This window comes from Cibotium barometz, chromosome 5 (assembly GCF_041138505.1).
Source record: "Cibotium barometz isolate CiBa-2024 chromosome 5, ASM4113850v1, whole genome shotgun sequence".
Classification (NCBI taxonomy): Eukaryota; Viridiplantae; Streptophyta; class Polypodiopsida; order Cyatheales; family Cibotiaceae; genus Cibotium; species Cibotium barometz.
Genome location: NC_141050.1, coordinates 63,342,622 through 63,607,224, shown reverse-complemented (window position 1 = coordinate 63,607,224; position 264,603 = coordinate 63,342,622). Strand labels below are relative to the sequence as shown.

The 264,603-nt window shown below is 41.7% G+C and overlaps 4 protein-coding genes across 4 annotated transcripts; all 4 read right to left on the bottom strand.

The window, feature by feature from the left end:
- Positions 1-32,641: 32,641 nt before the first annotated feature.
- On the bottom strand, positions 32,642-34,282 carry LOC147638753 (uncharacterized). Its single transcript, XM_086796347.1, has one exon. It carries the CDS (start codon positions 34,198-34,200, stop codon positions 32,962-32,964), a length of 1,239 nt encoding a protein of 412 aa, XP_086652473.1. The 5' UTR covers positions 34,201-34,282; the 3' UTR covers positions 32,642-32,961.
- Positions 34,283-61,575: 27,293 nt separating this feature from the next.
- On the bottom strand, positions 61,576-177,709 carry LOC147638752 (glycosyltransferase-like At2g41451). Its single transcript, XM_086798722.1, has 11 exons — positions 177,236-177,709; positions 171,505-171,654; positions 171,323-171,375; positions 171,067-171,175; positions 160,331-160,465; positions 160,184-160,228; positions 103,470-103,657; positions 102,280-102,421; positions 62,899-62,945; positions 62,581-62,668; positions 61,576-62,453 (listed from the first exon to the last, which is right to left on the bottom strand). Exons 1-11 carry the CDS (start codon positions 177,587-177,589, stop codon positions 62,166-62,168), a joined length of 1,599 nt encoding a protein of 532 aa, XP_086654848.1. The 5' UTR covers positions 177,590-177,709; the 3' UTR covers positions 61,576-62,165.
- A 46,847-nt stretch (positions 177,710-224,556) lies between these two features.
- On the bottom strand, positions 224,557-226,813 carry LOC147638751 (uncharacterized). The gene is made up of 4 exons (XM_086798721.1): positions 225,970-226,813; positions 225,624-225,856; positions 225,005-225,195; positions 224,557-224,893 (listed from the first exon to the last, which is right to left on the bottom strand). Exons 1-4 carry the CDS (start codon positions 226,790-226,792, stop codon positions 224,740-224,742), a joined length of 1,401 nt encoding a protein of 466 aa, XP_086654847.1. The 5' UTR covers positions 226,793-226,813; the 3' UTR covers positions 224,557-224,739.
- Positions 226,814-247,881: 21,068 nt separating this feature from the next.
- Positions 247,882-250,228, bottom strand: LOC147638750 (uncharacterized). The gene is made up of 4 exons (XM_086798719.1): positions 249,385-250,228; positions 249,039-249,271; positions 248,420-248,610; positions 247,882-248,308 (listed from the first exon to the last, which is right to left on the bottom strand). The coding sequence occupies exons 1-4, from the start codon at positions 250,205-250,207 to the stop codon at positions 248,155-248,157; spliced, it is 1,401 nt and encodes a 466-aa protein (XP_086654845.1). The 5' UTR covers positions 250,208-250,228; the 3' UTR covers positions 247,882-248,154.
- Between the last annotated feature and the right edge of the window lie 14,375 nt (positions 250,229-264,603).

The following is a 264,603-nucleotide window of genomic DNA, read 5'->3' as shown; positions in this document are numbered from 1 at the left end:
CCTCAACATAGCACTCGAAAGCCAAGGAAGAAGAAAAGTAATCCACAACAGTGTCCACAAAAGCCTATGTGAGTTCCTCACAAAGAACTCCACCAATGCAACAAGTGTGGGTACCAAAAACACTGCTGCAAGCACAAGGGTACTACCAAAGAAATACCAAATCTTGGGTTCCCAAGCGCATCACAAAGTCCCCTAAGCTTGCACAAAGAAAGCCTCAACACCAAGCACATTGGCAAAGAAATTACAGTGTTCGTCAAAGATGGGTACCTGTGCATGTCCTTCCAACAACAAGGATACTATGATGGTAATTCCATCATATGGTTGCCAAAATCGAACAATGTGAAGAAAACCTCACCACCGACTTCAACTTCAACAACTTCACCTATAGTTCAACAAGAATGGAGTCCCAAGAAACAGCAAAAAAATCCCTCAACTACTCTCGTGCATCCAGCACCAACACAAGAGCTTGTCTGTTCAAGCAAACAGTCAGCAGTCTTCCCTACTGCCTTGACATCATTTCAGCAACAAATTCAAGATCAAATACGGAGACTTAAGAGCACGTCAAGAACAAAATAACAATGCTTTTGTCACCCCTCTGGAAATGATAAATGATCCATCCTAAGCATGTGCAAGCATAGTTGTAAAGTCATGGCCCATGTCAGTCCCTGTAGTTTCACGTCTACAGATTTAGGTCTGCACTTTCACGCCATGACTTTCACGTCTATAGATTCACGTCATGACTTTCACGTCTTGGATCTTCACGTCCTGACTTTCACGTCTCAGTGTTTCACGTTCTTAGTAGTTCACATGAAAAAAAAATCGAGGTCAAAATTTACAAATTCAAGGAGTTGGCATATCAAGGCTTAAGAACCTGCACCTTCACGATTTAAGTCTCATCATGGATTAAGCCATATCACACAATAGCCACTATATATTTGTTAAGCTTATTGGTTACTATTCTTTTGGCTGAATTAATGTAGCAGCTACTCCATGAGTACGAATCCATACTCATGCATTGGAGAACATTTGCACCAATGCCTCACCATCAACAACTTCCAGGTACATCTCTGGATGGGGGGGCTATTGTGGGTGAAAGCTTGGTCAATGGTACAACCCATCGCCTGGAATTTTCCTTCAAATTACAAACCTCTCCAAACGATGCCACCATCTTCACAAATCAATGATCTTCAATCCTTCTTAGTGAAGATATCTATATTAGCCTTGCAAGTCGACATAATTCTTTCAAACCTCACCAACAAGTCGCTACTTCAACACATAGCAGTTCAATAAGAGTCTATATGACTCAATTCTTGTACTTCATGAAAATTTGCTTCTAAAAGTACTTAAATATACATAAAAACATAAAAAGCACATGGGCAGAAGAAGACATGATCAGGTCCTACTCAACAACATTTGACAAGAATCCTGCCACACACACACAAAGGGTCATCATCACAAGCCAATTACTTCAAATGATGAATGTCGCTTTAATGAATCAAATGAGGAACTGAGAATCACCATCTTGTTCTAATGATTAAGTCTACGTTACTCCGGATCCTTCTCTCTATTCTCTCCCATTATTAATATCTCTTAGTGTCCCCACTAACAAAAATCACATGTAACCTTGCCGATGATTGCCAAAAACAAAGTGAGCAAAAAAAAAACCAGCTCACACAAATATAAAAATGCAATCATTCGCAAAAACCCCCCACCCCATTAGGAATTCCCAATACATCCCATTAAACTTTTTATTCATTAACTAGCTTTTCTTATTCCTTTTTCCTTCGGAGAGGAACACAGACCATTGAACGTCATTCAACATCAAAGCCATCGCGACAAAGCTTGTTCATTCTTCCCACATGAAAGTCTTCAACACAATCACGAGGACGTGATCGTCATCAGGAAGGGGGGAATGTTAATCCAATTCTAGGATTAACAAGAGCTACCACCATTATCTTACATCAAGGAGTCACGATAGATACACCAAAGGGTCATACATTCAAGATACAAGCAATAGTGTCCAAAGCTAAAACTTGGACGGGTGCTTGTAATGGTGTGACGAAGTATTTATGGCAATTTCTGCTTCAAGAGCTGTGGCAGCAAGATAGGATGAAGTCCTAAGTGATGTACTTCATGGATATATTATGAGAGTAGTCATTTTAATAGCATTAAGCCTCTTATGAGCCTAAAGTGCCCAGCCGTAAGATTCACATTTCCTATTAAATATAATGTAGGAAATTATGTACACATATAGGATGATGAGAGCCTAAGCACATGATATGGGGCATAGGACTTGGGTTTATGGGCAGCCCATGTGTGAAAGGTCCTAGGAGTAAGTGACTATATAAGTCATTTATGGGATAGTTTGTACACCAATCTTTTATGAATACACATTACCTTGATGCCTATGGCACAAGCTTCCATGGTGAGCTTCTTCCTTAATGAGATTCTAGGATGGTGACCTACACCCTTGTTGTCTACTCCATGTAATGAGTGGGTCTCCTTCTTGTAGTGGTATAAGAGCTCATGCCTTTGATTCATCTCTATCATTTTCTTGAAATTTATGCATTTTCTTGTTCAAGAAGAAGGTTATGGAGACCTTGATTGGTTTTTTGTGGTTAATTTCCTAAGCTTTTTGGGCCATGAGTTACTGTGGATCAAAGTTTTGGGGGAGCCACACCAAAATTTGAAACTCTGGACCAAAATTGGGGGGAACTTTTACTAATCATGATGATTAGTGATACTAATCCAAAATGTTTTTTCTTTTTTCCTCATCTTTGCTTCATTTCTGTCAGCTATGGTGCCTTCATCTTACAATCTTAGTTGGCCAAAGCTTAGGGGTTTTAATTGGGAAGCCATTACCGTCACATAGAGCATGGCCATGCCTAGATCCTTGGCAAATTTTTGCCTGTGAGGTCATTTTTATGCTGTGGAGCTTTGGGCTTATATTGGGGCTTAGCAAATCTTGATTAAAGAGACTCATAAGCTTGGCTAAGCTTAATAAGCTAAGAAATGTCACTTCAAGCTTCATAGGGATGAAATTTTACGCGTTTTTTTATACCTGTGATGCTGCGCCACCTGTGCCTTTTTCTGGGAGGTTTTGCAGCTCAAGATTATCAATAACAGCCACTCTAACAACTAGTAAGTGATTCCACAAGATGAAGCTTCACTTTGGTGAATTTTCTTGAGCAATTTTTGTGCGTTTTTCTTATCGTGAAACTGCTACATTTTTTCTTCATTTCTCGTGTTGATCAAAGCTTTTGGTTAACACATTGGAAGCCATAATGTTGAATATTAACTCTATTAAGTGGAAGCAACGTCAACTATGATTCAATGCTTACATTTCTTAGCATTAGGTTTGTCGATGGTGAATCCCTCAAGCATATTCCATCAATTTGTTGCTTCAGCTTATTTCTTGCAAAAGGGGTTCAAGTTTTGGGGGTTTCTGATGAAACCTTGCCTATTCCCAAGAAGTGGCGACTTTCTTCATAATAGTAAGCTTGATTTTTCACCATAATGGCACTATTGGTTGCAATTGTGAGTCTCTTTGATCAAGAAACCATGGCAATGGAGCTTCTATGCTATTTTCTTGATTTCATGAGGGTTTTACGATAGCCAATGCATAGATTAGTTTGTTCTTGAATTCACAACAAACTAGTGGTTCATTCGGCAATAATATCTTAGTATTGGCTTGATTGAATTCATTGTGGTGAAAAGGGGATTGTATTGAGCTTATCGGATGCATTTTGATGGACATGGCACATGCTTATGCTTTAATTAGATGCCTTTCATGGTGAAAAGGGGATTTCATTGAGCTTATTAGATCCCTTATTTGATTCTAAAAGCAAACAAAATACTGTCGAAATTTCTAAAGTTCCTTGCATACCTACAACCTAAACCCTAATTCAGTCGTAGGGGTTTTTAGGTTTTGCCTACAGATTTATACCCTCTTGTAGTGCTCTATAAGTACTTCGCATCAAGCCTTAAAGATCTTGATTTCGACATCATTTGGGAGGTCAAATTAGGGTTTACTAGAAATTACCAAGCCTTAATTCACTCATAAACCATAAATTGTGTGGCAAGGGTCTTTACATATCCTTTTAGTACTTGATTAGATCATCCAATCAAGCCCTTAACTCTTTATTCCAGTTGCATTTGCTAGGTCAAAGTGATATAGTTGTCTTTTTGACAAAAGTCTAAATAGAGTTGACCTCCACTTTGACTTTGGTCGAACCTTTTGGTGGGATGATAGTACTTGCTAAGACAATCCCAAAAAGCAAAAGATCGTCAAAATTGTATTAGGTTTTGTCATCTTATAGCCTATTTTCTATTTTCAACAACATTACCTCAAAAATCCTAAAACAGAGAGCTATAGCACACATCCAAAGTGGGATCCAAGGTGTTATACGCTTTCTTTTCTCTATTATGGATGTGATAAACTAAATTTCATCAAATTTGGAGTCTGATTGAGCAAAATACAACCTATTTAATGTTTTGATAGCTTTTGACTGCATAGAGCAGAGTGCTAAACCCTAATTCAATCAAGAGGGTTTAGGGCTATTTTGAAAGCAATTATTGGGCTTCAATCCTTATCCCATAAGTTTCACGACAAGATTTCGATCTCGTCAATCGGATTCCGGAATCACAAGTTAGATCAAATCTTGTACCGGGGGCATAGTTGACCAATTTTGGGTCCGGTACACTATTTGGGAGTTATGGGTGACTATGATAGTGAGGATCATGAAGCTATTATGGGGATGAAGATGGTTATAGTACCGATGACACATAGTCACAAGGTAGCATCACTTTTTAGTTACCAGTCGATGCTAACTTAAATACATGCTTGTGTTTTAACAATGCTTACTTAGTTGTGCCGAGCTCATCATGTTTTTGAGCCACCACTCACTTATAATAAGCCTTTGGTGTGAATTACAATACTATAATTGCATTTCCAATGCTTTCCCCACATCCGACTGTCTTCCTTCTCATTTCGTTGGTCGCACAATGACCTTTGATGTATGCTGAAAGAGCTTCTATTTTTCAAGCCCGTTTAGCCGCCTTAAGGTTTGATTCGGGCTTAAAAAATAGAGACATAATCAAACCTTAAGTTCCTCTTTTTAGATGGAAGATCTTCATCTTCTAAATAGGCGACACACGAAACATAAGCTGAAATAATAAGTTAGTTTTTTTTAGATGAAAGATCTTCATCTTGTTAAATAAAAAAGCTAGAAATCTTGATATGTTTTGAAAGATATCCAAATTTTATGATACCTTAAATAATCTAGGATTTTGCAAGTTGAATCAACCTAAAAGTCATAGCATGAATATTTATTAGGTGTTTTCTATATTAAAGTACACATTGAGAGCACATCATGGTATATCCACAAAATAATTTTGATGACATGAATTCATCCACTATCTCTATTCTCTATTTATATATATATTATATAAAGGAAGAGGAGGGATAGAGTGGCAACACGTTTTGAATTTGAAGTAGCACGTTTTGGAGATCTCCACGTGGGGAAAGAGGAGCTCACGCTGCAGCAGCAGCAAAATTGAAGCTCACGCAGCGAGACGGAGGCAAGGTTGCCCGTGTGAACTACCTTGCGCGCCCGCGCGCGCACACACACCTCCTCACCTACGTGAGGATAAATAGCCTCGTGCTCATCCTGCGAGAGAGAGAGAGAGAGAGAGAGAGAGAGAGGGGGGGCCGATGGCTAATAATAGCTTGGAGGAAGCTTAATCTGCGTGGGAGAAGCGGAGAGCAGGGCAGATGCACAGATGGCCTGCAGGTTAGCACTATGGAGGATTTCTGCTTTGGACTTATTGTGTGTGGACGGTGTGTGGTAATTGGAGGGGAGCGGTGCCAGGTTCAGATGGCCGTGACGTAGGCAACGCATGAAACGTAAGCTTATTTGTTTTTTTCCCTGCGATGGGCGGGGAGAGAGAGAAAATGAAATGATATATTAACGTCTCTAAGAGGCCATAATGGCCTATGAGACCAAAACTGAGACTCTAAGAGGCCATAATGGCCTATGAGACCAAAACTGAGAGTACATCTAAAGTTGGTGTCTCATCAAAGAGAACAAGACTAAAAAGTACAATAAACTGATTGTCCTACAGTTATAAGAACAGAACTGCAAGACTCCAAGATGATACTGAGTTGAAAATACTGGAAAATGTATATCAGGTAGATCCATGTATGCTAATCAGTTGAAGTGTTGCCCTCTCCTTAGATCAAGTATCTCCGCCATGGGGCTGTCTAGAATGGAGAGGTCGTAGAAGCGAGGTAGGCGCCTCCGATGCCGAGCAATAATGGCTCTGATCTGACGATGGTGAGGATGCCGTGGTCGGGATCTTGGTGGGCGTGGCCGACGAGCACGACATAAGATAACTGCTCTATCAGTGGTGACTGGGAGCGTGGTTGGTGCTCTGATGGCCCAATGGAGGTATCAAGAGGTGTGTGGGCTGGGTTGCTGGTGCTGGTGCCGAAGAAATCTGTCAGGGTCCTCTGTCTAGGTACATCATGGCTCGGCCTCCTGTCTGCCAAGAGGGTCTCTTTATGTCTCCTAAGCTCAAGTAGAAACAATCCGAGGCATCTCTGATCCTCAAACTCCATGACCCTGCGTAACGGCCCAAAACCCTCTCGGAAGAGGCAGTGATATCTCCCTCGGATCTCATAATAGACTGTACATCGGCAAATGTAGTGTTCCTCTGTCTCTACCTCCTGGTAGCATAGCTGACAAATGCGGTCATCCACGATCTGATGCACATATCGCCCTGTCTCAATCCGCAGCTGGTGTGATGAGGTCCGGATCTATCCAATGGCACAACGTATCCCATGTGATAGGTGTACATCCATGTACGCCGGGCGGGTGATAAAATCATCCGGTGAGAGGTGTAGAAAATGGCTCTTGTAATGAGTCAGCCCAAGGGCTCAAGGGGGCTAGTCCATGTCCTCTCTGTGTCCACTCTGATGATATCCATCCTAATCATGCGGTTTTGCTCTGAGCAGGTGAGATCCAAAAATGGACAATCCAGACTGTATTGAAAGGGTGGTAGTGCCTCTATCCGCAAACCATGTAGGTCAAACCATGATCTCATCTGAGCGTACCAACAATGAGTATCTCCATCCTCTGCCAACTGTATGGATGAGGTCAATGCCAAACGGGAGTACCTCTGTGCTGAGAGAGAGAGAGAGAGAGAGAGAGAGTTGTTGTTGTTTTTTTTTGCCTTAATTAAGAAATATATAGAATAAAGAAACTGAAGGAGAGAGAAGACAGAACGGAAGAAATATATATATACATTCAATTTTCAAAGTGTAAGAAAAGAAAAAGAGGATAAAAGAGAGGAAGGGAAAAAGAAAGAGAGAGGAAAAGTTTTTTTTTTCAATTTAAACAAATATATGTGTGTGTGTGTGTGTGTGTGTGTGTGTGTGTGTGTGTGTTTCTATATGCACAAAGAAGAAAATTAAGAGACTAAAAAAAGAGAAGATCAAATTTTTTCAATTAGAAGAAATTAGAATTAAAGGAAACTTTTTTCAAGGTGGAAGAAGATAAAAAAGAAGGGGGATATTTTTTTTACCCTTTTTGGATGTTTTTTGAATTTGGAGGTTGGGGTAGAATTTCAATTTGGAGGTTTGAGGAGACGTGTGTGGTCAGCCCACCATATCTATAAATCTATAGGTTTTTAAATTTTTGGGAGCCTACACGTGGGATAGAGAATGGTAGCACATTTTGAATTTCAATGGAAACCTCCACGTGGAAAGAGGAGGGCAGGGGAGCATAAAAGATCATGCTACGATAACATTCTCACGCAAGGGACATTTTGAAATGAAGCTCACGTTGCAAGAGACGGATGCGAGGTTGCCCGTGTGAACTGCCTTGAAGAGAGAGAGAGAGAGAGAGAGAGAGAGAGAGAGAGTTCCTCACCCTTAGACAATAGGAGTCTAATAGTGAAGCTCATTGCTAATGGTGCCAGATGATTAACTTTTCATTAGTAACCTAACCCTTATTACTACATTCTTGGCCAATTTTAAATGAGAGAGGCTAGGTTGGTCCATGATTGGGATACGTAACCTATCTACATCAGAAAGAGATCAAACTTTAAAGGTTAACATATGAACATGGAAGACCCATCCCATAAGTGGAGGACCTCTCATAGAAGATTTAGCATTGGCTACAAGATCCACACCAATCAATATATGCCTAGCATGCAACAAAAGCCTAGAAGAATAGTATGAGAGCTCACAGTTGCACGAGTCCCAAAGTCAAAAGAATAGCATGAGAGCTCAGAGTTTGGACCACTTCCAAAGTCATAAGACTCTAAGAACTGATGCACATTCTAGCTACCATTTATTCTAGCTACCATCCAGACATTCTTCCCAAAAACATAGGCCCATAGTGGATGGTAAATAAATGACCTCTGTTTACAAATTTAATGTAGTAGTTATAATGCTGTGTTAAATTCTAGTGCACCCATAGCAGTAATAATGTTGTGAGTGCATAGAATTTGAAGGAAACTCTTCCAACAAAGAGTTGGTAGAATGGAGACCATAAGATGATGAAGAGGAAGAGGCATACCTCCTCAAGGGTGGAACATAGGAGTTTGCTTTGATATGTTAAAGCAATTGACACCCATAATGAATTAAATTACCATTTGCAGAAAGAGCTTGACATTAGCTGTATTATAGAATTAGGGGCCCATAGAAAGGGACCTCAAATCCTTACAAACTCTCTTGCTCCTATAAAGAACCCAAAACAAGGCCTTGGCCAAAGAAAAAAGAGAAAACAATCAGCAAATGGAAGAAACCACTAAGGAGAAGACATTAGGTAGGCTATTAAACACTTTAAAGTAGCGCCCAATGTGGAAGACCACACTTTGTGCAATTTGAAAAGGCAAAAAGAACCCCTAACAACAACCCTTGAACATCTTACAATGGGTGAGATAACGTTGTGAGGGAAATCCCAAGCCCAAACCAAACATGATGTATAGGTAGATGTAGTGTACATACGATGGTTTGTAGTGGATCCAAGGTGATAAAAGTGACATGTGGTAGTAGCCAAGTGATATGTGTAGGTGCGAAAATGAAAGAAGAAAGTGTATGGGCGATCGAGTAAGCTGGGCGGTGCAATGTTCCAGAAGGAAACCAGGCAGCGACGACGGGTTGAAGAGGGAGAATTGGGAAGTTTTCGATATGGGAGAAGTGGTTAGTGTGACCATAGGAGGGACGAGGAGTCAAGGGACTGCAGTGAAGAGGCGACTTGCAGGTCAGCTTTCTTGGTTGAAGATTGCAAGCTAGAGGTCCTGTAGATTTTGAAAGTTGCAGAGAAGACCAGCTTAGTGTGAGAAGGTTTTTTTGAGTCAGAGGAGAGGGTGGTGTGACCAGAGAGTCAGCTACAATGTGGTTTCCCTAGGATCTCTGAGGAGAATCTCTGTTATAGACTTGGCTTAGCCTACTAGTTCTTGCTCAATTGTAACTGCTATCTGTTAGCTGAATGTTGGTTTGTGTGCGAGAAAGACTTGGTGTTAGTGGCAAGTTGATTTAGAGAGTTTGAAGTTGTGTTGATGAGGTCTATTTGTGGAGAACCCCAAAAGTTTTTTTTTAATGTTTTCTTTTGATATGTTAAGAGCCCATATCTCAAGGATGTTGAGACACTGGTGTTTTTTCTCTATTTGTAGATGGCAGAGAGTTTGGATTATGTTTGTTGTGTGAATGGATGCAAAGTGTTTTGATTTGATGTTTTGGCTGTGGTGGTAAAGGTGTTGTTTTGATACAGTTCATGGAGATAGAATCCCTATGTGTGTCAGTCTGATGTGTGGGGAGCTGGTGCTGAGTCAGAGCTAACTCAGTTGACATCAAATGAGGGAACACAGAGTCATACAAGGTCAGTTGAGCATCAAGTACAGTCAGCTGAAGGTGTAGAGGGCTAGGATAAGTATATCCGGGTTGAAGGGTTGTGGCTTTGAGTTAGGTCTGATAGTCAGAGGACTGTTAGCAATTAGTAGTCAGACAAGTTAGTGGGCTGAATAGTAATCCAAAGTCAGCTGAGTCAGCTGCTGTGAGTCAGCTGCTATCAGTTTTTGAAAGTTTATAGTGCTGGATCCTTGTTGCGAGGATAGAGTTTTTCTGATTATCTAAGAGTGTCAGAGAACACATAGAAGAGAAAGTCTGATCCAGCTGAATCAGCTGGATCAACTGAGCCAGTTTAGTCAGAATAGTTAGATTGAAGTCAGCAGGAGGCGTCAACAAAGACCAACTAACTAGTTCAGAGAGGTTTTGAGGGGTAAGAACTTGAGGTTAGTTGGAGGAAGGTTGGAGATCCTGGAGGGAATTTATCTGACTTGGGACAAGTGAAAGATTTCTTAGTCAGATTTTAGGCAGCAGAATGTTAGCTCGGGTAGGTCAGCAGGGGTGTATTCAAGCTATCTGTGTCAGCAGGTGTTAGCAGAAGGCTAGTAGAGGGTAATAAAAGTGTTCAATGAGGTCCTAGAGTTGTGGGTTTGAGGTTAGCTGATGTTGGAGGACAATAAGAGAGCTTGGAGGACTCATATCGGACTGGGGTCACAGTGTCAGTCTTATGGATCAGTTTACAGTCAACTGGGGAGGATTTAGGTTAGCAGACTGTCATCAAAGGAGGTCAATTGGGCTATATAGGTGGATGATCAGAAGCGTTGGAGGTCAGATTTGACTTGGGAGGATATCTGGAGGAGTCAAGCAGGTCCGATTGGGGAGTGTTGAGGTTTTTGATTGTGTCAGCTGAAGGGCTGAGGATATGCGCAGAGTTGATTGGTACCCTTAGAGCTAGGATCTTAGCATCCCATAATTATGGTCCCTTTACATTTTCTTCTTGTGTGCCTACTACTGGTGGTGTTATATAGAGGCCATCACCAGGCAACCTCACATGCTTTGGTGCCCCCATTGAGGATCATAAGGTTCTTATTTAGGGCTTTGGTTAACAAGTTGGAATCCCGATCAACTTACGACCAATGGTTGAATTTGGATATGATGTTTTTAGAGGTCAGAAGGGTGAGGATGCCACTCAGTTTCTAAGGAGGATTGAATTGGTGGCTTTGAGCTATAATAGGGATAAAGTTGAGGATGGTGGATTTATTATTAGAAGGAGCAGCCACAGAGTGGTTTGAAGATATAGCTTCTCAGTATGGAAGAGGAAGCTGGTCAGGATGAAAGAAGCCTTGAAAAGAAGATATGGGAAAGCTGATAGCCCACAGGACTTATAGAGGGAGCTTAGTAGATTGTATCACGGGGAGGATGAGGATATTCCAACCTTTGTGGGCAGATTTGAAGCTGTTTGGAGGAAGATTTCGAGAAGTTTGGGAGAAAACTAGGTACCTCGAGATTTTCTGAAGAAGGACAGATTTATAGGTGTGTTGCATGAGAGCATCAAAGAGAAGGTGGATTTGAAGGATCCTGATACATTTGTAGAAGCTATCATGGAAGAGGAAGATTTCTCTTATGAGTCTAATGATGTAGATTTGGATTAGAGTCTATTGGAAGCAGAGGTGGAAGACCCATGTGTACTGCTATTAAGGGAACTTTGGAGCTGAATGCTAAGATGCATATTGAGAAAACTGATACAAGTTTGGAGGATTATCTGAAGGAAGATAGCATTGTGGAGCAATTTGAATGTGTTCTAGAGGTGACACAGAACTCAGTGGATGTTGAGGATGATGTGTGGTCAAGTAGAGTTTGAAGATGCTTCTCCATGTTTTTTTGGTATGAGATTGATGTTACCTGGTTTGAAATGGATGGTGAGACTGTTTTTGCGGATGATGCCAAGTCCTTAGATGTGAGCCATGTGGGTATCCAGCTAGATGGCTGTGATATGTTTGGCTATGGCCTGCAATATGCTTCTTCGTGTTTTGTTGATACTTTTCTGGATGATATTGATGTTACATGTTTTGAAGTGGATGGTGAGAGTGTTGCTATAGATGATGCCAAGTCCTTAGATGTGAGCCATGTGGGTATCTAGCTAGATGGTTGTGATATGTTTGGCTATGGTCTGCAAGACGCAAAGTGTTTGGAAAAGATGCAGAGTTTGGATGATGTAAAGAGTAAGTATGATGATGATATTTATCTCCTATTGTTTTGTAGGGAGAAGAGTGTTGTAAAAACACTCATGGTTCTATGTCTAAAGAAAATCATCTTGTTCATGTGAATGTTTTTGGAGATGGTCTGAACGAGTAGCCTTGTAATGACAAGGATGTGTTTGGGGAAGAGAAGAATGTTATCTCCTATTGTTTTGTAGGGAGAAGAGTGTTGTAAAAACACTCATGGTTCTATGTCTAAAGAAAATCATCTTGTTCATGTGAATGTTTTTGGAGATGGTCTGAACGAGTAGCCTTGTAATGACAAGGATGTGTTTGGGGAAGAGAAGAATGTTTTTATTATAAGTGGGATGAATGCCAGATGGAGGCACACATACTGGGAAGAGGTTCTGAGTCATATGATTGCACCAGGATGTCTATAGATGGAGGAACTGAGAGGAAGGCTAACAAGAGGTCTGGTTAGATTATGCCCTTTGATAGAAGCACAACACTAATGGTGTTTATAGAATTCTTGTAGATATTTGATCCAAATGGGTGGATGAGTTTAGTTAGATGGATTTGGAGAAGGGTGCTATACCCTTTTGATCTAGGAGGATGTTGGAATGCTGGATGGTGCCGTCTGCAGCTGCAAAAACGAAAGAAGAAAGTGTATGGGCGATTGAGTAAGCCAAGCGATGCAATGTTCTAGAAGGAAACCAAGCACGATGATGGGTTGAAGAGGAAGTTTTCGAAGGGAGAAGTGGTTAGTGTGATCACATGAGGGACGAGGAGTTGAGGGAATGCAATGAAGAGATGACCTCTGCAAGTTGGCTTTCTTGGTTGAAGGTTGCATGCTGGAGGTCCTGCAGATTTTGAAAGTCACAAAGAAGACTAGTTTAGTGTGAGAAGGTTTGGTTGAGTCAAAGCAGAGCATGTGCTAAAGACCAGAGAGTCAGCTAGGATGTGGTTTACCTAGGATCTCTAAGGCACATCTATGTTAGAGACTTGGCTCATACCAGGTCTTGCTCAACTGAATGCTAGTTTGTGTGCAAGAAAGACCTACTGTTAGTGGCTATGGATTCAAAGAGTTTGAAGTTGTGTTGCTAAGGTCTATCTATGGAGGACCCCAAAAGTTTTTTTGATGTTTTCTTCTAATATGTTAAGAGGCCATGTCTCAGGGATGTTGAAACACTTGTGGTTTTTCTCTATTTGTTGATGGCAGAGAGTTCGGATTGTATTTGTTGTGAATGGATGCAGTGTTTTGATTTGATGTTTTGGTTCTGATAAAGGTGTTGTTTTGATAGAGTTCATGGAGATTGAATCCTTGTGTGTGTCATTATGATGTATGGGGAGTTGGTGCTAAGTTAAAGCTGACTCAGTCGACATAAGAAGAGGGAACACAGAGTCAGACAAGGTCAGTTGAGCATTAAGTACAGTCACCTGAAGGTGTAGAGGGCTAGGATTGGTATATCCGGGTTGAAGGGTTGTGGCTTTTGAGTCAGGTTTGATAGTCAGAGGACTGTTAGCATTTAGCAATCAGACGGGTTAGTGGGCTAAATGGTAATCCAGAGTTAGCTGTGAGTCAGTTGTGCTATCAATTGAGAGTTCATAGTGCTGGATCCTTGCCAGGATAGAGAAGGGGTTTTTTAAATTCCTTTTTAAAACATTTCTTACATACAAAAAGGTACCATTTAAAGGGGGTATTCACAAGTTGAATAGAAAAACGATATGTTTTATTCATGAAAAAATCACATATGAAGGGATTTGCAAAATAGGCCTTGAACACACGTGATACACAAGGTTTACTTATAGTGAGCCCCCTAAGTATCTAAGAGTGTCAAAGGACATAGAGAAGAGAAAGTCTGATCCAGTTGGATCACCTGAATTAGCTAAGTCAGTTTGGTTAGAACAGTCAGATCAAAGTCAACAGGGTGTCATGTGTCAGCAGAGAGCAATTGACTGGTTAAGAGAGGTTTTGAGGGTAAGAACTTGAGGTTAGTTGATGTTGGAGGAAGGTTGGAGATCCTAGAGGGCATTTATCTGATGATTGGGGACAAGCAAAAGATTTTTGAGTTAGAGTTTAGTCAACAGAAGGTTGGTTGGGCTGTATTCATTCTAGTTGTGTGAACAAAAGGTCAGCTGGGGTGTATTCATGCTAGTTGTGTCAATAGAAGATTAGTAGAGGGTCATAAAAGCATTCAATGAGGTCCTAGAGTTGTGGGTTTGAGCTTAGTTGATGCTCGAGGATAATAAGAGAGCCTAGAGGACTCATATCGGACTGGGATCAGCGTTAGTCTTCTGGATCAGTTACACTTGGCTGTGTGTCAACAACTGGGGAGGATTCAGGTCAGCAGACTGTTAGAGGAGGTCAGCTAGGCTATATAGATGGATGATCAGAAGCATTGGAGGTCAGATCTGACTTGGGAGGAGAGAGGAGTCAGCTGGGTCCGATTCGGGTGTGTTGAGGTGTTTGATTGTGTTAGCTGAAGGGCTGAGGATAGGAGTAGGGTGCCCTTGGAGTTGGGATCATAGCATCCTGTAGTTTTGGTCCCTTTACATGTTCTTCTTGTCTGCCTGCTCTGCTGGTGGTGCTATAGAGGCCATCACCAGTAACCTCACAATGTTAAGGAGATTCATCTAACATGACTTAGAAATTGGAAAGGATTTGATGCCTGAAGACAAGAAGGATCTTGTTGATTTTCTCATAGAGTTCTAAGATTGCTTCCCTTGAAAGTATATTGACATAAAAGGTGTACCTCATGAGGTAATTATAGCACATCAATTTAATTCTAAAAGGAGCAAAGCCTTCGAAGCAATGAGCATACCCGATGAACCCTAACTATTCTAAAATGGTCAAGGAAGAGATTGCTGGCAGGCTTGTAGAAACCAAGTTCATCTACAAGATTGAACACACAAAATGGGCTTTAATCATTGGATAGTGCCAAAGAAAAATGGCAAAGCTAGAGTCTATGTGAACCTTAAAATATTAATACATCAACAATTAGGGGTCACTATCTATTTCTATTCATAAAACATGTGCTCAACATAAGCTTATAATTTCCTTGACAAGCTTTTGGGCTACGACCCAGTGTTTATAAACTATAAGGACTAGCACAAAATAGAATTTTCCGAACCACTAAGAGTGGGAATCTTATGCACATATAGTCATGGGCTTCGGCCTTACCAATGCCATAAGTACTTCTCACAGAAGACTCATGTCCATAGCTTACATATCTTCAAAAATTCCTTGAGGTCTTCATGGATGACTTTTACATTCATTCCAAGTGGTAATACTGCACCTGGACTCCTCTTTTTTAATAGAGGATATCTTCATACACTACCTCATCGAAAGTATTTTGGATAGGATGGCCTTGTTTGTTCCACTTTTCCTTTGTCATTGGGATCTCATGGAAGTGGGCTTTTAAAATCTTCACTTATTAGGAGGCTACTGCAATGTCCAAGCTCTGAGAAGAGGACATGACAATACTACTTACCTTTAGAAAGGCCTATGACATAGTGGATTGGGCCATCTTGTTGGAGGGGATTGTGCTTCATGTTGGGCTTCTTTTCCTCTTGGATTTGGGGTATCTGCTCTCCTCCTATTATGGAGCTCATAGCTAGGTTCTTACTTAGGGGGCACATGGCAAACACTCCTCCTTGGTGCACTAGTGATGGCTAGCCCCCTTCTTGTTTTTTGGGTGAAAAACACTCAACCCAACAACTCTTGGATTAATGAGTTTCAATGGAGTCCACTAGGTGTAGTACTATTTAGGCTACTAAGTGGGCCTTAATATTTTTTAGTGCCATAGACCACCCATCTCCTTTTGAGCTTCAAGAGGCGTCTCCTTTTACTGAAGCACATCTAGACTATGAGAAGAATGCAGTCAAGATGGTGAGCTTGAGCTCCTTGTGCAAGCAAATTTCTTCACACAAGAGTGGACAAGCCCATCATATGATCTAATCACCTCTATACCCAGGAAGTATTATAGCTCATCCAAATCTTTCATTTCAAGCTTCTTCTTCTTAAGAAGTATCTTTACCTCATGCATGTCATTTTCACTGTCACTTGTGACAATCAAGTTGTCAAATAGATGACCATAAGCATAATCCCCATCTTATCATTCTTTCTCACATATAGTGAGAAATCAACATTAGATATCTGAAATCCCCAACAAGGACAAGATACTCACCTCATGAATGTCATCATCACTATCACTTGTGTGACAATCAAGTAGTCAACATAGATGACTGTTAATCCAATTCTAGGATTAACAAGAGCTACCACAATTATCTTACATCAAGGAGTCACGATAGTTACACCAAAGGGTAATACATTCAAGATATCAAGCAATAGTGTCCAAAGCTACAACTTGGACGGGCGCCCGTAATGGTGTGATAAAGTATTTATGGTAATTCCCGCTTCAAGAGCGTGTGGTAGCAAGATAGGATGAAGTCCTATCAAGTGATGTACTTCATGGATATATTATGAGAGTAGTCATTGTAATAGCATTAGGCCTCTTATGAGCCTAAAGTTCCGGTCGCCCACAGTTTAAGTGAGTGTGAACACTTATGGCCATGTATATAAGTGAATTTCTCTCATAATACAACATACTCTCCCATTGTGCAATTGAGTCTTGCTCTTGCTAATCCTCTTGCTAATCTCTCTCCCTAATGCATGCTAGTGAGTGTGTGTGAGTGAAGTGAGGTGAGAGGAGGGACGAGGACCTGTAGTGCAACGTGGCGGTGTGACAACGCTCACAGGAGACGTGATGGAATAGCTTTGTAGAGCTTGGAGACCTCAAGGGTTACGAGCTCGGCCATTGGAAAGATCCTTATGACAGTTGCGGTTCACCAGGTAATCTCTTTTTAGATATGTTTCAAGGAGGGTTAGGGTGAGCCTTAACATTCTTGGCGCCGCAACCGGGGAGCCATCCCTTGGCTTTTTCCATCATATTTGTCTCTAATCTACTCATAACCCATTGCCCATTATCTTGATTAGTGGTTTTCCATGAAAAAGATGTGGATTTGATGATGATTTGTGTGAGATTTGGTGTAGAATAGCTCTCTTTTTTGTTTTTGAAAAGAATGCTTTTTACTTAATTTTTAGATTAATTTGTTGTTTTTGCTGTTGTTTTTGTGATTTTTTCATGTTCTTAGGACTTGCACATAGTTTGTATTAGGCTTAGTTTGCATCTCTTGCATCAAACAATGCAAGAGAATGTATTTCTTAGTGAATGTTAGCTCTCTTTAGTTTAAACATAGATCTAAGATCATCAATTCTAGTTTAATTATGTGTTTGTTGCAATTGTTTGGATTAGAGTGTTAGCAAGTATTAGGAGTAGCTTAATCTTTTAAAAAATTTCTTAAAACCATCAAAAAATCCTTGAATTTGACTAATTTCTCTTAATGGACTGGTTTTTGTCATTAAGGGTGATTAATCTTATTCAAGAGGCTAATTTTTTTAAGAAAATGTGTTAATTGGGATCTAAATTGATCATATGAGTGGTCGAAATTGGGGTTTTTGAGTGTTTTGAGTGCATCTAGATGCATCAAAACACCTAATCACATCAATTTTTTGATCAATTGGAGAAATTTGACTATCTGCTTAATTTTACCTTAAAGAGGAGACTATAATTAAGAGTCTAATTAATCTCCTAATTTAGATTATTTACACAATGGTTGATGCACAAAGATTAGTTTCTCCTTGCTCTATCCAATGGTGTGCTCAATTGTGTGAATTAGGGATTAGTGGTTAATTAGAGTCCTTGATTAGTATAAAAGAGGAAAGATTAGTGAAAGAATTAATCTTGAATTAATCCTTGATCACTTTTTTACATAACCCATTAAGGCTAATGAGCATTCAATGAGAAGATGCTCATGAGTTATCAATTTGTCCATTTTGGGGGTCCTTTATGAAGGGTGCTAATTCTGGCTATATAAAAAGAATATTGATTCTGTCTCGGAAGGATCAATCTATACCTAAGAAATTGATTAAGGGGTCACTTATCTTTATTCTATCTCCTTCTTCTCTTTTAAGGAGGGGGGGGTTAACAAGAAAAAATGTCTATTCAATCGAGACGACAGCAACCCCTCGTGATATCTGCTCCCTCCGGCAAAGGGTTGACTTTTTTTATTCCACTTACCTTTTTAAGGAAAATGCCCATATCCCTTTCATTCTAAATTCAGAAAATATTTTTTCCAAAAAGGAAAATTCGTATTTCCCACTAGACTCCAAAAAAAAATTCAAAATTTAATATCCACATGAAGTCCGCGGAGTTCACGCATGAAAAGTGTTTCACGACGTGAAAAACCAGTTCACGCGAAAAAAAAGTTAAAATTTAATATCCACATAAAGTCCGGTGCACGTGTGAAAAGTGTTTCACAACGTGAAATAGAAGTTCACGAGGTTAAAACAATCAAAAATCAAAAATCAAAAATGAATATCCACGTGAAGTCCGGTTCACACGTGAAAAATGTTTCACGACGTGAAAACCAGTTCACGGACATGAGAAAAAAAATCAAAATTTAATATCCACGTGAAGTCTAGTTCACGTGTGAAAAGTGTTTCACGGCGTGGAATAGTTCACGTGGTTTTTATAAAAAAAACGAAATTTAATATCCACGTGAAGTCTGGTTCATGCGTGAAAAGTGTTTCACGACGTGGAAAACGAGTTCACGGGGGAAAAAAAATTGAAATTGAATATCCATGTGAAGTTGAGTTCACGCATGAAAAGTGTTTCACAACGTGAAACAGTTCATGCGACAAAAAAATAAAAAAATAGTTCTAGAAACTACCCTTGTTTCGAGGCCCGTATCTCCTAAACCATGTATCCGATGAAGGCGCTCTAGGTCTCATCGAAAAGCTGACATCGAGCTCTTCGACATTGGACTGGTCGTTTGAAGTCAAAATCGATCATTTTGGCCTTTGACCAGCAGCCTCAAAATTAGACCCAAAAATCGAGGCAACAAAGCCCACGAAAAATCACAAAAAACAGCGCGAAAACGACGATGAGCCATATTCAGGCTACTTTTTGAGGGTCTAAACGAAAAAATCACGGATGACTCAAGGAAACAAAGTTGTAGCACTCCAAAAATACTACAACTCCCTCATACAGAGTTTTTCAAAATTCCTTTTGGATCACCCTCAAAAACGTGCTGCGAAACAGGGAAAAAATTCTCAAATTTTTTTTCGTTTAGAGACGAGATAGAAAATAGGTTTTAGGACCTCCGCTTCCATTTGGGAAGTTCCTAGCATACACTTTTTCCAGAAAAATATCCCAAAGGTCATTCACGTGCGTATAGCGCCTAAGCTAATTAGGGCAAGCAGACACCTGTTTGATCCAACGAAGAGTACACCAAGCCTCTTGAGGCTGTAATAACGAGCTGTGGAAAAGTATAAAAATTTTTTAAAAAATTGTAATTACTCATTAAGGATCATTTAGGCACTTTGACATGGCCACAATAAAGGGAGTACCAGGGATCACACACAAGGACTAAACCCAATGGCTGACATCTTCGAGCCATTGAGATCCATGCCACAAATTCATCTCCCAATGCCATTGGCCATGCCTATAATAATCGTGTTATCGGATTTACACCCCCTGTCACTTTGATTCAACCGGGCTTTGGTCCTTTGCCTAACATTCCTGAAAATCCTATAAGTACCAACCCTTTCCTGGATGCCCACACTAGACATACTGACTAGTCTAGGAAGGGGGGTGGCCCAAGGACTCAGTGAGTCTCTTCCAACAAGAAAGAGCACTCACATACGGCCTCTGACACACTTACAAAAATACGACCATACAAAGTTTCAAAATTATGGGCAAATATGATGGAACAACCGACCCTGTTCAATTCATTCAAATGTTTGAACAAAGATGTGAAGCCTTTGGAAAACCCAACTGCCACCCACTAAGGTACATGCGTTGAACTTATGCTTAGAGAGAAAATCTAGTCGATGGTTCATCGCATTGATGCTGGCGATCAAGACAAACTTCAAAACCTTGAAATCAGCCTTTATACATGGCTTTTCCAGACAAGGTGATCGGTGGAGTACATTAATAGAACTCTATTCAATTAAACGTCAACCCAATGAATCCATTAGAGATTTTATCATTCGGATAAAACTCTTGGACTCACGTTGTGAGTCATGGGAAAAATTAAACGATGTTTAATTGAGGATATGTTTCATGATGGGCTTAAAGAATAATAGCTTACACAACTTGATCATTGTAACCAATCCGGAAACATTCGATCAATGTTGCAAAAAGAAGCAATATGTTTAAATGACAACATGCTAGAAGATGATTTGATACGAGATGTTCCTCATCTAAACCAAGTGAAGCAATGGCAAAAGAAAGATGATTTGCTACGAGATGTTCCTCATCTAAACCAAGTGAAGCAATGGCAAAAGAAAGATCGATCTCGGAATTGACATTTCGAGAATTTTATGCAGCCTTGTTTAAAACTTTACAGCCAACATCTATAAGAGAGGATGTAAACCTTCAAAACCGAACAACCTTAATACCTGTAAAAGTGACGAGCGAAATGCCTTGTGTTGAATGCAATCACAATATATACGACCATCCCAATCCTCATTGTACATACAAAGTACTTGTTTTTCTATACTGCATATATTGTAAAACCTTTGACCATGATACTAAAAAGTGTCCCACTTTATCCACAATGGACTCGAAACCTCCATCTTCCATGCACCAAACAGAAACTATCCAAAGGGTAGAAACTGCTCAAGAAACAGTTAATCGGACACTTCAGTGTTTCTATTGTCGTGGACCTCACAAGGTGGCAGACTGCACAGTTTGGAATTCCATGTCCCACTGACACCTTGCGACCAATGTGTGACCAATGTGTGAACGCTGTGGACCTCACAAGGTGGCAGACTGCACAGTTTGGAATTCCATGCCCCACTGACACCTTGCGACCAATGTGTGAACGCTGTGGCATAGATCACATGTTCCAAGATTGCCCAAGACGAGTTACTTCAATGCAACTTGTCTCACAAAATACAACTCTTAACATCTTAAGTGTACAAAATGGGCAATTGTCCATAGTGCCATTGAATGTGCTTACACGTTTACAAGCCAAGGCACGAGAAACAGTCAAAAAGAAAGCAAAAGACAATACCTCAACATGGGTAGAAGAACATGCTTTAAAACAGAACCCAAAAGAGAAAACAAAACCTTCTAAATTCAAGAAAAACAAAAGACAACAAATTGTTGAAACCAAGGTCGAGTTAAAAGACAGGGAAAAGGAGTCTATACAGGACATAAACCCAAAAGGGGACATAAACACGAAAGGGCCAAAAGCTATATAAGATGCAGAAGCATCCACATCAAAGACCACCACACAAACCTCAACACCCATATGTACGACACAGGATACAAAAACCCAAAAGAAAATTCGATCTCGTCGCATGGGTAAACATAATGGAAAACTGACAAACCAAAGAAAGTCAAAGAATGAAACAAGTTCTAGTACATCACTAAGTGAGGATGAAACAAGTTCTTCCTCTTAGCTCAGTGCACTTCATAGACCAATCACGAAACTAGAACCCACCCAACCACCCCAAATGGATAATAATGATCACATGACATATGCGGAACGCAAAAAGTGAGCTCAAGAGTGCATGCTTAGCATGGTTGAATGTCTTACAAGGTCACCGGTTGTGATTGAACCTCATAATGCCAAACCTAAAATAGCAACCAAGACACAAAGCCTAGAGGAGTACCGCTTTCCCTTTCAAGAGGAAGACATACTCTCTACAGAAGAGTTATTTGAAAAAGACTGTATGAACTATAGGCTTGAGAAAGCACGTAAGGAATTTGATAATTCCCTTACAAGATTAAAACAGCCTCTCAAAACCTCATTCGGAGGAATGGTCTTCTCTCATGATAAAGCCAGCATCACATCAATACTTACACCTTTAATGACTCAACCTGAGTTATACAAGGACATAACGAACTACATAAACATGAATGTCAGGATTCGCAAGTTTCCAAATAGCCCTCATTAAGAATTATCAGAGGGCCAAGTGTGCCATTGTTCGCATTGGGTGCTCTTGAAAAAGCTAAGACCCAAATAGAGGATGAAAGTGAATGGGAATATGAAACAGACACAGAATCTAAAGTTGAAACAATAACCGAAATACCCATGGTTCCTTTGGAAGATTCTATCATGGTATGGTTGGATTTTCCTACAGGCAATGATGTTCAGCACAAACGCGCATTGATTAGCCCTTGAGCAAGTCATAACATCATGACAATAGACACTTGGGTGTCATTGGGACAACCTAAACTCACCCCGACAAGCAAGTCTTGCAAAAGGAACCAATGAACAAAACATTGAAGTTCCAGGTTACTTTAGATACACTACTCGAACAATCGATGGCGATATGGAATTTACATTTCATGTCACCCTGGTTCACTTAAGTATGATGTCATCATACTGGCGGACCGTGGATAAGTGAATCATTGTATTCACTAGATGAATCCATGCAAACAGTCACCTTGAACACTCCTGTATGCAATGCACAATTGCTATTACGGGAGGAAGAAACCTTGCAGGAGCCGAAACTTCCAACACATCTTTCTGAAAAGATCCCTAGGATTTTGGTTGGATTGGAAATTTCAAATGAAATCACCACAGCTCAAGCACAGCTTTATCCAAAACGAGAAAACAATCTCATGACCCTCGAGCTATGGGATTTGTTAGGTCAGCCAACACTCACGGCACATCCTGAAAGGATTACCTTTACACAAGACTTGAACATGCCATGTCTGGGATCTGGGAACTTTTTTTTTCCCTGCGTAAACTGGTTTTTCATGCTGTGAAACACTTTTCACGCGTGAACCACACCGGACTTCACGTGGATATTAAATTTCTTTTTTTTTACCACTTTTCACACGTGAACCAGACTTCACGTGGATATTAAATTTTATTTTTTCCCTGCATGAACTGGTTTTTCACGCCGTGAAACACTTTTCACGCATGAACCAAACTTCACGTGGATATATATATATATATATATATATATAATTTTATTATTTTTTTATCGCATGAACTTCTGTTTCACGTCGTGAAACACTTTTCACCCGTGAATGACGCGTCCGCTTCACGTGGATATTAAATTTTATTTTTTAAAATTTTAATTTTTTTATGCCGCGTGAACTTTTGTTTCACGTTGTGAAACACTTTTCACGCGTGAACCATCCGCTTCACGTGGATATTAAATTTTGATTTCTTTATTTTTTCGTGTGAACTGGTTTTTTGTGCCGTGAAACACTTTTCACGCGTAAACCAAACTTCACGTGGATATTAAATTTTGATTTTTTAATTAATTCACACAATTGAGCACACCTTTGGATAGAGCAAGGAGAAACTAATCTTTGTGCATCAACCATTGTGTAAATTAATCTAAATTAGGAGATTAATTAGACTCTTAATTATAGTCTCCTTTTTAAGGCAAAATTAAGCAAAGAGTCAAATTTATCCCAATTGATCAAAAAATTGATGTGATTAGATGTTTTGATGCATCTAAATACTCTCTAAACACTCAAAAAACCCAATTTCGACTACTCATATGATCAATTTCGACCCTAATTAACACATTTTCTAATTTTTTAAGCCTCTTGAACAAGATTAATCACCCTTAATGACAAAAACGAGTCCATTAAGAGAAATTAGTCAAATTCAAGGGTTTTTTGATGGTTTTAAGAAATTTTTTAAAATATTAAGCTACTTCTAATACTTGCTAACACTCTAATCCAAACAATTTCAACAAAAAATACACAATTAAACTAGAATTAATGATCTTAGATCTATGTTTAAACTAAAGAAAAGTAATCGAGAAGCTGGGGCCATACCTCAACCCCCAAGAATAATATATATTGAAAAACTAAAAACATATATACCTTATAGAAATTATATAAAAATTTATCATTTATCGTTGCCTTTGCTCATTAACAAGAGCTTCAGAACTTGAAATAGGAGAATGGAGAGTCTCCTAATACCTTCTCGTAGAAATGGATTTATCTGACCATCCCCGAGCTTAATGTCCTCTTACTCGTACTTTGACTCTTCTCTCTTTGAAGGACTATGCAAAGCTATGGCAAAGTAGCCTTCTTTCTCATAGGGCTACGGCATACTATTCTTCCTTTAAAAGAAAACTATGGAGTAGTGGTCTCTTCCTCCATAGCAATCTAGCCTTCTCTTCCTAAGAGATTAGATAAGAATGAAGGGATATATACATCTCAAGGTCTAGAATTACCTTGCGGTTACTTACTTCCTTCTTAGAGTTTTCCTGTGTAGAGACCCTGACAGAACCAGCAAATTGTTTCAACCATAACTCTCTAATAAAAACTCAGAATATGATCATGTATCCAGTCAAAAGAACCATAAGGCATCTGGGCTACAAGCCAATATAGATAGAATAGACGAAAATGTCTGTATATAGCCGTAAACGCGCCATCTTTAGAAACGCGTTGCTTTTCCATATTTTAGTGTGCATGGACTCTAAATATGTAAAAATACTCTAAATATAACCTCCTATCACCTAAATTAGAAATTCTTTTTTTGGAGATATTTATCTCTTAATAGATTTATTCTTATCTTCTTATTTCTTTTCAGATTTTTGGAACTAATATTTTTACTCTATCAATTTCTTAACGTTTCCAGCCTTATAGTCTCCCTCGAAGTGCACTCTCTTTCTTCTTGAAACCTATATTAAAAGAGAATCGTTACATGGCTTGGGAGGGATCTTACATTCTCCCCCACTTAAAAGATTCGAGATGTCCTCATCTCGAGGTAATCTCTAAGTAAATCCTCCTCTCTCTCACAAAGTGGTGTCCCCACTAGGTAAAAATCTTCTGTTATCTAAACATTGTTCCTAAGAGTCTCTTCTTTTATGTGTCTAGCTCATTTTGTTGAGCTCCCAAAATGTCTTCATTATTCTAAAGCTAATTGGCCTTATTATGCTAAGTTCATGCATCCATATACACTCTCATATGATATGAACCTATTCTTTATTATTCTTAAATGTACCTTACGAATTAGTTATTCCATATCCCCATGTTATATGGTACTTCATAAATTGTAATGGAAAATCTCTAAGTAAATCCTCCTCTCTCTCACAAAGTGGTGTCCCCACTAGGTAAAAATCTTCTTTTATCTAAACATTGTTCCTAAGAGTCTCTTCTTTTATGTATCTAGCTCATTTTGTTGAGCTCCCAAAATGTCTTCATTATTCTAAAGCTAATTGGCCTTATTATACTAAGTTCATGCATCCATATATACTCTCATATGATATGAACCTATTCTTTATTATTCTTAAGTGTACCTTACGAATTCCTTATTCCATATCCCCATGTAATATGGTACTTCATAAATTATCATGGAAAAACGTAAGGGGATCAATCCTTTATGCGATCTAGCCTATGTTAGCAAGATGCATAACCTTAGCATCGTCTCCTAGAATACCTTACTCCATATGAATCTTGCACCAATCAACTTCTATTTACTCATAGAAACACTTGTTTAATTTGGCTATCTTTAACCCATCATATATATAATCTATATCAAAATTTCTAACTTAATCTCTTGTTTATAATCTTATCATAATCTCTATAATAATTTCTAACACAATCCCTATGTTAATCTCTAGCATACTCCCTAACATTCTTAATTAAACTTTGATTAAAGAATCAATGATCTCTAGGCTTAATTCAAAACAATCACAACTTGGGCAACCACTTCTTCATTTGGATATTCTAGGTTTCATACTGGCCTCATTCTCGCCTCTTGGATTGATATAGGCCCATCCTATTGGGTTTCCCCTTTCCATGATTTGGGAAGAGAAGAGTCCTTGGTTAGTTAGGGAAATCTTTCTCATGTGGCCATGTTGTTTACACCTAAAGCATTTGTTCTCATGGAAAAGCTCATTGCGTTGTCTTTATTCTTGATATATAGGTGAGAGAGAGCACTTCTTTCTAATCTTGATGTCTGAAAGATTGGTCTTTCTTCTGATCTAGCTAGGGATGATCTTGATAGGAAAGGGTAATTTTTCTCTTGATGACCTTGTTGCTGGCATCTAAAACATCTTCTTTCTTGAAAGGTCCTGATGCGATGTTTACGAGTTAAAGATCTGCTCTCTAACCCTATTATCTCTATTTCTTGACCTTCATTTTGCGATTCCTCTTAACATTTCTCTTGAATTAGGGAACCTCTTCCTGACTAACATGGAAGGACTCACATCCTTCTGGACACTTTCCATATAAAAAACTTTATCATAGTCTCTGGCCATAATTATGGCTTCTAAAATGGAGGACGGTTTTGCATTCTTAACTAGTTTATTCAAATGTGAATTAAGCTTCTGAATGAATTGATAGAGAAGAGTTACCTCATCCATCTCTGGAGAAACTTGGAGAAGTTTAACAAAAGTTTGGTGGTATTCTTCTAGGGTCTTCCTTTCTTGGGTTAGCTCCAAAAATTCATTCATTTTATCCTCCCGAAATTCTGGAGGACAAAACCTTTCACGAAGATGTACCTTCATGGCATCCCATGACAACTGATGCTGGTTCTAGTGGTTAGATTGACAATAGTTCTTCCAACTAATCCGAGCATTTCTCGGGATTTTTAAACAAGCAAGGGTGAACTTGCTTCTTTCATTGTATCCAGCTACATCAAAATACTTTAAACTTTGATTAAAGAATCAATGATCTCTAGGCTTAATTCAAAACAATCACAACTTGGGCAACCACTTCTTAGTTTGGATATTCTAGGCTTCATACTGGCCTCATTCTCGCCTCTTGGATTGATATAGGCCCATCCTATTGGGTTTCCCCTTTCCATGATTTGGGAAGAGAAGAGTCCTTGGTTAGTTAGGGAAATCTTTTCTCATGTGGCTATGTTGTTTACACCTAAAGCATTTGTTCTCATGGAAAATCTCATTGCGTTGACTTTATTCTTGATATATAGGTGAGAGAGAGCTCTTCTTTCTAATATTGTTGTCTGAAAGATCGGTCTTTCTTCTGATCTAGCTAGGGATGATCTTGATAGGAAAGGGTAATTTTTCTCTTGATGACCTTGTTGTTGGCATCTAAAACATCTTCTTTCTTAAAAGATCCTGATGCGATGTTTACGAGTCGGAGATCTACTCTCTAACCCTATTATCTCTATTTCTTGACCTTCATTTTGCTGGAGCTCATGATTCCTCTTAGCCAGGGGTGGGCTTGACATTTCTCTTGAATTAGGGGACCTCTTCTTGATTAACATGGAAGGACTTACGTCCTTCTGGACACTTTCCATATATAAAAAACTTCTCTTGAATTAGGGGACCTCTTCTTGATTAACATGGAAGGACTTACGTCCTTCTGGACATTTTCCATATATAAAAAACTTTATCATAGTCTCTGGCCATAATTACGGCTTCTGAAATGGAGAATCATTCTGGACTAGTTTATTCAAAGGCGAATTAAGCTTCCGAATGAATTGATAGAGAAGAGTTACCTCATCCATCTCTGGAGAAAATTGGAGAAGTTTAACAAAAGTTTGGTGGTATTCTTCTAGGGTCTTCCTTTCTTGGGTTAGCTCCAAAAATTCATTCATTTTATCCTCCCGAAATCGTGGAGGACAAAAACTTTCACACGAAGATGTACCTTCATGGCATCCCATGACAACTAATTCTGGTTCTAGTAGTTAGATTGACAATAGTTCTTCCAACTAATCTGGGCATTTCTCGTGATTTGTAAACAAGCAAGGGCGAACTTGTTTCTTTCATTGTATATAGCTACATAAAAATACTCATCCATGGACTCTATCCAAGCCTCTACTTCTTCTCCCAAATTCCTTCGTTCACCTTTAAATAGCTCCGGTTGGATAGCTCCGGTTGAATAGCTCCCCGGTTGGGCTCCATGAAGGACTTCTTTAATGCCATTATCCAAGCTTTCTTGGTGAGACACTTTCTCAATATCCAAGAAGTCTCTCAGACTCAAACCTTTCTTAAGGAAAGGTCTTTACGTAGTTCGCCTATATAAACTTCATGATATTTCCTAGATGATATAATAAGTACAACACTTAACATGGTCAACTATTGGGACACTCTCCATCCACTGATAAGTCTATTCATTTAAATCAACTCCTCCATAAAATCTGACCTTATATATTATAGAAAGAGTAATACTCTACTTAGATTGCTCTAATAGGCCGAAGCAATAATTATTCGTTATTTTCAACGATAGCTGACTAACTTTACTTATATCCTTGGTCCTAGGCATGTTAATATAGAATTTCCATCACAATAAAATCATGAAAGGGTAAACTTTCAAGTTTCCCTCGGTAATACTAGAGATTTTCGTTCAACTATTATTTTATTTTTGTCATTGAGCCTCCTATTCTTGTCGGATAATAAAGATAACAAGAAAATCATACAAACTTCAAAAAAGGACTAAGTGTCATCAAGAAAACAATTCAAAATTTAATCTTCCCTTACCATCTACCATAAAGCTATCATCCATGAAAAGTTCAAAACTATCAAAATAATTATTATAGCACCACATCTGAAGGCACTCAAGATTAATACACATGAGAGTTTCATTTTTTTGGTAACATCCAAAGTTAGACCCACGTTTGTCTGAGATGGGGTCAAGAACCGGATGACAGTCCTAGTGTGTAAAGCATCCAGTGATGGCATTCACACATCAACTATTCAAACCTGTATTGGTACTGTACATAGGTCTCTCCTTAATGGAGTTATAATCTCAATAATTTATAATATACAAATTAATGAGATATATCCTAAAAAATTCTCTAAATAAAGTTTCAGTCTATCCTTCTAGTCATTCAGTTCAATGATTTCTTAATTAGATCACCCTATGTTTTTCCTCAAAAGGTTTTCTCCCCAATTTTATTTCTCAAATTTATTGTACAAATATATTGCGTGTACACCCCCAAGATACAAGCACAATTTCATATAGGATGATTGTCTTAACATGTGAGGATATGCAAACCACTTCTATAGCCAGTAGAGATGATTGATTCATCTTCATATAATAAACAATCACTTCTTTTAATCCCTTAATAGTTAACCTTTGAATAACAAATCCTAGGAATTAAGATCGGCTCTGATACCACTTGTAAGATCCCCGCCCTAGCTATCTCAAGGGGATCCTTTTGATAGGTAGCTAAGTCTCCCCTTTTTGTCTTCGATTGTTGACGATACCTCGATCTCTTGGAAATACAAGGATACGAGCAAATGAAGGGACCTAGCTCTTTCTCGTAGGGAAAACGTAATTATTCTAATAGGAATCTATTCCTCTGATCAATTGACACTCAATGTGTGATTAAGGATGGAACAAGTCAGCACTTGGTACATGGAAACCAATGCCTTTTTCCTCTTTTCTTTATGAGGCACAACCGCTGATTTGTTCTCCTAAAACGGAACTTGTTCGGGCGCTATTCTATGATGGATTATACATATAATTATGCTGGAAAGTTACTCGACTCATCGAGTCCACCCATCCATAGGATGACGCCATCGAGTCATCCATCCACCCATGCACCCAATCATTTTTTTTATCTAATTAGGTCCTACCACATGTGAAACATATAAAAATGTGTTCTTTAATTAGGGATCTTACACAATGTTCCTTAAAACAGCCTTTGAGAACAATATTTACATCAAATAATTCCTATAACAAAATGTTCACAAAAGAGACCCTGAAAGAACCAACAAATTGTTTCAACCATAATTCTCTGATAGAAACTCAAAATATGGTCATGTAGCCAGCCAAAAGAACCGGAAGGCATCTAGTCTACAAGCCAACGTGCTAGCTGGCTCAAGGGGATCCTTTTAATGTGGAGTAGCGATCTCTTCCTCCATAGCAATCTAGCCTTCTCTTCCTAAGAGATTAGATAAGAATGAAGGGATATATACATCTCAAGGTCTAGAATTACCTTGAGGTTACTTGCTGCCTTCTTACAGTTTTCCTGTATTAGTGTAGAGACCCTAACGAAACCAGCAAATTGTTTTAGCCATAACTCTCTAATAAAAACTTAGAATATGGTCATGTAGCAAGTCAAAAGAACCGAAAGGCATCTAGTCTACAAGCTAACGCAGGTAGTCTGTACATAGCCGCAAACACGCCATCTTTAGAAACGCGTTGCTTTTCCATATTTTTAGTGTGCATGGACTCTAAATATGTAAAAGTACTCTAAATATAATCTCCTATCACCTAAATTCGAAATTCTATTTTTGGTGGAGATTTATCTTTTAATAGATCTATTCTTATCTTCTTATTTCTTTTAATAGATCTATTCTTATCTTCTTATTTCTTTTTAGATTTTTGGAACTAATATTTTTACTTTATCAATTTCTTAATGTTTCTAGCCTTATAATCTCCCTCTAAGTGCACTCTCTTTCTTTGTGAAACCTATATTAAAAGAGAATCGTTACATGGCTTAGAAGGAATCTTACACCTATCCAATGGCTAGGACTAGCCTATGTGTAGCCCCCATAGCATGGGCTCCTTGTTGGTGGCTCTTGGACATGTTGTTCATGGCTATCCATGACAAAATCTTCTATAAATCCTATCTTCTAAGCTAGATTGGTGACCGTTCATCCCGTTGGAAGCCTAATAAATGCTCTACACCGTTACACAGACGTGCAGGACATGCATATAGACCATGATCCTCTACAATGGATCCCTGGCTAACTTGTCCCACACAAAGGGCTAGTTATCACTCTAAGACTTGCACACCTGCTAGACAGATATGGCAGGATAAGCACAGAGCTATTTATGCTCACCTAGGTGAGGAGAGCTCTCTCTCTCTCTCTCTCTCTCTCTCTCTCTCTCTCTCTTTTCAAGGCAGTTCATACACAGGCAACCTCGCCTCGGTCTCTTGCAGTGTGAGCTTCATTTCAAAATGTCCCGTGTGTGAAAATGTTACAACAGCATGAGCTTTGATGCTCCCCCACCCTTCTCTTTTCACGTGGAGGTTTCCATTCAAACTCAAAATGTGCTTCCATTCTCTATCCCTCCTCTTTCCACGTGTAGGCCCCCAAAAATTTAAAAACCTATAGATTTATAGATATTGTGGGCTAACCACGCACGTCTCCTCAAACCTCCAAATTTAAATTCAACCCCAACCTCCAAATTGATCTCCATGCTTCATAATAATTGGAAAGAAGAAATCCTCCATAGTGCTAACCAGGCCATTGAGCCATTTGTGCACGATTCAAAGCATCTACCCTGTGCCTTGCTCTCTGCTTCTCCCACGTAGCTTAAGCTTTGCTCTCCACTTCTCCCACGCAGCTTTAGCTTTACTCCAAGCACCAGCCTCCACTGTGATATTGCCCCCCCCTCTCTCTTATAGGATGAGCACGAAGCTATTTATGCTCACGCAGGTGAGGAGATCTGTGTGTGTGTGTGCAAGTTCACTGTATGGGCAACCTTGTCTCCGTCTGTCGGAGGGCGAGCTTCAATTTAAGTTGTCCCCAGTTTGAGAACGTTGCTGCAGTGTGAGCTAATTCACGCTCCCTACCCAGTCAGTGTTTATTTTTGAAGGTTGCAGAGCCCTTCTAAGGACAATTTGACCTGCTAAAGAAGTATGAAAAGAATCAAGTATTGCTCTTGAAGTGCTATTAAAAAAATTTGCCCTTCACATGGAAGGGTGAAAAAAATTGAACCTTGCACATGAAGGGCATGTAGGTATTAGTTTGTTGCTTCTTTAGATACACATTACACATTAATTAGTTCTTTTTTTGAAGACATTCGTTGATAGCTTATTGAGAAAACTGATGAAGCTCTATAACAGAACCATGGTGATCAAGAAAAACAAACTTCATAAGCAAAGAGATTGTAATACAGTGGGTCAATGAATATATTGTTACCATAATGGGTCAATGACTTAACAATTTCATTTCATTTGTAAATGTTTTATGAAGGAACTTGAAAGATAACCTTTATATTGGCCGTCTTTTGAAGGGCAAAGAAAAAAATATGCCCTTCACATTGAAATACAAATTTGAAAGAGGCCTTCTTAAGAAAAAGCATACCCTACTTGCAAAAATAAACACTGCCTACCCTCCTCTTTCCACATGGAGGTCTCCTGCTCGAGAATGCTACTACAGTGTGAGCTTCACGCTCCGTGCCCTCCTCTCTCCACGTGGAGGTCTCCATAAATGTGCTACTTCAAATTCAAAACGTGTTGCCATTCCGTGTCCCTCCTCTTCCTTTATATAATATATAAATAGAGAGTAGAGATAGTATGTCATCAAAATAATTTTGTGGACATACCATGATGTGCTCTCAATGTGTACGTTAATAAAGAAAACACCAAATAAATATTCATGCTATGACTTTTATGTTGATTCAATCTGGGAAAAAATGTGGACATCTTTCGAGACTTTTATTTAACAAGATGAAGGTCTTTCATCTAAAAAACCCAACTTATCCTGTCAGGTTTCGTGCGTCGCCTACAGCTAAAGAGCTGGAGCTTAAGGTTTGATTCTGTCTCTATTTTTCGAGCCCGAATCAAACCTTAAGGCTCGAAAAATAGAAGCGTACATCAAAGGTCGCTGTGCGATGAACGAAATGAGAAAGAAGACAGTCGCATGTGGGGAAAGCATTGGAAATGCAATTATAGTATTGTAATACACACCAAAGGCTTATTACAAGTGATCAGTGGTGGCTCAGAATCACATGATGAGCTCGGCTCTTGCCAGCTGCACAAGGTAAGCGCCTCACCACTGTCCCTGACTTATACACGCATCACACGAACAAGGTTGCCATTGCTATCTTGAGGGCACAACTAAGTAAGTATTGTTAAAACACAGACATGTGTTTAAGTTAGCATCGACTGGTAACCGAAAAGTGATGCTACCTTGTGAGTACTATGCAGCTAGTTAGGAGGTGGAGACTTGTAGGCCGGAAACATGATCACGGGAGATGGAGGAGTAGGGGTTTTGTATGTGTAGGCGTGTGGAGGGTGCGGTTTGTCCATCTGCAAAGGTGGTGCAGATGAGTGATGGCTGTAGGGAGGAGGAGGGTGGTTGTTGATGTAGATTTTGGGTGGTGGAGGTGGCGACTTGGTAGGTGGATAAAGCTTGTGTATACCAGGTGATGGTGGTGGTAAATTGGGCTTGTGAAGAGATGCTGGGGGTGGTGGTTTGTAGAAGAGTGGGGGAGGTGCCATTTTCCCAAAAGGTGGGGGTAGTACAGGCTCACATGGATGCGGTGAAGGTGGAGGATGATGTGGAAGAGGGGTCAAATGAAATTTCGGCGGAAGAGGAGAAGAAATCTTGTGAATTGGTGGGGCAGGAGAGGAGGGAGATTTGTAAGGGTGACTGGGAGGAGGGTAAAGCTTGAAATGGTGGGCCAAAGCTGATGGAGGAGGAGGGGAATGATACGAGGAGTGGCGTGGTGGTGTTTCGCTGCTATGTCGTCGAGGAGGTGGCGATGGGCTGGCCCAAGCGTGGTGGTGAGGAGGAGGAGGAGGGGAAAAGGGCATGTGAGAAGGGGAAGGAAGGTAGAGGTAGCAAGGGGAAGGGGGAGGGGGAGGAGAGTATTTCTGTGGATGATAAGGAGGAGGTGGTGAGAAGTATTTTTGTGGATTATTGTAAGGAGGACGAGGAGGAGTGGTCTTATGATATGGGGGGTGGGAAACATGCAAGGGAGGAGGGCTTGTTTTGTGAAGGTATACTGGTGGTGGTGGGTAAGAAGTATGTATCAGAGGGGGGTGGCCGTACATTGGTGAGGGTTGAGAGACATGATGTGTAGGAGGAGGGACACCACATGGAGATTTGGGAGGGGGCGACTTATGAGCATTAGAAGGGGGGTGGGCAACGAGATGAGGAGGAGGAGGAGGAGGAGGAGGAGGAGGAGGAGAGTGAGAAATGTATGGCCTTGGTGGTGGAGGAGGTGATTTTGGAGCCAAATGGAAGGGTGGAGAATGGCTATAAGGAGGTGATTTTGGGGCATAGGGAGGAGGAGTGTTAAATGGCTTATGCAAAGGGGGGTATATGATGTCATAAGGAGGGTGTGGAGCTGATGCATTCCAAGCCAAGGCAAGAGAGCTGAAGCTCGCAAGCAAGCAAGCAAAGCAAAGCATGTGAAAATTTTGTGGTACTAGTGCAGCCATGGCAAAACAAGCTCTTTTTATGTGTGTCAACTCTTCACTTCTTGCTGCTGCTGCTGCTGCTGCTACTACTACTACTGAAGAGTTCTAGAAGACAAGGGGGCTGATTACTACTTGTGTGCCCTTTATATGTATGTATAGGGGTGCTGCTGAAGGCTTCTAAGTGGCCCCCATCATCCCCTCTCTCTCTCTCTCTCTCTCTCTCCTCATTCAGGCTCACCTTTTCACGCCCAAACCTTAGTGCTTTAAGCCTTGGGGTACACAAATTTCAGATCGCCGTCAACAAAACCTCATTTGCACCGCTTTCCGAAACCCCGGCTTTCATTTCATTTCATTTCAGCCAAAAACATCTCTTTGGAGCAATTGTGTTATGATATATTCTAGCAGACAGATATAGATATAGAAGTGGAAGGGGGCGGGTTCATAAACATCATCATCATCATCATATGAGGTGCTCATAGATTTGTGGATTTTGAGGCCGCCTCTTTCTCTCTGCATTTTGTGCCCACGCATGCAAAAACCCTCTGCCACTCAAGATCTTGGAATCTCATGAGAAGACACGCCCACCACCAATGTAGCCAGCCTCTCTCATACCTCAAGAGCCACAGCCGCTCCAACCAAACACACTCATGAAAATTCCCTCGCACGCAACCTCAGAGTGTCTGGGCAAAACTCTATCCTTTTTTGTAAGTGTTATAGGAAGGTCCCTGCTGTCACGCTTTTTGAAGCGAACTGTAATAAGTTTCTAAGTTTTTTTTCCTTTTTTTTTTTTGGGGGGGGGGGGGGGGGGGGGGGGGGGGGGGTTAAGTGCCAGGAAATCCCTGTCACACACTACTAAGTATGAGAATTTTCCATTTTATTTTGCAAGACGACCATGACAAAATACTGGAAATTACCTTTAGGCAAAATATCATTGACATGGGACACACGGCCCCACTATCCCATGATCCTACATAGTGCAAGAAGGGAAGGACGGGCGGCGGGGACTGTGTAGCGCGACAAGAGGGCATGTATCGTAAGGTTTCCCTTGGCGCTCTTAAAATTCAAACATCTGGCATTCTTTTTTTCATGTTGATGAACAATCAATATCTATTTCCTTATAACACTAAGAATGAATCGTAGTGCCATATAAATGTAAAATGTAACAAAAATTTACGAGAACATGAACATAATATAAGTGATCTCATTGACTAGGCTAGCTAGGTCATGTAAACACGTATATTATTCGAATAAGTAGGTTTAATTTGATTATCAAAGATGTACTTAGCTTCAATCTCTCTCACTTTAAATCTAAAAGTGCTATTTTACACGTCTTTTCTCCTATCTCATATGCCTAACATGCCTTGGACAACATGCTTTCAATAAAGCAATTCATCACAAATAACGGACGATCATGTTTGATTCTAAGCTTTCGATGCAATACTCTCAAAAGGAAAGGGCTTGCATGTCCATTTTCAACCTTGAGAGAGTGTGGTGGTATTGGACCCAGCAACAAAACAAATCAACACAGAATACAACTAACCATCCTAAACAAACTTGAAACACGTTGTCATGACCACTACATCTTCATGAAGCAAAGAAAGTGTTATCATCTGCTAACACTTCTTCAAATTAAGCATTGTGTACTTTTGTGATACCATCGGACACACGATTAGATATGACACAGATAACATGATGATCTCTTGTTGACATTCAAGAGTAATCCAATCTACCACTTGATCACTTTAAGTTGATAATATGGATTTCCCGAAACAAAACTTGTAACCACATAAGTGGTGGAATGAGTCCATATTATTTCACATAGTGTAGAGTGTGGGAGAGATTAGCAAGGCTCAAAGGAGAGAGATAAAGCTCTCTATAAGTATAAAGAGAACTGAAGTACAAATGAGCAAACAACCCTAAACTGTGAATATGGTTGCTTATATACTAGCTAACCCTAAGGTGCTCGTTCACGCCTCGATGGCCATGGGAAAAAACCCAATGGGACAAAGGTGCCCATGGCATAAGTACATGACCTCACATTGTAGTACTACCAAATATCTAACAAACCTCCCCACAACACAAATGTGAGGTTTAGAGAGATTACATATTAGTCTTTGAAAGGGAAGAGGCCCAAAAAGCTTTACGGAAGGCCTCAAACTTTTTACGTGATAAAACTTTAGTGAAAGATCATTATTATGTGTATTGCAATAGATCAAATTAATCCCTTGTGCATGGAGTCTCCTGTGACATAGTGATAATACACTTCAATGACATAATGATAATGTACTTCAATGTGCTTAGTCCTAGCATATGAAAGACATGATGCTTTTACAAATACCATTGCACTCTGACTATCAGTAAGAATATGAGTAGCGGTGTTTGAAGGGACACAAAGATCATCCATCAATCTTCTCAACCATGCACATTCAACTATCTGTATTCAGCTTCACCTTCACAAGGGGATGTTGTCACAGTTGGTTGTTTCTTGCTTGGCCAAGATATGCACGAATTGCCAAGAAAGAAACAATTTCTAGATGTGAAATGTCATATATCATAATCACCTATGTGATCAGAATCATTAAAGGCCTGCAGTTCTAAATCACCCCCCTTGGCAAAGAACAATCCAAGATCTTGAGTGCCTTATAAGTATCTGAATATACATTTAACTGCTTGCCTGTAATGAAGTAGATTTGGTATGCACATGCATGTGCACATGGGGAATGGAGCCTAGGCATTTGGGGCTTAGCGCATTTGGGCTTTTGGGGGCCTTGGGATATATTAGCCATAGGGCTCATGGACGTTGGACCTTTTGACTTTGAACATTACCACTACCAACCAAATGCAAACCAATGGTAATGCATATCCAATACAATGCATCACTTTTCAAATCAATTGACTACCAAGGCAATCCAAATCTTAATCAAAATAATGCATATTTTCCTTGCCAATTGCTTTGCCCAAATGCCACTTGGCCACTTCTTTCACATGGAGTTACAATCCACCAATGGAGAATGTGACAATGTTGATGACGCACGTCGAACCTTGCTAATCTCCTAGTCAAGCTCTTCCAATATACCCAAGTCTAAATTTTGAGGACACAAGTTTGGGCCATGTCTTCACCACCAAGACCTAATCTCTTACCTTACCTCTTTCCCACAGTAATCACGACACGTGTGTTCAAGCCATGCTCTCCCCAGTCTCCTCCACATACCGAGGTACCCTTACACATCACTAGTGGCTAGAAATGAGAAGTGTAGTACAATGTGATGTGGAGAGTGATGGAATCTCAAATAGATGATTGAGATCACTTACAAAGGGTACTTATAATTGCATGCCATATCCATATCACTTACAAAGGCCAACTGGAGATTTTTCATCTCAAGGGCAATGGATGGAAATGCCTATCAAAGGCTTTTATCAATTGAGAGTCAAGACAAAGGATAATATGCTTCTTCTGATGATATAAGGAGTATAGCACATTGTAGTGGTAATGTTCAAAGTCAAAAGGTTCAATGGATGCAAAAGCAAGATTTAGGTTTTCCATGATGTATGGACTTATGCATACAAGGTTGTTGAAATTAATGAAAGTGTAAGCTTTTCTTAAGTATATGGTGTCTACTTAAATGGGTAGTCTATGGCTTAAAAGAGGAGAGCCATTTGCACAAAGGTTGTTTGCATTTGATGGTGAAAGAGTCACTTGCATCATGGGACTCAAGGATTGGATTCCTAATTAGGATGCCTATTTTCATGCCTTTCCTTGTGGCAAGCTTGACAAAGTGAAGAAAGTGGCGTCTCATTTCAAGGAAAGAGCTAGATCTTGGTGGTTGAAGGAAATGCCCAAATATGGTTGGGATTGGCCGAATTCGGCTTATGATGTTGTGCAACACTGTGACCACCCAAGAGCAAAAGTGCTTTAGAGATTGATGCATGATATTTTCACATGAGGACACTCTATCTAGTTATATGGAGAGCTATTGGTACTTTTCCTTTTCCCGACATCAAAGAGAAGAAAAGTATAGATGGTTTTATGCAAAGCTTAGACAAAGATTTCATGAAAGTATCTCAAAGTATTGTGCAAATTCATGATGAGGACATTACTCTTGATGAGATCATGGTGTTGGTAGGACTTGTCCACATGCAGAACCAAAGGGTCAATCAAAAGGAAAAGTTTATAGAGCTAAGCAAAATATAAATGAATGAGTTGGTAGTACCCATTCTTGGCTACACTTCACGCTTGAGTGGGGATAGAATGTTTCAGCTTATGTTGAAAGATTTGGATATTAAAAGAGGTTACCTACTCACTCAACCTTTTGGTCATCTCGCATGGACTATGATTATGTGGGTCTTTGTAAGTTCATTGAGGGTATCCTTAGGGACAAAACACTTGCTGAAATTTTTGAAAATCAAGTGATTGTGAAGCCATACACTCAAATGCAACAAGTTTTGGACAGTATCTCATTTGCCGGTTGTGTTCCGGCATACATAGATCTTTTTCCTATGTTGGAAACATCCATATGTGTTGATGTAATGCCCATTGTGAGCCAATGATGGCTAGAAAATTTCAACCCATTGATAGTTGTGAGGGCAAGCTTCTTTCACCTTTCTCAACAAGGACTCTTCACACTTGGCTTTATGATGCATTTATTGATGATTGTTGTGGGCAACAAGCACATGTGGATTGGGACCGAGCTTCTTGGGATGACTCAACTTTTCTTGGGATTGACTTGGAGTCGTCTTCAAGAGATATTGATGTGCATGATATGATGGAGTCCATATGTGTTATGGAGGTGGATGATTTTGCTTGGGGCAATACACCTTCTATTGATACATGTATCCATGGTGGGTATGATGACTTTGTGGAAGACATGGATGCCTATGTTCATGAGAGATTAGACGGTTGTGCATCTACTTTGTGTGATGATCATGGTGTGGACATATGTGATGCTCATGCATTGACGAGTGTTACTCGTGCATTGTTTGGTGTGGACAGTCGTGTCTTGGATACACCTATAGATAGTGTTGGTCACACATTGAAAGGTGGTCCATGGACTGCATTTGTGAATCCAACTTATAATGCTTTTCCTAGTTTGGATTGGAAAGTTTATGATTGTGAGCTTTATGAGACCACTTCATGTGTGGATGCATTATCAAAGTCAAGTATTGACGAGGGTTGTGCCTATGTTAAATCTGAGAATCATACTTGGGACATTAGGGAGGATTATACATGTGGTGATGATAATGCATGCGAGGATTCAGCCTATGTTGATCATAGCTATGTGCATTACATTGATGCCAAACACACACCTATCTCACAGATGCTTTATACTTTGGTGATATGTATGGAAATTCTCCTAATGTAGGGGATATTAGTAGGTTCTATGCTCATTGCATAGAGGATGTCACCTATGTTCATGGGGATGCTAGTTATAAGGCATATGCCTTTGCATTTCGTGGATGCCGATATGATTCTATGATTTTTGAGAATGGAGCAGTCACTTGCACATGCATCTTATGTCACTTGAGATGCATGATATATGATTATGTCACTTGCACATGCATCTTATGTCACTTGAGATGCATGATATATGATTATGTGGCATTCCATGGTACACCACAATATGGTGTAGCTATTATTTAGGATTCCTATGAGATAGGAGGATTCAATGCAATGACCATTCTTGCCAATGTGCAGTTGGATTTATGTTCTGGATTGTCAGATGCGCTATTATGTTTTCCCTTTGATCCAGGAGGTCACATATTTGTTTCATGGTTGGATGATCTACATTGTGGTTTTCCATTAGCTAGTCACACCGCCGACATGAGCTTTCTATATTCTCTATTTGATTGAAGCAGTTTGAGAGCCATTGCTGTGGATTCTGCATGGCTTGGATTTACATTTTGTCCATGCGGTCGCATACTTGTATGGGTAACCTCACCTTCGGGGCGATACTCGTAGCTTTTCCATTTGACCCTGGAGGATATCCAACGAGCCTCGTCATTAATAGGAGTCCTTTATCTTTTTTGATTTGACCCCTGGGGTCATGAGATTCATGTATTGGTATTGGCTCTCGGTGATAGTGACATTTGTTCACGTATTGGGCTCCTTGTATATAGCCTTTGTATTTGTTTTGTGCACGATGACCCTTTAATTTTGAGGACGAAATCATTGTATGAGGGGATGGTTTATAATGAATTAGATTTAGTATGTACATGCACATAGGGGATGGGACCTAGGCACTTGGGCTTAGGTTCATTTACATGTGTACTTTTGGGGGCCTTGGGCTATATTAGGCATAGGGCTCATAGGCATTGGACCTTTTTATCATATTTTACTCTATAGACATCTATGTCTTCTTGGTGCTCATGCCCAAACTTCCATGGAAATCTTCACCCATGTCCTAGACTCCATTGAAACGATGTCTAATGTGTCTAGACTCCACATTAATGAGAGTTCGCCCTCCCTCCTGTCTTTCATTGCCAATGCTTAGTGCTGGGTAATACATGAACTTTAAAAGTTGTGATACACCAGACTAGATGTCTGGCCATAAGTTGCACAAATAATAGCTTGACTATAAGTGGTTATGTCACATGGTTCACATTTCATACCCAAGTAGTAGTGTGCAAAAGACCAAGATCTCTAATATCTCAAAAATTTGGGGCAAGTTCAACCTTGAAGGCTATAACGAAATCCTCATTGATTCCTATCACACTAGCATGTCATCTACATAGAGAATGACAACAAGAAAATCTTTCTTTTCCTTTTTCACATATAAAGTACTTTCCGTGGACTATTTTGAAATCCCTGTCTAGTCAAATAGGCATGAATCTTTGGTACCAAGCTCTAGGGAGTTGTTTCAAACCATATAAAGCTTTATTAAGCTTACATACCTTATGTTGAGACCACATTGGCCTCACATAAACTTCTTCCTACAAGTCACCATTCAGGAATGTTGTTTTGATGTCCACTTGATACACTTTCCATCCATGATGAGCTACCAAAGCAATAACAAATCAGATAGTGATCATATAGGAATCATATAGGAAGTGGGAGAAAAAGTTTCATCATAATTAATCCTTTTCTACTAAGCATAGAATTTTGCAACAAGTTTGGCTATTAATAGATTCATCTGCCTTTTCTCTTGATTTTGAAAACCCACTTAGTATCAATAGCTTTCTTTCCAAGTGGTTGATTCACTAAATCCCAAGCACCATTTTTCTAAATAGAATGAATTTCATCTTGCATGGCTTTCAACCAATTTGGATCTTTTTGAGTCTCTTCAGAAGACTTAGGTTCATTTACATCATGGCTTTCAACCTTTAGATGTTCTTGAGCTTCTTCAAAATACTCAGGTTCATCTACATCATGTAGAGAACTAAGAAATGCAAACTCAGGAATATCTAATGAAGCAGATGGAGTACTAGATTTGGTTCTACTATGTAAAGGAGCATACGATTTTCTATCATCTAGTTCTTTGTCTGCTCAAGCAGATGGAGCACTAAATTTGGTTCTACTATGTAAAGGAGCATACAATTTGCTATCTTGCAAGGTGCTTCAACACATATAGGCATAAGCGTAAATTCATTGATTGCTATGATCTTTCAGCATTTACTACATCTTCCACTTGATTTGAATTTGGTGGATTAATTCCTTGGTGAGCACTTCTCCTTGCAACAAACAAGGAATTGTAAAAGTAAAATCTACTGAGAATCAATAAAAATTGGCATAGGTAATAACCCATCAACCATGTGAGGTGAATTGGCATAGGCATGCTTATTGAATCCCACCATTGGATAGACATAATCCTTTGCAAAAATGACCTCCCTACTGACAATAATCTTCTTTGTTAGAGGATTGTAGAGACGATAATCTTTGCTTTCACAATTGTAACCAATAAAACTGCATTTCACTGCCTTATCTCATCAAGCTTAGTTCTACATTGTGCTAGCACATATGCATATGCCAAACAACCAAAAACACGCGTGTGTTCAACCTTAGGTTTTTTATTGAACCAAGCCTCATAAAGAGTGATAGTTTTCAAATCTTTAGTGGGGAACCTGTTCAACACATAAATAGTACAAAGAATTGCTTCCATCCATCCAAAATTTAAGTGAAAGATGATGACCTTTAACCATGTATCTAACCATCTCCATGAAAGTTTTGTTTCTCTTCTCACAACAACACCATTTTGTTGTGGTGTATAAGGAGTTGTACACTGATGCTTAATGCATTTTTGTGCCAAAAAATCTTTGAATGCATTAGACCTACATTCCCCCCCTCTGTTGGAACAAAAAGTTAGAATTTTCAAGCTAGTTTCATTCTCAATCATAGAAACAAAATGTTGAAAATGAGAAAATACCTTTGATTTTGCTTTCATAGGGTAAGACTAGCCATATTTGTTGTAATCATCAATGAATGTAACAAAGTATATGTTTTCTCCCAAATAAGTAATCCACATTAGAGAAGACACATCATTATTTATAAGCTATATTATGTGGGAGAGGTTGGTGAGAAAGTTTGCCATCCTTCGTAAACATATCTTGGTGGTGGATCAAGTTGAGGAAGATTCTTTAACATCCCATGTTTCCACAAAGCATCAAACCACAAAAATAAAAGTATGGCCAAACCTAACATGCCACAATTGGGCATCTTTCATTGCAACATCACACTTGTCATACATGTCTAATTTGTACAAATCTCCAATGGTGGTTAAAGATCTAGTAAGAAAAACTATTTATCATTCTCTCTATTGTGGGACAATGTATTTATCACAAACTTAACATTAAGACTTCCCCTTGCTAGAGTGAGCATAGAAAGTAGATTCCCTTGAATTCTTGGAACAAAAAGTACATTTTGAAGAAAAAGATCCTTAACAATTATAGTAGTGAGAACTATTGTCACGTAGGCTGTAACGCCTGTGTGACCGACGATGACAGACCGGATGGCCATGTCCGGGGTTCAGTGGGAGAGGACGCCCATGCGGAGTCATGGGCGGCCAAGCTAGTGTGGACGGCAGGCCACACACTATATAGCCTGGGGGATGAGGGGCAATCCTCATTCTTCCTCTATGGCTGGGTGGTGAGCCAGAGGCCGTCCCCTCTTGTGGTAACGCCCGTAGTAGCGGCGTTACAGGTATCTAACACTGGTATCAGAGCGTCGGTTCGATTGGGTCGTCAGGGTCTGCGCGTGACCGGGGGGACCGGAGCCCACTCAATGGTTTTCAACCATTCATCTTCTCATCCTTATCTCCACAATGGAGTGTGTGGAGGGAGGCGGCCAGAATTGAAAGGAAGACATTTTTGAAGGGAAGAACTCTCTCTCTCTCTCTCTCTCTCTCTCTCTCTCTCTCTCTCTCTCTCTCTCTCTCTCCCCTCGTCACACACAACAAGCGAATTGCACGTAAGCATCTCGCTTTTTTTTTTCTGGGTTGAAGCTTGTCTGCAAAGCATTTTTCGTTTGGTAGAGAACAAATCGCCTAGTGAAACGTCTCGTCTCTCTACTGTGTGTGGGGGGGGGGCGAAGACCACCACCCAGCCATTGTGTGCGCCGTTTGGATGGGGCGAAGAGCACCCATGTGCGCCGTTTGAGGTGGGGCGAAAAGCACCCATAATCACCGTTTGAGGGGGGGCGAAGAGCCTGCGGCGGCCAGGCCTTACCCGGCCAGCCAGGCTAGCAAGGCGGCGGCCTGTGCAGCCAGCAAGGCCAGCAAGGCGGCGGCCTGTGCGGCCAGTCAGGCCAGCGCGGCCAGCTAGGCGGTGACGGTGGCCAGCCAGGCGACGGCCAGCGCGCCAGCCAGACGGCGGCGACGGCGGCCAGCCAGCCAGCCGGGCGCGGCGGCCAGCGCAGCCAGCCAAGCGACGGCGGCGGCCAACCAGGCCAAGCAACGGCCAGCCAACCAGCGCTACAGGCGGCCACCAGATAAGAAGAAGAAGAAGAAAAAAAATCATTTATATTTTAATTATTCATTTTTAATAAAATTAAAAATGAAACTAAATTCAAACGGATCCTCTCTCTCGGCTGGGGAGGGATAATCCCGGCAAGGGATAATCCGACTGTTTCAGGCACAGCCTCCCAAGCAAATTTATTTAGTTGCAGGCATTTTTTTATCGGATCGGAGCATCCCGGTATAAACTTGAGTTACTGGAGAGTTCTCAAGTCCATCCTGTCTTCCATGTCAGTAAACTGAAGAAATCAGTTCACGGATTAGAGAACGCAGTTTCTCCAGAGATTTTGGTGGACTTGATAGAGCCACCAAAGATACCACGTGTACCTGAAAAGATTCTACAGTATCGTGACAGACAAACCCGACATAAACTGTACCAGGAGGTACTTGTTAAATGGACAGATAGGGATGAGGAGGTAGCTACCTGGGAACGCCGTAGTGCAATTTCCAAAAGGTTTTCCCAGTTTGTTTTCGAGGACGAAAACTCTTCTTAAGGGGGGGTAATGTCACGTAGGCTGTAACGCATGTGACCGACGGTAGACCGGATGGCCATGTCCGGGGTTCAGTGGGAGAGGATGCCCATGCGGAGTCATGGGCGGCCAGGCTAGTGTGGACGGTAGGCCACACACTATATAGCCTGGGAGATGAGGGGCAATCCTCATTCTTCCTCTATGGCTGGGTGGTGAGCCAGAGGCCGTCCCCTCCTGTGGTAATGCCCGTACGGCGTTACAGGTATCTAACAACTATCTTACCAATACCTTTGATAGGGTTACAAGACATTATTGGCAATGTGGCAATGTGCTTAGAAGCCACTGTTAAGAAACCAACTCGCAGAGACAATTGCATTCAGACATGTATCCTGGTCAGGACTATAACTGCAAATAACCATTACTGAGAAGTCTTTATGAATAATGACATTAGCAAAGTTCTCTTTCTTAGAACTTTGATTGTCAGAACCAAGTAGAACTATTGGAACCCTTGTTAGACTCCTTTTTCTTATTTTCCTTTTTTTGAAGTCTAAAGAAATTTTCCATTGCATGGCAAGTCTTCTTGCAATAATGGCAAGTCACCTTCTTTGGTTATTCAGAATCACCCTTAGCCTTGGAAATGTTGTTGGAATTGGTCTTCCCCAAAATTTCTTGTCCTTATTCTTGGCTACTAGAGCCTTATCATTGTTAGAACTCTTAGAAACATTCTTTCTAGACTATTCTTCTACAACAGTAAGCTAACAAGCTTCCGCTAGGTAAGAGGGACTACTTTGTCTCTCAAAGAAAGATAGAGGGAAGTATTGAAACTCAGATAAGATTTAGGCAACAAGTTAAGGGTAATGTTAATCATATCCTTTTCAGAAATGACTTCATCAATATTGAGAAGCTACTCTCTCAAGTCCTATAATTTTACATATTTTCATTTTCAAGTTACCTTCTGAGAAAGGCAATCCTTGCATTATTTTTAGCTTGATACATAATTTCTAGAGTGTTCCAAGCAAGCATGGATATTTAGAAGAGACCTTTAACAAAGAAATCTCAATGCCAAAGCTTGAGTATCATGTGAATCCCATCTTCTACAAAATGAATACCATGTTACCTATGATGTGGAAGGGAATTATGGTCTCAATGATCTTTAATTATGGTGTTGGTAGTATTAGCATAATCATGAAGGATTACTGGGAGGTCTGTGATAGCCCCCGCCACTCATTAGGCACAAGCTTCTAAGTGAAGCTTGCAAAAAGAACATAGCCAAACCTATAGGCATCCTACAAGATGGGAAAATTAAGACCTTAGGATCAACACACATTTATGGTGATGATGGATTTTCAGAGAAGAGGGTCATACACGAAAGGCCTTACATGAAAGAAGCATAGCTATTCCATGATTGAAAAACCATTCACATCTATATACACAGAGGTAACTAGTCCTTTTAAAAAGACCTAAAGATAGGGAAGACTCATCCCATGGGTCCAAGCATTCTTGGTAATGAGTGACACAATTTTCCAAACTGCTTTAGTCTCAACATCTAGAAATGTCGTAACAAATTATTAGATAGTGAAGATGAGACCCACGACTACAACCTCTCCTAGAGACTGACGACTCTGAGGATTGAATCAATGTCTTAGCCACTATGGATACTCTTAAAAGTTTGGAAAAAGATTTACACAAGTGGATAGGATAAGAATCACCTCCTTGTTCATTCTTAGTGGTGTAGCATTCATTTTGGTAGCTAACAATGACTTCAAGCTAGGAGTAGTTTCATCTAGTGAGGATGACTCCATAGAAGGATCAACTTTTGCATTGCCCATACTCACCTAATCAAGGAGAAAACTATATAGAAATCCTAAGAAGTATCTTCTCCTCCCCATGGAGATGGATCTGCACTAGCTTTGCTATAATAAGGTCATAGATTCAAATAAAACCTACACTTCGATAGTGGGAAGCTAACCTAAACAAGGTCATCATTCAAACCAGGATAGTCATCAGAGAAAATTTGGGCTCATTTTTGGGCCCTCTAAGGAATGCCACATCATAAAAAATGGGGCCATGGTAAATTTTTTGTAAATTAACTCTAATTTTTTTGGAGGTTGCATATATAGAATATATAGAATCTACTCTTCAAGATCTTGATATATAACATGATGGGGTTTGGACATGACCCATGGAGGACGATGTACAAAAAGTAGGTTCAAAAGTGATGATGTGGACCGTTAACGTAGCCTTTAAAATTGATTTTGAGAAAAATGGTATATCTTGAGCTTAGCAACTCCAAATGTTTCAAAGTTTGAAATTATAAGATCTACTTTTCATGATCTTTCTAATGATATGTCAAATGATGGGGTTTTAACATAAGGTAAGAAATGTTCACGTGGCCCCCATTTTCAAGGCAAAGATGGCAAAAAATCCGTTAGGGGGGCCAAAAATGAGCCCAAATTTTCCCTAATGAGTCTATAAAAGTGATGAGGATCCCACGATCTCCAAGCAAGCTAAGCTCAGTAAGGTCAAGGCTTAGGTAGAGAAGGAAGTGAAACTCAAAGAGAGGTCACCATTCAAACCAAGATAGGGGCCCGACATTGGTCTGTAAAAGTGATGAGGATCCCGTGGGCTCCAGGCAAGCTAGACTTTGTCGAGCTGCTATAGACGCAAGCTCAATAAGGTCAAGGATGAGATCAAGAAGAAATCGAAACTCAAAGAGCTTGCCAAGTCACCCAAGTAGAGAGATACATGCTTCATATGATGGCCCCAATTGAGGTTAGGAAATAAATCTTGCTAGCCTAGGTGAACACAAGCCAATGTTTATTGTCAAAGATCTCACCCTTGAGCAAAGAGGAGAATTGATAGCCTTGCTCAAAGAATTCCAGGATGTGTTTTCCCAGAAGTACGTTGATATGAAGGGGATTCCTCCAAAAGTGGTGAAACACACCATCCCTTTAGATGAAGGCACGAGACCATCTAAACAGAGATTCTATCACATGAATCCCAAGTATGGTTAAATGGTCAAAGAAGAGAGTGATAATCTCATCAATGTGGGATTTTTAGTCCAAAAAAAAAGGAAAGTGTAGAGTATATGTGGACCTCAACAATGTTAATGCCACCACACGTTGCAATCACTACCCCTTACCCTACATAAACGACATGTTGGAAAGAGTCATCAAAGGAGAAGCTTACAATTTGTTGGATGGCTTCTCTAACTAACAATAAACCTAGCTAACCAATACAAGATGGAATTTTCTACAAAACCTACAAACTCAAAAACCAATGTTTTTTGTCAAAGACCACTCACCCTTGAGCAAAAAGAAGAATTGATAGCCTTGCTCAAGGAATTTTAAGATGTGTTTGCCCTGTAGTACACTGATCTAAAGGGGATTCCTCCAGAAGTGGTGAAATACACCATCCCTTTAGATGATGACATGAAACCATCCAAAAATACATCCTATCATATGAATCCTAAGTATGGATAAATGGTCAAAAAGAGCTCAAGTCCTCGAGGCTTGAGAGTGGAGTCCTAGCGAGATGCTGGCCACGTCGAAGCCTCCACATATTTTGGTTCCATTGCCTGATATCTATCTTTTGCCAAGAAAATGTATAGCTTGCTTGCTTGTTTATGTTACTAACGAGTTTGCAATGGAAAAGACAATAACAAAACCCCCCAAAATCACGTGTTTTTGCATTAATTTAATGTTTTTCATTCTAATTTTCATCTCTTGTTACCCTTAATCTTTGCAGCTTATCTCTTTTTTTTTTTGTCAATTTCAAGTCATTTGCAGTTTTTGCACTCTTTATTTTCAAAGAGAAAACAAAATGCTCAATTGAACCCCTAAATGGTGGACTTAGGGCAAACAATTACCACCATTGCATCTGGAGTGTGCTAATTAGTCTATTTGCATGTGTGTGTGCATGTTTCGGTGTGATTTCTGCTTCATCTTGATGTGAGGATCGAAGAGGGTTTTATACAAAAAAGCATATTCTGGTTTTTGGCATAGAAAACAAAGCCAAAACAATCAATTGACCATTGAAATGTCGAAATTGGAGAAAACGAACCTTGCCATTGCATCCGGGGCATGCCAATCAATCTAATTGAATATGTGTGTTCATGTTTCAGCAAGATTTTAGCACCTTCATGACCTATGAATCAAAGAGGATTTTTGCTTCTTAAAAATTTTGGTGGTTGTGATTAGTATCATAAATTGGGCTAACACTATCTCTCATCTCTCTTTTGTTGGAATTAGGGTTGCAGGAAAGCACACAAAGCTTGGAGAAGAAGCAAGAATGCACACAACACACTATGTATTAGATTGTGTCAATGTACAAAAGATAAGTTAGCCCTAGAAGGATGGGCGTATATATAAGCCGGAAAAAAAAACCTCCTAAAGAGGGAAAAAGTGCCCCGGCGGTCCTATGTGTGTTCACACACATCACTGCATATATATATATATGGCAACAAATCTCCCTTGGGAGTGATGGTGTGAACGAGAGCTGGCACTCATGTATAGGGGAGTGCCATGCCCGAAGTAGATCAGTCCACAAAGGGAAGCAAGCCCAAAGCTTTGCAGAAAGCTTCGAACTTCTCACGAGGAAGCGCCTTTGTGAAAAGATCGACGAGGTTGTCTTGTGTTGGCACATAGGCCAAGCTGATCTCTCCTGCTGAGAGTCTCTCCCTGACATAGTGATAATGCACCTCAATGTGCTTTGTGCGAGCATGAAAAACTGGGTTTCTCGCAACTGCCAATGCGCTCTGACTGTCAGTGAAGATAGAGGTGGCAGATTCCTGTCCAACGCCCAAGTCAGCCATAAGCCGTCTGAGCCACACACACTCAACCGTAGCTATGAAAGCTGCCTGTACTCAGCTTCACAACTAGAAGTGGCCACAGTAGGTTGCTTCTTGCTCAACCAAGATATGCATGAGCTACCGAGCATGAAACAAAAACCACTTGTGGACACTCTTGTGTCATAGCAACCAGCCCAATCTGAGTCCGAAAAAGCATGTAAATCTGGCGGCAACGATCCCCCCTTGGGATAAAACAACCCAAGATGTATGGTGCCACTCAAGTAGCGAAAGATGCATTTAACTACCTTCCAATGCTGAGACCCTGGGCTATCCATAAACCTGCTCACCTGTGAGACTGCAAACTGAATGTCCGGCCTCGTAATGCATACATAAATGAGGCAACCAACAGCTGTCTGATAGAGTGTGACATCAAAGTGATCTCCAGCATCATGAAGACTCAACTTCAAACCTGTCTCCATTGGAGTAGCAATAGGCTTGCAGTCTTCAAGGCCAAATCTCCGCAACAATGTGTCAATATACTTTGTCTGACACAAAGCAATACCTCCATCACACTGCTTAAATTGTATCCCCAAATAATGATGCAAATGCCCCAAATCTGACATCTCAAAAGAGGCATTCAAATCAGCAATATGACTTTCATTTGGTCCTGTGAGCAGCATGTCATCGACATAGAGAGCAATGATTAGATGTACATCATCCACACATTTAACATATAAAGTGCTTTCTGTTGGACTATTCTGAAAACCATGTGCAGTTAAATATGCATGTATCTTTTCATACCAAGCTCGTGGAGCTTGCTTTAAACCATATAAAGCCTTTTTCAGCCTGCACACTTTGTTTTCCTACCCTCTTTGAACAAAACCACGAGGCTGCGATACATACATCTCCTCATGCAAATCTCCATTCAAGAATGCAGTCTTTATGTCCAACTGATGTACATTCCAACCATTATGAGCTGCCAATGCACAAATGCTACGAATGGTAGTCATACGACAAGTGGGAGCAAAGGTCTCATCAAAATCAATGCCCTTTTCTTGAGCATAACCCTTTGCAACAAGTCTAGCCTTATAGCGATCAACACTGCCATCTGGCTTTCGTTTCAACTTAAAAACCCACTTACATCCAATGGCCTTTTTACCAATAGGTAAATCACACAAAGACCATGTACCATTCTTCATTATAGCATCATATTCACTTTGCATTGCAGCCAACCAATTTTCTGATTTTTGTGCCTCATCAAATGAAAGAGGTTCTTCCTCTTCACACATACTAGACACAGCCAAAGCATAACAATCTGATGCATAAGAGGCATGCTAAAAACCTGAACGAGTACGACTAGATATAGGTGCATCAATTTTACTATCACGCAAGGTTTGCACCAGCCATTTAGGCATACCTCTAGCCTGCTCATTTTCAGCCCTATCCTCAGAAATTACATCCTGTAAATCTGCATCAGAAATAGGCTGATCTATGATGTCGTTTGAAATCTGCATAGGCTGAATATTTGCCTCATTAGGACTTACATTTGAATTCCCACCTGTAAATAGAGGCAACAATGTATCAAATACATCCTGTGAGCTCACACCTGTCTCTTTGGTACATGAATAATTCCTGCCATGCCAAGCTTCGTATGGAGTAATAGACTGCAAGGCCTTAGTGGGATACCTGTTGAGTACATATGCAGCACACATGACAGCCTCAAGCCAAAATGCATGTGGCAAAGCTTGGCTCTTGACCATACATCGTGCCATCTCCATAAGTGACCTGTTTTTCCTCTCAGCAACACCATTTTGCTAAGGGGTATACGGCACTGTACATTGGTGTTTTATCCCACGACTAGCCAGAAATGCATCAAACTTTAGACAAGTACTCCCCCCCAGATCAGAACAAAGGGTGCCCACAGTACAATTGGATACATTTTCAACCATAAGAAAAAATTGTTTGAAGCACAAAAACACTTCGGACTTTGCCTTCAGTGGATATACCCATGCATGCCTTGAGTAATCATCAATGAAAGTCACGAAGTACAAGTGTTTACCAAATGACGGAGTTTGCATAGGCCCACACATACATCACTATGTACAAGTTGCAATTTGCGAGTGGTCCGCACAGAACCATCCTTTGGAAACGCAGAACGCTGCATTTTGCCCAAAATACAGCCTTCACAAACATGTTTCAATGGTGCCTCAAGAGGGGGCAATGAAGCAACCATATCAAATTTCTGCAAACGCAGCAAACTAGCAAAGTTCAGATGACCAAAACGAGCATGCCATAGTTTTGCATCTGAAACTATCTTTTCATCAGAAACTGCATTTGCTGAATCTTCCACACACTTGTCATAAGAATTGAGCCTATACAGCCCACGAAACAAGGTGCCAGATGCAATAATCGTATCACCAGAAGTCAAATCATGAACAGTACATCTGTCATCCACAAATTTGACTACAAGTCCAAGTCTAGCAAGCGCAGAGACAGACAATAGATTCTTCTTTATCCCTGGCATATACAAAGCATCTGAAAGTGTGAAAGCGCTGCCATTTGCAGCAGTAAGCATAATTTTACCAACGCCCTTCACTGGGTAAGAAGCATTATTGGCACATGTGACAGTATTCCCATTAGAGACAGCCTCAAGACAAGTGAACATATCACGATGCGAGGTAATGTGCTTTGTAGCACCACTGTCAAAATACCATACATGAGAGTCAATAGAAACTGCCAAACATGCATCATGTACAGATGAGTCATACTGGCAATACACGCTAAACGCCCATTCTGTATCCTGCACAACATTTGCAGAATCTGCATTTGTAGAAGCATCCGCTATTGTGGTTGCATTTGACTCTTTCTTCTTTGCCTCTTTAGCATTTAGCTTAGGGCAATTCTTAATGACATGATCATTTGCCTTACAATAGTTGCACCTGGTCTTTTTCTTGCCTTTATCAAGAGCCTTCTCAGACTTATTGTTGCTACCTGTGGAAGGAGAAGAAGTTGCAGACCTACTAATAGGAGAAGAAACAGTGGAAACGACTGCCTTACCACTTCTTCTCTGCCTGCTGGGCAGCAATAAATGCTTGATCAACTGCACGCTGCCTGGCCCTGTTTTGCCTGGACTGCGCTTCTTGTAAGAGCTTGTTGACTAAAGTATCAGACTTGACAGCATCAGATCTGTCCTCAGTAAGAAATCTCCACGTGGAAGCAAAAGTCTGATATATCTCAGGTTAAGCATCAAGAACAGTCTGCACAAGAGAATGATCAAGAATAATCTCACCTGCAGAAATCAACTGTTCTTTGAGATCTTTAATCTCAGCAAGAAAAACATTCATGTCATCATCTTCCTGCATAATCTTCAATTTTAGCTCTTTACGCAGGTAAGCGATTTTTGCCTCGTTTACGACCTGCATACAAACCAGCTAGAATATCCCAAGCCTGTTTTGCTGTTTTAGCTGAACGAATATGTGGGGTGATGTTACGTTTGATAGAAAGTGCAATCAAGGCATGAGCCTGCGCATCTTTACCATCCCAACGAGCTTGTTCAGCAGTGGGTAAAACAGTAGCAACAGTAGAGCTGCTAGAACCTGCAACATCCTCAACAGATCCTACATCCACAGAACCTGGACGTACATCCATACCCTGCACAATGTTCCATACTCCTTTTGCAACCAAAACATGCTGCATCATGTATGTCCAAAGTGGGTAGTTGCTGTCTCCATCCAATTTGTCATCAGCAGATAACATGCGAAATACATCATTGCTGTTATCAGCCATGGCCACTGACTGAAACTGATGCAAAAGCTACCTGTAATGAAAAAAAGACTGAACAGAAAACAACTCGTGCTATGTAGCACGGTCCACAATAGAGTACGTATGCCTGTTTTAGCAGAAAACTGCACTGTCGAAATTTCTGCACAAAATGACGAAAACACCTGTGCAAAACTTGAAATGAAAAAATGGAGCCCGAAACGACCTCGCAGAGTATAAGGACCTGCAAACGCTCGTGAAAGCTCACCTCAATCGGAGAATGTGAGTCGAAGGGTGCTGGCGGCGTAGCCCTGGGAGCCGATGCCTGCTCTGATACCAATTGTTGGAAATTAGGGTTGCAGGAAAGCACACAAAGCTTGGAGAAGAAGCAAGAATGCACACAACACACTATGTATTAGATTGTGTCAATGTACAAAAGATAAGTTAGCCCTAGAAGGATGGGCGTATATACAAGCCGGGAAAAAAAACCTCCTAAAGAGGGAAAAAGTGCCCCGGCGGTCCTATGTGTGTTCACACACATCACTGCCTATATATATATATGGCAACATCTTTAACTCTCTCTCTCTCTCTCTACAACCTCTTGCTCTCTCAAGGTGGGACACTAAAGCCACACATTTTCACTCCCACTCTCTTCTTCTTCTTCTTCTTCTTCTTCTTCTTCTTCTTCTTCTTCTTCTCTCTCTCTCTCTCTCTCTCTCTCTCTCTCTCTCTCCCCCTGCACCTAACCAACATGTGAGTGGCAGCTCACATGTGCATTGGGCTCTAGATAGGCCCCACCGCCTCTAGGCTTACTTAGGAGTCATGGGCTCTTGGCCATTCCCTGGTGGCTCGCACGGTGTGCACCTGCATACTACTACAGTCTAGAACGTGATCCCCAAAACTTTGGGATACTCTATTTGCACCTAATTATTATGATAGGCATGGACTCTGGCTACCAACTGGTCCCTGCCATGAGTGTGCCAACTGGTCCCCACTCTACCCTCTCTCTCTAGGAGACTCGAATCGCATGCCGCCTTGAGCCTCTTTGTCCATGACAAATTGCAATAGGCATTAGCTACTTAACAATCCAAAACTTGACATCTACATTGAATATATAAGGACTTCAAACTTCAAAGTTGTCTCCCATCAATGTTTGAAGAGATGCAAATCACTCAATTGTGGGGCTCAAAATTGAGTACCCGATTTTCTTCATGAAGAAAACCTCGTTCGGGTTGATTAGGAACTCATAGGGAAAGATAAACTAAAGGCCTAGCTTTTGTGGTCAAAAATTGTACAAGAAAATTCCTTGGAATTAAAGGGAAAGAAAACACTTGGCATTTTGAAATTGCACAACACTTAAATAGCCCTTAAAGTGTTTATGGTATCTCATAAAGCACGGCTATCATCAATCACCATATTTTCGAGGAATTTAGTCTACAAATTGTAAAAAAGGTTGTGGACACTTAGCTATCTTGAACTTTAATTTAACTGACCACCCAACTAGTTTTGGGTTAGAGAAATAGCCGAAACAAGGTATTCTTCAAGTCTTGTACCTCCACGAGAAATATTTATGCCAAAAGGTTATAGGCATTGCGTTACCTGACACCATTTTGCAAAATCCTTTTGCGTAAACAGAGTCCACACACCTTTTACTTGCACTCTCAAAAAGTGTGTGAAAACACATTAAGTACAGTCTTGCTCATTGAGCCATCATAACAACAATTCTCAAAGTTGGCCATCACTTAATAACGCATCTAAGGACTCTAAACTTGCACAATGGCATTAACAAATGACCTAGAGACTAAGGTTTCCACCACTTGCTAAAAACAGAGTAGCTAGTACACCAAACTAAGCAAATAGCAAACACACTGGCACATACTTCTTTGCAAATATATGAGGTTAAATACAACAAGCCTAAAGTGCCTATTGACCCTCCCTCAGTGGCCACATGAGCACTTGGACCATTGGGGTGTTCAAAGCACCAACATGGTCCTATAGCATTAGAAAACAAATAATCATGGGTCGCACCTTACGCATTCAATACCACATTCTATGGGCAGAGATTGTGGATGCGATCTCCGAAGCTACGAAAGGAAAATAACATTTTCCTAAAGTGCTTGAGTGCTTATATCAAATCGTGGAAAGCAAGCATATGCCATGCAAAGTACTCTCTTCACACCGCTGGACAGGACCTCACTCTCGTGGCCAGCTTAAAGAATACTCTATCGATCAACAAAGCTCAGACTTTGTTGATTCTATGAGCTCTAGACACATGGCCATTGCGAGCCTACTAGAACTAAGAGTAGCCAAAGTTCTACTCATATCCAAAGCTCCAGCTTATAAGACCTACAAGAAATCGAGTCTAGTAGACCCAATTTCCATTGTACTCATTGTGCTATTAGACCACTTGATCAATGATCATCCTACATGTGTTGGTCAAAAAAACCAAGTGCTAGCTCAAGCCTTGACCACCTCAAGACTACCTCACAATAAGAAGAACAATTAGTTCCAACCTCATCATGTGCTACTTCTCACATGTCACCGCCCAGGCTTTCAAGCCACACACCTATAGTTATCAAGGAAACTGATGTGCAAAAATTGAGTGGCTTGATGAATAACAATACACACTCGATTGGACTGACACAAGGACCTTTAAGCACATGGACTACTGGATTTCTCAAGGGACAAAACTAGGAATATGACATTGACACTAGCATGCTTTGCGCCCTAGTCACCATGAAATCCCATTTTATAAATTGGCAAGAACTGCTATGCATGGCAAGAACTGCTATGCATGGTCACAAACAAAACTTAAACAGGAGCCAAGTCTTCATTGTCTTATGACTGCAATTGATCGTGTGCTAGAAGAAGAGAGAGCAGAAAATACTATCCTACCCTCTTCAACACAAATCTTGCATTTGAGATGTCCAACGATAGTCCTTTGACTTTACAACCCCCAGGTTTGACATCACAAGTTGTACCATAAGAATCATTCATCAACCCACAAGATCCTTTACCAACTAACAATGGACCTCTTAGCACATGGAAAGTTGGCATTTTTAAGGGGAAAGATTGGGATTATAGCATCAAAACTAATATATCTAGAGAGCTGACCTCTAAGAAATCTTATCTCTTTCCTTGGTGGCAAGCACTCGTAAGTCAACTTGAAGACAATCTCAATGGTCAAGATTCAACCATTCAAATGGTATGTATATAATAATATGCATCAGTCGGTGAATCATATCATCAGAGAGGATCCGAACATTGTAGCTTCTATGTAGTACTCTCGCAGGACTCGTCAAAAATATCTAGAACTGAAGTCCCAAATCTTCGACATTAGTTGCCCAAAAGCTCATTGTGGGCCACCCCCAAGATGTTTCCCAGGCCACCTAGCACTCCAAGAGAAGAGAATAAGGAATCTTCTAGCCTGAAAAGGAAAGCTCACAAAAAACATATCAAGTGGGACAAAGGATCCAAGTTCAGCCACATTGAGAAAAATTGCATCACACTAGCATATACATTATGTGTTGAGCAAGCTAGGATCTCAACGAAGGTAGGTTTATCATTAAGAAGATGCATTGAGTTGCCCGGCCTTATGGAAAAGTACTTTTTAGTGCTTTATTGGATAGGCATCTCCACATAATTTACTTTCTTTTCCTGCTTTGTGTCAATTGGGTAAACCCCATCTCGAACCAAGTGATATGAGAGTAAAGGCCAATAACAAGAAAAATGCAAAGGTGCTTGGTGCGCTAAAAATTGACATCTTTGCGGCGACAAGGAGAACTTTTCTAGCAAATTTTTGTTCATACATGCGAGAAAATCAAAAGGTCCAATCATTCTTCCTGGTCAAAACTAGACATCTAGAACAAATAATTTGGCAAACGATAGTGAGAATGTGATGACATCTCTTGATTTTTAGACTGCCCAATCATCAATGAAGTGGCCAATTCTCAATGAGTGTCACAAAGTAGAGACTTTAGTAGAGAATACATTGCATGCCACCTCCTCTAATCCTCCTATGCCATTGTCAATCTCAGCTCCTCTTCTCCATTAAGTATCCCAACCAAGAAAAATCAAAGGAATCATAAAAGGAAACCAAACCCTCACCTAGAGTCCAACTCTTAATATATCGCAAATCCAATTCTAACAGAGGCCGTATCAATTTCTCCAGCTAGAGAAATTTAGTAGTAGCTACCAAAGCATAAGCAAAAAAGGACAAGAAAGAACCAACGTAAATGGTCAATGCCATAAGAGGTTCCTCGATGGATTCCAAAAAGGTTGCTTGAAGCAGAAGGATTCTATGAAGGGAAAAACTGGATATGGGTCCCCAAGAAAACAAGAGCTACTGCACAATTGCTACCCAGGTACAGGAGGCTTATCTCAACATTGATGAGAAACACAACCTTACCACACCCACAAAGGCAAATAAGGGAAAGGGAATTCTAATTGAGCCACCAATTTCTACAACCACACTTACTTGGGTTCCAAAGTTAGTTTAGAGGGTAAACTTATGTGAAGCTTCAACTTCACCACCAATTTCAAGAGTCAACATGGAGGCTCCAAAGCCTACAATCTCCACTTTGAGTCAGGTTATATCTTCACAAATTCCTTCAATGAAGCCTAGTCTTTTGCATACGCCCTTCTTGCATCAAGTTCTTAATTCAAAGCTACATTTGTGTCAAGAACACTTCATGTCTGCTCATATGCCTCCACGTTACCCTCTTTGAAATTAGATGCGAAAGATGAATGTGAGGCCAAGTGCACTACAATCTAGGTGCCAAAACTTAGTCAAACATGGAGAGGATGGATCAATCAAGCTTATAGATCACTTCGAGAACCTAAACGATGACTTGAAGCAGAAAGGGGGGAGTGCACAACTCTCTATACTTGTACCCCCCACGAGTCTTTTTTACTCCCAGACATTTTACTTAGCCCAAATCAAGAGGGACCTTGTTGGGAATAACAATACCCCAATATGTACATAATATACACCTAGAAAACTAAAGAACAAAAAATACAAATACAAATTTTAAAAAAAAACTAAGAGAAATGGAGCTCAAACTTGGCAAATTCTTCATAGCAAAATTCCCAAGAAAACATGATCCATGATTGCTAATTTTGTTTTTGTAATTGTCATGATACTCCACACATAGGAAATACACACGACGAACAACTACATGCACTTTGAAGTGGATGTTTTACAGGTTCATCTATATTTTTAGGAGTACACAATTAATCATCCAACTTCAAGACTTCAAGACACAATCAAGAGAATACAACTTGACAACCACGAAGCAAAATCTATCATAAATTCTAGAGGCCTACACACTATTTCAAGTACTACGAGAATGCATCAACCTGAAGACAAGCTTTAAACAGGTGTATTCAAAACTTATTCTTATGATCTTTTTCAATCTTCTGATTGAAAACCTAAAGACAAGCTTTAAACAGGTGTATTCAAAACTTCTTATGATCTTTTTCAATCTTCTGATTGATTTTGAATGTTTGTGTTGCCTGGATGATCACATCACAAAAAGATGGTTTAAGTTTTTCATAGTTGCTATCGAAATGGACTATACCTATTCATACCTAGACTAACCTTAGATATGCTAAAGGAGTATGCCGAGTTCTCACTGTCAGTTATCTTCTAGCTTATAGTTAAAGAGTAGGTGAGGTAGAAACTAATAAAAGATCATAGAAAAGAGCTCTCAAAAACAAAAAAAACAAATAAATATCTATATAAGTAGAAAGAGACAAGGTGCTACCATCGCCATGTGAGATTCTTAGTAGGATCCTTGGATACCCGCAACACTGCCTTGGGCCTGATACCTTGGTCTCCATGGAATCGACACTTGCATCTCAATTGTGATTAAATGAAACACTTAAATATAAGACACTTGCATCTCAATTCCCGTGGTTTGAGATACTTTGCGATTCCAAGATGCTCTTGGCAGAGGTCGTTGAGTCAATGCTTTTGTCTCCACGAGGTGGTGCCTTCACCCTATTCGTCTCAAATTTTAAGAAGAAACAAATAAATATATAAAAACCAATGCTCTTTATGAGCATCTAATCACTTGTACTTTCACTTCAAAGTTAGAATATAGCTTTGAGACAACTTATAATTCTACTATAAAGAAACTGCAATCATAACCATAGGCATGCTCTTGTAATGAGTTCAAGTATAAATATCCTTTTATTACTCATTGTAATATTTTTACTATTTACATGGAAACACTTTACTTGTTTTCAAGTTGCCATGCAGACTTGGACGAGATTCAACTTGCGATGCTTTTCAATTTCAACACCTCTTACGATACCCACACCTTTCCTACTTGTGGCATTGACACATGCTACATGAGATTCAGAGAAAAGAATCTACTTCAAAAAGGAAGGCATGTTACACATTTGACAACTGACCCTCTTCTTTGTTGATGATGACTATAGATCACACTTAGCATATTTGCATTGTATATTTGTGGTTGGTGATCACTACTTGTATATTAATGGCACACCACATGGCTTAGTGAGTTAGGTTTACATTAGTATGGGCGACCAAAGAGACCCAAGGATATTATTCTCTAGTCTTGGCCGCCCAATGTGAATTCTAAGGATTCGATATAAAAGCCACATTATAAACCTAAAATGTGTTCATTTGGGCATGGTTTTGAGCTTTGAAGTGAGCTTGAAATTTATGTGTAGACTAAGGTGAAGTTTAGAGCTTTTCTCTTCTATCTTGTCCATCTCTTGTCTCTCTTTCTTGCCTATCTTCCTGCCTATTAGCTTGCCTCCAAGCTTGTGTGAGTGTGTGTGAGTTGTATCTTGCCTATTACTTGCCTGCTTGTCTATGTGTGAGTGTCTGTGTGGTATGCGTGTGTGAGAGAGGTGTATGAGAAGAGAGTGTGAGGGTGAGAAAGGAGGAGGAAGAGCTCGATAGCTACACTTGTGGAGTAGCGATGGTACAATAGAGTTGAGTTGCGAAAGCACACTTCTTTCGGCATTGCGGTTATGAACAATCCCTAAATCGGCGAGCTAGTAAGAGGTGAGTGAGAGTTGCCTCCACTTCTGCATTGTGTTTCTCATGGCATAGAGTTCAAAAAGAGCTCCATTCCCCGAGGCTCGAGAGTGGAGTCCTTGTGAGAAGCTACCACATCGGTGCCTCTAAACTACACATCAACAATCTATTCCCCACCTCAAATTATATGTAAGAGCCGAAAAAAGTTGACAAATAAGTGTCAGAAAGTGGTATGTTGGAGTTTTCATTGTAATGAGCTTCTACACGGACTCACCTTTTGCCCAATGCTATGCACGACACTTGTAATGTACACATGAGCCATGCATCTAGTAGACACATTACAACATCTCAAGCACCTGCATCAAGCCTCATCGTAGATAGTCGTCTAGGTACATTTGAGGATGGAAGGACCATGACGGGCGCAAGCTTGATCCATGGTACAACCCATCCCTTCGACCTTCCTCAAATCACCAACAAGAACCTTGGACCATGAGTTGGTGAAATCTTCAAATAAGAGGACTACACATACAAGGATACAACTTCCACTCATTACCCATACCCTATATATTTCACCACAAGAACCACATTTTTTTCATATCTCACTGCATCACAAACAAATGCACCTTTAACTAGCCTCGTCAATGCCAACCCTCCATGTACATCTCTAAATGGGCGAACCATGGTGGGCGCAAGCTTGGCCTATGGTAGCTGAAAAAAACAAACCGTTCCAAATTATATTTTGAAGCTTGCTTCCAAGATGGATAAGCACTCTTGAACACCCTCTAAGCTCTAACCCTTGTTTGTATTGATAACCTCCCATCAAAGAAGAAATTAAGGACCATCTTGTGAGTTGAGATCTGCAAGATCCAAGAGATTTGAGGAAGGTCCAAGGGGTGGGTTGTAACGTGGGCCAAGCTTCCACCTCATTTTTTTCATTAGGAAAGGGATTAAGAACTAAGCAAAGAGACCCTTTCTTAGTCAAAAACCCGATCCCAATGCCAATGTGCATGCAATGAGTGGGAGAGAAAAGGAGGGAAAGGGAGAGAAGCAAACAAGCAATCAGATCATATACATTCAATGCAATTCAAAACCGATGCATGCATCCTACCTTTCTTCTTTCAGAACTTCCACTCTTCGGCATCGAAATCTTATAGAATTGTCTCCTCCCAAACGACCAAGCATGCAACCTGGTTAAGATCCTTGCATTTCTTCCCTTTTTCCCCTCGTGCAAAAGCACAACTGCTTCCATTTTGGTGAAACATTTACAGCTGGACAACTCATTGGTTGCAAGAAAAGATCTCTAATTTGTTTTCCTTTTTAAGTACAGCGGGTAAAAATCCCTGTAACTCCAGAAACTTTGTATAGCGTTAGACATTATGCATAAAAGAACACTTCATTTAGTATATGAGAAGCCAAAACACATGATTGCCTAGTAAGGCCAACATATTAGTCAAAATGCTCCAATGGCTTATTTATCAATGATAGAATGTTTGACCCGGAATTGTAGGGCATGCCTACATCCCAACCTTGTTGACACTTTACCACATGATGTTGTGACCACCTGTAATACAAACAGTCGAAGCACAACACTAGCAATTGACTTGAGATTGAATCTCACACCACCTCAACTTTCCCCTTCTCTTTAACTGCTCAAAAACAAGCCTAGCAGCTTACAATGTGGTAGGGACAATTCATATGGAGCAGAGTATGCAACTTACGAGGAGAGTGTCGTACAGCTTAACCGAAAATCACATCTTTTCAAGTTTACATTTAGTACAAAAACTGATTCACTTAGGAGTCCATTAAGTCTTCAGGAATCTGAAGCACCTAAAATTTATTTTGCCCACAACAATGGCAAGGACTCCCTCTCCAAGTATTGCATTGATGATAACCCCTCATTTCGAAGAATAGCCTTCCAGAAGAGCTTTGCTCTCTGAGAGCCAAACAGGAAGCTTACACAATAGGCCACCAGGGATTACAATTTTTGGTGTATTACAGACATGAGAGCAACTCCTCTACAAAATCCTCTCATCCTTTAAAGAATCCAGAGAAGGTGGTGCTAGAGGTGGCATTGCCAAATCATTCGATTCTGTGGTTGTTAGAAGCCTTCTAATGGTTGATACATTCTTATGGTTTACTTCGGCCAGATTTCCAATGGAGTTGATTTTACTTTGAGAAACCAATGGTTTACTTCTCTCAGGAGAATGAGATACTGATGCTGACAATTCTTCCTGTGATGACTTCTCAACTGGAGCCAAAGCATCACTAAACACATTTGATTCTCTTAATCCCTGTACTATGACCTGGCAAAAGGCGAAAGAAAACAGATTTACAAAATGCTTCTGATTTGATAAAGCATGGTATCACCTTCACAGTCACAGACAAAGTAAAGTACTGGGCCATTACAATTGAAGCAAGTTTCTTACTCACCATAGGAGCATATATGCGAGTTAAAAGACCTTTTCTCATCAATTTTAAATTCAGCTCCTTGTCAGTCCAGACTACTCTGTCTTTATACCTGCCAGTAACCATCATTGTTAGTCTCTTGCAATAGCTGAGGCGTGGCCTCCTAACACAGGAGAAGGTGATTTGATTTCAAGTCAGGAGATTATATTCAAATCAATTACACAGAATACAAGGCATCTTCAGACAATGCCGTTTAAGGAGAATCATGCTGCTAGATATTGACAGTAAACAGAAATTGTTTGGCTCATTATCAAGTCGATCCAGAAAAGGGGGCAGATTTACCAGCGTCGCATCTCTTCCTCCGTGGCAGTTGAGGCAATGATAAAAGCCTGTTTAAAATTGATTCAACATATGAGTAAGGTTTTTAAACATGTCAAACAAAATAAACTGAAATTGCAGAGTAAACTAAACAATAAGCACTTCCACCTCTCAAGAGTCAAAATGCACTTCATACCATTTGTTAGTAAACAGCCCCAAGGCATAACAAACATATACTTCACACTTAAACACGCTTACCTTGACCCTATTCTCTCATCAGGTTGTGATATAATCGTATTTTACGGGCTGGCCATCTAGGCAATTTTCTATTGGCTGTGCACCTAGGCATTTGATATTTAGGTGAGGGACCTACCAAGGGAGCGGCAAAGTTTTTTTTGCCCATGAGTAAATCCTTTTGTGATCACAAATTTGGTGTGCGCCTTGCTTCCCCGCCCAAAGGCATTAAAACTTGTGGCCGCACTACCAATGACAGCCTGCAGAGACCCAATGAATGTTGCTTGCAGTGTTGCAATCGTGAACAGTGGAGGAAATGCAACTCATGTGACTTCTCATAGTGTGTAACAGCTTTCGAATAGCGCTCATCCCCATGCAAGTGCATTCGTTCAAGTTGCTCATGCAACTTCATGTGGTGTGTACTTTGGCTTCTCATAGTGTGTAACCACTTTCGAATAAAAGATGAGCCACCCATGCATAGGGGGTTAGACATAAGTGCTAGGGGCACACTTAGTGTTAGTATTTTCATGTGGTGTGGTGACCTTAGGAGTATGTGGTCACAATTGGCACCATGAGGTTGGACCCCTCATTATCTTTGCACAAAAGGTGTGTACTTGATTTCTTAGCAACTAATGCAACTTGTGGAAGTTTTGTGCTAGCCCTGCACAGCAACCCAATTTCTTCCGTACACAAGTGCGAGCCCGTACACAGGTTGGACCCCTCATTATCTTTGCACAAAAGGTGTGTACTTGATTTCTTAGCAACTAATGCAACTTGTGGAAGTTTTGTGCTAGCCCTGCACAGCAACCCAATTTCTTCCGTACACAAGTGCGAGCCCGTACCCGTCCTTACACGTGCGCTGCTCCATACACAGGCCATACATATGTATATGTCCGTACAATACTACCCGCCTGCTGATTGTACCTATGGTACCCAACTACGCACCTGTACCAGATTGTGTCTGCTGTTGTACCGAATGTACAAACTGTACCCTATTGTACCTATGTACACGACTGTACTTGCTGTGACCTCTACTTGTACTTGACAGTGGTCATACAATTGTGTACCTGCTGAAGCACACCTGTTGCAGCATAAAATTGAGTAGAAGTAGAGCACACAGCAAGTACCTGTAGATTGGGGATTTTTGTGAAATTTCGGAATCACCAAAAAATTTGGGATTTTCATCAAAAATTTTGGGATTTTCAACAAAAATTTGCGTCTTTTATCAAAATTGAAGGTTTTTTAGGCACTAAGAATCTAGAAAATTGGGGGGTTTTCGACAAATTGAAGAATTTTCCACAAATTGGCTGCACAATTGACTTTGGGAATTGCAGAATCATCGACATTGGTGCTTTTTTGGTGTATTACACTCTCTCTTGGTAACAATTTTTCAGGCATTTTAATTTTTGCAGCGTTACCTACTATCTTTAGAGGTTACTGCAATGCAAAATCCGCAAATGTGAAACAGCACACTCAAGACAAACCCAAATGAAGCTCCACATGGAATGATTGATCCTGTTAGGCTTATCTTCCTGTGCCAAAACTCCAAATACATCTCTTGCTTGTTGAGCCATAATACATACAAGGAGAGTTTGCCTAATTTGGTTACCTATTATCTTCAGTGATTATTTGTATGCATTATGGCCCAACAAGCAAGAGATGTCTTTGGAGTTTTGGCACAGGAAGATGGGAAGCAAGAGAGGCACAAGCTATGTCTTTCATTGCCCTCTCACTGAAGAGTGCCCTTATACCTCATATCAAGTCATGTAACACTACAAAACAAGCTTGGTATATGGTGATGATGCTCATCCACCCAACATACAGCCAGTCACTCCTTCCAGATGCTGCTCAGTGGGTCAGCAGGTAGCTAGCATAGAACAAGAGACGAGCCAGCAGCAGCGCAAGGTCCTCAAGAACAAAGGAGATGGGATGAAAGAGAGGCACAGGCTATGTCTCTCATTGCCTCTCAATGAAGGGTTCCATTATACCTCATATCAAGTCACACAAGTCCACAAAACAAGCTTGGAATACTTTGGAAGCCATGTATCATACACAAAATGAGACTAGAGGTGCATACTTGAAAAGACATTCTCTCCATGAATGAGGGCGATGCTATGACAAAACACTTGACGAAGGTCAAGGACCTTAGAGAACAGTTTCTCAACATTGATGAGGTGATCCTTGACAACTAGACGATCACTTCTACTTTGAATTCATTGCCTCCATCATACCTTAGTTTCACACCTCTCAATATGTCTAAGAGGTATAAGGACTTCTTAGTCTATTAGTATTTTAGGAGGCCTGACTAGAGACTTAATACAGAAAATAAAGACACTTAGAGCAAAAAGTTTTGTTGTTGCATTGAGACACAAGGTCTTGTTAAATAGGGCATGAAGAGGTATGAATGAAGAGGCACATCCCTTAGTGTAAGGGTGTGACTCTTGAATGAAAGGTCATGTCTTTTGCACGTAGAGATGTGTCCTTTGATCAATAGATGTATCTCTTTGAATAGATGTGTCCTTTGGTGATGACCCATGTGACATGGTGTGACCCTTTACTAGTGTCCTTCCAATGATTAAAGACTAATCGATAGTAATTCGCGAGATTAAGTCACAATCGTAACATTCCCTCCCACTTAAAATAAGATCCAAGGTTATATAAGTGAAGATACAATTGCTAGCAAGAGCAAGAGTAAGAAAGTGTTTCTCAGAAGCAGAAGACCTTAGAAGCCTTAGAAGCCTTAGAACCAGATTCCAAACGTAAACACAAGTTTGGGTTTTGGAAGGCCACAAATCAAAATCAAACTCAAACTTGGGGTAAACCTAGTGCAAACAAGGCTCAGACAGAGCACAGCCTCCACAACATTCAAGAGGACCAGTGCTTTATATGTGGCCAAATGGGCCATTGGAAAGGAAGTTATCCTTGGCACAAAAGCAGATGTCAGTAAAACCAAAGGAAAAGGGAGCACACCTGACTGAGATTACAAGTAATCCTAAGATTGCTTCAATTTATACGACAGTTTTAGACCATAGTGCTTGCATGGATTGTAACTTTAGCATGGCAGTTTTTGGACCCAATGATCTCATATGCATGCATGGATCAATGTTGGGGAAAACTGTACACATCCTATTTGATCCAAGAAGCACTCACAATTTTATTAATGCAAAATTGGTGTAGAAATTGGGAGTGGAGACCCGACCACGTGATCATGTTTATCGTGTTAACCTGGCAACGAGGCATAGACAGATCTGGGACAGATGTGTGACCCAATTGCCTATTAATATCCAGAGTTATTCAAATAATCTAGACTACTTGTTGATGAATCTACATAGGGTAGATATTATAGCAGGCAAAGAATGGTTTTATAACCATGACATCGTCCATGTGGAATGGAAGAATCATATGTTGTCTTTTATACACTGGAAGATGCTCCAGTTTGTCTCAAGGGTGAATTTGGAATCCCACCGTCTACTTTTGTAAACTCTGCAGAACTTCATAATATAATACAAAGTTTGTGTTGTGATTATGAAGTGTTTCAAAGTGTTCTTGATCCTCTTTTATTTGATGTTACTTCTGCTTTTAAATCTAGTAAATTCGATGTTTGGGAGACACAAGAGTTAGAAAGTATCAAAGCAGAGTTCCTTGATGCTTTCCTTGCAGAGTTGCCTCATGGTTTACCGCATAGTCGATCGATTGACCATAGGATTGATTTAATTCCAGGGTCTTAGCCTGTAAGCATGGCACCTTCTAGGATGAGCCAACTGGAAGAGGATGAGATTGCCCGACAATTGTCATCATACCTTCGAATGGGACAAATTTGGAAGAGTAAACCCCCTTGGGAAGTTCAAGTGCTTTTGAAGCGTAAAAAAGACGGAACTTGGAGGATGTGTGTCAACTATAAAATGTTGAATAAGGTTACAATTAAGAATAAGTATCCCCTTCCTAGAGCAGAGGAACTGGTAGATAGGCTTAAGGGAGCCAAGTATTTTACAAAGATTGATCTTCATACAAGTTATCATCAAAACCGGATAGCCAAGGAGGATATCCTTAAGCCAGGTTTTTGAACAAATACGGCCATTATGAGTTTCTCGTATCACCTTTTGGACTCACGAATGCTCCTACTACTTTTTCGCAAATGATGAATGATCTCTTTCGGGATTGTTTGGGGACATTCATTGCGGTATTCATAGATGATATTTTGATATACAATCGTTCTTGAAGGAGCATGTAGGGCACCTCAAATTCGTCTTGGGGATTCTAAGGTGTAAACGATTATATGCAAAAATCTCTAAGTGTAAATTATTTTGTAGTGAATCAAATACCGAGGTCATCAGATTTCTAGAGATGAGATGAGCATAGATCTTAAGTGGATCCAAAAGGTTTTAGACAAGTTCATTCAATTTTAGAATTCACTATCTTTCTTAAGAAGTTAGTGAGGGAGCATTCTGACGTGACCATTCCCCTTTCTAACCTCCTCAAAGAATGTGGACGAAAGTGCAACACTCCTATTACCTAGAATGAGAGGCTTCACCACGCTTTTAATAGGGTCAAGCTCATGGTGAGAGATGCACCAATTTTAGCCATATCGGATCCTAGCAAACCATTCGTGGTTGAGACTGATGCCAGTGATTTCGAGATAAGGGTTGCCTTATTTCAAGAGAGCCAACCTGTGGCTTTTGAAAGCAAGAAGCTTGATGATACCCAAGTCAAATGGCAAACTCAGGAGAAAGAGTTATATGCAGTCATACTTGCATTGAAAATTTCGAGACATTATTTATATGGGTCCAAATTTGTTGTTTTGACTGATCATGAATCGATCAAGTATTCTTGTGATAAACCTAAATTGAGGGGAGAGAAGGCATGGTGAGCTAAGTTGATGCAAGATTTTGATATGGAGATTCGGTATCAAAAGGGTAATCAAAATAGGATTGTTGATGCATTGAGTCGTGTTGGGGAGGTGAATCTCTTGAGAGTCACTCAGATTCTGGCTGATCTTTATGATTCCCGAAGAGGGCTATGTGAGACCGATAGGCATTTTAGTCGGTTTTGGCAGCAAGTCCAGGCAGGGAGCTCCATTACTACAGACCAGAGCATAGGGATCATTCCACCTATCAAGGTGGCTGGAGGTCAATATCTTATTCAGAACGGCTTATTGTTCTGGAATGATAGAGTTTGCGTGTCAGATAGTGCTAAGATTAGGAGAAGGATCCTTTATGACTGTCACGACGCTCCTCCGGCAGGTCGAGGTGTACAACGCATCTATGATTTGGTGAAACGTATGTTTTACTAGCCCAAAATGAGGGCAAAAGTCTAGGACTATGTGGTCAAGTGTCATCAGTGTCAGGTGAATAAGGCTAAGCGCCTTAGAACAAGAGGACTATTACATCCTCTAGCGATCCCTTATAATAAACAGGAGAGTATTTCCATGAATTTTATTACCAGTTTACTACGCACTCACGAGGCATGATGCCATTTGGGCAGTGGTAGACAAATTGACAAAGATGGCCATATTTTTACCCACAAGGAGAATAATAACAGCTTTTGAATTGGCACAACAGTTTGTTGAGCAGTTTCTCAAGTTACCTTGTGATATAGTGAGTGATAGGGACTCCATGTTTAATGGACACTTCTGGCAACTAGTCTTCTAGAAATTGGAGACCAATCTGAGTTTGAGTTCCTCTGATCATCCTCAATCCGACAGACAGACGGAGAGAGTGAATCAGGTTTTGCAAGATATGCTTCGTGCATACGTCTCCAAGAGACTATCGGATTGGGAGAGGTACATCATGATGGTTGACTTTTCCCAACACAGTTCTAAGCATGCGGCCATTGGTTACAATCCGTTTATGCTGATGTACGATTACCAACCTAGATCTCCGGTAGCTCTGGGACCTAAGGATATTCAGATTGATGCGGCTAGAAATTTCTTGGCAGATATGCAGGAAATGCTTGTTGTAGCCAGACATTTTGTCAAGGGAGTACTCGGTATAGAGCACAGTTTCATGCTGATCGATTGCGTTCACCAAGGGAATGTTGGTGTATTTGCGAGTACCCAAGAGTTCAGAGACATTACAGACGGGGAAGGTTGGGAAGTTATCCCCTAGGTACTATGGACCTTTCCAAATCCATAAAAAGATCGGCGAGGTAGCTTATAAGCTAGAACTAGCTCAACATATGAAAGTTCATCTAGTCTTTCACGTCGGTCGACTGAAAGAGATGCTGGGTGTTGAGGATAGCATTGTGACTCCTCAAGAACTTGTTGAGGTTCACCGTTGAACGACTTGTCTTATGTTCCGCATGAACCGGAAGAGGAGGTTGATTTTAGAGAAAACATCTTAGAAATAAGCTGATTCCTGAGTACAAAATCAAGTGGAAAGATAGGATAGTGGACAACTCGACTTGGGAGACAGTTACTAGCATACAACATAGGTTCCCTGATTTTCTTTCTTAGACAGGAAACATCTCAGGAGGGCAAGTATGTTATGTACTTGGTTACTAATCTTCAAATTAATGGGTTTAATCCAACAAGGTTAGGGGGGTTTGGGATTAGGTGATTGTAGGCAGATGTTGGCTGCAAGCTATTATGGCAATTGGCTATTTATAGCATCAATGACCACTATGTAAGTCAGGCCTTGGGTTATTATTGAGTAGTCACTTGTGCGGTGCACTTTGACATGTCTGTGCTTGGACCAATGTTTCTACTCTTGCTATAGACATAGCAGAGCACGGATAATCTTTCCAAGGGCCCCTGTGGGCAAGCATTGGTGGTATGGGACGCCAGGGCTTAGCCCTAGGCTCAGGGGTGGATCGAGGTACAGACCCTACAGTTGGGTGGTGAGCTAGCCTGCACCTCTTATGTTTGGTTAACCATAATCCTGTGTTGGACTTTGTTTAGGTGATTTTTGGCAGGACAAGTCTTGACGGCTTGTTACAGGGTGGAACCCACATTTTGTTTTGTGGAGATCCTTGTAATTGTAGGCTAAATGGTGTGTACCACGGAACGCTACGAAGGAACAATAGCATGACTCCTCGTGGCAGGGGACTTACGTCTACGCCAAGGGTCATGTGGATATCCTTATAATTGTAGGCTAAATGGTGCGTACCACGGAATGCTATGGAGGAACAATAGCATGACTCCTGGCAAGGGACTTGCGTCTACGCCAACGGTCATGTGGACTGGCATGCCTAGAACTATTTTCACGTGAAATGTTTTACTGCTTGCAAGATCTGTGTGTCTAGTTTACAGGCAAGGGACACCCTCTCGTGAACTCTGTGCATGAATCTATATTCTGACCTCGCTTGCGGGCTATAGACAGGTGGTAGGTGTGACCCTAAACTCTTTGTTTAAGCTTATTCATATTTTAGCTCATTGTACAACTTTGCAGGTCCACACTTCATTAAAGTACGGCCATACAACTTATAAGTGAGTCTAGGCATCCACACTTCATTAAAGACTGAGTGGACTGGTTACAAGTGAGTTTGGGCACCTAATGGATGGCAGCCAGCCAAACTCTCATAAATCAAAAAGTCTTCTGAGTAAAAGATGTGGACCACTTATTGGGCAGCCTCTCCATTCATGGGAGAGGTGTGGCTCCACTATCCATATGAAAAGGCTTATCCTCCCCCTCCTTTCAAGGGAAATAAGTGTCTACATCATGAGGAGATTTTCAGCATAACCAGTCCATACACATACTTTTTGGCATGGTTTCTTGCTTCTCAAACTCTTGGAACAACCGGCAAATGAGTGCTACACTGCTGTCCCCCTTGGGAGTCCTTTTCAGCTGCTCTCTCTTGGATATGTACATGCTGAAAATGCTTTGGTGCTAGCATTTCTATTGTCGACAATTTGATCAGCAGTTGATTTCTTCTTTCAAAAACAGAAAATTCAGTGGTAAGAGCTTTCACAAATTCTCTTCACCTACTCTACATCCGCGTGCTTGACCATTAAGGTCTTCTATGACTCGGCCTGGCACACACATGCTTGTGTATGGATGTGAGTGGAGCATAGCTGCTTGTGGCACGACACTAGGGATTGGGAAGTGAGGTTCTTCACGACAAAAGCTATGGAATCAACCTCTACTTCGATGAAACATGTTTGCAAAATGTTTTCATTGCATGGATGCCATTGGAAATCTGGTATGTGATGCCCATGAATCTTGTATCTTGAAAATTCCTTGATAATACAAACATATTACAAGGGGGGTCGGCCCTTTTTCAAGGTCATTTAACTTTCAGAATTGCTATCTCATTTGGTTTTGTGCCATTTCATCTTGTTTATTAGTATTAATAGTTTAAGTGTGTGACAAGATTATGCTCAACCCTATTTGGGGGCCATAACATTGGTATTAGAGCCTCCTTTCTGTGTGCAAAACGATCCTATCTTGCATACACTAATTGTTAGTGCTTTTAAACCTTATAGCAAGTGTAGCCACCTTGGCTGCCCACTCCTGCGGCCACCTTGGTCCTTCACTTTTGGACCGGACTAAAGTGCCAGCTGCCTTGGACCGATCCAGCTCATCACTTTTGGACCAAACAAAAGTGCCAACTACCTTGGACCGATCCAGCTCGTTACATTGACACCTAGGCCAGCGCACCACTTGCACTGACACTACAACGATGCACCACTTGTCTCTTGTGCTCACTTGATGAACACCACGCTCCTCGATAGTGACAGCAGGGCCACTTGATGGTCACCCTTGGACCAGTCCAAAGGCCAAGCAGCATTGTACAAAAGGATATGGGATTGTGTGATGGGTATCATTCTAGCACTACTAGTCTCATCTATTTTCGTGCTTTGGTGTTCTCGCCACTCTCACTGCTCTTGCTCATCTATGTTCTTGTTCATTTGTGTTCTTGCTCATGTGTGTGTTCTCTGTGCTAGCGAGCTATGAGTGTGACCCTTAGCTCACGTCTCTTCTAGCTTGTGACGACTCCTAAGGGCATACTGTCCTAGAGGGGAACCTGTGTTTACTATGCTGTACATTGTCTTAGTAGGCATGGCCACACAAAGAGGTGTGCTACAGGTACCCTAAAAATTTGGCAATCCTACTGGGAAACTCTAGTGTTTCAGGAGTTCTTGTTGAGTCCATAATAGTATAGTGTCTACATGCCCAATACACGTTCTCATGCTTGTATGGCCACTCCAATCAAGAGTCCTCTGTCTATACGTTGCTACAGTCGTAGGAAGGTCAATTTCATACCATCCAGAAGTCCTCCTCCACCTCTACCCATGGCTACTGTAAACCTTGGTAACCCTCATCTTGGCAACAACCAAGGTAATCAAGGCAACAACCAAGGGAACCCCCAACAAGAACCTCTCTCCACAGTGCCGGGGTGGGTCAATGTCAAACTTCCCATCTTCAAAGGCTCTACTTCAAAAGATGTGGAAGATCATGTGCAGCATTTCCTCTCTATGTGCAAGAGCAGAGGCTTGGACAAGGAAGATGCCTATGTGGCTCTCTTTCTTTCCACACTTGAAACTTCTGCAGATAAGTGCTTCAGCCAATTCCCAGCTGATCATTTTGCAGACTCGGCCACTTTGAGGGACACCTTTGTCCAAACCTTTAGGCCGGGCAATTCGGCACACCAACACCTGCCGGGAAATTTGGCACACCAACTCCTGCCGGGCAATTTGGCACACCAACTCCTACCGGGATCTGGCACACCAACTCCTGTTGGGATATTTGGAACTTCTGTTGGGTAATTTGGCACACCAACTCCTACCGAGCAATTTGGAACTTCTGTCAGGCAATTTGGCACACAAACTCCTACCGAGCAATTTGGCACACCAACTCCTGCGGAGTAATTTGGAACTTCTGCCAGGCAATTCGGCACACGAACTCCTGCCGAGAAATTTGGCACACTAATCTCTATTTTGAACTCATAAATATCACCCAATGTCTTGGTAGCCTCTCCATCCTCTACATCGGCTTTTCTGTGCCATTCACCGAGGACGGTGAACCGATTGGTAGAGAGCGATCTATAGCCACCCTGGCTGCCCACTCCTAAGGCCACTTGGGTCCTTCACTTTTGGACGAGACTAAAGTGCCAGCTACCTTGGACCGAACAAGAGTGCCAACTAGCTTGGACCAATCCAGTTCATTGCATTGACACCTAGGCCAACACACCACTTGCACTAACACTACAACGATGCACCACTTGTCTCTTGTGCTCACTTAATGAACACCACGCTCCTCAACAGTGACGACAGGGCCACTTGATGGTGACCCTTGGACCAGTCCAAAGGCTAAGCAGCATTGTACAAAAGGATATGGGATTGTCTGATGGGGATCATTGTAGCAATACTAGTCTCATCAATTTTTGTGTTCTGGTGCTCTCGTCACTCTCACTGCTCTTGCTCATCTGCGTGCTCTTGCTCATCTATGTTCTTGTTCATTTGTGTTCTTGCTCATGTGTGTGTTATCTGTGCTAGTGAGCTATCCGTGCGACCCTTAGCTCACGTCTTTTCTAGCTTGTGACGACTCTCCTGAGGGCATATTGTCCTAGAGGGGACCCTGTGTTCACTATGGTGTACACTATCTTAGGCGTGCTTAGGCAAAGCGGTGTGCTACAGCAAGCCATACAAGTAGTGGAGTGAATGTATACTCAAGAAGGCAAGCTCGTGGAGAACACGTTGTCGAAGATGTACACCATGGAACCCATGCAAATGATGAACACTATGCTAAATGTATCTAATGCATTTCGTGGTGATTATGCACATGAGGGACAGCCGTCACGTAGTAAAGGGAAAGACCATGGCGATTGTGTAAATGAGGGACAGTCGTATCGTGGCAAAGCAAGGTGCAAGACACTAATGAACTTGATGCAATGCATGCTGATATGGAAACTCTCAGAAGACAGTTTAGTGAGAAAGATACCCAATTGAAGAGTTTGCATGAAGATCCAAAAGTGAAGCATGTATTGGATGCACCAAGGCACTCAGATTTTGTGAATGATGCATTGGAAACTGTTGGGTGTCAAACCAAGAGAGATGGCACCCTCTTTTCTCATTGAACAGGTGATGTGGTAGAGGAAAAAGACACCTCGTCCAAACCCTCTTGGAGTGCAGCCACAAAGGTGAAATTTGCAATTCAACAAGAGAGGGAAGAGGTCTCAGTAACCTCTCGCCATGCCCCTACTACACATGGAACCCCATCTCACAAGCATGCTTCTTCACTTTTAGGTACACATAACATGGAACCAACTCATGTTTCGATTCCCACAAGGAATTGGACCGTTTCATTCCTCATAGAGAAAAACGCAAAAGAAGAGCCAGCAAGGTAGGAGACAAATCTGTAAAATTTGAGAACTACCATGGCGAGTATGACTCTAACAAAGCTTTATCCTTCATCTCGACCTTTGAGATTGCTTTTCATGAGGAAGAGTTCAGGAAGGGATCAAAGCTTAGACATGTTGGCATGTACATGAAGGAGACTGCAGCAAATTGGTGGTTGACCGAGAAGCTTTTCAGCAACACCATTGCTACATGGGCTGAATTCAAAAGAAATTTTTATGCTCAGTTTCTACCTCCCAATTTTGCGAAAAACATACACAAAAAGTGGGATTGGTTCGGCCAGAAAGAAGGGGAATCAATCACTTCTTATATGTCAGATTTTTGGAAGGTACTTCTGGAAGTGGTTCCCTTTATGAAGATAGATGGAGAGGAAATGAAGAGGAAGTTTGAGTCGGGGCTACAACCTATCTTTCAAAATGCACTTGAAATCTATTCCAATCAAACTCTAGAACAACTCATAAATTCAGCTTCAGCCTCTAGGCAACTCAATGTCACATGGGTGCAGTCAAAGATTGACCTAAGCATGGGAAAAGGGAAGGACAAAGCTGATTTTAGCATGCAAAATGGTGGACAGCCACCAAAAGGGACTTTAAGGATGCCAAAAGTGCTTCGAAAGCTGAAAACGTACAAGGAGAAGAAGCCTTGGAACAAGAGGAGCACTTATGGATTATCTCAACAACAAAGGGCACAATACATGCAAGAGGGCAAATGCTTTAAATGTGGTAGTAATGACCACATATTGCGTCAATGTACAAGCAAAGAAAAGAAACCAGAAGAGCCTAAAGTGGCATGCAAGTATGGTGCCCGATGTGCAAGGTAATACACAACATGCAGGAAAGGATAGAGTGGTATGCAAAGCATGAGGGAAACTTAGAGATCAACCCGCCTTATTCATCTTTGATAACTACTCTACCGACAACTTCATCTCCACCCAAATGGCTGCCGCCTTGGGGATTGAAGTGGGAGACATGGGACCTCAGCTTTTGTTGAGAAGGATGTGAAGGTCACTCCTCTCATTGCAAAGCTGTGAATTCACATCCAGGGGCAAACCATGGCATGCTAGCCTTGAACCCCGACAGAATTACTCGATACGATAGACAAAAAACTCTCTTTTATGTACAAAGGCCGATAGTGCAGGCGCATTAGGTGATACTATCCCCGTTGTATCTCATGTACAAATCAATCAAGCAATGAGAAAGTGTGTTTCTTCGTATTTGTTTTTGTACATGATGATGTGGAACATAGCAATGTGTGCATAGATTCTGTTGTTAAATAATCGTGATTAATGTGGGAATAAACAAGTGCTAGGTGGTTGAGTAAACTAGCACTGAATGTAACTAAAGCGATTCCAATGTGTGTGAACAACCGCTAGTATGTATAAGTTTCTTGTGTGGGAATAACCTCTTGAAAGGCATGTGGTGGTGTCACCAATTGGCCGACCATTTGGTCCATTCCTAGTTTTTGCGTCTAGTTCACTTGAGGCCAGGCCGGTGTCTCATGTGAAGAGGCCAGTATTTTGCTGACATGGACGGGAGCCAGACTGGTGCCACCCGTGTGTTAGCAGGATGGTGTCGTATGGACGGGAGCCAGATCAGTGCCACCCGTGTATGACCTGGACTGTGTTCGATCCATGGGACTGTCACGCCATGGAAGAGCCAGCATTCGTGCCGTGTTTTGCCTATGGGACTGTCACACCATAGGGAGACTCGTGCCTGGAACTGTGTCTTACCTATGGGACTGTCACTCCATAGGAAGACCAGGTTTTTATGTTTTTATGTCGTGCCAGTTTTGTGCCGACAGATATTTTGTACTTGTTCCATGAACGGGAGATATGTCCATGTTACTTTGCACATGCACACATGATTTGCATGCTTGAAACTGTTTTCGCATGACATGTATTTGTGTGTTTGCCTGCTTGACATGTTACTTACTGAGCGGGGACGCCTGCTAGTGAGTCGTGAAGTCTGCTCTGTATTCTGACGAGTTTTAGTGCATGTGAACAGGTGGTAAGTATGTTGCACATGTTGTTTTTATTATTTTTATTCTAACCCTTTATTTTATAAGGTTAGGTGTTCACACTTATTTAAAAGTGGGCACCCCCTTTGGGGCCAAGGTGGGGAGCCCCACTTTTAAGTGAGTGTGGGGGTGGGCATGGTCACCTACCCCCACTAATCCCCCACATGCATGCGTGGGTATCACTAAGGTTAACTACACTTAAATTTTATTTAAAAAAAAAGGGCCCCCTTCAAGCGTAGGATGGATCGCTTCCCTCTTACGTAGAGAACCGGCGACCACCATCTCTGCGCATGTGTCCTGAGGCGGCTATTGAATCTGCTGCACATACTCTCTCAGTCGGCTGCATAATCCACGCCTTCTTCTCCTCATGTTGAAGCCAGGCGGCTGTTTGCAGCAACCAGACGGCTGCCTGAATTGAAGCTGGCAGCTGCGTTGATTCCCCAGCAGGCTGCCCTTTTCACCAGGCGACTCTACCAGCCAACTGTGCTCTGCACACAGGTGGCTCCACCTCCAGCGGGCTGCCCTCTCCAGCAGTTTGTGCATGATTACCCAACCAGCAGATTCCGCCTGTTCCCTGCAGGCGCCTACACCACCTCCTCCTCGAAGCCAGGTGGCTGTGTTGCTCCATCTACAGCAAACAGCTGCGCATACTCCACCTCCTCTCCTGCAGGCAGTTGTGCTCTCTCAACAAGGTGGTTGCTCCCTCTGTCCAGCAGGCTGCAGGTGACTGTGCGCCTCCATCTCCTCCATCAGGCTGCCTTTTCTCCACTGCAGTCAGCAAGGCATTTCTCTCCTAAGGCGGCTACTCCAACTTCTTTTTGGCAAGAGGTTGTCTTCTTTCATAGGCGGTTGCTCTCTCTTCTTCAGGAGGCTATATCTTTCTACCGGCCACTACTCCCCTCGACGTGCTGTTGCATCTTGGTGTTCGTCACTAGTAACTGCACACATGGGTATTGGTTTCCTATCAACCATCTACAAGTAAGTGATTTTCAGATTTGAGTAAAGTATTATATGTTTAAACCTGATAAAAGATTCATCCCGCTCGGCCAACACCCGTTCGGTGCCGGGTTGTCCAAGCTATTTTGGCGAACCTCGGTCCAAAGGTGCTGAGATCGGGAGAGCCAGGCGTTAGTACGAGAGCGCCTGTTTGTGCGTGGTCTCGGAACACCAGTGAGGCGCTCTCCGCGGAGTCCAGTGAAAGCACAAGACCGTAGCGATTGGACCACACTAGTGGTCGTTCTGCTTCGAGTTTTCTTCATCGAAATCCGAGCCTATTTGTTTGGTACTGTTTTCATATGTACATGGACATTATCTGGTTCTTGGAACCCATGGAGCATTGTATTTATTAAATACTCCCAATAAATATATCATATATTGAGGGGGGGGTCGGCCCGTTCCGGCCCCAGTGCTGGTGTCCATCTTTCCATTTCATTTCATTTAATTTCAAGTTGTTTTAAGTTGTCCATTTCAAATTTGTGGTTTTAAAGTTGTGCTATTAAGCGTGTGGGTGTCCAACGGAGTCTTTCCCACTTGACGGGATCGGTTTCATTGGTATCAGAGCACGGTTGTTTCCCTCTTCCTAGTGGGGAAACGAACCTGTGTACTAGACATCCCGCTTTTAGCAAACTTTGAACACAATGGACAGCCAAGGCAACCCTTTGGAAGTACCAAATTCGAGGGGTCCATCTAGTGCTTCTCGTGGGTCTGATGCCCTGCGTGGCAGACACAAGCCCCTTGAAAGGGTTATGGATAGTGAATCCAAGGGTCAACTGTCTCCAGGCATGCGTAAAGACATTGAGGCTTATGTGCGTGCATGTATTACTTGCCAAAAGGTGAAATTTGACAGGCAAAAGCCTCCAGGTTTGCTTCAGCCATTGCCTATTCCCTCGCAACCTTGGGAAAGTATCACGATGGATTTTATTATGGATTTGCCTAGATCCCAGCATGGGAATGATGCTATTTGGACTATTGTGGACAGGTTTAGCAAGCAAGCTCATTTCTTGCCCGTGAAGAAAACCATTAAAGCTGATCATATGGTAAAGCTTTTTCTTGCTAATATTTTCAAGCATCATGGTATGCCTAAATCCATTGTTGGGGATAGAGATCCCAGGACTACAAGCCTATTTTGGAGGGCTTTGTTTGATAATATGGGTACTAAGCTTGAGTTTTCATCAGCTTATCATCCCCAAACGGATCGCCAAAGTGAAGCTGCAAATTCAGCCGTGTTGGATTTATTGAAGTGTTATGTGGCAGATCAAAAGAGTGCATGGGAGAAGTATCTTCCACTTGTTGAGTTTGCCTACGATAATATGATCCATGCTTCCACAGGAAAGGCTCCGTTTGAGATTATTTATGGCAGAGTGGTCTTGCCACCCATCCTTCGTACCAAGGATGAGATTTTTGCAGCTGATGAATATGTTCGTGACTTGGATGTTGCCTTTGGTCAGGTGCGGACAGCCATTGCAAGATCTCAGGATAAGCATAAAATGGCTGCTGACAAGCATAGAAGGGACATGGAAGTCAAAGAAGGTGATTAGGTATTGCTGAAATTTGAGAAGGCTAGGCTTCGGAAGAGGCCGGGACGAGAAGGATCATATCCTAAGCTTTCTCCTCGCTATTATGGACCCTTCAAGGTGATTCAGAAGATCAATGAAGTGTCCTACAGGCTTGCTCTACCTAGTCATTGGAAGATTCACAATGCTTTTCATGTGAGTCTATTTCGGAAATATGTGGGGCCAGATCCTGATGAGCCTGTCACAGAAGATCCGCCAGAGATTGAAGAGCTTGAGGAGATCCTCCAGCCAAAACAGATTGTTTCTCACAAGGAGCGAAAGCTACCTGCAGGAAAGCTTTCCAGGAGATACCTTGTGAAGTTTAAGAATTATTTGCCTATTGATGCCAAATGGGTAAATGAAGATTATTTTGCAGATTATCCGCAATTGTTGCAGGCATATCTTGAAGCTTTTAAGTTGAGGTCAACTCTTTAGAAGCCCGGGGGGATGTCACCAATTGGCCGACCATTTGGTCCATTCCTAGTTTTTGCGTCTCGTTCACTTGAGGCCAGGCCGGTGTCTCATGTGAAGAGGCCAGTATTTTGCTGACATGGACGGGAGCCAGACTGGTGCCACCCGTGTGTTAGCAGGATGGTGTCGTATGGACGGGAGCCAGATCAGTGCCACCCGTGTATGACCTGGACTGTGTTCGATCCATGGGACTGTCACGCCATGGAAGAGCCAGTATTCGTGCCGTGTTTTGCCTATGGGACTGTCACACCATAGGGAGACTCGTGCCTGGAACTGTGTCTTACCTATGGGACTGTCACTCCATAGGAAGACCAGGTTTTTATGTTTTTATGTCGTGCCAGTTTTGTGCCGACAGATATTTTGTACTTGTTCCATGAACGGGAGATATGTCCATGTTACTTTGCACATGCACACATGATTTGCATGCTTGAAACTGTTTTCGCATGACATGTATTTGTGTGTTTGCCTGCTTGACGTGTTACTTACTGAGCGGGGACGCCTGCCAGTGAGTCGTGAAGTCTGCTCTGTATTCTGACGAGTTTTAGTGCATGTGAACAGGTGGTAAGTATGTTGCACATGTTGTTTTTATTATTTTTATTCTAACCCTTTATTTTATAAGGTTAGGTGTTCACACTTATTTAAAAGTGGGCACCCACTTTGGGGCCAAGGTGGGAAGCCCCACTTTTAAGTGAGTGTGGGGGTGGGCATGGTCACCTACCCCCACTAATCCCCCACATGCATGCGTGGGTATCACTAAGGTTAACTACACTTAAATTTTATTTTTAAAAAAAAAAGGGCCCCCTTCAAGCGTAGGATGGATCGCTTCCCTCTTACGTAGAGAACCGGCGACCACCATCTCTGCGCATGTGTCCTGAGGCGGCTATTGAATCTGCTGCACATACTCTCTCAGTCGGCTGCATAATCCACGCCTTCTTCTCCTCATGTTGAAGCCAGGCGGCTGTTTGCAGCAACCAGACGGCTACCTGAATTGAAGCTGGCAGCTGCGTTGATTCCCCAGCAGGCTGCCCTTTTCACCAGGCGACTCTACCAGCCAACTGTGCTCTGCACACAGGTGGCTCCACCTCCAGCGGGCTGCCCTCTCCAGCAGTTTGTGCATGATTACCCAACCAGCAGATTCCGCTTGTTCCCTGCAGGCGCCTACACCACCTCCTCCTCGAAGCCAGGTGGCTGTGTTGCTCCATCTACAGCAAACAGCTGCGCATACTCCACCTCCTCTCCTGCAGGCAGTTGTGCTCTCTCAACAAGGTGGTTGCTCCCTCTGTCCAGCAGGCTGCAGGTGACTGTGCGCCTCCATCTCCTCCATCAGGCTGCCTTTTCTCCACTGCAGTCAGCAAGGCATTTCTCTCCTAAGGCGGCTACTCCAACTTCTTTTTGACAAGAGGTTGTGTCTTCTTTCATAGGCGGTTGCTCTCTCTTCTTCAGGAGGCTATATCTTTCTACCGGCCACTACTCCCCTCGACGTGCTGTTGCATCTTGGTGTTCGTCACTAGTAACTGCACACATGGGTATTGGTTTCCTATCAACCATCTACAAGTAAGTGATTTTCAGATTTGAGTAAAGTATTATATGTTTAAACCTGATAAAAGATTCATCCCGCTCGGCCAACACCCGTTCGGTGCCGGGTTGTCCAAGCTATTTTGGCGAACCTCGGTCCAAAGGTGCTGAGATCGGGAGAGCCAGGCGTTAGTACGAGAGCGCCTGTTTGTGCGTGGTCTCGGAACACCAGTGAGGCGCTCTCCGCGGAGTCCAGTGAAAGCACAGGACCGTAGCGATTGGACCACACTAGTGGTCATTCTGCTTCGAGTTTTCTTCATCGAAATCCGAGCCTATTTGTTTGGTACTGTTTTCATATGTACATGGACATTATCTGGTTCTTGGAACCCATGGAGCATTGTATTTATTAAATACTCCCAATAAATATATCATATATTGAGGGGGGGTCGGCCCGTTCCGGCCCCAGTGCTGGTGTCCATCTTTCCATTTCATTTCATTTAATTTCAAGTTGTTTTAAGTTGTCCATTTCAAATTTGTGGTTTTAATGTTGTGCTATTAAGCGTGTGGGTGTCCAACGGAGTCTTTCCCACTTGACGGGATCGGTTTCATTGGTATCAGAGCACGGTTGTTTCCCTCTTCCTAGTGGGGAAACGAACCTGTGTACTGGACGTCCCGCTTTTAGCAAACTTTGAACACAATGGACAGCCAAGGCAACCCTTTGGAAGTACCAAATTCGAGGGGTCCATCTAGTGCTTCTCGTGGGTCTGATGCCCTGCGTGGCAGACACAAGCCCCTTGAAAGGGTTATGGATAGTGAATCCAAGGGTCAACTGTCTCCAGGCATGCGTAAAGACATTGAGGCTTATGTGCGTGCATGTATTACTTGCCAAAAGGTGAAATTTGACAGGCAAAAGCCTCCAGGTTTGCTTCAGCCATTGCCTATTCCCTCGCAACCTTGGGAAAGCATCACGATGGATTTTATTATGGATTTGCCTAGATCCCAGCATGGGAATGATGCTATTTGGACTATTGTGGACAGGTTTAGCAAGCAAGCTCATTTCTTGCCCGTGAAGAAAACCATTAAAGCTGATCATATGGTAAAGCTTTTTCTTGCTAATATTTTCAAGCATCATGGTATGCCTAAATCCATTGTTGGGGATAGAGATCCCAGGACTACAAGCCTATTTTGGAGGGCTTTGTTTGATAATATGGGTACTAAGCTTGAGTTTTCATCAGCTTATCATCCCCAAACGGATCGCCAAAGTGAAGCTGCAAATTCAGCCGTGTTGGATTTATTGAAGTGTTATGTGGCAGATCAAAAGAGTGCATGGGAGAAGTATCTTCCACTTGTTGAGTTTGCCTACAATAATACGATCCATGCTTCCACAGGAAAGGCTCCGTTTGAGATTATTTATGGCAGAGTGGTCTTGCCACCCATCCTTCGTACCAAGGATGAGATTTTTGCAGCTGATGAATATGTTCGTGACTTGGATGATGCCTTTGGTCAGGTGCGGACAGCCATTGCAAGATCTCAGGATAAGCATAAAATGGCTGCTGACAAGCATAGAAGGGACATGGAAGTCAAAGAAGGTGATTAGGTATTGCTGAAATTTGAGAAGGCTAGGCTTCGGAAGAGGCCGGGACGAGAAGGATCATATCCTAAGCTTTCTCCTCGCTATTATGGACCCTTCAAGGTGATTCAGAAGATCAATGAAGTGTCCTACAGGCTTGCTCTACCTAGTCATTGGAAGATTCACAATGCTTTTCATGTGAGTCTATTTCGGAAATATGTGGGGCCAGATCCTGATGAGCCTGTCACAGAAGATCCGCCAAAGATTGAAGAGCTTGAGGAGATCCTCCAGCCAAAACAGATTGTTTTTCACAAGGAGCGAAAGCTACCTGCAGGAAAGCTTTCCAGGAGATACCTTGTGAAGTTTAAGAATTATTTGCCTATTGATGCCAAATGGGTAAATGAAGATTATTTTGCAGATTATCCGCAATTGTTGCAGGCATATCTTGACGCTTTTAAGTTGAGGTCAACTCTTTAGAAGCCCGGGGGGATGTCACCAATTGGCCGACCATTTGGTCCATTCCTAGTTTTTGCATCTCGTTCACTTGAGGCCAGGCCGGTGTCTCATGTGAAGAGGCCAGTATTTTGCTGACATGGACGGGAGCCAGACTGGTGCCACCCGTGTGTTACCAGGATGGTGTCGTATGGACGGGAGCCAGATCAGTGCCACCCGTGTATGACCTAGACTGTGTTCGATCCATGGGACTGTCACGCCATGGAAGAGCCAGTATTCGTGCCGTGTTTTGCCTATGGGACTGTCACACCATAGGGAGACTCGTGCCTGGAACTGTGTCTTACCTATGGGACTGTCACTCCATAGGAAGACCAGGTTTTTATGTTTTTATGTCGTGCCAGTTTTGTGCCGACAGATATTTTGTACTTGTTCCATGAACGGGAGATATGTCCATGTTACTTTGCACATGCACACATGATTTGCATGCTTGAAACTGTTTTCGCATGACATGTATTTGTGTGTTTGCCTGCTTGACGTGTTACTTACTGAGCGGGGACGCCTGCCAGTGAGTCGTGAAGTCTGCTCTGTATTCTGACGAGTTTTAGTGCATGTGAACAGGTGGTAAGTATGTTGCACATGTTGTTTTTATTATTTTTATTCTAACCCTTTATTTTATAAGGTTAGGTGTTCATACTTATTTAAAAGTGGGCACCCACTTTGGGGCCAAGGTGGGGAGCCCCACTTTTAAGTGAGTGTGGGGGTGGGCATGGTCACCTACCCCCACTAATCCCCCACATGCATGCGTGGGTATCACTAAGGTTAACTACACTTAAATTTTATTTTTTTTTAAAAAGGGCCCCCTTCAAGCGTAGGATGGATCGCTTCCCTCTTACGTAGAGAACCGGCGACCACCATCTCTGCGCATGTGTCCTGAGGCGGCTATTGAATCTGCTGCACATACTCTCTCAGTCGGCTGCATAATCCACGCCTTCTTCTCCTCATGTTGAAGCCAGGCGGCTGTTTGCAGCAACCAGACGGCTGCCTGAATTGAAGCTGGCAGCTGCGTTGATTCCCCAGCAGGCTGCCCTTTTCACCAGGCGACTCTACCAGCCAACTGTGCTCTGCACACAGGTGGCTCCACCTCCAGCGGGCTGCCCTCTCCAGCAGTTTGTGCATGATTACCCAACCAGCAGATTCCGCCTGTTCCCTGCAGGCGCCTACACCACCTCCTCCTCGAAGCCAGGTGGCTGTGTTGCTCCATCTACAGCAAACAGCTGCGCATACTCCACCTCCTCTCCTGCAGGCAGTTGTGCTCTCTCAACAAGGTGGTTGCTCCCTCTGTCCAGCAGGCTGCAGGTGACTGTGCGCCTCCATCTCCTCCATCAGGCTGCCTTTTCTCCACTGCAGTCAGCAAGGCATTTCTCTCCTAAGGCGGCTACTCCAACTTCTTTTTGGCAAGAGGTTGTGTCTTCTTTCATAGGCGGTTGCTCTCTCTTCTTCAGGAGGCTATATCTTTCTACCGGCCACTACTCCCCTCGACGTGCTGTTGCATCTTGGTGTTCGTCACTAGTAACTGCACACATGGGTATTGGTTTCCTATCAACCATCTACAAGTAAGTGATTTTCAGATTTGAGTAAAGTATTATATGTTTAAACCTGATAAAAGATTCATCCCGCTCGGCCAACACCCGTTCGGTGCCGGGTTGTCCAAGCTATTTTGGCGAACCTCGGTCCAAAGGTGCTGAGATCGGGAGAGCCAGGCGTTAGTACGAGAGCGCCTGTTTGTGCGTGGTCTCGGAACACCAGTGAGGCGCTCTCCGCGGAGTCCAGTGAAAGCACAAGACCGTAGCGATTGGACCACACTAGTGGTCGTTCTGCTTCGAGTTTTCTTCATCGAAATCCGAGCCTATTTGTTTGGTACTGTTTTCATATGTACATGGACATTATCTGGTTCTTGGAACCCATGGAGCATTGTATTTATTAAATACTCCCAATAAATATATCATATATTGAGGGGGGGGTCGGCCCGTTCCGGCCCCAGTGCTGGTGTCCATCTTTCCATTTCATTTCATTTAATTTCAAGTTGTTTTAAGTTGTCCATTTCAAATTTGTGGTTTTAAAGTTGTGCTATTAAGCGTGTGGGTGTCCAACGGAGTCTTTCCCACTTGACGGGATCGGTTTCATTGGTATCAGAGCACGGTTGTTTCCCTCTTCCTAGTGGGGAAACGAACCTGTGTACTGGACATCCCGCTTTTAGCAAACTTTGAACACAATGGACAGCCAAGGCAACCCTTTGGAAGTACCAAATTCGAGGGGTCCATCTAGTGCTTCTCGTGGGTCTGATGCCCTGCGTGGCAGACACAAGCCCCTTGAAAGGGTTATGGATAGTGAATCCAAGGGTCAACTGTCTCCAGGCATGCGTAAAGACATTGAGGCTTATGTGCGTGCATGTATTACTTGCCAAAAGGTGAAATTTGACAGGCAAAAGCCTCCAGGTTTGCTTCAGCCATTGCCTATTCCCTCGCAACCTTGGGAAAGTATCACGATGGATTTTATTATGGATTTGCCTAGATCCCAGCATGGGAATGATGCTATTTGGACTATTGTGGACAGGTTTAGCAAGCAAGCTCATTTCTTGCCCGTGAAGAAAACCATTAAAGCTGATCATATGGTAAAGCTTTTTCTTGCTAATATTTTCAAGCATCATGGTATGCCTAAATCCATTGTTGGGGATAGAGATCCCAGGACTACAAGCCTATTTTGGAGGGCTTTGTTTGATAATATGGGTACTAAGCTTGAGTTTTCATCAGCTTATCATCCCCAAACGGATCGCCAAAGTGAAGCTGCAAATTCAGCCGTGTTGGATTTATTGAAGTGTTATGTGGCAGATCAAAAGAGTGCATGGGAGAAGTATCTTCCACTTGTTGAGTTTGCCTACGATAATACGATCCATGCTTCCACAAGAAAGGCTCCGTTTGAGATTATTTATGGCAGAGTGGTCTTGCCACCCATCCTTCGTACCAAGGATGAGATTTTTGCAGCTGATGAATATGTTCGTGACTTGGATGTTGCCTTTGGTCAGGTGCGGACAGCCATTGCAAGATCTCAGGATAAGCATAAAATGGCTGCTGACAAGCATAGAAGGGACATGGAAGTCAAAGAAGGTGATTAGGTATTGCTGAAATTTGAGAAGGCTAGGCTTCGGAAGAGGCCGGGACGAGAAGGATCATATCCTAAGCTTTCTCCTCGCTATTATGGACCCTTCAAGGTGATTCAGAAGATCAATGAAGTGTCCTACAGGCTTGCTCTACCTAGTCATTGGAAGATTCACAATGCTTTTCATGTGAGTCTATTTCGGAAATATGTGGGGCCAGATCCTGATGAGCCTGTCACAGAAGATCCGCCAGAGATTGAAGAGCTTGAGGAGATCCTCCAGCCAAAACAGATTGTTTTTCACAAGGAGCGAAAGCTACCTGCAGGAAAGCTTTCCAGGAGATACCTTGTGAAGTTTAAGAATTATTTGCCTATTGATGCCAAATGGGTAAATGAAGATTATTTTGCAGATTATCCGCAATTGTTGCAGGCATATCTTGACGCTTTTAAGTTGAGGTCAACTCTTTAGAAGCCCGGGGGGATGTCACCAATTGGCCGACCATTTGGTCCATTCCTAGTTTTTGCGTCTCGTTCACTTGAGGCCAGGCCGGTGTCTCATGTGAAGAGGCCAGTATTTTGCTGACATGGACGGGAGCCAGACTGGTGCCACCCGTGTGTTAGCAGGATGGTGTCGTATGGACGGGAGCCAGATCAGTGCCACCCGTGTATGACCTGGACTGTGTTCGATCCATGGGACTGTCACGCCATGGAAGAGCCAGTATTCGTGCCGTGTTTTGCCTATGGGACTGTCACACCATAGGGAGACTCGTGCCTGGAACTGTGTCTTACCTATGGGACTGTCACTCCATAGGAAGACCAGGTTTTTATGTTTTTATGTCGTGCCAGTTTTGTGCCGACAGATATTTTGTACTTGTTCCATGAACGGGAGATATGTCCATGTTACTTTGCACATGCACACATGATTTGCATGCTTGAAACTGTCTAAGGGACTTGGGTGTCTAAGGGATGGAAAGAGAGAAGCAGTAGCTCAGCTCACATCAACATCCTGTCCACAAAGATACACTAGTTTTGGGGCTTTCTTTTCGTACATTTTTTGTCAAAGTCAACGCCTCTGTGCTCTACATATTTGGGGATTCTTGTTCATTAGTGGAAGTTTTGTAAAGTGGAAGCATCCATAGGAACTCTTGTTCCAGTGCAATACTCTCAAAGCCTTGTGTTAGCTCATTCAAGTATACAGCCTGTTTTTGGTATACTTCAACGATTGCACCTTCAATTCATATCCCGGTGCCTTGTGTACACACTCCTATAACTCTCTTTTTCTCATATTTTCCCAAGAGCTCACATCAAGGGAGGACTTTCAAGTTCCTAATTTTCTCTCCAGCTTTGGGAAATTTCGTACTACTGTGAGGATGTCACAAAGAGTTGCTTCCACTAAACTTTCCAGGTTGGGTGTCTTCATGACAACTAAAGATCGGCTCGATGGTCCCAACTACTCACTATAGAGTTTGATGCTGAAGAATCTATTAATTGCTGGGAGATTGTCAGGAGGAAAGAGCCTCGCCCTACAGCACCAACTCTTGGCACCTCCTCCGCATCAAGAGCGACTCAAACTCTGGCAGAAAGTGTGTCAAGCATTACAGCACTGCCTCTTGGACCCACTGAAGATCAAAGACGATGGAATGCCCGTGATGCTCAATCGCTCAATTGTACCTCACATCCGATCCTACAGCTCTACAAGGGCTGCCTGGGTGGTCCTCGAGACCATGTTCCAGTCTCGTAATGAAGCACGAGACATGTACCTGATGCGGGAGCTGGACAACTTAACCATTGCAGATCATCTCACCAAGGTAACAGATCTAAAAGAACAGCTCCTGAATATAGATGAGATAGTTGATCTGTTAACTCCTTACCTGAGTCCTATCAAAGTTTCCATACTTCTCTCAATATCTCTATGAGAGGAGGAGGCAATCCTATATTCTTCGAGCAGTTGGTTGGATTACTTATCCAAGAGGAGCAGACAAGGAAGAACACATTCAAGGATAATGCAAGCAAAGAAGACCAAGTCTACTTCTCCAGGGACAAAGGCAAACTGGACTCGTCACAGGGTGACACCAAGAAGAAGAAAGAAAAGTGTCACTACTACCACAAGCCAGGGCACTACATCAAAGAGTGTCGAAAGAGGCTTGTAAAGCTGAAAGCTAATGAAGACTCTCCAAACTCCGCTTCCTCTACCTCTAACGGCAAAAAGCAGCAGCAAGAAGATAAAGTAAACCTAGTCCAAGATGACTTAGGTTTCTAGCCACATTATCACTATGGGGGGGAATGTTAAATAATAGTGATTAATGTGGGAATAAACAAGTGCTATGTGGTTCAGTAAACTGCACTGAATGTAGACCTTAAATAAAGCGGTTCCAATGTGTGCAAACAAGCGCTAGTGAGTATAAGTCTCTTGTGTGCGAACAGCCTCCTAGAAGGCATATGTGGTGGCATCATATTTGGAATATGCGGTGGCATCATACTGTGGAATCATATTTAGCATATGTGGTGGCATCACATCTAGCATATGCTTTAGAATATGTAATGAGATCTCTCGACTCTCCTATAAAAAGAACCTACTACTATAATGAATTTATGATTTCCACTCCATCTTGTACTCAAAAATCCCTTTAATCTTGTGTTGATCATCATCATCATCTCTCTCTCTCTCTCTCTCTCTCTCTCTCTCTCTCTCTCTCTCTCTCTCTCTTCTCCCCGCTTGTCTGTGGTTGCACTCAAGGCAGTAGTCAACATCTCTTACACACGATAGGCTGAATTTTCTAAGTGAGTATAGAGATTGTTTTGCCAAATGAAATGCCTCCTTTACGGCGAGAGGATCACCGTATTGATTTGGTACCACTCTACTACATATGGCCGCCACCCGCAGCTTCCCCCATCATACACACATTGCACACACAGATAGATCTAGGAGCATGCCCCAGAATCGGTGGTATGATGATGAGTGCAGAGAGCTATATAGACACCTCCGTGCCCAGAGAGCACTGGGGACCATTACACAGGGACAGGCAAGCCGACAGATGAGGATCCTCACACGCCGTAAGAGACGTGCATATGAGGAGGCCCAGTACTGGGATATATACCACCTACCCATGAGCAGAGATGCAGCCACTGCATGGCGCAGGATGAGAGAGCCTCGCCCTCGTACAAGGATTGAGGATCCACACACATGGCAAACATACGCAAAGAGCCTCTACCATATCCCTCAGTAGCCGCCCATACCACAGCCACAGGAATCCCCCCCTACCACCTCTACTTTCTTTACCACCTCGATGGTAGAGACAGCTATCCGCCGGTTACAGCATGGGAGATCAACTAACCACACAGGTATACAAAGTGAGCATCTTATTTATGCAGCTGACACACTCGGACCCTTTGTTGCTCACCTCTTTAATAGGGCACTAGTGGAGGGCAGCTGAGTGGACTATGCACACCATCGTGCCTCTCCACAAAGCGGGAGACATGCTAGACCCCAGCAACTACAAGACTATCATGATTGGTCATACATTCGCCGAACTTTATGGCATAGTGCTCGAGGCACAGTTGAGCTCATATGCAGAGGAGGAGGGACTGCGAACACCAGGGCAGGCTAGATTCCGATGAGCTTTCTCCACTATTGACCATATATTCACTCTGAGATGTCTGATTGACCAAGCTAGGGCGCGAGAGAAGATATTATACTGCTTCTTTGTGGATTTCTGCAAAGCATTTGACATGGTGCCACGAGAGAGACTCTTCCAACACCTACAATCATTGCGGATCCCATCAGAGATGGTTTGGGGCATCTATGCTTTATATGAGCATGTCTTCGGGCGCATACGATGCCCCAGGGGGCTATCTGATGTTATTGCTAGCACCATAGGTGTGAAGCAAGGATGCCCACTCTCTCCTACACTATTTGGGCTATACATCGATGAGGTGACTGACTTCATTGGTCACGGTGGTGGGGACGGGGTAGACATCTCAGGTACCACAGTCCACATTATGCTATATGCAGATGATATTATTCTGGTCTCTGAGTCGCAGATGGGACTACACCACCATCTCCATGCACTCGATGACTTCTGCACACAGAGGGGGCTTATAGTGAACCTTGAGAAAACCAAGGCCATGATTTTCCACACCTCAGGGCTGGTTCGACGACAAGCCATCTTCACACTAGCAGGAGGACACGTAGAGGTGGTAGACTCATATGTGTACTTGGGGATTGCATTTACGACTCCGCCAGGAAGATTTACTATGGCACAGGCAGCCAGGCATAGACTCACACGAGGGTATGCAACTCTCGCCATGCTAGAGAGACAGTGTCACCTAGCACACTTCCAGAAGCCCCGCACGAAGGGGTGGTTGTTTGACACACTAGTCACCCCTGCTTTGATGTATGCTGCAGCAGTATGGGCACCTGGGCTCGCCACCTCCACATGGTCTCAGATAGAGAGGCCTCAGATTCTCATGCTCTCACGGATGATCCACAGCAAACCCTCCATCCCACATGACATTGTCCGGACGGAGTTTGCTGCACCTCCTATGCTAGTAGGGGCCGTCTTCTAGACGGTCTGCTTCATACAAAGGATCAGAGATATGCCATCAGATCGACTCTCACCCCAAGTTGAACGAGGAGGTGGATATGGCGGTGGCCCGCTTCTTCTTCCACGACCACATTGCCGTAAGTGCAATCGATCATTGCCAATTCATTATTCATGTTTTCATCATCCTAGTCCACTTCTCATTAGTAAATTGCTTTCTTGAATAGGTCGGAATACTTCAAGGTCATGGCTAAGAAGATTGGGGAGTACGGCTCAACCTATACCCCCCCCTCATCTGAGAGCTTGCGCACTACATTGCTCGAGAAGGAGAAGCGCATTGTAGAGCAAGCGGCCGACAACACAAAGCGGCAGCGGGAGAGGAACGGAGTCTCCCTCATTGTGGATGGATGGAGCGACACCCGCAAGAGGAGTATTCATGGCATGGTTGCATATTCCCGGGGAGAGATGTACTTCATCTCATCTCATGATGCATCCGGCACCGGGAAGAGCGCGGATGTGCTTGTAACGGAGTGGGCTACCACCATGGAGATCATTGGCCCCGAGCATGTAGTAGGCTTTGTTGCGGATGGGGAGCCTTCTAATAGGGCAACGGGAGCTATCCTCCAAGGTATGTATGGACATGTCACGGTGTCCTTTTGTATGGCTCATTGCCTAAACAACCTCCTCAAGGACATAGGGGCATTGCCATGGATCAGCCCGCTCATTGAGGAGCCCAACATCATGGTCTCCTTTGTCCTCAACCACCAAAGACTTCGGCATGAGTTCAACAAGAGGTCCTCTCTCTCTCTCTCCTCAAATATTCCGGCACCCGGTTTGCCTACAACTTCCTCATGTTGGGCCAGTTGAAGGATTGTGGCGGTGCTTTGAAAGGGCTTTTTCTTAGCAACGAGTTTGTCGACATGCAAGAGTCCCATACAAACACAGGCCAAGAGTGTAGGTTACGGGCGGATGACACCTCTTGGTGGGTGCATGTGAAGACCACAGATGCTATGGTGAGGCCCATAGTCCACCGATTGAGGATTATAGACGCTATGCAACCATCTACGTGGCCATGGATCGCATGATAGAGAAGTTGAAAGACTTCGTGCCTGACGAAGACAAATACGAGGAGATCCATGCCTTGTGTCTAGGAAGGTGGAATTCCTACTACTCTCCATTGCATGCACCAGCTTATGTGGTGGACCCAGAATTCCAAGGCAACAAGCAAGAGAGCGACCGGGAGGTGAGCACTAGATGGAGGATCATCTTGGACCGTCTTGTGCGCCTGATGCATCGGTTAGGCGGAAGATCAGGGACCACCTTTCCATGTACAGGTCATTTCATGGCTCCTATGGCTGTCATGATGCACAGATCAACCGCTCCAAAGTTGGTGCTGCTCTATGGTGGGAGGACTTTGGTTCGGATGGACCGGAGCTACAGCAGCTGGCCATCCGCATACTTGGCCAGGCCATCAGCTCCTCTTGCTTACAGCCATAGTTGTTTCTCGTACGCGTACGAACCTGTTCGTACCTACGAGTCGTACGGTACGATACCGTATGAATTCGTACGATATCGTACGGTACGAGTTAGGGTCCCCCCCCCCCCCCCCCCCAAAAAATTTTTTCCCTTGAAAAAAAAATTCCAAATGCTAAAAAAAAATAGAAACCCTGCTTTACGAAGATCCCAAATGCTCGCAATACTTCACAACTTTCGTGTCCACTCAGTATTCCATATGGGGTTGTGGAGAGACCTAAAAAATCTGGCGAGGTAGACTGGTAGTGTACACTTGATTGGTAGGATGAGAGAATCTTGCTACATCACTTGGGGATCCCTGGTATAGGTAGGCTAGACAATTAGATTCTCAGGTTATGCACGAGGGAGAACATTTGGACATGGCCATTTTGATCTAGAGAGGAGTCCCTAAACTTATCACCCTAGATGCACTCCTCGTATTTGTGCAAGGACGGTCCCTTAGTCATAAACGCTCCACTGGGAGACCTTTGGTATTGCATTACCCATCCAGGTTCTTTTTTGGAGACAATCGGGAGATCCAACCGGGAGAGACACATATCCATGTACTGGTTTCTCAAGCACTGTAGACTCCTCCCCTCCCAACCTTCCCTCACATTCAAGCTTGAAGCTCCATAGCTTGTAAGTGTAAAAAATAAAAACCGTATTCTATCGTACCGTATCCCAAAATTTCATATCGTACCGAATATTCCCGTACGGTATCGTACCGTACGGTATCGTATTTTCGTACCGTGACAACTATGCTTACAGCAACTTTGCAACACCTACAGCCACATTGCCTCTAAGAAGAGGAACCGACTCGGGATAGAGCGTGCCAATGCCTTGTCTTCGTCAGATCGAACTTCCGAATGCTTTGCAAGAGCGTGACCAAGAAGACAGATCCCTTCACCGTGTGGGAGATGAGTCGACAAGAAGAGCAACAAGAAGATGAGGTGCTGCAGCAGCATGCCAGTGAGGATGAGCTTGATGCTCCTTTGGCACAAGCTACCCATGACCATGAGGCGAGCACTTCACATGGATGATCATTCATGGATCATGATTCATGGGCCTTACTACTTAGCTCTAGCCTCTAGCCTCTAGGCTTTAGTACTTTTTGTCATTAACTCATTTGAGTCCTTCCATGTATTCTACCTCCTTAAGGCTTAGTCCTGACTCTTGAGTCATGACTCATTTTGTATCTACTTAATTATTAATACAATCAACCGTCAACGCCTTCAAGAGGAAAAAATTCATATTACAGGAAGTCCATATCTCATTTTGCAATGATTGCCTCATCATTGCATGAACTTATCAAAAGGACTATGTTTAAATGGTCAAAATTTGAAATTGATGCTTTTCTTAGCTAAAAAGTGCCATTACACAGGACCAATTTTGGTGATTCCTGATTTACAAAAGCCATTCAACGTTAAATGTGATGCATGTGGCAGTTACATAGCAGCTATCCTAAATCAAGAGAACATGTCGTTGCCTATGAGATTATAAAATCGCATGATGTCGATCTTTCTCTTGGGATCTATGAGAAAGAGCTATTGGCTATAATTCATGCTCTTATAGTATGGAAACACTAATTATTGGCTATAATTCATGCTCTTACAGTCAAGACCGATCACCAAAGTTTGCAATATTTTCTAATGCAAACCACGCTTACAGAGAAGCATATGACGATGGCCAATTTCCACTCTATGTTTCATTTTCAGATCTTACACACCCCAAGAAAGAAGAATGAAGTGGTAGATACATTGTCACGAAAGCCATATGTAGCACTTATCTCAGTTGCCTCTTATGGAGACTTGTTTGCCATGCCTGATTTGTATCATACAGATGCTGATTTTGCCACTATTTGGGCTGATTTGATGTTTGGTCATGCACGTGCCTCGTATAAGATCAAACAGAGTTATCTTATAAAAGATAATTGTTGATGTGTGGTGTTTGATACGAGGCAAAAGGTTTTGAATGAGTGCCATGATCGATGTCACCATTTGGTCCCTCCACCAGTCTTCATCAATGTTTTGGGGCAGGCCCACAAAATAGAACCAAGGTAAGAACGGGGATTTCCATAGAAGAAAGCTGAAGCATTCATTGCCAAAATTTGGCTTGAAAGATGGCTACAGAGCATAAGCAACATAGGATTTTATTCATTAATGTGACTTACAAGGTTTATAAGTCAACAGGTTCACACATCATTAAAGTTTGGGCGGACTCCGCGCTCGTGCCACAGATGGGAGATTTATAGCAGCATTGCAGCCTGGCACATATAGAGAGCTCGATGCAGCAAAGCCATCGAGGATACCCACACTCCACCTACGGAGTCCATCAAGAGCATTTGGCTAGACATCATTCATACCCTCCGCGGACAATGGGGAAAGTTGCAGGGTGGCTCTGACTGCATGCGAAAGCGGCCAGATGCTTTCTTGAGGCTTTGGCAGCCTGGCTCTTTTCACACAGGAGGTGGTGATCCCACTTGGCATTACAGACCACCTCTGTGGTTATCCCTTCCCCTGCCCCTGTATGAGATAGCCTTCTCCTCATAGAGCAACCAGTCGGAGGATAAGTGCATCTTTCTCCACCTTTGATTCCTTTGATCACCGCCCCGCACATGGAAGCGAGTTTGTATCTAGCCCTTTGTGGTTGTACGTAGCCCTTCGTGGCTGTTTTTTCGTAAACTAATAGAAGGATCTTTTTCCTTGGAAAAAAAAGTATGGCCAGACTAATTATTATTTTGGGTATGGATCTTTGGATCATAGTCACAAGGAATGGGCATTTTTAGACTCGGCAATGTTGGGGATGGCAACATCTTCCCGTTCCCATTCCAGTCCCATGTCACTCTATAGTCACAAGGAATGGCCATTCTCAATCTTTTCCGTCCCCGTTCCCCGTCCCCATTTCGTGTCCCATGTGACTATGCTTTGGATAGTAGGAGGCGCCTAGCTTAAACTAGGGAAGCAAGCTGGGAAAGTAGATATTTTGGGCACACTCAGCCACTTATGGCAAAAAGGTGAAAAGCACAAGCCAAAAGTAGGGCTGGTCAACTTTATTAAAAAGCAAGGGACCGGCTTCCATCTGCATGATGCACCCAAGCTCTCCAACCGACTGCAGTGAATCGTTCTCTCCTCCCAATGCTAGCTGTACAACTGACTGCAAGTGTTTTTCTTGCACTGGTCGTACAGCTGCTGACAGGAGATGTTTTTGGTGGTTTCCTAGTGCTGGCCGTACAATAGTTGTACCCCAGTCATACAGAACTGGTTGTACAGTACAAGGTGGTACCAAACATTATGTACTGTACGGATTCGTATGTACTGTACGTTGTTTGGTACGGAAAAAAGTTTTAAGGTACGTAAAAATACGTACCATTGGTAAAAATATATAAAATCTCAGAGATTTCAGCCACCTACATAAAATTTCAGTCCATGTCCACATTGACATATAAAACTTTCGAAATAGAGACACAACAAGGTCAAAAACCTACTAATTCAAAAGTGAGAAATTAGAATCACAAGTCGTCAATCATACTTAATAAGTTAATCGTACTTAATACTTAATACTTATTATTAAGACAAGTCACATTGTCACAAGTGAGTCGTCCACAGACGGTGGGCTAAGGCTCTGAGAGAGAGAGAGAGAGAGAGAGAGAGAGTTATGTTGCTGCCTTGGGGGCCTGGGCAAGGGTGGGGAAAGGGAGTCGGTGGGGAAAGGGGGCCAGGCCAGCATATTGCCAACCGTACTGGGCGCCAGTGGCGAACAGAGAGGGCGGCTACGCACAGAGGCGCGAAGCGAACAGGGGCGGTGAGGGCAGAGGCGAACTGAGGCGGCGGTGAGCAGGGGGCGGCCCAGGGAGAAGGCGGCGGCGACAGTAGCGAAGAGAGAGAGAGAGAGAGTGCGACTGTAGAGGAGAGAGCATGGCGGCTGGCCCTTACCGGAAGGTTGAGGTCGTACGGCCTCCAGAGTCCAGACGCAAGACGCAACCATGCCGCCCCCAAAAAAAAAAAGTACGGATTGATCCGTACGTACGGATCCCCGTACGGTACGGATGTACGGTACGGATTGGATCCGTACGTACGTTTTGATCCTACCTTGGTACAGTATACGGTCGCTTTCTCACTCTTCAGGCCTGGTCGAACAGAACTGGCTGTGCAACACAGCTCTCTTTATTCTCACGCTGCTAGCCGTACACTGTTGTCTCTATCTCAGGGCTGGTCAGCTGCTACAGTTCACTCCCTTTTGCTGCAAACCGGCCTTTCTCTATCAATACTGGTCATACAGCCGTGAAGCCGTGTCTTGGCTTATCTTGCACTGAGCAGGACAGAATTTGAAGGCATATATTGGGTCTGGTTTGTGACAACTTTGGACTGATTTGTGGCCGGTCTTTTTCGAAGAAGGTCAAGCCCGAGTATTGTGTACGCTCTGTGAAAGGTTGCTGATGCTTTGTGGAAAATCTCGTACAAGTCTGCACCCGCACCTTGTGTTCTTGTAAAAGCTTCTACTAATATAAAGAAGTTCCTACAGGGGCCAGCTGTTCCGGCTCAGTGCGCTGTCTCTATATTTTTGTGGCTTCCTACTGTGTTTCATACTCTGTTTGCATATTTGAAGTGTTTGTCTATTGTTCCACGTCCCCGGTCGGTAACACTCCTCCATAAGCTGGTCAAAGAGGCATAATACCTACCACACACATGATTGAACAGTATTTCTTTTCGCCAGGTATGCGAAATGACGTAGAGGCGCATGTACGTGCATGTATCACCTATCAAAAGGTGAAATTTGATAGGTAAAAGGCTTCCGGTTTGCTTCGACCTTTCCCAATTCCTAACCAGCCATGGGAAATCACTACCATGGATTTTATTATGGATTTGCCTCCTACATAGTATGGCAATGATGCAATATGGACTATTGTGGACAGGTTTAGCAAGCAAGCTCACTTCTCGCCTGTCAAAAAGACCATAAAAGTTCAGCCCATGGTCAAAACCTTTATGTCACAAGTATTCAAGCATCATGGAATGCCCAAATCAATTGTGGGGGATAGGGATCCCAGGACAACGAGTCTCTTTTTGGAGAACTCTTTCTGACAATATGGGCACTAAGCTGAATTTTTCATCAGCCTGTCATCCTCAAACATATGGAGAAAGTGAAGCTGCAAATTCGACCATTTCAGATTTGCTGAAATGCTATGTGACAGATCAGAAAAGTTCTTGGGAGAAGTATTTGCAACTTCTGGAATTTGCATATAACGACACAGTGCATACTTCTACCTACAGTAAAGGCCCCATTTGAGATCATATATGGCAAAGCAGTATTGCCACCCATCCTTCGTACAAAGGATAAGATCTTTGCAGCCGATGAATTTGTCAAGGACCTTGATATTGCCTTTGCACAAGTGTGGATAGCCATTGAGCGTTCTCAAAGAGAAGCATAAAAAGGCTGCAAATAAGCATAGAAATGAATTGGACATTAAAACAAATAATTGGGTATTGTTGAAATTCGAGAAAGCCAGACTTAGAAGAAGACCTAGAAAAGAGGAGATGTGTCCTAAACTCTCTACCAAGTACTATGGACCATTCAAAGTCATTGAGCATATCAATATGGAAGATCCACCTAAAGTGGATGAGCTCGAAGAGGTGTTATAGCCAAAGAAAATTGTGTTTCACAAGGAGTGTAAGCTTGAAGGTGGCAAACTTCAAAGACGCTACCATGTATAGTTCAAAAATTATTCACCCATGGTAGCTAAATGGATGGATGAGGTAAACTTCTAGAGTATCCACAGCTCCTAGAAGCATACTTAGAAGATTTTCAGCTGCGGTCAACTGCTTAGAAGCTAGAGGGATGTCACTAGTTGAGCATTCTCTACGCTTTCGGACCTATGGACGAACTCCATAGTGTGGACATGACACCTCATGGGCAGGGGATTTACGTCTACGCCAAGAGCTCGCACCTCATGGTACGGGACTCGTGTCTACACCAAGGACTGGTAGGCTAGATATGAGAGGCCATGGATTTTGTCCGCACCCATATCCAAATTACGATTCTAGATATTGTTTGGATTTTCTAGGCCTCTTCTCTCAAGATTTGGACAAATGTCTACACGTTCTTTGATGACGAGCTAATTATGCTCCGCTCTCTTGTGTAGGACTTGGCTGTGGTGATGGTAGCCTAAGACTAGCTAGCCATTTATGGTTGCGATTTGTGCCATTGAGCAGCTACAGGCACAGTGTCATTTGGGGGCTGACATGGTTTGTCGTTTTTGAGTGCTATGCACTTACGGTATGTAACATGTGAAAGCTTACAAACAAGGATTATACTTTGATTCGCATAATTCAGCACCTTCAAGCCTAATGCGGAATAGCACAATACGAAGAGGATAGTGCAAAGAGAAAGAAAGAAAGAAAGAAATAAAGTTGTATTAAACATCTTCAAAAGACCGAATGGGTCTATGAGAGAAAAAGTGATACAATAGTGTCCATGTATCTCATCCTGGTACAAAAGAAAACAAAGACAAGCACTATGAGCTGGGAATGTCATCCAAGGCCATATGATACAAAGTGGGACCATCATCGTCATACAGCCTATGGAGCTAACCAGGGGGCCATCAAGGATATCGAGCATGGGGTTAGCTTGTAGAAGGCTCTATAGATCCGCCGAGCGTGGGAAGGTAGCTTTGTGCCTCTCCGAGATCTCCTCAAGCTGGGGCGGATGTCTATGTTCCAGGGAGTTTGGGACATCGGCTCTTTGTAGTGTCGTGGCCCGGTCTAGAATCACACCAGAGTGGGGTCTGGTGAGGGGTCGGGCACTCGAGGATGTGTGGTTCGATGAGGCAGTGGGTATGTAGTCCATGGCTGGTGTGGCGTCCTCTCGTGGTCGGAAGAATCGCCTGGGGCTGGGGTGGATGTCTTCCACATGGTCTCAACTCCATAATCAGTGAGTCTCTGTGGCGATGAAGCTCCAATAGGAGGCGGCCTAGGCACCACTGATCTAGGTAATCCTCTATGAAGAGACAGTGGAACTTCCCTCGAATCTCATAATATACAATGCACCTGCATATGAAGTGCTCCTCTGACTCAACCTCCCATTGGCACACAGTAAATACTCTCTCCTCACAAGGTATCTACATGGCTCTCCCTGTCTCTATCCTCACGCAGTGCGATGACACCCGGAACTGGCCCACTATAATCCGCATGGCATGTGACATGTATATGTCAAGATATCTGGCCGTTGTGTGAGAGTGGCTCATGTGTTGTGATCCAAGTATCTTGTATGTATAGTCCCAATAAATCATATCTAAGAGTACACTCTTTGTTGGGTCCCAAATACCCTCTCCAGGGGCCCCAGCACAAAGAGTGTATTTGCTTTATTGTTGAATACGTAAAGGACTGACTGTCTGGCTAAGAACAGTCTGTAGATGATGACTTGGAGACCTTCCTCTTGCACTGTTTTTGGAAACGTTGTTGGCCACCCTGGATCAAGACCTCTACCTCGCATTTAGCTATGCACAAGCCTCACTAACTTGTAGAAATGTCAGATGCCTGACCCAAGGGCTCGAGAGACGTATATGTAGGCGAAAATTGGGCTGAATATGCTGGCCAACTTGCACATAAAGCCCACGATGAGCAAAAAGGACAAATAAATCATCTCAATGATGCATTTTCACATACATAGCCTTCTACACTTGGGCGCCTAGGACAGGCTTCCCTTGTGGGTCCCCAATAGGTCCTTGGCAAGCCACCAGGGCTGCCCAAAGCGCCACCAATTGTCCTCATGCCAAAACCGGTCCAAATCCCCTAGTTGGTGTTGCTAGTTACCATGCATACATGGGTTCACACACATTGTGCTCCTGGACATTGACCCCTATGACTAGATTGGTGCCCGTGCACCCGGTTGCAAGCCTAATAAGTGCCCGGAACACCTCTACCTCATTTCAAAAGGTTACAAAGACATGCGGGACATGCACTGAAATCACATGCAGGACATGTAGACCTGACCATGACCATGTACAAGACTCGTACACCTCACCATAATGCTCGACAATGGGGATCCCTGGCTAACTCGTCCTCGGACAAGGGCTCCAAGAGACCAAGTAACCACCATAGGACTTGCACCTGTACTATTGCTCACATAGCATCCAAGTATGGGATGCACGTGACATGGTAGCCCCTCGATTGAAGGAGAAGGTAGTCGGAAATGTTGTATTGGGCAGATTGCTGTGGTGTCTAACCTGAAAGTTAACAGACAATTAGGTAGGAGTCTGGTTGTATCAAGACCACAACTACAAAGGAATTGATCACTGCAACTTGGTTTTATGCGTCTCCGAGGCACAGAAATCAGCATGTATGAGCACACGGATGTAAAGCAGGTTTGTCCCATCAATGCTTCTCCCAATGAACACAATCAGCTTTGAAGGCAGCAAAAGCAGAAAATGACGGCGTTGTATGTTTAGTGGTACCTGTGTACAGAGTAGCTGTGCAGGCTGTACGACTGTACAGACGGATGGACAGACAGGCACAGTACGAACAGTATGCTAACGTAGACATACAAACTGTGCGGAAATGAAGGTGCAAGCTGTAAGCCTGACTTACTGAAGCGTGGATTCATTTTCCTTCTCAGTAGAGGTGCACAAAAGCTTGGTCGACTCCAGGAAGGGGTCGTGGGTTGATCATTGGAAAGGCAGTGGCCATTGTGTTGCCTCCACAGTTTGTACGTCTCCATTAGCATACTGTTCGTACTGTGCGGAAATGAAGGTGCAAGCTGTACGTCTGACTTACTGAAGCGTGGGTTCATTTTCCTTCTCAGTAGAAGTGCACAAAAGGTTGGTCGACTCCAGGAAGGGGTCGTGGGTTGATCATTTGAAAGGCAGTGGCCATTGGGTCGCCTCACCCATGGCCACACTGCTCCCATAAGTGGGGAGGGTAGGGTACCCATAAAAGAGTGCCCTCACTGTTTAATAAAGAGATATCTGGCCGGCCAAAACTAATAGGTTGTCCAAACTCACTTATATAAGTTTTCCACCCACACTTAGATGAAGTGTGTACCTACAAAACAAATTATAACCAATAACTCTTGTAAAAATAAACTTACTGTTGAAAATAATACGTTACAACCTGTTTACAGCCCACAAACATGTACGTTCACACGCACAGTTTATAGGAGGGTGTCCCAAACCAGTAAACTAGACATAGAGATTTTGCAGGCATCAAAACATTTCACACAGAAACATTTTCCAAGCATGCAGGACCCACGGATGCCATGCAATGCACAAAATGTATTGGACAATCTCCCTTTCATTTAGCTTGTAGCCGGCAGTCATTCCAGGCATAGACAAGATGTCCCCAGGCAACCAGAATACCGTACTCTAGATCTAGGGCAGACCAACGTCTCCAAGCCTACCAGATCCAGCCTACTGGCTCTTTGGCATAGACGTAAGTCCCCTACCATCTAGGTGCCAGTCTACATGACCCTTGGCATAGACTGCAAGCTAGGTATCATGTCCACACTATGGAGTTCGTCCATACGTCCAAATCATGGAGAATGCCAAAATGACATGAAAATCTATCATCCAGATGTCCACGGACATTGTAAAGAAATCAAATCTGCTCCCAACAAACAAACCTTGATTCCAAGCAGCTAGGTGCACAGCTCACAACTCTTCCTTTTACATGTTCATCAACATTTTAACTGAATGAAATCGGTCCCAAGCAAATTAGGCTCAGTTCCAAGCCACTAGCTGACATGCCAAGCTCTATCGGAAGGGTGTTGTGACAGGATCAAATGAATTGAAATTTGGTTGGAATGGGAAATAAATGCTCATCTAAAGCATTTCCTTCCCATGGTAGACAAAGCATAGGTAGAAGACCACCCCTGTATTATTGGAATATGAGTGTCCTGAAATACTTGAACACCAACTTTTCTGTATTGGAAAAACACCTTTTGGCATAAATAGCAAATCTACTCATTATTTTACACAACATTACAACTGCAAAACGAACTAAGATGTGCTATGAGGAAAAAAGCAGGGCCATATCTGTGGGATACCTGGGATACAAGTACGCAATAGAAAAAGAACCAAAATCCTAGTCAACAAGCAAAAAAACTTACAGCACGATCAAACTCCAGCATGAAACAACGTTTCACATCCTCTTTGGTAGGCTTGCAACCACAACGATCTCGTCTTGACGTCAAGTCAGAAAATCTCGTATAAGTGTAATGAAGAACAGCAGCCTCCTCAAGTTTTATCTCCCTGGTCAAAGACATGAATGGCATGTATAAAAGAGATGTTGTTGTTCTAGATTAACCTCGTGCCCCTCAGGGGAAAAAAAAAACTCAGATAACCTGTACATTACCGTAATGAATTAAAAATGCTACAGTTTAATCACATGATTCAAACCAACTAAGAGAAAAAGAACGCCCTTTGTTTACACGAACAGGAAGCACTTGGCATTGGATGGGAAAAACATTCAACTAATATAAAATCCCCTCTCGACCATTGGCCATCGTGGGATGGTGTGAATTGAGATGTAGCATAGCACATAGGGCTTGTTATCTCTAACAGTATGCCAAAGTAGAGGAGTAACTTCTATATATACTTGCTGCAATAATCAGGTTTGCATGGTAAATGACTATCACAATCCCATGTTACCATGAGAAAATGCAGATCCAACTCCGCTAAAATTGGGATGGCCTGCCCTCCCAACACATTTGCTAATACATTGACACAGCTGTGATCTTGAAGTGTTCTTGTCCCAAGTAAAGCAATTCCCCAAGAAAATCATGATTTGACCTCTGAATACAGAGAAGCTACAAAGTGATTGCAAACAGAGGAAAACAAAGACAGCGAAGAGGATCGAGACGAGTAAGCCAAGTGCTAGTATGCAGAAACAAACACCTTTGTATAGTCAGTGGCTGACTATAGCCCAGTTTTTAGGGGTTCAACTCTCAAGGCAGGGTGCTCAAGTTCGAACCCGGCTGGCTGCAGCTGCTGCTGCTGGACGTAATGTTGCCTATCACTAATCTATATAATATACTCCAAAAACACCTTTGTTTGGAAACCCTTCACTTTTTCCTCATCTTTTACTGACCCTTGCATGTTTGTGGCCAGCTGCATTTAAACAAGACAAATTGACTGCTTTGCTAAATCTTTCAAGCTTTAACGCATGTAACAATTTTCTTTACAAAAGATCAGGCACCAAAATGCAAAGAGAAGAATAAAAATAGATAATTTCGCACCTGACAAAAATATAAAAATATGTAGCAAACGTAGAATCTCAAAATGGAATCCAGTTTCTTACTTTGGTGTTTTCATGTAGTTGTGCCACCTATGTGCACCATTTGGACGAAGGTGGTCCTGAATACGTGCTGCAGACTTGCCATTACCATACGTCAAGAAGTAATTTGGATTGCCTCGTGTAGCTTCTTTGTACAAGCCAAAATAAGTTTCTTTGGTTACATGATCATAATTCTTCTTAAACATTGAAACCTGAGAACCACACCAAGCACAACACAAGCCTCTCAATGTAAATCATAGTTGTCAAAATGTCCCAATGGAGGGTAAACGTTTTGAGCATGGCAGAAAATCAAAACACAACTGGATTCAAACCCGGATCACCAATTCACAACATAGGGAAGGAAAAGCAATATGAATACCCGAAGAGCCAAAATACTTGTCCAACCAATACATAATACAAAACCATGGCAATCAGGGCACACCATGCTAAAAGAAATGAATGATGAACAAGTAACGTGCGCAGCAAGCTAATCCCCAGAAAAATCAGCTCCAAAGTTACTAGAACTTGATGCACACTCTTCCTCTTCACTTTTCTCTTCATAATTAACACATGGCTTTACCTTGAAACCATCTAGTACAATCTCCTACAAACAAATGTGTGTTAACCTCAACAAGGTTAGCTGCCTTCTCAAAACCAAAGCAATTTTATTTTTAGGTGGCACAATTCCTGAATGAGCTCCATATGTGTTCACATGAAGATGAGCTAAACCCATTACTAGTGTCAAATTAGACCCATGCCTTGAATAGATTACATTCTTGAGAGGCTAAATGGGGCCAAGGTGTTCTCGAAATTAGATGAAGAGTGGGTACCACCACATTACGATTGTTGAGGGGGACATCCCCAAGATAGCGATCCATATGGAATGGGCTCACTATGAATTTGGGGTCATGCCCTTTGGCTTTACGAACGCCCCAGCCACATTCAACCGCATGATGATGCGGATATTCACAGACTTCATTGGAAAATGTGTGTTCATATTTTTGGACAACATACTGGTATTTTCAGCCAACGTTGAAGAGTACAACATTGATGTAGAGAAAGTTTTGAAGTTGCTAGAAAGCAACAAGCATTATGTCAATGAGAAAAAGTCAAAGTTTTATTTGTTCGAGGTTCACTACCTTGGATACATAATCAAGCATCCGACTTGATCCGGCCAAGGTGATCGAGATAGTCAATTGGGAGATACCACAGACAGCTTACGATATCCGATCTTTTATGGGCATATGCCAAGCATACTCCACCCACATCAACACATTCTCTGACCTCTTGGTGGATCTTACAAATGTGCTTAAGGATGTACAGACTAGAGGGCAGCAGATCCAAATGACTCCACGAGCTTTGGAGGCATTCAAGAATCTCAAGGTGACTTTGTCAGAAGCTCCTTGTCTAGCGCTTGCCTTGTGGGACGAGCCATTCCAAGTAATCACCAATGCGAGTAACATCACAATTGGGACTGTTTTAGAACAGAATGGCCATCTAGTAGCTTACATGTTCCGTAAGACTTCCCACAGAAAAGAATTACTCGATTTATGATCAAGAACTCCTTGGAGTATAGGCGAGAACTTGAGGTTCTCACTGACCGTTAGGCATTGTGCTGGATTTAGACAACGCCAAGTGCACAGTAGAGTGATTGTCAACACCGCTAAAGCTAAATTTTCCAGCAATTTGGTGTGGCATAATCGAGTACCTCCCCAGAAAGGCCAATCCAGTGGCCGATGCTTTGAGCAACAGGAGAACAGTGACTCTGATTCAGAACACTCACTCGACCTTGTTGGTAGGGGACTAGATGACATGAAGCACACGCACGCGAATTCCAAGAAATTCGCTACACAATGGGAACAGGCATTGGATGCCATAGGACCATGCCACTTTTTTATATGAGACAACCAGCTTTTCTACAAAGACCGCCTTTGTGTTATGAAGTCGTTTAGGGGACCTCTTCTCCATGATGCCATCACTGGTGGTCACAAGGGCATGAAATCGACTTTGGAGAAGCTAGAAAGGCAATACTATTGGCCAAGAATGAGACCACATGTGTTCACTCATGTGCAACACTGTGATGTTTGTCAAAAAGTGAAAGCTTCTCATGGGAAGAAGATAGGGTTGTTACAACCTTTACCCATTTCTTAAGGAATCTTCCAAGATATTTCGATGGATTTTGTCACAAATATGCCTCCCAGTTCAGTAAGCGTAATACTCAATGCTTAACTATTGTTAATAGATTTAGCAAATTTGTTATGCTTATTCCATGCACGGCCAATGTGACCACCAAAGATGTTGCCATTTTTTCTTACAGTAGTGGGAATATGCACTTCCTTTCCAAAACACAATAAAACCATCCACTATGCGTGTGGGAGACTTTCCAGAGGCTTCCGGAGCCTAAAAACCAATCATCCTTCTGGGGACAAGAGTCACACCAAAAGGTGTGATCCTCCAAAGTCTAGAAACCAAACCACACAAGCGGGAAAAAAAATCTTTCTCTTTTTTTGTGGTTTTTCTGGTTGAATCTTCACACTTAAAGATGATGTCATGTCCACTCCCGACTAAGTGTGAACCCAGCACTTTTTCCCTGTGACTGGACACATGTTTTTTCCAGGTGTGAACACACTTATGTGTGTTGGGCACTTAGCCCTAGGCCTTTTAGTACTCACTTGTACTTTCATTTCATATCATTATTGAATACATCTTTTCCAGCACTCACGTTGTTTGTGTGTGTGTGTGTGTGTGTGTGCGCGCGTGCGCGCGCGCTAGCTTCATTTTATGTACATAATTCCATAAAAGCCTCCACTTTGAGACATTGCAGAGGCTCTGTACATTGTAGGTAAAGCACTTAAGTGTTTGAGGCATGAAAGAGGTATATACAGCAAAGTATCACATATAAAAACAAGACATCAAAGAGGCAAAGCCTCTGTCTGCATGGGCTGCATTCCTTCATGACCCATGAAAGACATAGCATTCTCCCCTTCTTCTGAATCACATATGGGGATGCCCTTCTTCAAAACCCCCACCCAATTTTGAAGGACAGGAGCTGAAGTAGAAGCCTGTCCTGGTGAGGGAGAAGAAGCATCCCATTGACGAGATTGAAGGGGGGCGTTGCTTCAATACAACCACCTTCTTAGGTTGTTGAAAACCATCCTGATCAATCCCCGCAGATTCCTTCATCTTCTCTTTTCCTTTATCTTTTTCTTTTCCAGCAAGTGACTGCACCTGATTGATTGGTTTGGCATTCTTTGCTCCATTTATATTTGCCGTCTTAGCTTGCAAATTCTCATTCTTTCCCCGTGTCTGGGGCGGCAAGGCACTGGGAGGGGGCTGATGCAGAACCATTGGGCATTCAGAGGCTAGATGCCCAAACTTGTGGCAGGCAAAACAGATATTGTTTGTTTGCAAGAGCATAATCAACACTCCATGGTTGGTCATCGTGTTCATTTTGGCGGTTATGATATATATTATGCCGGTACCACTACCTACTCAGGTGTATGCATACTGGTTAGACATAAGCTGGAGCCTCAGTTAGCCTTCAATGACAGCACTGGAAGATGGATGGTCATACAATGTAATGTCAATGGTGATATTCTTGAGTTTGCATCAGTCTATGCTTCCCAGACCTCTGCCATGAGGGCTTCATTATGGGATTCTTTATGCAGATATCCATGGAGATCCAATGCATTCATCTGTGGAGATTTTAATAATTCCCCTCTGCCAAGAGATAACACCACTTCAAGATCTCATATGCTATCATTGGAAAGGCAGAAATGGGACACCATGCTTCTTTCTGTGCAGGCTGAAGATTTATGGGTGCTTCTCCAAGGGTCAGTGCCTGGATATACTTTTCATCATAATGCACTTACCACATACTGGGCAAGGCTTGACAGATGGTATTTGTTTTACCCTCAACAATTTGCAGATTATAGCCCTCATCTCCTTATAGATTTCTCATTGGGCTTGTCAGATCATGCCCCATTGTGGATGAATTTGCAGCTTGGCATGCCTCCGGATGATTTGCCACCCCTCTCCAGTAGATTATTGCATGTTAATCAGGCTTATTTCCGACATCACTATTTCTAGCAAATGATCAGACTTGCAATTCATCCCTTGCCTTTGCATGCCCAAGAGGACATGAATTATGCTTGGGACAGCTTTGTCTCTCGTATGCAAAATGTCATTAGGGAGTATGGCAACTGGCATATGACTGAATGGAGGAATGAGGTTAAATGGGCAAAAAGGACAGCACAACAATTGACTGAATTTTCTCAGTTCAGGCCTCTCTCTGATTCAGAAAAGGATTCCCTTTCACTTGCTCAGTTTAAATTGACTGTTAATGATCAGAGGAAATTGCACAAATGGCAGATTAGGACAAGAATGAAGCCCCTCATGGATAACGGCTGCTCATCAAAAGCCTTTTTTCAGGGCTTGCATGCTACTCGAAAGAAAAACTCATGCCTAAGGGTAAGGAAGCTAGATGGCTCTTGGACGCACTCTTTCTCTGATCTCCAAGATGAATGCCAGAATTATTTCCAAAAATTATTCTCCACTCCTAGTTCCCCATCAAATCAAATGACTGAGGCTAGGACTCAATTTCTCCAATATGTTTCTGGAATAGTGGAAATGGATGATGCTCTTACCTTGGAGAGACCTTTTACTGACACAGAACTTGATAATGCATTGTTCCACCTCAGCAAATATAAGTCCCCTGGCTGGGATGGCCTTACGGTGGAATTTTATATTTCTTTCTGGGATGATTTGAAAGAAGTCCTCTTCCAAATGATCAATGTTGCCTGGCAAGAAAATCAGTTGCCGCACTCTTGGAAGCATGGCATAGTCAAACTTGTGCCCAAAAAGCATCTATGTGACCATACGTCAGATTGGAGGCCTATTACTTTGATGCCTGTAGTTTACAAACTCATTACCAAAATTATTGTGCATAGGCTTCACAGGATACTGGATGCAGGACTTCATCCTCATCAGTATGGGTTTGTGCCGCGAAGACAAATCCGTGACAATATATCCAATGCCTTGACTGCAATTGAATATGCTAAGTATTCGCATCAAGATGTGCTTATATTGCAGGTGGATATTGCTAAGGCATTTGACACTGTTCAATGGGATTTTATCTCTCAAATCATGACCAAGTTGGGCTTTGGTCCCAAGATGGCAAATGCAGTTTACTGGCTTTATTCTAGCTCTACTTCTCAGTGCATTCTTGGGGGTCATCTGTCTCGGTCATGGACATTGGGTCGATCAGTTAGACAGGGCTGTCCTCTTAGTGCTCTCTTCTATGCCATTGCGACCCATCCCCTTTTAATGTATCTTGATCATCTTACAAACACAGGACAGATGACTGGTCTTACAATCCCTGGGGCTGCATCTTTTCTCGCACAAGCATATACTGATGATTCCTTCTTTATGCCACAGAATTCTTCCCGGGAAGTTCAAATACTTATGACCACTCTTTCATTGTATGGCTTGGCAGCGGGATTGCATGTCAATTTTGACAAATCTAAATTACTTCCCCTAAAACAATGTGACTGGCATTCTATTCTTGGCCGGGTCAAGTGGTGCATTCCAAAGATGTAGTCAGGCATTTGGGATATCCCATAGGATGGCATATCACCAGGAAGCAACAACTAAAATGGATCTTCCAAAGACTTCAACATAAACTGGAATACTGGAAGATTTCTACTTGGCCTCTTCATGTCAGGCTTAGAATAGTACAGTCCATTCTAATGTCCTATGTCGAGTTCTATTTGCCTTTGCTGCATTGGTCCTCCAGGGATATTTCAGCCTTTCTGTCTCAAGCTACGGAGATGTTATGGAGGACAAAAACTGTTGTGAAAGCATTGAGACTGATGAAGATGGAAATGGTGTGCTCTCCTAGGATGCATGGTGGACTTAATGTCCTCAATATAAGATATCATGTACTTGCAAGGAAGGCAACTATGGTGCATACTTTTTTCCGCCAACAGCAGCCATGGACTTGTATGCTAGCATCCATGTGTGTCAACATGAGGACTTGTGCTTATGGTCATTGGATTACTGATCATTGGGAGATTTGTAGGGAAGATACCTGGCTGTCCTTTCTCTACTGCTCTGATACTTGACTGGAAACAAGTACTTTCTAAGGTCAAATGGGCTCCTGATAATTGCTCGGGGACAAACTCAATGAGGAAAGAAAGTATTCATTGGAGTGCCATCTTTGACATTCCACTCGCTTTACAGGAACCTGTGCAGGCATACAATCTCATGAAATTGGGAATTAGATACATACATGATGTGGTAGATGATCAAGGTTATGTCTTATCGTTTCCTCAGGCCACTGCTTCCTATGCATTGGGAATGCATCATAGGTCTATATGGAAGAAAATTGCTGATTTATTACATCCTTTTCTACCTGTTCCTCCTGTGGCTGACACAGACAGGCTTATGGATTGGCAATTGCAACCCTGTGCTACATGCACTCATCCTGTTCCTCTTCCCGCCTTAACCTCCATCAAAGCTTACAGGCTTCTTCAGCCTGCTCCATGGATTCAGCAACATGCTAATTCTCTGTGGCATATAAGGAAGCCCCTCTCATGGTGGCGGAAGAATCTCGGGATGTTATGGAAGTGTGTAAAATGCCATTGAAACAAAGACTTTTTCTTTGGAGATGTATGACAGGCACATTGTCAGTGGGGGTCACACTTGCTAAACGTCGCATTGCACCATCCACATGTTTAAGATGTCAGGCTCCTTCAGAGACTGTTCTTCATTTGCTTTGGCACTGCCCGTGTTCTAGGATCCTCCTGAGGAGAATTTCAGATGATCTTCGGCTCCGTTTCCCGAGTCACAGATTTGGGAAACATTTCTGGCTCTTTGGCAGATTTATGAGGTCTTTGTCTCAATACTCACTATTTCTCTCTTGGGTGAGATATTGGGCTCTTTGGACAATCTGGAGTGAGCATAATTTGGCATACTTGGGTCGGCCGATTCACAAGTCATATGAATCTTTCCGAGCCTCATTGCGGCAATCCTTATATGATGCCTGCCATGAGGGTGATATGGATGCTTCTTGCATAGAGCTTTTCTTTTTATGTTTCTGATCTTTGGGATACTCTCCATTTCGGAGACCTCCCATCATGTAAATTTATGAGCATATAAATATACTGCACTGGATATTACCAAAAAAAAAAAGTGTGTGTGCTAGCTTCCCTCCTACCGAACATTGGTATCAGAGCCTAGTTAGGGTTAGAGTTAGGGTTAGGGTTACACCTTGCTGCCCCCCAACATTAGGGTTAGGGTTTACCCACCTGCTGCCCTTCAGCCTAGTGCTTCAACCTATTGCACACTTTACACGCCACACTCTCTTATTATTTTATTTTTTAAAACAGTCGTGTTTTCCTCTATCTTGCCATTGGCGACCTGTACTGCCCGTACCTGCTGCAACAATCCATCCGTACGCTGTTGTACCGCCGCCGCCGCCGCCGCCCTTAGCCGCCTCTGCTGTCGGATCCATACTGTGCGACGCCGCCGCCTTCTGATCTCCGTTCACAGCTCAAATCCGCCTTTCGCCCTGTCAGATCTGTGCGCATCTGCCCGTTGCCCCTACATCGCTGTCGTCGTCGCCGCCTGTAATAGCGTCACACCGCACCGCACCGCACCGCGCCGCGCCGCCGTCGCCCCTGCATCGTACGTCACCCAGATCTGGCACCGCCTATCATCTGCCCAACACCGCCTGCCGACTATACCCTCGCCGCCATCGTCGTGCCCTACTACAACCCGTACACTGCGCCGCCTGTATGGTCGTCGTCGTCGTCTGCCCGCCGCCGCCTTCACGGTGCTGATCAGCCCGGATCTGTGTTTAGTACCCAACATTGACGCCTTCACCTTCAGATTCACCTTCAGATCTACCCAAACATTGCAAGGTTTGAGGAATTTGCAATTTTCTAACCTGAAATTGCACATTTTGTCTCTCAAAAATTTGGGGCTTTTCACCATTGAGCCTGCAATTGCAACATTGGCACACATTGGCATTGATTTCAGCAGATTTGGTGCATAATTGCACTAGAAATTTGAAGATTTTGCAGAAATTGGGACTTTTCCAAAAATTGACACTATTTGCAGGCAATTTTGGGTATAACATGCACATTTGGTTGGCATTGGGGCATTTTCCCCAATTTTTTGGATATTACAGGCACATTTGGTTGGGATTGGAACCTCTCTCCCAATTTCTGGGCATCAAGCATTTGGTACAAGTGACAATCGCATTAGCAGATTTACAGGTGCAGATCCGGTTCAGATTTGGTCTAACTAGCTACCTAAAAATTAGGGCTTTTCTACATTGAGTCCATTTTTGGAGCATTCGACCATGCATATGTCTTTCTCATGGTGAAGGAGTTTCCTTTCAGTCCATTGATTATCCTGCTATTTATCTCCCGCATTCTTACGGTTTCGCTGGGCATTGTCTACTCGTGGTGACTTGTGACAGATTTGTTGTGCTATCATGGCCAACAGTAACAATGACCTCTTTGGAATGCTATCTCAAGAGGACAAGCTCAATGGGGGTAACTACCCTATGCGGGCTTATATGATGCGTCACGTATTGGTTGCCAAGAATGTATGGCTATATGTGGATGGCACTGAGGAGCGTCCTCATGCACCTGCTCCAGCGGAAGGTGAAGCGATTCCCGCTCATCCTGAAACCGGCCTCTGATAGAAACCAGAGTGCGGTAGACTAGCAGTCACCCGTCCACTTGTAGTCTAGATGTGAAAACAAAACAGATTGAAGCTAGAGTGCCCAAATCTGAAAACAAAGCGACACCTGTTGGCCCCAAAGCTTGGCGCCCCTTGCGGTATTTCTTTATTCAATTCCAAAAATATGAATGGCTGAGTACAACAAAAATCAGCCAAGAGATTACACCTGTATGTCCAAATTTGACGGCCCACAATACCTCTTAGCACAGAGGATCTATGCACACAGATCTGTGTCTCCAAATAACACACTGTGCCTCCCTCTGATCAGCCAAGACCACTAAGCAGGGCAGCCATGAGCATACATCTGGCATAACTCAAGTACATGATTCAACATCTCAGCTCATACATACATGTACTGTCCAAACTCTGTCTCAACCCTTGTCAATCTGCCATACCCCTGCTCTCACAAGGGGCCAGATAGCTCATATCTGCAACAGACATCAAGCAGTAGAAAGAGAGATAGATGAAGAGATGAGGAGCTTACCAAAATCAGCTCGTGAATCAGCACTGGAGGAAGCAACGGTACCAATCTGTACTTGCAGGCACTTGTTTCCACAACCCTGCTTCACACGCATGCACGTACTTGTCTGTACCCTCCTCCTTGTGTTCACTTCTATGCTGTCTTGACTGTACAGATCTGAAAAACAGCTCCGTACCCGTCTGTACTACCTCGGGATACGTGCCAGGAGTTGTACTTGCACACGCCGCCTGCAGCCAGCACCTGGACTCGCCTGAACCTGCGCAGTCAGTCTGTCCAGAACCTGTCCTGTGCCGCCAGCAACAGTACAATGTTGTACTTGGACTGTCCGTACACTGTACGGCAGCCGTACAGTGTTGTACCTACTGTTGTACCTGTCTGCACAAGCTGTACCAGCAACTGCAGCCTTCTGTTACAGCCTCCGCCCACTCTCCTGGTGCAGAGAACACTCAGCGCAGCCTGTACCTACCTACTACAACCTGTCCGTACAGAACTGTACGGCTGGTTGGTACAGAGAAAAACAGCAGCAAACCAGCCTTCAGTAGTCGACCAGTTTTCTCTTCAGCTTTTCCACGCTTGAGAACAAACGCATGGATGCTCCACGACTCCTTTTCCCAAAAGCTAGAGAGAGGGGGAGCAGAGAGAAGCACACACTCCAAAAGTGGAGTGGCCTGCTCCCCATAAAAATCCTAGGGCCCCAAACTTTAAAAGTCCCTAGGGGCCACTAAGGCCTAGGGGCAACTTTAATAAACATTAAAGTTTAATGTTCTAGTTCCCCCCCTTCACACCTAGGGATGTCCACACATCTTTAACTCTGTCCGGGCACCCCCTCATGTGAATCATTTAATATTCTGACTCTGCAACCACCATGCCCACACTTGTGCTGTTCCATTTTCACAGGGCCATGACATACCCCCCTCTTGAAAAATGGCAAGCATCCTCGATTGCATTCTGGTGATAGAGCAAAATATCCAAAGTGAAATATACAATATGGCAAGATCAGCGTCCCAATCTCTCTAAGCCATACACATGTATCAACATTCACTGCAAACCAATGGCATAGTAATAGTTCAAGTTGTATACCACTGTGAACCATACATATCCACAAAATCTCATGTGACTAGTACACATATATCATAGAAGTCCCATAAACAGATGTACTGTCAGCCTCAGTACCTTCGGGTGAGATAAAAACTGCACCAAGCGACCTCTAGATGTCATCTAAGCCTGTTTGTATCAAGGGAGTGGAGGTGCTACCCCCCTCTTGAGCATCAGGTAATGCTCCAGACCCATGCTCTGCTGAACCTGAATGAGCCACAATAAGAGTCGGCTCTAACTCAAAGGCATCGAGATAAAGCTGCAAAACCTGAGGTGAATCCGTCAAGTCACCTTCCTCCATCCACTTCGCATCCATCGGTGAATAGTTCTTGAACTTCACAAGATAGCGACGGGAAACTTTACCTCGTACCTTCCTTTCTTTATGTGCCAGTATCTGCTCTGGAATCAGAACCTCATCAAGTTCCTCAACTTCCGGCTGAGCCTCATCTGATACATCCTCAGGCACATCCCCACATAAAGGTCTAAGAAGACTCACGTGAAAAGCATTGTGAATCTCCAGTGATCTGGTAACTTCAAACGATAGGTTACCTCACCAATCTTTTCCAAAACCTGAAAAGGCCCATAATATCGCATGCTCAACTTAGGGAATAAGCGCTCTTTACCCTTCATCTTCTTGAGTCTAGCCTTTTCAAAGCGCAAAAGAACCCAATCACCCAATGCAAACTGTAAATCACGTCTGTGACGGTCTGCGGCTTTCTTTTGCTTCTGCTGAGTTTTCTGGAGTGCCAACTTAACCCTCCGATAAGCTTCATCCAAACTCTCCACATACTGATCAGCCTCAAAGATCTTATCCTTTGTATGCAAAATGGGTGGTACCTTCTTCCCTCCTCCTACAATCTCAAAAGGCGCCTTGCCTGTCGAGTTATGTACGGTGTTGTTATATGCAAACTCCACCAAAGGAAGATACTTTTCCCATTGTTGCTTGTGCTCTGACACATAACACTTGAGAAGATCCAACACTGTAGACTTAGCCTCTTCTGACTGACCATCTGTCTGTGGAGGAAATGGCAATGAAAACTTGAGAGTTGTACCCATGTTGTCAAACAACCCTCTCCAGAACAAACTCGTCATCCGTGGATCACGGTCACTAATGATAGACGTAGGCAAGCCATGATACTTGAAGATGTTCGCCATGAACAACTTCACCATATGATCCACTTTGATCGTCTTACGCACGGGAATGAAATGAGCCTGCTTACTGAACCTACATATGATAGTCCAGATGCCATCATTTCCCGTTTGTGTCCGTGGAAGATCAAATAGAAAATCCATGGCAATGCTCCCCAAGGTCTATCCGGAATAGGTAAAGGCTGTAATAACCCTGGTGTCTTCTACGGTCAAACTTTACCTTCTGACATACGATGCATTGCCTCACAAAGGCATCAACATCTCTTCTCAAGGTTGGCCAATAAAAGAAAGTCTCCACTGCTTTGACCGTGGCGTCAATACCTCTATGACCTGCATACGGTGGAGCATGACTTTCAATCATAACCTTGAGTCGCAATGGCCTGGTAACACACAGTCTGCCATGCATCAATAAAAACCCATCTCTGAGAGTATAGTGCTCATGCCGCTGACCCTCAGACATCTGATCATACAACCTTTCAAAGTCCTCATCATGGGCATACTGCTCTTTCATTTCATCAAGCTCATGATGATAAGCAAGTGAAACTGCAGAGACCTGTGGCTTGCGTGACAAAGCATCTGCCACTACATTCTTTTTGCCTTCCACATGCACAATCTGGAAGTGAAACATTGACAAAAAGTTTGCCCAACGCATATGCTTCTCTGAAAGCTTAGTTTGCGTGAGGAAATAACGCAAGGTCTGATGATCTGTCTGCACAGTGAAATCAGCGCCAAGCAAGTAGTGTTTCCATGTAGAAAGAGCGTGAATTACAGCCAACATCTCTTTCTCATAAACCTGTAAATGCTTCTCAGCATCTTGCAATACTCTACTCTCATAGGCTATGACATGTCCCTCTTGCATGAGAACTGCACCAATGCTACTTCCACATGCATCACACTGGACAACAAAAGCCTTTCGGAGGTCCGATAACACCAATACTGGGTCCGAAGTAAGCTTTTCTTTGAGCTTTTTGAATGCTGTAATTTCCCGATCAGCCCATCTAAACGGAGTTGCCTTCTTCGTCAAAGCATGAAGAGGCGAAGCAATTTCAGCAAAGTGCTGTATGTATCGCCTGTAATAGGAACACAATCCTAGAAAACTGCGTACATCATGCACGGTCCTCAAAGCTGGCCAATTAAGTATTGCTTCCACCTTTGCTGGATCCATACGGACTCCATGCGCAAACACAATATGCCCCAAGAAATGTATCTCCTGCAAAAAGAACTCACTCCTTGCCATTAATAACCAGCCTATGGTTTCTGAGTTCTGCAAACACAATGGCCAAATGCCTTCTATGCGCTTCCTCAGTTTGTGAATGCACAATCATATCATCAAAGAATGTGCCCACAAACTCTCTATGAGGTCTGAAAATCCTGTCCATCATTCTGTTAAATGTGGCAGGCGCATTCGTCAAACCAAAGGGCATAACCAAGAACTCATACAACCCAAACGTGGTTCGGAATGCTGTCTTATGCACATCCTCCGGTCTAATGCGTATCTGATGATACCCGCTTTTCAAGTCAATACGACTAAAGACTGTGGAGCCCTGTAAGCGGTCCAAGATGTCATCGATCCTCGGTATGGGGAATTGATTCTTGATGGTATTCTTGTTCAACACCCTGTAATCAATACACATGCGCCAAGAACCATCTTTCTTCTGCACTAAGAGCACAGGTGAGCAAAAGGGTGATGAGCTAGGCTGTATCAACCCTTTATTCAAAAGCTCCTGCACACCTGACTCATAATCTCTTCCTGTTGGGCTGCACTAACACGGTACGGCGGTCTATTCGGTGGAGTACTACCAGGAATCAGATCTATGGCATGATCTTCTGGCCTCTCAGGAGGAAGTTCTACTGGCAATGACTCGGAAAAACAGTCTTGAAACCCACATAAGAAATCAGTCCTGTCCTTATCTAACATAGACAAATTAGACTTAGACTCATCATCCTGTGCATCCTTTACATAAATCAAGTACGCGGAAAGATGCTTTTTCATTACTGATGAAATCGCCGAAGCGGATACAATAGGAACAGATTCCCCTTTGAGTTTTACATCCAATACATGTTCTTTCCCTCTATGAGTCAGAGTGATTTTCCTATTGTAAGTATCCACCACCGCATGTACCCTGTGGCACCATGGCATCCCCAACAAAACATCACAGCCATCCAAAGGCATGATGAAGAACTCTTCGCTGTCCACATAACCCTGCAAATGAAGCCGAAGCTTCCCAATGATAGGAGTAACGGGTTCTGCATACCCTGGACAAGCCATATTAGCCTCATGTAAAGGCCCCATCTCCTCTGCGCGAATCCCCAATCGGCCAGCCAAATCTGGTGAAATGAAGTTGGCTCTAGCACCTGTGTCAAAGAAGATCAAGGCATTCTGATCTCTTACTTTGCCCCATGCCCTGCACAACTCTGTTGCTTCACCACCTAGCTGTTCCCCCACAAGATCAGGAACTAAGCCTGCAGAAGGTTTTTGTTTCTTTAGCTTGGGCTCTCCTTTATTGTCAAAGTCCTTTTGGGACTTTCTTTTGGGACAATTGAATGACATATGCCCCTCTTCAGTACAGTAAAAACACTTATGAGCATCTCTCAAAGCCCGTCTTTCCTCAGAAGTCCTCTTGGGCATTGGCAACTTCTTATACTTTGTCTCTGAAGACCCTTTAGCATCACGCGAAGCATGCCCAAATTTTTCAGCTTTCTTACCCAATTTCTTACTGCCTTTAAACCCAGATGATCCACCAGTGAGTAACGCATTAGCTGTCGTAGCATTTTCAATCATCTATGACATGTTCATTACTCTTGTCTTTATACAATAATCTCGTACCTCTTTGGGCAGCCCACAACAATACTTCTCTACCTGCTCAGATAATGGCACCGCACGATAAGAAGTCACTAGGAGTAAAGCTTCCCAAAACTTCTTGTTATAATCCTCCAAACTATCACACTTTGAAGCATCCAATTTGTGCCATGCGGTCATAACATCCATCTCAAATGTAGATGTGAGCCATACGGAAGAGAAAATCTGTTTAAATTGGACCCATGTAGTGGGTGCTATGCCCTGCAAAAGAAGAGTAGACCACCACTGCAAAGCATTGCCCTTGAGAAAAGTGGCAGCTTTCCTCACCTTAGAAGACTCTGTGTAATTCCCACCAGAAAAAGCAGCATCAAACTGCTGTAAAAAGGTGAGTGCTTTCAATTTATCTTTGGCCCCACTGAATGTATCAAACTTCACTGCAGCTCCCCCTTCCTTGTAATCCTTCGCCTTTCCCATAGGCGTTAGATTATCATATGCAAGTGGCTTCGCAAGATTGCTGCCCCCAACATTCATACCCATCATTGGGTCAACATTTCCCATTCCCACACCAGGCATACCATACATTCCAGCCATGTTTCCAAACATTCCATTATGCATACCTGGCTGCATACCACCAAACATATTGCCTTGCATCCCAGGTTGCATGCTTCCAAACATATTTCCTTGCATACCGGACTGCATACCACCATACATATTCCCCTGCATACCAGGCTGAAAATTAGCTCCAAAAGGCCCGTGCATACCCATGCCTCCCTGGGGGTAACCCCCAGTCATAGATTGGAACACCGAGCCACCACCAAAATAACCTGGATGCATATTCTGCTGAGGAATAGGTGGCTGTCCATAGAAGGAACTCTGAGAGTTTGCACCATAAGCATGCTGCATATTCGGAAACTGGCCAAAAGATGGTTCCTGTGGGATGGCACCACTATGACCCTGTGGAAGATTCTTAGAACGAACCTTCTTCTTCTTTTTCTCGGGCTCTGTGCGGGATCTCATAAATTCAGCAAATCTCTCACTCTGTGTGAGCTGCATAAAAGTTTCCATAACACCAGCCAAACGATCTTTGAACCGAGCATCATCATCCTCTTTACCATGCAAATCTTCTGGCTGTGTTACATCCTCATAAGGCTCAACATCTGCAGCCTGTTCTCCTGCAAAAATATCCTCAGATGCATCTCTCTCAGGAGAAGTCTCTTGCTCTTCTTCTTCATGATAGAAATACTCATCCTCTATATCAGACATGTTTGCTGAATTTTCAGCGATGGCTTTCTTCAAAGCAACCACGAGCTCACCCCCTTCAGAAAGTTGATGATTGGTCTCGGCAACGGAACCTTGAAACCGGCCTCTGATAGAAACCAGAGTGCGGTAGACTAGCAGTCACCCGTCCACTTGTAGTCTAGATGTGAAAACAAAACAGATTGGAGCTAGAGTGCCCAAATCTGAAAACAAAGCGACACCTGTTGGCCCCAAAGCTTGGCACCCCTTGCGGTATTTCTTTATTCAATTCCAAAAATATGAATGGCTGAGTACAACAAAAATCAGGCAAGAGATTACACCTGTATGTCCAAATTTGACGGCCCACAATACCTCTTAGCACAGAGGATCTATGCACACAGATCTGTGTCTCCAAATAACACATTGTGCCTCCCTCTGATCAGCCAAGACCACTAACAGGGCAGCCATGAGCATACATCTGGCATAACTCAAGTACATAATTCAACATCTCAGCTCATACATACATGTACTGTCCAAACTCTGTCTCAACCCTTGTCAATCTGCCATACCCCTCCTCTCACAAGGGGCCAGATAGCTCATATCTGCAACAGACATCAAGCAGTAGAAAGAGAGATAGATGAACAGATGAGGAGCTTACCAAAATCAGCTCGTGAATCAGCACTGGAGGAAGCAACGATACCAATCTGTACTTGCAGGCACTTGTTTCCACAACCCTGCTTCACATGCATGCACGTACTTGTCTGTACCCTCCTCCTTGTGTTCACTTCTATGCTGTCTTGACTGTACAGATCTGAAAAACAGCTCCGTACCCGTCTGTACTACCTTGGGATATGTGCCAAGAGTTGTACTTGCACACGCCGCCTGCAACCAGCACCTGGACTCGCCTGAACCTGCGCAGTCAGTCTGTCCAGAACCTGTCCTGCGCCGCCAGCAGCAGTACAATGTTGTACCTGGACTGTCCGTACACTGTACGGCAGCCGTACAGTGTTGTACCTGCTGTTGTACCTGTCTGCACAGGCTGTACCAACAACTGCAGCCTTCTGTTTTACAGCCTCCGCCCACTCTCCTGGTGCAGAGAACACTCAGCGCAGCCTGTACCTACTACAACCTGTCCGTACAGAACTGTACGGCTGGTTGGTACAGAGAAAAACAGCAGCAAACCAGCCTTCAGCAGTCGACCAGTTTTCTCTTCAACTTTTTCACGCTTGAGAACAAACGCATGGATGCTCCACGACTCCTTTTCCCAAAAGCTAGAGAGAGGGGGAGGAGAGAGAAGCACACACTCCAAAAGTGAAGTGGCCTCCTCCCCATAAAAATCCTAGGGCCCCAAACTTTAAAAGTCCCTAGGGGCCACTAAGGCCTAGGGGCAACTTTAATAAACATTAAAGTTTAATGTTCTAGTTCCCCCCCTTCACACCTAGGGATGTCCACACATCTTTAACTCTGTCCGGGCACCCCCTCATGTGAATCATTCAATATTCTGACTCTGCAACCACCATGCCCACACTTGTGTTGTTCCATTTTCATAGGAGGCTCATGTAGCTTACCTTCGGGGCAAGCTTGAGACTGACCACATGCTTGAAGGTGACTCTATCGATCAGTAACTTACACATGTAAAAGACCTACGAGAGCAGTTCATTAACATTGATGAGGTCTTGACAGATAGCTATGTTGTTCAGACAGTTTTGCGTAATTTGCCCGACTCTTATCAAACATTTGGTACCACTTTGCGGTTGTTGGCTGGCAATGCACCTAATGCAGTCACTTTTGACAACCTTGTGACTCTCTTGCTCAATGAAGAGCAATCTCGTTCCAACAAGAACAACATGATGCCTGCTGAGTCATCAATGGCTGCTCCCTTTCGTGGGAATAGATCTGGGCCTAAACCTAGCCCATCGGATCCTCCCAAGACAGAGGACAAACCTGAAAAGAAAAAGCATTGTAATTATTGCAGGAAAGCAGGGCACACCGTAGACAAATGCAGGAAGCGTATTGAGAGTGAAAAAAAGAAGAAGCTGGCATCTTCTTCCACAGGTGCAGATCAGGCCAATTTGGCTACACATGTGTCAGCCTTGACCCTTACATCTTCATCGCCTACAGAGATGTCTTATGATGCCGTTACTTTTGATGACTATGCTCTATAGTCTGTACTCCATGGTATGTATTGTCTGGCAGATGCATTTCAAGGGGGGATTTTTACTTGCCCACATGCAGTTGGTGATGCCTCATGGTCACTTATGCTTGTTGACCCTTATGGTGGTCTATGCTAGACGCTTTCTCTGATGTGATGTCTGCTGGAGACACTTTTATGTTGTTTTCCCTTGCAACAGGATTGTTTCTACAGTGTTGACATTGTCACTTTCTCACATGTGATGTTTACTGGGAGTGCCTTTTACACACTTGGCCAGTGTTGGCTTGCTCTCATGGTTTTGACATGTCACATGTACATTATTCATTGTGGGATTATGCATCTTTACACTTGCCATACATGCCACTGATCATGGCATCGCTGAGAGTTTACCTATCCTCTCATAGCATTGACTGATGCCCGCCTCAAGCCCCCACTTTTTCTCCCCCTTTTGAGCTTTTCACATTGCTGAATTTTTACTTTATCAACCCTACCATTGCTGATTTTTTCCTCATCGGATCCTCCATTGATGAGTTTCACTTTTGCAGCTTACATTGCATGTCTCACAGGCATGACTTCTGGATCCTGTTGCCTTTACACATGCGTATATCTGCTACCTCTTCTTATGCTTATCACTGATGCAGTTACAGAGCATTGATGTGGATTACATGCAGTTCAGCTTGGCATTTGGATGCTTGCCTTCAGGGGGGTATTATGCGATGCCTCTTGATTTGATGCAGTTTGATCTTTGCCATGCATTTCTAGTGATGCATTTATGTACTACTGTGCTCTAGCATTAGCACTATGACATTGGAGATTCTCCTTTTCCCCATCATATAGTGCTTGTTTTTCCATTAGCACTGCAGTTCACTCTTATTGTGGAGCATAGTGCAGGGCAACATTCACAGCTTTATGACCCTACTGCTACCCATTCACACCATTCACTTGAGGGGGGTTTGTTGGTCATGTCCACTCCCGGCTAGTTTAGGTGTGAACCCAGCTTACTCACAGGCACTTTTTCCCTGTGACTCGACACAGGTTTTTTCCCCGTGTGAACACACTTATGTGTGTTGGGCACTTAGCCCTAGGCCTTTTAGTACTCACTTGTACTTTCATTTCATATCATTATTGAGTATATCTTTTCCAGCACACTCACGTTTCTCTGTGCTTGAGGTTGTGTGTGTGTGTGTGTGTGTGTGTGTGTGTGTGAGATCTTGAAGTGGAGTTATCTCTTGGCAGAGGGGAATTATTAAAATCTCCACATATGAATGCATTGGATCTCCATGGATATCTGCATAAAGAATCCCATAATGAAGCCCTCATGGCAGAGGTCTGGGAAGCATAGACTGATGCAAACTCAAGAATATCACCATTGACATTACATTGTATGACCATCCATCTGCCACTGCTGTCATTGAAGGCTAACTGAGGCTCCAGCTCATGTCTAACCAGTATGCATACACCTGAGTAGGTAGTGGTACCAGCATAATATATATCATAACCGCCAAAATAAACATGATGACCAACCATGGAGTGTTGATTATGCTCTTGCAAACAAACAATATCTGGCTGCATTTTATGTACATAATTCCATAAAAGCCTCCACTTTGAGACATTGCAGAGGCTCTGTACATTGTAGGTAAAGCACTTAAGTGTTTGAGGCATGAAAGAGGTATATACAGCAAAGTATCACATATAAAAACAAGACATCAGAGAGGCAAAGCCTCTGTCTGCATGGGCTGCATTCCTTCATGACCCATGAAAGACATAGCATTCTCCCCTTCTTCTGAATCACATATGGGGATGCCCTTCTTCAAAACCCCCACCCAATTTTGAAGGACAGGAGCTGAAGTAGAAGCCTGTCCTGGTGAGGGAGAAGAAGCATCCCATTGACGAGATTGAAGGGGGCGTTGCTTCAATACAACCACCTTCCTAGGTTGTTGAAAACCATCCTGATCAATTCCCGCACATTCATTCATCTTCTCTTTTCCTTTATCTTTTCCTTTTCCAGCAAGTGACTGCACCTGATTGATTGGTTTGGCATTCTTTGCTCCATTTCTATTTGCTGTCTTAGCTTGCAAATTCTCATTCTTTTCCCGTGTCTGGGGCGGCAAGGCATTGGGAGGGGGCTGATGCAGAAATGGGACAGCATGCTTCTTTCTGTGCAGGCTAAAGATTTATGGGTGCTTCTCCAAGGGTCAGTGCCTGGATACACTTTTCATCATAATGGACTTACCACATACTGAGCAAGGCTTGACAGATGGTATTTGTTTTACCCTCAACAATTTGCAGATTTTAGCCCTCATCTCCTTATAGATTTCTCATTGGGCTTGTCAGATCATGCCCCATTGTGGATGAATTTGCAGCTTGGCATGCCTCCGGATGATTTGCCACCCCTCTCCAGTAGATTATTGCATGTTAATCAGGCTTATTTCCGACATCACTATTTCCAGCAAATGATCAGACTTGCAATTCATCCCTTGCCTTTGCATCCCCAGGAGGACATGAATTATGCTTGGGACAGCTCTGTCTCTCGTATGCAAAATGTCATTAGGGAGTAAGGCAACTGGCATATGACTGAATGGAGGAATGAGGTTAAATGGGCAAAAAAGACAGCACAACAATTGACTGAATTTTCTCAGTTCAGGCCTCTCTCTGATTCAGAAAAGGATTCCCTTTCACTTCCTCAGTTTAAATTGACTGTTAATGATCAGAGGAAATTGCACAAATGGCAGATTAGGACAAGAATGAAGCCCCTCATGGATAACGGCTGCTCATCAAAAGCCTTTTTTCAGGGCTTGCATGCTACTCGAAAGAAAAACTCATGCCTAAGGGTAAGGAAGCTAGATGGCTCTTGGACGCACTCTTTCTCTGATCTCCAAGATGAATGCCAGAATTATTTCCAAAAATTATTCTCCACTCCTAGTTCCCCATCAAATCAAATGACTGAGGCTAGGACTCAATTTCTCCAATATGTTTCTGGAATAGTGGAAATGGATGATGCTCTTACCTTGGAGAGACCTTTTACTGAAACAGAACTTGATAATGCATTGTTCCACCTCAGCAAATATAAGTCCCCTGGCTGGGATGGCCTTACGGTGGAATTTTATATTTCTTTCTGGGATGATTTGAAAGAAGTCCTCTTCCAAATGATCAATGTTGCCTGGCAAGAAAATCAGTTGCCGCACTCTTGGAAGCATGGCATAGTCAAACTTGTGCCCAAAAAGCATCTATGTGAGCATATGTCAGATTGGAGGCCTATTACTTTGATGCCTGTAGTTTACAAACTCATTACCAAAATGATTGTGCATAGGCTTCACAGGATACTGGATGCAAGACTTCATCCTCATCAGTATGGGTTTGTGCCGCGAAGACAAATCCGTGACAATATATCCAATGCCTTGACTGCAATTGAATATGCTAAGTATTCGCATCAAGATGTGCTTATATTGCAGGTGGATATTGCTAAGGCATTTGACACTGTTCAATGGGATTTTATCTCTCAAATCATGACCAAGTTGGGCTTTGGTCCCAAGATGGCAAATGCAGTTTACTGGCTTTATTCTAGCTCTACTTCTCATTGCATTCTTGGGGGTCATCTGTCTCGGTCATGGACATTGGATCGATCAGTTAGACAGGGCTGTCCTCTTAGTGCTCTCTTCTATGCCATTGCAACCCATCCCCTTTTAATGTATCTTATCATCTTACAAACACAGGACAGATGACTGGTCTTAAAATCCCTGGGGCTGCATCTTTTCTGGCACAAGCATATGCTGATGATTCCTTCTTTATGCCACAGAATTCTTCCCGGGAAGTTCAAATACTTATGACCACTCTTTCATTGTGTGGCTTGGCAGCGGGATTGCATGTCAATTTTGACAAATCTAAATTACTTCCCCTGAAACAATGTGACTGGCATTCTATTCTTTGGCCGGGTCAGGTGGTGCATTCCAAAGATGTAGTCAGGCATTTCGGATATCCCATAGGATGGTATATCACCAAGAAGCAGCAGCTAAAATGAATCTTCCAAATACTTCAACATAAACTGGAATACTCGAAGATTTCTACTTGGCCTCTTCATGTCAGGCTCAGAATAGTACAATCCATTGTAATGTCCTATGTCCAGTTCTATTTGCCTTTGCTGCATTGGTCCTCCAGGGATATTTCAGCCTTTATGTCTCAAGCTATGGAGATGTTATGGAGGACAAAAACTGCTATGAAAGCATTGAGACTGATGAAGATGGAAATGGTGTGCTCTCCTAGGATGCATGGTGGACTTAATGTCCTCAATATAAGATATCATGTACTTGCAAGGAAGGCAACTATGGTGCATACTTTTTTCCGCCAACAACAGCCATGGACTTGTATGCTAGCATCCATGTGTGTCAACATGAGGACTTGTGCTTATGGTCATTGGATTACTGATCATTGGGAGGTTGTCATTGGGAGATTTGTAGGGAAGATACCTGGCTGTCCTCTCTCTACTGCTCTGATACTTGACTGGAAACAAGTACTTTCTAAGGTCAAATCGACTCTTGATAATTGCTCGGGGACAAACTCAATGAGGAAAGAAAGTATTCATTGGAGTGCCATCGTTGACATTCCACTCGCTTTACACGAACCTGTTCAGGCATACAATCTCATGAAATTGGGAATGAGATTCATACATGATGTGGTAGATGATCAGGGCTATTTCTTATCTTTTCCTTAGGCCACTGCTTCCTATGCATTGGGAATGCAACATAGGTCTATATGGAAGAAAATTGCTGATTTATTACATCCTTTTCTACTTGTTCCTCCTGTGGTTGACACAGACAGGCTTACGGATTGGCAATTGCAACCCTCTGCTACATGCATTCATCCTGTTCCTCTTCCCGCCTTAACCTCCATCAAAGCTTACAGGCTTCTTCAGCCTGCTCCATGGATTCAGCAACATGCTAATTCTATGTGGCATATAAGGAAGCCCCTCTCATGGTGGCGGAAGAATCTCGGGATGTTATGGAAGTGTAAAATGCCATTGAAACAAAGACTTTTTCTTTGGAGATGTATGATAGGCACATTGTCAGTGGGGGTCACACTTGCTAAACGTCGCATTGCACCATCCACATGTTTAAGATGTCAGGCTCCTTGAGAGACTGTTCTTCATTTGCTTTGGCACTGCCCGTATTCTAGGATCCTCCTCAAGAGAATTTCAGATTATCTTCGGCTCCGATTCCCGAGTCACAGATTTGGGAAACATTTCTGGCTCTTTGGCAGATTTATGAGGTCTTTGTCTCAATACTCACTATTTCTCTCTTGGGTGAGATATTGGGCTCTTTGGACAATCTGGAGTGAGCATAATTTGGCATACTTGGGTCGACAGATTCACAAGTCATATGAATCTTTCCGAGCCTCATTGCGGCAATCCTTATATGATGCCTACCATGAGGGTGATATGGATGCTTCTTGCATAGAGCTTTTCTTTTTATGTTTCTGATCTTTGGGATACTCTCCATTTCGGAGACCTCCCATCATGTAAATTTATGAGCATATAAATATACTGCACTAGATATTACCAAAAAAAAATGTGTGCGCGCGCGCGCGTGCAGGCTAGCTTCCCTCCTACCCAACAAAAGAAGGCTCTAATACTAATGTAACATGCGGAAGCTTAATGGGTAGAATCAATAACTTCAATGGACAGAATTCAGCAATCTTTCGTGACGACGATAACGCACAACATAGAGAGAGATGAGCAGAGAGAGAAAGAAAGAGAGAAAGATATATTAACGTCTACGAGAGGCCAAAGTCAACCTATGAGACAAAAAATAATACAACTGTGTTCTTCCGGTCATCGGAAGAAAAGGAAAAGAAAGAGAAAGAAAGAAAGAAAGAAAGATATATTAACGTCTACGAGAGGCCAAAGTCGGCCTATGAGACCAAAAAATAATGCAACTGTGTTCTTCCGGTCATCGGAAGAAAAGAAAGAAAAGAAAAAGTGTGCATGTGTCTGGATGCAACTGTGAATCATCATGGAGCGGTGGAGCCCATATACAAACAATATAAAGGGGGATGGGGATGTGGATGGAGTGCTAAGGCAAGATGCATCTCTATATGCTGAAGGGGTAGTACAAGCATGCTATGCAGATCTATGTCTACCCCTTCAGCATATACTAAAGGGAGAGAGAGAGAGAGAGAGAGAGAGAGAGAGAGAGTGAGATTAAGCATCTACTAAAGACCCAATGGGCACTTTCCTCCCTTTGGGTTTTTCCCCTTGGATATTAGGTGTGAAAGGACACCACACTTATTTTATTGTATTATGATATTGTGGAGTCAACTCCCTTGCTCCACACAACTTGTATCCTATCTACTTGAGTAGCAATCACCATCTCTCCCTTTCTTGAGAGCTTGCTGATGTGTACCATCTTTGTGTGTGTGTGTGTGTGTGTGTGTGTGTGTGTGTGTGTGTTTCTCTGAAACGCTAATCCCCAACAGTGGTATCAGAGCAAGGTTCCTATGTTTTTCCGTCGCCTGCACAGTCCGTCCGACACTCGGGCCTTCCGTCTGGCACTGCTCCGTTCACAGTCCACCCATTGCGTTCTGGCGACCACATCCGGGCTTCTCCCTTGCCGCCCCCGCTCCGCCCAACTAGCCCTATGCCACCCTTTCCAGCCACCAAATCGGCGACTTGGGGCTTAGGTGGCATTTGACAGATTTTTGAGATTTTTGGGTTCTTCTTTCCGTCATGGTTGCCAATCCGCTGGCAAATCCGTCCAACGCCCACACCGACACTTCGCCCCCGTCCGGCAGCCTCACTCGCTCCCGCCATCGCCAACCAGCCAGCCAACTTTGCTCCGTCCCAATCGCCGTCCACTGCTCTCGTCGCCTATTGCAACTACTCCTCGTTGCCTGCTCTGGTCTGGCCGCCTCCTGCTCGCCGTCTGCAAACCGCCTGCCCGCCTCAGTTGGTTGGCCCGTCTACACACAGCCCACAGCTCCCACCTTCGTCTTCGCCTAGTCTACTGTTGTTTGCACGCTGCCCTCCTTCAACAGCAAGTGCACCCGACACTGGCTCATCATCAGAGCTATTCTTGTACAAATCTAGTCGTGGTTGCTATAGCAAGGACTGTGGCTTGATGAGAAGCAACTACTCCCACCGCGTCAACACACCAGCAACACCGTGAGAAGAGTTACTGCCGCTGCACTCTAGCCGACTACAACATTCAAGAGTCTACTCCAAAAATTAAATTTTCATCACGTAACTGATTTTTTGTCGGATCTAAGGGCTTTTGTGAATTCATTGCTTCATTGCAAGATTCAAGTGCAGGGCAGCATTAGGATGTAGGATTCAGGAAAAATTTGAGGATTTTTCAGAATTTGCACAATTGCATTTACAAGACACACAAAAAATTGGGGCTTCTGTGGAATCATTGCTTAATCGCAAAATTGAAGCTCATTGATACACAGATTTTTGGGGCTTTTTGTCAATTATGTGCAATTGACACATAAATTAGCCCATTGGTGCTCAAAAATTTTAGGATTTTCAGCATTGCAAACTGAAATTCGGGGCAAACCATTTGCACATGACATTGTGGTTGCCTGGCATTGCACTCCCGTGCGTTTTGGATTTTGCCTGCGGGTGCTTTTCACAGCATGTTTAGTTGCACGCGTTTGCACATCTCTTGGTGAAAAGATTTGAGCAAATGGCTGGAAATACGATCGATATATTCGGGGTTTTGCCCTCAAGAGGACAAATTGGATGGGAGTACTTACTCCCTATGGAGTTTCATGGTCTGAAATCTACTTGTGGCCAAAGGATTATGGGGTTATGTGTTAGGTGAAGATGTACGCCCTGTTGACGTAGCACCTAACACGCCTGGTCGTGGTGCTCAACAAGCAGTAATACCCACACCTCCCTCACAGGAGCAAAAAAGATGGGATACTTGAGATGCCCAAGCGATGGCTTTGATTGCTTTGTCAATAAAGCGATCAATCATACCGCATATTCAGTCTTGCAGGACCTCACGGCAAGCTTGGGATGTACTTGAAACCATGTATCGGACAAAGAATGAGGCCACGGTTGCATTTCTCAAGAAAGAGCTTCAGAACTTGGACATGAATGAAGGTGATAGTATGGCTGATCATCTTACAAAGATCCAAGATCTTCAAGAGCAACTGCTCAGCATTGATGAGGTCATTTCCGAAAAGGAGTTGGTTTCCAGAATACTATCATCTTTGCCAAAAACCTACTTGAATTTTCAAACATCGCTCACTCTATCTATGCGAGGTAACCCTGAACCAATCTTGTTTGAAGAGTTGGTTGGTTTGTTGCTACAGGAGGAGCACAATCGGAAGAACAAATCTTCCAGCATGCATGGTGGTGGGGCTTTTGCTGCCCAAGACAAGGGCAAGGGAAAAGCCAAACACAGTTTTCAGCCAAAGGCTGATTTGGGACAGCCTTTTGCTGCCCAAGACAAGGGCAAGGGAACACAGTTTTCAGCCAAAGGCTGATTTGGGACAGCCTTCGTAAAAGACTAAGAATGATGCAAGCAAGCCCAAAAAGAAGGGCAAATGTCACTACTGCCAGAAGCCAGGTCATTACTTGAAAGAGTGCAGAAAGAGGCTTGCAAAGGAGAAGAAAAAGGAAAGCGGCATGGGTATAGATTCTTCTTCATCACCTACACAAAAAGATGATGCATCAGTAAATCTTATGCAGGATAAGTAGACTTTCATCACTTGCAGTTATGATGCATCTTTAGAGCATACACGACACATGGTATTTTGGCAGTGGTGCTTCTAAACACATCACCTCACGGAAGAATTTGTTTAAGAAGCTTATGGCTGCCCCAGAAGGCAAGCGGGTAACATATGCAAACAATTCTTCTTATCCAGTTCAGGGTGTTGGTGAGGTGATCCTCACAACAGCAAATGGTGCAGACTTACGGCTTTCAGATGTATTGTATGTGCCACGAATTAAGAAGAACTTGTTGTCCATCTCCTCTTTTGCTAAAAGAGGATATGCAATGAACTTTGAGGACAACAAATGCACAGTCAAAGACCGTGAAGGTGGCTATGCATTGGTGGCACATTGTACCATGGGTTATATCAGCCTGACAGGTTTGACAAGAGAGAGCATGATGCTCATGTGGTTACCACTCTTACAACTACCATGCACGAGGCAGAATTGTGGCATGCCAGGTTTGGGCATGTGAATTATGGCAATTTGATGCTATTGCAAAGGCATAATATGGTACAGGATATGCCTCATGCAGAGCTGCCACCAAAACATGTATGTGAAGGGTGCATATTGGGTAGATGCATAGAAATGCATTCCCAAAACATGGATCAACAAGGGCTGTCCGGAAATTACAGCTTGTGCACGGTGATGTGTGTGGTCCTCTGCAGACACCATCTTTTGGAAAGCATCTATACTTTGTAACCTTCATCGATGACTACTCCAGATTTGCGTGGGTGTATCTCTTAAAGGCCAAATCTAATGTATTTGCATGTTTTCAGCATTTTGTGGCACAAGCTGAAAATCAAACAGGTTGCAAAGTGCAGACCCTCCGTACAGATCGAGGGGGGGAGAGGGGGGGGGGCGGGGGGGGGGGGGGGGGGGGGAATACATGTCCATTGCTTTCAAAGCATTTATGGCACAGAAAGGCATAAAGCATCATGATGGACACCCAATGCAACAACACATCTAACCGTGGCCATACGAGAAGTGGGTGCGAAAGTCTCATCATAATCAATGCCTTTTTGCTGGGCATATTCTTTGGCCACTAGCCTGGCCTTGTACTTGCCAATGTCACCATCAGACTTTCTTTTTAACTTGCAACCCACTTTGTGCTAATGGGCTTCTTGTCAGTAGGCAAGTCTACCAAATCCCAAGTGCTGTTTTTATGGATAGAATCCATCTCATTTTGCATGGCTTGCATCCAATACTCATCCTCATGAGCCTCTTCAAATGAATATAGCTCATCTGCATCACAAACTGTACTCGTGCAAGCAACATCTGCGTGTTCTCTTGCATTACGTGATCTAGCCCGTGTCCTGCTACTAAGTGGAGCTGAAAGTTTGCTCTCCTGTAAAGTATGGAGTAGCCAACGAGGCACAACTCTAGCCTCCTCCGTTGCTGTCCGCTCTTGCTCCACTGCTTCCTCCACATTTTGAGGTGTAATGAGCTCATTCATGGGCTGATTTGGAGCACCCAAATGCTGTCCATTGGGCAAAGTTGGTGGCTGATCTGTAGAGCCATCAATTCCCAATGGGAGAAGTCCTTCAAACATGTTATGTGGGTCCGAAGGTGGCTGTCCAGCAAATTCAGCCAATGGCTAGTCTGAATTTTCAGCAAATACAATATATTTGCATTCCAAAATCCTTTCTGTGGAAGGATTAAACAGACGGTAGCCTTTACTGCCATTGCTCTAACCCACAAATATGCACTTAGTAGCTTTGTCATCAAGCTTACCTCTCAACTGCTGAGGTACATGTGCATATGCTATACATCCAAAAACTCTAAAGTGATCAACTTTAGGCTTCGTTTCGTGCCAAGTCTTATATGGCGTGATGGTTTTCAATGCTTTGGTAGGGCATTTGTTCAACACATGTGTAGCACACATTATTGCCTCCATCCAAAATTTGTGAGGCAATCCTTTGCCTTTAACCAACGGGTTTCGTAAAATCAGCCCAAAGTTTCTTATAAGTTTCCTACCTACAAGTTTTTGCATGTACAAAATTTCAAATATATATTGTATAAAATATGTAAAAATAATACTAAATGCAAAGAATACATGGAAACATCAATTTGAAGCCTGCAGTCTGAATCACAAATAACAAAAGAGTCGCATAGATTTCGATGTTAGATTTGCGACCCAAAAAAAAAGGGTCAAAAAATTACTTGAAAAAACGTGTTTCCTACAAGGAAACGTTTCAGAAACGTTTACAAGTTTCCTTCCTTGTAGAAAACGGGTTTCCTAACTACTATGCCTGGGTCTTGCGTTGGTAATATCCCAGGAGGACAGATTGCAGTTACATGCTTACAATGATTCAGACTGGGCTGGTGACTATGATACACGGTAGTCCGCCAGTGGGAATTAATTCTTTTTGGGGCATTCATGCATATCATGGCTAAGCTAAAAGCAGCCCACTATTGCCACATCTACTTGTGAGGCTGAGTACAAGCCAGCCTTTACAGCCACAGTAGATTATGTATGGCTGAGGACATTGATGACTAATTCATGAGTGTCAGCAGACACCCACCACCATACTCACTGACAGTCAGAGTGCTATAGCCGTGGCACAAAACCCAATGTTGCATGCACGCACTTAGCACATAGAGATTCATTTATCATATGATTATGTATGGCTGAGGACATTGATGACTAATTCGTGAGTGTCAGCAGACACCCACCACCATACTCACTGACAGTCAGAGTGCTATAGCCGTGGCACAAAACCCAATGTTGCATGCACGCACTTAGCACATAGAGATTCATTTATCATATGTCAGAAGGAGGATTCATGCAGGGGAGATCACATTATCTTACTGCTCTACACAGGACAATGCTGCAGATCTGTTCACGAAGGCGTTGCCTCGAGAGAAGTTTGAAGCTTTCCACAAAGCTTTAGGCTTACTCTCGTGATCTCTTGTACAAGTTCACATTGCCACTACAGGGGGGTTTATTGGCATATATGCTGTGAGTTATGCCACATATGCTATGAGTAGTGCCACATGTGAACATGGGCTAACCAAGGGAACTTTCCTCCCTTTGGGTTTTTCCCCTTGGATATTAGGTGTGAAAGGACACCACACTTATTTTATTGTATTATGATATTGTGGAATCAACTCCCTTGCTCCACACATCTTGAATCCTATCTACTTTGAGTAGCAATCACCATCTCTCACTCTCTTGAGAGCTCGCTGATGTGTACCATCTTTGTGTGTGTGTGTGTCTTTGTTTCTCTGAAACCCTGATCCCCAACACCGGAGAGGAGACAGCCGGTGAGTTCCGTTCATCGCCTGATTCATCGTTTCTCAAAGCCTATGGAGATGACCATTGCGGCCTCACCGGTGAGGGCTCTCGCACTTGAGTCTCCAAGCAGGCCCCCAAGATCTTGGGACAGCCTGTGGATTATAGTTTCTTCCGATGTCTTCCGACAGGAGTGACAGACAGGTTTGAGGAGACTGTAGCCCCTATTTGAATATGTGTGGTCTTCCACCACTCCAGACCCTCTAAGCCAGAGAATGGCGCGTGGGATCCAAAGTCAGTGGCCTCTACCATTCAGGGCCAAGCAATTGAGCTATTGCAGCATCTTCAAGATCTTTGCATCACAAGCGTTCTTACTCATCTATGGCCTCTGGCCAGGATGGAGCTTGGTGGATCAGCCCACAAAGACCAAGAAGGAGAGATGGTGACCTCCAACCTAGAGGTGCTGTTTTTTGTGTTCATGCATACCTCTATCGCAGTACCTCTCCCCCCTTCTTACAAGTATCTTCATTCTGATCGATGGAGCACGGAGTATGCGTACTCTCGCGCTCGGACAAAGTGGCAGTACATGGAGGGCAAGATCCACGCCCACTTGGTGCGACTTTGCACCAGGACGGATTGTGACTATTCCCTATCTAAACTCGCGCCCAAGACTCTTCGAGTGGACGGAAGTTTCGATAGTTCCGCCTCACACAGAGATTGATATGAGGATTGTCTCATGGAACATTCAAGGTTTAGGGGGGCCTCATTGCTTTTAGAGTCGAGGCGTCCTTAGAGGAGAGCTTCAGCGGGCTATGGTGGGGGGGCATATCAACATTCTTTTCTTTCGGGAGCATCACCTTACTGAGGGACGCACCCGCCGCTGCAAGAAGATTTTACCAGGCAAGAGTCATACTTTTTGGTCTCCATCCTTCGGCCCTCCAGAGGGACGCAGGGAGGAGGGTCTCTCTCTGTCAGTGAGCAGCTTCTACCGTCTCTGACAAGATCAGGAGTCATAGTCCCAGGACGTGCTCAGTGGGTTACCATTCTTATTGGTGAGGATAGCGTTGGCTTCCTCAACACTTATGCCCCGAATGCTACTACAGGCAGAGCTATCTTTTGGAGCATTGTCCGATAGACTCTACCCCACGCTAATTTTTGGTGCATGGGCGATGACTTCAATATGATAGAGGCAACAGAGGACAAACTTGGAGGTGGCACGGCCACTGTCTCAGGTGCAAAGTAGTCTACCTGGGAGGAGATGATACTGATTCTTAGGGGACAAGACCTTTGGCATCTCCCAGAGTTTGGGCGGAGCCTTGGGAGTCTTAGCTTCTCTCGATCGGATAGGAGGAGCATTGGCCCCAACCTCTCTCGGCTAGACAGGTTTTACATCGACGAGTGGGCTTGCAGCCGTGGAGGCATGGTTGGTATTTTAGCAAGCACTACTTTTTCAGATCATGCCCCAATTATTTTGTCCCTAGAGCTCCAGGATTCCAGACAACCTCATTCAGGACCCCGAGATCTGCAGCCGGATCGAGCAGATATGGGTGGGACTGGACTTTTCCTCAGGCTTTGCAACGTGCACTTTGGATGATGGCCTGGAGGAGATCAGTGTTTTCTTACAGGATGCAGCCACGAGTAGATTGGAAGGATTTCGAGCGCAGGAGGAGTCTAGAGGCCTAGCCTCTTTACGTCTTCAAGAGAGTTCCTCAGACAGCACGTGGATTGAGAGTCAGATCGCTGCCACCCGCACAGAGATTACGTCCATAGAGGAGAGGAGGAGTACATATACCATGCCAAGGCTTCATTCTGGACTCGGGCCGATGACAGAGTTACTGGAGATTTCTTTGAAATAGCTGACACACCGGAGAAGATAGAGTATCCGTAGGCTGCACGGCCAGGATGGAGCTATTGTTTCTGATCCCCCACATGTGAGAGCCATCGCCACGGATTTCTTCCGTTCTCTTCTCACTCGTGCCCCTTTATCCCCCCCAGGTGATGGACACGCGCGCGAGAGTCTGTAGGCACACGAGAAAGGTGGTTCCCCCTCCCTTTGGTCTTTCTTATTGATCCCTTTCACTTCAGAGGAGCTGGCGGAGGCGGTGGCAGCATTACCCAAAGGCAAATGCTTGGAGGCAGATGGGCTTCCTATCTCTTTCTTTCTTTGCCATTGGGACCTCATGGAACGTGGCCTTCATGCTGTCTTCAATGAGATTATGCTCACAGGTGCCATGCCAGAGAGGCTCGCATAGGGCCTAATACATTTGATTCCCAAGGAGGGTGGTGATAGATTGGAGATCTGGCAGTGGAGACCCATCACCCTTCTAGGGATGGCCTATAAGATTTTGGCCAAGGCCATCAGTAGGCGACTTCAGCCTTCTCTCCCAGACTTGATCCACGACACTCAGACTAGTTTTGTTCAGGATCGGAGCATTCTAGACATCTTTACCTTTTGGGAGGCGACTACTTCGGCAAGGATGCGGCAGCACGACCTCATTGTGCTACTCCTAGACTTTGAGAAAGCTTATCACAGGGTGGATTGGAGCTTTCTGAAGGGCACAATGAGCTGGATGGGATTCCCCATGGAGTGGATTCATGGAGTCTCAGGACTTTATTCAGCATCACACAGCCAAGTTCTCATTCAAGGAGCCCGAGGCGACAGATTCCCCCTTCCCGCTCGGTTTAGCAAAGCTGTCCTCTAGCAGCGTACCTCTTCCTATTTGTCGCCGAGGCCATGAGTAGTTCTCTCTCTGCCCAAGAGACTCGACTTCAAGGATTGCGCCTTCCCCTCTGCACGCAGGAGGAGCTGCTGGACTCAGAGTTTGCAGACGACAGAGCAGCCTACCTTGGAGGGGATGTTGGGAATCTACAGAGATTCGTGGAGCAATCGAGATTTTCTGTCGTACAATGGGAGCGCAGATCAACTCATACAAGTCGTTCGGTTTTTGGGTAGGGTCAGCACCCACCCTGACTTGGCGACCAATTGAGGCTTTCCAATGGATCCCGAGGGGCACTCCAGTCTGCTATCTTGGTTGCCAAGTTGGCATTGATATCTCCCCCAAGCAGCAGCTCGCTCTGCCTCTTCTAAGTATTCAGAATAAGCTTTTATAATGGAGCTCGGCGAGGCAATCCTTAGCAATCCACACAGATCCAGCACCATCCAAGGTGGCCAAGGAGAGACTTTGGCGGCTATAAATTTGGGAGAGCCAACCTCTCACGCGGTTGCAGTGGGACCCTGGAGTGTGGACTTGGCATGATACAACAAATCGGGAGGAGACTCCGGATGCCCCTTTCTTTGCATATACAGCACGGCTTGGCCGCAGGATCCAAATGCCTGAGACAGATGACACACCCGCAGCAGTAGCACACTAGCGGCCTCAGGGCTTATCGCAGCACTTCCTTTCAAATTTTTTGAAGGGGCTTTGGAACAGCTATCTGCCAAGAAAGATCACTCTCTTTCTTTGGCTAATCGCACGCAAGAGTCTAGCAGTCGGAGGTCGGTCAGCAGCTTGCCCCAGGTGTGACCACCCCCAAGAGTCTCAATAACATTTCTTTTGGGATTGCCCGAAGGCACGGCAGATTTGGCAGCGGATTCTCCGCATCTTCGCTATGGGCAGCATCGACCCGAATCATCACTTGGGGTACTGTCGCTTGGGCCACCGAGACTAGAGTGATCAGGACTTATGAGGAGGATGGGGAGGACTAGCCCTTCAGGTCTCCCACCATCGTATTGCGGCAGTACTAGTCACAGCCCCACCAACACGTGACTGGTGACTAGGCTCATGCCAGCAATGGGAGATTTGCAATAGCATAGCACCCTTGCACATCTGGCGTGCTAGATGCAGCAAGGCCATCGAGGGTACCCACACTCCATCGACTAAGACCATCAAGTGCATATGGCTCGATATCATTCACACCCTCCGCGGTCAATGGGGGAAGCTGCAGGGAGGTTATACCGATGCGGAAGCGACGGGAAGCCTTCTTGAGACTTTGGAGGCCTGGCCCTTTCCTCACAGATAGAGGCGGTGACCCCATTTGGCATTACAGACCACTTGTATGGTTGTCCCCCCCCCCCCCCCCCCCCCCATGAGATAGCCTTCTCCTCACAGCGCAGCCAGCCGGAGGAGAAGCATCTCTTCCCCTTTGATCATTTGTCTCCCGCCCTTATATGAGGCGAGTTTGTATCTAGCCTGTCGTGGTTGTACTTAGCACGTTGTGGCTGTTTTTTTAAACTAATTGAAGGATCTTTTTCCCCCAAAAAAAAAACACTAGAGAGATCAATGCACCCCTTGGAGGATTTCAAAGGCTGCACCTTGCAAAGGGTGAGGGTGATTGGTTTTCGGGCACGAGAATGGCACATAGATCCAGCACCGGCCAAGGTGGTCTATTATACGGCACAACAGATGTGAGAGTCCTCCTCGCCCCATGCCCTATGTATGATGTACTACACCCCACCATTTCCATTGGGTGGAATTAGTAGTATACCACTTATCACGATTGTACATCTATAGCATGCTAGACAGTGACTACATAGTGAGCTCCATATGACTAGGATTGGCTTTTCATTTCAGTTTTTCTCTCCATGATACTCAAGACATGGACTTGTTGTACACTGATTTGTCTCATAGGCCAATCTAGCCTTCCGTAGACGTTAATATATCTTTTCTTTACTTTCTTTTTTCTCTCTATATTTCTATCTCTTGGATATGTGGTGGAATCTGTTATAGCAAGCCCCGCTGGCGAGGCTTACAGTGGTATCAGAGAAGGATGGAATGTTTCTTGGGATGACAGAGCCATGTCGAGAGTAGAGGGCAACCAAGGGCCTAATGAAGGAAACAACATTGAGGCCGATCCAGGACTTCAAGATGAAAACCAGGGTCGTCGATCCATTTCTCATGAGATTGCGGCCATGTCGTCAGAAGAGTACCATGATTTTCAGCAATTCAGGTGATTGCTCAGGGATGAAGAATTCCTTGCTTGGAGAGCCAAAAGGGAACGTGACAAAAGAAGGGCTCAAATGTTTGAAGATTTCATCAAAGATAGAGCCACTGAAGTATAAGGAGTTGAAGCTGGCAAAGCCTATCTTCGTGCCACAGAAGTCACCATTACGAAAGAGTCTAGAGTCACCAAGTCTGCTTCCCGCGGAGAATACAGAGAGGCTATCCCTAGGCTTGCTCTCTCGGATGCAACCTCTACGGGACAAGTAAGAAAGGAAGGCAAAGGAGCCTTCAACAACCGACAAAGTGGACTTCAAGCCAGGAGAGAGGAGTGTCAAGTTCGATGCTTTCTATGGAAAGCAGGATACACAAAAAGATTTCTTTTATTAAGCAATTCAATGCCGCTTTTGGAGGAGAGGACTTCTCCGAAAAGTTCAAGCTTCGCATGGTTCGCATGCACTAGAAGGATGCCGCCTTGAATTGGTGGCTAAAGGTGGTACAAGAAGGAACCGAGCCAAAGACATGGACCAACTTTAACATACTTCCCTTCTATGAAATGAGCCTACATGGGACATAGAATTCTACAAGTGGACCTATGATAGGGTTGGTGTACAATATTGAGAAATGACCCTACATGGGACACACAATTCTAGGAACTGGACCTATGATAGGGTTGGTATGCAATATGCCTTGGATGGTGGGCAAGACGAAGAATGACAACCAAGATTCACCTCAAAAGAAGAAGTTAAAAACTAGATTCTTATCGAGAACCGAGACTCAAGAGAAGAAGGATAGGAGTGAAGACAACCTCCACTCTTTCGAAAGAAATTGTCCCACAAGCAACTTGAAGAAAGGAAGTGTTTCCAATGTGGAAAGAAGGGACACATGGTTGTAAAATGTCCCGACAAGCCAAAGCAAGAAGCCAAGCCGCCTCAAACCAACGCATTGCCAGAGGAAGTTCATGTTGGGGGACTCACATACTCACACACAGCAATGCTTCCTGCAGATTAGGGTTAGGTGCACGGAGAAGAAGCTCACACACAAGAGAAATGAAATGAAATGAAATGTTATATTAACGTCTTCAAAAGGCCAAAGTGACCTATGAGACCAAAGTTACAACCATGTGACATCTGATACACTGTCTGGAAAAGAAAGGAAAGAACTGAAGGTTAAGTATCTAGCCCTACAAAACATCAATAGGGAGCATCCGGAAGCAGCAACTAGGGAGAGTGGGAAGCTAATGCTACTAGTCAAAATGGGGTACATGAGTACATGGATACATGAATACATGAATATGGGGCAGTACAAAAGCGACAGTGAGTACAAAAGTGACAGTGAGTACAACAGTATATGGCTGGAGTCGTAATCATCCTAGGAGCTCTAGCATGGGTCTCTACCGGATGGCCTGGGTATCTGCCATAGTGAGATGCCTGGTCGGACGAGCCTGATGCCTCACAATGATGCTCTGAATCCTCCAGTGTAGGCACCGTCTCCAATGTGAGGATCCGTGAACCCTCGGGCGTCTGGATCTGCCCAACTGGATAGCTCTCTCAACTAGAGTCCGCTGGGCTGTGAGCTGTGTGTCCTCCCGGGTAGTCCCTCTAAAGAAGTCAGTAATCTGTCTCTGTGTGGACTCCCTGCCAGTCGGGCGTCTGCTCCTGATAATGGACTCTCTAAGCTTGCGGATCTCCAGGAGATAAAAACCCAAGCATCGCTGATCACAGTAGTCCATGACTCTAGCCAGTGGTCCAAATACCTCTCTGAAAAGGCAATGGTAGCGCCCTCGAATCTCATAATACGTTGTGCAGCGACAGATGTAGTGCTCCTCCGTCTCTCGCTCCATCCAACAAATCTAACAAATCCTGTCCCCTGGAGATATGCCTCTAAATCTGCCTGTCTCTATCTCTAACTGATGTGAAGAGGTGCGGATCTGCCCAACGGCGCACCTCAATCCATGAGACAGATGGGTATCCATGTAGCTCGATCTAAGTATAAAGCCATCCTCAGTGGTGCGGAGAAGATGGTCTCTCTATAGAAAGCCATCTTCGTCCCCAACTCCTATGAGGGCTCTAGCCATGTCCTCCTAGTGTCCAACTGAATGAGGTCCTGTCTGATGACTCTACTAATCTTAGAATGTGTCAAGGTGAGAAAGGGTGCCTCAAGAGAGTACTGGAAGGGTGGAAGTCTGTCTAAACTGAACCCGTGGAGCTCAAACCAGGATGCTATCTGTGCATGCCAACATGAAGTGTCTCCCTCCATGGCTAACTGATGAGAGGACTCTAAAGCAAGTCGTGCATACCGGTGTCGAGGAAGCTCCCAGGTGCTATGAATGAAGGACACTGATCTGGCAAGAGCCTCGACTACAATCGGTGGTGCTCCCATCTCAGCTCTGATAATCTCATGGGGTACCAAGGCCTTAGCCCGAATCATCCTGGAGATCATGGACACAAGTGGTCTCTCCATCGATCTCCATCGATCGTATGTGCGTCCTGATCGACTATGACGATCTAGGCTCTGCGCCCAGATCTATGCTCCATATAGCATAGCCGATGTGACCAGCGTGTCAAAAGCCACAGCTTAGTGTTGGGGTAAAGGCATTATGCCCACCCTTAGTGTGTACAAGCCCATAAGTTTTATAGTACATAGTACACTTAGTACTTTTAATGTACTAAGTGCACTATGTGTACTAGAGCAAATATACATGTGTGATAGGGGAGTCACACACTCATACTTGGTGAGTTGACTTATCCCCACATGTCTCTCTCTCTCTCTCCCTTCTTCTCTGTGTGTGTCTCCCACATTAAACCCTAACTCTCTCCCTTCAACTGGTATCAGAGCTTGCTCTTCTGTGTGTTTTCTGCTACTCGCCCCCTCTCCCCCTCTTGTGTCTTGCGCACAGCCCTGGTTGTGGGAACCTTAGCTTTTCAGCACTGCACCTGTTCGCAAGAGTCTAGACAAGGTGCAGTTATGGCGGAGAAGGGGATCCTTCAGACGAACGCGGATTCCAACGCTTCATTTACAAGGCACAGCACTGCGACACCCGAGTGCGCAGCAGCAACGTGGTGAGGCCGGAGGAGTGCGGAGGTGAGGGGTTGGGGCTGGTGACCCACCAGCGTGCCGTAAGCCTCTGGACCCGACGTCTTCTACACCTGTGGAGGTCCCGTCGCCCACTACCTTTCCCGCTCGCAGCAGCAGGTGAGGCGCCTAGAGCGAAGCTTCGCCAGCCTCCGGCGCCGTCCGGCGCCTTTGCACTTGTCGCAACGATTGTGGCTGTTGCTCTTTGCCACCTATTCGTCGGGCACCTTCGACGCCCGTCATGCCATTCTGCTCGTCCGCCAGTTCGTGTGCGTGCATGTGCGCTGTCTGCCCTGCTCGATGCTTCGCCATCCCGCCACCACAGTAGACATCACCAATTGCCCAGCTACATTGCATTGTCGTCTGCCCTCTCAATACCTGCACAACAGCAGCAGCAGCAGCAGCAGCAGCAGCATCAGCTCCTTCACGAGTCAGCAAATACGAAGCCCCCCCCCCCCCCTTCTGCAACAGAAATCAGAAATTGTCTGAGGTATTTGCTTCAATTTTGGGATTTGCATGTCCACTATCATGAATTGAGCAGGTACAGGTCCAAATGGCTCAGATTTTGAGCAAAATTGGCAACATTGGGTGACATTGGTCACATTCCGGGTCAATTGGCAAGAAATTGTGTGTCAACATTTGGGGCTTTTGATGTAATTGTGCCATTGGGCATTCATACATGCTGTATGATGTGAGCAATCTCACATTCGGGGCAAAATTGCAAGAAATTGGAGTGCAAATCAAAGGGCTTTTGTGCCAATTGGGTTGATTTGCATGCAGGCACTGGCATTTGATGCTTTGGGCAATGTGTTGATGCATGTCAAGCACTCAATGTGCCAGTAAATCAAGGGGCTTTTATGTATTGGATGTATATGTGGCCAGGGGGAAGCATTGTGAAGACTCTGGATGCCTTCATGTGCATTAATGTACCATTCATGATCAGAAATTGATCTTGAATCAAGGGGCTTTTGAAGATTTTATGCCTTGAACCCTCAGAAATCCACTTGCAGTCAAGGGGCTTTGCCCAATTTCTGTCCGGGACTGTTGTATGCAATGGTGGGGACTGTCAAGGTCTGATTTTCACTCATTTGGACAGCCAGGAGAGCATTTATTGCTACTGTACTTGCTGGTACAGATTTGGTACATCTTTGTACAAGTTTTGGCATGGCTGTACATTGATTTGAGTGAGGAAAAGGCTCATTTTCAGCTGCTGTACTTGCCGGTACAGATTTGGTACATCATTGGTGAGCACTTAGTACTGTTGTACAGTACTTTGGAAGGGGAACAGAGTACATCTAAGGTGCTGTCATAAATCTGCAACAACCAGATTTTGGTGATTTTATCACATTCAGTGGGAGGAGAGTTGCATTCGTGCTTCCGCAGTGGGAGATAAACTTTGGGAGAACAACTGTGAGCATTTTGTGTGCTTTGGTGCAGTGTTTGCACATCTTGCAGGGAGTCAGGCATTGACTGTGTCAAAGGTTGCATATTGCTATGGCAACCACAGGTGAGAGCTCTTCATTGCTTCACATCAAAAAGCTTGAAGGCTCACATAATTATGACATTTGGCAAACCCAGTGCTATAATGTGTTGCTCCAAAAGACGCAGCACAAGCCCATCAAAGAAAGGGGTGTAATGCCCGCTTCTCTTACTGCTGAAGAATGGGAAGATATGGATGAGCTAGCAAGATCCACCATCATGTTGCCTGTGTCAGACACTTTACTTTTCAGCATACATGAAGAGAAGACAGCTTGGGGAATGTGGCAGAGATTTTATGACTTGTATGCCCAGCAAAGTGCCTCAAGCAAAGTGTATTGGTTGAAGAAACTCATAGGTCTTCAAATGAAGGAAGGGGCGTCTATGACAGCCCATCTAAATGAGTTTAATGGTGTTGTCAGCCAGGTCATCAATCAAAAGTTGGCAAAGGACGATGAGTTCAAAGCCACCTTTCTCTTATGCACTTTGCCAGAGAGTTGGGACACATTCAGGACAGCCACTAGCAATTCAAATGCTATGCTGTCATATGCAGATGTGGAGGGTGCTCTCCTTCAAGAGGAGATGAACAGGAAGAACAACTCTGTTGAAAAGTCCAATGCAATGAATGCACGTGGGAGATCCCAGCAAAGGGGTAAAAGCCAAGAACGGGGAAGGAGCAAGTCCCGCTCCAAAAAGGACTTGGAATGCCATTATTGTGGCAAGAAGGGACACTTCAAAAAGCAATGCTACAAATGGAAGAATGATCAAAAGGAAAAGGGCAAAGGAAAAGACAAAGACAAAGATGAAGCCAAAGATGCAAAGCCAAAGGGCAAAAGTGGAGTCAAGATTGAAGAAGTCAATGTGTCACATGCAGGTGACAGTGACGATGAAGTCCTATTCACGTCTTCACTTGATGCCCATTCACTCCTTGCAGGAGATGGTCATGGTATGCACTCGTGGATCATTGATTCAGGTACCTCCTTTCATTTCACAGGTTGCAGAGACTTGTTTGTCAGGTATACTGCTGGCAATGAAGGAGTAGTTTATTTGGGTGACAACCATGCATGCCAAATTCTTGGCAGAGGTGCTGTGAGGCTTGTGTTTTCAGATGGCTCACAGCTTATGCTCCATGATGTCAGGCATGTGCGCCTGAGATCAAGAAGAACCTGCTTTCTACTGGACAGCTTGATGATGCTGATTATGTTACCACATTTGGTCGTGGAAAGTGGAAGATTAGTAAGGGCTCACTGGTTGTTGCCAGAGGCTCTAAGGTGGACACTCTTTACTTCATGCATGCTAATGTTTGTCATGTAAATGCAACCGAGCTGCCGGAAATCTCTATGTGGCATAGCCGGTTGGGACACATGAGTGTCAAAGGAATGGAGCAATTGTCTCGTTTTGGTTACTTGCCTTCTCTAAAGTTCTCAAGTTTTCAGTTTTGTGAGCATTGTATATATGGCAGGCAACTCCAGTGCCCCCACAAGAAAGCTCTTGGACAGAAATGCTCAGTTAGAGGTTGTGCATACAGATGTATGTGAGATGCCTCAGCTTTCTTTGGGAGGGGCAAAATATTTTGTCTTTTATTGATGATGCCACATGCAAGGTGTGGGTTTATCCTCTTCGTTTAAAGAGTGATACATTCTCACTGTTTGAGAAGTTTGTTGCTCATGTTGAGAATCAAACTGGCAAAACACTTAAGGCTTTGCGTTTCGACAATGGTGGAGAGTATATGTCCAAACAGTTTCAGGACTTTTGTGATGCTAAAGGCATCAAGAGGGAGCTCTCTGCTCCTTATGATCCTCCACAAAACGGGACAGCAGAGAGGATGAACAGGACCATTCAACAGAAGGTCCGTTCTATGTTGTCACATGCTGCGTTACCTCATGGTTTTTGGGCTGAAGCTGTTATGACAGCCGTTCATCTTATAAACAGGTCACCTAACACGAGGCTTCGTGGGAAAGTGCCACAGGAAGTATGGACAGGGAAGCCTCCGTCCTACAAGCACTTGAGAGTGTTTGGTTGTGTTGCGTACGTGCACATACGCAGGGAAATACGCACCAAACTTGATCCTAAGTCTCACAAATGCATATTCCTAGGATATGGTGACAGAGGTGAAATGGGGTATAGACTTTGGGATCCAGTGAATAGAAAGATTATACGCCGCAATCATGTCATTTTTTATGAAACATGCATGTATAAGGAGCCTGCAAGGCAACAGGAGCCTGGCAGAGTCATCTTTGATGATGATGGACATCATGGACAACAACCAAGGGCTGTAAATCAGCCATTACAGCATCAAAACCAGCCCTTAAATGGTGCTGAAAATGGTCCAAATGGACAGCCAGAGATGGCAGAAGATATCCCTATGGATATCCCACAGTTAGAGGAGATACCGGGCATGATCTTTCAACCTTATGGCATGGAACAGGAGCCACCAATAGGTGATATGCAGGCTGGACAGCAACCTGCAAATGATGATCATTATGTACGGAGGTCCACAAGACCCTCCAGACCCCCTGACAGGTTTGTTCCAGGGGTTGACTACTTGATGCTCATTGACTATGGGGAGCCCTCATGTTATAAGGAGGCTTTACAGAGGGCAGACAAGGCTCTTTGGGAACGTGCTATGAAGTCAGAGATGGATTCTCTGCACAAAAATGGAACATGGAAGTTGGTGCATTTGCCTACAGGCAAGAAGGTTTTGCCATGCAAGTGGGTTTACAGGCTCAAAGTTGCACCTGATGCAAAGCCAAGATACAAAGCCAGGTTGGTGGCTAAGGGCTTCAAGCAGGAATATGGTGTGGACTTTGATGAGATCTTCTCTCCAGTGGTCAAAATGACCACACTTAGAGCTGTATTAGCTTTGGTTGCTCATGATGATCTGGATTTAATTCAGATGGATGTGAAGACTGCTTTTCTTCACGGTGATCTCCACGAGGAGATATATATGCAACAGCCAAAGGGTTATGCAGTGAATGGAAAGGAGAAGCTTGTATGCAAGCTGAAAAAGAGTCTTTATGGGCTCAAACAGGCACCAAGGGAATGGTATCATAAATTTGATACATTCATGAAATCCCAGGATTTCAAGAGAAGTGACATAGATCACTGCTTGTACACCAAGAAAGCTTTGGATGGCAGTCTATTGATCCTCATCTTGTATGTTGATGATATGTTGATAGCCGGGAAATCTGGTAAAGAGATGGATGCCTTGAAGAAGAGGCTGCATCAGACCTTTGATATGAAGGATTTGGGTAATGCAAATCAGATTTTGGGTATGCGGATACTTCGGGACAGAAATCAACATGTGTTGTATTTGTCTCAGAAGGAATACATTGACAAAGTTTTGCAGAGGTTCAATATGGACGGGGGGAAGAAGACTAGTACTCCTTTGCCTCCATATGTGAAACTCAGTGCTATGGACAGCCCACAGTCGGATAGTGACAGGGCTGATATGGCCAAGATTCCGTATGCTTCAGCTTGTGGCAGTCTCATGTATGCCATGGTTGCTACCAGGCCGGACATTGCATTTGCAGTGGGAGTGGTTACTAGATACATGGCCAAACCTGGCAAGAAGCATTGGGAAGCAGTGAAAGGTGTCATGAGATACCTGAAGGGCACACAGGATATGTGCATCTGCTTTGGCAAACAGGATGCGTTAGTGCATGGTTACACGGATTCGGATTATGCCGGTCATCCAGATAACCGGAAGTCTACTACAGGTTATGTGTTTACATTCACAGGAGGTGCTGTGTCATGGATATCCAAGATGCAGAAGTGCACTGCCTTATCTACTACAGAGGCCGAGTATATTGCAGCCACAGCGGCTTGCAAGGAGGCATTATGGCTATCTCGGTTAGTGGTTGATTTGGGTTATTCAGGGGATATTCCATTGTTGCATTGTGACAGTCAGAGTGCCATCCAGTTGGCAAATAACCCTGTCTTTCATGCAAAGACGAAGCATGTGGATGTGAAGTATCACTTCATCAGAGAGGTGATAGAGAACAAGCTGATTCAGCTTGTCAAGATTCATACGGATGACAACCCGGCTGATCTGTTGACAAAGAGTTTGCCTCCAGAGCGGTTTGCTCATTGCAAACACTTGATGGGCATTGGATGAGGCCAGTTTCAGCCTTGATATGGCCTTGTATATTATCATGTACATGCTGATTTTTCTTTTCCTTCATTTAAGGGCACTTTGCCTTTAAGTGGGAGGTTGTTGGAGTAAAGGCATTATGCCCACTCTTATAGTGTGTACAAGCCTATAAGTTTTATAGTAGATAGTACACTTAGTACTTTTAATGTACTAAGTGCACTATGTGTACTAGAGCAAATATACATGTGTGATAGGGGAGTCACACACTCATACTTGGTGAGTTGACTTATTCCCACGTGTCACTCTCTCTCTGTCCCTTCTTCTCTGTGTGTGTCTCCCACATGAAACCCTAAATCTCTCCCTTCACTTAGTGCATGGCTCCTGAAACTGTACCTGTGAGCACATCCTCTCTAGACCTCCTAGTGCTGCATATCCTCTAGTCAATCTGGCCTCTGCTGCCCCCCTCATGGAAAATGTGGGCCCAGTGAACACCACTCCAAGATATGTGTATGAGTCAACATACTCCACTATCTCTTGCCCATATGTGAAAATAGGGGCTGATCTCCAGACCCACTGAGCTGTAGTGTTAAACACCATAACCTTGGTCTTACCAAGGTTAACTGAGAGCCCACTGTCCTGTGAATAAGCATGTAAAGTATCCAAGTGCCTCTGCATACCCTCTGGTGAGTCTGCTATAAGCACAATATCATCAGCATATAAGAGCAAAGGTATCCAAGTGCCAGCCAACTGGGCTCCTCTGTCCCCTCGTGTCCCAATATAATCAGAGATCTCATCAATGTATAGTCCAAATAGAGTCGGAGAGAGCGGGCAGCCCTATTTCACCCGTGTACTGGCTGGGAGAGACCCTCTGAAGTCCGCACCTGCCCAACTACTGTCTCATAAAGTGCCATAATACCCCAAATGAGCTCACATGGAAACCCCAAATCTTGCAGCCTGCGCATCAGTCTAGCTCCGGGCACTGTGTCAAAGGCCTTGCGGAAATCCACAAAGCCACAATAGATCCTCCTCCCATGTGCTCTGCCCTCCTCAATGATAGCCCTGAGGGTAAAGATATGATCCAAAGTAGAGAGTCTCCTCCTGAAACCGGCCTGTCCCTGAGCTCGAACCCCTTGTCTCTCTGCCCATCTGCTCAACTCCTGCTCAAGAATAGAGGCATATAGCTTGGCCAGCGAGTGGTGCAGTAGTTAGTCGACAGGCTCGGATCTCCAGACTTGAGTACCGGCACAATCGTGGAAGTACTCCAAGTCCCAGGAAACCCCTCACACATGGCTCTATTAAACATGAGAGCTAGCAAGTCTGCAATCATATCTCTAGCATGTATGAAATGCTCGGCTACAATGCCCTCATGATCATGTGCCCTCCCTGTATGCAATCTGTTGATGGCTCTCCTCACCATCTCTGCTGTGAAGAAGGTAGAAGTGGATGGACAAGGCTCCGGAGGGTTCGGTAGTGGTGGCTGCTCTGGTACAGTGCATACTCGCCCCATGTATCTGGAGAGGTAATGGCCGGAGGCGAGGGGTGCTCTCTAAGCAATCTCCAGGCCTCCCCAGAATCCTGACTCAAAAACAACTGATAGATGTCTCTCTCCAGCCGAGCTAAGAATGCTCTCTTCTTCCGCCGAATGAGAGCAGATCACTCTCTATGTGAGAGTAAGCCCAAAGCTTTGTGGAAAGCTTCAAACTTCTCTCGAGGTAAAGCCTTTGTGAACAGGTCTGCAACATTATCATGTGTAGGGCAGTAAGATAAACTGATCTCCCGTGCATGTAACCTCTGTCTCTAACATAGTGATAATGAATCTCAATGTGCTTGGTATCAAAACCAATGGGCTGATTTACATATACTTCCTCCTGTAAATCCCCATTTAAGAATGCAATTTTGATGTCCAATTGATGCACTTTCCATCCTTTATGTGCAACCAATGCAATCATTGATCTTATTGTAGTCATTCTCGAAGTAGAAGCAAAAGTCTCCTCATAATCTATTCCCTTTTTCTGAGAATAGCCTATAGCCACAAGTCTTGCTTTGTACCTGTCAATAGTACCATTAGACTTCCTTTTGACTTTGTACACCCACTTTGTTCCAATGACATTCTTGCCTTTCGGCAAGTCCACAAGATCTCAAGTATTATTCTTCATGATAGAAGAGATTTCATCCTGCATGGCTTGCACCCAATGCTCATTCTCATGTGCTTCTTCATAAGAAGAAGGCTCTTCTGAATCAAAGAGACCACCCATGGCTAATGTAGACTCCACATGATGCATATTAAATGCATGGCTGGAACTAGCCCTTGTTCTGCCTGTCAATGGAGGTGCAAGTTTGCTATCTTGCAAAGTTTTCAACGACCATCTTGGCACCGACTTCTCTTCCGTGACAAGATCTTCAACTTCTTTCGTAGAAGGGGACTGAATTGCTGGCTGTTCCACATGTTCTACATGAGGATTTTCTTGTGTAGGGACTGGCTGATCTGAATCCCCCCTAATTGCACTGGGTAACAGCCCATCAAACATGTCATGTATGCTTGGGATATGGATTCTTCAGTTATATTGGATTTTTGAGACTGTCTCGTCTCGCCCACTCGATGGGACATGATTATATCTTGAATATATGGCTTGAAGCTTAAAGTTACGGACAACTTTTAAGAAGCTGGGAAGGATGTCACCAGCCTCGGCATTTTCTAGTATGAAAGGGGTCTGGTGGACTCCAAGATGTCTAAATATTTGGAAAGTACAAGCTTTGGGAATGGGGGATTATCCTAGAATACAAAGGACCACACTCCTAAAATTTAAAAGAGTTGCTATTTTTGGCCCGACTCCGATGGAAATTCTGTTTACGTCATTACATTTGGAATTGAGCAGATACCAAGAGTTGGCAAAGTGGCTATGATAGAATGTCTACCAATTGGGATATTTTTAGAGAGAAAGTTTATGGAAGGACCCATCTCTTAGATTGAGACATGTGGCAAGAAAGTGGACCAAAGTGAGACAAGTGGCCTGACACTTGTTAGAAAGTGGATCAAAATGAAACAAGTGGCCTCACACTTGTCACTTCAGCTATTGTGTGGCTCTCCGCTTGTCATTGTAGCCTTCTCTTGCCATTTTAGCTCATGGGAGGCCCAAATCTATAAATTGGAGCCCTCTCTCTTCATTAATAGAGGCTCTCTTGCTGCACACTAGCCTCTACCACCGTTACAGGCTGCCCTAATGATGGCTACTCTCTTTCTCTCTCTCTTGAAGGCTGCCCATGAAGAATACCGGCTGTTGGGGACTGTTTTGGAGGCTTCCATCGCGAAGAAATACTGAAGGTAAGGGTATTAATCATTTAGGAAGGGTGGGTGTAGCCAATTGGCTACTTGGGCGGAGAGGCTGGGACTCGAGCAGAGATTGGCTAGGACGACAGAGAAGCTACTCGGGTAGGTTGTAGAGAGGCCGGGGACATGCTTCTCTGCCCGAGTAGCCAATCTCTACCAATTGCATGTCCGACCTCTCTGCCCCAATAGCCAGCTTGCCCGAGTAGCCAATTGCTCTTTGTCTGAGTAGCCAATTGCATGTCCGGCTTCTCTGCCCGAGTAGCCAATCTCTACCTAGCCGAGTAGCCAATTTGCAAAGAGGCTGGACAAGTTAGCCTCTCTGCCCAAGTCAATTAGCTACTCGGGCATGTCTCTCTCCCAAGCCAATTGGCTACTTGGGCAGAGAAGACTGCTCGAGTAGCCAATTGGCTCGCGTAAAGAGGCATGCCCAGGTAGCCAATTGGCTACTTGGGTAGTGAGGCTTGCGCAGATGGCCGATTGGCTACTTTGGCAAAATTAGCTTGAGTAGGGATAGCCAATTGGCTCAGGTAGGGAGCCGCATATACTTATATATATAAACGTTACCCTATTTGCCCTCAAGGCTGGCTCGGGCGGAGAAGCTGCATATACTCTGATTTATAAATGCTACCCTATCTGCCCTCAACGCTAGCTCAAGCAAGGAAGCCGCATATACTCAGATATACAAATGCGCCGCATATACTCAGATATACAGATGCTGCCCTATCTGCCTCAAGGGTGGCTCGGGTAAGGAAGCCGCATATACTTAGATATAGAAACGCTATCCTAGCTACTCCTGATTGGCTCGAGTAGGGAAGCTGCATATGCTCAGATATATATACGCTACGCTATTTGCCCCCGATTGGTTGGGACAGAGATGCCCCATATTCTCCGATATATATACGCTACCCTATCTGTCTATAACTATTTGGCCCTCCGAGCTCTATTTCACATGATGGAACCCTTGCGCGGACACCATACATGTGAAAACAAGGTATGAGAACAGGAACCGTAAGGTTTCCTTAAGAAAAAGCACCAATCTTAGTGAAAAAGCAAAAAATCAAACTGGGTTGACCACGAGCCAAGGGCAACATTGGAAAGAGGAATTTGAGCCAGACCAAAAGGCTAAAAGCCGTTTTTCCAAAAAACAGCTCCAGGGCCAAAAAGCAAGGCCCTGAAGCTGGAAAAGCATAAATCAAGAACTTTGGTAAAGATGCGTAATACTTTATTATTAAAAAGCGAAAGGGAAAAGCAAAGAGTAAAGACCAAAAGCAAAGTAAAAGAAGAAAACAAAGCAAAAGCATTGCTTTTGGCAAAAAGCAAGGCTTCCCCAAGGTATAAAAGAAGCATGAGTCTCTTCTCATCATGGACAAGATCATTGAAGATTCAAGGAGCTTCATCAAGAGCTTAAAGATCATCAAGGCGAAGATCATCATGAACAAGGCATGGGGGGATCATTGTTAGAGTTTGAAGCCTATTACTTCCGTATCTCCATCTTCAACACCAACACTTGGGTGCACCGCCAGCCTCTCATCTGTGCTTGGTTGTTGGCTTCTATTGTTGTTCGCCGACCAAGGGGCAGCTGCCTAACCACGCCTGCTCCGTCTACACCTCCTTGCCCTTGCTATATGTTTCTGGCCGCCATCTGATTGGGCTGTACGACAGCCTGTGCGCCATACGCTGCTGGTTGCTGCCTAGATGTGCTGTGCAACCGCCTGCCACACATCAGCACCCTCGTTCGTTGCCATCTATGCGCTTGTTCAAACACTGCTGGTTGCTGTGCGCTGCCTACAGCCAGTTTGCGTTAGCCCTCTCATCTGCACCAACCAGCCAGCGCTACGCAAGCCTCAGCCAGTGCCGCTGCCGGTAGATGATGAAGTATAAGATTTTCACTTGTAGGTTTAGTGCCCAATCCAAAGTAGAAAACAGCCCACAGAAGAGGTGGCGCACAGCTCCAGTAAGTGGCGGCAACGCACAGCAGTGGCGCTGATATATAGCAGTGGTTGCGTCAGGTGGTGGTGTGAGGTGAAAAAAAGAAAAAAGACTATGCCTCTATAGCCCTTCACCTCGCAATCTTGGATACAACAACACGACAACGGGGCACCAACAACCAAAACAAAACACCACACAGAGATACCTCAAAACTCTGTATTCCACAAGATAATCAAAACCCGCACACTTATCCACAATAATGCAAAAAAAATCCCTCTTTCACAATCCAACTGGCTCCACTCGGCTTCCTTCACTCCTTTATCTGCCCATGGTTCTCCTTTTGCATCCCAAAGGTGGCCCTCCCTTCTAATTGCTGCCAGCCTTCATGCTTCAGCGACTGCAGCCAATACCTTTACTCCTTGACCCTGAGGCCGCCCCCTCCTTTGTACAGACAGCCTGTCTCTCTCTCTCTCTCTCTCCCCTGTCTCAGCTCTCCCTTCACCTAGTATCGCCAGCACCACAGCAACACCTTCTAAATCCAAAGCTTCTAAAAGAAAAACCTTCAACCTCTCCCCTTCGCTACCAGCTTCAAGCTTCCTTCTTGCTCTTTTGCGCTCCAGCCCACCACAAAAACCAACGCAACCTTCCCTTCCTGCCAGCTAGTTGTCCACCAATATTCGCCAGCAGCTCTCGCCTCTACTCTCCTTGCGCCTGCGGCTTGCGTCAGTCACCACCACGGCCTTCAACCCGTTTTCACTCAACGGCTGCCTCTTCAGCTGCTCTCGCTTGGTGCAGTCGACGCGGCTCCTTCCCTAGCCGTTGGCTCTCCCAGTCGATGTCAACACCTGCAGCTGGCCCCACCTCCTCTGGCTCTTCCTTTGCTGCTCCCCCAGGCGGCTCCCCACTCCAAGTTCCTCGACTCACCACTCTCTTCGCTTTTCCTCTGCCTACGCTGCGGTTGTGCCAACCACACCAAAAAAAGACGGCCACTCTCTCTCTTCAGAGGGCGCCCCACCAGCAACCCTCGACTTCAGCAGCTCTCTCTCTCTCTGTGTTGCGACCAGTAGCCTCTGCAGCTCTCTTCTCTCTTGGCTCTCTCCTATCGAGAGGTCTCCTTTCACAAGGCAGCTACTTCACTTTTGCCTCTTCGCCAACCCTCTAGACGTCACGCTGGCAGCAATATAAACCTCCACGTGGTCCTTCAAGCTGGCCACTTTGATTGATATTTATTATTTTATTTTCCTCTAAAGCCTCTTTTGACCATATATCTATCTTTTTCATTGAAAGCTTCTCCTTTATCAACACACCATTCTCACCCATAGCAGCTAAAAACCCCTTTGTAACATCCTCATCACACATCCTGTCCTCTTTGTCCAAAACTTTGGTCGATTCCTGCTTCAAAGCATCACATAAGTGATAACCCACAATGCATAGACTCATCTGTCTAACCTGTTGTATGGCAGCACTCATCATCAAATTCAAGACCACTTGTGAACACCATCCTCTAACCAAAGCATACAAGGGAGCATCATCTTTCCTGTCCAAAGTCACATCAAAGCAATCATCCATAACATTCTTGTCTATGCCCATCCAGGTTTCATCTTCATGCATAAGATCCATATCACTTGGCTCATCAGACAAGGAAACATCCACAGCATCAATCACATTCTCACAATCATAAACATGCTCATCCAAGAAGTCCGCAATGACCTGCTCCTCTTCATTCTTCAAAGCAATCAGCTCATGGTCCACATCTTGTCCACACATATAAGCACTCACATCATCATCCTCAAGTGAAAAGCTCTCTACCCTGTCCTCCTTGGTAATGGTTTGTATAGAAGAATCATCAAAATAAATATCATTATAAAAAGCATCTTTTTCGTTGACCAAAAGAACCTGCTTATCCTCCCACATGGGTGTGTCATCACACGTATGTTCAACATCCGCAGCCACAATCAAGTCATCACCAAAAGAGCATTCCAAATCACTTTCCACAACAGCATCGACATACGATTACAAGGACATCTCTTCCTCTACACAAATTGGCACCTCCATCTCTTCATTCGGCATAATAACGTCTTCATCGACAACCCCGCTTTCCAAAAACGATGGCTTCTCTTCAAGACCTGTCAAGCACTCCTTTTGCTTTGGCTTTTTAACCTGTATGGAATCCTCATTCGGACACCCTTTCAACCACGAAAAGAACCCTAACGGCTAATCAAGCATACATTTATTCACCTGCTTTGGCCTTGAAGGCATTCCTTCCAGCAAAAAACATTTGGCATCCTTTCCAGCATTAAAGAGATCCTCATGCACACCCTCTGAATGCATACCGAGCTCTGCCATCTTCTTCATCTTCCACTCCTTGTCCCTTACAATCTGCACAGCATCCTCAAACGTTTTGGGTTTCTTCCCTTCGACCTTGAGCTTCAACGCAAGAAGCAAACCACTTACAAACAATCCTTTCTTCACAAACATCGGGGGAGCCTCACTCCGCAAAGAAAAGCACCATCAATCCCACAACCCTGTGAACACATGCAAAAAATCATCCACGTTTTGTCCTTGTCCTTGTCGCAAATCATTGAGTTCCTGCCATAGCACACTCGAGTCTTCAACTCGCTGGAACCGCTCCAAAAGAGCCTCTGTCAACCTGTCTAATGTCAAAACACTAGGTGGTACAGCCTTAGCTTCCTTTGCTTCAAAACCTTTGAGCCAATCTCTAGCATCGCTCTTCAAAAAGATCCTCAAAAGTTTCAACACCTGCTCTTCATTATCAACAAGGTTGCTAATGCACGCAACCTCGAACCTCTCAAGGAAATCTGCTACATCTTCATCAGAACCACCAAAAAACTGTAGCAGAGAGAAGAGGACTCCGAAATGCAGTGGCCTGCTGAACACGTGCTGCATGAGCACCTGAAGAAGCTCCTACACCAGTGGAAGCCATTGTCTTTGCTCTTTTTGTAGGGGGCAATACTTCAACCTCTCTTTGCAGCCTTTCTTTCTCTTGTGGTGAGATTACGGAGCATAGCCCAATCCCCCCATCCTTAATGCCAAGAAGATGACATTTGACCCTATCAGGGTTCCCTCCTCGCTCCAATCCACACCATCTGCATCTAAACTTGCGAGCTCCTCCTTTCTTGGAGTCATACTTGCCTACCAAATCAACTTGGCTCCACCAATAATCCGATTGGGTGAACTCCTTCTCTTGCTGAGGGACAACGCTTTGTGAAGCCATATCAAAAAGAGCACTTGTAAAAGCTGCAATAGATCAAATTTCAAAGGGAAAAGCCAAGAATCAATGGTTGCAGCCAAAAAACAGCAAGATGTTTGTGGCAAGAGAAGCATAGAGAAAGGAAATGTGCTCACCAAAGCCAGGTGTCCAAAAGAGCAGCCACTCGTAGGGCTGGGAGAGAACCAGGCGGGCCAAGAAATCGTGGGGGAGAGCAGCAGGCAGGCGAGCAGAAAAACACGACGAAGAAAAGCAAGCGCGCGGCGTTTTTTTTATGTTTTGTCCCTGTTTTTTGGGTCACGCCCAAAACGGGACCAAGAACGGCGCGTTTCGGCTCTAAAACGGCATTTCAGATGCCGTTTCGGCGTTTCTGCACGCCGTTTCGAGCAGGCCGAAACGTTTCGGCCGCGTTTCGCGTTTCAGCGTGTGGCACGGGGGAAACGTCGTTTCTGGCCTAAATTACGCCGTTTCGGCGATTCAGCGTAACCATGATATGGTAAGCTTGAGGTGAGACCGAGAATCATCGGACGAGGGTTCAACAAACTGAACATCACGGGAAATCACTAAGGGCTTCGTCTCCGGAGCCCATAATCTGTAAGCTTTGGATTGAGAACTGTAACCAAGGAATTTGCACTCCTCTGATTTGGGATCAAATTTGGACCTGGCAAAATTAGGAATATGAGCATAGGGCCTAGGCATCCCAGTCGAAAACTATGAGATGTGAAACTGAAGGTTTCTGTCATGTAAAATCCTCCTCCGGTGTCATATTAGAAACCGCCTTTGTGAGAGAACGGTTGATGACAGTGGTCACAGCTTCTCCCCAGAAAAAGAGGGAGGAAGATCGGAAGAAGAAAGCATGGTACATACCATCTCCTGAACAACCCTATTTTTGCGTTCAACTACACCATTCTGCTGTGGAGTGCTAGGTGTGGAGAACTGACGGGCCAATACCTTTCTATGAACAAAAGTTGTGGAAGACTTTGCTCCTCCACTGTCTGAACAGACTGGTCGAACCTTCTAAGTTTTGTGGTCGTATTCTCGACCAAAGCCACCCACCCTTGAAAGTAAAAGAAAGCCTAAGATTTTTTTGCCAAGAGATGCACCCAAACTTTACGTGAGAAATCATCAATAATAAGCATAAAGTACCTGGCACCACCCTGGGTAGTAGCCCGCATGGGACCGCACAAGTCCATATGGATAAGCTCCAAGATGTGAGAAGCCCGATGAGCAGTCTCGTGAAGGAAGGCTCTCCATGTTGCTTGCCATGCAAACAAGCCACACAAGTGGAGTGGGAGGGTTTCAACTACGGAAGACCCTCAACCATCTGCTGAGAAGGTAGCTGTTGAAGAGAAGTATAGTTCTAGTGCCCATAGCGAGCATGCCACAACATTGTATCCTCCTGAGCTACCAAGGCATGATAGCTTTGAAGAAGTTGTAGCAAATGAGACTGTGATTGATTCAAAGAGCTACCAAAGTCCTTCAACCTGTAAAGACCGCCTTCCTGTCCACCTTTGGCAATGATCTGCAAGGTGCTAGTGTCGATGATCTCAAGAATTGAAGTGCCAAAATAGACACTACAGTCTTTCTTTGCAATCCGAAACACTAAGAGAAGATCGCTAGAGAGCTTGGGAACATAAAGCACATCCCAGATAGTAGAAGGCTGGCCAAGAGAAGACTTAAGTCACACATTACCCACACAAAAGACCTCAAGGTTGGAAGCATCGCCAATGGACACCTTCGAAGAGCTAGGCTAAATATCATGCAGAATGGACCTGTCGTGATGCATGTGAGTAGTGCACCCACTGTCAACCACCCAATCCGTAAGACGTAAGGTGGCAAGAACAGCTGAGTCCACAAAAAGCTCCTCAATGCCAATGAAGACAATCTCCTTGGTGGAAGAGAAACTCTGGGATTGGTTGGTAGGCTTCTTTGCAGAACCACCTTCTCTCGTCTTCTTACGACAATCAATCTGAATCTGACCTTTGTTACCACAATAATGACAAGTAAGACTCTTATAAGTAGGATTGTTAGCAGACTTAGAGTCAACTTTGTTGTTGGCTACATGGTACTGACATTACAAGAGCCAGTCAATTTGCTAGTCAAGCATGTGTGAATGATTCCTTCCTTTTTCCAAGAAACATGCAACATGATATCAATGCAATCATGAACGCGTTGAAGCTATATGGATTAGCTGTTGGATTGAAGGTTAATTCTACTAAGCCCAAGCTATTGCCTCTTGAAGAATGTGACTAGCATTCCATTCTTTGGCCAAGTTTCATATTGCCTCAAGATCAGATTGTACGGCATCTTGGATATCCTATCGGATGGAAAGTGTCTCTCAAGCAAGAAAGGCGATAAGTCGAATCATAAGGTTGAGTATTGGAAACTATCAACATGGCCATTACATGTACGGATGCGTATCATCCAATCCATCATCATGCCCTATGTTCAGTTCCACTTGCCTCTTATGCCTTAGTCAAATAAGGATATTAACAGTTTCATGTCCAAAGCTTGAAAATGTTTATGTCGGGAAAAATCAGATAGAAAGATTGTCAGATTGCTCAAAAAAGAACTTGTATGGACTCCCAAAATGCATGGAGGCCTAAATATACTCAATATTCGCTCTTATGTTATTGCAAGAAAAGCAGCTTTACTTCTTGAATTCCTTCACCAAAAGCAACCTTGGACTTTGATGCTAGCACATTTGATGGCAACAATGAAAACAAAAGCTTGTGGTGATTAGCTAGTTTCTCACCAAGACGTCATATTTGGAAGATTTGAAGGCCAGATTGTGAGCTACCCTTATTCCACTGAACTTACACATGACTGGCAAATGCTTCTTGGTCGGGCAGAGCCCAAATAGAGGCAACTCCTTGCAAAAAGAAAGTATTCATTGGAGCAGGGCTTTTCAGCATTCATTGGCTGCATTACAAAGCATACTTCCTCTCCAACTTTGGCGTACGCTTGGTTGATGATGATGTTGATGATCAAGGCAATGTATTCTCCTTTCCGTAGGCTGTCGGAAGATATAATCTGGGTATGCATCACATGCATATATGGAATGAATTAAGTTCTATATTGCAAGATTTCCAACCCCAAATGCCTCCACTTGAGGATGAGGAAAGATTAAGAGACTGGTAATTTGATAGGCAACTTCCAGGTTACTCTCCTTTCTCTTTCCATCACGTATACTTTGAGGTATTTGAAGCAATGCAAGGTGAGCTTGTGCAAGGCTTTGAGCGCTTCTAATAAGTTCTCATATGCCCTAGACTCGAGCACAGTACGCTCACGACAGCTAGAGCTTATAAAATTTTACTTCCTCCACCTTGGATACAAACGAATGCAAATCAGTTGTGGCATGTAAACAAATCTCTTCGCTGGTAAAAGACCTCTTTGATTACAATTTGGAGGAGCAAATTACCTCTCAAACGATGACTTTTCTTGTGGAGATGCATTGTGGTTGCATTCTTGGTTGGCACCTTCTTAGCTAAGAGAAACATTGCACCTGCCTCTTGTAAGAGGTGTTCTGATCACCGAGAGAGTTATACATTTGTTATGGAGATGCCCCTCTTCTCATGCTCTCTCGTGCTCTCTTGGACAGATTGTCAGGGCAATTGAGATTGCGATCTCCCAACAACTTCAGGAAATTCTTTTGGATGTTCCGCCGCCTTTCTTCATCCTTGCCAAATTACACGCTTTTCCTTTCATGGACCAGCCATTGGGCTTTGTGGACGATCGACCATGCACAAAAACAGCTGATTTCTTGCCATGAGGAGATCATATGCTTTTCTTTTTATAGGAGGTCTCTTTACCTTTCACTCTGAGATTCTTATGACCTCAGAGATCTTTCCTATCTACAGCTAGAAGTGTTCTTCCACTATTTTTGATATCTGAGTAGTAGCTGTCCCACCTTGGGAGAGCTAATGAATGTACCATCTAATCCTTAATGAAGAAGTTGTTTCACAAAAAAAAGTGTGTGTGTGTGTGTGCGCGTGCGCGCGCGCCCGCGCGCTTGTATGATGTGTTTATTAGGGTTGATTGTGTTGGTGACATTGTAAAAAGTGAACAGGAAGGTGAAAAGGTGATTGAGAGATCCATGGATGTGATTGAGAGAACCGTCGGTGGCAATAGATGATTTAGGAGTGTAGATATATCCTAGGTGATTTGATGGAGATATTCATGGAGTTCATTTTGGATCTAGACGCTCACATGTAATATGAATTGATGTACCACAAGACTCATTTTGGTCGGAATTTAGCAAATACAATTTGATGGTGATTATAGTGCTTTAATTTTCATTAGGGTTGATGGGGGGTGTTAAATCCTTTGTATGGGCAACTCCTGTTTGTGAGCCTCCAAGGTGGTTAAGCAAACGCCTTGCAAAGGAGGTTGAGAAACCACCTTACTGACCTTACTAAGGACGTTACAAAATCACCCCTATTTCCCTATGAAAAGGCACTTCTCCCCTCCTCCAAATCACTTACTAAAAGCCTAAGATCCCACACAAGTAGAAGAGGAGGGAGAGCAGACTTGGTGTGCAATTTTGCAACAAACTTGTAGAGGATATTGTATCTATTGCTCTTCAGAATTAAACTGCACTTTTCTGCAAGTGTTGTCTCCAAGTTTGTGCTGTAATTTCTTCCACTGCAGTTTCCTTCCTAGGCCTGTATTTGCTGCACAATACTGCATTTATTCCTGCATCATGTTTGACCCATTCCCACAGCTTTACCTCCGGTAAAATCTTTGATAGCTCGTACTTCCAAATTATGGCCAATTCTCACAATATGAGAAATTCTGGAACCCAACTCTTCAAGTAAGAAACGATGATTTGTATACAATGTTCAAGTCTTGAAGTAAGAAAAGATGCTTCTGACTTACGGCCGATTCTCACAATGTAAGAAATTCTAGAGCCCAACTCTTAAGTAACAAAAGATGCTGTGTATACAATGTACAAAGACAAGAGGAAAACATGATAGCAGACGACTAGAAATCAATTAATTTTGAAAAGGACAAACTCCAAAAAACACTCAAATAAAGAGTGTTAATTTGATGCAAAACGCACCTCACTGAAAGGGTCACTTATGTCATCTCGTTCAATTGCGCTCTCCTGCAAAAATTCAAAAGTTTCGTAAACACCACTGTTTGGAAGCACACCCCTGGCAGAGACATGACATGTAATTTCCATTAAAAAATGGAATAAAGCACTTACATAGTTAGGGAAGACCACCATATCAACATCCTTCTCAACATCAGCCAACAAACGCCTCAGAGAATATTCTCCAGCACCAGCAGGATGAAGCAACTCATCTGTGTCAAGATGGATAATCCAATCCATGCCAGCTTCCTGCTCACAAGCAATGATATAACTCACGTCCTCTTCAAAAGGCACTGGAGCCATGCTAGTCATCCAATGCTTAATTTTGAGGCACTCAGAACAACAAATAAGGACATATAGGGTAGGAAGATCTGACGCTGAAGAAACACCACTAATTCAGAGATTTGAGAACGTAAGAGGGCTGCATACAAATATGTTGGTGGTGCCTCTTGAAAGTAGAATTGTAAGTGGCCTCTAGTTGAGACCCTGTGCCAAATTTCTCTGCCTTATGAGTAAATCATGTAAACAGATCATGCAGGACTATGCCTTACTTTCCTATTCAATGACCTGAAGTGGACTCAAGCCATAAATAAAGAGATCCAGGCATCCTCCATTGCCTACACCTCCTCCATGTCAAGTTCTTGATGCTCCTGTGTAAGCAACTGTTGGGAATATTCACATTCATGGTAGTGAAAACTAGCACTTGTTTGTGTGCAAACGAGGGCTTAAATAAAGCAGTTCTAGTGTGTGTGAACAGCCGCTAGTGTGTAGGTTCATTTATGTGTGGGAACAGCCCCTTAAAAGGATCTTATGTAAACAATGATGTGTGAACATGACCCCTCTTATGGACACTTGGCATCATGCCTTGACATGTGGCATCAGTGGAGGCAACATATGCACACCCCTTGTAAAGCGTATAAAACGGACCAAATAACATAAACCAAATATTCTCTCCATGACTCACTTGTGTGCTCCCCTTAATCCCCTTGTTAATCTATCTTAAATATGCTGATTACCTTGCTCATTCCACTCTCAGTTGGGACTAAGATTTGGTATCAGAGCATAGCTGCAGACCTAATTGCATCCAACTGCTGCAGATCTAAGCTCCATTGCTGCTGCCGGCCCGTTTTTGGGCGGCACTACTGAACAGCACACCACCGCCGCTTGGCTCTCTGGCAGCACCAATGCAGAGGTCTCCGCCACCACCCAATCTCCTAGCCCTTCCGCTGGTGTTCAGCCCATCTCCGTCCGCCAGCTGCCCACCTCCCAGTCGGCTCTCTCCTGTCAAGCAGAAGTGCAGCCACCAGCTCCACCCAATCACCATCATCAGCACCCTTTGCCATGCGCCTCCTGTGCAAAGATGTTGCCACGTGTCACCTATAGTGCTGTCATGTGCATGAAAATGCCATGTACATTTTCAGGGCTAATCCAGAAGGGGCAGCCAAGAAAAAGACCATTAGAGCTAGGATTTGGAGCACAAGGTGTAGTTTGGACTTGGAGCAGGGACTTGGATTGGCATTGGAAGGCATGGAAGCTGCTGTCGGCTGTACCAGAACTAAGCAAGAAGCTGTCGGCTGAGATATGAGGAGCTGTCAGCTGAATCAAGACAAAGGCGGCTGAAGCACTTCATTTATTGGAGTCCATGCACAGTCGGCTGACCGACTGCTGGTCGGCCAGTTCCCCAAGGAGTCCAAAGGCCTATAAATAGGCAAAAAGGCTCATCATTAGAATCATTCATTCCTTTAAGGGATGGGTCATAGTTAGGGACTGTTTTGGTGATGTTCACCTTTTCAAGAAGACAGCCAAGGGCTGTAGATTTGTAGGTACCTTTTTGTACCATCAGGAAGATACTGAATTTCCAGCATCTCTCTCTCTCTCTCTCTCTCTCTCTCTCTCTCTTCATGTCTGCGTTTTGCATCAGCTTGTTTCCAGTGGTGTTTAGGGCTGAAAGAAGACCCCCAAAGCTTCCGCGTGTTACATTGGTATCAGAGCATCACGCTCAGCAAAGCTAAACATTGATTCGGCCCCATATGATGGTGTACAAGTCCAAGGTACAGGAAAGTACACGTATACAAAGCCCAAGGCAAAGAACACAGGATCGGGAAGAGCTCCCAGGAGGTTTGTTGGTGGTGTTCCACAAAGCCAGAGGGGATGGCAGTCCTGTGAGCCAAATAGGTTCTCTGGCAACGGTCCCAAGGGAGGATTATCCTCCAAGGGGTGATGTGAGAGTGCCAGACTCATTTCTCAGGAATGAAGACCAAGACAGTGTTCAGAGTCGGGGCAAGAATGGATTGGGGACTGGAGGGAACAGATGCATAGATCTTATTCAAAGTCACAGTGGTTTTGGAGACTAGGCCGGGTTTTCAGAGAAAAGGGTTGCCATAGATAGATGGATGACAGAGGGACTTCGGGAAAAGATTGGGATGATGACAGTCATCCAAGAACAGGTTGGAATCCCGTCGTCAAGTTTAGCAGAGGGGGATGTCATGTGCATGAAAATGCCATGTACATTCTCAAGGCTAATCCAGAAGGAGTAGCCAAAAAAAAGACCATTAGAGCTAGGATTTGGAGCACAAGGTGTAATTTGGACTCGGAGCAGGGGCTTGGATTGGCATTGGAAGGCATGGAAGCTGCTGTCGGCTGAGATATGAGGAGCTGTCAGCTGAATCAAGACAAAGGCGGCTAAAGCGCTTCATTTATTGGAGTCCATGCACAATCGGCTGGCCGACTGCTGGTCGGCAAGTTCCCCAAGGAGTCCAAAGGCCTATAAATAGGCAAAAAGGCTCATCATTAGAATCATTCATTCCTCTAAGGGATGGGTCATAGTTAGGGACTGTTTTGGTGACGTTCACCTTTTCAAGAAGACAACCAAGGGCTGTAGATTTGTAGGTACCTTTTTGTACCATCAGAATCTACTGAATTTCCAACATATCTCTCTCTCTCTCTCTACTCTCTCTTCATGTCTGCGTTTTGCATCAGCTTGTTTCCAGTGGTGTTTAGGGCTCAAAGAAGACCCCCAGAGCTTCCACGTGTTACAAGTGCGATGCCTTCAGCCACTACTACACCACAACTACAAGGAGAGGGAAGAGACGCCACATGAGCTATTGTTTGTTCATGGGCCACGCTACTCTACTAAGCCCACTTCTACAAAAGCAGAGCGGTTCTCGTATGCCAACACCTAGGCGGGCTCAACATCTTGTTTGTGTTAGTGTACACTCAATGCCCGCCTCGTAGCGCGTATCTCACATCGATGTTTGGTGTATAGTTATAAAGGCCCCCATTATGAGGAGTGCACGTGTCTTTGGTAGGAACCCCGGCTTAGACGTTGATGGGGTCTTTATTGTGACCATTGATGGTTAGGAGATGGTCACGGGTTCGAGAAATAACTAGGGCCTAGGGCTTTCGCCCCAGGCCCAATGGTATGGGTTCATTATTAGTGGACAGTGGTTGGTTGGTCGCGTTGAGGGCGTTGACTATTTCTATGCAATGTAACCACCCGTATTCTATACACGCCCGCCACACCACCTGCAGCATTATATATGCACATAATTATCACAAACTAAGGTATCCAATGCTTGTGAGTATCCGCACCCTCCGCACAAAGTACATCCTTCAACCAGAGTCTGGCTAGATCGCCTCTACTTGAAAGCGCATGGGTAGACAACACCATTGAATGGGAGAGATAAGAATTAGGGTTAGAGATTCATGTGGGAGACATACACAGAGAAACAAGGGAGAGAGAGAGAGAGAGAGAGAGAGAGTAGTTGGGATAAGTCAACTCACCAAGGTGAGTGTGTGACTCCCCTATCACACATGTATATTGCACTAGTACACATAGTGCACTTAGTACATTAAAAGTACTAAGTGTACTATGTACTATAACTTATGGACTTGTACACACTATAAGGGTGGGCATTATGCCTTTACCCCAACAACCTCCCACTTAAAGGCAAAGTGCCCTTAAATGAAGGAAAGGAAAAATCAGCATGTACATGATAATATACAAGGCCATATCAAGGCTGAAACTGGCCTCATCCAATGCCCATCAAGTGTCTGCAATGAGCAAACCGCTCCGGAGGCAAACTCTTTGTCAACAGATCAGCCGGGTTGTCATCCGTATGAATCTTAACAAGCTGAATTTGCTTGTTCTCTATCACCTCTCTGATGAAGTGATACTTCACATCCACATGCTTCGTCTTTGCATGAAAGACAGGGTTCTTTGCCAACTGGATGGCACTCTGACTGTCACAATGTAACAATGGAATATCCCCTGTATAACCCAAATCAACCACTAACCGAGATAGCCATAAGGATCCATCTCTTTACGAGATTTCCCGGCTATCAACATATCATCAACATACAAGATGAGGATCAATAGACTGCCATCCAAAGCTTTCTTGGTGTACAAGCAGTGATCTATGTCACTTCTCCTGAATTTCTGGGATTTCATGAATGTATCAAATTTATGATACCATTCTCTTGGTGCCTGTTTGAGCCCATAAAGACTCTTTTTCAGCTTGCATACAAGCTTCTCCTTTCCACGTACTGCATAACCCTCTGGCTGTTGCATATATATCTCCTCATGGAGATCACCGTGAAGAAAAGCAATCTTCACATCCATCTGAATCAAGTCCAGATCATCATGCGCAACCAAAGCTAACACAGCTCTAAGTGTGGTCATTTTGACCACTGGAGAGAAGATCTCATCAAAGTCCACACCATATTCCTGCTTGAAGTCCTTAGCCACTAACCTGGCTTTGTACCTTGGCTTTGCATCAGGTGCAACTTTGAGCCTGTAAACCCACTTGCATGGCAAAACCTTCTTGCCTGTAGGCAAATGCACCAACTTCCATGTTCCATTTTTGTGCAGAGAATCCATCTCTGACTTCATGGCACGCTCCCAAAGAGCCTTGTCTGCCCTCTGTAAAGCCTCCTTATAACATGAGGGCTCCCCACAATCAGTGAGCATCAAGTAGTCAACCCCTGGAACAAACCTGTCAGGGGCTCTGGAGGGTCTTGTGGACCTCCGTACCCAATGACCATCATTTGCAGGTTGCTGTCCAGCCTGCATATCACCCATTGGTGGCTCCTGTTCCATGCCATAAGGCTGAAATATCATGCCCGGTATTTCCTCTAACTGTGGTATATCCAAAGGGATATCTTCTGCCATCTCTGGCTGTCCATTTGGACCATTTTCAGCACCATTTAAGGGCTGGTTTTGCTGCTGTAATGGCTGATTTACAGCCCTTGGTTGTTGTCCATGATGTCCATCATCATCAAAGAACTCTGCCAGGCTCCTGTTGCCTTGCAGGCTCCTTATACATGCATGTTTCATCAAAAATGGCATCATTGCTGCGTATAATCTTTCTATTCACGGGATCCCAAAGTCTATACCCCATTTCACCTTTGTCACCATATCCTAGGAATATGCATTTGTGAGACTTAGGATCAAGTTTGGTGCGCATTTCCCTGCGTATGTGCACGTACGCAACGCAACCAAACACTCTCAAGTGCTTGTATGACGGAGGCTTCCCTGTCCATACTTCCTCTGGCACTTTTCCACATGTTTATGCACCTATGGTTTCATTTGAGAGACCATGTGAAGAGCACCCTTGAATGGTTGCATGAAAAGGAAAAGCATGCAGATTTGAGAGCTCAATAGTAAGCTCATGAAGCCATTTTGGATGGCTTGTCTCACGGAGGTTCTTGAGGAGAGCTCTGTGAGAGCAGATCCCTCAACATGTAAAGGGACAAAAGAAGTACACTGCACTCCCAACAGAGGTATTGAAGCCATGAGTTGGGGTGAAGAAGCTCATGGTATAGTCTACAAGGGGCCCATCACATTGTACCTATCTTAGAATTTTAAATTCTCTCCATTGTCTGTTGCACTTTGTTTTGTTATCTATCTTTCCGTTGTGCTATATTCTTATAGTTTAGGGGTTTTCAAACCATAGTCACCAAAAACATTTCTGAGTTTTGAAACGTTTCAAGTTTTGAAGGTTTTTTTTTTTTTTGGAAAGGTTTCATCCGTCACCTACAAAACCGCATGTTTTGGAAATATATATATACATATATACATATATACATACATACATACAGATACATATATACATATATATATACATATATACATATATATATACATATATACATATATATATACATATATACATACATATATACATATATATATATATATATATATATATATATATATATATATATATATATACACACACACACACACACACACACACACACACATATATATATATATACATATAGATACATATATACATATATACATATAGATACATATATGTATGTATATATGTATATATATGTATGTATATATGTATATATATAGTAGTATTGTACACATACAAATTAAAACTTTAACTTTTAAGAGGCTTCACGAGTGACAAATGATAAATCACAATTCAAGGCAGATGTGGGACTTGGGTGCAACAGTGTGAAGACTAGCAACAGTCTCACGCGAAGGTGAGGCGTTGACAGAAGTGCGCAACGGGCATATCGGGGGCAATAGACATGGACGGTCGCACGCGTTTTTTGGGGGGGAAAATACGAAAAAAATGACTTTTTAAAAGTCAACAAAACGTTTTGTCAAAGGTTTTGAAAAACGTTGTGTCGCAGAACATTTCACAAGTTTCGCGTGAACAAAACGCGTTTTTTGGTGACTATGCTTCAAACGCAGGCATAAGGTCAAAGAGGGGCCGCTTTCACATAAAGCCACCTAGGAGAAGAGGAAGGGTTTGGCAGTAATCCAAATCAACATCTTGTTCACAGTTTTTTTTTGCATAAATCAGTTTTGGTGCAAAATCAAAGCCTTTTGTGCTAGAAATTTTAGGATTCTTGTTAATAAGGAGAAAAATCAAAGGAGTGAGAGCATCCCAAACATTTGTCTCAATGCAATCTTGGTGCTGTATAGCACACATTTTGGGGCAGGTAGGTGTTCATCTTCCGAAGCAGTGAAGCTCACTTAAGTGCACATCTAGACCTTGGTGCATTTCAGTCGCAACAACTTTAATCCAATATATTCTCGTTGTAGATGGCACATTCCCGGTGCACCATACACATTCTTGGTGTTGTAAATACATTCCACGTCTTGTGGCACCTACTTTCGTTTTTTTTTCTTATCTTCATTAAAGGTGTTTTGAAGCTCTCATCACAAGGGACTCTTCCTATATACACCAAAAGTTGCAATAAGGAAAACCAGAATGCATGATAGTGCAGCATTCAGAGCACATGATGTCCATAAGAACAAGTTCCCACCATCATACCATTGGCCATCTCTAGAGACCATACCTTCTGGTATCTTTTGGATACAAGTTCTTGTGGCAGGAGAGCAACACATGCTTGCGGTGGCGCAGGTACAAGAGGAGAAGGGAAGATCCTTGTGGAGCTTAGTATAGTGCCACATGTGGAAGCTCTGGGAGTCTTCTTTCAGCCATAAACACCATCCTAGAACAACTTGATGCAAAACGCAAAGCAAAGAGATGGAGAGAAGAAAGAGAGAGAGCTGAGTTTCAGTATATTCATATAGTACAAAAAGGTGTACATCATGGCAAGCCATAGACTGCCCCTCATGGAAAGGTTCTTGACCCAAAAGAGTCCTAGTCTAGTCATTCTACTCCCTAGAGGAGTGAATCAATCTACAATGAGCAATTGGTGCCTTATATAGCCCTTGGAACCCCTCATGGACTGGCCGACCTGCTATTAGGGCCAGGTCCTTGGAAAATAATCCTTTCTTGTTGCAACCGACAGAAGTATATCTCACTTATGTGTATACCTTCATAAGGTCAGAAAAATCTGAACTTACGAATTGAGACATTTGAGAAAATAATAATAATAATAATAATAATAATAATAGTGAAGAAGGACAAAGACAAAAACGAAGCATTTGAAAGATAAAAAATAAATAAACTAACAAACCTAGCTACTAAGGAGAGAAAATCAAAAGATAACATCAAACGAAGACTTTTAATTAAGACATTAACAAAAAAAAACCAAAACCAAAACCAAAAACAAAAACAAACAAACAAAAATATAATAATAATAAATAAACCAAACAAAACAAAACAAACAAACAAACAAACAAACAAACCCAAAAAAACAAAAAAAACAAACAAACAAAACAAAACAAAACAAAAAACAAAAAACAAGAAAAAGAAACAAGAAAACAAGAAAATAAAACAAAACAATTACATGAATGAAAGACACTTCTTCTTTTTTTTCTTTTTTCTTTTTTTTTAATTTAACACACAGTGCACACACACAAAAGCATACACACACTTACCTTTTGAGCTGAGATACTAAAAAACATAAAATAGCACAACAGAGAACTGTGCTTGCCGACAATCACCAGAGTCCTCCACAAGGTATTCCCTCCCCATACTAGCTGCACCAGCTCCTGTATCTTGTTCAAACCTAGTTCCTTATCTGTAGATTCAAGGATCAACCCTAGGAATGAGCACACACGACTTGCACATGACATCCCCCTCTGCTAAACTTGATGAGGGGATTCCAACTTCCGTTCTTGGATGACTGTCATCATCCCTTTGTCTCTTCCTGGACTCCCAAACTACCATCATCCGTCCCTTCCTAGCAACCTTTTCATTGAAAACCCTACCCAGTCTCAAAATCCATTGCAAATCGGATAAAGATCTATGCATCTGTTCCATCTTGTCCCCTATCCGTCAATGCCCTACCCCTGAACACTTTGTGTGGTCTTCTATTCCTGAGGATTGAGGCTGGCGCTCACTCCACCCCCTTGGAGGATCATCCTCCCTTGGAACCATTGCCTAAAAGCTTTTCCTAGTATGCCCCAAGTAACACCCTTGGGTCTTGTGGAACACCACCAACCAACCTCTAAGGAACTTCTTCCATGTCTTGTGTTAACCCTCCTCGGATTGTGCACCTTCATCTAGGACTGACTCAGTGTTTAGCCTTGCAAAGCCTCATGCTCTCATACCAATGTCACATGCAGAAGCTCTGGGAGTCTTCTTTCAACCCTCAACACCATCCTGGAACAGCCTGATGCAAAACACAAGCAAAGAGATGGGAGATAGCTGAGTTTCAGTATATTCATATAGTACAAAAAGGTGTACATCATGGCAAGCCATAGGCCACCCCTCATGAAAAGATTCTTGACCCAAAAGAGTCCTAGTCTAGTGATTCTACTCCCTAGAGGAGTGAATGAATCTACAATGAGCAATTGGTGCCTTATATAGGCCTTGGAGCCCCTCATGGACTCGCCGACCTGCTATCGACCAGGTCCTTGGACAAATAATCCTTTATTGCTGCAGCCGACAGAAGCATATCTCACTTATGTGCTGGCCTGATAGCCACCTAAGTCCTAGACAAGGTATTCCCTACCCATACTAGCTGCACCAGCTCCTGTATCTGGTTCAAAACTGGTTCTTTATCTGTTGCCCTTCAAGGATCAGCCCTGGGAATGAGCATGCACATGTCTTGCACATGACATACAGAGCAGCTGCCACAATCAAGCATGAAGATGGAAGCCAGTGTTGGACATCCATCCTTTGTAGATGACTCATCAGCAGTGGGCCAAGCTTCAAGGGCAAAGAGGAAAGAGCACCTACAAGTAAAGTTCAAGGCTTTCCAACAAGTCTTGGACTTTCTGTCACTTGGGACATAACTCTATATATACATGGACGTTTGCACCATACCATCATCATACAACCTGCCATCATAAGTAGGTAACCTGGCCCCTGGGTTCGCAACCCTATACAAAAGGAACCATACACCTGAGTGAGGTTTCCTCGAAGTATAATAACCAAATCTTACACCCTGCTACGGAGCTATGGAAGATCAACTAGCTAACAAGTATTGTCCAATAGATCCTTCATCAAGATGATGTGATCAAATAGTAACAAGGTAATTAATTGGTTTGTTGTATGAAGAACTTTCATACACCAATCCATAACTAAGGGGGCTATCCCCCTTTAGCCTAGCTGCTCAAACCCTGCTTAATACTGGCGTCAGTCCAGTTTGGGACATAGCCAGTACAAAGAACAAGCTAGAAGTGTGGTTGGATTTTGACTCAATGTAAGAAGGAAAGCGACAGATGTGCTCCTCTTTACACATGTGAGGTCCATTTAATTCAAGTCCAAGTTTCAAGTCCAGCCTCATTCCACTACACTTTTTAGAAGCCTCTCATAACAATTTTTAGAAGCCTCATGCACTCATGTCCGCTAATTACCAAGAAGCCATACCAATGGAAAGATTACCCAAATTTAATATATTAAAGTGTGACCTTGACTCCACAAAAGTCTACTCACAAAGCTTTGAATCATCAACTCCCTCATAAATATTACTTATCCACCTTTGTGGTCACAAAGCTTTGAATCGTCAACTCCATCGTGCATATTACTTATCCACCTTTAAGGTCACATTTTGATGCAAGAACCGGGTTTTGATCACCTCTTCAATTATGAAATGCAGACACAGCCGGTCAGCCATGATAAAGGAGAGCAAACGAGCAAAGTAGAACCACATTCTCAAACTTTGCACGGGATAAAAAGATCCAAATCAAAAATTTTGCAGAATGTGACTGGATGGGCAAAAGCACCTTTTAGGATGTGAAGGGTCACATAAATGATAAAACAGCTGGCCACAACTTGGACAAAGAATTTGCATGACTGTTGATTCAGCAGAAAGATATACCAATAAAAATTCCTTATGTGAATGGATACACTTAGCTAGAGCATGAACATTCCACGACAATGAAACATCTTCAAAATGCCAACCACAAGAAAAATAGCTCACATTAATGGATATGTGGGCAATCGACAGCCTCTGGAACTTACCCTAGCCATGATGATTGCCATCTCCATATTGAGGGATTGTTTCACAAACAGCTCATAGTTACAAGGCCGGTAGAAAAAACTTGATAGCCAGGTTTCATTCCATATGCGGCTGCAAAAACTTACCAAATTTAGTTAATCTATTTGATGAAAAATCGCTGTTGTAGGAATGCAGTTAAAAAGGAACTAAAATACAAAAAGTCAAGCATCAATGCCCACTGGTGTAGCAAAGCACATAAGCCTTTTTGTATACGTATACCTTTTTGATTGTTTCTCTTCCAACTCTTTGGTGCGGAAAACAAGTTTGACACCCTGCCAAAGAAAAAATGTAGCTATTTTACCCCAATGTTTTTTTTAAATTGGTATCAGAAAATGTGAAAACATATTTATTGAACATATAGAATTACACCATTCCGAAAGGGCGAATGATTTAAAACTTACAGGAATGCTTGCTAGAACAGCTGACACATTTGCAGAGGCAGCCTTGCCCTCGACAAACAGAAAAAAATTGGTCACACCAATAACTTGATGATAAAATAGCCAAGGTAAGATCTGATCCAAACCAGCTGAAGTGCTTGTGGTGATGCATATCTGTTAAATCAATCCAATAAGATTCAAACTAGTCACCTTCAAGAAATCCCCTCCTACATATACACCATGCATTCACTTTTGGTCCTCTGAACAAGAGTAACTAAGCTCTGTAAGAGCCCAAATGGTTTTTTTTTTTATTGAGATAAAAGGTTTTAAGTATTAAGATTTAATCAGGCTACACAGCATGATGACATCCGCCATTATACCAGGCTAGCTGCCACTAGTATATACAAGTTACATATATGATAGCCATACAAAAGTGACTGCCATATTTCACGCGACCAGCAATGCAAAGGTTTGGTGGTGCTTCCTCCACCAGCCCAGTTCCCCCCTTTTTCCCTATGGAGAACCTTAATTTAAGGTGGGGTGGGGTCTCCAAATTTTCTATGCATGTATAACTGCATACAAATGCAAGAGAACCACCAGCCTGAAAAACGTAGAGCTGTGTGGAGAAAAGCAAACGCAGAAGAGAGAGAGTGAAGCTGTATGAACTCTGCACGATATACAAGATCAGATATACCTAGGGGATGATCTTACCCAAGCCCAGGTAGAGCACAAGCAGGCGAACATGCCCAAGGTGCACGAGGCCCACAAGGCAGGGAAGTGGGCAGTATACAGAGACGGACGCGTCATCATCACATAGCCGCGTCCCAAATAGGGACACAAGGTCTAGGACCATTCAGCTGGAGCTAGCAGTTTGGAACTGCAATGGGACACTAAGGTCAGACATTGGGGGACTTAAGAAACGAGCACACGTTAAGGGCCAATACAAGGACTTATACCAATCTCTCAAAGGTGTGAACTATATTGAGGGTTGGAAGAAAATCCGGGAGAAACGCCCACACACCCATTACATCTCTATCCATATGGCACACATGTACAATCCCTCTAAGAAGTACCAGATCAGCCCCCCACCCCACCACCATCACATCCACGTCCCATCACACCCACCTTCTTCACACCCGCCATGGTAGCCCGAAACATCCAGAGACTCAAAAACGGTAGATCACAGGACCACGAGGGCCTCTTGGCAGAGCACATCTCCCATGCGGGGGAGACTGGCACCCCTCCTGACCCAACTATTCAACCGGGCTCTTTCGAAAGGCTTCCCACCCACCTGGACAGCCCATATCATCAGTGATCACACCCATCCATAAAGCCGGAGACCCCATAGACCCCAACAATTACAGGAATATTATGATTGACCACACACTGGCCAAACTTTATGGGTCAGTACTTGAGATTGAGCTCAACACACTAGCAAAGAGACATGGGCACAGAGCATCAAGACAGGTAGGCTTCCACAAGTCATTCTCTACTTTGGACCACATCTTCACCCTCCAAGCCATCATAGAAGCGGCTAGATACACACCAACGGGTTTACTGTTGCTTTCTAGATTTCCACAAAGCATTTGATACGGTGCCTCAAGCCAGACTACTGCAGAGACTACTCTAATGTGACTCTAGACTAAGCATGTCATCCCCAACTCTCTTTCATCTCCAACTCTCTTTTACTCCATTTTATGTCCCTTTTTATCCAGATATTTATCTGATATTTTTAGGGATTTTTCCCATATTTCTTTGGCTATTTTACGTTTTTTTATCTATCATGGACATTTGTCCTCCAGTGCTATTGGCCGACTGCTCTACATCAAATACATACATACATACATACATACATACTTATATATATATATATATATATATATATATATATATATATATATATATATATATATATATATATATATATATAGAGAGAGAGAGAGAGAGAGAGAGAGAGATATTCATTCTCACATGGCATCAGAGTTACTTCATCGCTGAAATTAGCATTTTCCTGGTGCGTTTCTCCCACATCAGCACGTTGCTACGTTTTTTTCCCCGCCCTCCCTCTCCTCTCCCAATTTTGTCCGTAGGCCAAACTAGTGATAGCACCGTGCACTTGCTCCATTAGCCTCTCCCTCCCTTCCTTCATCACGCATCAAGTTGGCTCCCATCTTCACCCGTGTGTTAGTTAATTTGATGACAATGATGAGGAAACTGCATAAGAATTGTGGGATACCATCCAGAGGAGGTATCACCATGAGAATTTTGCTCCGACGGTAGCCTTGGAGAATCAACTCTCCAACCTGAAGATTGCCGATACTACTAACATCATGGATTCTGTTACGCAGTTCATAACCATTCAGAAGCAGTTGGTCTCTTTGGGGAGTAAAGCTAACAACGAGGACTTCATCAATCGGCTCCTCGCCAAATAACCCAAGACTTTCTTTACTTTTTGTGATACTATATCACTTCTTCCTTCTACTCCTGATCTACATACCATTGTTGGCATGCTTAAGGATAGGACCATGAGAAAGGACCAGCCAGGGTACTTCCGAGACCCTTCTTCAGGCTAAGGGAAAAAGCAAATGGCAGTTCAAGGCTTCCACAAGCAACAAAGGTGACCACAAATCTACCAACAATCCCCCTCATAAAGAGCTTACTGTCATTATTGTGGTCTCAAAGGTCACATTTCAGCCTGATTGTTGCAAGAAGAAGAGTGTTAGAAGTCATCTCCTGTCTTTACTAAGACACCACGGCCTTTGTTGTGGGTGTGCCCGCCCTTGTAGGTGTTGTTCTCATTTTTCCTCACTCCCCGTATTTTTCCCACATTTTTCCTATTTTTTTTGTGGCTTGGGTGGCAATCCTGTGGTGGCAGGAGGACCTTGATCTTGGCCGACTATACCTGCAGAACCCGACTTCAGTTCTGGTGCTGGCCGATTGTGGTACAAGTCGTGGACACCCCGATGATGCTGGCCAACTGTTCCCTTCTAGCCGATTGAGTGTCTTTATGCTGGTCGTGGAGATGTAGGTCCTATCGGCTACCCTACAGCAAGCCGACTGCTGTTTGGGGGCCATATAAAATGGCCGCACAGCCCCTTGCCATTCTTGTATTGTATTCGGGATCTTCTTGTGTATACATAGTAGAGTTATACGCCTCTCTCTCCATTGTTGTCTATTTTCTGCACTTGCTCTTGTGTTTCCAAATTTAGTCATCATCTCCGCTGTGTATTCTGACATGGTTTCAAAGCAATAGGCTCTTGATAGTTCTTGGGATTTGTGTGAGCAAGAGGGGGGTTGTTGTGTTGTTGATTGGTGGACTGTTCGGGACTGTCGAGAAGAGGAGAAGCAAGAGGACGGCGGGCTGATTTGCTGGACAGCCACTTGCAGGTGTAAGTTCTTCTTTGTTCCCGCCCACCCACCCTTTTTCAGATTACATCCCCGCAATGGCAGATTTGTTAGAGATGGCTGAGAGGCATGTGATCCCTACACTCCCCACATTCCCAGTGGACCGTCAGTTGGACGAGAACAACTACGGCATATGGAAGGTTATGATGGAATCTATTCTGGAGTCTTACGACCTTGCTGATTTCATCATTGTAGGGGTTCCATGGCCGGAAGTAGAGGAAGGGGAGTTACCGCCGATTCGTAAGGACTAGGAGGCTCAGGCACAGCTATGGGATCATGTCAACGCCAAGGTCCATTCATTTATCTTCCTCAATTGCACACCACAGGTAATCAATCATATCAAGCATATGACGCTGGCCAGAGGTATATGGCAGCTTTGGCTTCTCTTTACAACAAGGTATCGCCCATGAAGAGGATTTCCTTGGAAGTACAGATGCGGGTTATGAGCCCTGCAAAGTCGTCGACGATGCGGGAGCATATTAACAAGCTGCATGCTCTTCAGTAGGAAGTTCTCCAAGCTGGGAAGGAGATATCATCAGAGGACATGGCCATAACGTTGCTGTCGCATTTGCCCACTCAGTACTCACCATTTTACTCGGATGACTCTTTGGAAGGCAAGATTGCGTATCTTGTGGTTTCTGCGGCATGCGAAGAATCATGGACTCTTTTACACAGGAGGGGGATTGATGGATGGAGTCCGACTCCACGGTTGGAGTGACTCAGATTGGGGAGGAGATCCGGACACAAGGAGATCTACTTCAGGCCCAGGAGCAGTTTTACGGAGCAGTAAGAGGCAGCCATCTTTTGCCTTGTCGTCGACAGAGACAGAGTACCACGCTGCTTGTGATGCTGCTTGTGAGGTGGTAAGGTTGCAGAGGTTGCATGGCAGGATTAGGCTTCCACTGGAGGAACCCACGGTCATCCAGAGGCACTTTGTTCGTGAACAGTTCGTTGCTGATGACATGTTGCTAGAGTTCTGTTCGACGGTGGACCTCTTCACGAAGTCGCTATCTCAGGATTTGCTTAGGCGGCACCCCAGCTCCCTATGGTTGGTTTCACAACCAGGAGCTAAGAGGGGGTGTTAGAAGTCATCTCCTGTCTTTACTAAGACACCAGGGCCTTTGTTGTGGGTGTGCCCGCCCTTGTAGGTGCTGTTCTCATTTTTTCCCACTCCCCGTATTTTTCCAGTCTTTGTTGACGTTATCCTCAGTAACTGAAGCTAATAGATTGATAGAGTCTTACTAAGAGATCTTGGAGTCGGTAAAAGAAAGGTTGGCTACAGCGCAAGAGACCTACACTCGAAAAGCCAACAAGGACAAAAGAGATGTGATCTTTTCAGAAGAAGATTGAATATATCTCAAGATAATGAAACAAATATTGAAACAAGTGGACAAGCGATACCCAAAGTTGTCGTTTCAAAGCTTCAGACCTTTTCCATTCTAAAGAATATCAATGAGGTTTCCATGAAGCTAAAGCTACCTCCTGGTTGGACCATGCATTAGGAAACTTGAGAATCTTCAATCTACTGCCATGAAAGTGAAATTGGTGTCTGACACCTTCAGATACTTCTTCAAGAAATAAAACATAGCTATCTTACTAGGGCGATACAAAACTGTTCATGGAAAACCAAAAATACAAAACATGAGAGGAGCATCAACCCCCAATAGATGGTATACCACTCTTCAAAATATCAAGCATGGGACTCTAATGAGTATGGCTGAGAGGTCTCCCTCAGCTATGTCACGTGGAAAGGTAGCTCGATGGCGGTAGTGCGTGTCCTGGATCTAGAGCTGATGAGGGGATCGTGGCCAACATCCAAGGGGGCGGGGGCATCGGTCACGCTAGAATGCGGAGGCCCAGTTCGAGGTAACTCCTCTCTAGCGAGGTGGGTCCCCGGTATGGGTGTCCACCTAGCACCTCCTAGGTTTGGAAGAAACTAGTTGTTTGGCTGGCAAGGGAGGGGTCAGGGTGGATGGGGCCGAAGCCATGGAGCTCAAGTAGGAAGAGCCCTAGGCAATGGTCCAGGAAGTCAATGATCCTAGAGAGTGGAGAGAATGGCCCAAACAACAAACATGCACACTGCAGCTTGCACATAGGAGGCAGCATTATGGCGGCCATAACCCAACTGCACGAATCCTACAACACGACACCATAAATATCCTAGACAGCACTCGGATCTAAACCCTCTTTGTCCTTGTACTGTGTATCATGTATCATGTTACATATTGATGCTCAAATATATCCTCATTCTTTGTATACGCCCACTGCACAGGATACGATGAACAGATCGGCGCACTACATTTTGTTTTTGAATTTGGAAAATAAGTTATACAGAGATGTGCAAGGGTACCTTAGGATGAGCGTCCTGGAGGATGCGGTACTGCCAGCCAGGGCGGTAAGGGAAGGTCGGCGAGAAGGATCGGTGGAGCGGATCTGCACAGTCAATAGTGGAGGTGCTAGTGACGGAGTGGCCGTTGGTAGGGGAAGAGCCGGGCAGCCTGGAGTCGTCGCCGCTGAAACGGCTGATGGTAGCCGGATCATTAAGCTCGCCTCGCCATTGAAGGGCAAACGCAAACGCAGCGAGGGCAAGCGGCAGCAGGGTTAACAGGTAGAGGACACGATAGGGTAAAGATGAAGATGAAGACGACGACGATGAAGAAGTAGAAGAAGGGGGAGGAAGCCTCGATCCATGAAAACCCACCATGGTGCAGCGGTGATGGAAACGCTCAAAGAGAAAACTTCAAGCAGTGTGACGACTGAGATACAACAAACGTTTTATTCAATTCAATATCATTTGAAGCAAACGGAACATACCATCAAAGGTTGTTCGACGTAGGCTACCGCTCACTGAGGACTTGGATTCGAATCTACCCAAGGCATCCCCAAATTTTTTTTTTTAACGAGGGATTGGAACCTAACCCATTTTTTTTTTTAACAATGGATTGGAACCTACCAACCTACCCCTCCTAGAACCTCCAAGAACCTCCAAACTGCCTGGTCAAGCTTCCCAATTCGTGCCCTTGAAACTTGTACTCTTTTATATAATACTAGTGGGCAACCTGTGCTTCACACATCTTTTGAGACTCCAAATTCAAATTCTACCCAAACCTTCTCCTCCCTTTCTCGAACCTCCAAATTCTTGCCACATGGCAACTTTGTGAAACTCTTCCTTAAGATAATATAGAGACCCAATTCGTGCCCGTGAAACTTGTACTCCTTTATATAATACTAGTGGGCAATCCGTGCTTCGCACGTCTTTTGAGACTCCAAATTCAAATTCTACCCAAACCTCGTCCTCCCTTTCCCGAACCTCCTAATTCTTGCCACGTGGCAGCTTCGTGAAACTCTTCCTTAAGATAATATAGAGAAGAGAGAGAGATAAAGATCACTCTCATTTTTTGAGTAAGGTATATTGTCTTTAAGGTGGATCACCTGGACACTGGGCATAACTCAACCTTGTTGCCCCCACTACCCCTCATAGGGACAAGGCTATAATGGCTCCTTATTTCACATGCCTTAGTAGGAGTATGCATTCCATACCACAAGTACCTTTCTCAACCACAAGAATTGACTCTATAAATAAATATAAAAAATTTTAAAACAGCTAAATGATTTTAATGCTTCTAGTTTATAATATGTCAGGTGGCAACATAATTGTGACTATTTATAAAAAGAACTAATGTGTTAGCTTTGAAAACATTCCTCCAAATAGTCTATATCCCAGTGCTCAATAATACCAAATCACCCAAGCAAGAGAGGCTACTCGGCTCTATTATGGCATTCACCACAACCACACCTCACATTAGTTGACGTATCTGCCACACCAAGAAGCCCAATCTCAAAGCAGCACCTTGTTGGGAGGTCTGGGCATAATATCATGTCGTACCAAGAAGGTCCAGGCACAAGCGTGGCCCATGGTATGACCCATCACTTGGATAACCATCGAGCTTGCAAGTGCCTCCAAAGAGCCTTAATGCACGCAACCTCTACTTCGAGTCCAATTCACCAGAACCACAGCTCAATCTAGTCCATGTATCTATTACCAATCTCTAAGTAACATCATGCTGGGAGGTCTGGGCATAATAGCATGTTGCACTAAGAAGTCCGGATTGCCATTAGTTGAAAGAGTGTAAGCGCAAAATGTTAAAGGCATAGGAACATACTCTTACATAGAGTTACTTGGACATAAGCCTTAGTTGTTGGTCTATGTGCATGAAGCAAAAGGCGGGCGAAGTCGCAGAGCTACCAGTTCAAGAGGGTGAGATTTCACAAGGCACCCAAATGCCAAGCTAGGTGTATCCAAGGTGTTGTCGGGTGGTCAGGTGGACTTTGTTGGACTAGTCGACGATGTTTCCTTAGGCCTATTCGCGTGCTGCGCTACTCACAATACTAAATATGACTAGGCTCAACCCGTTAGCACACATGTGTAGGGCCATTTTATATTTTGGAAATTAAAATTTTATTTCAAAGCTTTCTTTTCTTGTAAAAAGGCATGGCCATTAGCATACATGTGCAGGGCCATTTTATAGATATTTAAATTTTATTTCAAAGCTTTTTTTCTTGCAAAAAGAAGGAAAAGCATAAGTTTATACCCCATAAACTTTCTTGGACAGTTTTGTACCCAATAATTTATCGGAGATTACTTATTCCATCCTCTTCGTCCCCCTTTCATCCACCCCAATAGCGCTTCTTGTTAACCTTTCACTTCTAAATCCCTGTTCATCAACACTCTATCCTTGTCATCATCAAGGCGGAAGTACAAATCAACACTATTAAAAGGCTTTAAAAACAAAATTATCAATCATGGAGATTAAAGATCAAAATATCCCTTCAATCATATGATCTTTGGGGTATACTCACTAGAGCCAAGGTAATGCCAAACATGCCTCTATAGCTATTAAAACGTAGTAAGAGAGAGGCCGAAGAAAGAGATGATCAAGCTCATGAGACTCAATAAAGCTTACGAAGAAAGAGATGATCAATTGAGCTCATGAGACTCAATAAAGCTTACGAAGATAGTATAAAATTGATGTCAGCATAGCAATTAAAGGAGACAAAGTTGATGAGTATTATTGCTCAGACAGTGAGCTTAGTAATAATTCCACACATCGAACATTTGAATCAGCTACTACTAATATGTGGGAGACACTCTCAAGCATGTTTGAAAGTGTGTCAAAATCTTGTAAGATAAAACTCAAAGGAGAGTTGCATATAATTAGGAACTTGCAGTGTTTGACTATCAAAGGTATATGTGATTAATTGGCAATGATTGGTGTTAACCCCTTTCCATACACCATGTCCTAGCACTACATGCTCTCTCCACACGATGGTGTACATGCTTATTTATTTGCATATCATTTGGGTGCACAAATCCTATATTTTCCATAAGATACTTGGGTATTATTGAGCTTCATATATACTTTTTTGTGGACTAACCTATGCTCGCCATGTGGCACTTGTGCATATGGGATGGCCCTACATTTTACTATATATACAAAGAGCATGGGTGAGGGAGAACTCATTCCCCTCTAGACCAAATTGTGGAGTTTATCTTGTGTTCTTTCTTATAGGATTAAGTTTATACTCACCTCTCTCATCTTGTGTTCTTTCTTATAGGATTAAGTTTATACTCACCTCTCTCATCTTATGTTCTTTCCCTTGAAATAGGATTAAGTTTGTACTCCCCTCTTTCATCTTAGAGATTGAGATATCTCCTTTTAGGGTTTTCTCTTAGGGTTGAGTGAGGTCTTCTTCTTGCTCATAAGAGAACTCAAGTGTGTTGTTTGGGTATGGCTTGCTCACTCTTGAGAGCACTCCCCATGTGTGAGAGGCATGTGGTTGAGAACTGGAGTGTGGGGTTACCATTTTCTCATTGCCATTTGCTTGAGCTTAGGCTTGTCTGTATAGTTAGAGGTGGGTATGGAGCGAGAGTGTGTAGTGTTGGTGTGTGTGTAAGTGTTGAGTTTCTTTCCATTTCCTTAGATTAGGTTTATTCCTTCTTGTTGTCCTCTTCCGTTAAATTAGCCTATTCATTTAGATTATAACAAAGATTAGCACATTCTTTATTCTTTATTCTTTGCTCGAGGGCTTGGGTGAGAGACAAGATCTTGAGTGGCTACCATGGGTATTCCATCGACCCACGAACTCCTGGATTAGAGAGCATCTCGTCGAAGTCTTAACAATGGTTCTGTTTGTTGGGACAAGTTTGTAAATCAAACGGGTGATCATAATCAACAACTACCTTGGCTACGCTTACATTAGAAACGATCATTTGTGGCCAAGATTTTTGTGTAAGTGGTGTAGCTATGAGGATTCACATATAAGGGGAGGTAAAGGAACACTCAAAGAGACCAAGGTGGAAGATAGTCCTCAAACTGAGGAGGGTACAATGGCAGAAGAGGATAAAATAACAAATATGCTTGCAACTATTGTGGCAAGATAGGACATTGGGCTCGAGATTATTATTCAAAGCAGAGACATATAAGGAAGAAGAGGATAAAATAACAAATATGCTTGCAACTATTGTGGCAAGATAGGACATTGGGCTCAAGATTATTATTCAAAGCAGAGACATATAAGGAATGGCACATGGAAGTGCCTTAACAGAAGGAGAGAGGAAAAAAAAAAGACAAACATAACTTGTTTGCTATACGTCATCAGCAAGTCAATGGTAAAGTCTTAGGAAAAAGATACATAGTACATAGATTTTGCATGTACAAATCACATGAATGGAAGAGGAGACTTGTTTACATCAAAACAAGAAGTCATGAAGAAGAGTGTATCCACTGTAGATGATACACCACATTCTACTACTCACATTCGGAGTATACCTTTGGAGATTCCCAAAGCAAAAGTTCAATATTTAAGCAATGTTCTTTATGTTCCAAGCATTACAAAGAACTTGATGTCAGTAGTTGGACATATTGTGGAGAAAAATATACAAGTGATCATGAATCCAGATAGGTGTGTTGTGCAAGACTATAACACACTGAAGGTTCTAGTAAGAGGTGAAAAGGTTAGAAGGATGTTTATCTTGGATGCAATACCTACATCACAGACATGTGCATATACGAGAAGCTTATCTATATAAGAGGTTAAGCATTGGCACAAAAGACTTTTTCATGAATCCAGATAGGTGTGTTGTGCAAGACTATAACACACTGAAGGTTCTAGTAAGAGGTGAAAAGGTTAGAAGGATGTTTATCTTGGATGCAATACCTACATCACAGACATGTGCATATACGAGAAGCTTATCTATATAAGAGGTTAAGCGTTGGCACAAAAGACTTTTTCTTTTTGAAAATTTCCCATCTTGTTTATGGTGCTAAAAATGGAGTCAATTCAATAATCTTATCTGAAGCTTTTGGGCAAACCATGGTTGTGGCATGGCAAGATGTAAACCACATTGGCTAACATTACTCCGAACACACGACAACACTTTTAAAGCCATATTTTTTGTACCGTGCAAAGCGTTTCATGTAATAGTAAATCTCTGAGCTTACAACTTGTATAATACCAAAAAATAGTCAAGGCTGACCTTACTACTCGTGTAATGCCGGTGGTATATAATTAGACTATGAAATTAGCCTACACTACCTTTGGGGCTTTGGGGCCTAGGACATTACTTGGGTAGCTAGGCATTGTAAATATGAGCCTTGATATAAAACATTATGACTAATGAGCAAGCACACAATCTCATTCTCACAATTGAGTTGGAGTCTTTCTTGCTCTTGTGATTGATGCTTGCTTATGTGTTATCTTCTCTTTGATGCATGCTTTCTTGAGGATTGTGGGTGTGTGTGATAGTGTGATGATGCTAGCTCTCCTCTCCCTCTATCCTTCTCCCCTATTCTCTCACTAACCAAGGCATTAAGTTAGAGGTTGAGCTTTATATTAAAACCCTAAAGATATCTCTAGATAATAACCATGCATGAACTAGGCATATACTCATCCACCCAACCACCCCCAAGCCCAAGGGTGCACATATAAATACAATGAAGTATCACATATCTTACCTTAGTGTCCCATACTGACTTCACTCCAACAGCACTTGGCTCTAACTTGAAATGGCAAGAGAGTAGACACAATGCTCTACACAAGAGAACATCCCTTGAGAATGCCCCATGTCCCTATTATATAGGAGGACCCTCAAGTGACTCTTGACTCTCCATTTCCATGTGTGACTCTTGGTTGCTTGACCCTAACCTTAACCTAAGGTTAGACCTAACCCTTGCCCCACTAGAGCATGTTCCCATGCCCCCATGTTCACATGCCTAGGGTGGGTTACCCTCCTAGTATATGCACATATAATGTGCACATAACATACTTCTCCTCTAAAAACAGTGCACTCTTGCAATGAAAAGAAATAAAACTACGCTAAATATTCTCAACTGACTCCCAAGTCGAATTCTCAATTGCCCTATCTTTCCACTTAATTTTAACCTCGGGGATTAGGCGACTACGATGTTTCCTTTCCTTGAATTCAAGTACCTTTTCAGGTTCATGTGGAACATAAGACAAATCTTCGACTTCAATGAGTTCTTGAGGAGTAACTGTATTATCCTCACCTCCCAGCTTCTCTTTCACTCTACTGACATGAAAGACTGGATGAACTCTGACATGTGGAGGTAGTTTTAATTCATACGCAACCGTGCCAATTCGACGTATAACTCGGAATGGATTGCAATAACTAGGAGATAATTTTGAGCACTTTCCTATTGTTGACAAAGTTTGAGAATCTTTAGGAACGTTTAAATAAACCAACACTCCTCGCTCAAAAGACCGAGGTGAGCGTCCCCTATCAGCAAACCGTGCTCTATCCTGAGCACTTCTGATAGAATCTTGAGCTTGGGTCAGCATTTCCTACATATCTCGCAAGAAATCCCTCGATGCATCAAGCTTAATGTCTTTAAAACCGACATCAACAGGTGTCCTAGGTTGATACCCATACATAGACATGAACAGGCTATAACTAGTAGCCAAATGCTTAGAACTGTTATAGGCAAATTCCATCATTTGGAAGATATTTTTCCCAACTCGATGGTTTTCCAAAGACGTATGCACGAAGCATATCCTCTACAATATGATTCACATGCTCTGTTTGCACGAAGCATATCCTCTACAATATGATTCACATGCTGTGTTTGCCCATCAAACTGCGGGTGATTAGAGGAACTCATACTCAAAGTAGTTTCCAATTTCTTGAAAACTTCCTACCAAAAATGAGCCGTGAACTTAGAGTCCCAATTGCTCACAATATCATAAGGTAGACCATACAGTCTAAACAGTTGCTCGACAAATTGGTAAGCCAATTCCGAAGCTTTAACTATTGCCTTTGTGGGTAAAAATCTAGCCATCTTTGTCAATCTATCCACGACTACCCAAATGGCATCGTGACCCCTACTGGTACGTGGAAGTCCCGTAATGAAATCCATGGAAATATTTTTCCACTTTCGAGATGGAATATCGAAAGGATGTAATAACCCAACAGATTTAAGGTGCTCTGCCTTATTAATCTGACACTGATGATATTTGATCACATAAGTTTGAACAAAACCCTTCATGTTTTGCTAATAAAAGTCTTTTTAACCAAAGCCAAGGTACGTTGTATGCCCGGATGTCCTGCCGGCCGATGGTGCATTATGACACTCAAATAGGATCCTCAGTTTAATTTCCAGCACATCTGGTACACAAACCTTATCCTTTCGGAATAAAAGACCATTCCAAATAAAAAATTGGTTAACTTTTCTTTGTTTCACTAGGTTTTGATCTACCTCAGAGTTGGACCCTAATTTTGCCAAATTTTAATATTTTCTAAAGAAAATATCTGTACTGCATTTTTCCTTGAGTTAATGGTACAAGTTAGAAGTAATTTCCGTAAAACTAAGTTCATTAACTTCACCAATTTGACTCAATGCATCAGCAATGCTATTCAAGCTACCTTTTCTATATTTAATCTCATGAAATCAAAGTTTTGCATCAATTCAGTCCATTTGGATAATGCTAAAAGAGGACTTCCTACCATATTCTAGGATTGGACATCCTATGCAAAAAGAATGATTTTCATCATATTCATGAGAAATATATTTTTTATAATTAATTAATTGATTATGAGAAAAGAGTAATTTTTAATAAATTTATTTTAATACAAAAAGAGAAATTTTCATGATATTTGAGATCCAAGTAATTAAATGGTAAAAGAAGAATTTTTGGTAAATTTATTTTTATACAAAAAGAGGAATTCTCATGATATTTGAGATCCAAGTAATTTAATGGTAAATAAGGAATTTTTGGTAAATTTATTTTTATGCAAAAAGAGAAATTCCCATGATAAGATCCAAGTAATTAAATAGTAAAAGAGAAATTTTTGGCATAATTCAAATTATTAGTATTTATCAAAAGTGAAATTTTGAGCATTATTAATTTTATTGGAAAATATGGGTAGAATTGATTTTTATAAATCTTATAAGTCTTTTTCTTGAAAAGAAGAATATTGAATATATTTTACTTGAGAAATTTGAGAAAGAATATGAAAATATCCATCGAGAAAACTTAGATAATTCTTATTCAGGAAAAGAGAATATGGAATCCCTGGGAGGATCGTGAATCTAATGAGTAAATGGAAGTTTAGATTTAGTTCTCATTAATGAAGCTTAAGGAATGAAAATACAATACGTGAATGCTCTTTCTGAGTTTTTACTATTCAATTCTGATAAGGTTTATTTTTTCCTTTTTAACCTTCAACAACACTCTGATATGTAGATTCAATTGGTACCTTTAACTAGGCTAAGCAATTGGTAGAAACTTAGAAAATTCCTAGGAGTATCGAAAGTAGAAAACGGTACTAAAAGTGGATGTGATAAGATGTGATGTGGATCTGAATGAATGTGATGGGATGTAAATGGATGTGATGTGATTAGATGAGATGTGAATGTGATAAGAGGAGATGTAAATGTGATGTGATAAGATGTGAATGTGATGTGATGTAAATGGATATGGATGTGAATGTGAGGAGATGTGGATGAGATGTGATGTGATGTAAATAGATTGAAAGTGAATGTGATGAGATGTGAAAGGATGTGATGTGATGTAAATGGATGAGAATGAGATGTGATGTGATAGATGTGCATGTGAATGAATGGATGGATGTGGATAGATGTAAATGTGAATGAATGAATGGATGTAGATGAATGTGATGAGCTGTGAATGGATGTGGTGCGATATGGATGTGGATAGATGTAAATGTGAATGAATAAATGGATGTAGATGAATGTGATGAGCTGTGAATGGATGTGGTGCGATATGGATGTGATGTAATGTGGATGGAATGAATGAGATGTGATATGGATAGATGCGGATGGAATGAATGTGATGTGATGTGGATGGATGTGAACGAGATGTGATAAGATGAGGATAGATGTGACGAGATGTGAATGAATGTGGGATGTGGGATGTGAATGGGTGTGATGGATGTGAATGGATGTGATGAGTGTGATGTGATATGAATAGATGAGATGTGATGTGGATATGTTGTGACGTGATATGATGAGGATATATGTAATGAGATGTAATATGATGTGATTGGATGAGAATGGATGAAGGACGATGGGAATACATATGACTGGATGTGGAATAAGCAATGTGAATTGATGTAGAAGAATGTGAAATAACGAGAAATGATGTGGAACAATATGGAAAGATGAGAGTTCGTTCAAAAACTATATTTATGACCTGTTTTTAAATGACTTTTATGTCAAGAATGCTGGGGAAGCGTTTTGACCATCTTGTGAGTGAATGAGGTCATGGAGACCTAAGTGTTAAAGTTGCAACAGCTGACCGAGAGTCAATGGAGGACGTCTCGTGTAGCAAGGTCGGCCGAGGTCTTGACTAGCCTCGATTCGGTTTAAATGGTGAGCTTTCGGTATGGTGGATGAGGGACCAAGGAAGATGCCTATGAGTGAAGTGCTAGGTGACCTGCAAAGGAGCCTAAAGGGTGCTGACCATACCGTGCTCGGGCTCTGGGTCGCCAAAGATACCCACGCGTGCGTTGGGAAAGAAAGTGGAATAAGGAGTTAGAGTTGTTTCCTGAACTTGGGTATGGATCTGGTTGATTGGCCCTGCTGGTCCTTAACGGATGAGTCCATGGCTCTTTTATATGGATCTGTTGGTTGATCTTGCTGATCTTCAATGAAGAGTCCATCTGAATTTTCTTATGTGATTATATTTCCAGGTACTATGAGCTAGGAACTATTGAAAAGGCCCTTGAGTGAACAGGTGGTGAGTGTTCTGGCTACCAATGATGCCATAGGTACACCGATGAAGGGATGATTGGAAATTAGAATTCAAGCTAGATATTTTGGAGGATTATGATCAGTGATAGTATGGTTTCATCAAAAGATTGTTTTCAAGACCGTTGAATCTGTGAAACAGGCAATTTCATATTGGGTGTGTAAGTGGTGTGACTATCTTGAAGTTTGCTTGAAGCGCCGGCTAGGGGGCATGGGAACTTTTTTTCTGGTACCCAAGGCAAAACATAAGCAAATTTCTAAATGGATCCTATCACTATAGTGGTTGGGATTGGATGGGGTTAGGCTGGACTGATGGATCCCTAAAATGAGACTCAATTCTGTTAAGTAATGATAGTTGAAGTAAATCCCGGATGACCCTTGTTCTATGGAAAAGAATCAACCGGTCATCCGGGATTTACTTCAACTATCGTTACTTAACAAAAAGGGTCATCTGGGATTTACTTCAACTATTGTTACTTAACAGAATTGAGTCTCATTTTAGGGATCCATTAGTCCAGCCTAACCCATGGGATTGGATGGGGTTAGGCTGGACTGATGGATCCCTAAAATGAGACTCAATTCTGTTAACGATAGTTGAAGTAAATCCCGGATGACCCTTGTTCTATGGAAAAGAATCAACGGGTGTGCCTTTTGATGAGAAAAAAAGCGTTGGACGCTATGATCCAAGTGCAAGTCTCTTCCTTGATCTGACCATGAGACTTACGGGCTCGGTCGGATTAGTTTGGTTAGTGAAGACCTTGACTATGTTAGAATAAAATTATCCCGAAGGAATCGCCTGTGCTTCTAGGCAAGGGAAGTTTTTTTGGGTTCGATTCTGAAAGAACGGAGGAGGGATTACTCTCTTGTCCGGATATCCGTGGGCGAGGCCCCAAGTGAGAGGCTCTACCCTGCGCAAGAAGTGCTACTTTCGCCTACTAGCACCTCAGAATTCATTGCATGGAGAAGGCAGGGATCTTTCAGCTGGTATCAGAGCAAATTGGCTAAAGTGGATCAATCGAGAAGCAAGAAATGTCAATATTTTATGAAGTACCAGTAAAAGATTGTAATGGTGTGATGAAATTGATATTAAGAATGAAGATTCATAAAGTGAAAAATGGGTCTTTAAATGGAATTACCACAATTGTGTGGAATACTTGACTTGCTTGAGGCCTAGATATGATGGTATTTACCTTATAGTTCCAAGGACCATGATTACCCGTATATACCGTGGGTATATCTGTAGCTCTTTACTGGTGATATATATGAGTAAATCTAAGACCTTGAAATTATAAGCAAAAATGCTATCCAGATGATGAATTTGAATGCTGGCTGATATGATTTTTTAATTGTGGTTGAGAATTTATGAATTGATTTAGATTCTGATTGAAAGATGATGATTTTTGAATTCTGGTTGTTGAAAGAAGATAAGTTGAACAAAACCACAATGAGGATGAATGGAGAGAATCCCAGCGATGATGGTAGTAACTGGAAGATGATTATAACTTTCAGGAGATCACTATTAGTGGATTGTACTGACAGATTGTTGCTGTACGACCTTTGATCCAATGGATCTAATTAAGGAATAACAAATTGAGAACTTGCATAACTGAAATTTCTGTGGGAAATGTTCAGATGGAAGTTCCGGTCTGATGGACCATTATTGTGTTAAGGATATGAATGTTCTGAATGAATTATTCTCTGGTAATGAGTTTTGTATGTTCTTCTTGTAGAAAGGATCTTTATCCGATGATTCTATGGGGGGATTGACCAATCTATAAAGAACCCCAAAATCAGTTGGATCTAAAGTCAGATTTGAAAAATAAATAAAGTGGTGTTTTCACCTGAGCGTCTTGATTAATTTGAAAAAAAAGGGACTTAACAATAATTTTCATATTGATAGGACCATGGATTGAGGTCGCTGTGGTGGGAATGTTAACCCCCAACTCGATGAGGAAGAGCTCGACCTGGATGATCTTAAAACTCTTTATAGATTGCAGCCTGGACCTTTCAAGGGTGATGGGGAAAACTTGGGTGAGGCTGTGGAGAAGTGGATCGAAGTAATGGAAGAATACTTCGATATCACTGGGTAAAATGAGAAGAGTAAAATGGCTCTTGCAAGGCTGAGGATAGTAGAAACAGCTAGAGTGGCATGGAGAAACCAATGCGAGACAAATCGTCTGGGATCGGATTACCCAGACATGGAATGATCTCAAGATTTACCTAAGGAAGAGATCCTGTCCTCCTGGATTTTTGGAAACCAAGATGAACGAATTCTTAGAGTTAACCCAGGGAAGTAGAACTATTGAAGAATATCATGAAGCGTTCGCTCTCCTCCTCAAGTACGCTACTAGCCGGATGAAGAAAATATATACTCGCGATATATATGAGTAAATCTAAGACCTTGAAATTACAAGCAAAAATGCTATCCAGATGATGAATTTGAATGCTGGTTGATATGATTTTTTTATTCTGGTTGAGAATTCATGAATTGATTTGGATTCTGATTGAAAGATGATGATTTTTGAATTCTGGTCAAAAAAAGATAAGTTAAACAAAACCACAAAGAGGATAAATGGGGAGAATCCCAGCGATGATGGTAGTAACTGGAAGATGATTATAACTGTACTGACAAATTGTTGCTATATGACCTTTGATCTAATGGATCTAATTAAGGAATGACAAATTGAGAACTTGCATAACTGAAATTTCCATGGGGAATGTTCAGATGGAATTTCCGGTCTTACGGACCATTATTGTGTTAAGGATATGAATGCTTTGAGAATGAATTATTCTCTGGTAATGAGTTTTGTATGTTCTTCTTATAGAAGGGATCTTTATCCGAGGATTCTGTGAGGGGCCTGACCAATCTATAAAGAACCCCAAAATCAGTTGGATCTAAAGTCAGATTTGAATAATAAATAAAGTCGTGTTTTCACCTGAGCGTCTTGGTTAAATTGAAAACTCTTTACTGGCTATATATATGAGTAAATCTAAGACCTTGAAATTATAAGCAAAAATGCTATCCAGATGTTCGTAAAACTCTTCATAGATCGCAGTCTACACCCTTTAAGGGTGAAGGGGAAAACTTGGGTGAGGCTGTGGAGAAGTGGATCGAAGCAATGGAAGAATACTTCGATGTCACTGGGTAAAATGAGAAGAGTAAAATGGCTCTTGCAAGGCTAAAGATAGTAGAAACAGCTAGAGTGGCATGGAGAAACCACTGCGAGACAAATCGTCTGGATCGGAACACCTAGACATGGAATGATCTCAAGATTTACCTAAGGAAGAATTCTGTCCTCCCAGGTTTTTGGAAACCAAGAAGAACGAATTCTTAGAGTTAACCCAGGGGAGTAGAACTATTGAAGAATATTATGAAGCATTTGCTCTCCTCCTCAGGTACTCTCCACCGCTGGATGAAGAATAGCTGTTTGGCCAGGTTCCCTGAGCGAACCTTTGAATATCCTAGTGAAGAATGCCAAGCCAGTTTTCATTGCCGAAGCAGTGCGGATGGTGAAGGATTTTGCCAAGGCCTTTGATGTCAAGGTCCCGCGCCAAAGCAAGCACCATCATCTTTTAAAAGATTTCTAGCTCCGGAAGGTGATTCCAACTTTCCACCGCCTAAGAGACAACAAGGTCAATCTCAGGATATGAGAATTTCCAGAATGGAAGAAAGGTCTTTTTCTCGGAACGCAATCCCCTGGAATTCAACTTCAAAAGTTCCACCCTTGAACAAAGAAGTGAAATGCTATAGCTGTCAAGGATTTGGACATCGTAGTATGGATTGCCCATTTCCTTTTGGATCAGGGTTTTCGAGGCAGGGAAGTTAGGAACCAAGATTCCAGACTCCAGCTCCTTCCTTCCTCCAGAGTAATCAGGTTCCAAATCAGGGAAATCCCAGAGGTAGACCCTCTAAAACAAACCCTGAGTTTCAATCCAAAGTAAAGCAAGACCTCCGCCTCAGAATAGGGGAAGTCAAAGAGAGATGTTCCCAAATCGATCGTCCACTTGGCAAAATAACGCTGGAACTGATTGAAGAGGAAGAAGATGAAAGAAACTGGTCCAAACCTTGTCCGAATTGAGTCAAACTGAACCTGAAAAATTCTAGAACCCAGTTGGACTTGGTTAGTGGCCTCCCTCACCTAAAAATAGACCCTCAGTCATTTGTAATAAAATATTAGAGCTATAGCATGCGAGTATTATATTAAAATAATCATATTTTCAATTATCCCTTAAATTTTTCCCCCTCTTGGGAGCTTGGAGCATTCTCTCTTTACAACAACTCTTGGAGTTGCTCTTCTCCTCTTGGTGGACCAATTGATTGGTCGGGGACTTCACTGTAGTTAGAGAATCAAGCCAAACTTGGAGGTAAAATCAAATTTTCTCAATAACTTTCTTCTTCTCAACCCCTCTCAAGCTCGAGAAGCTTTCTAAATGATTGTTTTAATTCAAATCAAGGTTTACCTTAACTTCTTAATGTTTAATTAAGAGAAAATTAATCTTTATGCTTATTTGTAATGCTTTTTTAAGTAAATATCTCTCTCTAAAAGAATAGCTATCTTTATGGCTAAATCCCTTGGAAAAGCATGCTTCTCAATGATAGTCTCTTAATTCACAGCTAAACTCTAGGCTTGATAAGCTAGAGATTAAGAAAATGATATTTTCATGATTATATGCTATTAAAATAATGGTAAATTCTTTTAGATTGATTATGAGTAGTTGAAAACTACTCTAATTCATTCTAAATGAGAAATGGATTATCCTATTAATTTGGAAAAAGAGGCATGTTGAAATTAGCTTAATCTAGTGGGATAATCATAGTTATGTTTAATTTTGGTTAAAATTATGATTTAAATTCATAGTTTGATTTTAAGCATAAAAGAGGAACTACTATCATATTTTCATTACAAGCTTTTATTCTTTAGAAAAAAATTGAGAATTATCAGTAATAACAGCGAAGCTATGGCAAAATTTTTAAAAAATAATACATATCTTATTTTTATGCATAATGCTAAAAGAGGACTTCCTACCATATTCTAGGATTGGACATCCTATGCAAAAAGAATGATACTCATCATATTCATGAGAAATGTATTTTTTGTAATTATGCATAATTAATTGACTGAAAAAAGAGTAATTTTTGGTAAATTTCTTTTTATACAAAAAGAGAAATTTCCATGATATTTGAGATTCAATTAATTGAATGGTAAAAGAGTAATTTTTGGTAAATTTATTTTTGTACAAAAAGAGGAATTCCCATGATATTTGAGATCGAAGTAATTAAATGGTAAAAGAGAAATTTTTGGTAAATTTATTTTTATACAAAAAGAGAAATTCCCATGATATTTGAGATCCAAGTAATTAAATGGTAAAAGAGAAATTTTTGGCATAATTCAAATCATGAGTATTTATCAAAAGTGGAATTTTGAGCATTATTATTTTATTGGAAAATATGGGCAGAATTGATTTTTGTAAATCCCATGAAGCTTTTACTCGAAAAGAAGAATATTGAAGATATTTTACTTGAGAAATTTGAGAAAGAATATGAAAATATCCATCGAGAAAACTTGGATAATTCTTATTCTGAGAAAGAATATTAAAATATCCATCGAGAAAACTTGGATAATTCTTATTCAGAAAAAGAGAATCTGGAATCCCTGGGGGAGGATCGAGAATCCAATGAGTAAACGGAAGTTTAGATTTAGCTCGTTAATGAAGCTTAAGGAATGACAATACAATACGTAAATGTTATTTTTGAGTTTTTACTATTCAATTCTGATAAGGTTTATTTTCCCTTTTTAAACCTTCAACAACACTCTGATACGTAGATTCAATGGCATCGAGAAAAAGTACCTTCAACTAGGCCAAGCAATTGGCAGAAACTTAGAAAATTCCTATGAGTATCGAAAGTAGAAAATGGTACTAAAAGTGGTTGTGATAAGATGTGATGTGGATCTGAATGAATGTGATGGGATGTAAATGGATGCGATGTGATTAGATGAGATGTGAATATGATAAGAGGAGATGTAAATGTGATGTGATAAGATGTGAGTGTGATGTGATGTAAATGGATATGGATGTGAATCTGAGGAGATGTGGATGAGATGCGATGTGATGTAAATGGATGTGAAAGTGAATGTGATGAGATGTGAAAGGATGTGATGTGATGTAAATGGATGAGAATGAGATGTGATGTGATAGATGTGCATGTGAATGAATGGATGGATGTGGATAGATGTGAATGTGAATGAATGAATGAATGTGGATGAGTGTGATGAGCTGTGAATGGATGTGGTGTGATATGGGTAGATGTGGATGTAATGTAATGTGGATGGAATGAATGAGATGTGATATGGATAGATGTGGATGTGATGTAATGTGGATGGAATGAATGTGATGTAATGTGGATGGAATGAATGTGATGTGATGTGGATGGATGTGAACGAGATGTGATAAGATGAGGATAGATGTGAAAAGATGTGAATGAATGTGGGATGTGAATGGGTGCGATGGATGTGATGAGATGTGAGTGGATGTGGTGAGATGTGAATGTGATGTAATGAGATGTGAATATGGGTGTGATGATGTGACGTGGATCCGATTAGATATGAATGGATGAGATATGATAGGAATAGATGAGATGTGATGTGATGTGGACTTGGGTAGATCTGAATGGATGTGAAGTGATGTAAATAGATGTGAATGTGTTCTGATGTGAATGTGTTCCGATGTGATATGAACGGATGAGATGTGATGTGGATATGTTGTGACATGATGTGATGAGGATGTGATGTGGATATGTTGTGACATGATGTGATGAGGATAGATGTGGATAGATGTAATGAGATGTAATATGATGTGATTGGATGAAGGACAATGGGAATACATATGACTGGATGTGGAATAAGCAATGTGAATTGATGTAGAAGAATGTGGAATTGATGTAGAAGAATGTGGAATAACGAGAAATGATGTGCAACAATATGGAAAGATGACAGTTCATTCAAAAACTGTATTTATGACCTGTTTTTAAATGATTGTTTTATGTCAAGAATGCTGGGGAAGCATTTTGACTATCTTGTAAATGAGGTCATGAAGACCTAACTGATAAAGTTGCAACAGCTGACGGAGAGTCAATGGAGGACGTCTCGCGTAGCAAGGTCAACTGAGGTCTTGTCGATTCGGCCAAGGTCTTGACCAGTCTCGATTCGGTTTAAATGGTGAGCTTCCAGTACGGTGGATGAGGGACCAAGGAGGAGGCCTATGAGTGAACCGCTAGGTGACCTGCGAAGGAGCCTAGAGGGTGCTGACCATACGGTGCTGGGGCTCTAGGTCGTCGAAGATACCCACGCGTGCGTCGGGGAAGAAAATGGAATAAAGAGTTAGAGTTGTTTCCTGAACTTGGGTATGAATCTGGTTGATTGGCCTTGCTCGTCCTCCTGAAACGGATGAGTCCATGGCTCTTTTATATAGATCTGTTAGTTGATCTTGGTGATCTTCAATGGAGAGTCTATCTGGATTTTCTTATGTGATTATATTTCTGGGTACTATGAGCTAGGAACTTTTGAAAAGACCCCTGAGTGAAAAGGTGGTGAGTGTTCTGGTTGCCAATGATGCCATAGGTAGACCGATGAAGGGATGATTGGAAATTAGAATTCAAGCTAGATATTTTGGAGGAATATGAACAGTGATACTATGGTTTCATTAAAATATTGTTTTAAAGATGGATGAATATGTGAAACAGGCAATTTCATATTGGGTGTGTAAGTGGTGTGACTATCTTGAAGTTTGCTTGAAGCGCCAGGTAGGGGGCATGGGAACTCTTTTCCCTGGTACCCGAGGCAAAACATAACCAAATTTCTAAATGGATCCTATCACTATAGTGGTTGGATGGGCTGTTGGCTAATCCATGGGATTGGATGAGGTTAGGTTGGACTGATGGATTCCTAAAATGAGACTCAATTCTGTTAAGTTACGATAGTTGAAGTAAATCTCGGATGATCCTTGTTCTATGGAAAAGAATCAACGGCACGAGGAAAAAAGCGTTGGACGCTATGATCCAAGTGCAAGTCTCTTCCTTGATCTGACCATGAGACTTACAGGTTCGGTCGAATTAGTTTGGTTAGTGAAGACCTTGACTACGTTAGAATAAAATTATCCCGGAGGAATCGCCCGTGCTTTCTAGGCGAGGGAAGTTTTTCTGGTTCGATTTTGGAAGAACTGAGGGATTAGTCTCTTGTCCAGATATCAGTGGTAGGCGAGGCCCCGAGTGAGAGGCTCTGCCCTCTGTAGAAGAAGTGCTACTTTCGTTGTTGCTAGCTCCTCATAATTCATTGACGGAAGGGGCAGGGATCTTTCAGCTGGTATCAGAGCGAATTGGCTAAAGTGGATCAACCGAGAAGCAAGAAATGTCAAAAATTTATGAAGTACCAGTAAAAGATTGTAATGGTGTGATGAAATTGATATTCAGAATGAAGATTCATAAAGTGGAAAGTGGGTCTTCTGATGGAAGTACCACAATTGTGTGGAATCCTTGACTTGCTTGAGGCCTAGATATGATGGTATTTATCTTATACTTTCAAGGACCGTGATTACCCGTATATACCGTGGGTATATCTATAGCTCTTTACTGGCAATATATACGAGTAAATCTAAGACCTTGAAATTATAAGCAAAAATGCTATCTAGATGATGAATTCGAATGCTGGTTTGATATGATTTTTTAATTTTGCTTGAGAATTGATGAATTGATTTGGATTCTGATTGAAAGATGATGATTTTTGAATTCTGGTTGAAAGAAGATAAGTTGAACAAAACCATAATGAGGATGAATGGGGAGAATCCCAGCGATGATGGTAGTAACTGGAAGATGATTATAACTTTCAGCAGATCACTATGAGATTAGTGGATTGTAGTGAGACTGATTGTTGCTGTATGACCTTTGATCTAATGGATCTAACTAAGGAATGACAAATTGAGAACTTGCATAAGTGAAATTTTCATGAGGAATGTTCAGATGGAATTTTCGGTCTGATGGACCATTATTGTGTTAAGGATATGAATGTTTTGAATGAATTATTCTTTGGTACTGAGTTATGTATGTTCTTCTTGTAGAAGGGATCTTTATCCCAGGATTTTGTGGGGGGGCTGACCAGTCTATAAAGAACCCCAAAATCAGTTGGATCTAAAGTTAGATTTGAATAATAAATAAAGTGGTGTTTTTTCACTTGAGCGTCTTGGTTAATTTGGAAAAAAAAGGGATTTAACAAAAATTTTCCTATTATTGATAGGACCATGGATGGAGGTCGCTATGGTGGGAATGTTAACCCCCAACTCGATGAGGAAGAGCTCGACCCGAATGATCATAAAACTCTTCATAGATCACAGCCTGTCCTTTCAAGGGTGACGGTGGGGAAAACTTGGGTGAGGCTGTGGAGAAGTGGATTGAAGCAATAGAAGAATACTTCGATATCGCTAGGTAAAATGAGAAGAGTAAAATGGCTCTTGCAATGCTGAGGATAATAGAAACAGCTAGAGTGGCATGGAGAAACCAAACCGTCTGGATTGGAACACCCAGACATGGAATGATCTCAAGATTTACCTAACAAAGAGATTCTGTCCTCCCGGCTTTTTGGAAACCAAGATGAACGAACTCTTAGAGTTAACCCAAGGGAGTAGAACTATTGAAGAATATCATCAAGCATTTGCACTCCTCCTCACGTACTCGCCACCACTGGATGAAGAGCAGCTGTTGGCTAGGTTTATTCAGGGGGACTGAATGAACCTTTGAATATCCTAGTGAAGAATGCCAAGCCAGTTTCCATGGCCGAAGCAGTGCGGATGGAGAAGGATTTCGCCAAGGCGTTTGATGTCAAGGTCCCACCAAAGCTAGCACCATCATTTTTCAAAAGGTTTGTAGCTCCGAAAGGTGATTCCAATGTTCCATTGCCTTAGAGACAACAAGGTCAATCTCAGGATATGAGAATTTCTAGAATGGAAGAAAGGTCTCTTTCTCGGAACGCAATTCCCTGGAATTCAACTTCAGAAGTTCCACCCTTGAACAAAGAAGTGAAATGCTATAACTGTCAAGGATTTGGACATTGCAGTATGGATTGCCCAACTCCTTTTGGATCAAGGTTTTCGGGGCAGGGAAGTTAAGGACCAAGATTCCAGATTCCAGCTCCTTCTTTCGAGAGTAAGTTCCAAATCAAGGAAATCCTAGAGCTAGACCCTCTAACCAACCCTCAGTTTCAATCCAAAGTAATGCAAGACCTCTGCCTCAAAATAGGGGAAGTCAAAGAGAGATGTTCCCAAATCGGTCTTCCACTTCCAAGGCAGTAACGCTCGAAGTGATTGAAGAGGAAGAAGATGAAAGAAACTGGTCAAACTAAACCTGAAAAATTCTAGAACCCAGTTGGACTTGGTTAATGGCCTCCCTCACCTATAAATAGACCCTCAGTCATTTGTAATAAAATATTAGAGCTATACTATGCCAATATTATATTAAAATAATCATATTTTCAATTATCCCTTAAAATTTTCCCTCTCTTGGGAGCTTGGAGCTCTCTCTCTCTACAACAACTCTTGGAGTTGCTCTTCTCCTTTTGGTGGACCAATTGATTGGTCAGGGACTTCATTGCAACAATTAGAGAATCAAGCCAAACGTGGAGGTAAAATCAAATTTTATGGTTTTTTCCAATTTTCTCAATAACTTTCTTCTTCTCAACCCCTCTCAAGCTTGAGAAGCTTTCTAAACGATTGCTTTAATTCAAATCAAGCTTTTTCTTAAAGTCTTAATGTTTAATTAAGAGAAAGTTAATCTTTCTATTTATTTGTAATGCTTTCTTTAAGTAAATATCTCTCTCTAAAAGAATAGCCATCTTTATGGCTAAATCCCTTGGAAAAGCATGCTTCTCAATCATAGTCTCTTAATTCAAAACTAAACTCTAGGCTTGATAAGGTAGAGATTAAGAAAATGATATTTTCATGATTATGTGCTATTAAAATAATGGTAAATTCTTTTAGATTGTTTATGAGTAGTTAAAAACTACTCTAATTCATTCTAAATGAGAAATGTTCATGGAGACCTAAGTGATAAAGTTGCAACAGCTGATGGAGAGTCAATGGAGGACGTCTCGCGTAGCAAGGTCGGTCGAGGTCTTGACCAGCATCGATTCGGTTTAAATGGTGAGCTTCTGGTACGATGGATAAGGGACCAAGGAGGAAGAGGCCTATGAGTAAAGTGCTAGGTGACTTGCGAAGGAGCCTAGAGGGTGCTGACCATACGGTGCTCCGGCGGCTCTGGGTCGCCGAAGATACCCACGCGTGCTTCAGGGAAGAAAATGGAATAAGGAGTTATAGTTGTTTCCTGAACTTGGGTATGGATCTGGTTGATTGGCCCTCCTGGTCCTCAACGGATGAGTCCATGGCTCTTTTATATGGATCTGTTGGTTGATCTTGTTGATCTTCAATAAAGAGTCCATATGGATTTTCTTATGTGATTATATTTCTAGGTACTATGAGCTAGGAACTATTGAAAAGGCCCCTGAGTGAACAGGTGGTAAGCGTTCTAGTTGCCAATGATGCTATAGGTACACCGATGAAGGGATGATTGGAAATTAGAATTCAAGCTAGATATTTTGGATGATTATGATCAGTGATACTATGGTTTCATTAAAAGATTGTTTTAAAGATGGCTGAATCAGTGAAACAGGCAATTTTATACTATGTATGTAAGTGGTGTGACTATCTTGAAGTTTGTTTGAAGCGTCGGCTAGGGGGCTTGGGAACTCTTTTCCCTGGTACCTAGGGCAAAATATAACCAAATTTCTAAATGGATCCTATTACTACAATGGTGGGGCTGTTGGCTAAACCATAGCTGTTGGCTAAACCATGGGATTGGATGGGGTAGGCTGATGGATCCCTAAAATGAGACTCAATTCTGTAAAGTTACAAAAGTTGAACTAAATACTGGATGACCCTTGTTCTATGGAAAAGAATCAATGGTGGCTGTGCCTCTTGACAAGGAAAAAATCGTTGGATGCTATGATCCAAGTGCAAGTCTCTTCCTTGATCTGACCATGAGACTTACGGGTTCGGTGGGATTAGTTTGGTTAGTAAAGACCTTGACTATGTTAGAATAAAATTATCTCGGAGGAATTGCCCATGCTTTCTAGGTGAGGGAAGTTTTTCTGGGTTCGATTTTGGAAGAACCGAGGGATTAGTCTCTTGTTCGGATATCTGTGGTTGGGTGAGGCCCCAAGTGAGAGGCTCTGCCTTGCGCAAGAAGTGCTACTAGCACCTCAGAATTCGTTGCACGGAGGAGGCAGGGATCGTTCAGCTGGTATTAGAGCGAATTGGCTATAGTGGATCAACTGAGGAGCAAGAAATGTCAAAATTTTATGAAGTACCAGTAAAAGGTTATAATGGTGTGATGAAATTGATATTCAGAATGAAGATTCATAAAGTAAAAAGTGGGTCTTCAGATGGAAGTACCACAATTGTGTTGAATCCTTGACTTGCTTGAGGCCTATATATGATGGTATTCACCTTATAGTTTTAAGGACCATGATTACCCGTATATAACGTGGGTTTATCTGTACCTCTTTACTAGCAATATATACGAGTAAATCTAAGACCTTGAAATTATAAGCAAAAATGCTATCCAGATGATGAATTTGAATGCTGGTTGATATGATTTTTTTATTCTGGTTGAGAATTCATGAATTGATTTGGATTCTGATTGAAAGATGATGATTTCTGAATTTTGGTTGAAAGGATAAGTTAAACAAAACCACAAAGAGGATAAATGGGGAGAATCCCAGCGTTGATGGTAGTAAACTGGAAGATTCTTATAACTTTCAGCAGATCACTACGAGATTAGTGGATTGTACTGAAAAATTGTTGCTGTATGACCTTTGATCTAATGGATCTAATTAAGGAATGACAAATTGAGAACTTGCATAACTGAAATTTCCATGGGGAATGTTCAGATGGAATTTTTGGTCTGATGGACCATTATTGTGTTAAGGATATGAATGTTTTGAGAATGAATTATTCTCTGGTAATGAGTTTTGTATGTTCTTCTTGTAGAAGGGATCTTTATCCAAGGATTCTGTGGGGGGGCTGACCAATCTATAAAGAACCCCAAAATCAGTTGGATCTAAAGTCAGATTTGAATAATAAATAAAGTGGTTTCACCTGAGCGTCTTGGTTAAATTGGAAAAAAAAGGGACTTACCAAGAATTTTCCTATTGATGATAGGATCATGGATCGAGGTCGGCGTGGTGGGAATGTTAACCCCCAACTCGATGAGGAAGAGCTCGACCTGGATGTTCGTAAAACTCTTCATAGATCGTAGCCTACACCCTTCAAGGGTGAAGGGGAAAACTTGGGTGAGGCTGTGGAGAAGTGGATCGAAGCAATGGAAGAATACTTCGATGTCACTGGGTAAAATGAGAAGAGTAAAATGGCTTTTGCAAGGCTAAAGATAGTAGAAACAACTAGAGTGGCATGGAGAAACCACTGCGAGACAAACCGTCTCGATCGAAACACCCAGACATGGAATGATCTCAAGATTTACCTAAGGAAGAGATTTTGTCCTCCCGGGTTTTTGGAAACCAAGATGAACGAATTCTTAGAGTTAACCCAGGGGAGTAGAACATCAGGGTTTTCGGGGCAGGGAAGTCAGGAACCAAGATTCCAGACTCCAGCTCCTTCCTTTCTCCAAAGTAATCAGGTTCCAAATCAGGGAAATCCCAGAGGTAGACCCTCTAACAAACCCTGAGTTTCAATCCAAAGTAAAGCAAGACCTCCGCCTCAGAATAGGGGAAGTCAAAGAGAGATGTTCCCAAATGGATCGTCCACTTGGCAATAACGCTGGAAGTGATTGAAGAGGAAGAAGATGAAAGAAACTGGTCCAAACCTTGTCCGAATTGAGTCAAACTGAACCTGAAAAATTCTAGAACCCACTTGGACTTGGTTAGTGGCCTCCCTCACCTATAAATAGACCCTCAGTCATATGTAATAAAATATTAGAGCTATAGCATGCGAGTATTATATTAAAATAATCATATTTTTAATTATCCCTTAAATTTTCGCCCCTCTTGGGAGCATGGAGCACTCTCTCTTTACAACAACTCTTGGAGTTGCTCTTCTCCTCTTGGTGGACCAATTGATTGGTCGGGGACTTTATTGCAATTAGAGAATCAAGCCAAACTTGGAGGTAAAATCAAATTTTACAGTTTTGTCCAATTTTCTCAATAACTTTCTTCTTCTCAACCCCTCTCAAGCTTGAGAAGCTTTCTAAATGATTCTTTTAATTCAAATCAAGCTTTGCCTTAAACTCTTAATGTTTAATTAAGAGAAAATTAATCTTTATGCTTATTTGTAATGCTTTCTTTAAGTAAATATCTCTCTCTAAAAGAATAGCTATCTTTATGGCTAAATCCCTTGGAAAAGCATGCTTCTCAATGATAGTCTCTTAATTCACAACTAAACTCTAGGCTTGATAAGCTAGAGATTAAGAAAATGATATTTTCATGATTATATGCTATTAAAATAATGGTAAATTCTTTTAGATTGATTATGAGTAGTTGAAAACTACTCTAATTCATTCTAAATGAGAAATGGATTATCCTAACAATTTGGGAAAAGAGGCATGTTGAAATTAGCTTAATCTAGTGGGATAATCATAGTTATGTTTAATTTTATAAAATTATGATTTAAATTCATAGTTTGATTTTAAGCATAAAAGAGGAACTACTATCATATTTTCATTACAAGCTTTTATTCTTTAGAAAAAAATTGAGAATTATCAGTAATAGCAAGAGAAGCTATGGTAAAATTTTTAAAAAATAATACATATCTTATTTTTATGCATAATGCTAAAAGAGGATTTCCTACCATATTCTAGAATTGGACATCCTATGCAAAAAGAATGATATTCATCATATTCATGAGAAATGTATTTTTTGTAATTATGCATAATTAATTGACTATGAGAAAAGAGTAATTTTTGGTAAATTTATTTTTATACAAAAGAGGAATTTTCATGATATTTGAGATCCAATTAATTGAATGGTAAAAGAGAAATTTTTGGTAAATTTATTTTTATACAAAAGAGGAATTTCCATGATATTTGAGATCCAATTAATTGAATGGTAAAAGAGGAATTTTTGGTAAATTTATTTTTATACAAAAAGAGGAATTCCCATGATATTTGAGATCCAAGTAATTAAATGGTAAAAGAGGAGTTTTTGGTAAATTTTTTTTATGCAAAAAGAGAAATTCCCATGATATTTGAGATCCAAGTAATTAAATGGTAAAAGAGAAATTTTTGGCATAATTCAAATCATGAGTATTTATCAAAAGTGGAATTTTGGGCATTATTATTTTATTGGAAAATATGGGTAGAATTGATTTTTATAAATCTAATGAAGCTTTTACTCGAAAAGAAGAATATTGACAATATTTTACTAGAGAAATTTGAGAAAGAATATGAAAATATCCATCGAGAAAACTTGGATAATTCTTATTCTGAGAAAGAATATTAAAATATCCATCGAGAAAACTTGGATAATTTTTACTCAGGAAAAGAGAATTTGGAATCCTTGGGGGAGGATCTAAGGTCCAATGAGTAAACGAAAGTTTAGATTTAGTTCTCATTAATGAAGCTTAAGGAATGACAATACAATACGTAAATGTAATTTTTGAGTTTTTACTATTCAATTATGAGATAAGGTTTATTTTCCCTTTTTTAACCTTCAACAACACTCTGATACGTAGATTCAATGGCATCGAGAAAAAGTACCTTTAACTAGGCCAAGCAATTGGCAGAAACTTAGAAAATTCCTATGAGTATCGAAAGTAGAAAATGGTACTAAAAGTGGATGTGATAAGATCTGATGTGGATCTGAATGAATGTGATGGGATGTAAATGGATGTGATGTGATTAGATGAGATGTGAATGTGATAAGAGGAGATGTAAATGTGATGTGATAAGATGTGAGTGTGATGCGATAAGATGTAATAAGATGTGATGTGATGTAAATGGATATGGATGTGAATCTGAGGAGATGTGATGTGATGTGAATCTGAGGAGATGTGGATGAGATGTAAATGGATGTGAAAGTGAATGTGATGAGATGTGAAAGGATGTAAATGGATGAGAATAAGATGTGATGTGATAGATGTGCATGTGAATGAATGGATGGATGTGGATAGATGTGAATGTGAATGAATTAATGGATGTGGATGAGTGTGATGAGCTGTGAATGGATGTGGTGTGATATGGGTAGATGTGGATGTGATGTAATGTGGATGGAATGAATGAGATGTGATATGGATAGATGTGGATGTGATGTAATGTGGATGGAATGAATGTGATGTGATGTGGATGGATGTGAACGAGCTGTGATAAGATGAGGATAGATGTGAATGAATGTGGGATGTGAATAGGTGATGGAATGTGAATGGATGTGATGAGATGTGAATGGATGTGATGAGATGTGAGTGGATGTGGTGAGATGTGAATGTGGTGAGATGTGAATGTGATGTAATGAGATGTGAATGGATGTGATGATGTGATGTGGATCCGATTAGATATGAATGGATGAGATATGATAGGAATAGATGAGATGTGATGTGATGTGGACTTGGGTAGATCTGAATGGATGTGAAGTGATGTAAATAGATGTGAATGTGATCTGAATGGATGTGAAGTGATGTAAATAGATGTGAATGTGATCTGATGTGATATGAACGGATGAGATGTGATGTGGATATGTTGTGACATGATGTGATGAGGATAGATGTGGATAGATGTAATGAGATGTAATATGATGTGATTGGATGAAGGACAATGGGAATACATATGACCAGATGTGGAATAAGCAATGTGAATTGATGTAGAAGAATGTGGAATTGATGTAGAAGAATGTGGAATAACGAGAAATGATGTGCAACAATATGGAAAGATGACAGTTCGTTCAAAAACTGTATTTATGACCTGTTTTTAAATGATTGTTTTATGTCAAGAATGCTGGGGAAGCATTTTGACTATCTTGTGTGAATGAGGTCATGGAGACCTAAGTGATAAAGTTGCAATAGCTGACGCAGAGTCAATGGAGGACATCTCGCGTAGCAAGGTCGGCCGAGGTCTTGACCAGTCTCGATTCGGTTTAAATGGTGAGCTCCCAGTACGGTGGATGAGGGACCAAGGAAGAGGCCTTGAGTGAAGCGCTAGGTGACCTGCGAAGGAGCCTAGAGGGTGCTGACCATACGGTGCTGGGGCTCTAGGTCGCCGAAGATACCCACGTGTGCATCGGGGAAGAAAATGGAATAAGGAGTTAGAGTTGTTTCCTGAACTTGGGTATGAATCTGGTTGATTGGCCTTGCTCGTCCTGAACGGATGAGTCCATGGCTCTTTTATATGGATCTGTTGGTTGATCTTGCTGATCTTCAATGGAGAGTCCATATGGATTTTCTTATGTGATTATATTTCTGGGTACTATGAGCTAGGAACTATTGAAAAGGCCCCTGAGTGAAAAGGTGGTGAGCGTTCTGGTTGCCAATGATGCCATAGGTACACCGATGAAGGGATGATTGGAAATTAGAATTCAAGCTAGATATTTTGGAGGAATATGATCAGTGATACTATGGTTTCATTAAAATATTATTTTAAAGACGGATGAAACAGGCAATTTCATATTGGGTGTGTAAGTGGTGTGACTATCTTAAAGTTTGCTTGAAGCGCCGGCTAGGGGGCATGGGAACTCCTTTTCCTGGTACCCGGGGCAAAACATAACCAAATTTCTAAATGGATCCTATCACTACAGTGGTTGGATGGGCTATTGGCTATCCATGGGATTGGATGAGGTTAGGCTGGACTGATGGATCCCTAAAATGAGACTCAATTCTGTTAAGTTACGATAGTTGAAGTAAATCTCGGATGACCCTTGTTCTATGGAAAAGAATCAACGGCACGAGGAAAAAAGCGTTGGACGCTATGATCCAAGTGCAAGTCTCTTCCTTGATCTGACCATGAGACTTACGGGTTCGGTCGAATTAGTTTGGTTAGTGAAGACCTTGACTACGTTAGAATAAAATTATCCCGGAGGAATCGCCCGTGCTTTCTAGGCGAGGGAAGTTTTTCTGGGTTTGATTTTGGAAGAACTGAGGGATTAGTCTCTTGTCCAGATATCAGTGGTAGGCGAGGCCGCGAGTGAGAGGCTCTGCCCTCTGCAGAAGAAGTGCTACTTTCGTTGTTGCTAGCTCCTCAGAATTCATTGACGGAAGGGGCAGGGATCTTTCAGCTGGTATCAGAGCGAATTGGCTAAAGTGGATCAACCAAGAAGCAAGAAATGTCAAAAATTTATGAAGTACCAGTAAAAGATTGTAATAGTGTGATGAAATTGATATTCAGAATGAAGATTCATAAAGTGGAAAGTGGGTCTTCTGATGGAAGTACCACAATTGTGTGGAATCCTTGACTTGCTTGAGGCCTAGATATGATGGTATTTATCTTATAGTTTCAAGGACCGTGATTACCCGTATATACCGTGGGTATATCTATAGCTCTTTACTGGCAATATATACGAGTAAATCTAAGACCTTGAAATTATAAGCAAAAATGCTATCTAGATGATGAATTTGAATGCTGGTTGAGAATTGATGAATTGATTTGGATTCTGATTGAAAGATGATGATTTTTGAATTCTAGTTGAAAGAAGATAAGTTGAACAAAACCACAATGAGGATGAATGGGGGGAATCCCAGCGATGATGGTAGTAACTGGAAGATGATTATAACTTTCAGCAGATCACTATGAGATTAGTGGATTGTACTGACTGATTGTTGCTGTATGACCTTTGATCTAATGGATCTAATAAAGGAATGACAACTTGAGAACTTGCATAACTGAAATTTTTGTGAGGAATGTTCAGATGGAATTTTCGGTCTGATGGACCATTATTGTGTTAAGGATATGAATGTTTTGAATGAATTATTCTTTGGTACTGAGTTATGTATGTTCTTCTTGTAGAAGGGATTTTTATCCCAGGATTCTGTGGGGGGACTGACCAGTCTATAAAGAACCCCAAAATCAGTTGGATTTAAAGTCAGATTTGAATAATAAATAAAGTGGTGTTTTTTCACCTGAGCGTCTTGGTTATTTTGGAAAACAAAGGGACTTAACAAGAATTTTCCTATTATTGATAGGACCATGGATGGAGGTCGCTCTGGTGGGAATGTTAACTCCCAACTCGATGAGGAAGAGCTCGACCCGAATGATCGTAAAACTCTTCATTGATCGTAGCCTGGACCTTTCGAGGGTGACGACGGGGAAAACTTGGGTGAGATTGTGGTGAAGTGGATCAAAGCAAGAGAAGAATACTTCGATATCACTAGGTAAAATGAGAAGAGTAAAATGGCTCTTGCAAGGCTGAGGATAGTAGAAACAGTTAGAGTGGCATGGAGAAACCAAACCGTCTGGATCGGAACACCCAGACATGGAACGATCTCAAGATTTACCTAAAAGAGATTCTGTCCTCCCGGCTTTTTGGAAACCAAGATGAACGATTTCTTAGAGTTAACCCAGGGGAGTAGAACTATTGAAGAATATCATCAAGCATTCGCACTCCTCCTCACGTACTCGCCACCACTCGATGAAGAGCAGCTGTTGGCTAGGTTCATTTAGGGGGACTGAACGAACCTTTGAATATCCTAGTGAAGAACGCCAAGCCAGTTTCCATGGTCGAAGCAGTGCGGATGGAGAAGGATTTCGCGAAGGCGTTTGATGTCAAGGTCCCACCAAAGCTAGCACCATCATTTTTCAAAAGATTTGTAGCTCCAAAAGGTGATTCCAATGTTCCATTACCTAAGAGACAACAAGGTCAATCTCAGGATATGAGAATTTCCAGAATGGAAGAAAGGTCTTTTTCTCGGAACACAATTCCCTGGAATTCAACTTTAGAAGTTCCACCCTTGAACAAAGAAGTGAAATGCTATAACTGTCAAGGATTTGGACATCGCATTATGGATTGCCCAAAACTCCTTTTGGATCAAGGTTTTCAGGGCAGGGAAGTCAAGGACCAAGATTCCAGACTCCAGCTCTTTCTTTCAAGATCAGGTTCCAAATCAGGGAAATCCTAGAGCTACACCCTCTAACCAACCCTCAGTTTCAATCCAAAGTAATGCAAGACCTCCGCCTCAGAATAGGGGAAGTTAAAGAGAGATGTTCCCAAATCGGTCTTCCACTTCCAAGGCAGTAACGTTGGAAGTGATTGAAGAGGAAGAAGATGAAAGAAACTGGTCCAAATCTTGTCCAAATTGAGTCAAACTGAACCTCAAAAATTCTAGAACCCAGTTGGACTTGGTTAGTGGCTCCCTCACCTATAAATAGACCCTGAGTCATTTGTAATAAAATATTAGAGCTATACTATGCCAGTATTATATTAAAATAATCATATTTTCAATTATCCCTTAAATTTTTTCCTCTCTTGGGAGATTGGAGCTCTCTCTCTCTACAACAACTCTTGGAGTTGCTCTTCTCCTTTTGGTGGACCAATTGATTGGTCAGGGACTTTATTGCAATTAGAGAATCAAGCCAAACTTGGAGGTAAAATCAATTTTTATGTTTTTTTCCATTTTTCTCACTAACTTTCTTCTTCTCAACCACTCTCAAGCTTGAGAAGCTTTCTAAATGATTGTTTTAATTCAAATCAAGCTTTCCTTTAAAGTCTTAATGTTTAATTAACAGCAAGTTAATCTTTCTACTTATTTGTAATGCTTTTAAGTAAATATCTCTCTCTAAAAGAATACCCATCTTTATGGCTAAATCCCTTGGAAAAGCATGCTTCTCAATGATAGTCTCTTAATTCAAAACTAAACTCTAGGCTTGATAAGGTAGAGATTAAGAAAATGATATTTTCATGATTATGTGCTATTAAAATAATGGTAAATTCTTTTAGATTGTTTATGAGTAGTTGAAAACTACTCTAATTCATTCCAAATGAGAAATGGATTATCCTAACAATTTGGGAAAAGAGAAATGTTGAAATTAGCTTAATCTAGCGGAATAATCATAGTTATGTTTAATTTTATGGTTAAAATTATGATTTAAATTCATAGTTTGATTTTAAGCATAAAAGAGGAACTACTATCATATTTTCATTACAAGCTTTTATTCTTTAGAAAAAAATTGAGAATTATTAGTAATAGCAGCAGTGAAGCTATGGCAAAATTTTTAGAAAATAATGCATATCTTATTTTTATGCATAATGCTAAAAGAGGACTTCCTACCATATTCTAGGATTGGACATCCTATGCAAAAAGAATGATTTTCATCATATTCATGAGAAGTAAATTTTTTATAATTATGCACAATTAATAGACTATGAGAAAAGAGTAAATTTATTTTTATACAAAAAGAGGAATTCCCATGATATTTGAGATCCAAGTAATTGAATGGTAAAAGAGGAATTTTTGGTAAATTTATTTTTATACAAAAAGAGGAATTCCCATGATATTTGAGATCCAAGTAATTAAATGGTAAAAGAGAAAATTTTGGTAAATTTATTTTTATGCAAAAAGAGAAATTTCCATGATATTTGAGATCTAAGTAATTAAATGGTAAAAGAGAAATTTTTGTAATAATTCAAATCATGAGTATTTATCAAAAGTGAAATTTTGAGCATTATTATTTTATTGGGAAATATGGGTAGAATTGATTTTTGTAAATCCCATGAATCTTTTACTTGAAAAGAAGAATATTGAATATATTTTACTTGAGAAATTTGAGAAAGAATATGAAAATATCCATCGAGAAAACTTGGATAATTCTTATTCACACGAAAAGAGAATCTGGAATCCCTAGGAGGATCGAGGATCCAATGAGTAAACGAAAGTTTAGATTTAGGTCTCATTAATGAAGCTTATAAGGAATGAAAATACAATACGTAAATGCTCTTTCTTTGAGTTTTTACTATTCAGTTCTGATAAGTTTTATTTTTCCTTTTTTAACCTTCAACAACACTCTGATACGTAGATTCAATGGGATCGAGAAAAAGTACCTTTAACTAGGCCAAGCAATTGGCAAAAACTTAGAAAATTCCTATCAGTATCGAAAGTAGAAAACGGTACTAAAAGTGGATGTGATAAGATGTGATGTGGATCTGAATGAATGCAAATGAATGTGATGGGATGTAAAAGGATGCGATGTGATTAGATGAGATGTGAATGTGATAAGAGGAGATGTAAATGTGATGTGATAAGATGTGTATGGATGTGAATGTGAGGAGATGTGGATGAGATGTGATGTGATGTAAATGGATGTGAAAGTGAATGTGAGGAGATGTAATGTGATGTAAATGGATGTGAAAGTGAATGTGGATGAGATGTGATGTGATGTAAATGGATGTGAAAGTGAATGTGATGCGATGTGAATGAGATGTGATTCGATGTAATTAGATGTGAATGAGATGTGATGTGATGTAAATGGATGAGAATTAGATGTGATGTGATAGATGTGCATGTGAATGAATGGATGGATATGGATAGATGTGAATGTGAATGAATCAATGGATGTGGATGAATGTGATGAGCTGTGAATGGATGCGTGATATTAATGGATGAGATGTGTTGTGGATATATTGTGACGTGATTTGATGACGAGATATATGTGGATAGATGTAATGAGATGTGTTGTGACGTGATTTGATGACGAGATAGATGTGGATAGATGTAATGAGATGTAATATGATGTGATTGGATAAAGGATGATGGGAATACATATGACTGGATGTGGAATAAGCAATGTGAATTGATGTAGAAGAATGTGGAATAAGCAATGTGAATTGATGTAGAAGAATGTGGAATAATGAGAAATGATGTGGAACAATATGGAAAGATGAGAGTTCGTTCAAAAACTGTATTTATGACCTGTTTTAAATGACTTTTTTATGTCAAGAATGATGGGGAAGCATTTCGACTATCTTCTAAATGAGGTTGTGGAGACCTAAGTGATAAAGTTGCAACAGCTGACGGAGAGTCAATGGAGGACGTCTCGCGTAGCAAGGTCGGCCGAGGTCTTAACCAGCCTCGATTCGGTTTAAATAGTGAGCTTCCGGTATGGTGGATGAGGAACCAAGGAAGAGGCCTATGAGAGTGAAGTGCTAGGTGACTTGCGAAGGAACCTAGAGGGTGCTGACCATACGGTGCCCGGGCTCTGGGTTGCCGAAGATACCCACATGTGCGTCGGGGAAGAAAATGGAATAAGGAGTTAGAGTTGTTTCCTGAACTTGGGTATGGATCTGGTTGATTGGCCCTGCTGGTTCTGAAGAACGGATGAGTCCATGGCTCTTTTATATGGATCTGTTGGTTGATCTTGCTGATCTTCACAATGGACAGTCCATCTGGATTTTCTTATGTGATTATATTTTCGGGTACTATGAGCTAGGAACTATTGAAAAGGCCCCTGAGTGAACAGGTGGTGAGCGTTCTGGTTGCCAATGATGCCATAGGTACACCAATGAAGGGATGATTGGAAATTAGAATTCAAGCTAGATATTTTGGAGGAATATGATAAGTGATACTATGGTTTTATTAAAAGATTGTTTTAAAGACGACTGAATTTGTGAAATAGGCAATTTCATATTGGGTGTGTAAGTGGTGTGACTATCTTGAAGTTTGCTTGAAGCACCAGCTAGGGGGCTTGGGAACTCTTTTCCCTGGTACCCGGGGCAAAACATAACCAAATTTCTAAATGGATCCTATCACACTACAGTGGTTGGGCTGTTGGCTAACCCATGGGATTGGATGGGGTTAGGCTAGACTGATGGATCCCTAAAATGAGACTCAATTCTGTTAAGTTACGATAGTTAAAGTAAATCCTGGATGACCCATGTTCTATAGAAAAGAATCAACGGTTGTGCCTCTTGACGAGGAAAAAAGCGTTGGACGCTATGATCCAAGTGCAAGTCTCTTCCTTGATCTGTTCATGAGACTAATGGGCTTGGTCGGATTAGCTTGGTTAGTGAAGACCTTGACTACATTAGAATAAAATTATCCCGGAGAAAACACTCGTGCTTTCAGGGCGAAGGAAGTTTTTCTGGGTTCGATTTTGGAAGAACCGAGGGATTAGTCTCTTTTCCAGATATCCGTGGGTGAGGCCCTGAGTGAGAGGCTCTGCCTTGCACAAGAAGTGCTACTTTCGCTACTAGCACCTCAGAATTTGTTGCACGGAGGGGGCAGGGATCTTTCAGCTGGTATCACAGAGCGAATTAGCTAAAGTGGATCAATCGAGAAGCAAGAAATGTCAAAATTTTATGGAGTACCACTAAAAGATTGTAATGGTGTGATGAAATTCATATAAATTGATAATCAAAATGAAGATTCATAAAGTAGAAAGTGGGTCTTCAGATGGAAGCAGCACAATTGTGTGGAATCCTTGACTTGCTTGAAGACTAGATATGATGGTATTTACCTTATAGTTCCAAGGACCGTGAGATTACCCGTATATACCGTGGGTATATCTGTAGCTCTTTACTGGCAATATATACGAGTAAATCTAAGACCTTGAAATTATAAGAAAAATTGCTATCCAGATGATGAATTTGAATGCTGGTTGATATGATTTTTTAATTTTGGTTGAGAATCGATGAATTGATTTGGATTTTGATTGAAAGATGAGGATGATTTTTGAATTCTGGTTGAAAGAAGATAAGTTGAACAAAACCACAATGCGGATGAATGGGGAGAATCCCAGCAGCGACGATGATGGTAGTAACTGGAAGATGATTATAACTTTCAACCGATCACTATGAGATTAGTAGATTGTACAGATTGTTGCTGTATGACATTTGATCCAATGGATCTAATTAAGGAATGACAAATTGAGACCTTGCATAACTGAAATTTTCGTGAGGAATGTTCAGATGGAATTTTCGGTCTGATGGACCATAATTGTGTTAAAGATATGAATGTTCTGAATGAATTATTCTCTGGTAATAAGTTTTGTACATTCTTCTTGTAGAAGGGATCTTTATCTTGTTAAAATTAGAGCAATTGTGATGAGCTATGGTGGATCAAACACTAGAATCAACATCATTAAGAAAGTGATTAGCAAATAATTAAGACATAATTAGTGGGTAATTAACAAATAGATTAATGTAGGCATGGATACTCAAAAACCAACAAATTCTCATTAGGAAAATGCCTCAATTTATAGAGTTTACATCAAGCATCAAATCCCATTGATTTCTCCATGATTCACTCCACCTCTTTTCCCTGATTCTCTCCACCTCTTCACTTTTCCCAGAATATCTCCCAGAATATCTCCACACTTCCCAGAATATCTGCACACTTCCTAAATCTTCTCATGCTACCCTTTATTCTCTCCCAGTAGATTCTTCTCACCTTTTCACAGGTTCTTTTACATTTACACATTCTCTTTTACAGCCTCTAACCAAGGGCTTGTTCCCGCACACACCCTATTCACTTGTATTTTTAACACCTCCCCTCAAGTGAATACTCCTAGTACACCTAGACCCTATACTCCTAGTACACCTAGACCCTAGTACACCTAGACCCTATACCAAGTTTGCCTCCCCTTACTTGATAGTCCGCGACTAGTGTCTAGCACACCTCCCCTCAAGTTAACTTAGCACACCTGGACCCTGTACCAAGTTTCTCTCTTACTTGATAGCCCGCGACCAGTGCCTCAAGTCCTTAAACTCCATAGTCCTTGACACTCTCTCTCTCTATGTGTCCAAGGCTACTATAAGTGCCTGCGACCTTGACTAAAGTGCTCACACATACATCTATCTACCATGTGGCCTACATCATCGTTGGCTCAGAGGTAATTTTACTTTGTTGGGGCAGGTTACATTGGGTTGTGGGGTCTCTCTCTCTCTCTCTCTCTCTCTCTCTCTCTCTCTCTCTCTCTCTCTGTGAGAGTTTTTCACTTGGCTCCTCACTCTTTGGAGCCTCACATCTTCTCTTGTCTTCAGTCTTCTTGTCGTGGCTGTATGTGAATGTGAATGTGGATATGGATGTAGATATGGAATGTGGATGTGGATGTATGAACGTGAATGTGGATATGGATGTATGTGAATGTGAATGTGGATATGGATGTGGATGTATGTGAATGTGAATGTGGATGTATGTGGATGTGGATGTGGATGTATGTGAATGTGAATGTGGATGTATGTGGATGTGGATGTGGATGTATGTGAATGTGAATGTGGATGTGTAAATGTGGATATGGATGTAAGAATGTGGATGTATGTGAATGTGGATGTGGATGCATGAATGTGGAATGTGGATATGGATGTATGGATGTAAATGTGAATGTGGATATGTGGATGTGGATGTGGATGTATGAATGTGGATGTGGATGTGGATGTATGAATGTGGATGTGAAAACGGATGTATGGATGTAGATGTGAATGTACATGTACGAATGTGGATGTGTATGTGGAATAATGCATGCAAATATGAATGTGAATGGATATGAAGTCGATATGAGCGAATGGATGAGATGAGATGTCATGTGAATCAGAATGTGAATGAATAATATAAGATCTGAACGAATGAGATGTAATGAGAAATGGAAGTGATGAGACGTAATGTAAATTAAGAAAGATAGGAATGGACGTTATGCGAAGTGAATGAATCTGATGTGATGGGATGGAAAATGATGTATCTGGTCAAGAATGGATACGTAAATGACTGTTTTATGTCAAGAATGCTGGGGAAGCATTTTGACTGTCTTGAGTATGTGGTCGTGGGGGTGGAGACCTACCTGATAAAGTTGCAACAGCTGATGGAGAGTCAACGGAGGACGTCTCGCGTAGCAAGGTCGGCCGAGGTCTTGACCAGCCTCGGTTCGATTTAAATGGCGAGCTTTCGGTACGGTGGATGAGGGACCAAGGAAGCGGCCTATGAGTGAAGCACTAGGTGACCTACTGGCTGCGAAGGATCCTAGAGGGTGCTGACTATACGGTGCTCGGGCTCTGAGTCGCCAAAGATACCCACACATGCATCGTGGAAGATATTGGAACAAGGAGTAAGAGTTGTTTTCTGAAACCGGGCATGAATCTGGTTGATTGACCTTGCTGGTCCTCAACGGATGAGTCCATGGCTCTTTATATGGATCTGTTGGTTGATCTTGCTGATCTTCAACGAAGATTCCATCTTGATTTTTATAAGTGATTATATTGTCGGGTACTATGAGCTAGGAACTATGGAAAAGACCCCTGAGTGAATAGGTGGTGAGCATTCTGGTGCCAATGATGCCATAAGTACACCGATGAAGGAATGATTGGAAATAAAGATTCAACCAGAGATTTTGAGGATTGTGATTAGTGACACAATGGTTTCATTAAAGGATTGTTTTAAAGATAGTTGATACTGAGAAAAAGGCAATTTCATATTGGGTGTGTAAGTGGTGTGACTAGTTTTATGTTTGCATGAACATCCGGCTAGGGGGCCTGGGAACTCTTTTCCCTGGTACCCGGGACAAAACCTAACCAAATTCCTAATTGGATCCCATCACTACAGTGGTTGGGCGGTTGGCTAACCCATGGGACTAGATGGGGTTAGGCTGGACTGATGGATCCGTAAATCGAGACTCAATTTTTGTTTAGTTCGATAGATGAAGTAAATCCCGGACAAAAATTGTTCTATGGAAAAAGAATCAACGGCTGTGCCTCTCGATGAGGAAAAAAGCGTTGGTCTCTATGATCCAAGTGCACTTTGTCCCTTGATCTGACTATGGAACTTACGAGTTCGGTCAGATCAGTTCAGTTAGTTAAGGCTTTTGACTACGTTAGGGAAAAGTTATCATGGTGGAATCGCCTGTGCTTTCCGGGCAAGGGAAGTTTTTTCGGGTTCAGTTTTGGAAAAACGGACGGATTAGTCTCTTGTCCGGATATCCGTGGTGGGCGAGGCCCCGAGTGTGGGACCCTGCCCCGCGCAAGAAGTACTACTTCCGCTGCTAGTACCCCTAAAACTGTTGCGCGGTGGGGACAGGGATCTTACAGTTGATACAGAGCCAATTGACTAATGAGGATCAACCAAAAAAAAACCATAAATGTCAAAAATTTATGAAGTAGCAGTAACGCTGGAAGTGATTGAAGAAGAAGAAGATGAAAAAGGTCATACTCCACCTGCTGTGCGAGATGAGGACATCTCGCGTTTTTTAAGTGGGAAAGAATGTAAGATTCCTCCCCTGGCCCCTCATGATGTCCAGTATCTTCCCTTGTAATCAATTTCCTCTTCAGAAATATAAAAGATCTTGTTTCTATCAGTTTTGGCCTAGAGAGAGAAAATCTTCTAGAGAGTGGTTATTCAGATTTTAAATATTTTTGGATAGAAAAATACCTCATCTTATTAAAATAAATTCCCCTGAAACAGAAGTTCAAAAAGATTTTGAGAAGGTGCATTAGAAATTAAGTATAATCTGTTCAAGAGGCAGTATCCTGGGAGTGAAGATTTTTTTTCGAAATTTTAAATTAAGATTCCTATAGACCAATAAGATTCATCCAAATGTAGGGAGGAGATAAATGAAGAAATAAAAGAAAAATCCCCCAAAAATGAATAAATACTCACATAAGATGAAGAGTTGACTAAGGACAAGGTTAATAGTTAAAAAAGGGAGATATTTAGAAGTAATGATGCATTTTTGACACCTCTGCATGGGGGAATTCCCCTCATGAAAGAGGTGCCTATTTCACATGCTTGAATGAGTTTTAAACTCCCAAATAATGAGATATTTTTATCTCTCCTCTCTCCTATTTCAACTAGATCCAAAAAGTGAGCAAAAGTGACATAAAAATGGTCAAAAATTGACCAAACTGATCTGGAAAATTCTAGAATCAGTTTGCTTGGTTAGAGGCCCACTTTTTCCTATCAATAGAAGTCCTCCCATTTGTTGAAACTCAATAGTGTTTTTGCACTGTTACCCTGCCTCTCCCAAGTGCCAAAAACAATGAATTTTACTTATAATTCATTAGTTTTTGACCTTCCCTCTTCCAAAAGATTGGTGGCCACTCTTGTTTCCAAACAAGAGTAGAACTCTCAAACCATCAAGCCAAAGGAAAGCTCTTAAATTATCCATGTAAGTTGGAGATTCTTCTCTTTTCCATTCTTTTATGTTTTTATGGTTTTTTTATGATTTTTGTCTTCTCTAAATGATGTTATGCCTCATTGCAAAAGGCATTCCCCTCTCTTCTCTAGTAAATCCAACCATTCTTTATCCTAGGTGAATGATTAATGAATAAAATCAAGTTTTTCATAATTTTCTTATATTAGAAGTGTGATTTTTATCATAAATGATTTTATGCTTAAATTAGATGCATAAAAGAAATTCTTTTATATTAAAAGAGTGATTTTTATCATAAATGATTGTATGCATAAAAGATAAATTTTTATATTAAAAGTGTGATTTTCATCATAAATGAATTGTATGCATAAACATATGCATAAAAGATATTTTTTATATTAAAAGTGTGATTTCCATCATAAATGATTTTATGCTTAAATTAGATGCATAAAAGAAATTCTTTTATATTAGAAGAGTGATTTTCATCATAAATGATTGTATGCATAAACATATGCATAAAAGATATATATTTTTTATATTAAAAGTGTGATTTATATCATAAATGATTTTATGCATAAATAGGATGCATAAGAAAAATTCTTTTATTCTAAAAGTGTAATTCCTACTAAATTAGATTTATGCATGGAGGAAAGATGCATAAAGAATTTATTTTAATCCAAAAGTGTTATTCTCATCAATTTTGATTTTATGCATAGAAAGATGCATAAAGAAATCTATTTTTAGTTTAAAAGAGTTATTTTTATCAATTCTTGATTTTATGCATAAGAAGAAGAATAAAAGATTGAATTTTAATTCAAAAGTATCATTTTCATTTAAAATGGATTTATGCATAGGAAGATGCATAAAAGATTGATTTTTATTTTGAAAGTGTTACTCCTTAAAATGAAATTTATGCATAAATAGATGCGTAAAGAAATCTTATATAAAAAATAAGAATTCTCTTATATTCTATAAATAGATACGAGGATGTGAAACGAATCAGATAGATGAAAATAAACTTATGCATAAATAGATGCGTAAAGAAATCTTATATAAAAAATAAGAATTCTCTTGTATTCTATAAATAGATACGAGAATGTGAAACGAATCAGATAGATGAAAATAAAGGAGGAATAGATGGAGATGTATGTATGTGAAAGAATGGACGTAGTTATATGTATGTGAAAGAAATGATGTAGATGTTTGTATGTGAAGGATGTATTTGAAAGGAAAGATGTATGTGGAAATGGATGTATGGATGTAGATATGGAATGTGGATGTGGATGTATGTGAATGTGAATGTGGATATGGATGTAGATATGGAATGTGGATGTGGATGTATGAACGTGAATGTGGATGTGTGAATGTGGATATGGATGTGGATTGTAAATTAAGAAAGAGAACACCAATGAAGCTCTCTCCTTGGGTACATGTACACATTATTTGGAGCTTTTCTAGGCTGCTTCTTGGAGATCTTTTGAGAAGTTAGTCCAAGTCATTTCCGCTAAGGTATTACTTTTAGCTATAGGTTTTGTAGTGGTGGTGGTGTTATGACCGCTGGCTACTGTTGGCATAACAGACTTAGAATCTGAAGCTCTAACTCTCCTTATCATTAGGTTATCCTCCTCAAGTTGGATGGCATTAGCTATGACATCCTCCCAAGTGGTGACACCTCTAATGACCAAACCATTATGGATATCTTCATGTTTAAGCTGGTGGATAAATCGATCAAGCATTTGATTATTGGAGAAGTGCTCATGTAGAGCACAATGAGAGTTCAAATGCTTGAGACGACTATAAAATCTCTTAATAACGCATCTTCTTCTCTCTCAGCTTTGTGTAACTATGAAGCCACACTCCACAAAGTTCCCTTATGCACAAAGTGATTTAGGAATAACTGCCGTTAAATCTCGGTAAAGTTTAGACATTCAACTCTCAAGGTCAGATACCAATCACCAGCCTTGCCATCCAGTGTAAGGCTAAAGGCGTTGGTCTTTGCAAGCTCATCCCTCTCATCCGAGACCTCACACACTTGATCAAAGAACTCAATATATCTTCTAGGATCACCCTCTCCATTGAACTTATGTGTGAGCTTCACGATTTGTGCAAGTCTATTGGATCAGTTGGGAGGGCTGCTGTGCTAATGGCAGTACTGGTACAACAAGGGCAACATGTGGTACGAAGGGCACTGCCTACAAGCATAATGGCATGAATACTAGAGAAGTAACATGAGTCCAATACGTGGGGGATCATACATTAATTTCCATAGGTACCGATGATATATGAGCCAAGGGCGCCGTTGGTCTAGTCATTTGTGAGGATGTTTCCCTTGCTCAAGGTTGCATTGCCAAAATAGAGGAAGACGCAAGGAATTGAGCATTTTGGGTGAAGGTTCCTCCTTCTATGACCCTAGCAGATGATATGTACGAGTTAACTAGGCCTTGAGCCATTGTTGTAGGGACTGCTGCAACCATGATTGCCATAGTTGTGACCGAGAGCATGAAACTAACAAGCAATGTTGCATGGTTGGTCACAAGTGGTGCCGTTATGAGTGGTGTAATACTCCATACCACAGTTTGGAATTGTGCTAATAGCATCTTGAGTGTGGAATCTAGTGTAAACTTGAGGAACAATAGTAGTAGTAGTCGGCGGGGCTTGGTCCATCGTGTAGCCAGGCATCACCACATATGTGGGATCAGTAGGGCTTATTGATGGCGTGTCCATCTCACTTAAGGTAGGGCCTCGCACATTGCTTGTCCCAATTTGTGTCACATGAAGTCCATGGGCACTGTGATTCCCTATCTAAGCCTCTCTTACTCTACAATAGCATGAATACATTCCACGACCATCCAATGTCGCTCTTCCTCGTCTGTGTGTAAGTCAGCTTGCTTAATTTCTAACAACATAAATAAGGCCCGTAGCTAGGTCTGTCAAGGTTTCTTGGGTCGCATCGAATTCCCAGCTCCTCTCGGTTTGTAGTAATGTGTTTGAGAAGATTACGCCTAGATCCACCTTGGATATGAATTCGTGTAGTCTGGCACTCTCTAGGCTATCACTCACCTAGGCAATTGGTGAAGCTTGGGTGGCTTGCCCAATTGGTGTGGTTTGGGTTGCTAATCGTTGTTAGGCTTAGCGAAGGTCACTTCCTCTTTTGCCCTAGCAGCTTGGATTAGGGCTTGTACTTCTTGCATCTCCTCTTTAGTCTTGCCATCTGGCAGTAAGGTTTGGGCGAGGTTTTGTTCTATAAGCATCGGGTTGGCGATTAAGATTTCTCCCATGTGGACAGGGATTTCCACATGCATGGGTCTCGTGTGTAAGGCGACACTAGGTCTAACCCCAACTCCTTCACGACAGAGGTTTTAGTCGAAGTCGAACCCATGAAGTAATTAGTCATGCGGCCTATCAAGCTAGTGGTGGTAGGTCTAGCATTTATTGTTTGAGTGGGGCTTTCTCTCCCATGGTCCGGTATTCCTTCCATCGATTCCAGAATGGAAGAAGTGTCGCTGCTTGTTGAGAGTCTCAGGCCATGTACCGCATTGAATCTCGTTCGTGAAGAGGGTCATAAGACGAAGGTGGGTTGATAAGAGCCTAATTGGGTCGACATGGTTTCCTCTAGATTTATCTCTAAAATAAGCCTAGATCACAACTGCATGTCATTGCAGGCTCTTTTAGACTAGGGGGTAGTTTTAGAAAGTTTGGTTTTTTAAAATTAATTTTATAACATTTTTTGGGTGGTGTTAGAGAAACTTATCTAAAATGGATTTGAGATACTTTTGAGCACTTTGGGAAGGGTTGTGCATGAACTTTTTTTCAAGCCAAAGCCAGAGGGTTTTCTAGGTCTGAGAAATTAAAAAAATTTTGGGTCTTATCTAGGTTATGCCAAAATGATCGTAACGGCCTAAAGCCTATATAATAGGCAAGTTTGTGTATGCACTTTTCAAAAAAAAAAAACTTGTTCCCTTTTTGTCCTTTTACCTTTTACCTTTTCTTTTCTCTTTTTTAAACTTTTTATTTTTTACTTTTATGCTTTAAGATTTTCGGTTTGTGGTTTATAGTTTTTGGTTTCACCATAATTATGCGAAAAGGGGTGGTCTGTGTTTTTGGATTTTTCCAAGATTCCCTTTGACTTGGGATCTAACGCTTGCATGTATTAGATGCGGCCAACCAAAAGACTTTCAAATTATAGCCTAAATTAAAGGTAGATTAAGATAATTTAATTTGCATAATTAGCACTACTGCATAAATGTAAAAAACCTACAAAACACTAGAATTAATCTTGTTTACAAATCCTATCCCAAATCGTTGTTTCTAACCCGATTTCTTCGTGTAAGGAATCAAAACTGGGGAAAAACCTATGTTTGGAAACCAATTTTAAGCTCTATTTCATCTAATTCATTCAATTTAAAGCCCAATTTACTATTTTTATGTACGAAATTAAAAAATAGAAAATAAAAAATGTAAAAATTGATCAAAAACATGAATTGTAGAAATCAAAGGACATAGTTTTAGGGCAACATAAAAACTGAACACAATTTCTAAGATAACAAAAGAATGCAACGAAAGTAAGAATATGCAGTAAAATTAAAGTTATTTTGAGACTTTCTATCTACTCTTTTCTTACAAAAACCAAAATATGTCATTGTAACCATTCACAAGCTTTTGAAATGCATTGTTGCTATGCGGCGGGGCTATTTTCCTAATAGTGGTGCCACTTATGGGAAGCCCTGGTGGTACTATGGAAAGAATGCAAGGAATAACCCAATGTCGTGGGGCTTTGTCCAACCACACTAAGGAGCACAAATAGCTCAATCAAGAAACCAGTTTATTGTGGCCTAGCACACAAATGCATAGTCGAGGTGTGTCACTTATCTCATAAAAGCTAGTTGCCTAGGATTCTCGTAGGAGGCAATGTTACTATGTAGCCACACCTGAAAGTTCCACTTTGTTGCACCCCAATGGAAGCTCGACCCTCCTCACCACTCAATCTTACACACTCAGTCTCTCACACACATGTAAGCAAGCACCTATAAGAGCTCAAACAAGTAAAGAAGAGCACTCTATCCTTATGCATAAAAGAAAGAGTGGTGTGTAATAGAAGAGTAGAGAAGAAAAGCAAGTAAGTAATAGGAGAGTAGAGAAGAAGAGCACTCTATCATTATGCATAAAAGAATGAGTGGTGAGAGCTACATTTTGCCTTTTATGTGTGGCTGCTAGGATTTATATCCTTGGGCGATCAAAGTTAAAAATTAGGTCCTAAGGTTTATTCGGCCACTCTAGCTTGTGCAAACACCTAATCCACAAATAGTACTATTCCCCCAAGGTCCCATGGTATGCCTTTAATAGAGAAGCGGCGATCACACACACCAAATAATACACTATAAATGCATTCCAATCAAATCCGATGTTTCCAGTGACTTTGGCCAAAATTATTCAAGATGGTCATGTATATAGTTCCACGTGTCCAAGTTCACGTTTGCAACCTCATGTATGTAGGTTCACATGTCCAAGTTCACGTCTCTAGACTCATATCAATAAACTCATACCTTTTTTGTATGACCTCAGCTCACATACTTCTCTTCTATGAAATGAGCCTACATGGGACATAGAATTCTACAAGTGGACCTATGATAGGGTTGGTGTACAATATTGAGAAATGACCCTACATTGGACACACAATTCTAGGAATTGGACCTATGATAGGGTTGGTATGCAATATAAACTCGACTTACGTACTTCCCTTTTATGAAATGAGTCTATATGGGACACATAATTCTAGAAACTAGAACTATGATAGAGTTTGTGTGCAATATTGGATAATAAGTATACTTAATTCTCCAATAATTGTAAAAGATGTGATTTTTTCCTTGAAATTTGTATCCACTACAGATTATATGATAAGGAAATCTCCCAAAGGATAGGGTAGGTGTGTTCGTAGTATGAGTCTTTATGGTAGTAATAATTAGTCTGTATAATATTAGGTATACCTACCTCTATGCTCACATGTCTAAGCTCACGTCTCAGGGTTCATGTGTCAAGGCTCAAGTCTTTTTATGTGGACTATGGGTTCACATTCCATGTCCGAGAGAGCTTGTTTGGCCTAGTTTTTAATCATTTTGGAGATTTTTTGGACTTGACGGGTTGCGATTAATGATACTAATAGTAATTAATAGTTGTGATGTAACTAATTAAGTATTTTTTGATGGTATACTTCTAATCTACCAATTCCAACAACGCATGAATATTTTTAAAAAATATATAAAATGCATGAACAAAAGTTGACTATCCAACTCTAATTCAATCTAATAGAGCTCAACGCTCATATTTTTGAAGTGGATTGCACTCCTAATCACAATTACTAAGCTAATTCTTAGATCAAAGCAATAAAATCTAAGCCGTTGGACATCAATTTCATGTAAATCACAAAAGAACTAGGATTTTGTCTTACCAATAGATAAAAATAGAATGTCCTAATGTAAAATAAATCAAAAGCAAGCAACAAACACATCCAAGGCTCCAAAATCGTATGTTTTTCGGAGTATGGCCTCTTTATGAACACCGGGCAATATTGGGTGATCTGAATAGCATGGAATGGATGAAAATAGAGCCAAGCCCTAGGCTAGGTAACGACGACAAATGTGTTCAAGTCAAAAGTTTATCTTAGCCTTGTCGAAGTATGTGTCGTTGGATCTTGTCTTCGAGCCATAAATGTAACTTTACATTGTGGATCCACTAGCTCGTTTGTCACATCCTCACTCCATTGTCACACTAGAATGCTCCTTGTCAAAGCAATGAAGGGAGAGCTTTCAATGCCTAGATGGAGGTAAGAAGAGATCTGTCTTTGCGATGGTTCTCTCACACAAAATGTGGGAGAAGGAGAAACTATTGCAAGAAAAAAAAAACTACAATCAAATCTATCTAGTATGCATCCATTGACTAAGTGAGATTACTTAGCATGCCAATAAGCAAGACGAGGAAAGGAGAGCCTACGAGGAAACTATTGCAAAGGAATGATCGTCTCTTGCTTATCGTAAAAAATGACTTACATACAAATGACTAGTTTTCATTATAGACTAGCCAAACTTAAAAGTAGTCTGACCTCTACTATTAGTCTTAAACAACTATGTACATAAAGTCCGTAGACTTTTCCTATTTGATAATAAATGCATAGTAAGACTGCTTTACATGTTTCAATACCGTCCTACAAAAATTAAACGTCAGTTCACAAGAGTAAGATGGTGAAGCGTCTTACGATAAGTCGAATGGACAAAACTATGCTAACCAATGGAGTGGTTAACATATATGTATGTCTCTCTCTCTATATATATAAATATAAATATATGTGTGTTTATTGTACATGATATTAAGTTGGAGCAAATTATGATTAGAGAGTGTATGTGTAAATGTTGCATAGAAAAATATAATCCTGTAAGGTGCCCCTTTAATATCTTACTTCCAAGGTGGGTTTACAAAAGATGACAAGAGTGGTGTTTGTAGTGGATACAATAGAAAATCTTCTATAGAAAAATGTACACACATATTATTAGTGCGGCATACTTCTAGAAAATCCTTAAGCTTTGTAAGATTTTATTTCGCGTTTATGTTCTTTTGCTATAGCTTACATTTGTTCTTTTGTAGCGAAACATATTTGGGGGCAATGCATGGGACACCCTTCTGGGGCCGAGACCTTGGGGAGGATAATAAGAGGACACAGAGAGACTGCCAACTGATGATATTTTTCTATGCATGATTCGGAGTAAGCCATATCATTCTTGCAAAGTTTGACGTAGCACGATGCAATTCTTAAGGCAATGACAGAGCTCACAATAAGCGTCTAATAACACAGAGCACAGATATGATGAAGTCAGGATTACACAGTGGTTCCTTTTACATGGATTGCCTACCACCGTCCCATTACACGTGGGGATGCACCTTGTTAGCTTGGGACATTACCTGGCTACTCTGCTTAGACCTTCTCTGACTACAGATTTGCACCACATGGCTAGACCCACTGCAACTTCCCACAAAGCTCCTGTCTTACTAGGATTCTTTTTGGGTTTTGCTGATAATGGCTTCTGTTAGTGGAGACCGGAAGAGCTAAGGCCATTGGGATGGAGCACGCACGGGATTTGTTGACTTTGCTCCACTCTAGACCGAGGTCGAGACAAAGGAACACTACCTCTTCAGATGACCAATGTAATACAAGATTCGAGGGAGGTTTTGTTGCCTCTCAAATATGGTTCATGATAAAACTTCATGGATGCACTGTTACAGCTCTGGTCTCATGGAACATTACAAAACCATGAATTGTAGTACAACAGAAGTCAAATTGCAAGGAGCAACTTGTCTGTCTAAATGCTATTCAGGTTGAAGATGTACAATCTATGAATACACATCCAGCTCACCCCACATCCTTCTGGACCCAGTTCTTGGTTGAGTGGGTGAAAACTGGATTCATTTCAAATGTCTTCATCATTGATCCTTCCAAATGTAGCAATCTTCAGAGCTGCTTCTTGTCTGCTGCGGTATAGGAAGAGACGCCAGTTGCACTAGGCCTTCCTCGTTCAGTTGAACCACCTGTGCAGCTGAGAGGATTTTGATTGCCCGAACACAGCTTACAAACTCACTGCCCATGCAAACATCATATAGCTAGTTAAGAGAAAAACGTCTTTCCTTTTCACACTCTTCTTCAAGTCTTAGGTATAGTCATCAGACAGCACTTAGTTAGGTGGCTTACTCCCAAGGATCATCCCCGATGAGAAGAATATCGCCATCGTTATCGACAAAGACCAATTGCCAACATGACCTTGACGGATCCTCTAGCTGCCCTTCTAGGTTGAACATGCAAGCAAGTTCCTGTCGTAACTCATCGTAGCCTTTCAATCTGGAAAGATCGATGGATCTTCCAACAGATCCCGCTTTATAGACCTGCAAGATCTCATTATTATTGAAACACTGAAAGATGAAGGTAAGCATGTGAAAGAACCCAATATAACAGAAAGTCAAGCAAAAACGTGTGCATCAATGTGTCTGTACATGCTTCCGCACAAAAAAAAAAAAAAAAACCAGAAGGCACAGCAATAGCTCTTAACAGACCCCTCAATTTACGCTCTTTTGGTTAAGCTATGGAAAGTTCAAATGCTTCATAGTTGGGTTATTGAAAACCAGGGAGGCATAAAGGGATGCATGTCAGTAGTTATTTTGAAAGACTTCCAAGGTGTTCACCCCAATGCTTATGGCTTCTTATATTGAAAACAGTGTAAATGCTCTTGAAACAAAAGGACCCTTCACATAAACATGTTTCATGTGACTTCCTATATATAATCCACAAGTAACTATTGCTGGTTGCTTGGTACCTTGGTATATGTTCGAAAGTGTGTAGGCATCTGCGGCCAGCTGCTATTCCGTTGCAACAGAGCCTCATCTAATCCTCCATTTGCCATTGTCCCAGGTGTTGTACCAACATCAGCTGCTGCAGATAAAAAATTTCCAGATGGTGACAAGAATGATCCCAACGCGTTTTCCTTGATTGCCTGGCACTGCATCACCTTGTTCACATTGCCAAAAGAGCTGGTGGTAGGTGGCACAACTGATGCATTAAAAGCAGAGCAAGAAGATAAGTACAAGTGTTTGTCTACACACCCTCAACCTGAGAAGAGTTCTTAAAAACACCAAGACACAAGGACAAGAGCCTGTGCTGACCTGAAGATTCGGGAGGAATTGAGAATAAGCACGAAGTGACTGTTGATGATGTATCAGATTGTCCTACTTGTATGTTTGATAGCATTGGTGATTCACACTGGTTGATTTCCCTTGTGAAAGGAAGCCAGCTTCCAGTGCTTTGGGTATCTAGTGGTGCCAAGCTGGATAGCCCAGGCAATGCTTCTTGTGCCTGCTGCTGTTGCTGCTGCCACACTATACTTAACTGTTGATGTTGATGTTGATGCTGTTGCTGATGCTGATGCTGATGCTGTTGCTGTTGCTGTTGCTGTTGCTGTTGCTGTTGTGCTTGCCCCATGACAACTTGATTTGATCGAGTCAGGCTGGGAATTTGCCTATTGTCATCCACAGTTAAAGATCCTGAGTGAAATCTTCCAAGAGGGCCCTGCGTTGAAAATGAATTTATAATTCCTGATGTAGACCCAAAGGCAGATTCAGATTTGAAAACAGAAGTACTCGGCCTTATCACAGGCACGTTGAGATATTCTTGAGGCTGACTGAATGAGAGTTGCGGAACTTGTGCGGGCACATTGGACATCTTCACAGCTTGTTCATGAGTTTGTGACTGCACTTGTAAAAATGGCTGCATTAGCAGCTGATATGGAGGATGAGTGGGATGAAGATGCTGAGCAGATGTACGGGGCTGCAGGTGTGGTGTTGTCAACATCACAGGAGGTACTGTTGTTGGGGTTGTTTGTGGCAATTGTGATGCTGATTGTGATTGTGAATGTGAATATGACCGAGATTGTGACTGGGGGTGTGACTGTATTTGTGTTGCCACTTGTGTTAGTGGTTGTTCTTGCATTTGTGGTTTTGTTGGTATAATTGTGGTTTATGATAGAAATAGATGAGATGTGATGTGATGTGGACTTGGGTAGATCTGAATGGATGTGAAGTGATGTAAATAGATGTGAATGTGATCTGAATGGATGTGGAGTGATGTAAATAGATGTGAATGTGATCTGATGTGATATGAACGGATGAGATGTGATGTGGATATGTTGTGACATGATGTGATGAGGATAGATGTAATGAGATGTAATATGATGTGATTGGATGAAGGACAATGGGAATACATATGACCAGATGTGGAATAAGCAATGTGAATTGATGTAGAAGAATGTGGAATTGATGTAGAAGAATGTGGAATAACGAGAAATGATGTGCAACAATATGGAAAGATGACAGTTCGTTCAAAAACTGTATTTATGACCTGTTTTTAAATGATTGTTTTATGTCAAGAATGCTGGGGAAGCATTTTGACTATCTTGTGTGAATGAGGTCATGGAGACCTAAGTGATAAAGTTGCAATAGCTGACGCAGAGTCAATGGAGGACATCTCGCGTAGCAAGGTCGGCCGAGGTCTTGACCAGTCTCGATTCGGTTTAAATGGTGAGCTTCCAGTACGGTGGATGAGGGACCAAGGAAGAGGCCTTGAGTGAAGCGCTAGGTGACCTGCGAAGGAGCCGACCATACGGTGCTGGGGCTCTAGGTCGCCGAAGATACCCACGTGTACGTCGGGGAAGAAAATGGAATAAGGAGTTAGAGTTGTTTCCTGAACTTGGGTATGAATCTGGTTGATTGGCCTTGCTCGTCCTGAACGGATGAGTCCATGGCTCTTTTATATGGATCTGCTGGTTGATCTTGCTGATCTTCAATGGAGAGTCCATATGGATTTTCTTATGTGATTATATTTCTGGGTACTATGAGCTAGGAACTACTGAAAAGGCCCCTGAGTGAAAAGGTGGTGAGCGTTCTGGTTGCCAATGATGCCATAGGTACACCGATGAAGGGATGATTGGAAATTAGAATTCAAGCTAGATATTTTGGAGGAATATGATCAGTGATACTATGGTTTCATTAAAATATTATTTTAAAGACGGATGAAACAGGCAATTTCATATTGGGTGTGTAAGTGGTGTGACTATCTTAAAGTTTGCTTGAAGCACCGGCTAGGGGGCATGGGAACTCTTTTCCCTGGTACCCGGGGCAAAACATAACCAAATTTCTAAATGGATCCTATCACTACAGTGGTTGGATGGGCTATTGGCTATCCATGGGATTGGATGAGGTTAGGCTGGACTGATGGATCCCTAAAATGAGACTCAATTCTGTTAAGTTACGATAGTTGAAGTAAATCTCGGATGACCCTTGTTCTATGGAAAAGAATCAACGGCACGAGGAAAAAAGCGTTGGACGCTATGATCCAAGTGCAAGTCTCTTCCTTGATCTGACCATGAGACTTACGGGTTCGGTCGAATTAGTTTGGTTAGTGAAGACCTTGACTACGTTAGAATAAAATTATCCCGGAGGAATCGCCCGTGCTTTCTAGACGAGGGAAGTTTTTCTGGGTTCGATTTTGGAAGAACTGAGGGATTAGTCTCTTGTCCAGATATCAGTGGTAGGCGAGGCCCCGAGTGAGAGGCTCTGCCCTCTGCAGAAGAAGTGCTACTTTCGTTGTTGCTAGCTCCTCAGAATTCATTGACGGAAGGGGCAGGGATCTTTCAGCTGGTATCAGAGCGAATTGGCTAAAGTGGATCAACCGAGAAGCAAGAAATGTCAAAAATTTATGAAGTACCAGTAAAAGATTGTAATGGTGTGATGAAATTGATATTCAGAATGAAGATTCATAAAGTGGAAAGTGGGTCTTCTGATGGAAGTACCACAATTGTGTGGAATCCTTGACTTGCTTGAGGCCTAGATATGATGGTATTTATCTTATAGTTTCAAGGACCGTGATTACCCGTATATACCGTGGGTATATCTATAGCTCTTTACTGGCAATATATACGAGTAAATCTAAGACCTTGAAATTATAAGCAAAAATGCTATCTAGATGATGAATTTGAATGCTGGTTGAGAATTGATGAATTGATTTGGATTCTGATTGAAAGATGATGATTTTTGAATTCTAGTTGAAAGAAGATAAGTTGAACAAAACCACAATGAGGATGAATGGGGGGAATCCCAGCAATGATGGTAGTAACTGGAAGATGATTATAACTTTCAGCAGATCACTATGAGATTAGTGGATTGTACTGACTGATTGTTGCTGTATGACCTTTGATCTAATGGATCTAATAAAGGAATGACAACTTGAGAACTTGCATAACTGAAATTTTTGTGAGGAATGTTCAGATGGAATTTTCGGTCTGATGGACCATTATTGTGTTAAGGATATGAATGTTCTGAATGAATTATTCTCTGGTACTGAGTTATGTATGTTCTTCTTGTAGAAGGGATTTTTATCCCAGGATTCTGTGGGGGGACTGACCAGTCTATAAAGAACCCCAAAATCAGTTGGATTTAAAGTCAGATTTGAATAATAAATAAAGTGGTGTTTTTTCACCTGAGCGTCTTGGTTATTTTGGAAAACAAAGGGACTTAACAAGAATTTTCCTATTATTGATAGGACCATGGATGGAGGTCGCTCTGGTGGGAATGTTAACTCCCAACTCGATGAGGAAGAGCTCGACCCGAATGATCGTAAAACTCTTCATTGATCGTAGCCTGGACCTTTCAAGGGTGACGACGGGGAAAACTTGGGTGAGACTGTGGTGAAGTGGATCAAAGCAAGAGAAGAATACTTCGATATCACTAGGTAAAATGAGAAGAGTAAAATGGCTCTTGCAAGGCTGAGGATAGTAGAAACAGTTAGAGTGGCATGGAGAAACCAAACCGTCTGGATCGGAACACCCAGACATGGAACGATCTCAAGATTTACCTAAAAGAGATTCTGTCCTCCCGGCTTTTTGGAAACCAAGATGAACGATTTCTTAGAGTTAACCCAGGGGAGTAGAACTATTGAAGAATATCATCAAGCATTCGCACTCCTCCTCACGTACTCGCCACCACTCGATGAAGAGCAGCTGTTGGCTAGGTTCATTTAGGGGGACTGAACGAACCTTTGAATATCCTAGTGAAGAACGCCAAGCCAGTTTCCATGGTCGAAGCAGTGCGGATGGAGAAGGATTTCGCGAAGGCGTTTGATGTCAAGGTCCCACCAAAGCTAGCACCATCATTTTTCAAAAGATTTGTAGCTCCAAAAGGTGATTCCAATGTTCCATTACCTAAGAGACAACAAGGTCAATCTCAGGATATGAGAATTTCCAGAATGGAAGAAAGGTCTTTTTCTCGGAACGCAATTCCCTAGAATTCAACTTTAGAAGTTCCACCCTTGAACAAAGAAGTGAAATGCTATAACTGTCAAGGATTTGGACATCGCATTATGGATTGCCCAAAACTCCTTTTGGATCAAGGTTTTCGGGGCAGGGAAGTCAAGGACCAAGATTCCAGACTCCAGCTCTTTCTTTCAAGATCAGGTTCCAAATCAGGGAAATCCTAGAGCTACACCCTCTAACCAACCCTCAGTTTCAATCCAAAGTAATGCAAGACCTCCGCCTCAGAATAGGGGAAGTCAAAGAGAGATGTTCCCAAATCGGTCTTCCACTTCCAAGGCAGTAACGTTGGAAGTGATTGAAGAGGAAGAAGATGAAAGAAACTGGTCCAAATCTTGTCCAAATTGAGTCAAACTGAACCTCAAAAATTCTAGAATCTAGTTGGACTTGGTTAGTGGCTCCCTCACCTATAAATAGACCCTGAGTCATTTGTAATAAAATATTAGAGCTATACTATGCCAGTATTATATTAAAATAATCATATTTTCAATTATCCCTTAAATTTTTTCCTCTCTTGGGAGATTGGAGCTCTCTCTCTCTACAACAACTCTTGGAGTTGCTCTTCTCCTTTTGGTGGACCAATTGATTGGTCAGGGACTTTATTGCAATTAGAGAATCAAGCCAAACTTGGAGGTAAAATCAATTTTTATGTTTTTTTCCATTTTTCTCACTAACTTTCTTCTTCTCAACCACTCTCAAGCTTGAGAAGCTTTCTAAATGATTGTTTTAATTCAAATCAAGCTTTCTTTTAAAGTCTTAATGTTTAATTAACAGCAAGTTAATCTTTCTACTTATTTGTAATGCTTTTAAGTAAATATCTCTCTCTAAAAGAATACCCATCTTTATGGCTAAATCCCTTGGAAAAGCATGCTTCTCAATGATAGTCTCTTAATTCAAAACTAAACTCTAGGCTTGATAAGGTAGAGATTAAGAAAATGATATTTTCATGATTATGTGCTATTAAAATAATGGTAAATTCTTTTAGATTGTTTATGAGTAGTTGAAAACTACTCTAATTCATTCCAAATGAGAAATGGATTATCCTAACAATTTGGGAAAAGAGAAATGTTGAAATTAGCTTAATCTAGTGGAATAATCATAGTTATGTTTAATTTTATGGTTAAAATTATGATTTAAATTCATAGTTTGATTTTAAGCATAAAAGAGGAACTACTATCATATTTTCATTACAAGCTTTTATTCTTTAGAAAAAAATTGAGAATTATTAGTAATAGCAGCAGCGAAGCTATGGTAAAATTTTTAGAAAATAATGCATATCTTATTTTTATGCATAATGCTAAAAGAGGACTTCCTACCATATTCTAGGATTGGACATCCTATGCAAAAAGAATGATTTTCATCATATTCATGAGAAGTAAATTTTTTATAATTATGCACAATTAATAGACTATGAGAAAAGAGTAAATTTATTTTTATACAAAAAGAGGAATTCCCATGATATTTGAGATCCAAGTAATTGAATGGTAAAAGAGGATTTTTTGGTAAATTTATTTTTATACAAAAAGAGGAATTCCCATGATATTTGAGATCCAAGTAATTAAATGGTAAAAGAGAAAATTTTGGTAAATTTATTTTTATGCAAAAAGAGAAATTTCCATGATATTTGAGATCTAAGTAATTAAATGGTAAAAGAGAAATTTTTGTAATAATTCAAATTATGAGTATTTATCAAAAGTGAAATTTTGAGCATTATTATTTTATTGGAAAATATGGGTAGAATTGATTTTTGTAAATCCCATGAATCTTTTACTTGAAAAGAAGAATATTGAATATATTTTACTTGAGAAATTTGAGAAAGAATATGAAAATATCCATCGAGAAAACTTGGATAATTCTTATTCACACGAAAAGAGAATCTGGAATCCCTAGGAGGATCGAGGATCCAATGAGTAAACGAAAGTTTAGATTTAGGTCTCATTAATGAAGCTTATAAGGAATGAAAATACAATACGTAAATGCTCTTTCTTTGAGTTTTTACTATTCAGTTCTGATAAGTTTTATTTTTCCTTTTTTAACCTTCAACAACACTCTGATACGTAGATTCAATGGGATCGAGAAAAAGTACCTTTAACTAGGCCAAGCAATTGGCAAAAACTTAGAAAATTTCTATCAGTATCGAAAGTAGAAAACGGTACTAAAAGTGGATGTGATAAGATGTGATGTGGATCTGAATGAATGCAAATGAATGTGATGGGATGTAAAAGGATGCGATGTGATTAGATGAGATGTGAATGTGATAAGAGGAGATGTAAATGTGATGTGATAAGATGTGTATGGATGTGAATGTGAGGAGATGTGGATGAGATGTGATGTGATGTAAAATGGATGTGAAAGTGAATGTGAGGAGATGTGGATGAGATGTAATGTGATGTAAATGGATGTGAAAGTGAATGTGGATGAGATGTGATGTGATGTAAATGGATGTGAAAGTGAATGTGATGCGATGTGAATGAGATGTGATTCGATGTAATTAGATGTGAATGAGATGTGATGTGATGTAAATGGATGAGAATTAGATGTGATGTGATAGATGTGCATGTGAATGAATGGATGGATATGGATAGATGTGAATGTGAATGAATCAATGGATGTGGATGAATGTGATGAGATGTGAATGGATGCGTGATATTAATGGATGAGATGTGTTGTGGATATATTGTGACGTGATTTGATGACGAGATATATGTGGATGGATGTAATGAGATGTGTTGTGGATATGTTGTGACGTGATTTGATGACGAGATAGATGTGGATAGATGTAATGAGATGTAATATGATGTGATTGGATAAAGGATGATGGGAATACATATGACTGGATGTGGAATAAGCAATGTGAATTGATGTAGAAGAATGTGGAATAAGCAATGTGAATTGATGTAGAAGAATGTGGAATAATGAGAAATGATGTGGAACAATATGGAAAGATGAGAGTTCGTTCAAAAACTGTATTTATGACCTGTTTTAAATGACTTTTTTATGTCAAGAATGATGGGGAAGCATTTCGACTATCTTCTAAATGAGGTTGTGGAGACCTAAGTGATAAAGTTGCAACAGCTGACGGAGAGTCAATGGAGGACGTCTCGCGTAGCAAGGTCGGCCGAGGTCTTAACCAGCCTCGATTAGGTTTAAATAGTGAGCTTCCGGTATGGTGGATGAGGAACCAAGGAAGAGGCCTATGAGAGTGAAGTGCTAGGTGACTTGCGAAGGAACCTAGAGGGTGCTGACCATACGGTGCCCGGGCTCTGGGTTGCCGAAGATACCCACATGTGCGTCGGGGAAGAAAATGGAATAAGGAGTTAGAGTTGTTTCCTGAACTTGGGTATGGATCTGGTTGATTGGCCCTGCTGGTTCTGAAGAACGGATGAGTCCATGGCTCTTTTATATGGATCTGTTGGTTGATCTTGCTGATCTTCAATGGACAGTCCATCTGGATTTTCTTATGTGATTATATTTTCGGGTACTATGAGCTAGGAACTATTGAAAAGGCCCCTGAGTGAACAGGTGGTGAGCGTTCTGGTTGCCAATGATGCCATAGGTACACCAATGAAGGGATGATTGGAAATTAGAATTCAAGCTAGATATTTTGGAGGAATATGATCAGTGATACTATGGTTTTATTAAAAGATTGTTTTAAAGACGACTGAATTTGTGAAATAGGCAATTTCATATTGGGTGTGTAAGTGGTGTGACTATCTTGAAGTTTGCTTGAAGCGCCAGCTAGGGGGCTTGGGAACTCTTTTCCCTGGTACCCGGGGCAAAACATAACCAAATTTCTAAATGGATCCTATCACACTACAGTGGTTGGGCTGTTGGCTAACCCATGGGATTGGATGGGGTTAGGCTGGACTGATGGATCCCTAAAATGAGACTCAATTCTGTTAAGTTACGATAGTTAAAGTAAATCCTGGATGACCCATGTTCTATAGAAAAGAATCAACGGTTGTGCCTCTTGACGAGGAAAAAAGCGTTGGACGCTATGATCCAAGTGCAAGTCTCTTCCTTGATCTGTTCATGAGACTAATGGGCTTGGTCGGATTAGCTTGGTTAGTGAAGACCTTGACTACATTAGAATAAAATTATCCCGGAGAAAACGCTCGTGCTTTCAGGGCGAAGGAAGTTTTTCTGGGTTCGATTTTGGAAGAACCGAGGGATTAGTCTCTTTTCCAGATATCCGTGGGTGAGGCCCTGAGTGAGAGGCTCTGCCTTGCACAAGAAGTGCTACTTTCGCTACTAGCACCTCAGAATTTGTTGCACGGAGGGGGCAGGGATCTTTCAGCTAGTATCACAGAGCGAATTAGCTAAAGTGGATCAATCGAGAAGCAAGAAATGTCAAAATTTTATGGAGTACCACTAAAAGATTGTAATGGTGTGATGAAATTCATATAAATTGATAATCAAAATGAAGATTCATAAAGTAGAAAGTGGGTCTTCAGATGGAAGCAGCACAATTGTGTGGAATCCTTGACTTGCTTGAAGACTAGATATGATGGTATTTACCTTATAGTTCCAAGGACCGTGAGATTACCCGTATATACCATGGGTATATCTGTAGCTCTTTACTGGCAATATATACGAGTAAATCTAAGACCTTGAAATTATAAGAAAAATTGCTATCCAGATGATGAATTTGAATGCTGGTTGATATGATTTTTTAATTTTGGTTGAGAATCGATGAATTGATTTGGATTTTGATTGAAAGATGAGGATGATTTTTGAATTCTGGTTGAAAGAAGATAAGTTGAACAAAACCACAATGCGGATGAATGGGGAGAATCCCAGCAGCGACGATGATGGTAGTAACTGGAAGATGATTATAACTTTCAACCGATCACTATGAGATTAGTAGATTGTACAGATTGTTGCTGTATGACATTTGATCCAATGGATCTAATTAAGGAATGACAAATTGAGACCTTGCATAACTGAAATTTTCGTGAGGAATGTTCAGATGGAATTTTCGGTCTGATGGACCATAATTGTGTTAAAGATATGAATGTTCTGAATGAATTATTCTCTGGTAATAAGTTTTGTACATTCTTCTTGTAGAAGGGATCTTTATCTTGTTAAAATTAGAGCAATTGTGATGAGCTATGGTGGATCAAACACTAGAATCAACATCATTAACAAAGTGATTAGCAAATAATTAAGACATAATTAGTGGGTAATTAACAAATAGATTAATGTAGGCATGGATACTCAAAAACCAACAAATTCTCATTAGGAAAATGCCTCAATTTATAGAGTTTACATCAAGCATCAAATCCCATTGATTTCTCCATGATTCACTCCACCTCTTTTCCCTGATTCTCTCCACCTCTTCACTTTTCCCAGAATATCTCCCAGAATATCTCCACACTTCCCAGAATATCTGCACACTTCCTAAATCTTCTCATGCTACCCTTTATTCTCTCCCAGTAGATTCTTCTCACCTTTTCACAGGTTCTTTTACATTTACACATTCTCTTTTACAGCCTCTAACCAAGGGCTTGTTCCCGCACACACCCTATTCACTTGTATTTTTAACACCTCCCCTCAAGTGAATACTCCTAGTACACCTAGACCCTATACTCCTAGTACACCTAGACCCTAGTACACCTAGACCCTATACCAAGTTTGCCTCCCCTTACTTAATAGTCCGCGACTAGTGTCTAGCACACCTCCCCTCAAGTTAACTTAGCACACCTGGACCCTGTACCAAGTTTCTCTCTTACTTGATAGCCCGCGACCAGTGTCTCAAGTCCCTAAACTCCATAGTCCTTGACACTCTCTCTCTCTATGTGTCCAAGGCTACTATAAGTGCCTGCGACCTTGACTAAAGTGCTCACACATACATCTATCTACCATGTGGCCTACATCATCGTTGGCTCAGAGGTAATTTTACTTTGTTGGGGCAGGTTACATTGGGTTGTGGGGTCTCTCTCTCTCTCTCTCTCTCTCTCTCTCTCTCTCTCTCTGAGAGTTTTTCACATGGCTCCTCACTCTTTGGAGCCTCACATCTTCTCTTGTCTTCAGTCTTCTTGTCGTGGATGTATGTGAATGTGAATGTGGATATGGATGTAGATATGGAATGTGGATGTGGATGTATGAACGTGAATGTGGATGTGTGAATGTGGATATGGATGTATGTGAATGTGAATGTGGATATGGATGTGGATGTATGTGAATGTGAATGTGGATGTATGTGGATGTGGATGTATGTGAATGTGAATGTGGATGTGTAAATGTGGATATGGATGTAAGAATGTGGATGTATGTGAATGTGGATGTGGATGCATGAATGTGGAATGTGGATATGGATGTATGGATGTAAATGTGAATGTGGATATATGAATGTAGATGTGGATGTGGATGTGGATGTATGAATGTGGATGTGGATGTGGATGTATGAATGTGGATGTGAAAACGGATGTATGGATGTAGATGTGAATGTACATGTACGAATGTGGATGTGTATGTGGAATAATGCATGCAAATATGAATGTGAATGGATATGAAGTCGATATGAGTGAATGGATGAGATGAGATGTCATGTGAATCAGAATGTGAATGAATAATATAAGATCTGAACGAATGAGATGTAATGAGAAATGGAAGTGATGAGACGTAATGTAAATTAAGAAAGATAGGAATGGACGTTATGCGAAGTGAATGAATCTGATGTGATGGGATGGAAAATGATGTATCTGGTCAAGAATGGATACGTAAATGACTGTTTTATGTCAAGAATGCTGGGGAAGCATTTTGACTGTCTTGAGTATGTGGTCGTGGGGGTGGAGACCTACCTGATAAAGTTGCAACAGCTGATGGAGAGTCAACGGAGGACGTCTCGCGTAGCAAGGTCGGCCGAGGTCTTGACCAGCCTCGGTTCGATTTAAATGGCGAGCTTTCGGTACGGTGGATGAGGGACCAAGGAAGCGGCCTATGAGTGAAGCACTAGGTGACCTACTGGCTGCGAAGGATCCTAGAGGGTGCTGACTATACGGTGCTCGGGCTCTGAGTCGCCAAAGATACCCACACATGCATCGTGGAAGATATTGGAACAAGGAGTAAGAGTTGTTTTCTGAAATCGGGCATGAATCTGGTTGATTGACCTTGCTGGTCCTCAACAACGGATGAGTCCATGGCTCTTTATATGGATCTGTTGGTTGATCTTGCTGATCTTCAACGAAGATTCCATCTTGATTTTTATAAGTGATTATATTGTCGGGTACTATGAGCTAGGAACTATGGAAAAGACCCCTGAGTGAATAGGTGGTGAGCATTCTGGTGCCAATGATGCCATAAGTACACCGATGAAGGAATGATTGGAAATAAAGATTCAACTAGAGATTTTGAGGATTATGATTAGTGACACAATGGTTTCATTAAAGGATTGTTTTAAAGATAGTTGATACTGAGAAAAAGGCAATTTCATATTGGGTGTGTAAGTGGTGTGACTAGTTTTATGTTTGCATGAACATCCGGCTAGGGGGCCTGGGAACTCTTTTCCCTGGTACCCGGGACAAAACCTAACCAAATTCCTAATTGGATCCCATCACTACAGTGGTTGGGCGGTTGGCTAACCCATGGGACTAGATGGGGTTAGGCTGGACTGATGGATCCGTAAATCGAGACTCAATTTTTGTTTAGTTCGATAGATGAAGTAAATCCCGGACAAAAATTGTTCTATGGAAAAAGAATCAACGGCTGTGCCTCTCGATGAGGAAAAAAGCGTTGGTCTCTATGATCCAAGTGCACTTTGTCCCTTGATCTGACTATGGAACTTACGAGTTCGGTCAGATCAGTTCAGTTAGTTAAGGCTTTTGACTACGTTAGGGAAAAGTTATCATGGTGGAATCGCCTGTGCTTTCCGGGCAAGGGAAGTTTTTTTGGGTTCAGTTTTGGAAAAACGGACGGATTAGTCTCTTGTCCGGATATCCGTGGTGGGCGAGGCCCCGAGTGTGGGACCCTGCCCCGCGCAAGAAGTACTACTTCCGCTGCTAGTACCCCTAAAACTGTTGCGCGGTGGGGACAGGGATCTTACAGTTGATACAGAGCCAATTGACTAATGAGGATCAACCAAAGAAAAACCATAAATGTCAAAAATTTATGAAGTAGCAGTAACGCTGGAAGTGATTGAAGAAGAAGAAGATGAAAAAGGTCATACTCCACCTGCTGTGCGAGATGAGGACATCTCGCGTTTTTTAAGTGGGAAAGAATGTAAGATTCCTCCCCTGGCTCCTCATGATGTCCAGTATCTTCCCTTGTAATCAATTTCCTCTTCAGAAATATAAAAGATCTTGTTTCTATCAGTTTTGGCCTAGAGAGAGAAAATCTTCTAGAGAGTGGTTATTCAGATTTTAAATATTTTTGGATAGAAAAATACCTCATCTTATTAAAATAAATTCCCCTGAAACAGAAGTTCAAAAAGATTTTGAGAAGGTGCATTAGAAATTAAGTATAATCTGTTCAAGAGGCATTATCCTGGAAGTGAAGATTTTTTTTCAAAATTTTAAATTAAGATTCCTATAGACCAATAAGATTCATCCAAATGTAGGGAGGAGATAAATGAAGAAATAAAAGAAAAATCCCCCAAAAATGAATAAATACTAACATAAGATGAAGAGTTGACTAAGGACAAGGTTAATAGTTAAAAAAGGGAGATATTTAGAAGTAATGATGCATTTTTGACACCTCTGCATGGGGGAATTCCCCTCATGAAAGAGGTGCCTATTTCACATGCTTGAATGAGTTTTAAACTCCCAAATAATGAGATATTTTTATCTCTCCTCTCTCCTATTTCAACTAGATCCAAAAAGTGAGCAAAAGTGACATAAAAATGGTCAAAAATTGACCAAACTGATCTGGAAAATTCTAGAATCAGTTTGCTTGGTTAGAGGCCCACTTTTTCCTATAAATAGAAGTCCTCCCATTTGTTGAAACTCAATAGTGTTTTTGCACTGTTACCCTGCCCCTCCCAAGTGCCAAAAACAATGAATTTTACTTATAATTCATTAGTTTTTGACCTTCCCTCTTCCAAAAGATTGGTGGCCACTCTTGTTTCCAAACAAGAGTAGAACTCTCAAACCATCAAGCCAAAGGAAAGCTCTTAAATTATCAATGTAAGTTGGAGATTCTTCTCTTTTCCATTATTTATATTTTTATGGTTTTTTTTATGATTTTTGTCTTCTCTAAATGATGTTATGCCTCATTGCAAAAGGCATTCCCCTCTCTTCTCTAGTAAATCCAACCATTCTTTATCCTAGGTGAATGATTAATGAATAAAATCAAGTTTTTTATAATTTTCTTATATTAGAAGTGTGATTTTTATCATAAATGATTTTATGCTTAAATTAGATGCATAAAAGAAATTCTTTTATATTAAAAGAGTGATTTTTATCATAAATGATTGTATGCATAAAAGATAATTTTTTATATTAAAAGTGTGATTTTCATCATAAATGAATTGTATGCATAAACATATGCATAAAAGATATTTTTTATATTAAAAGTGTGATTTCCATCATAAATGATTTTATGCTTAAATTAGATGCATAAAAGAAATTCTTTTATATTAGAAGAGTGATTTTCATCATAAATGATTGTATGCATAAACATATGCATAAAAGATATATTTTTTTATATTAAAAGTGTGATTTATATCATAAATGATTTTATGCATAAATAGGATGCATAAGAAAAATTCTTTTATTCTAAAAGTGTAATTCCTACTAAATTAGATTTATGCATGGAGGAAAGATGCATAAAGAATTTATTTTAATCCAAAAGTGTTATTCTCATCAATTTTGATTTTATGCATAGAAAGATGCATAAAGAAATCTATTTTTAGTTTAAAAGAGTTATTTTCATCAATTTTGATTTTATGCATAAGAAGAAGAATAAAAGATTGAATTTTAATTCAAAAGTATCATTTTCATTTAAAATGGATTTATGCATAGGAAGATGCATAAAAGATTGATTTTTATTTTGAAAGTGTTACTCCTTAAAATGAAATTTATGCATAAATAGATGCGTAAAGAAATCTTATATAAAAAATAAGAATTCTCTTGTATTCTATAAATAGATACGAGGATGTGAAACGAATCAGATAGATGAAAATAAACTTATGCATAAATAGATGCGTAAAGAAATCTTATATAAAAAATAAGAATTCTCTTGTATTCTATAAATAGATACGAGGATGTGAAACGAATCAGATAGATGAAAATAAAGGAGGAATAGATGGAGATGTATGTATGTGAAAGAATGGACGTAGTTATATGTATGTGAAAGAAATGATGTAGATGTTTGTATGTGAAGGATGTATTTGAAAGGAAAGATGTATGTGGAAATGGATGTATGGATGTAGATATGGAATGTGGATGTGGATGTATGTGAATGTGAATGTGGATATGGATGTAGATATGGAATGTGGATGTGGATGTATGAACGTGAATGTGGATGTGTGAATGTGGATATGGATGTGGATGTGGATGTATGTGAATGTGGATGTGGATGTGTAAATGTGGATATGGATGTGGATATGGATGTAAGAATGTGGATGTGGATGTATGAATGTGGAATGTGGATATGGATGTATGGATGTGAATGTGAATGTGGATGTATGAATGTAGATGTGGATGTGGATGTGGATGTATGAATGTGGATGTCGATGTGGATATATGAATGTGGATGTGAAAATGGATGTATGGATGTAGATGTGAATGTACATGTACGAATGTGGATGTGTATGTGGAATAATGAATGCAAATATGAATGTGAATGGATATGAAGTCGATATGAGCGAATGGATGAGATGAGATGTCATGTGAATCAGAATGTGAATGAATAATATAAGATCTGAACGAATGAGATGTAATGAGAAATGGAAGTGATGAGATGTAATGTAAATTAAGAAAGAGAACACCAATGAAGCTCTCTCCTTGGGTACATGTACACATTATTTGGAGCTTTTCTAGGCTGCTTCTTGGAGATCTTTTGAGAAGTTAGTCCAAGTCATTTCCGCTAAGGTATTACTTTTAGCTATAGGTTTTGTAGTGGTGGTGGTGCTATGACCGCTGGCTACTGTTGGCATAACAGACTTAGAATCTGAAGCTCTAACTCTCCTTATCATTAGGTTATCCTCCTCAAGTTGGATGGCATTAGCTATGACATCCTCCCAAGTGGTGACACCTCTAATGACCAAACCATTATGGATATCTTCATGTTTAAGCTGGTGGATAAATCGATCAAGCATTTGATTATTGGAGAAGTGCTCATGTAGAGCACAATGAGAGTTCAAATGCTTGAGACGACTATAAAATCTCTTAATAACGCATCTTCTTCTCTCTCAGCTTTGTGTAACTATGAAGCCACACTCCACAAAGTTCCCTTATGCACAAAGTGATTTAGGAATAACTGCCGTTAAATCTCGGTAAAGTTTAGACATTCAACTCTCAAGGTCAGATACCAATCACCAGCCTTGCCATCCGGTGTAAGGCTAAAGGCGTTGGTCTTTGCAAGCTCATCCCTCTCATCCGAGACCTCACACACTTGATCAAAGAACTCAATATATCTTCTAGGATCACCCTCTCCATTGAACTTATGTGTGAGCTTCACGATTTGTGCAAGTCTATTGGATCAGTTGGGAGGGCTGCTGTGCTAATGGCAGTAGTGGTACAACAAGGGCAACATGTGGTACGAAGGGCACTGCCTACAAGCATAATGGCATGAATACTAGAGAAGTAACATGAGTCCAATACGTGGGGGATCATACATTAATTTCCATAGGTACCGATGATATATGAGCCAAGGGCGCCGTTCGTCTAGTCATTTGTGAGGATGTTTCCCTTGCTCAAGGTTGCATTGCCAAAATAGAGGAAGACGCAAGGAATTGAGCATTTTGGGTGAAGGTTCCTCCTTCTATGACCCTAGCAGATGATATGTACGAGTTAACTAGGCCTTGAGCCATTGTTGTAGGGACTGCTGCAACCATGATTGCCATAGTTGTGACCGAGAGCATGAAACTAACAGGCAATGTTGCATGGTTGGTCACAAGTGGTGCCGTTATGAGTGGTGTAATACTCCATACCACAGTTTGGAATTGTGCTAATAGCATCTTGAGTGTGGAATCTAGTGTAAACTTGAGGAACAATAGTAGTAGTAGTCGGCGGGGCTTGGTCCATCGTGTAGCCAGGCATCACCACATATGTGGGATCAGTAGGGCTTATTGATGGCGTGTCCATCTCACTTAAGGTAGGGCCTCGCACATTGCTTGTCCCAATTTGTGTCACATGAAGTCCATGGGCACTGTGATTCCCTATCTAAGCCTCTCTTACTCTACAATAGCATGAATACATTCCACGACCATCCAATGTCGCTCTTCCTCGTCTGTGTGTAAGTCAGCTTGCTTAATTTCTAACAACATAAATAAGGCCCGTAGCTAGGTCTGTCAAGGTTTCTTGGGTCGCATCGAATTCCCAGCTCCTCTCGGTTTGTAGTAATGTGTTTGAGAAGATTACACTTAGATCCACCTTGGATATGAATTCGTGTAGTCTGGCACTCTCTAGGCTATCACTCACCTAGGCAATTGGTGAAGCTTGGGTGGCTTGCCCAATTGGTGTGGTTTGGGTTGCTAATCGTTGTTAGGCTTAGCGAAGGTCACTTCCTCTTTTGCCCTAGCAGCTTGGATTAGGGCTTGTACTTCTTGCATCTCCTCTTTAGTCTTGCCATCTGGCAGTAAGGTTTGGGCGAGGTTTTGTTCTATAAGCATCGGGTTGGCGATTAAGATTTCTCCCATGTGGACAGGGATTTCCACATGCATGGGTCTCGTGTGTAAGGCGACACTAGGTCTAACCCCAACTCCTTCACGACAGAGGTTTTAGTCGAAGTCGAACCCATGAAGTAATTAGTCATGCGGCCTATCAAGCTAGTGGTGGTAGGTCTAGCATTTATTGTTTGAGTGGGGCTTTCTCTCCCATGGTCCGGTATTCCTTCCATCGATTCCAGAATGGAAGAAGTGTCGCTGCTTGTTGAGAGTCTCAGGCCATGTACCGCATTGAATCTCGTTCGTGAAGAGGGTCATAAGACGAAGGTGGGTTGATAAGAGCCTAATTGGGTCGACATGGTTTCCTCTAGATTTATCTCTAAAATAAGCCTAGATCACAACTGCATGTCATTGCAGGCTCTTTTAGACTAGGGGGTAGTTTTAGAAAGTTTGGTTTTTTAAAATTAATTTTATAACATTTTTTGGGTGGTGTTAGAGAAACTTATCTAAAATGGATTTGAGATACTTTTGAGCACTTTGGGAAGGGTTGTGCATGAACTTTTTTTCAGGCCAAAGCCAGAGGGTTTTCTAGGTCTGAGAAATTAAAATTTTTTTGGGTCTTATCTAGGTTATGCCAAAATGATCGTAACGGCCTAAAGCCTATATAATAGGCAAGTTTGTGTATGCACTTTTCAAAAAAAAAAACTTGTTCCCTTTTTGTCCTTTTACCTTTTACCTTTTCTTTTCTCTTTTTTAAACTTTTTATTTTTTACTTTTATGCTTTAAGATTTTCGGTTTGTGGTTTATAGTTTTTGGTTTCACCATAATTATGCGAAAAGGGGTGGTCTGTGTTTTTGGATTTTTCCAAGATTCCCTTTGACTTGGGATCTAACGCTTGCATGTATTAGATGCGGCCAACCAAAAGACTTTCAAATTATAGCCTAAATTAAAGGTAGATTAAGATAATTTAATTTGCATAATTAGCACTACTGCATAAATGTAAAAAACCTACAAAACACTAGAATTAATCTTGTTTACAAATCCTATCCCAAATCGTTGTTTCTAACCCAATTTCTTCGTGTAAGGAATCAAAACTGGGGAAAAACCTATGTTTGGAAACCAATTTTAAGCTCTATTTCATCTAATTCATTCAATTTAAAGCCCAATTTACTATTTTTATGTACGAAATTAAAAAATAGAAAATAAAAAATGTAAAAATTGATCAAAAACATGAATTGTAGAAATCAAAGGACATAGTTTTAGGGCAACATAAAAACTGAACACAATTTCTAAGATAACAAAAGAATTCAACGAAAGTAAGAATATGCAGTAAAATTAAAGTTATTTTGAGACTTTCTATCTACTCTTTTCTTACAAAAACCAAAATATGTCATTGTAACCATTCACAAGCTTTTGAAATGCATTGTTGCTATGCGGCGGGGCTATTTTCCTAATAGTGGTGCCACTTATGGGAAGCCCTGGTGGTACTATGGAAAGAATGCAAGGAATAACCCAATGTCGTGGGGCTTTGTCCAACCACACTAAGGAGCACAAATAGCTCAATCAAGAAACCAGTTTATTGTGGCCTAGCACACAAATGCATAGTCGAGGTGTGTCACTTATCTCATAAAAGCTAGTTGCCTAGGATTCTCGTAGGAGGCAATGTTACTATGTAGCCACACCTGAAAGTTCCACTTTGTTGCACCCCAATGGAAGCTCGACCCTCCTCACCACTCAATCTTACACACTCAGTCTCTCACACACATGTAAGCAAGCACCTATAAGAGCTCAAACAAGTAAAGAAGAGCACTCTATCCTTATGCATAAAAGAAAGAGTGGTGTGTAATAGAAGAGTAGAGAAGAAAAGCAAGTAAGTAATAGGAGAGTAGAGAAGAAGAGCACTCTATCATTATGCATAAAAGAATGAGTGGTGAGAGCTACATTTTGCCTTTTATGTGTGGTTGCTAGGATTTATATCCTTGGGCGATCAAAGTTAAAAATTAGGTCCTAAGGTTTATTCGGCCACTCTAGCTTGTGCAAACACCTAATCCACAAATAGTACTATTCCCCCAAGGTCCCATGGTATGCCTTTAATAGAGAAGCGACGATCACACACACCAAATAATACACTATAAATGCATTCCAATCAAATCCGATGTTTCCAGTGACTTTGGCCAAAATTATTCAAGATGGTCATGTATATAGTTCCACGTGTCCAAGTTCACGTTTGCAACCTCATGTATGTAGGTTCACATGTCCAAGTTCACGTCTCTAGACTCATATCAATAAACTCATACCTTTTTTGTATGACCTCAGCTCACATACTTCTCTTCTATGAAATGAGCCTACATGGGACATAGAATTCTACAAGTGGACCTATGATAGGGTTGGTGTACAATATTGAGAAATGACCCTACATTGGACACACAATTCTAGGAATTGGACCTATGATAGGGTTGGTATGCAATATAAACTCGACTTACGTACTTCCCTTTTATGAAATGAGTCTATATGGGACACATAATTCTAGAAACTAGAACTATGATAGAGTTTGTGTGCAATATTGGATAATAAGTATACTTAATTCTCCAATAATTGTAAAAGATGTGATTTTTTCCTTGAAATTTGTATCCACTACAGATTATATGATAAGGAAATCTCCCAAAGGATAGGGTAGGTGTGTTCGTAGTATGAGTCTTTATGGTAGTAATAATTAGTCTGTATAATATTAGGTATACCTACCTCTATGCTCACATGTCTAAGCTCACGTCTCAGGGTTCATGTGTCAAGGCTCAAGTCTTTTTATGTGGACTATGGGTTCACATTCCATGTCCGAGAGAGCTTGTTTGGCCTAGTTTTTAATCATTTTGGAGATTTTTTGGACTTGACGGGTTGCGATTAATGATACTAATAGTAATTAATAGTTGTGATGTAACTAATTAAGTATTTTTTGATGGTATACTTCTAATCTACCAATTCCAACAACGCATGAATATTTTTAAAAAATATATAAAATGCATGAACAAAAGTTGACTATCCAACTCTAATTCAATCTAATAGAGCTCAACGCTCATATTTTTGAAGTGGATTGCACTCCTAATCACAATTACTAAGCTAATTCTTAGATCAAAGCAATAAAATCTAAGCCGTTGGACATCAATTTCATGTAAATCACAAAAGAACTAGGATTTTGTCTTACCAATAGATAAAAATAGAATGTCCTAATGTAAAATAAATCAAAAGCAAGCAACAAACACATCCAAGGCTCCAAAATCGTATGTTTTTCGGAGTATGGCCTCTTTATGAACACCGGGCAATATTGGGTGATCTGAATAGCATGGAATGGATGAAAATAGAGCCAAGCCCTAGGCTAGGTAACGACGACAAATGTGTTCAAGTCAAAAGTTTATCTTAGCCTTGTCGAAGTATGTGTCGTTGGATCTTGTCTTCGAGCCATAAATGTAACTTTACATTGTGGATCCACTAGCTCGTTTGTCACATCCTCACTCCATTGTCACACTAGAATGCTCCTTGTCAAAGCAATGAAGGGAGAGCTTTCAATGCCTAGATGGAGGTAAGAAGAGATCTGTCTTTGCGATGGTTCTCTCACACAAAATGTGGGAGAAGGAGAAACTATTGCAAGAAAAAAAAAACTACAATCAAATCTATCTAGTATGCATCCATTGACTAAGTGAGATTACTTAGCATGCCAATAAGCAAGACGAGGAAAGGAGAGCCTACGAGGAAACTATTGCAAAGGAATGATCGTCTCTTGCTTATCGTAAAAAATGACTTACATACAAATGACTAGTTTTCATTATAGACTAGCCAAACTTAAAAGTAGTCTGACCTCTACTATTAGTCTTAAACAACTATGTACATAAAGTCCGTAGACTTTTCCTATTTGATAATAAATGCATAGTAAGACTGCTTTACATGTTTCAATACCGTCCTACAAAAATTAAACGTCAGTTCACAAGAGTAAGATGGTGAAGCGTCTTACGATAAGTCGAATGGACAAAACTATGCTAACCAATGGAGTGGTTAACATATATGTATGTCTCTCTCTCTATATATATAAATATAAATATATGTGTGTTTATTGTACATGATATTAAGTTGGAGCAAATTATGATTAGAGAGTGTATGTGTAAATGTTGCATAGAAAAATATAATCCTGTAAGGTGCCCCTTTAATATCTTACTTCCAAGGTGGGTTTACAAAAGATGACAAGAGTGGTGTTTGTAGTGGATACAATAGAAAATCTTCTATAGAAAAATGTACACACATATTATTAGTGCGGCATACTTCTAGAAAATCCTTAAGCTTTGTAAGATTTTATTTCGCGTTTATGTTCTTTTGCTATAGCTTACATTTGTTCTTTTGTAGCGAAACATATTTGGGGGCAATGCATGGGACACCCTTCTGGGGCCGAGACCTTGGGGAGGATAATAAGAGGACACAGAGAGACTGCCAACTGATGATATTTTTCTATGCATGATTCGGAGTAAGCCATATCATTCTTGCAAAGTTTGACGTAGCACGATGCAATTCTTAAGGCAATGACAGAGCTCACAATAAGCGTCTAATAACACAGAGCACAGATATGATGAAGTCAGGATTACACAGTGGTTCCTTTTACATGGATTGCCTACCACCGTCCCATTACACGTGGGGATGCACCTTGTTAGCTTGGGACATTACCTGGCTACTCTGCTTAGACCTTCTCTGACTACAGATTTGCACCACATGGCTAGACCCACTGCAACTTCCCACAAAGCTCCTGTCTTACTAGGATTCTTTTTGGGTTTTGCTGATAATGGCTTCTGTTAGTGGAGACCGGAAGAGCTAAGGCCATTGGGATGGAGCACGCACGGGATTTGTTGACTTTGCTCCACTCTAGACCGAGGTCGAGACAAAGGAACACTACCTCTTCAGATGACCAATGTAATACAAGATTCGAGGGAGGTTTTGTTGCCTCTCAAATATGGTTCATGATAAAACTTCATGGATGCACTGTTACAGCTCTGGTCTCATGGAACATTACAAAACCATGAATTGTAGTACAACAGAAGTCAAATTGCAAGGAGCAACTTGTCTGTCTAAATGCTATTCAGGTTGAAGATGTACAATCTATGAATACACATCCAGCTCACCCCACATCCTTCTGGACCCAGTTCTTGGTTGAGTGGGTGAAAACTGGATTCATTTCAAATGTCTTCATCATTGATCCTTCCAAATGTAGCAATCTTCAGAGCTGCTTCTTGTCTGCTGCGGTATAGGAAGAGACGCCAGTTGCACTAGGCCTTCCTCGTTCAGTTGAACCACCTGTGCAGCTGAGAGGATTTTGATTGCCCGAACACAGCTTACAAACTCACTGCCCATGCAAACATCATATAGCTAGTTAAGAGAAAAACGTCTTTCCTTTTCACACTCTTCTTCAAGTCTTAGGTATAGTCATCAGACAGCACTTAGTTAGGTGGCTTACTCCCAAGGATCATCCCCGATGAGAAGAATATCGCCATCGTTATCGACAAAGACCAATTGCCAACATGACCTTGACGGATCCTCTAGCTGCCCTTCTAGGTTGAACATGCAAGCAAGTTCCTGTCGTAACTCATCGTAGCCTTTCAATCTGGAAAGATCGATGGATCTTCCAACAGATCCCGCTTTATAGACCTGCAAGATCTCATTATTATTGAAACACTGAAAGATGAAGGTAAGCATGTGAAAGAACCCAATATAACAGAAAGTCAAGCAAAAACGTGTGCATCAATGTGTCTGTACATGCTTCCGCACAAAAAAAAAAAAAAAAACCAGAAGGCACAGCAATAGCTCTTAACAGACCCCTCAATTTACGCTCTTTTGGTTAAGCTATGGAAAGTTCAAATGCTTCATAGTTGGGTTATTGAAAACCAGGGAGGCATAAAGGGATGCATGTCAGTAGTTATTTTGAAAGACTTCCAAGGTGTTCACCCCAATGCTTATGGCTTCTTATATTGAAAACAGTGTAAATGCTCTTGAAACAAAAGGACCCTTCACATAAACATGTTTCATGTGACTTCCTATATATAATCCACAAGTAACTATTGCTGGTTGCTTGGTACCTTGGTATATGTTCGAAAGTGTGTAGGCATCTGCGGCCAGCTGCTATTCCGTTGCAACAGAGCCTCATCTAATCCTCCATTTGCCATTGTCCCAGGTGTTGTACCAACATCAGCTGCTGCAGATAAAAAATTTCCAGATGGTGACAAGAATGATCCCAACGCGTTTTCCTTGATTGCCTGGCACTGCATCACCTTGTTCACATTGCCAAAAGAGCTGGTGGTAGGTGGCACAACTGATGCATTAAAAGCAGAGCAAGAAGATAAGTACAAGTGTTTGTCTACACACCCTCAACCTGAGAAGAGTTCTTAAAAACACCAAGACACAAGGACAAGAGCCTGTGCTGACCTGAAGATTCGGGAGGAATTGAGAATAAGCACGAAGTGACTGTTGATGATGTATCAGATTGTCCTACTTGTATGTTTGATAGCATTGGTGATTCACACTGGTTGATTTCCCTTGTGAAAGGAAGCCAGCTTCCAGTGCTTTGGGTATCTAGTGGTGCCAAGCTGGATAGCCCAGGCAATGCTTCTTGTGCCTGCTGCTGTTGCTGCTGCCACACTATACTTAACTGTTGATGTTGATGTTGATGCTGTTGCTGATGCTGATGCTGATGCTGTTGCTGTTGCTGTTGCTGTTGCTGTTGCTGTTGTGCTTGCCCCATGACAACTTGATTTGATCGAGTCAGGCTGGGAATTTGCCTATTGTCATCCACAGTTAAAGATCCTGAGTGAAATCTTCCAAGAGGGCCCTGCGTTGAAAATGAATTTATAATTCCTGATGTAGACCCAAAGGCAGATTCAGATTTGAAAACAGAAGTACTCGGCCTTATCACAGGCACGTTGAGATATTCTTGAGGCTGACTGAATGAGAGTTGCGGAACTTGTGCGGGCACATTGGACATCTTCACAGCTTGTTCATGAGTTTGTGACTGCACTTGTAAAAATGGCTGCATTAGCAGCTGATATGGAGGATGAGTGGGATGAAGATGCTGAGCAGATGTACGGGGCTGCAGGTGTGGTGTTGTCAACATCACAGGAGGTACTGTTGTTGGGGTTGTTTGTGGCAATTGTGATGCTGATTGTGATTGTGAATGTGAATATGACCGAGATTGTGACTGGGGGTGTGACTGTATTTGTGTTGCCACTTGTGTTAGTGGTTGTTCTTGCATTTGTGGTTTTGTTGGTATAATTGTGGTTTATGATAGAAATAGATGAGATGTGATGTGATGTGGACTTGGGTAGATCTGAATGGATGTGAAGTGATGTAAATAGATGTGAATGTGATCTGAATGGATGTGAAGTGATGTAAATAGATGTGAATGTGATCTGATGTGATATGAACGGATGAGATGTGATGTGGATATGTTGTGACATGATGTGATGAGGATAGATGTAATGAGATGTAATATGATGTGATTGGATGAAGGACAATGGGAATACATATGACCAGATGTGGAATAAGCAATGTGAATTGATGTAGAAGAATGTGGAATTGATGTAGAAGAATGTGGAATAACGAGAAATGATGTGCAACAATATGGAAAGATGACAGTTCGTTCAAAAACTGTATTTATGACCTGTTTTTAAATGATTGTTTTATGTCAAGAATGCTGGGGAAGCATTTTGACTATCTTGTGTGAATGAGGTCATGGAGACCTAAGTGATAAAGTTGCAATAGCTGACGCAGAGTCAATGGAGGACATCTCGCGTAGCAAGGTCGGCCGAGGTCTTGACCAGTCTCGATTCGGTTTAAATGGTGAGCTTCCAGTACGGTGGATGAGGGACCAAGGAAGAGGCCTTGAGTGAAGCGCTAGGTGACCTGCGAAGGAGCCGACCATACGGTGCTGGGGCTCTAGGTCGCCGAAGATACCCACGTGTACGTCGGGGAAGAAAATGGAATAAGGAGTTAGAGTTGTTTCCTGAACTTGGGTATGAATCTGGTTGATTGGCCTTGCTCGTCCTGAACGGATGAGTCCATGGCTCTTTTATATGGATCTGCTGGTTGATCTTGCTGATCTTCAATGGAGAGTCCATATGGATTTTCTTATGTGATTATATTTCTGGGTACTATGAGCTAGGAACTACTGAAAAGGCCCCTGAGTGAAAAGGTGGTGAGCGTTCTGGTTGCCAATGATGCCATAGGTACACCGATGAAGGGATGATTGGAAATTAGAATTCAAGCTAGATATTTTGGAGGAATATGATCAGTGATACTATGGTTTCATTAAAATATTATTTTAAAGACGGATGAAACAGGCAATTTCATATTGGGTGTGTAAGTGGTGTGACTATCTTAAAGTTTGCTTGAAGCACCGGCTAGGGGGCATGGGAACTCTTTTCCCTGGTACCCGGGGCAAAACATAACCAAATTTCTAAATGGATCCTATCACTACAGTGGTTGGATGGGCTATTGGCTATCCATGGGATTGGATGAGGTTAGGCTGGACTGATGGATCCCTAAAATGAGACTCAATTCTGTTAAGTTACGATAGTTGAAGTAAATCTCGGATGACCCTTGTTCTATGGAAAAGAATCAACGGCACGAGGAAAAAAGCGTTGGACGCTATGATCCAAGTGCAAGTCTCTTCCTTGATCTGACCATGAGACTTACGGGTTCGGTCGAATTAGTTTGGTTAGTGAAGACCTTGACTACGTTAGAATAAAATTATCCCGGAGGAATCGCCCGTGCTTTCTAGACGAGGGAAGTTTTTCTGGGTTCGATTTTGGAAGAACTGAGGGATTAGTCTCTTGTCCAGATATCAGTGGTAGGCGAGGCCCCGAGTGAGAGGCTCTGCCCTCTGCAGAAGAAGTGCTACTTTCGTTGTTGCTAGCTCCTCAGAATTCATTGACGGAAGGGGCAGGGATCTTTCAGCTGGTATCAGAGCGAATTGGCTAAAGTGGATCAACCGAGAAGCAAGAAATGTCAAAAATTTATGAAGTACCAGTAAAAGATTGTAATGGTGTGATGAAATTGATATTCAGAATGAAGATTCATAAAGTGGAAAGTGGGTCTTCTGATGGAAGTACCACAATTGTGTGGAATCCTTGACTTGCTTGAGGCCTAGATATGATGGTATTTATCTTATAGTTTCAAGGACCGTGATTACCCGTATATACCGTGGGTATATCTATAGCTCTTTACTGGCAATATATACGAGTAAATCTAAGACCTTGAAATTATAAGCAAAAATGCTATCTAGATGATGAATTTGAATGCTGGTTGAGAATTGATGAATTGATTTGGATTCTGATTGAAAGATGATGATTTTTGAATTCTAGTTGAAAGAAGATAAGTTGAACAAAACCACAATGAGGATGAATGGGGGGAATCCCAGCAATGATGGTAGTAACTGGAAGATGATTATAACTTTCAGCAGATCACTATGAGATTAGTGGATTGTACTGACTGATTGTTGCTGTATGACCTTTGATCTAATGGATCTAATAAAGGAATGACAACTTGAGAACTTGCATAACTGAAATTTTTGTGAGGAATGTTCAGATGGAATTTTCGGTCTGATGGACCATTATTGTGTTAAGGATATGAATGTTCTGAATGAATTATTCTCTGGTACTGAGTTATGTATGTTCTTCTTGTAGAAGGGATTTTTATCCCAGGATTCTGTGGGGGGACTGACCAGTCTATAAAGAACCCCAAAATCAGTTGGATTTAAAGTCAGATTTGAATAATAAATAAAGTGGTGTTTTTTCACCTGAGCGTCTTGGTTATTTTGGAAAACAAAGGGACTTAACAAGAATTTTCCTATTATTGATAGGACCATGGATGGAGGTCGCTCTGGTGGGAATGTTAACTCCCAACTCGATGAGGAAGAGCTCGACCCGAATGATCGTAAAACTCTTCATTGATCGTAGCCTGGACCTTTCAAGGGTGACGACGGGGAAAACTTGGGTGAGACTGTGGTGAAGTGGATCAAAGCAAGAGAAGAATACTTCGATATCACTAGGTAAAATGAGAAGAGTAAAATGGCTCTTGCAAGGCTGAGGATAGTAGAAACAGTTAGAGTGGCATGGAGAAACCAAACCGTCTGGATCGGAACACCCAGACATGGAACGATCTCAAGATTTACCTAAAAGAGATTCTGTCCTCCCGGCTTTTTGGAAACCAAGATGAACGATTTCTTAGAGTTAACCCAGGGGAGTAGAACTATTGAAGAATATCATCAAGCATTCGCACTCCTCCTCACGTACTCGCCACCACTCGATGAAGAGCAGCTGTTGGCTAGGTTCATTTAGGGGGACTGAACGAACCTTTGAATATCCTAGTGAAGAACGCCAAGCCAGTTTCCATGGTCGAAGCAGTGCGGATGGAGAAGGATTTCGCGAAGGCGTTTGATGTCAAGGTCCCACCAAAGCTAGCACCATCATTTTTCAAAAGATTTGTAGCTCCAAAAGGTGATTCCAATGTTCCATTACCTAAGAGACAACAAGGTCAATCTCAGGATATGAGAATTTCCAGAATGGAAGAAAGGTCTTTTTCTCGGAACGCAATTCCCTAGAATTCAACTTTAGAAGTTCCACCCTTGAACAAAGAAGTGAAATGCTATAACTGTCAAGGATTTGGACATCGCATTATGGATTGCCCAAAACTCCTTTTGGATCAAGGTTTTCGGGGCAGGGAAGTCAAGGACCAAGATTCCAGACTCCAGCTCTTTCTTTCAAGATCAGGTTCCAAATCAGGGAAATCCTAGAGCTACACCCTCTAACCAACCCTCAGTTTCAATCCAAAGTAATGCAAGACCTCCGCCTCAGAATAGGGGAAGTCAAAGAGAGATGTTCCCAAATCGGTCTTCCACTTCCAAGGCAGTAACGTTGGAAGTGATTGAAGAGGAAGAAGATGAAAGAAACTGGTCCAAATCTTGTCCAAATTGAGTCAAACTGAACCTCAAAAATTCTAGAATCTAGTTGGACTTGGTTAGTGGCTCCCTCACCTATAAATAGACCCTGAGTCATTTGTAATAAAATATTAGAGCTATACTATGCCAGTATTATATTAAAATAATCATATTTTCAATTATCCCTTAAATTTTTTCCTCTCTTGGGAGATTGGAGCTCTCTCTCTCTACAACAACTCTTGGAGTTGCTCTTCTCCTTTTGGTGGACCAATTGATTGGTCAGGGACTTTATTGCAATTAGAGAATCAAGCCAAACTTGGAGGTAAAATCAATTTTTATGTTTTTTTCCATTTTTCTCACTAACTTTCTTCTTCTCAACCACTCTCAAGCTTGAGAAGCTTTCTAAATGATTGTTTTAATTCAAATCAAGCTTTCTTTTAAAGTCTTAATGTTTAATTAACAGCAAGTTAATCTTTCTACTTATTTGTAATGCTTTTAAGTAAATATCTCTCTCTAAAAGAATACCCATCTTTATGGCTAAATCCCTTGGAAAAGCATGCTTCTCAATGATAGTCTCTTAATTCAAAACTAAACTCTAGGCTTGATAAGGTAGAGATTAAGAAAATGATATTTTCATGATTATGTGCTATTAAAATAATGGTAAATTCTTTTAGATTGTTTATGAGTAGTTGAAAACTACTCTAATTCATTCCAAATGAGAAATGGATTATCCTAACAATTTGGGAAAAGAGAAATGTTGAAATTAGCTTAATCTAGTGGAATAATCATAGTTATGTTTAATTTTATGGTTAAAATTATGATTTAAATTCATAGTTTGATTTTAAGCATAAAAGAGGAACTACTATCATATTTTCATTACAAGCTTTTATTCTTTAGAAAAAAATTGAGAATTATTAGTAATAGCAGCAGCGAAGCTATGGTAAAATTTTTAGAAAATAATGCATATCTTATTTTTATGCATAATGCTAAAAGAGGACTTCCTACCATATTCTAGGATTGGACATCCTATGCAAAAAGAATGATTTTCATCATATTCATGAGAAGTAAATTTTTTATAATTATGCACAATTAATAGACTATGAGAAAAGAGTAAATTTATTTTTATACAAAAAGAGGAATTCCCATGATATTTGAGATCCAAGTAATTGAATGGTAAAAGAGGATTTTTTGGTAAATTTATTTTTATACAAAAAGAGGAATTCCCATGATATTTGAGATCCAAGTAATTAAATGGTAAAAGAGAAAATTTTGGTAAATTTATTTTTATGCAAAAAGAGAAATTTCCATGATATTTGAGATCTAAGTAATTAAATGGTAAAAGAGAAATTTTTGTAATAATTCAAATTATGAGTATTTATCAAAAGTGAAATTTTGAGCATTATTATTTTATTGGAAAATATGGGTAGAATTGATTTTTGTAAATCCCATGAATCTTTTACTTGAAAAGAAGAATATTGAATATATTTTACTTGAGAAATTTGAGAAAGAATATGAAAATATCCATCGAGAAAACTTGGATAATTCTTATTCACACGAAAAGAGAATCTGGAATCCCTAGGAGGATCGAGGATCCAATGAGTAAACGAAAGTTTAGATTTAGGTCTCATTAATGAAGCTTATAAGGAATGAAAATACAATACGTAAATGCTCTTTCTTTGAGTTTTTACTATTCAGTTCTGATAAGTTTTATTTTTCCTTTTTTAACCTTCAACAACACTCTGATACGTAGATTCAATGGGATCGAGAAAAAGTACCTTTAACTAGGCCAAGCAATTGGCAAAAACTTAGAAAATTTCTATCAGTATCGAAAGTAGAAAACGGTACTAAAAGTGGATGTGATAAGATGTGATGTGGATCTGAATGAATGCAAATGAATGTGATGGGATGTAAAAGGATGCGATGTGATTAGATGAGATGTGAATGTGATAAGAGGAGATGTAAATGTGATGTGATAAGATGTGTATGGATGTGAATGTGAGGAGATGTGGATGAGATGTGATGTGATGTAAAATGGATGTGAAAGTGAATGTGAGGAGATGTGGATGAGATGTAATGTGATGTAAATGGATGTGAAAGTGAATGTGGATGAGATGTGATGTGATGTAAATGGATGTGAAAGTGAATGTGATGCGATGTGAATGAGATGTGATTCGATGTAATTAGATGTGAATGAGATGTGATGTGATGTAAATGGATGAGAATTAGATGTGATGTGATAGATGTGCATGTGAATGAATGGATGGATATGGATAGATGTGAATGTGAATGAATCAATGGATGTGGATGAATGTGATGAGATGTGAATGGATGCGTGATATTAATGGATGAGATGTGTTGTGGATATATTGTGACGTGATTTGATGACGAGATATATGTGGATGGATGTAATGAGATGTGTTGTGGATATGTTGTGACGTGATTTGATGACGAGATAGATGTGGATAGATGTAATGAGATGTAATATGATGTGATTGGATAAAGGATGATGGGAATACATATGACTGGATGTGGAATAAGCAATGTGAATTGATGTAGAAGAATGTGGAATAAGCAATGTGAATTGATGTAGAAGAATGTGGAATAATGAGAAATGATGTGGAACAATATGGAAAGATGAGAGTTCGTTCAAAAACTGTATTTATGACCTGTTTTAAATGACTTTTTTATGTCAAGAATGATGGGGAAGCATTTCGACTATCTTCTAAATGAGGTTGTGGAGACCTAAGTGATAAAGTTGCAACAGCTGACGGAGAGTCAATGGAGGACGTCTCGCGTAGCAAGGTCGGCCGAGGTCTTAACCAGCCTCGATTAGGTTTAAATAGTGAGCTTCCGGTATGGTGGATGAGGAACCAAGGAAGAGGCCTATGAGAGTGAAGTGCTAGGTGACTTGCGAAGGAACCTAGAGGGTGCTGACCATACGGTGCCCGGGCTCTGGGTTGCCGAAGATACCCACATGTGCGTCGGGGAAGAAAATGGAATAAGGAGTTAGAGTTGTTTCCTGAACTTGGGTATGGATCTGGTTGATTGGCCCTGCTGGTTCTGAAGAACGGATGAGTCCATGGCTCTTTTATATGGATCTGTTGGTTGATCTTGCTGATCTTCAATGGACAGTCCATCTGGATTTTCTTATGTGATTATATTTTCGGGTACTATGAGCTAGGAACTATTGAAAAGGCCCCTGAGTGAACAGGTGGTGAGCGTTCTGGTTGCCAATGATGCCATAGGTACACCAATGAAGGGATGATTGGAAATTAGAATTCAAGCTAGATATTTTGGAGGAATATGATCAGTGATACTATGGTTTTATTAAAAGATTGTTTTAAAGACGACTGAATTTGTGAAATAGGCAATTTCATATTGGGTGTGTAAGTGGTGTGACTATCTTGAAGTTTGCTTGAAGCGCCAGCTAGGGGGCTTGGGAACTCTTTTCCCTGGTACCCGGGGCAAAACATAACCAAATTTCTAAATGGATCCTATCACACTACAGTGGTTGGGCTGTTGGCTAACCCATGGGATTGGATGGGGTTAGGCTGGACTGATGGATCCCTAAAATGAGACTCAATTCTGTTAAGTTACGATAGTTAAAGTAAATCCTGGATGACCCATGTTCTATAGAAAAGAATCAACGGTTGTGCCTCTTGACGAGGAAAAAAGCGTTGGACGCTATGATCCAAGTGCAAGTCTCTTCCTTGATCTGTTCATGAGACTAATGGGCTTGGTCGGATTAGCTTGGTTAGTGAAGACCTTGACTACATTAGAATAAAATTATCCCGGAGAAAACGCTCGTGCTTTCAGGGCGAAGGAAGTTTTTCTGGGTTCGATTTTGGAAGAACCGAGGGATTAGTCTCTTTTCCAGATATCCGTGGGTGAGGCCCTGAGTGAGAGGCTCTGCCTTGCACAAGAAGTGCTACTTTCGCTACTAGCACCTCAGAATTTGTTGCACGGAGGGGGCAGGGATCTTTCAGCTAGTATCACAGAGCGAATTAGCTAAAGTGGATCAATCGAGAAGCAAGAAATGTCAAAATTTTATGGAGTACCACTAAAAGATTGTAATGGTGTGATGAAATTCATATAAATTGATAATCAAAATGAAGATTCATAAAGTAGAAAGTGGGTCTTCAGATGGAAGCAGCACAATTGTGTGGAATCCTTGACTTGCTTGAAGACTAGATATGATGGTATTTACCTTATAGTTCCAAGGACCGTGAGATTACCCGTATATACCATGGGTATATCTGTAGCTCTTTACTGGCAATATATACGAGTAAATCTAAGACCTTGAAATTATAAGAAAAATTGCTATCCAGATGATGAATTTGAATGCTGGTTGATATGATTTTTTAATTTTGGTTGAGAATCGATGAATTGATTTGGATTTTGATTGAAAGATGAGGATGATTTTTGAATTCTGGTTGAAAGAAGATAAGTTGAACAAAACCACAATGCGGATGAATGGGGAGAATCCCAGCAGCGACGATGATGGTAGTAACTGGAAGATGATTATAACTTTCAACCGATCACTATGAGATTAGTAGATTGTACAGATTGTTGCTGTATGACATTTGATCCAATGGATCTAATTAAGGAATGACAAATTGAGACCTTGCATAACTGAAATTTTCGTGAGGAATGTTCAGATGGAATTTTCGGTCTGATGGACCATAATTGTGTTAAAGATATGAATGTTCTGAATGAATTATTCTCTGGTAATAAGTTTTGTACATTCTTCTTGTAGAAGGGATCTTTATCTTGTTAAAATTAGAGCAATTGTGATGAGCTATGGTGGATCAAACACTAGAATCAACATCATTAACAAAGTGATTAGCAAATAATTAAGACATAATTAGTGGGTAATTAACAAATAGATTAATGTAGGCATGGATACTCAAAAACCAACAAATTCTCATTAGGAAAATGCCTCAATTTATAGAGTTTACATCAAGCATCAAATCCCATTGATTTCTCCATGATTCACTCCACCTCTTTTCCCTGATTCTCTCCACCTCTTCACTTTTCCCAGAATATCTCCCAGAATATCTCCACACTTCCCAGAATATCTGCACACTTCCTAAATCTTCTCATGCTACCCTTTATTCTCTCCCAGTAGATTCTTCTCACCTTTTCACAGGTTCTTTTACATTTACACATTCTCTTTTACAGCCTCTAACCAAGGGCTTGTTCCCGCACACACCCTATTCACTTGTATTTTTAACACCTCCCCTCAAGTGAATACTCCTAGTACACCTAGACCCTATACTCCTAGTACACCTAGACCCTAGTACACCTAGACCCTATACCAAGTTTGCCTCCCCTTACTTAATAGTCCGCGACTAGTGTCTAGCACACCTCCCCTCAAGTTAACTTAGCACACCTGGACCCTGTACCAAGTTTCTCTCTTACTTGATAGCCCGCGACCAGTGTCTCAAGTCCCTAAACTCCATAGTCCTTGACACTCTCTCTCTCTATGTGTCCAAGGCTACTATAAGTGCCTGCGACCTTGACTAAAGTGCTCACACATACATCTATCTACCATGTGGCCTACATCATCGTTGGCTCAGAGGTAATTTTACTTTGTTGGGGCAGGTTACATTGGGTTGTGGGGTCTCTCTCTCTCTCTCTCTCTCTCTCTCTCTCTCTCTCTCTCTCTCTGAGAGTTTTTCACATGGCTCCTCACTCTTTGGAGCCTCACATCTTCTCTTGTCTTCAGTCTTCTTGTCGTGGATGTATGTGAATGTGAATGTGGATATGGATGTAGATATGGAATGTGGATGTGGATGTATGAACGTGAATGTGGATGTGTGAATGTGGATATGGATGTATGTGAATGTGAATGTGGATATGGATGTGGATGTATGTGAATGTGAATGTGGATGTATGTGGATGTGGATGTATGTGAATGTGAATGTGGATGTGTAAATGTGGATATGGATGTAAGAATGTGGATGTATGTGAATGTGGATGTGGATGCATGAATGTGGAATGTGGATATGGATGTATGGATGTAAATGTGAATGTGGATATATGAATGTAGATGTGGATGTGGATGTGGATGTATGAATGTGGATGTGGATGTGGATGTATGAATGTGGATGTGAAAACGGATGTATGGATGTAGATGTGAATGTACATGTACGAATGTGGATGTGTATGTGGAATAATGCATGCAAATATGAATGTGAATGGATATGAAGTCGATATGAGTGAATGGATGAGATGAGATGTCATGTGAATCAGAATGTGAATGAATAATATAAGATCTGAACGAATGAGATGTAATGAGAAATGGAAGTGATGAGACGTAATGTAAATTAAGAAAGATAGGAATGGACGTTATGCGAAGTGAATGAATCTGATGTGATGGGATGGAAAATGATGTATCTGGTCAAGAATGGATACGTAAATGACTGTTTTATGTCAAGAATGCTGGGGAAGCATTTTGACTGTCTTGAGTATGTGGTCGTGGGGGTGGAGACCTACCTGATAAAGTTGCAACAGCTGATGGAGAGTCAACGGAGGACGTCTCGCGTAGCAAGGTCGGCCGAGGTCTTGACCAGCCTCGGTTCGATTTAAATGGCGAGCTTTCGGTACGGTGGATGAGGGACCAAGGAAGCGGCCTATGAGTGAAGCACTAGGTGACCTACTGGCTGCGAAGGATCCTAGAGGGTGCTGACTATACGGTGCTCGGGCTCTGAGTCGCCAAAGATACCCACACATGCATCGTGGAAGATATTGGAACAAGGAGTAAGAGTTGTTTTCTGAAATCGGGCATGAATCTGGTTGATTGACCTTGCTGGTCCTCAACAACGGATGAGTCCATGGCTCTTTATATGGATCTGTTGGTTGATCTTGCTGATCTTCAACGAAGATTCCATCTTGATTTTTATAAGTGATTATATTGTCGGGTACTATGAGCTAGGAACTATGGAAAAGACCCCTGAGTGAATAGGTGGTGAGCATTCTGGTGCCAATGATGCCATAAGTACACCGATGAAGGAATGATTGGAAATAAAGATTCAACTAGAGATTTTGAGGATTATGATTAGTGACACAATGGTTTCATTAAAGGATTGTTTTAAAGATAGTTGATACTGAGAAAAAGGCAATTTCATATTGGGTGTGTAAGTGGTGTGACTAGTTTTATGTTTGCATGAACATCCGGCTAGGGGGCCTGGGAACTCTTTTCCCTGGTACCCGGGACAAAACCTAACCAAATTCCTAATTGGATCCCATCACTACAGTGGTTGGGCGGTTGGCTAACCCATGGGACTAGATGGGGTTAGGCTGGACTGATGGATCCGTAAATCGAGACTCAATTTTTGTTTAGTTCGATAGATGAAGTAAATCCCGGACAAAAATTGTTCTATGGAAAAAGAATCAACGGCTGTGCCTCTCGATGAGGAAAAAAGCGTTGGTCTCTATGATCCAAGTGCACTTTGTCCCTTGATCTGACTATGGAACTTACGAGTTCGGTCAGATCAGTTCAGTTAGTTAAGGCTTTTGACTACGTTAGGGAAAAGTTATCATGGTGGAATCGCCTGTGCTTTCCGGGCAAGGGAAGTTTTTTTGGGTTCAGTTTTGGAAAAACGGACGGATTAGTCTCTTGTCCGGATATCCGTGGTGGGCGAGGCCCCGAGTGTGGGACCCTGCCCCGCGCAAGAAGTACTACTTCCGCTGCTAGTACCCCTAAAACTGTTGCGCGGTGGGGACAGGGATCTTACAGTTGATACAGAGCCAATTGACTAATGAGGATCAACCAAAGAAAAACCATAAATGTCAAAAATTTATGAAGTAGCAGTAACGCTGGAAGTGATTGAAGAAGAAGAAGATGAAAAAGGTCATACTCCACCTGCTGTGCGAGATGAGGACATCTCGCGTTTTTTAAGTGGGAAAGAATGTAAGATTCCTCCCCTGGCTCCTCATGATGTCCAGTATCTTCCCTTGTAATCAATTTCCTCTTCAGAAATATAAAAGATCTTGTTTCTATCAGTTTTGGCCTAGAGAGAGAAAATCTTCTAGAGAGTGGTTATTCAGATTTTAAATATTTTTGGATAGAAAAATACCTCATCTTATTAAAATAAATTCCCCTGAAACAGAAGTTCAAAAAGATTTTGAGAAGGTGCATTAGAAATTAAGTATAATCTGTTCAAGAGGCATTATCCTGGAAGTGAAGATTTTTTTTCAAAATTTTAAATTAAGATTCCTATAGACCAATAAGATTCATCCAAATGTAGGGAGGAGATAAATGAAGAAATAAAAGAAAAATCCCCCAAAAATGAATAAATACTAACATAAGATGAAGAGTTGACTAAGGACAAGGTTAATAGTTAAAAAAGGGAGATATTTAGAAGTAATGATGCATTTTTGACACCTCTGCATGGGGGAATTCCCCTCATGAAAGAGGTGCCTATTTCACATGCTTGAATGAGTTTTAAACTCCCAAATAATGAGATATTTTTATCTCTCCTCTCTCCTATTTCAACTAGATCCAAAAAGTGAGCAAAAGTGACATAAAAATGGTCAAAAATTGACCAAACTGATCTGGAAAATTCTAGAATCAGTTTGCTTGGTTAGAGGCCCACTTTTTCCTATAAATAGAAGTCCTCCCATTTGTTGAAACTCAATAGTGTTTTTGCACTGTTACCCTGCCCCTCCCAAGTGCCAAAAACAATGAATTTTACTTATAATTCATTAGTTTTTGACCTTCCCTCTTCCAAAAGATTGGTGGCCACTCTTGTTTCCAAACAAGAGTAGAACTCTCAAACCATCAAGCCAAAGGAAAGCTCTTAAATTATCAATGTAAGTTGGAGATTCTTCTCTTTTCCATTATTTATATTTTTATGGTTTTTTTTATGATTTTTGTCTTCTCTAAATGATGTTATGCCTCATTGCAAAAGGCATTCCCCTCTCTTCTCTAGTAAATCCAACCATTCTTTATCCTAGGTGAATGATTAATGAATAAAATCAAGTTTTTCATAATTTTCTTATATTAGAAGTGTGATTTTTATCATAAATGATTTTATGCTTAAATTAGATGCATAAAAGAAATTCTTTTATATTAAAAGAGTGATTTTTATCATAAATGATTGTATGCATAAAAGATAATTTTTTATATTAAAAGTGTGATTTTCATCATAAATGAATTGTATGCATAAACATATGCATAAAAGATATTTTTTATATTAAAAGTGTGATTTCCATCATAAATGATTTTATGCTTAAATTAGATGCATAAAAGAAATTCTTTTATATTAGAAGAGTGATTTTCATCATAAATGATTGTATGCATAAACATATGCATAAAAGATATATTTTTTTATATTAAAAGTGTGATTTATATCATAAATGATTTTATGCATAAATAGGATGCATAAGAAAAATTCTTTTATTCTAAAAGTGTAATTCCTACTAAATTAGATTTATGCATGGAGGAAAGATGCATAAAGAATTTATTTTAATCCAAAAGTGTTATTCTCATCAATTTTGATTTTATGCATAGAAAGATGCATAAAGAAATCTATTTTTAGTTTAAAAGAGTTATTTTCATCAATTTTGATTTTATGCATAAGAAGAAGAATAAAAGATTGAATTTTAATTCAAAAGTATCATTTTCATTTAAAATGGATTTATGCATAGGAAGATGCATAAAAGATTGATTTTTATTTTGAAAGTGTTACTCCTTAAAATGAAATTTATGCATAAATAGATGCGTAAAGAAATCTTATATAAAAAATAAGAATTCTCTTGTATTCTATAAATAGATACGAGGATGTGAAACGAATCAGATAGATGAAAATAAACTTATGCATAAATAGATGCGTAAAGAAATCTTATATAAAAAATAAGAATTCTCTTGTATTCTATAAATAGATACGAGGATGTGAAACGAATCAGATAGATGAAAATAAAGGAGGAATAGATGGAGATGTATGTATGTGAAAGAATGGACGTAGTTATATGTATGTGAAAGAAATGATGTAGATGTTTGTATGTGAAGGATGTATTTGAAAGGAAAGATGTATGTGGAAATGGATGTATGGATGTAGATATGGAATGTGGATGTGGATGTATGTGAATGTGAATGTGGATATGGATGTAGATATGGAATGTGGATGTGGATGTATGAACGTGAATGTGGATGTGTGAATGTGGATATGGATGTGGATGTGGATGTATGTGAATGTGGATGTGGATGTGTAAATGTGGATATGGATGTGGATATGGATGTAAGAATGTGGATGTGGATGTATGAATGTGGAATGTGGATATGGATGTATGGATGTGAATGTGAATGTGGATGTATGAATGTAGATGTGGATGTGGATGTGGATGTATGAATGTGGATGTCGATGTGGATATATGAATGTGGATGTGAAAATGGATGTATGGATGTAGATGTGAATGTACATGTACGAATGTGGATGTGTATGTGGAATAATGAATGCAAATATGAATGTGAATGGATATGAAGTCGATATGAGCGAATGGATGAGATGAGATGTCATGTGAATCAGAATGTGAATGAATAATATAAGATCTGAACGAATGAGATGTAATGAGAAATGGAAGTGATGAGATGTAATGTAAATTAAGAAAGAGAACACCAATGAAGCTCTCTCCTTGGGTACATGTACACATTATTTGGAGCTTTTCTAGGCTGCTTCTTGGAGATCTTTTGAGAAGTTAGTCCAAGT

What these genes read in the sequence shown, in the direction of transcription:
- LOC147638753 (XM_086796347.1), bottom strand. Translation starts at nt 34,200, where the DNA reads ATGGCTGCACTAGTACCACAAAATTTTCACATGCTTTGCTTTGCTTGC.
- LOC147638752 (XM_086798722.1), bottom strand. Translation starts at nt 177,589, where the DNA reads ATGGTGGGTTTTCATGGATCGAGGCTTCCTCCCCCTTCTTCTACTTCT. An exon ending in TGGTGGTCTTCCCTAACTAT is followed by an intron (nt 160,229 to 160,330) that starts GTAAGTGCTTTA and finishes GAATTTTTGCAG; the next exon opens with GAGAGCGCAATTGAACGAGA. An exon ending in TGCTGGAGTTTGATCGTGCT is followed by an intron (nt 62,946 to 102,279) that starts GTAAGTTTTTTT and finishes AATTTTAAACAG; the next exon opens with GCTTTTATCATTGCCTCAAC.
- LOC147638751 (XM_086798721.1), bottom strand. Translation starts at nt 226,792, where the DNA reads ATGCAAGAACAACCACTAACACAAGTGGCAACACAAATACAGTCACAC. An exon ending in ACTTTCGAACATATACCAAG is followed by an intron (nt 225,196 to 225,623) that starts GTACCAAGCAAC and finishes GAGATCTTGCAG; the next exon opens with GTCTATAAAGCGGGATCTGT. An exon ending in ATCGGGGATGATCCTTGGGA is followed by an intron (nt 224,894 to 225,004) that starts GTAAGCCACCTA and finishes TTGCATGGGCAG; the next exon opens with TGAGTTTGTAAGCTGTGTTC.
- LOC147638750 (XM_086798719.1), bottom strand. Translation starts at nt 250,207, where the DNA reads ATGCAAGAACAACCACTAACACAAGTGGCAACACAAATACAGTCACAC. An exon ending in AATTCCTCCCGAATCTTCAG is followed by an intron (nt 249,272 to 249,384) that starts GTCAGCACAGGC and finishes TTAATGCATCAG; the next exon opens with TTGTGCCACCTACCACCAGC. An exon ending in ATCGGGGATGATCCTTGGGA is followed by an intron (nt 248,309 to 248,419) that starts GTAAGCCACCTA and finishes TTGCATGGGCAG; the next exon opens with TGAGTTTGTAAGCTGTGTTC.